Source organism: Erithacus rubecula (assembly GCF_903797595.1).
Source record: "Erithacus rubecula genome assembly, chromosome: 2".
In the NCBI taxonomy this organism is placed as follows: Eukaryota; Metazoa; Chordata; class Aves; order Passeriformes; family Muscicapidae; genus Erithacus; species Erithacus rubecula.
The window spans coordinates 107,826,139-108,114,496 of NC_136685.1; the positions used below are offsets into that span (position 1 = coordinate 107,826,139).

At 45.7% G+C, this 288,358-nt stretch overlaps 3 protein-coding genes across 9 annotated transcripts; 1 reads left to right on the forward strand and 2 right to left on the reverse strand.

Annotated features, from left to right (window-relative positions):
- The first annotated feature begins 27,140 nt into the window (after nucleotides 1–27,140).
- On the forward strand, nucleotides 27,141–66,128 carry RTN4 (reticulon 4). Of its 7 annotated transcripts, XM_079298528.1 has the most exons (9): nucleotides 27,141–27,713; nucleotides 40,567–40,623; nucleotides 41,426–43,858; nucleotides 56,166–56,373; nucleotides 57,886–58,024; nucleotides 62,762–62,831; nucleotides 63,485–63,531; nucleotides 64,561–64,619; nucleotides 65,040–66,128. In XM_079298528.1, the coding sequence occupies exons 1-9, from the start codon at nucleotides 27,260–27,262 to the stop codon at nucleotides 65,080–65,082; spliced, it is 3,510 nt and encodes a 1,169-aa protein (XP_079154654.1). In that variant the 5' UTR covers nucleotides 27,141–27,259; the 3' UTR covers nucleotides 65,083–66,128. The 7 variants fall into 7 exon arrangements, with proteins under 7 accessions (XP_079154654.1, XP_079154656.1, XP_079154655.1 ...); XM_079298530.1 differs by lacking the exons at nucleotides 40,567–40,623; nucleotides 41,426–43,858 and adding an exon at nucleotides 34,163–34,198 and having other exon boundaries at nucleotides 27,154–27,713; XM_079298529.1 differs by lacking the exon at nucleotides 41,426–43,858 and having other exon boundaries at nucleotides 27,154–27,713.
- Nucleotides 65,267–158,824, reverse strand: EML6 (EMAP like 6). The gene is given in 43 exon segments (XM_079298527.1): nucleotides 65,267–68,640; nucleotides 69,412–69,512; nucleotides 69,735–69,888; nucleotides 70,420–70,523; nucleotides 70,911–71,073; nucleotides 75,860–75,978; nucleotides 75,980–76,033; nucleotides 76,654–76,842; nucleotides 77,300–77,414; nucleotides 77,759–77,916; nucleotides 78,372–78,580; nucleotides 79,225–79,398; nucleotides 79,748–79,768; nucleotides 80,939–81,037; nucleotides 81,526–81,655; nucleotides 82,605–82,683; nucleotides 90,562–90,688; nucleotides 90,860–91,061; nucleotides 91,138–91,314; nucleotides 91,834–91,922; nucleotides 92,489–92,620; nucleotides 92,849–93,001; nucleotides 93,880–94,021; nucleotides 94,680–94,807; nucleotides 95,418–95,529; nucleotides 96,656–96,858; nucleotides 100,324–100,424; nucleotides 102,991–103,084; nucleotides 105,850–105,955; nucleotides 106,528–106,714; nucleotides 107,415–107,533; nucleotides 109,311–109,417; nucleotides 110,322–110,489; nucleotides 110,757–110,969; nucleotides 112,014–112,270; nucleotides 113,677–113,814; nucleotides 117,091–117,292; nucleotides 118,683–118,818; nucleotides 120,623–120,808; nucleotides 123,242–123,310; nucleotides 124,332–124,430; nucleotides 129,056–129,215; nucleotides 158,142–158,824. Coding segments are annotated over 43 exon segments (5,898 nt in total). The 5' UTR covers nucleotides 158,339–158,824; the 3' UTR covers nucleotides 65,267–68,615.
- Nucleotides 158,825–164,885: 6,061 nt separating this feature from the next.
- Nucleotides 164,886–275,627, reverse strand: SPTBN1 (spectrin beta, non-erythrocytic 1). Its single transcript, XM_079298526.1, is given in 44 exon segments — nucleotides 164,886–166,356; nucleotides 166,623–166,665; nucleotides 168,224–168,397; nucleotides 169,570–169,808; nucleotides 174,745–174,808; nucleotides 175,344–175,450; nucleotides 176,389–176,585; nucleotides 177,131–177,215; nucleotides 178,117–178,255; nucleotides 178,586–178,830; nucleotides 180,490–180,864; nucleotides 181,075–181,279; nucleotides 182,198–182,328; nucleotides 183,393–183,671; nucleotides 183,876–183,965; nucleotides 184,113–184,337; nucleotides 184,606–184,869; nucleotides 186,209–186,355; nucleotides 189,735–189,825; nucleotides 194,532–194,734; nucleotides 194,948–195,704; nucleotides 196,306–196,433; nucleotides 196,435–196,441; nucleotides 196,569–196,588; nucleotides 196,590–196,628; nucleotides 196,630–196,709; nucleotides 196,712–196,833; nucleotides 196,835–196,985; nucleotides 196,988–197,004; nucleotides 197,006–197,133; nucleotides 197,135–197,436; nucleotides 198,067–198,220; nucleotides 198,953–199,255; nucleotides 199,851–200,009; nucleotides 201,275–201,392; nucleotides 202,666–202,850; nucleotides 203,446–203,558; nucleotides 204,410–204,525; nucleotides 205,206–205,286; nucleotides 205,624–205,715; nucleotides 206,296–206,469; nucleotides 210,741–210,892; nucleotides 243,827–244,026; nucleotides 275,492–275,627. Coding segments are annotated over 43 exon segments (7,065 nt in total). The 5' UTR covers nucleotides 243,975–244,026; nucleotides 275,492–275,627; the 3' UTR covers nucleotides 164,886–166,140.
- Nucleotides 275,628–288,358: the final 12,731 nt, after the last annotated feature.

Consider the following 288,358-nt stretch of genomic DNA (forward strand, 5'->3'; position numbering starts at 1 on the left):
AGGATAATTCCATGTATGGCAGATGTTTTCAGGCATAGAGGGGGACCTCAAAGAGAAGCTTTAATTTGAATCCTAACTTTCCTGTCATCTTGGGACTGTTTGAAGGTCTGTGGGAATCCCACTAAAAGCTTAATTTCTCAAGTTCAGTTCTAATTATGAATTTTCCCTGGGCTATAAATAAGGAGGATTTTTTCCCACCTGGGTCTCTGGTATATATTGTGTCTTTGACATCACTCTTGACAGCATTGATTGAACAGAAAACCTTTCATTTTGTCCATTTTCTCATGAACATAGACTGTGCCTTATACCTTCATTCCTGAGCTGTGTATGAAAAATTATTCCCTATTCTGGGAAATGGAGACTGCACTACATGGAAGTATTTTGGTTTCCAGAAATACCACATGAATTATGAAGCTTGTCTGTCACAGTGCTAACACACCTGGCAACTTTGTACCACAGAGCTTGTTTTTCCCTTTCCTTCTGGTGCATCAGAACATCTGTTGTTTTGTGTCTGTGCTTTAAGAGTGGGCTCTTCCTGAGAGCAGCACCCACCCAAAAGGACCTGCTCACACATAAATCATCTTGGCTGCTGCCTAGGGGCTTCCCAAGCAGATATTAGTGACCAAAATGACCCAGCAGCACTCAGTAGTTCCCTCACAAGGGCTTCTCAAGCATATCTTCATTTTTAAGGATGTAAAAATAAAAGTGGTTGATAAGAACTGTTGATGCCTCACCACTGTTAGGGCCTCTGGATTAAAGAAACAGTGTATTTCTGTTGCTGTTCTCTTGCTGTACGTTTGAGCTGTAGTAAGAACAGTTTTTAGAAAGGAAAAGTAAATCCAGGGTGATGTAATCCCAGCAGGACAGTCCTGATGACTGCAGGCTGAGTGCACGGGCTTTAACAAGTGCTGGCTTTGCCCCTCAGGCCATGTCTGCACTGCAAATTGCAGGGTGGCTCCCGGGGATCCTACCAGAGCCTGAACTGCACTGCAGAAACAGGGAAAGGCAGCCCATGGCACACTCTCCTCAGGACTGCTGCAGCCAGGGAACTTCCAGCTCCCAGTCTAACAAGCTGGGCTGGTTTAAAACTGCTTTGGGTTTCTCTGAATTGTATCTCAGGCTTCAGTAAGGATCTGGTTTTCCCACTTCCATCCAGGGAAAATACTCTGTGTGCTATAGGAAAAGCTTTATCAGCTGTGAATAACAAATGTTGGGTGAGGCCAGTAATTTTTGTTGAATGTCTTTAAGGGATGCACAAGCATCAGCCACTGGGCAAGGAAGGATGCTGAAGTGGAGGGGGATGATGTCTTGGGTCCATTCTCTTGTCTAAAAGATGTTGCAACTGCATCAAAATACCAATAATTCTGCTTTGATACTACTAAAATAATTTCCTGAGAATGGTGTATGAGAAAAAAGGATGGGTTTAATTATTTTGATGTAATCTGTAAAGTTTAATTAGATATCCAGTTTTAAATGCAGTTATGTTTGCATGTGGCTTTAGCACTGCCTCTTAAATCAAGAGGCCATGTGACCATGTTATTCTGTCACAGACTGCCCTGCAAACACCCTGTAAAGTTGAAATGCCCATCAGAAATACTCATTGGTTTCCTTTGTGACTTCCTTTATTTTATTTCTGAAAACTTGTTTACTAATAATCTACTAAATGGGAGTCACCTTCACTTAAAAAACACAGAAAAATAGACAAGCTTGAGTCAGACTGTTCCTTCCTTTTTATCAGAGCTGAACCTCAGGGAGGTCTCAGAGAACAAAGTTTGAATGTGTGAACCTGGGCATCTCTATTTAACTACTTTGGCACAGATATTTACAGTAGCCCCCAGCTATTACCAAACTTCCACCCACCTTTTTCATTTCACTGGGATTTAATTCTGGGAATCACAGCTGGAAATCCATACTCCCAACTATCTGCAGCAGCCAGGTGCACACAAGCACACACTGCCCAAATTAATAGTGCAGCATGTGCTCAGGTTCAGCTTTCTCCTCTGTCTCCTATTGCCAGTCATCTGTATTATATATTTCATAATTGGGCAGCTCATGCATAAAAGATCCTTATTGATCAGCCATGATGTGAAGAGGTGCTGTTCAGACTTGGCACAGAGTTCAGCAGAAGTCAAATCAAGGACAGGGCTGGCAAGTGTTCAGGCTCAGGCACCACAATGCTGAAATCTGCATTTATTCTAATCTGTTCAGATACGATTTCTGCAATGCAGCCACTGGCTAAGGCTGACCTTAAATCCAAAGAATCCTTGGCTGTTGGTCTGTTTCCAAAGGCTTAATCCTTTTTGGTCTTGAATTTCTTTTGTTCCTCCTTGTGCCTCCACAGAATTTAATGGTATTTCTATGGCTGAGTTAGTTTTCCTGAAGCAATCCTTCGACTTACTTATGGATTATTGGTATTTTTGCACTTTCTTTTTGAAGTAATAATTTCCCTTAATCCTACTTCTGCAGCAGTGTTTCAGCTGCTAAGCAAGCACACTTGGAATTGCATCAGGACTGCTCTGAGAGTGCAGAGGCAGGACCCAGTGAGGTACAAGGCACTCCTCCAAAGAGCCTGAGCTGAACACAGCCCCTGCTTTTGTCTTTGTGGTTAAATCCAGCCCTGTCACACCACAGATCAGCAGCTCCCTGAGTGTGGTGCTTTGTGTTACAAGTGTAATGATGGGAACAAAGAGGGAGAAGTAAGAAACAGCTGTGCTGCCCCAAGTCCCCACCTGTGATCTCTCTAGGTAATCTGGCAATGCTGTATTTTATTTTAATGGGAGAAATCTTCAGTAGGAAGAATCAGCTCTCTGTGGTTGTGCAGGCAAGGCATTTTATCTCTTTTTACTCACTTCCTGCACCATGTCCTTGTGTCAGTCTGGAGAGAGCAGCTGCCTTCTGCACTGGGGAAGAGGTCACCATGGGCAGGTTCCTGACCTCATTTTCAGGGCCTTCATCTTCTAGCACCTGGTTTCAGCAATTACAAATCAAAGTCCTGCACGTGGGTAGTGCTTGCACTGTCTGATTTACAACAGAGCTGTAAAAGTTGTTGGGATCTCTAGAAATTTAGGGGCTTCAAATTCAAGAAACCCTGCAAAGTACATCTGAGTTAGAATTCTTCTGAGGGAGGTGATTCTCCTCTTCTACTCTGCTCTTGTGAGACCTCACCTGGAATATTGTACACAGATCTGGTGCCCCCAGCATGAGAAGGACATGGAACTGCTGGAGAAAATCCAAAGGAGACCATGAAGTTGACAAGGGGACTGGATTAACTCCCAGCACCTTCCAGGACCTGCAGGGGCCTACAAGGAATATAGAGTGGGACTCTTCTTCAGGATCTGGAGTGACAGGATGAGGGGGAATAGCTTCAAACTGAAAGAGGGAAATGTAAATACACTGGAGGAATTCTTCTCTGTGAGGGTGGGGAGACCTTGGCACAGGCTGCCCAGAGAAGCTGGGACTGTGTCCAGATGATCTCTAAGATGATCTCTAAAATCCCTTCCAACCCAAAGCATTCTGTGGTTCTCTATAATTCTAATATTTATATATTCATTTCAGGGACAACAAGATGCACCTTACCAGTTACACACTCTTCCAGATAAACCCAAGACCCAACCCTCTAAATACTCTAAAAATTTCTTTTTTTTACTATCACCATGACAGTGTGTTTTTCTCTTTGACTTATTTCCTGGGAACAGCTGAATCACTTCTTGCTCGAAAGCTCTCCAAAATTTGCAACCAATGGCATGGAAAATTTTGACACAGAGGTTTGTGAAAAGCTCAAGTCAGATTGTTTTAGTGGGGAGTGGCAGGAATGTTCACAGTATGGAAATCTGGGAGCCCAGAGTGAAATCCACACATATGTAAACAGAAGTGTACTGTTAAATCATCCAGGGGAATAGAAGAGGAAAATACTTTCTTCTGTTAAAGGAATGCCAAAGATTTTAAAGCAGTCATTTTTCACTAGTAGTGGTTGTGTTCCTGTGGGTGAGCCAGGCCAGCACATTAGATTTGCAATTGTTAGGGGGATCTGCCCTTTCCTGTAAATCCCAGCGAGGCGAGTGCCTTTGGGTCCATCCCAAGGGTAGATGTGGATCTGGGCCCGGCGGCTGGAGCTGGTCTGGCTGTGCCGACGCTGCTCAGCCACCAGCTGAGGCTCCTATCGCCTGCTCAGTGAGATTCCGCAGGACAAAGGCTGTGTAAATCGAGTTACACTGACACCACCTATGCATTCCGGGCCGGGCCATTTGCATTACAAATGCCCTTACAGTGTGCATGCCTTACCCTCACCCATTAGGCTTTCTTCTCGACCCTCTTGGTCCTTCATAAAAAGAGGGAAGGCTTTTTATTCCCTGATGGAGTTGCAAAGAAAAGCTGCTAATGAAGGACTGATGAATGGTGTGATTGTGTCGCTGTTTGTATAGTTTCACCTTCATTTGCATCAGTACCAGGCACAGATCCCAAGGCTCATTTTTCACTTTTCAGCGCTCCTCTTCTTTGGGCCCTGCCTGCACCAGGACCAACCGAACAAGCACATTTATCTTTGCCTCCTGGAGCACGGGCTCGGAATGTCTCCCTTCGTGCATCCAGGGTGGGACGGGACCTTTCCCCAGCACATCTGGCTTCTGTTGCAGGTTGGTTTGGAAATCTGACACCAGCTGGAGCGACACAAAATGTACTGGGAGCCGTCACTGCTTTCCCTCGGGAACACTTAATGCATCATCTCCATTTCCTGCTCCAAGAAATGGATCTCCTATTTAGTATCTTTTCCCAGCAGTTCCCACAGCGTGTTTGACGCTGTAAAATAACTCCCCACACTTCCAAGAGCAGGGAAAGCACACAATCAGCTCGTGAAATTGCTTACATAGATCACCCCTATATGATCCAATCAAAACTCTGAGTCAATTCCACAAACAGTGGAGCAATCCCTCTCTTCCTGTAGGAGCAAACAAATACACACAAGCCACGTTTGACAAGTGACTCTTCAGTTCTGGACTTCTTTGGTTCTTCCTATTTTTCCTGTCATTTTGAAAACACAGCAACTGCCAAAAAATAATGATTTTCTTTTTAAAGAAGAAAAAAAAGGAGAATGAAAGAATGTGGCCCTTTGTTTCTATATCTGTTAGAGGAACAAGCTTCATTGATTGAATGCCAGGAGGAGGATAATACAATCTCCCATTAGGCTTGTTTGCATCTTTTTCCAGGATGACAGTTTAAGTCTGCTGGCTACAGATGGCCTTTGACAACTGACAACACTCGCTGTTATGCCAGTGCATGACTTCATCTGTGTGACACTGCATGTGACTGCAGCTTTCTTCCTCTGCTTGCAGGAACCATTCTCCATTTCGGGAGATCCAGAAGAACAGAGCTTTCCCTTACTGGAGCCAGGAGCCTAAAACTGCCCTGCAGGCACTGGAAAAACAGTATTGTTGGAATATTGTTGAAATATTGTTGTTTGCTTGAGGCTTTAGCTGCCAAGTATGAGGTTAAGAGGCCAAATTTGGTAAAGCTTCAGTGCGTTTTTGAAAGGACATTTTTCAATCCTGGTAAGGCACTCATGGGCATTTCAGAGTGTCCCACACTCCAGAGTGCTTCCCAAAGGGACTCCAAGCTCTGCAGCCTGGGCTGGAGGTGCAAACCCTTCAGACCTGTGCTGGAATTTGGAGTTTTTGTCTTCTCCAAATCTTGGCAACCTCAGGGAATGCTGCAAGTTGAATGAATGAAGTCATCCATCATCCAGAAGTAACTGGAGTAGGTTGAACTCATTCCCATTCTGTCTTTTGCTTCAGAAGCAGTTGAAAATTAAGGCCTATATTCTGGCTTTTCTTTTTGCCACTTTTAAACACAGGTCACTATTTATGGTTAGTAGCTGTTACCTTTTCCTGATTTTTATTATATATCCTAATTTTTATTATTATTAGTTTTTGATCTAAACTTGGTTCTCAGGCCTGTTCTAACACATGTAATTTACTATTGGCTTTTTTGAACAAAAAAAGGGAGAATACTTTTATCTTTTCTTCCACATATTTTCTGTTTATTGCTCTAGCAAATAGAGAGCTGAGATAACATGCAGTGGTGTGGTTCACAAACAGGTGCTGTCAAAGCAGCCCATCACAGGCCTGCACTGGGGATGAAATTTAGCAAATATTGGGCCTCATATCAAAAGATAACAGCCAAAGAGTTAAATAGAGACAAAAATACTAGAAGTCATATTTTTCATCCTTTTTTTAAAGTTGTAATGGAACTCAGAAAGCTTCCATTGAACTATATGGTACAGGCATTTCAAAGTCTTCATGTTAGTAATTCAGTTTTAGCAAAACAATGTGGTTTTCAATATCTGGGAACAATGAAGAGTGTATATAATGACCTCTATTTCTTCAAAGATCACATTTCAAAGATGATCCTATCTTCACCATGGAGCCACATTCCTCTGAAAATGCCACTGCCACGAGGCTGTGAACCAAACTAACAAAAAGGGAAATTAATGTGCTTAGCTGAAAATTTGTTTTCTTTGAGTGGATGTGTCCTTGAGTCTGTCCCACTGTCAAAAACTGTGGGCAGCCTGGGAGGCAAGTAAAAACTGACACCCCAAAAGTTGCTTGGTATTAGTGAGGAGAGCCCTGTATCTGAGGAGCATGAGTCAATTCCATAACATTTTCAAAAGGCAGCTTTTTAAAATAAAATTTAACTGTCCTGGATAACTAAAATATCTTAATTATAGGGGAGTGTAGGAAAAATCCAACATTCTGGGAAGCTCATTCTCTCTCCATCTTACAAGCAGGCCAAACAAGCCCTTGTGTGTTGGATAAGTCACAGAATAGGTCTGTGACTCCTCAGAGGATAACTTCTCCAAGTATCACTAATGAAATAATGTGTTCCCCACACCCTGATAAGAGTGAGTGGGACAGATGCTGCAGATTTAACTTTGACACTTCTCCCATCTGGTCAGATGGTCTAAGGGATGACAATATAGAGGAATGACACTGACCAAAAGAATTTCTGTCCCAGTTGCTTTAGTCACATGTTGGATGAGCTGTCAGGGTCACATCCAGTGGTTGAAGTGCTGAGTTATAGCTCCTGTTCTGTTCTGAAATCCACCAGCTCTTCTATCAGGAGTGATTGATCTCTTCAAGCTGGCAGGCACAAGGCCAGCTAAATGTCACCTCTGCTGTGATGCTCCAACCACCCCCCTCACAGGCTTAGCTACCAAAATATTCATATTATTCTTATAGACCCTCTGGATGCTACACTGCTTCCAAAAGATCATGGATCAAACAAATTGATTGCTCCTTCTGCCCTTGGTTCTTGTGACAGTGGATGGATCTGCTTTCTTGTTTTGAGTCTTCAGAATGTGTGAATTTTTCCCTTGTTCAGGCTAGTGATTGTCTGATGAGAAGTTGAACCCATAGAAAGGAGAGGGAAGAACAGCAGCAGCTTGGCTCTGAGCAATCACTTTGGCTGGCAGTCTGGGAGAGAGCACAGTCTGTTGACTGGCAGTGATATAAATATTCAGGGCTGGATTGACAGAATGCAGGACACGAGCCTGCTGGGAACAGTGAAAATGAGACGTGACTTGTTTCCTTCTTTTGTGTTCCTTTGTGAAAGTGTGAAGGGTGGCCAGCAACAAGTTTCTTTCCTTCCCCAGAATAAGTTAGAGGACAAGTGGAGCTGAGCTGAGAGGAGCTGTTGGTTTTGTTTTCCACTTGGTTTCAAGTTCTGCAGACAAAGCTAGAGCTGGTAAGTGAATATTGCTTAGCCTGGGTGGCTGGACCTTCCCAAAAGTGCTGAGTCTCAAGGCTGTTCTTGCTTCTCCTCAGCTGAAGAGGGGCTGTGTGAATGACAGAGTACATTGGTGTTGGCTACATGGGGCTATTTTATTGCTGTGGTTCACCTCAGTACCTATCAGGCTTGATGCAAAGGATAATGAGTTTTGGTGACAGAGAAGAAAAAGGCTCAGTAATAGCTGGGAGTTGCATTTAAAATCTGGGTAACGTGGTGACATCAGTACTGAGGAATATTATTTGTGGTCAGAATGCCAAAGGGATCAATGGTTCTCCAGGATATAACCATCAAGGAAAAACAACAAACTTTAAATGGCTTTCTAGTATGCTTGTTTCCTGAATGTCAAACTGATCATTAGAGCCCTTTTTAGCTTGTCCACTCATGGGTCAGGTAAAACCAGTATGGTTATTCAGAAGCACTCACCATATCCAGGTGGATGAATATGAGTGCTAAGCTAAAGAGCTGCAATCCTGCTTATCAACAGACCTAAAACTGCATCAGGTCTGAGATTTTTTTTCCTAATAATGTAGCTAGGACCTTGAATAACTGTATTGTGGAGTTGCATGTGAAGCAGAACCATTTAATCTCTGTACTTATATTTATGTCCTTTATTTCCTCTCTTCCTTTGGGGTATTTTCACATACACAGCAGGAGCACACCTGAGATGGGCTCTGAAAATTGTTGTGTAATCTGTAGGCAAAGAGCATAGCAGGGGAAAGGCATGAAAGGAAAACTACCAGATTGTGAAAGGGAACCGACTGACTTTCTGCATTGTTCTTATTGGCACATGCTGTTTGTGCTTCACATTCTTACGTTGCTGAGGAACTCTGTCATCTGCAAACAAAACCAGCTCATGCAGGATAGAGTGTGCCCAGAATGTAAAGAGGGAGGTGTCTGGAGGCAGCCTACAAAACCTTGCCACGTTGCTTCCATGCACACTAAAAGTTCCTTACATTTTGCCACCAGCCTCAGCACCCTGACAGGCATCCTTTCTGCACTTGATGTATTTTATGTCAGGAAGTTTTTCAGAAGACTTGTCTCTCATATTCTCAAGTAGTAAATATAGAGCTGGTATGAAGTTATGCATTATGATCCACAGCTTTGGTCAATGTTATATTGAAATGACAGCATGTGGAATTGCAGCATGTAATTTTCACCAGCAATACCTATCCCAGTGTTTGTGGCTATTTCCTCATACTCTTGAAAAGACAGGTAGTTTTGGTACAAGATTTGGTAAATTCTCACAGAGTATCTTTAGTTCGTATTCTATTCATGATAGAATTTGATCCTGTCAGGAAAATTAATCCACAAATGCCATGTTTGCAAAGGCAAATATCTTTTCCCATTCATCAATCAGTGGAATCCCTCCCATTGTTTCTTTTATCTCTCAATGCTAACCTTATCTACCAGCAGACCCACAGCTTATTTGTAAAGACAAATCCAACATTCCTCTCAATCCTGTAGTATCTTTAATAGTTTGGTCTCCGTCCGTTTTTGTGGGTCCTGCCATCCCTTTATCAACTCTCAGGATGAAAAAAATGAGACTTAGTTGTCGATTCCTTTATGAGCTGTTCACCAGCATTTACCCAGCGAGGTCCAAACCTGTCCTTGGCCATTTAGAAGTGTAGCTGTGAGTAGGAAATGCTGAGACTCTAAAATAAAAATGTATTCCCAGTGGTGAAACAACTGAACATTTTCTCAGGCAGAAGCTGCCTGTGCACACAGCCTGAGAGCAGTGGCTGGCTGCATTCAAGATCCCCACGGATCTAATGAAGCCTTGTCCCCAGGAAGCTGGTGGGAGCAGATGGCACTGCACAGCCTGGGCCAGGGGTCTCCTCACATCCCACTCCCCCATTATATCTGCACGGGGCTCCTCTCCTTAATGGGGGAGTCGGAGCTGGGCTTAATGGGCTCTGACTAATGACTAAAAAGGGGAAAAGATGAAGAATTAGCTCTTTTGTGATTCTCCTTTCTTTCTTTCACCCATCTTTGACAGGCTGCAAATGGATTTTCTGTAGCTGCAGAAAATTTTCACTGGGAAAATGAGCAGAGTGTGTTTTTAGATGATTAGTCATTATCTGTAGGGTTTGTGCTCAGCCTTTGCACTGCATCCCTGTGAGACCAAGGAGGTCTTTAAGTTTCCAAGTGAGAATTCCTACTGCGGTGTTGATGGGGAAGAAAATTGCCTAAATTCAAGCCCAAGGCAGTAACAAGACCTGTCTGACCTCATGGCTTGTGACTAAAGCAGGCTCTGGGCAAGCATGTGACTACCTGGCTCCTCTGTAGGAGCTCCATCTGTGCCACCAAACGCGTGTCAGCACCGTGGGGACAGACAGGACTCCGTTGTCTCCATGGCTCAGCCCACCCCGTGCTTTTCAGGCGGCTTCAGATTTCCAGATATTCATGTATATGTTCAACAGACAACTTTTTGTTGATAAGGTTAGGAAATGTAAATGTTTATCCTCCAGGCTTAGCATGTAATTCCAACTTCCAGGAAAACTCCGTGGAGTAAATTCCCCGATGCCCCACGTTTGTGCTGTGCTTGCAGAGAGCTTGGCATATGCCATGTCTGAGTCTGTAGGAAGTGTGTTTGTTGGATCAGTGCTTCACTGTTGCAATCTTGAAAAAAGAACAAAGGAGATCCATGAACCGAGAATACCACTGTCTGTACAGGGAAAAACCAACACCAAACCTTTATAATCCATCTATAATCCAACCAGAAAAAAAGTGCTGTCTGTATTGATATGTCTTATGTGTAAAGCAGGGAAGGAAAAAGCTTAAATTCAGGCAAGCTTTTTTCAAAGCTGAATAATCTGGGAATATTTGGGCTTTTTTTCCAAATCTGTAGAGTTCCCAGATAGATGAAGCCATCAGCTTCTTCCAAAAGCCCAGTGTGGTTATGCCTGTGCTGAAAGAGATTGCAGAGGCTGTTTAGTGCCTCTGTGTCCAGGACTTTTCAATATCTCACTTGGCACTGAGCAAGAGATCCAGTCTGAAAACAAACAATTAATTGACGGCTTAACCGGGGAACACACGGAGATAAATGTTACATTTCCAAAGGAAGGTGAGTGACAGATAGAAAATGAATTCTGCTGTTTAATACTCTGAGAGTGAGCCAGAAAGAACAGCAAAGCCTGCCACAGAGTAGTGTCTTTTATGTGTCTGCAAGATGAGGAAATCAAGCCATGAAGATTTAACATCTGTGGAATTCAGGGGGAAGATTCCCTAAGGAGTTGGGGTAATCTGGAGACTAAGACTGGGGGACAAGGTTTCCTGTCACTTCCCAGATCTGTGTTTCCTTTAATATTCACCAGTGCATTTAGCTAAATAAAAAAATCAATATATACTTTTATTTTAAAACCATGAAAAATTTAGAGGCTTTGAAGGAAACAAACATATTAAGATGGAAATAACTATATTTCTCTGAAGAGGAAGGGAATAAAGGCAGAGGGTTGAGGTGTACTATGTGTGATAGGAGGATGAATTATTTGAGAAGAGGCTACTCCAGGCTTGCTCCAGTGGCCTTTGTTGGTATTTAGTCACTGGTTCTGCTCCTCCACGAAAAACAAGGGCAAGCCTAAAAAACAGACACACCTCCAATTGCATTCAGCTGGCCTCAGTGACACAGGGTAATTAACATAATTGGCGTCTCCTTGTTTATGGTAGCTCAGGGTCTGGCCAAAATAACTACAGCATGCAGCACAGTTGTGATGTGCCTTCAATTCACAAAAAATTAGAAACACTTGTAATTGCTGCTGTATCCGGCCAATAACCAAAACAGACTCAGCCATTCATGTCTGTTTGAACTCCATCTGCAAGAAGCAATAGCAGATTTTCTGATTCAGGTGTGTAAAATGAAAACTTTTGTTCAGCCAGGAGAGGAGACATTTGGATGTGGTAGATCACCCACACTTTGATAACATAAATAATGAGGTGGTAAAATGCTCTCAGTACCCTACTAATTGGTTACAATGGAAGTAAATTCCCTTGGTTGAAAATTGCTTAATGGACAACTTGAGATAAGTTTCCTTTGTTCAGGTGTTTATTCTAGTCTACATATAGCAGAGTTTTGGTCAAAAGTTTTTAGCCTAAGTCAAAAGAGCAAGGTCAAAGTTCTGAGAGGGAAAGCAGTGTGTTTCAGACAGGCTTTAATTACATTTTGGAACAAGGAAAGGACAGAAATTATCTGTCTGCTGTTGGTGGATGGACACAAAGAGAAGAATGATCAATAGAGCGTGGAAATGAAAGAATTGTAATTGTAGACATGTCAGTGAAAATATTTTTTTTCAAGGAGGAACTCAATTTCAGCTGTCTCAGTTTACCCACTAGCTACTCCCTTTGGTACTTTCATTTTCCATGGCAGAGCTTTCACTGATCATTTCTCCAGCTGGACATTCCACATTTCTGCCTTCTCCCAAGAGATAAATACTGAATTCCTTGCAGCCCAGGTGGTGGCTCTCTGGGCTATAAAGGGGAAAGGGACACTTACTGAATTAATTTTTGTGGTCAGAATTTAGTGAAATAATTCCCTGCTTAATTTGCTTATGCTTGAGCAGGATTATGTCACGCTTTTGCATGTCTCCTATGAATTGTCTGCCAAAGGTTTTCCACATCCATCTGCTGTTCCTCTTCACCACAGCAAACCTTCTGGAAGATGCCATTTGGAAAAGGCTGAAGGTGGGATATGTCTGTCATACTTGGGTACCCCTGGATTCCTGGGATCATACAGGGCTGCTCCTGCAGTGCCCTGGGGCTGTGCAGGGATAATGGGAGCAGGCACACCAGAGAGTTCTCAGGGATAGTTCCTGAAATTCAGGTCCTCTCTTTGGAGCTCATTCTTTATGCACCTCAGTGTTGCTGTTGGGCAACCCAGCTTGTTTCCTTGGGTAAAATTCACATGTGCAGCTTTCTTTTGGCTCCAGTGTGAACATGAAGCAATGTAAATCAAAGCATGCTGTGTGTATTTTTATTGCTGTTGCAATCTTGTTGCTTCAATACACAAACAGTAAAACACAAGTTAGGGGAAGCTAGAAACTTAAGATTTATTGAAGTATTTACCAGTGCAAAGGCCCAAATTTGATATCTTTGTGATGATGTAAATTACTGCAGCCCAGTCTAAGTATCTGCTGATGTGTGAGGCCTGGAAACATTTCTGAAGTCAGAGGATGGATATTTGGCATGAATTGTTCAACAAAAATTGAATGCAGATCACTGCCTGGCAGCCTGGTTTACCCTGCACGTGTTAAAGACAATGCAGGGGGTTTGTACTGAGTGCCATCATATTTTGGGCTGGAGTCTGCAACTTTTATACACATGAATTATATTATTTTTGTGAATGCTTTCATTGAACTCTGCATGGAAATATTTTCAATGTAAATTCTTCAGATCAGCAATTATTATGCCTAATTTTTGGCTCTGTTGTAACAGAATATATTTAAAGACATACCAGAAATATATTTGTAATAACTGAAGCAGCAAATACACTTTGTAAAATGTGCTTTGAGAAAGGACATATCACTTGCTAACCATTGAGAAGAAATCTACAGGAGTGAAAAAACATTGGATTTGTGTAGGCTGGGAGACAAAATCCAAATTTGTCAGACAGACTTATCTGTGTCCCTGCACTTGACTTGTCATGCTACAGGTATGTAGGAAAACAGAGATTAATTTTTTAACTGATTACATTTGGAAAGAAACTTTCTGCCAGTGTTGTGGGCCAAATAAAATCTGGTCTCAGTGCTTACACTCCTGTGGATTCCAGTTGAAGTGCTTATGGTAAATCAGATTTGGGCTTGAATATCAACCATTTGTTGATCTTTTTATGAAAGATCAAATTAAATTTGCTGTGGTCAAGCAAATTTCTACTGAGGATCCAGTAATTCCAACTAATTTCAGACCCTGACAGCCACTGGCCTGTTTTTTTTTTACATAATGAGATACCTAACATAGATTTTGGTCTTTGTGTGGATACCTGGGAATGCTCAAATATATTCTGTCATTTGCCAAAAATTTTGAGCCAAATTTTGCATGTTAATGAATCCTTATAAACTCAGATTAGTACTTTACACTGCTGAGTAAGTTTCACCAATTTAGTAAGGAAATGTGTTAGATTGTGTAAGATTTCCTGCTGCACCACCCCTCTTACTGCAACCTTTCCTGACAGAGAAAATCACTGACTCAGGTAAGAACACTCATTTTTTTTCTGAACCTGGAAGTGTAGGCGTTCAGAGACGTGCACCAGGTCTTGTAATTTATATTTTCTCACTGCTGTACAATGCCAGGAGCTTCAGCAGCACCTTTGTGTGCCAGGCTGGAGTTCACTTTGCCTGCCTGATAAGCTGATGCACTTTTTATCTACTTTGGAGCCTGACTGACATCTCCAAACACTGTTGTATCTAAACAGCTTGAATATGTGACCTCATTCCTTAAATACCATCACTGGAACAGCTCTTGTTGCTAAAATAAAAGCAGTGTTGATTCTCTGTTGTGAAAACTCCCCCAGCCCCTCTGACAGGCTGCAAACCAAACCACACCCTCCTTTTCTGATGATAAAAGGTTCATTTGTAGCCATTGCAGCAAAGGCACCGCGCGGGTTTGGCACTCTTGATGTCAACCTGTGCCTGCCACAGAAATTCAGGCACCTGCAAAGGGACCAGGGGACACACAGGTGAAGTGGCTTCCTTTTGTTTTCTTAGGCTGACAGTTGTTTAACTGCTCTCTAAACTGCACGAAGGTTGGAGTTGAGCCAAGCTTTCCAGAAAAAGAGGCCAGGATCAGCTTTCCCCCTTTATGCTGGCTTTTGATGCTCAGAAACAATCCCTCTGCATTGCAGGCCTGTGTCAGGACTTTGTTAAATATAACTAGTTTTGAAAACACCAGTTATGCCCTCCATTCAAACATGTTTCTCTGCAAACACGTTTCTCTTAAAATTTTCATCTCTGAAGGCATTTTTGTGGGAGAGTTGAGGTGCACATCCCCTGCAAAGCAAATAAAATAGAAAAAATGTACTTTTCAAAATGAACACACTTATTGCTTAATGTTTAAATAGACTTTTTAGTTCAGTGCTGAAAATATCCAAAGAGAACTCTCTATTTTTGATCTTTTCATGCAGTGATAGCAACTGCCATCAGGGTTAGTGTCTGATTATCTGTTACCTGCTCTGGTAAGAGAGCAGGGACTAAGAGTGACAACTGCAATTTGCATTTTGATTAATAGCAACTAGATACAGCATTTACTCAGAAATAAAGGATTTCCACATAGCTTTGGACACCAAAGCTGCATTTTGGGGCCAAAAAGAGTAAGAGCTCATATGTAACTGGTGATGGCAGGTTGGAGATGGCTGCAGGTGAGAGGGTGCCTGGACACACCTGGAACCTGCTGCTGGGACAGGGAGGACTCAGGTGAGCCTGAGCTTGGCACTTGGAAGGTGAGGAGCACAGAAAGTGCTCAGTGGTGACTCCACAGGGCTCCAAAGGTCAAGAGGAAGCACCTTGGGGCCAATATTGAATGTGGCTGGCAACCAGGGAAACTAAGCCTCTGAGGGAGTTATGTGCTTACTCTGCCTGCTGCCAACAAAACTCCTGCCAACATCTTTTTGTGGCAGATGAAGTCTATTAATTCTGCATGCATACACAGCAGCACAGAGGCTCTGACATCACACTGGCCCCAGTGGAACAAAACACACACATGAGGAAGGGCAGGCACATCCCAAAGTGGAAGGAGGTGGTTTGGCAATATTCCCAAAAAGCAAGGAGAAGCACTGCACCCCCACCAAGGCACTGGCTGTGTGCTGCTCCCTGGGGCTGGGAAGGAGCACTGTGAGATGTAAAGGGAGCACAGTTTAAGGATATCTAGAGAGCAGAGGCATTTTCTCTGCTCTTACTGCAGTAATTTGCAGACTTCTTAACACTCTGCTTCCAGAGGAGTCAGGTGCACTGACAGTGCACAGAAGTGGCAGATGGAATCCTGGTAATGATTTTTAATTACATCTTTGTGATACTTGGCATATGAATGAAATTTAGGCTTCCTGATGGTTTTATTAGATCCATAAGTGAAAAATTTACAGACTGAAGGAAAGAGCTGAGAATAAGGCTGTGAGGAGATCCATAATGAGTGATTTAATGAAGTAGTTAAATCCACTGTAGAACACAAACTGTTTTTAATTGGAAGCGTTGGACAGTTTAATCTTTCTATCAAATGTTCAGAGGAAATCAAATACCCTGTTGTATAAAAAGCAGCTGGGACACAAGGAGAATGGCCCTTCTATCAGTGCTCTGTAAGAGGTCAATGACAATTTTAATTGATGCTATTTCAGTTCTTGTGGTATGGTGGTAACTAGAATAGAAATATCTGAACTGCTTGTTCTTAGAAATGTGTAGACTTTATCCAGGAGAATTTTCAGCTTAGAATCAAGTACAAAGATTAGATGAAATCTACAAATACAACAGAATGAGTGCAGTTAAAGATCGTTTTGTGGGTATATCCCATTCCATTAATTTCTGAAAAATACATGGAGTGGAAACATTCAATTATTTTCAAACACACAGCATTAGGCCAGATATCATTAAAATGCATCTTGTACAAAACCTAGTATTCAGTTCTAGAAAAAATCTATAGACAGCAATTGCTTTAAAACCTTTTCTTGTTTGTTTTTTTTTTTTTTAAACTTTGCAAAGTCTTTTTTATGCCTCTTCTTTGTCAGCCTGAGAGCACAGCATGGTCCTACTAAATCCAACTCTTTGGTGTCAGTGTTGCATACCATCCCAAATAGAAACTAAAGGAGTGGGAATATGGGCTCAAGTTGGAATAATAGCACCATTCTCTGGTGTTTAGGTCTTTGCTATGGGCTGAAAGATGCAGTAGAGCACTGGGAGGTGTTTTTGGCTCTGCACTGGAGGGTGGACTGTGAGCCTGTGACACAGGGTGAGTTTATATCAGCCCTTAGCTTGGAGCATTGCTGTGCACAGAGACTTCTGCTGATAGTGTTCACTTCACACAGCCCACATTTCATGGGGTTATCTCCAATCTTCAGCCTGAGCACAGGCAGCCAGGGCCTGAGCTCACTGCAGGCCCAGAGGGGTTCACTGCAGCAGCTGAGTGCAGACAAACTCATCCTGGGACTTCAAACCCTTGTGAGCACTGGGGATCATGTCAGTATTGGTAACTGTGTTAGGATTATATCAGTATTGGTAACTGTGTTAGCATTATGTCAGTATTGGTAACTGTGTTAGGATTATATCAGTATTGGTAACTGTGTTAGCATTATGTCAGTATTGGTAACTGTGTTAGGATTATATCAGTATTGGTAACTGTGTTAGCATTATGTCAGTATTGGTAACTGTGTTAGGATTATATCAGTATTGGTAACTGTGTTAGCATTATGTCAGTATTGGTAATTATGTTAGGATTATATCAATACTGGTAGCTGAGTTAGGGTAACACCACTTTCTGTGTGTCCTTTGTCCTGCTTTCCCAGACTCCTGTCATTTTGGCTCACTTGTGTTTCTCCCTTGGTCCCAGCAGTCCCTGGGTTTGTGGCTGAGCTGTCACTCCTGTCCTCACTCAGAAGCAGAAATGTTGAGCTGAGCAGCTGCATCTCTACAACTGAACATTTCCAAGTCTGAACACCTTTTGGTTTTTCTCCCCAGCTCCATGGTGCTTTCAAGGTTTTAGGTGTAATCCTTCCAAAAAGCATCAATCACATTAAGGGTTTCATCATAGTAATGGTTTTGCTTGTTACTATTATTATACATTCAAATGTCTTTTCAGCTTTTATTTGTGGGTGGTTTTTTTGCTTAATAGTCAATTGAGGATGGATTCTTAGTTTACAAGAAATTCAATCTGAGTGATATCCAAAAATGAGATTCAAATTTGTTATTATTCAGTGGATGAATGCATGGCTGTTTCAGAGTATTGTCTCAGGGTAGCACCTTCCTATTTTGATATCTTTGTACAACTGGAACAAGCAGAATGGGAGATCAAGCTATGAAGTCAGTCCTGGCAAACAGGAGCAGTGCAACAACTGCCTTCAGATACCCATAAGCAACTGCATTTTACTGTAGTAGCACTTAGATGCACATCCCTGAGAGAAAAATTGGTCCTCAGAAATAAGTTTTGAATAAAAAGGTGAGTAGAGAAAATATAGACTTAATTGTATATCTCAAATAACAGAACTGACTGAAACTGTAGATACATTCAGTGCAGCAAGGGAACCTGAAATTAGAATTTTTTTTCTTTTGTTTTCCTCCTCATCTGGTTTTCTGCTTGTAACAAGGGCTTTATGCCCTTTTCTTTCTTCTGTCTTCTTTTCAAATAAAACTGAATCAAGCTATTAATACATTCAGTACAGCAAGGTAACCCAAAATTACACTTTTCACTGTTTCTTTACCTCATCTATTTTTGTGCTAGAAAAGGGGATTTCTTGCCCTTTCCCTTTTGTCTTCATCTGTTACAATTTCTGTATATTGGACTTGTGATTCATTTCACTCTTTTCTCCTAACCCTCCCATGTCTGGACACAGGCCACTTTTCCAAAACCCCAGGGATACAGATTCCATTTTGGTCTTTTTTTTTTCTTTCTCCACCTGCTGCTGGCTGGCTCTGCTTGGCTTGTCCTTCCTCCCAAAACTTGCTCAGTGACCAGCACATCCATCCACAACTTCCATCCACAACTTCCCACCTTCCCCATTTGCCATTTCAATCTCTCCCCCACATAACCATTGCTGGGCAGCCCTAAACCTCCCAGCTCCAGTGCCCAAGGAAATGATTCCATTCAGGCACATGGGCAGGAGCTGCCAGCTGTTCTCCATGCTGGCTCTGTTAGGTGGCCAGGATTTTTGGCAGTTTCTGTCTGGCAGCACTGAGAGCACAAATAGCTGCAGGAATCGTGTGGGCTCCTTATCCAGGTGTTGCCAAACCCCAAACTTGCCTATCTTGTCCAATCCCATGTGATGTTGCCCCAGGTGACAGAGCTACAAACACATATCCCACACATCTGTGTGCTCACAGGCCCAGAGAGGATTTTAGACCAAGCCAATCCTGTGCTGACATGACACCAGAACAATTGGAAATGAAATTGTCCTTTGTACCATGCCATTAACTTCATGGGCAGAGGGATCCCTCTGAAGTTTGCCACGTGGGTTACCAGGCTGGGCAGTGCTCCCAGCTGACAGGTCTGGTCTGGCTGCCAAGTAGGGAGAAATCTGATTGGGAAAGATTTGAAAAAGCCCATGCTGGCAGGAGTATTTATAGCCCTGCCACAGCCAGGGGCTGCCTGCAGCACTGCGGGCTCACTGTGCTCTGCTCTGTAAAGCACAGATTATGGGGGCTTTGCCTTAGGAGCTTACAGCTGAGGAGGGCTGTGTCACACAGGAGAGTGTGCCTTTACCTGCCACAGAGCACCCAGTGCCTGCATGTGCAGATAAACCTGCTATTATGGGATGTTTCTTGTATATCTCTCCTTACTTGTTCTAGACCTGTCTTGCAAATCCAAGCAAATCCCAAACATCTGCAAGAGAAAACAACTGCCCAAGAATGGGAAGTGGCAAAGCTGACTGCTCTTTTTCCACTGACCCATTTGGTTTGTTGTTGCCTAATTTTTCCAAAACACCCCCACGCATCACCTCTTTCATCCACCTGTTTTATTGTGCTTTGTGATCTCTGTGTAGGAGGAATTGACTTTGTACCATGCCAGTGTTGTGTAACACACTGAGCCTTGGTGCTTCACTGGGGAGCCTGAGCACTCCAGGGGGTAAACTGAACCTAATCAGTGTCCAACACCACTCTGATTTGACTTTTTTTGGTTCACATTTTGGATATGTATTTATCCATCCATCCATCCATCCATCCATCCATCCATCCATCCATCCATCCATCCATCCATCCATCCATCCATCCATATGCCACATTCAACTATAAATTCAAAAATACTTACTGAAGGAATATCTATTATTTGAATTAAAACTTCTAAGCAGAGAGGAAAAAAAAAAATCCCTAACACAATGTGTTAAAACTTACATATTAGTAGGAATGCAATAAAAATTTAAATATCATCCAGTTGCCATAAAATGATCTAAAACTGAACCAATGTATCATATACTGTGTATTTATATTGTGGCACCTGATTTCATTGTCAAAGCAGTTTAAATAGCTCTTGCTATTTCTGAAAAATATGAGCAATGGTATCCCATGCTATTTTTAGGAATAATATGTTTATCTTTATTTAGAAGGATTTATTAGATGGATGCTATATGGAGAAGTAAGAATTACCCAGTCCTGGGCTGTTTTAATCTGGGGGAACTAAAGTTAATGGCTTGAGATGGTGCCAGTGCTGATCTTTCTGTTCTGTGGGTCAGCAGCTGGAGGTCCATTTTGGATTCTCTTTTTGGCTTCTCCCAGCTGTCTTCCCTCTTACCCCATAGTGGGATACATAAATTACTTTTACAAGTTCAGCATTCTGGAGCAGTCATAGAAGTGGACTTTAAAGAGGGAAAAAAATCCTCAGATGAGGGAAGAGAGGCTGATTCTCCCAAGGCAGTAATCTTGGGGTCACACATCTCATGGAAAAGCCAGAATGGAATATTGCATAGTTAATTTCAGAAGCATGTACTTCATGGTGCCTTACAATTGTTCTTTTTCTTAAATTCTTGAAGAAAAGGAAAGGATACTTTGCATCAAAGAAGAAATCAGTATGAACTTCCAAGCTATAAGAAGGACTAAACCAGATCAGATGAGCAGAACATGAGGGCAGTGATGATTTGCTGAGCATGTTTGGCTACAAGTGGACTGAATTTGAGGATTCTGTGAGACAAGAGTTGAAGGTAAGCATGACACTTCCATAAATACTGCAAAGACACCACATGAGTTACATTCCACCATCACATCAGCTACATGAGCACCCTGAAGCATCAAGAAACTGCTTAAATATAGTCTGGGATCACCAGTTATTGAGCAAAATGGAGGAATTTTTAGATGTAACTAATTGGATCAGGGAGCTTGTCTTCTCACAATCCAAGGAATGCATTTGACATGCCAATCAATAGGCCTTTGTTTTGAGTCTGTGGTTTTTTTACTAGGATACCTACAAAACAGTTCCACAGTGGAAGAAATACAGTGTGCTGAAAGAGCAAATCCAATTGACATGAATTCAATGGTGGCCTAAAATGGATCACATATCTGTGTGCCTTGTTCCTCCTCCAGAGCACAGTCTAGGCCAAAAACTGCTGCTGGTGTGGTGTCCAAAAACTGCTTGGGGAGATTGGCTTAAAGCCACTGCAGAGTTGAAGAATTATATGATTTTATTATTTACATTTCCCTGGAAGTGCTCAAGGCCAGGTTGGTCTTAGAGCAACTCGTTCTAGTGAAAGGTATTGGGGAGGGGAGAATGGTCTTGAACATCCCTTCCAGCCCAAATAATTTTATGATTCCATGATCTCATTCTTCTAAGCAGCTGTCATTTGCAAGAATTCTGTTGAATCTGTTTAGTTGGATAACTCTAAAAGAGTGCTATTCTAAATTCTTTTTGTATTTTGAAAAACTTCCAGTGGTTAAAACTGAATGAGAAACAAATAACATACAGCTAGCTGCCTCTAAAGCCAAACTGATTGGCTTTTTTTTCCATTTACCCAGGCATTTCTACCCAGGATATGGTCAAGTTATTTCCAGGCTCATATATTAAAACTTCCTCTGTTTAGCAACCTGATTCTACCTGATGGAATAAATCCAGTAAATCTTAGCTAACAGCCTGTGCTGAAGTAGTAATTTGAGCAGATGTTACATGCCATTCAAGTATTTAGTTTTTACTGAAATATGGTAGTTTTTCACAATTAGAAGAGTAAAAACTATATTTGCACTGGGAAAAAAAAAACAACATTGGAAATTATTTAGAGTAAGGGATACCTGCCAAACATCATGCTCTAGAAATCTGAGGAACTTTGGGTTTCCTTAGGGAATAAAGTAGCCCTGTGCCACTTCTTTTCCATATGCTGTTTTCTCAGTGTCTTTTCCTTTCATTTCTGCTCCTTCTCACAGATATATCAGGAAGAATTTAGTCTACAATATTCCTTTTTTCCCCTTGCCAACACTGTGATTGCACTTGGGTAGTCCTTCATCACTGCCATGACTCACCTAAAATACATCCCTATCTACACCAGACAGAAACTAGTTCCAAAACCAGTAAAACAGGCAAATTCAGGTTTCCTATAGCTCCAGGTCTTACATTGTTTGCATCTCTGTCCTGGAATATCTTCAGTCACTCTCACACCTCTCATCCTCCTTTTTGGTTTTGCCATTTGTAAATGACAGACAGGTTTGTAAAATCTGCTTACACATACACCAGTGGAATGGGGCACCACCAGGTTCTGCTGGCTCCCTCTGCACAGGAGACATCATCAGCTCTCTCTAATTTTGACAGCTGCTGGTGTCTGCAAAACTATCAGGACTTTAATATCCTAGAATCTTCTGCCACTGCCATAGTTAACTGAAATTATCCCAAGTGTTCAAAAGCTGGAATATTTTATCTGGGGAAAAGTGAGGGAGGTAAAGTGCTTCAGTGTGTGACCAGCTGGATGTGATGCTGGGGAAGCAGGGAAGTCATGTTGGACATTTCTTAGCTGTCCTATCTTTGCCTGACCCAGATAAAAGGAAGAGCTGCCTAAATACTCTAAGAAAGAAGCCTCAGTGCTGGTGGTGTTTTCCAAAGCTGCCCTACATTCCATCCCTGGCAGTCAGAACTGCTCTGTGGCCCCAACATGTGGCACCACCATGACCCAGGTGAAGGCTACAGCAAGGGACAAGTTGTTAAGCAGTCAGCAAAGTTCTGGAAAGTAGCAGCTCTTCCTTTCAAATGTGAGTTTAGATCAGGTGCTGCTCCCTCTGCACACTTTGCCTGCACAGTTAAGTTTCCTAATTCCTGCAGTGATGCCATCAGCCTTGTCTACAGTAATGGTGAAAACGTTGCCCCCATCAATCTGTTTGTTTTCTCCTCAGACACATTTGGCAGGGCAGCCAAGGAAATAACCCTGAATGTTGGTTACCAGGCTGTTTCTTTCCTAAGTGTGTCAATATCAATGCTGAGAAAGAGCAACAATTGATCTCTAATATAAATCATATACACTTTTCCCATTGCAAAGCAAACCAGTTTAAATTCCAATTTATTATAACTGTAATAAATCCCTAAGTTTAAAAAAAGCTCTTTAAATAATGTAGGTAAAATGGCAATATTTCAGAGTGCTCATTCTTGCTGTTCTAAGTTTCAGTCACTGAGTGAGTGGCATCACTAGCTCAGTACCTGGAGTCAGAATATGGACTGAAATAAAAATTAGGAGGGGAACATTAATTAGAAAAGGTGGTTGAGACTATCTGGAGCTGTGTGTAAGAGGCATTAATAGAAAATGGATTTTTTGTGTCTAGGTCCAATGGAGCTGATGGTCCTTATGTTCCTCAAGAATGAGAAGTACTATGGCCAAACTGGTGAGTGAATAATTTAATTGTATTTCTTAAAAGTGTGAGGGGCTGACAAGTAATAACATTAAACCTAATGTGGGCAATTGTCTGTATTGTGAGAATTAGAAAATTCTGGAGGTGTCAGAAAGACAAAGAATCAACTGTATTGTCCTTTAAGTATGACCTAAGTGGTTCTTTCCAAGAAAAAAAGTAATCAGACAAAATCCCATTAACAGTGGGTCCCTGTGCAGCCTTAGTGAGGTGAGTTTTTCATGTCAAATTCCATCTGCTGGAGAGCATTGTTGTTGTTTTGGTTCCCTTCAAATGTTACATATTTTAATGGTGAACAAGTTTATTCTTGTTCTCTGTTGTATTATCATTTAATGCCATGCATCAGCTTTGGTCCCTTTGAATAAGAGTTTACAGAGACCAATTTAGGAATTTAAAGCTACAGGTAATAACAGCTTTTCACTGGTGGCACTTGGAGCCTTTAGAGCTGTCCTGAAACTGCTCCATTCATGCAGAGGTGGGCTCAGCACCTGGCTGGCTGAAGGAAATTCTAAAGGGTGTGTTGTGACAGGTCTGAATCAGAATATTATCTATTGACATGGTTAGTAGGATGTTTACTGCAGAGATGGATGTGTTTGATACAATCAAACAACTCCAGAGTAAGAATAGAATAGAACAGAACAGGTTAGAAAAGTTATAAAGAAAATGTTATTTATAGCAGAGGACAAGGCAGGCCCCACAGAAGAGTCTGATAAAACCCAGCCTGGCTCAGTTACCATCAAGAGATGGAAATCCCTTCATTCTATTGTTTTCACACTTTCCCCCCTCCATATGCTGCATTTGTATTAATAAACTAAGCAGTGATTTTGTCACAATATCCCACTGCTAGTCTTGAAAAGAAGTACAGCAGGTGTTCAAGCAAAGGCAAACCTGCGAGGCAAATCTGCTCAATTCAGCACTGGCATAATCTGAAAACAAAGAATTGCAGAGTTTTATCCTCCAGAGATAAGACATTATGTCTGAAACCTGAGGGATTGTCCTTAAAGCTTAAAAGGAGGGACAGAAATCCAGCCACCCTCACGATTTTAAATCCATCTTTTCAAATGGCTACCTGAGACCAAACGTGGGTTTTTTCTGTTGGATCCTGCTGTGAAGTGACAGTGCTGCATTTGTCCTATCACCATTATTATCTTAGTCTGTGATCTGCTGTGATATCATATTACTTCTGTGTAAGATCAAACAGAAGGTCAGAGTGGACTGACAAAATCCCATCAGTACATTGGCAGCACTGCTGTGGAAATTCAGAAACATCCCCACTGGGGTTTTTCTCATGGCATGCTTTCCCTCCTAGCTTTGCTAGAGGAAAACAACTCATGAAAACTAAGTTTGAAGTAAATTAAATTGCTGAATATCTGCAAAATACTCCTGCCTGTTGACAGTCTTCCTAGCAGAACTGTAAAATTCTTTTCTGAAGAGCTAAAACCTGGGGTGTTTTGCAATATAATTTCAGGACTACAGAGCTCTGTTTTCCTCTACCCTGTTAATTTGACTTGCTCAGGGAATCTGGAACTCCCTTCCTGTTTCCCTCCAAGACCTTTAGTCACTTCCTGTCTCTAAATAAAAACCCCTTTCATTTGTTCTTAATTGATGATAGATACTCTTCCAAGTATTCTGATAAAATCAGCCAAATTATATATAGATTTTTCCTTCTTGTAGATGACCAAAAAATCCCTGGAGTTAAATATGTTAAAATTGGTTTCAGTACTGTGACTATACTCAGAATTTGACAAATTTTTAAAGGTATCTTGTTGCCTTAGGTTAGATTATAATGGAATTTTTAAAATCCATTTTCTTGTTTAACCAAGAGATGCAAAAAATGGATTTGCTAGTGAAATTATAAAGACCTTATTTAATCAAAGTATTTTATTTCCAATTCCTCCATTCTGCTGCTGCTGTAGCATCTCTTATATCACTAAAAAGGGGCTGACTTGAAAATATAAATGGATAATTTGTCAATGAACACCAAAATCTTAAGGGCAAAGAATGACATCTAAAGACCTCACAGTTTATCAAGGTCTTATTCACCTGCTGGAAACATTATTCCCCATCAGAATAACAATGTTGCCATCACTGTATTTTTATAAATACTTTGCCTGTTTGTTCTCGTAATTTTCTTGTAGTGATAGGGATTATTGATGTCTTTGTACATTCTTGGGAAAAAAAATCTCATCTGGAATTTCCTGTGCTTGATCTGAGAGTGGGTTGGGTGCAGGGAAAGGCTGCTTGGAGGAGCAGGGGGAAGGGTGGCAGCACAGCTTCTCCAGTGTTAGCAAGGGCTGAGCAAAGAGTATTCCTAGGAATTCAAACTCAGAGAAAAGAACAATTCAAAGGGAAAAGTGCTAAGAGGATGTACCTTGGCTTTGAGCAAATTAGGACTGGAAGCTGGGCCTCCACTGCACATGGCAGAAGGGAAGTGCCAGGAGAGCTGTTGCTTTTCCTTAACTTCTCCTGTCACACCAAACTGGCAGCTGCTCTGAGAGTTTCCATGAACTAATCTCTTTATACGGGCAGATGTGGGAGAATAAATCATCTGTGGGTTAAAAACCCGTAATAATGTCGGAGTAGTGTTAAATATAGGATTATAAGGCCTTTTGGTCTTATTGAGGCAGCTGTGTGGGTGGAAATGGCATCCAAATAGATGCTATTTTAGTTAAATTAGGTGTTGCCCTAAGGGCTTTGGCCAATGTTCCATCTCTGAGCAGAAAGCTGGAGACCACACCGGAGTCTAACCTGAGGCACGTGCCAAGTTTTCTTCTGCTCTCCCCTTTCCTTACCTCTTTCCATTCCTCTTTTTTCCCCTTTCCTCTTTCCTTGAATTTCTTCTTCCCTTTTCCTTCCCTCTTTTCTTTCTCCTCTATCCTTTCTCTTATCCCTTTTTCCTTTCATTTTTCTCCCTCTTCCTTCTTCCTTTCCTTCCTTTTCCCCTTTTTCCTTCTTCTTTTCCCCCTTTCCTTTCCTTCCTTTTTTGTTTCCTCTTTCCTTTCATCCATTTTTCCCCTTTCCTATTTCCTCTCCTCCCTTTTCCTTCTTTCCCTCTTCCCTTTCTCCTTTCATTTTCCCTTTCCATTTTTTTCCCACAGAAGTTGCACAATTTAAGTTCATACTCTAAAAAGAGGATGAGATCTGTTCATGAAGCTGCTTTACACTAGCACGGGTGGTTAAACAAGTCTTTCTCTTTTGCCAATGTCTCCCCTCTGGCTTTTTTTTTTTTCAGACAAGGGAAGGTTTTTGCATCATGTTTTGGTTAAAACTTCCATTCCCATCGGAGGAAGGCGCTGGCTGACTCCACTTCCCGCCCCAGGGGATGAGCCTGCGGCGGCCGGCGCGATGCCCAAGGAACAGGATCGGGATCGGGACGGCGCCTCATCCTTCCCCATCCCCGCAGGGCGGCGGCGCCCGGGATGCCTCGGGATCCTTCGGGCACATCCAGGCCGAGAGAAGCCGGGCTAGGGCGGATCGCTGCCCGGCGCCATCCGTACCCGAGAGCCCAGCATCCCCTTCTCTTTCTGGAAATCGCGGAGTGTTTCTGGCCCTTTGGAAACAAAACAAGGGAATGACACCACTCCTGGTAGAGGCGAGCGGTGAATCACGCCGGGCTCTCCCGGGCTGTCTGTCGCGGGGGATGCAAGGTCCCCGGGCCGTCCCCATCTCCTTGGCCGCCCCACCCGCGTTCTCGGCTCTGAACTTTACCCGACTTCCCAGCCCCGCTCCGCCAGCCCCGGGGCCGCCCCCTGATGCATATTCATGAGGGGCCCCGCCCTAGCCCGCCGCTCATTGGCTGCTCGCTGCCCTCTCCCGCTCCCATTGGCCGCCGCCGCCGCCGCTCCGGGCGAGGGGCGGGGCGGCCGCGCCCGCGCCTCCCGGGCGGTGACTCACAGGGCGTGGAGTGCGGGTCCCGCAGCGGCGGCGGCAGCGCAGCCCGCGCCTCCCCCCGCACCGCACCGCTCATTGTTCCGCCCGCTCCAGGCACCATGGACGAGCTGGACCAGTCGCCCCTGGTCTCCTCCTCCTCCTCCGGGCCAGCCCGGCCGCAGCAGCCACAGTTTAACTACCAGTTCGTGCTCGACGACGAGAAGGAGGAGGAGGAAGAGGAGGAAGAGGAAGACGAGGACGAAGACTTCGACGAGCAGCTGGAGGTGATGGAGAGGAAGCCCGCCCCGGCTCCCGCCGCAGCCCCGCAGGAGCGGCCGCCGCAGCTGCTGGACCTCGGTGGCCCCACCGAGCCGCCCCGCCCCGCCGCTCCGGAGCCGCCGCAGCCCGACTGGAGCCCCCGGGGAGCCGTGTCCTCTTCCTCCTCCTCCGCCACCACGCCGTCCCCCGCGCAGGAGCAGCCCCCGGCCCCCGCCCGGCCCGCGCAGCCCCAGCCGCCCAAGCCCGAGCCTGCGGTTGCCCCGCGGAGCAGAGGGTCCTCCTCCGGCTCAGCTGGTGAGTGCTCCCGCCCCGGTCCCGGGGAGGGCGGCGGCGGCCGGGGGAGCCTCCGCCCGAGCCGCTCCGCTTCTCGAGCCCCGCTGCCCCGCCGAGCGGTTCCCTTTGTCTGCCGGCCCTCGGCCGCCTCCTGCGGCATCGCTCCCTCCCCTCAGCCGCGATCGGGCGCGGCCCCGCTCCCCGCCGCACTCATGCTGGAGAAAGGGCTCCCCCTCCCCTTTCTTTCTTTTTTTTTTTCTAATTTTTTTCTTTATTGTAATTTCTTCTCTTTCCCTCCTCCTCCCCTCTGTGTTATGCTAATGGCGGGAGGGGGAAGCGCCGCCCCGGCCGCCGCCTCGCACATGGGCCGCCCGGGGGCGAGGCCGCCGCCGCCGCCTGGCAACGGCCGCGTCGCGGGGGGAGCGGGGGGCGAGCCCGGGGAGACCGGCCGAGCCCGGGGAGACCGGCCGAGCCCGGGGAGACCGGCCGAGCCCGGGGAGACCGGCCGAGCCCGAGGGACCGCCCGCGGCATCCTCGCCCCTCCGGCCGGTTCTCTCCCGGCGCAGAGCCCTCCCCTCGCCGCATTGTCCCGGGTACGGTTCCCCCCGGAGCGGCCCGGCACTGCGGGTTTGGGCGTGGGAGCGCGGGGGAGGAGGGAAACATAAGATACTTGTAGTCTTACTCATGTTTAACACAGCGCCTGGAGGGAGGGGCGAGGCGAGGCACTGCGGGGCCGCCGGCCCCTCCACCTGGCCTGCGTGGGGACGCCGAGCCCCGGCCGCGGATTGCGGGGCTGAGCCCGGCAGGGACCCGCTGACCCAGGCAGGAATGTGCGGTAGCACAAAAGCTGCTCGCTGCTCTAGGTGTGGCAGTCCTGCAGAAGAATGTCAGCCTCGCGTCCTGCATGGCCGCGGCTTAGCCACGGCTGTCACCTGGGGCTTCTCCGAGGCGTCGGCTCGTAATGGGAGGGTTCGGCGGAGCACAGAGGGTGTCACCCCCAACAATCGCCCGACTGCCAGAGCCCTTCTCAGGGCTAATCCGGGAGCTGACCCGCATGACTAATGCTTGCATGCGGATTGCGAGTGTGCTTGGGCTCCACTTCTCCTTAATTCACAGCACGAGAGCTGACTTGAGGCCATTAAAACAGTGAAAAGGAACAAATTAATGTGCCTTGAGATCATCGTGGTGTGTGCTTATCTTCGTTGCTGTTGTGGTGTTGGTATGTTGCAAAGATGCAGGATTGTGATAATAACTAAGCGCCACAGTATAAGGGGGCATGATACTCAAGATCTAATCAAAAAGAAGCATCTGGAACATAATTTTAAAAAAGGCCTGTTAAAACCTCAGTTTAGTTTTTTTCAGGGGAAGTTTCACAAGGCATTTTATTTGCATGTGTGATAGGACTTTGTGGTTACTTGTGCCTTGTTACTTTGTGTGTTAGGTGTGTCTTTCTCGAAGCCTACTTTGTTTTGTTCTTCTGGAAGCCCTCTGTGTAGCAATATGCCAAGAAGATTAATTTTTTCTGTTTCCACCATTTGGAGGACAGATGATGACAAAAGCTTGCAACAGACTGAAGAGGAGGGATTCTATATGATGGATGAACAGAGTTTTTTCTAGGCGTGCTCTCTGAGTGGAGCTCTGGATGGTTTAAACACAACTGAGTGGAAGAAATAGGATCTACCTAATCATGTTACTTTGAAAAGGAAGGATGAAAGTGTTTTCTGGAAGTGATTTGTTTGGGTTTGTTTTTTTTTCTCTCTGACCCCTGAAGGATAAGGCAAAAAGAGCACAGTAATTCCTGAAATAGCTCTGTGTTCGAGACCTAACTGTGAGAATTGCGTAGTATAGCTGAGAAGTGGCATCAAAGAGTTATTTTAATTTGTCAGTGATGATTAATTTAGGGCTCTGAAGTAAGGACTGGCATCTGGGGGAGGCCTGGTTTCCAAAGACAAGGTGTTGTAACACAATGCTCATCTAATGATGAGTTGAAATATTAGAAGCTCTCTACTTGAAACTCCTAGATGAGAACAAATGATGTTGATAAAAGCATTGCCAGGTTTCTCATGAGCACTTTGGCCTTCTCAGATGCAGGAGCACTTAGTTTCCATCATATTAAATATCCATTTAAACACCAAATATTTGTTAGTTTTGCATTCAGCAGTGGGTGTTAAAACTGTCTGGGTCAAGATATTTGGCTTGGCTTCAAATGACTTCCCTCTCAGTCATGCTGGGAGACTGGCAAAGTGAATTTGCTGCCTGCAACTGGTGGCAGGGTGACCATGGCAGGGACAGCCACGTGGCCCTGTGGTTTGCTCTCTGCAGAGTTGAGGTTTCACTTTGAGCTCTGCTGTTTGAATTTAAGGTATAACTGAAGAATTACAGTCTAGAAACTTTGGGGGAAAAAAAAATCTCTTTGTGTTTGAAATCTAATGTTTGATTTATGAGGATTTGAGGCAAATAACTTTGAAATTCTGTTTCCAGGAGGAAATGCAAGTATGCAGAGAACAGTAGGGCTTTTTTATCTGCAACAATTGGCCATAGTGCTGCTTTTTGGCAGTGGAACAACAGCAAAAATGTATTGCCTGCTTGATGGCCCATTGAAATGGATTTTATGTATATATGGAGGTGTTCTTAAAAAAAACCAAACCTTTGCAATTGCTTTTAGTTACACACTTAAGAGTATTCAGTATCATTGTGACATAATTATATGTAATGCAAGTCTCTGGCAGGGTAACAGCAGCCTACCTTCTGAAGAGCTAATATAAATATTTGCAGGAGGAGAAAACAAGCAGGAGCTCTGCAGTCAAACTTGGGTCTCATGAACAATTTCTGGGCTTTTTGTGCTTGCTGTTTTATGAGTAGCAGAAACTACAATTCTGGAGAGATTACTGCTTAAATGTTTTGATTACCTGAATTTACATAGGGTGCAAAAAGCCCCATCAGTTTGAGGTAGTTATACATGGTCAGAGTAATATTCCCCCTCTTTTTTTTTTTTTTTTTTTTTTTCTGCTAGCTGTCCAAAATAAGAATAAGCAGTGCACTATGATGAGTAGATACCACTTTGCTTTTTCAAGTCCTAGACTCTGCAGCAAAAGGAGGATCATATATCACTTTTCTGGAAGAGACTGGTGTGTTTTCAAGTCAAACTGCACTTACCAGAAGCCTGTACACAGAATCCACCAGACTGGCCCTAGGCCAGCATGCAGAGAGAATAAAGATGTTTCCTTGTGTGTCTGTTGCCTTCAGCTGACCTGGGTTAAATACATATGCAAATGTTGTGAAGAGCCAGTTTATTCATTTGTCCTGCTTTTCCAAGTGACTATGCAGGATTTTTTCTTTAATTCATCCATGCTGAGGGGAGGTTTCAGGAAGCTTTGCCAGACAGTGTCAGGCAGAGGTCAGCAGAGCTGCCCGGAGCTGTCCCTGGCCAGGCTGAGCCCAGCTGCAGGAGGTGCTGAATAAATGCAGATCTATACTTGCTTCTGCTCACCCAGCAACTGAACCTTTTACCCTGCACATCCTGCATTTGCATTTTATATCAATTCTAAACCAGCATATTTGCTCCTCAGATTTTTTTTTTTTCTGTTGTGCTGCTGTGTCTGCAGGGACTCCTCCAGAGGAGTCGTGTGCATTTTAAGGACAGGATGCAGCATGACTTGGAAAAAACAGAGCTGTGCTTGAATGCTATCATTGGTGACTTTCACTTGCACCTTTCTTTTATTAAAATGTGTACTCACTGATCTTCAGTGTTCCTCTGAGGTGCTAGACATTTTCTCTTCCCAAGTATAGTCAGCAAATCTCTGAGGGAGGTGTTCATAACCTGAGTTATCTAACTTAGAATGTTTTTTTTTAAATTCTGTTGTAAAGAGGGGCATAATCAGCAATTTGACTGGTATGCTCAATCTTCATTTTCAACTTTCATATTCCCATGTTGGTGAGGTCAACAAAGGATCATTTATTTATTCAGTTTTATTCATTGTCATGTGCAGTGTCTAGCACTGGGGCCTGCTTCTGCAACTGAGCTTTGTAAGAGTTTCAGAAGGCAGGATGTCTTCTGGTAAGCACAAGAGTGTGCAAGGAGAGTCCTGCCAAGTTTGATGGTATGTTTGCTTTGTGTGTGTATCCCTGGACTTACTTTCCAGGATAAAACCACACAGCTTCCACCTACCCTATAATGATGTAGCCCTCAGGGAAGCTTTGAATTGCACTGGGTGTTTTCCCCTTGGAGATGAAATCCTACAAACCACAAGTTAGGAGACAGTGAAGAGCCACTGTTTGTTTGTCCTCATTCCCATCCTCCCAGCCTGTACTTAAGGAATCTTGGAGCATGGCTATGGAGTGACCACTGCCTTGTCCACCTTGTTGCACCACCACTGGTGGCCACAGAAGCTCTTTCTTATCTCACAGATAACCATAGGCAGCACACTCATGGAAGCTGAGGGGAGTTTTCAGGCTTCCCACTCAGAGATTTTCTCAGAGTTGCTGGGAGAGCAGATGTTTTCCTTTTTCTTCCTCTTCCTCCAGCCCAGGATTTTGGAGATCACTCAGTCCAAGAGTGTGGCTACTTAGCAGGAGGCATTTAGGCATCATTCTCCTTAACCTGGAGCCCAGTGTTCCCATGCTGCTGGAATTCTGGGGGGCTCTGGTGCTGGCCACACAGTTTTGAGGGGATTTCAAGGCTTTGTTTTCCTTTTCCCATGTCCATTCTGCCACACCCAGCTGCTTGCTGGCTCAGGGCTCTCATCTGAGCCTCTGGTCTTTGTGTGCAGGGGAGGAACAAAGGGTGGTTAACCTTCAACTGGAGCACTTGGTGTGCTGGAGTTGCATTTCTTTATTTTCTGTTAATATTTTGACAGAAGCTTCTTATTTTTTTTTTTTTATTTGTGCTGGCAGGTTTCTATAGTAACTACGAAACTCAGAAAAACTAGCAAAGCATAGTTCAATCTGCAAATGTCTTTTGGGTTCTAGTTTGGAGGCAAGGAAATAATTCTTGGTCTTTTATTGGCTAGAAAATAGAAAGCAACTTGGAGCTTACAGGTAAATTGTCTTGAGATATTCAGAAATGCTTATACATGAAGTAGGAGGAAAATTGTGTAACTATCAAGCTTTAGAAATGAAAGAAAAAAAAAGAGCTATAATTGCCAACTAAAAATAGTGAACTGTGAGGCCTCAGTGGAAAAATAATATTTTAATGCAGTTTAAAAAAAATTTCTTTGTTTACTATCTAAAATAGAAATCACTCCTGTGTATGCTTTGGAAACACTGCATAATACCTTCTACTTATTCTGCAGTCTCAGTTTTTAGGGCAGCATAGTGCAGCCAGCACTGAGATCCTGCACTCCAGACAAATGACATGCTTGGTGGATGGCTTTTTAAATTGGTCTTTCCATCAATAAGAACCATTACAACAGCAATAAAATAATGGCCTTATTAATATTCACAAAGTCTGAGAAAATCAAATTTTCTCAGTCAAATGTTTTTTATCTTTCAAATGGAAATAATCAATCTGCTGCCAACTGTAGCTGTCAAAATATGAAGATTTTAAGTTAGGTTAGATTTTATGGCTTTAAATTACTACTTTCCACCATGATTTTAATGGGTTTGTCTCAATTTGTTGCTTTCTGATGTATAAAGAAAAAATACTTTTATTTTTTAAAATTTTTTTCTCCCTTCTTAATGTAGAATAACCAGTGTGACCCTCCCTGGCTTTGCTTTGTGTCTGAGAAAATACTCCCAGCTTCTGCTGGCAGCTTTTTAATGAACAGGGCAATCATGTCATCACCTTCATCAGCCAGGGAGAACATGTTAGTTAAGATGTCTTCAAATCAAACACAAGACTGAGATAAATATAAACTTTCCTGTTGCCAGTTAAAAATGTTCTCAGTCTGTCAAAATCCTCCTGCTTATCCAGTCAGCACTGGTTTGTGACAGTTTTCTCTGAACCCTGCTGTCCCCTCTTTTCTGACAGGAGACAGAATTCCTTGGTGCTTGTTGTGTGTCCCCTGTGTGTGGCAGGGGAAGCAGTGCCAAGGAAAACAGATGAGAGACAATGTGGGAGACCTTGCAAAGCAGCCTGGAGCTAGAGCAGGAAGGGACAAGCAAGGAGGAAAATGGCACTGGGGGCACAAAGGCTCCTTTTTGTGGGCTTCAGCCAGGTCTGTTTTAAATTGGAAAAAAACAACAACACCCCAAAAAAACAACAACAAAAAAAAAAACCAAACCAAAACAAACAAAAAAAGATAAATGGTTGGGAAAAATGTGTACTCTCCAAAATCTCTGGTAGTGCTGTTGATACCTGATCTCCTTGATTGTCAGAACATCAAGACTCTGAATCTTCACACTTCTGTTTCCTTTTAATTAAAAGACATTCTACAGATATTAATGGCTACATAGAGTCCATGTTCTTGCTCCCTGTTTTTCATATCTTATCCATCAGATATTTTATGCACCCATTTGTTTTTATTTTGCAGACTGTAACCTCTTGTGTCAGAGACTTGTCACAGAAGGTAATGTATTGGGAGGAGATGCCAAAAGAAATCAGTAGCATCTCATCTCCATTCTTTAAAGATTATTTTAGCTAATAAATACATTCTTCTGCAATGATAAGGTTGCTCATCTAAATACTGCTTAATTTGTTTAATTGTGGGGAAAGCAGGGAAAAATCCATCTGTACAAATCAGTGAAAGGGAATCTTGTGATTGGTATAATCTCTAAAATTAAATTGGATAATGTCTGCATAATGATAGGATTTGCATGGCTCTTTAGACCTCCTGCCTTTGAATAAGTTCTGATGTAATTACTATATTTTTCTGCCTTGTGACACTGCCAGAACTCAAATTTCATTTTGTTGTTTCAATCTATGCTTAGAGTTTGGGTCTTAAGGAGCAGTTACTTAGTTTTTAGAGGAAGTATCTAGGGGTTTTTTTTGGTTACAAATGTTGCCAAAGACTGAGAACTTGGATTTAGAGCTGTTTCTGGCTGGACACACGTGGTTGCACTTGGCTAGATTGTTTCTTTCTGCTTCTTTTTAATCAAAAATGTTGAAACAGTATAAATTGGTGCCTGTAAATGCTGAATCTGAGAATGTCCGTATTTTTGATGATTCTGAATTAATTTTTAGCTTTGCTATTAAATACACTTGGTTAATATATTAAATATGGTTGTGATTGTGGAGTGGGTATTTCAGGCCATGAGAGGTGGGCTGTGAACCGTTGGGTTAATTGTGGACACCTGACTTCAATAAAGGGAGGCTTTGCCCACCTGAGGCCAATTTGGGTAATCAAGCAGAATTTCTGTGATTGGGCAGTTGTACAGCCAAGGTCTGTGGTACTGAGCTGTGCCATTTACTCCTCCCTGAGATCTCAGTGGTGCTCAGGAGCTGAACAGTTTTCTCTTTGTTCTTGGGAGGATTTCATTTTCTCGTGGTGAGCTCCTGTGGATTGCTGGGCTGGGAGAGGTACGTGCATCCTGTTTCTAGAAATTCTGTGTACTTGGTAGGCTCAGCTGTGAGAGTTTTTTCTTTGTTTGTTTGGTTTTGCTAACTAAAGATGCCAGATAAAATCTTGTCCCTGCTCTGAGGGACTGAGGTGATGCTCAGTGGATGAGGGATTTTTAGCAGAAAGTGGCATTACAGAACCACTCTCTGAAATGCTTTGGATCATGTTCTGGTGCTGTTGATCAAAACGGTTGCAGCAGTGTCTGAAGTATTGAATGGCCTTTTAAAAACATCCTCGTGGTGGGCTCTTAATTTGGCAGCCTGGGAATTGTAAGATGGAATGTTGTGCTGGAGCCATGACTGATGTCTCTGCCTTGTGCCCCTCTGTTGTTGCTTTGGCTGGCACTTGGGTATTGCAGGGGAGTGGAGCTGCCTTTCTTTTCACCAAATACCTGATTTAAAGGAGCAGAAGTGGCACAGACCTCACCTCCCGGTGCTGCACAGTCTCTGTGCTGCTGGGTAGTTTGTCTCAAGTGGAGCTATTTTAAAAGAGGAGAAGCTGTGAAATTGGACCATGTAAAGATGATATTGAAAACAACTTGCCTAAACCGGTTTGGTTATAGATTTCTGCTTAGACAAGAAAATGTTGTTTGCTGGAGACCTGTTTGCAGAAACAGGCTATTTAAAATGCTTGTTTGGAACTTGTTTTCTTCATGCATTTCAAGTAGTGCAGTACAACTCTCCCTGCAGGTGATGCATGATTCCACTTAGCTGTAATTGCCATGAAGGTCTGAAATGACCTACAGCTGGGCTTGTTAATGATCAGAGATCCTGGCTCCTTCTGTGATCCCAGCTGTGATGGCCTCAGGATGTCCAAAATGCAGCTCCTCTTCCCCCCTTAAATCTCCAGCAACTCCCAACTTCTGTAGCAGCTTGCACACTTTCCTCTCAAGGTGTCCAAATAGGTTCTTAAACTGGGAACTTCTCTTTAAAAACTTAGAACTTAACTAAAAAGAGCCAAATGACAAAAACTAATTATTTACTGTGTCTCTGCAGCCTGATCTAATGATATGGAAAGGTGCTATTAATAGCTAATGTTCTTAATCTTGAATAGTTTAAATATTTGGTGAAATCCTGTATTTAGAACAATCGCATCATAACAGGAGATGATTTAAATGGAGTTTGTGTAGGCAGCTGCTTTTCTCAGGAAATTCTTGTGAAGTTGTGTGCCCTTGTTTTGTACTGCACTAGGAAATTAGGCATCCAAGAACTTGAAATAATTAACTTTTAAATGGCCACATGTGTTGCTAAACAGCTTGAGAGAGAAATGCTGCTGAGGCAGCCTCCACTGTGAGCTCATGAACAACTTGGTGCATTGAAGGAACAATTTCTCTTTCATATCTGCCCTAGAGGGGTTGCTGCAAATGGAACTTTTACACAACGTGTGACTCATGTCACAGATGCCATTCCTTGGAGTATTAATTTTACCCTGTTTTCCTTTATTGTTAAATATTTATGTTAACAGGAGAGGCCTTTCACAATGTCCCACTGTGGGAGGTCTAGCCTGTTAGTTTGGTATCTTGCTCATTTCCTGAGCTTGCAAAGGTGAAATGGATTCTTAAATATTCCATTTTTGTGAATTTTCTTTTAAGGTTAGCACACATTTTCCAGCAAATTAATCTAGGAGGTGGTTCTGAAGGCTGAAACTGCCTTCTAGCAGCCTAATGCAGTCTCCTGCCAAAGCTAAACTGGGCATCAGGTGAAGTTTGCTCAGTGTTTCTCTGGGTTTTGTCTGTGTTAATGCTGAGCTCATACACAAAAATAAGAGCCTGCAGAACAATAAAGGCACTTGAGCACAGTCCTGCTGCTGCTGATTGGAAGGAGGCACATGGGAGCAGATGGAAGGGTCCTTCACTTACAGAAATCCAGTGAGGAGAGATAGGAATTGTTCTGGCTCAGTCCTTGTTGTCTCTGACTAAACTGAAGTCCTTTGCTTTTCTTTGGCAAGTATGTTTTGTGGGAAGAGAAAAGGCTCCTTTCCCATTAATTGCTTTTATTGAAATTTTCGATTTGCTACTTTAATTTAAACTTTTTTTCTCTGTAAATCTTTGCAATAACTTTCATTTCATTAATTGTGTAAGAAATCTCGTTTATTTCTCTACTTTGTATCTGAAATTTTGGATTTAAATGTTAAGTTATATGCTGGTAATGTCAGCATCTTGTAACATCAGCAGTTAGTGGGAAATCAGCAGAAATTAAAATGAGGGTTTAAAATTACATGTCTTTGTCACGCTGGTGTCAGGGTTCTTTATTTTTAAACAAAACTGAAATCTGATTCTCGTTGGGGAATGTTATGTTTTAGCTGAAATCATAATGCAGTTTTGAAATATGAGACTTCATGCTGATTAAAGAAGCAACAGGGCTGTTTGGTGGTTTTTTTTTGTTTTTGTGTTAGGGGGTTTTTAGGGAATTTTTAATTTGCAGAAATCCAAGGTAAAATTGACAGAATGTTTCTGGTTAAAACCAGGAATGCAGTCAGGCTGAGTCTCTGAAATTCTCTTAAAAAGCCATCAATTGGAGTGCTTCAATAACTCATATAAAGTGGTACCACTCATAAATGAGAGGTCAGCCTTTATCTTGGCTGCAATGCTGAAAGTACTTTACTAACTTGCATCATAATGGATTTTTGGCTGAAAAAATTTGGAGTAAGAGCTCTTTTCATGAGATTGTGTTCATTTTGAGGTCTCATTCTTTGTGTTTCATGGAACAAAATCTGTCTTCTGATGGAAGTGTCACCTGAGCAGTTTATCTTAAGGAGTTTAAGTTATGATTTGTAAAAAGTTGTTTGTTTTTAGTTATGATTTGTAAGAAGATCACTTAAATTTTTTCTGTATGTGGGTGAAGCTTTGTTGTAGTGAAACTCACTTTGTATGTCAGTTAAGGTGTTTTGAATATCTGCTTTTGCTTGACAATATTGCTGCTAAGAGCTTGATATATTCAGAAGCTTTTTTTTCCTTGGTTCTGTTGTGTTGCTTGCTTGGCTGTTTGTTTTTGTCACCTAATTTCTGCCACTAAGATGCAAATAGGAGAAGCCACCCCTGGTGATGGATCCTAGAAGTGTCCTACTTACCCACAGAGCTGTGTTTCTGAGAGATTTCTACCTCCACATAGGATGTGGGGGTTCTTCAGCAGTGTCACTGCTGGAAAAAATCCCTTTCACCATGTCACTTCAATTGCACTCTGCAGAGAGTGGAGGTTCAGTCAGCACCAGTGCTGATGGGGAGTTGTCCTACTCCATTTTCCCTGCTTGCCTGGAGGTGTTACACAGGTCCCACAAGGGCAGGAGAAAGCCCTTGTATCTTTTTGTTTCAGCAGGAAAAATGCCTTTCTGGTGTGGGTGGAGGGAGAGTGGGTGGTTCTCCTCAGCTGCTTAGGAAATGCTGCTTTTATGTAATCTCTTTGCACACTCCAGCCATGTGTGGAAAATAAAGTTTGGGTGTGGACATAATATCCTTCCATTAAGAGAACCTGGGAATTCAGTGGCTGGCAGAGCAGTTTTATGGTTCTGTGTTGGGTAAATGGAAGCCAGACCTCAGAAGGAATTTTTGCTTTGTGCTGTCTTAAGGAAACACTGAGAAATGAGAGCCCATGCTCTTAAACCCAGTGCCCTCCCCCAGAAACTGAAACCTCTCTGTCTGGAGCTGGAAGGTGTTCAAAAGATTTAAAATGTGGAATTTTTGGTGGAGATTGCAGTTGGCCTTTGGACAGGCAGGGAGCTGCACCTTTCAGGGGTGATTTGTGTGTTTTCCCCTTCACCTCCTTGCCTCCCAGTGGACTCTTGTGTTTGTTTGCCCTTCCTCCTGCATTTCCAGCAGTTCTGTGACTCTGTGTCATGGACACATCACTTGTCCTCCAGTGTGGTTTTTGTCCTTAAAAGCTTTGCCACCATTGAACTGTGACACTGCTTTAGTGTGCTCTAAATTTGGAATTGAGGTTTCTCTCTATATGGTCCTAAATCAGAAAATGTAATTTTTAGAAAACTGAGCAGAAATGTCTTTGGCCCAGCAGGAATTGAGGACCCTCCTGAATACCCAGTCCTATACTCAGCTTTATTTCCTACTCTGTTTCCTGTCATCTTCAGGTGATACTTGTAATCCACAAAATGCAACAAGAGACAAATGTTCTGTGAAACAAACCCAACTGACTGTATAAATGCAGGAGAGGAGACTTGATTTTTGGAACACTGCTGGTGGGATTAACTTGAATTAGCCAGGCAGGTCATGAGTGTCTGCAAATGGCATCACTTCTGCACAAGTCACAGCTTAGTGCCAAAACACAGCTTAGCTTTATGCCTGGCCTGGCTGGGTTATTATTTGTGTGCTGCTGCAACTACCATATTTCTCACTTCTTGCCTTTCATCTTTTCAAATCAATTGCTTCTATTTTTCTTCCCTTTTAATAATGGTTAAAAAAAAAGGCAAAAATATCCCCACCTCTTTTCCTTGATTTTGTCCAGGCAAATAGAAAAATCAAAGGTTGTTGGTATCTGTACTGAGAATAAAAATGTGATGTGCTTTAATATAATTTTTTTTGCTCTGCTAATGCAATTTATGTAAATTGCAAATATTCTTTTACAGCCTGAATTTGAAAACTTTATGCCCTTCTCAGAATGAAATAAATTTACCTAAACGGTAAAAGTAAAGCCAACAGGCCATGATGGACCTGGGAAAAACACTGATGCTGACACAGAAATCCAGAGAAGGGCTAGTTTTGCTTTGCCTGTTTCCTCCTGATGGCTGGTACTGCAGCTTTGAGTGGAAATTGGAGAACTGGGTTTGTCTTGGGAGATAGTGAGTTTAAAGCAAGCTCAGCAAAGCCAGAGAACACTCCTTGGACCATGCAAAAAAAAAAAAACCCTTAAAAATAAAGGCTTCCTCTGGGTGCTTGTCTGTATAGTACCAAAAGGAAAAGAGTAAAGACACAAAGCAGATGGCATGGCCCAAATTGGCTGTGCCTGAGGAGTGCTGTGGCTGTTTCAGAGCTTGCTTTAGTCATTTGAACTTTCACCAGTGCTCAGTTGGGTTTATTGGGGCTGCTCTCCCACAAGGGTGGGGTGTGGGGAAAGCTGAGTAGGGACATTGTGCCACTGGCAATGGCAGGTGTAGCTGCCCAGTGGTGTGCAAGGTCAGGAATGAAAATAAGAGAAGCTGCCAGGGTGTGTCTCACCCTGCGGTTGGTCACTGGCTTGGAGGGTGGAGATCCCTCAGTGAAGATCCCATTGTGAATGGGGAAATCTGGGTGTGGGCTCTCCCAAATCTCCTGGCTCTCATGGTGCTGCTCCCTGGTTCTCTTGGGTTTATTGGGAACTGACTCCTCGTGTGCTTTCTCCCCTCTTCAGCCTGGCCCTTCCTTCTGCTGAGGTTATTTGTTTGTTTTTCAGATGAGACCCTTTTTGCTCTTCCTGCTACATCTGCGCCTCTGATGCACTCCTCTGCAGGCAAGTTCTTTCTGCTCCCCTTTGTCTGAGTACCTCCTGCCTTTCTGACCTCATTAACCCTTTCCCACTAGTCTGCTTCTACTAAAAGTCAGCATGGGTCCAAGAATAGCCTCTGCCACATTTTTCAGTTTTGGCTTTATGGCTAATGTGGTCCAGATTTTAATGCACATTCGTTTGTTTACGTGGTAAACTGTTTCATAAACAAGACAAAACCATCTGTGAATTCTTGGACCCTTGATGCAGGAGAGAAGTTGATACTGTTAACAGGTTAACACATCAGAGCATAGTTGCTTTACTGATTTAGCAGGAAGATTTAATCTACAGTAACTTTCTGCAGTATTTTAAAGAAGTAAAATTTGCACCTGTAGTACTGATTAGTGGTTTTATTAGGTACACTATCCACAAATTCCCATTAAAAAAAAAAAAAGGTGCCAAGAAAAGACTTTGGCACACATCTATGCAATATGTTTATGCCCAAGCATCCACACACCCCCTCTCTCTGTCTCCCCTTGCCACCTTCCTGTTCTGGCTTTAATATTGCCCCCTGTACTTGTCTGGCATCTTCAGCTTTACTGAGATCTTTGCACTGCATAAAGTTGCTGCTTCTTGAGCCTCTTGCTCACTTCTCTCCTAGAAGTGAAATAGAACAGCTTTAAGTGATAGTGTGTATTAATGGCTCGTAGTATTCATGCTAGACCTTGGATGCCTTTTAGTAGCTAAAATCATGTGAACCTGTTGAAAGTTTGCACTGACTTTAAGAGCACTTGCATTCTCTAACTTTCCTTTCTGTCCATGGTCACAGAAGTTATGGACTTGCAGGAGCAGCCAGGTAGCACTAAATCGCTTGGGCAAGAGGATTTTACTGCAGTCCCGCTTGATCCTGCTCCTTCTCTTCCCTCCTTCTCTCCTCTCTCAGCTGATCCCTTTAAAGAGCATGCAGCCTTTGGTACCCTCTCAGATGGATTTTCTGCAAGAGGCACTTACAAAGAGAGCTCCAGTGAGGCTTATAAAGAACCTGTGAAAAATGCCAGAAACCCCTTTCTTGCAGAGGGAAATGATAAAGACATTTCAGAGATGACATATTCGCAACCTCCATTTGCTAAAGAAGAAGCGGCCATTTTATCTCCAGCTAAAGAAAAAACACAGCTAGAGGGCTCTAAAGAATTATCTAACCTGGAGAAAACGCCTGAACAGCAGCTGAAAATGTCTCCAGAATCTCCCCAAGATCTATTTGAAAGAAACAAGGAAGATCTGTTCTACAATAGAGACAAGTACAGAGGAGCTGGTGATCATGGTGAAGAAGGGGTTCTGAAAGGAGACCCTCTTAGGAAGGAAGAATATGCAGACTTCAAACCATTCGAGCCAATATGGGAAGTCAAAGGTGCTAGTCGTGGACTGAGCAGCATGAGAGAGGATGTTGGAAGTAAGCTAGAGGCCAAGCTGGAGAGCAGTTTGGATGACAGATATGGTGTGGGTAAGCTGAATGTGCAGAAGGATTGGGAAAGAGAGAGTGAAGGCAGTGCTGAAGAGCCCTCCTTCCCAAGCACCCCAGAAGCTGTAAAAGAACCTTCGCAGACTTACATCACTTGTACTAAATTTGACTCCTCTCCGAGCCCTGGTGGTAGCAAAGGCAAATCTCTCTCTCCACTAGAGGAAGGCATTTTGGAAAACAGAACCGACGATGAGAAGAAAATTGCAGAGCTGCAAGCTCAGACAAGCCCAGAACAAGGTAAATTTGCTGCAGGAGCAGCTGGGCAGGAAGGGCAGGGAGCTGACCCTGCTAAAGCACAGGGGGTGCCCCCAGTGCCACCCGACAGCACCACAAACATGCCCGAGGGGCTCACTCCCGACCTGGTGCAGGAGGCGTACGAGATGCACGACGCAGCCTGCACCAAGCTGGCCTACGAGAGCAAGATGGACCTCGTGCAGACCTCTGAGGGGGCGCAGGAGCCGCTGAAACCCGCGGCACAGATCTGCCCCCCCTTCGAAGGCTCCGAGGCAGCTCCATCCCCCATCCTGCCCGACATCGTCATGGAGGCCCCGCTGGGCACCGGCACTGCTGGGCCAGAGGCGGCTGCTGTGCAGCTGGAGGCTTCCCCACTAGAAACATTCATGCCCACTGCCAAGTATGAGAATGTAAAAGAGGCTGAAAAACCTCCTGTGTACCAAGAGGCAGTGAATGCACCGCTGACACAGGCCCAGGAAGCAAAGGAGACATTTAAACAAGCCGATGGTGAGAGCAGCAGCACTCCTGAAGATCTGGAGACTCCTTATATATCTATTGCGTGTGACTTAATTAAGGGAACAAAGGTCTCTGGTGAATCTCCTTCTCCATCTTTCCCAGAGTATTCAAAGATGCCGGGAGCAGAAAGCATTTCTCAGGATGTGCCTGAAGACAAGGAACTAGATGGAACACTGTCTCCACAGTTTGGAAAAGCTGGCCTGTTTAATAGCCAGATGATATCTGACTTTGCTGAGGAAGCAAGTGAGGATCCATCTCTCCTCTCAAAAAGTAAATCCACTGAGAGCATTGCAACTGATGAAGAACATGAGGAAGGACTGGTGGATTCAGTAGCTGCCACAGGCAAGCCTTATCTGGAGTCATTCCAACCTGAGCTGGACTCTTCCAAAATTGTTGCTGCTCTACCATCTGAGCCAATACCTGCAAAAATAGCCAAGGCAGATAAGCTTCCTCTTCAAATGGAAGAGCTGGAGGCTTTGGCTTATTCAGCTGATGTATCTGTTGCTATGGAACCAAAAACAGGAGATGACAAAGCTCTCTCACCCATGGAGTCTTCCCCAGTCTCAGTAGAAGAAGACTTTGTGATGTTAAGTCATCCTAAAACTGTTCCTGAATTTGTGACAGAAGCCGCTGACCGAGAAATGATGCACAAAGATGAAGGTGAAGACATCAGTAAGGTGATCCAGGGAGAGAAGAGGCAGTTGCCTTTTCCAGAGCTGCCCTGTGATCTGTCTGTGAAGAATGTAGAAGTAAAAGCTGAGGAAGATACCAATGCCTTGAAAAAGTCTTTGGAGGCTGTGGACAGAGAAGTGCCTGAAGTACCCACCATGTCCTTACCAGCCACAGATACCTCACCTTTATCTGCTGGAAAAGAGATAGTCAGTGTAGTAAAACCAGGAGCTTTTGAGAAGGAAGCTGAGAAAGAAGCTGCTTCTGTTAAAGAAAAGAAAAAACCTACTGCTGTATTTTCAGCAAAGCTGAATAAGTCTTCAGGTAATCTGTGTATGCTGTCTTGCAGTTTGCTGATCTGCATAATTCTTTAGCTAAACTTAAGCATGTCTTGACTTACTCTTTTTAAATCCTTTTCTGTAAACTTTTCTGTAGGCCAAGGGTAACAGAAAATGTCAGTGCCTGCACTGGTATCTTTTCCATGTTCTGATTGCTTTAGTACCTTTTTTCTGTTTATCAGGGATGGACTCAGCATCTCCAGGTTTCTCCTCCAGCTGTGCTGCTCGTGGTCTGTCGGTGCAGAAATGAGTGACTGCTCACTGCAGGCCCCTCCATGGCTGTCCACAGGCTGGGCATGGGGTGGCCTCCCAAACTCTGAATCTGGGATGCTGTTTGCTGTGTGCACATGGTTTGAAGAGGCATTTCTTCCTTTTCATTAACAGTTCACACATCAGACTAAAACTCAGGAAAATACCCCTGCTACTCCTGTATGAGCCTGGAATCTGGGAAAGAGCCTGTGCATCTTCAGCCTGTGTTAGATCAAGGCCAGTGGTTTAAACCAAGTGGGGAACATGAGGGAGCTTAAAATGCAGGAAAAGTGGTCATTAAGAAGTTGAGTGTTCTGCAAACACTAAAATTGGTTTATGCACAGCACAGGTATTAATTTCTGTTTCTCTTTTTAGGTGGGGCTTGCACTTCAGTGTAGTTAAATTTTCTCACAGAAATGTGCAGTTACAGTAGCAGGAAGTTGTATTCTTTTCTCTGAACTGAACACCTCATGAATTCCCAGCTTTTTGTAGACTACTTTGCTTTTTGATATTGCAGCACTCTGCTGCTACTTAAGCTTTGACCAGAAGCAATCACACCAAAAAAACAGCTACTGCAGAAAGCACAGTGCTCTAAATAGAAAAGCAGGAGTTAGTTTGACTCAGCAGCAGTACTGTATTTATGCAGTAGCTGCAGCCTACAGTTCATAAAATAGGATTACAGAATACCCTGAGCTGAAAGGGAATAGCAGGTGGTTTGGGAAATAAGGTAAAGATGGATTTCTTTATATTTACCTTTGTAATTTCTTCTGTCTCACCTCCTCTATACATACAGGTAAGGCAGAAAGGAGAGTTTTGCTTAATTGATAACCTGCACTGCTAAAACTCTGTGTGCTCTGTGAAGGCTCCTCAGGCTTCCAGCAGGTAGAACTGTCTAGAGAGCAGCTGTGTGTCTTGGACTTCATGTCAAGGGGTTAATTGCTTACAGCTCAGACTACTTAAAAAAAAAAAAAAAGAGGACAACAAAGCAAACCACTACTTAATAGAAGAGCTTTAGTGTTAGTTGGTTTTGTTTTGTTTTTTTAAGAGATACCTTTGCAGAGAGTCTTTAATCATTGCATAGATGTAGCAGGCTGGGGGTGGCAGGTCCCTGCCTGGGGAAGGCAGCCCCTCACTGTGGGTCTGAGGAGGACACAGTGCTGCTCTTCCATCCCCGGGAAGCTGCACAGAGCCAGCTGCCAGAGCAGGGAGGAGTTGAACAGTGCCCTGCCCTCCCCTCCATGGCCCAGTGCAGGACAGGGCCAGATCTGTGCTGTGAGCTGGGCTGGGGAGCTGCAGCCTCTCAGTGCTGTGTTCACTCTGGAGGGCAGCTGCACTTTTCATTTTTGACATGCTGTGTTGTTTGGGAAGAAAATATTTTGCTTTATACTAGAGGAACACTTGCTTAAAGCTAAATAGATAATACCAACTCAAAAATGGGCCCTTTTTTTCCTGGATTTTTCTCCACGCTCTGCTGTGTTGCAAAACAGAGAACTGGACTTCTGAGACAAGCCACAAACAACATCAGTTGTCTGCTTTAAATGCCACACTGCTTAGGCACAATTTCAGAGAATCATTGAAGAACTAACAAGGAGGGATTGTTCATCACAAGGCTAAGTGCATCTGTGCATGTGTTTGGCTTTCTGAGTCCACCTTTGTTCTTTGGGGTTTTTTTCCTACCCATCAGTGGAACTGAAATAGATTTCACTGTGTCTTAAGACTTGTGGAATTCAGCTGGTGTGATGGTGTGACTGATGCTTGTTAAAGCTTTAATCTGAGCTGCCTTACTTAAATCCAAGGTTGTGGAATGCTTACTTAACAGTGCTATTTTTTGGGAGCTAACCTAAATGCCAGTGTGTTGTAACTTCCCACAGCCCCAGTGGGCTGCAGGGAGCTAATAGGGATTCTGAAAATGTTGCCAGTACTTTTTAAACTTCCTCACTCCACTGAAGCAAATGTAAAGCTTTCAAGAGCCTCCTGGGTAGGAGGTTTGTTAAATGGTGCCTGCACATCTTTGGGTAATCTGGACAGATTTAAGAAATACATAAAAGCACAAAACCCCAAACAAATTCAGAAGTGTAGGTAACAACAGGAACAATTTCAAGGGCAATTTCTGCTGTCTTGAATACAGTGATTTTTTTCCCTCCAAGTTTCTGTTTCTCAGTAGCTGCTGTATTTGGCTTTCAGCAAATAGCCTTGTTTCTCTGTCACCCTCACCAGACATCACACACACGTTTCTGAGCTCCATCACTGCACTGCCTGGCAATGTGTGACCTCAGAGGGCAGTTGCTGTGGGTTCAGGTGCTGCTGGCAGGAGGTGTGAGCAGCAGGGCCAGCCTGTGTGACAGGGCTTTAATGCCACCTAGTGTTTGTCACCGAGGTGCAACCCCAGTGCCTGCCCAGCAGGAAGGGATCCATCCAGCCTTGGAGACATTCCCAGCTCCTGAAATGAGCTAAATATACACATTACATAGCTCAGCCTTCTGTTGCACTGACCTTCTTCTCATAATCATTAATCCTCCCCAAGCCTGTGCTTTCCACAAACCTGGTTTTGATTGATGGGATATGGAGGGGTTTATACTATTGATGTTATTGAATTATAGACTCAAAACCTCTGGCCACAACAAAGTTATGTACTCAAATGGAAATTGGCAGTTGAAATCCCTCAGTGTGTCTATTCTGAGTGTTGCAATAATATTTGGAAGTAATGGTGAGACCTTTACCAACACTCAGTTTCCCAGAACACCCTTGTTTCATGCTGGGTTTGACCACCAGCTCTGTAGACATTCCCTTCTGATTAACTCTAACTGGCCTTTCATTACAGGCACTCAGAAATGCAGCTAATTAATAATATTTTACATTTCCTGGATTTTCTTGAGGGGCCAAATACCAAGGTGAAGCCCAGGTGGGAAATGTGCTTTGAGAGGATGGTACTAATGCTGAACCTTTCCTTTTTCCTCTTACAACATAGGGACAGAAACCATGTCATTGCATTTGTGTGAAGCTTAAAGGACATTAGAAGTTCTGCCTGATACCAGCTGTACCCCTTTGGGGAATTTCTGTTGTTTTCTGTGTTTGTAGTGGGTTAAATGGAGCTGCTTAGCAGATGGGAGGTGTTTGGTTGTGTTTGTTGTTTTTTACTGGAGAGAAAAAAGGCCTTGGAATCTCTCTGAGTTTCTTCCAGAAGCAGATTGGTAAAATTCCATTTAATTCAACGTAAAAGATCTTGATTTAATTTCATCTCATTGTAATCTTAGAGTTGCTGCTTGTTCAGGTCATCTTTTATGCTACCAGGTAAATGGAGAGTTTCAGAGGGCAGAGCATTTGTGGAGGAGGAGGAATGAGGGGAAAAAAACCCAAGGAGATAAATTTTTCTGAAGGAAAGGCACAGACCTGCTGTGCTTCATGAGAGATCTTGTGACCCCTGTTGAGAGGCAGACTTGTGTCACTGAGGCTGCTGAAAGAGCAAAACCTGAGAGAAGTTCCTTCAGAGTGACAGAATTAGGGAGCAAATGGAGCATTTGGGCCGAGTTCCAAATGCCGAGGGAGGTGCAGTGCTGCTCGCAGTGCCCTGCTCAGGGTGATTTAATGTGTGAGGAGTGAGTGAGTGAAGCACTGGCCCTGCCAGGAGCAGCCTGGGGCGTTCCAGGACACGTGTCCAGAACTGATCGTGTCTGACTTGTCTGGGGGACCTGATAATGCCACCTCCTCTGTCCTTGGTGCTCAGATGTGCTCTGGAGGCAGGTGTGCAGTGTCCCTGCTGGAAACAGGGCTGCTCCACAAGTGTGGCAGTGCTGGTGCCCAGTTTGTGTGCAGAGCAGGGCGCCCTCCTGCCTGGAGTGGGAGATGGGTTTCATTACTGGTTTCAGTTATGGAGTGGTGAGAGTGAGCACTGAGGACACAGAGAGGAAAGAGGAGGATCTGCAGCACAGGGAGGAGCTCCTGGGGGGCACTGAGGGCTCACTGGAGATGGGAGAAACAGGACTGGTGGTGCTGCTGTGGCCACAGCAACCTCTGGGTAGACAGAGTTCCAGAAATGCACTATTTCAAGTATAAGATAGCCAACTAAAGCTTCTTCATATTTATATTCATATTTATATTTTATATATATATGTATCTTGAGAAATTTGATGATTAGTGGAAAGACCTTTGGAAGCACGATGTTTTTGGCAAATCTAGTGATAATGCAAATATGGAGGGGGACTCACAGGTTTTGGTGATTTCCAGTTCAGCCTGAAGACAGAAGCAGATTCTCAGGCACATTTTGTACTTCTTTTTTGGTATAGTGCAACTCTTCACATTCACTTGCACTGTTTGAATATGCACTCCCTACTTCCCTCCTATTTTGGATTTGTTTGGATTTACCTGTTGGAATTGGAACTGAAATGCATATCTTTGTAGAAGTTAAAAAGAGATGTAGCTGGTCTTGCTGTCAAAGGAGGCCTTCAATTTATGTAGCAGTTGAAGTCAAAAGCAGGGCTTTTGGGCCTCTTTGTAGGAATCTTAGTATAAGATTGTTCTAATGAAAAGTGAAACTGTCTATTTAAGGTCTGATTTGGGATCTCTAGCCCTCTTGGTCTACAGTATTTTCATTGATATGTGGAAGTGCCCTTTTCTAGTTCTTAAGAGAATGATGTACTAGATTTTTAAGAGGCTTTGGAGCAGTCCTGGGAATATTTTAGCTTTCTGTTGTCAGCTCTAGATCTTAAGAAGCAACTCCAAACTGGAAAAGAAATTGTGGTTTTTTTCAGCAGGGATAGAAACAAAATGACAACAGGATTCCCACAGCTCTTCTCTTTCATATTCAAAGTTGTAGTTCACGCTCCTCTCCTGTTTGTGCAATACTTTCCATATGTTGCTTTCTATATGTTGGTACTGTAAACTGTCGGGTTCCTGTTTTTATTTAAATGAAGGGAACAGTTAATTGTCAGGTCAGCAGCCGCAGACAGATGATGTTGATGTAAAGTAAAAAAGGGGAAGGTGTTTGCTTGTAGGAGTTGGGTAAAGGGCTGAGTAACTTTTTCTGCAGCCTTCCTTAAGAGGAATAAATATGGCTGAGCAGCTCCTGAGGACTAAAGATACCAGCAAAAGGATTAATGGTGCTCATCATGAGCCTCTGCTTTTGTTCCAGGCACAGAAAGGGTTCTTTTCTGTTTCCCTTCGCGCTGCTCGCTGCGCAGGGAGAAGTGTTACAAAGACGTCTCTGTTAGTCCTCCAGCAGGCAGACATTAGTTTACAGAAACCCGAGGGGAAGCCATACATCTGGGAAGTTTGTAAACGCCTTTGAACCTCTGTTTGAAAAGCGAGCTATTTAAAGCTCGTCTGGTGCCTACTTTTAGGCGGGCGGCGAAAAGCCGCTTAGCACGGGCGGGCTGGGGAAGTGTCGGTGCGGCGGGGCCGGGCGGAGCCGAGAGCCGCTCCCCGGCAGCGCTGCGCTCCAGCACCGCCAGCACTGCGTCAGCTCCACACCCCGTCAGCTGACCCGCTCCTGCAGCACCAGTGCAGCACCACTGCGGAGCCCGGGGAAGCCCATGGTTCCCTCCCTGGGCTGCAGGGCGCTTCTCCCGCAGCTCGCCCCTCTTGGAATGCATAACTGAGAACCGCAGCTGGAGAGATGGACAGTCAGCCGAGCAGCTGGAAGGATAAGGGTATTTATTCTTTTTATTCCCTCACCTTTTTCCCCTGATTCCTGTGAGATGCCGAGGGTTGTTTTCTAATGGTGTCTGCAGCATGTATTTATTTCGTATTTGTAGCCGATGTGGAGTCTTTGTGCCACATGCAGAATTCTAAAGGCTGTAGGTTAAAATGGGTAAATAGGAGCAATGCAGAAGAATGAATACTTTATGTAGGTGAAACGGCTCGTGTGACACTGCAGATCTTTCCCAGTCCTACAGAGCATATTAATGGAGGGATTGTTTTGGTATGCGGGGCACAAACACCGGCGTAGTCCCAATTCAGTCCGTGGTCCTTGGAAATTTCGAGATTTATTGATAATCAACAATACTAACCATTAACTGAAAACCCCCATGTAATCTCCATGTTTTAATATTTTAAAGAGGAGAGACTGTCTGCAGGTTACAGCAGGGTTGGGGGTATTTTCTCTAAAAAATCTGTTTGAAATCCTACCCTTAATCCCGTTTGCTTTGAATCTTTCATAATTCTGTCGAATTCTAGGTAAAAGTGTGTCTGAGTTTTCAGAATTTACAGCCATAATATCAAATTGTTTTAGGTAAATAAGTAGCTAACCTTAAATTAGTGTGGTGCTGACCTTTGTTCCTGTAAGCACCAATGGGAGATCTCCGGTGTAAATCTCTGTGGATCATTACATTAGTGCTCAGTGTGTTAGAGTTTAAGCCTTATTTGAATAAGTAATCTTCATACTTTACCAACAGGACAAGCTTTAAAAAAATTTAATCATCTCTGGATACTTAAATATATTTTAAAGGGCCCTGTCATCCTCGGTGCTTGTGGAGTTTTCCCCTTTTTTTGGGGGGAAATGATTGTTCAAAATCTAGGGTTTTTAATATTTTTTTCCACGTGAACAAAATTGCTAGCTCTCTGAAATCCATAGAATGCTTTATCAGAACCTAAATATATAGCAAAAAAAGTCCAGAAGGTGGAAAACACTGCCCCTGCAAAATCAGGTTCTTAATCTTTCATTAAAGGGCTGTAAAATATTAGGAGAAAATTTTATGCAGGGGTTAGTAATATCTTGTAGATGTGTAAGTAATTTAAATTCAAGGCTTCATATGTCAGGCCTGAAATTCTTGGGGATGGGAAGAAAAAAAGGGAAAAAAAAAAAAAAAAGAAAGGGGTGAGGTCAGAAGGTTTTTGGTAAAAATTGAAAGGCAAGTTCCCTTTTTGTGTTCAGGCCCAGTTTTCAGGTTTCTTTCACGACCAGCCCAGCAGGGGTGGTGCTGATCTGAAAGCACATTTCCAACCCTGGAATTTGAGGCCTTGAGAATAATGGAGTCTGCTGTGGTTTAAAAGCCCTGAATTGCCATCCTGAGCAGAGGTCAGGTCTAAAAGAAAATGGAAGCAGAAATGAAGGTTTTCAGGGAAGCAGAAGACCTTGGTTCCTCTGCTTTTGCAGCTGCTGTTGAAGCCTGGTCTAGAGTTGTTTTTTTGTTTAGAACAAGATGAAGATGCCGTGTTTCACGTTCTTCTTTCCTTAGGTCAGACTCCAGTGGCAAGGAAAATGGTGGGTAAAGTTCAGGGACTGATTGCACTATTCATCAAGCCCCAAAATAAATATAGAAGCAAATATTGCAACATGCTTCTTTCCATGCTAAAAAAATGACTTAAAAAAATAATCAAATCTAAAACCAGAGAAGAGCAAAAAGTATGGTTCATAATTGAACTTTGCAGCTAAGACACTACTTTCTAGTGAATATAATCTTAAATTTAGATTTGGTTAATGCATTGTAGTTGAGGAACAAGCATAATGCAAGTGGTACAACCTGTGGCATTGATTAATTCCTGTGGTATTGATCATCCAGATAGATAGGATGAAATAGGTCTACCCTGAGGGTAGCATGATTTTAATTTTTAATGCTCTTGAAGATAAGCCCTATGGAGTAATTGGTACTAAAACATAACATTTATTTATTTATTTTTTAACGATTTCAAGGAATTGTCAGGTTTTAATGGCTGAATACTGATATGATGGTATGGTGAACAGCACAGCTATAATTCCAGGTTATCCCTGGATTCTTTTCTAATTAATGAGCAGAAATCTCTCTGAATTCTGGTTTTACTTAGCTAACTGATGGCAAAGATTGCACAGGCAACCTTTATCATTAATATTTGGGGCTTTGGAATGGTTTTCCCAGTTGGCACATTGTACATACATGCAGGAGTATCTGGTCAAGTAGAAATGAAAGGAAAATGTTGCTTTGGCTCATTAGGTAGTATTTGGTATTTAAAAAAAAAATTAATTTGGTAGTGTTGGCCTTGCTGTTGTTCTAGCCTGCACTTGTGAAATGTGTATCCCTTTTTTTGGGGCTGTGGTGCAGATGTGCCAGCCCAAGCTGTGCGTGGCGCCGCTTGTTCTGTGCCCTCCCGCGGATGTGCTGCTCCACAGGGATGCCTGTCCCTGGGACAGGGACAGCTCTGTTGGTGGCAGCCCCACGTGCTTGGCACCACTTGCAGTCCTGCTGTCACCACCCAGTTTCTCCAGCCAGGGGATGGTGGCTGTTCCTGGCTTGCAAGGAGACAGTCAAGGACCGAGCAGGCGTCTGATGAGGGCAAATGGAGGCTGCAATTTTGTGGCCCGGTCTCTGCTCCTGGTTAGGATATCAAGCAGGATTTTGAATAATCGTCCTGATGCAGGACGCCTTGAAAATGTCACACCCCAGTCTGTGTGGTGCTCGGCACACCAACCACTGGATGGTTGATGGCTTCTCCTCGGGGTCAGTGGAACTGCAGGGTCAGCACTCAGGTTCTGCAGAGATCACTAGAAACCCTGAAGACCACACTGTGTGTGAATATTAAGTGGAAAAGGCCTCTCAGCAGAAATGCAGAGCCATTTGTGGCTGTGGGTTTTGTCCCCAGTAGCTTTTCCTGCTCAGTGTCACTGCACCGCAGCCGTGCTGAAAGCTGCCCGTTCTCAGCGCTGCTGCCCCATTTCCCTATTGGCACAACACTAAACGGAGCCACAAAAGGCTGAGAGCATAAAGGAGCCGTGCCGACCTTTCCCATGGCAGAAAGGCCCCGTCAATCGCCCAGTGTTTGCCCCTCTCCCCTTTGTCAGCAGCAGCCTTTCTGTGTTTGTCGGGCTGTAATCCCGCACGGACGGAGGGGAGCTGCTCTCCCGAGCTGCACTCGAGGGCTCAGCCTGCAGGCGGGGCCGCTCGGCTCCGCTCCGCTCCGGGCGGGCAGCGGGCGGAGGTTGCGTAGCTCCGACCTCGGAGCGCCCTGGCAGGAAGAGGAAAGCGCCGGGAGCCGAGCCGTGCCAGGGCCGGCTGCTCGCAGCACGCTCAAGATGGATGCCAAAATGGGTTAGTTCCTCTTTGCTCCTTTTCTGTCAGCTCTACCCGCTCGTAGCCTCGCTTTTCATTTCTCTTCCTAAGAAAACCCGACCGTGACAGGGCTGCTTGGTTCAGGGGGTTTTAAAAAGAGGATTATCGGGTTAAATATATCAGACCGCTTGTTTTTGTCATCGAAAGCCGGTATGACTTGCTCAGTTTTAACTTAAATATCTGAAAGGAAAAGGATTTAATGAATACGGCGCCAAAGCTATCGTAGCACTTGCTTTAAAAGCAAAATGTAACTGGATGAGTTGTGCATGTAAGGCACGGATGGTACAGGACTATTTTTAGACGTGCCAAGTGACAGTTCGTGCTTACCAAATGTAGGCAGCTGTTCTTGTTTTAGAATAGGCCTGCAAGACGTGCATTCATATTATTTATTTTATTAGACTTCAGATTGTATAAAATGCGGTTCAGCACGATTTCCATAAGGGAAGGTGTTGCACTGCTGTTGCTGAAAATTGGTCTGGGGTTTTTGTTTTTTCTGGTTTTACTTTTAATCTGCTGTGAATATCTTGCTTGTAAGTTAAAGCCAGAAAGCTGCTTCTGGTAATGCTTTTAATCTTTTACTTTCAAAAGAAATGCAAATAACTTGTTTCTGATCCGTTAGAGAATATGAATCAGTGGCTTCATGTGCTTTCTTGGACTGCAAAATTACAAAACGGTTTGTCAGTGACTTAAACACCGAATTTCCTTTGAGGAATTTACGATGAAATCAGATCCGTATGTCATTAAGCCTAGACTCGTAAAGGAGTGGAGATGGAATGAGGAAAAATGTTTTATGTGCAGCTGAACTGTGGTCCAAGAGCTCCTGGCGTGGATTTTTCTTATTGATTACCGAGAACAAAGGGCTTGATGGGTCGCTAAAGGCCATTTGGCTTTTGCTGTGTGCTCTAATTCCAGCAATGTACCTTTGTTTCTGGCATTCTGGAACTGTCATGCAGATGAATTACTCTCTTTGCATTCCTTATAACTGGGATAATGCATTAATGCATGGAATAAGTGATTTCCTATGGAGCAGGAAGAACCCACAGCTTTAAAGCTGTGCAGAGAGGAGGGAGCAGCTCATTTACAGAAATGCTGTGTGCAGGCAGAGCAGCAGGGCTCGTGCTGAATGTGTCACCTGATACAGGGCCAGCACCAAATTCGAGTGCATGGATGCTCAAATTGCAGCATTTAAAAATAAACACGGTTTTAGTACTTGCAGCAAATGCTCCAGAAAAAAGGAGGTTTTTTTCTTTAAAGATGCCTTACATGATTTAAGAGCATAAAATCCACCAAGTGCTTTTGGCAAGACTGGTTGTGAAGATCTCACCCAGGTGTTGAGGCTCCTTGCAGCTCAGTTGAGGTTTACAAGGATTCTTAGATCAATCACACAATTTTGTTCATGTTTAATGCAGGGTGTGATTGTTTTATGTCTGGAAACAAAAGAAGAACCTAAAGAAAAATTAAATTTTGGGACTGCAACCCATACAAAAGCAGGTCTACAATGTTTTGATTTTTTTTTTTTGTTTGATTTTTACGGATATTAAGGAAGAGTTGTGGGAGCTGCAGTGGGAGGAGTTTGGATTGGAGGTGCTGGGAGAGCAGGAGCGTGGCCTCCGGGCAGTGCTGCTCTATCTCTGCCCCCATATGTTTGTGCAGTCACATGGTGGCAGCTCCAGGCCCTGATCTGGCTGGCTCCCGGCTTTCTGGGATGGTTTTGGCACAGCACAGGCACCAGGCTGGAAGAAAGGAGTGGGATGGAGGGGTGAGGCTGTTCTTTGCATGTTCTGTGATAAATTGGAGGTGTTGGTGCAGCTGTAACCTGGCTCTGTCTGTGGGGCTGCAGGAAACTTCTGCTGAAATGTGAATTAAATATTGGGGTTAGATACTTTGCATTAGGGTGGGTCTAAGTTTCTGGTTTTCATTTTTTCTGCTATGCAGTATAGTTTCCATGTTGGAATAACTGGAAAGAACTTCAGCTCTTGAAAATCTGGGAAAACACCCCATGGGTTTTGGCATGTTGTACCTACACAAGGGTTACACACACTTTGCCCCACACAGGCTCCCTGAGTATTGAATGTTGGTGCATGACTGTTTTCTTTCATCCTGCAAGAAATAACAGACAAATTCTATTTTTTAAAATGCTTTTACATTTTACAGTCTGTTCCAAGCTGTGATACACTGTTTTGCAGTTAAATTTGGTGGTGTTTAGGATGAGGTGGGATTACTAAACATGCAGTGCAATAGTGGAATGTTTCTGTAGTTCATCTTGAACTGTCTAGTAGGTTATTGCTGTTACCAGACACATCTGCAGTGGGTGTGTGAAGCCACTACCTATGCCTTGTGCTCTGAACAGTGATGCTAAAAATGGCATAATACTGTGTTCTCTAATGAGGGTCACTTAAGGAAAACTAAACTTGGTTTGCAAATGAAGTCTTCTGCATTGGAGCACAGCAGATTTAGCCTGGACTGACATTTCAGGGAGAGTATTCCCTCTTGATGGCTCAGTCTGTCACCCATAATCAACATTAGAAACTCCCATGGGAATGCTTCCATCAAAAGAAAACAAAATGAACTGTTAATGAGCCTTTGAGCAGTGCCTTTGCCTCTACCAGGCTTGTAAAGATATAATGGTTTAGAGATCTAAATTCCTCACAGGGAATTGGAATCAATCTCTCCAGGGAGTGACCGGCACAAAATGCCCGACAATGAGAGGAAATGAAGCACAAACTGCTGTGGTTCTGGTGCAGAACACAGCACAGTAGCTGAAGAGATGAATTCTGACATTGCTTAAGGGCAGCATTGTTAGAAAATTTGAACAATGGCATCTGGGGTAATCCTAATAGCCGTAATCCAAATAATCTGAAGTCCAGAGCAGAACTAGTACTAAATTTCAGCTCTGGTTTGACAGGGGGTTCACAAATTCCCCTCTTGATGACTCTCAGCAGACAGAGTGAATAATGAAAAAATTACTGCCTTGATATGAATGCCAAAGGTGTCTTGTTCTAATTTCTTCCCTCTTTTAAATTGTAGTTGTTGACCTCCTTTACTGGCGAGACATTAAGAAGACCGGGGTGGTGTTTGGAGCCAGCTTGTTCCTGCTGCTCTCATTAACAGTGTTCAGCATCGTGAGCGTCACAGCCTACATCGCCCTGGCCCTGCTCTCTGTCACCATCAGCTTTAGGATATACAAGGGAGTCATCCAGGCAATCCAGAAGTCTGATGAGGGCCACCCTTTCAGGTGAGATTTTTTTCTTTTGATTAAGCAAAATGGTGTTGTTTTGGAGAGCAGCAGTGTCGGTGCCAGAAGCAGCGGGTGACACGTGCTGCAAGATGTTGCATAATAATGTGAATAGACTCTGCACTGAAAAATGTGTTCCCCACTTCCACATTTTCTCAGGAGTCATACAGTAAATACAGAAAATGGAACTGAGGGCTTGGTGCAAGGCATGGAAAATCCAGAATAAATGTAGCAGGGTTTTAAATATTTTTGAAACTTCTAAGGTCTTAAAACTTGTGGTCTAGTGTTCAGCAGTGTAGCTGTTCTCCCCACTTGCAAGGTCAGTGTTAGGGTCCAGATACCCACTGCTGCAGAGCTGCCTCTTAAGAGAAATAAAACCTTATTAATCTGTGTTGGAGGACTTGTAGGAGTGTGTTTGCTGTTTCCCTGCCAGTCTGTCCCCCTCTGCCCAGCCTTGCTTCTCCCTGTTATTAGTGGGTGAAGTGGCTTAGTGTCCTCTTGCAGCCTTCAGAAAGTCCTGTTTGCCCCTCTGTCTACAGCCCTCATACTAATTTTGTGGTATTCCCTTCTTCCCATCTCCTGTAAGGCAAAGCAAAATGTTTCTGCATATTCCTCCCAGACCATGTGCAGTGGCTCCTTTTCTAGTGGAAGCCAGTCTGGGACAAAATTCTAGGGAAAAATACCCCCCTGCTAGAGTGAATATTCCCAGTTGAAATCTTGTTTGCTTCTCATTATCCAAACAACAATTTAAAGTGTTTTCTTAGCAAGAACAAGCAGATCTTATTCTACTTGTGCTCTTTCTGCAGTTTTTTTCCTAAAAATACTGATATTCCTAAGTAGCTTCCAGACATTCTCACCCAGCATACCTGGTTGCTTACTTTTTTCTATATAGCTTTGCTGCAAGAATAATATTTGAGAAGAATTGGATTTTTGATGTAGGTACTGAGTATTTATCCTGTGGATGAGCTGAGAAGGGTGAACAGATGAAAACCAAGGATGGATGGCAGAATACAGCCTTGAAATGGCAGTTACCATCTGAAGTATTTTCATTTGTCTTGGACTTGCCACAAGGTCATGTTTAGCTTTACTTTAAATGGCATACATGGGAGCATTGTGCAATTTTCTTATTAAAAAATCCCCAAACAAAACCACCCCAAAGCAGAATCCCCCTAAAGAAAAGTTTAACAACTGTAAAATGAGCTCTGTGTTACAGATGTGCATGCTGGAGGCAGAAGGAGCAGCACAGCACATTAGATAAATAATTTATACTTTGTTTAAAGACTCCAAATTGCCATAGCCACTGCAGCTACAGATAAGTGACAGTCAAGTGGAAAGGGCATTTAATCAGATAGGTAACTTTATGTAAAAGAACTGCACTCACCAGACCTAACCCGCCTCACAGCCAATGTTTGTTTCTCTATAGCACAGGCAGGAGGTTCTGTTGACACTGTATCTAACCCTTAGCTGAGGTTTGCAGCACTGTTACACTCTGTTTCCTGGCTGCTCCTGCAGGGCTTACCTGGACTCGGATGTGGCCGTGTCGGAGGAGCTGATCCAGAAGTACAGCAACGTGGTGCTGGGCCACGTCAACGGCACCGTGCGCGAGCTGCGGCGCCTCTTCCTCGTCGATGACCTGGTGGATTCCCTCAAGGTGAGTGTGCCCCTGCAGGACACTGCTGCTGCCCAGCTTAGCACAGCCTGCTGCTGCCTGCAGGAAATAACCAGGTGTGGTTTGCTCTTGCAAGTGTTGGGTGCAGGCTGGGTATCGGGTGCTGCCTGCAGCCATGGGTAACTGGGAGGGATGACTTGATGCAGTAACAGAAATGGAAAGCAGAAATAATCTGTGGCTGCCTGTAGCTCCTTCTTCCAGCTCCTAGCTGGTGCCTCTCACAGCAGGAAGCTAAAGAAACAAGCCATGCTCCAGTGTGGGCATTGGGGTGTGTCACTCGTGTGTGTCCCTCTGGCTCTGGGCTCAATTGTCCCAGCCTGGTTTGGAGCTGGTTTTCTGTTTGTGGTTAGTGCACAGCTCCCTGTCTCAGACAGGAGTTCTTGTTCCACTTTCTGCTGCAGTGGTGAGGACTGAGTGATGCCCTTGGGTTACTGGGAATGTGGGCACTTTTTCCAGCCTCTGGATTTGAAAGTTGCTGCTTTTAGTGATGGCAGTTACTGAAAGGAGGTTTGTGAATTACTCTACCCAGAGTGAGCAGTGCTGTATAACAGCTTGAGTACATCCATGTAGAATTTAATGGGGTTTATTGAGAGTGGCAGAGCGCAACTGACTGTGAAAAATAGCAATAAATTAAACAAAATTTAACAGAAATAAAACCCCAACAAAACACACTGAAAAACTCCTCCAAAATAAAAGAATTGGCTGAGAACCCTTCAGTTTTGTTCTGGGAGAATTATATACTTTCCTTTCGAGCTCTAATCGCCTTTTTTTGTTTTTGAAACTGGTGTTTCCTTTACCCAGTGCAGTATGTGGTCCCCTTCTTTTTCAGTTTGCTTAATCTTCTTGAAAAAACTTGCATTTATCCTGCAGTAAATCCCTTTACTTAGTGCTTTGTAAAGTCCTTTGAATTGCTGTGGAGTGGGGGAGGGGTTCCTTGTGAAATGTGGGGAAAACCAGGAAGGCTGTCAAAGTCTTTGTTGGTTTTTTTTTGTGCAATAGAAATCTGCAGGCAGATCTCAGAATCTTACCCAGAGTTTGTAGATGCAGTTTCTCATTATACTCCAGGTTAAACAGAGTTTGTGGCAGAAAAGCTGTGCCTGGTGCCCTGCAAGGCTCCTGCAGGGAGGCAGTTCCTTCTGGAAGCAAGAGGAGGTGGAAGGGGCTCTGCTGCTCCTAGGACAGATTTCTTTTCTCAGGAGGGAGAGGAGGTGGAGTATTGGCTGGGGGGTTGTGCAATAATCTCCCTGCTCCTAAAGGGCTTTGCAGGACAAGGCTTTTTAGGAGCATTCTTTCTCTGGTTGTTTTTTGAGACATGATCAATAGTGCTGCTGCCAAAGTCCTGTTTGGATCTGATTATCAACAGCACAGAAAAACCCAGAATCACAAGGTCACTTGTGTTTCTGATTAAGCCCTTTGTGACCCATGCCTTGCTCTGAGGTAGGAGACTTCTCTCACCATTTGTGTAGAGATCCCAACCCCTTGCAGTAAAGGGAAGGAAGCAGTGAGCAGCCAGCTGCTGTTCCAGTGAACACTGGTCTGAAAACAAGGAGGAATTGTTAGAAGCAGAATTAATTCCAGCCAGAATGTCTTCAAGGCATTCTAATCACTTAAAATACTACAGTCCATAGGAAAGATGTGTTTATTCAGCTGAACTAATTCATTTCCCCTCTCCTTCTGACATTTAAAATGTTTTATGTAGGTTAATTAGTCTAATTTATGGTAGTTGGAAACAACCCTTTATCAGAAACCAGTGAATGTCAGGACAGTTCACAAGCACAAGTTACTGATTTTGAAGAGTTTGTGCTGGAGGAGAACATTGGGATTCCAGGGTCTTATGTAATATAATGGCCCTGGTTTAAAAAATAAAAATATCTTGGCTTGTGTAGTTTAAACATCTTCACTATAGGAAACCACATGTTTATGTATAATTCAAGTTACAGAGCTCTAATGTAGAAAATGTCTGCAGGTCAGTTTATTGTGTCTAATAGTTCTGACTGTAAAAATCTGTCTTGTTGAGATTTTTTTCTTCTTTATTAAACAGTGCTTCAGTCAGGGAAGTCCTAAAATGGACTCTAAATATTTATGCAGCACAAGGAGAAATTCCTCACACTCCTCTTGAGGAGTAACTGCAGAGGAGCCCTTGCCAGAGCCCCAGGAGAAGCTGCATTTTGTCCTGGTAAAGGCTGTGCTGGCACTGACACTGCTCAGTACCCAGCTCTGAGGGGCAGAGCTCTGTATTCTGAGCGTTCTGTGGCCAAGAAGGGGCAGGGGGCACTTCTGGACTTGACCATTTTGCCTGGTAAAACCAAGTTCAGTCCATCAGGCACATTGGCCTTTCACTGGTGCTTAGAAGGGTCACTTTAAGCTTGGCTCCTGAGCTTCTCCTCATCCCAGACAGGTAGGAGAGGGGCAGGATCAGCTCTGGGAGTGGATCCTGGGCTGCCTTCTGCTTGCTTTTTCTTGTCTTAGACCTTTGTTTAGAGGGGTTTCAGGGAAGGTTTTTGTGCTTGCCCAGGTCTCTTATGTGTGTTCAGGCTTTGTTGTGTCTGTAAGGGTCTCTGGGTTTGTGTAGTTTATAAGAAAATAGAGACCAGAAGATAAATGTGGGATGGACTCCAGGATGGATTATCCAGGGAGAGCTGCTTGAAGTGCCAGAGGGGTGCAGAGAGAGGAGTTGTCTGATCAGGGCCCTTGTGCCATAAGTGAAGGGGATTAAAACCTGCATGTGCAGCAGTTTATGGCTCTGCCCTGGTGCTGCACTGGGCAGACTTTGGGTGGAGAAAAGCTTGTGTAGTCAAATGTGAACTCCTGGATTTTGCTCTTTCTTGAACCATAAATTCAATGCTCACTAAATAGGATAGTTCAGATAATTGTTGGACTTTGGGATCGATTTGGGTCCTGTTACCCCTGTTATTGTGTAAACTCCCATTTTCTGCCCTGGGCAGAGTCACCAGCATGTTACTGGCTGTTGAGCTGGCTGGGTGTGCCCAGCTTCAGGATTTCTGTCCATGGGGATCAGCTCATGGATGGTGTTGGGATGCAAGAGAGCCATTGTGAATCATCACACACTCTTTGCCCAGTTCAATTGGTGCCTTTCCTCCCTCTCTGGGGATGTGCTGCAGTGCAGGCTGCTCCACCATGGAAGTGTTTGCTCCAATAAAATGTCTGGTGCAGAGAGGTCAGCTCTAGGCTCACCCTGGCATTGCAGGGTTTGAATCAATCATGAGGGAGTTCAGCAAAATCAGCTTTATTTTCCTTGAGAAACCTGCCAGAATCCTTCAGCTGCTGGGAACAGTGTAGCCTCTCCAAGGGTTAACTTTGTGCCCCTCCCTGGTGCTGCTTTGTCACATCTCAAAAGTACTGACAGATAAAGAATTGCATCACTTGCAGTCAATGCACCTGAATTTTGAATAGGATCAGTTCTGAGTGAAGCTCTTGAAGTCAACTTGATTTCATTGCAGGGGTCATGGAATTAAACTCGTATTGATTGTCAATGCCCTTATCTTGTTGCTGGCTGTTGATTTTGTTTGGTTTGGATATTTTACCTCTCTTGATAAGCTAAAATTGGATGTTGGGATACGTAAGTTCAGAGTACCTTGGCTGCAGGCCAGTACCAGGGTCCTGGCCCACACCCACAGTTCTGCAACCATGCATTGTTTTCCTTGCCAGCACTTTGTACCCGTCCTCTCCTTGGGTGCAGCTCCTGCTGCTGGGAGTGTTTCCATCTTGGATTGTTCCCAGGCCTGCCCTCCCTGGTGCCAGTGCCTCCCATGTGCTGAGCTGACCAGGGCTGGGGGTCTCTGCTGTGTGCAGAGCAAGGAATAAACCCTGGCAAAGCTGCTGTTCCTGGCTGCTGCTCAGCTCCTCAGCAGCTCCCTGCAACTCTAGAAGAAAGCGACTGATTTTCCTCGGGAGGAATCCGACCCCGAAATAGAGCTGGCAGCCCTGGGTCCCCTCCCCCTGCTATAGGTCAGAGGTGTGCCTGGGACACTCCACCTGGCACCAAACCTGGCAGACCTTTGTGTGGAGCTGGGAAGCACAGCCCGTGTCCCACTGGAGCTGGACAAATGCTGTCAGAGGGAGGGGGAGTGGGGCTGGGGCATGGAGCCAGCAGTGTGGGGTTTTAGGGAGGTCTTTGTTTCTGAGCTTGGCTTTGACCTGGAGCCAGCTTCTGTGTTAGAGACTTCTCACTCCTCTTCTTCCTAGATTTTATACCCAAAGTGCCTTTGGGTTTTTTGAGGGAGAAAAGGTAAATCAAGCCCACCCTACCCTGCTGCTTTCCAGACAGCCTTTCCTGATGTGCCAGAGCCTCTGCCTGGTCTAGTCTGAGCATGGCTGGGCGGGTACAGGTGTGACCTCCCTTCTCACTGTGTGGTGCACCAGCCCTTTGGCCTCTCTTAGGCTGTTGTGTCCCCTCTGGAGGATGTGAGGCAGGAACTGTTTGCCATCATTGCTGCCCATGGAATTGGCAGTGCCCTGCAAAGGCACAGGGCAGTGTTTGGGCACTGCTGACTCGGGCTGAATTCAGCCCCGTGACCTGGTCACAGGAGGTGTCCCCTTACTGCATCCTTCAGCCATCTCATCCCCCAGCTCTGGTTACAGGAGGGGTGCAAGGGTGAGGTGCACTTTGGGGCTGGGTGGTTTGTGTTTGTGTTTACAGCAAACTGGGGGGTGTCCTGGGTACAGGCTGCCTGCTGACACGCTCTCTTTCCCTTGCAGTTCGCAGTGTTGATGTGGGTTTTCACTTATGTTGGTGCCTTGTTCAATGGTCTGACATTACTGATCCTGGGTAAGTGTTTGACTTGTGTTACACACCTGGCACACCAAATAACCTTGGCAGAGCAGTGGGGTTTGGCCAGCACTGGCAGGCTGATCCTGTAGCCTTAAGATGTTGCACTTTTAGATTCTTTTTTTTTGGGTAACACATCAGAAACAGGTCATTTGGAGTTGTGTTGTTGCATTCCTTGAGACTGCTGTTTTCCAGCCATTACATGATTTACAGGCAGCTTTGTGTGCTTGTCCTTGTCAGGGTTAGCCTGCCCTGAGTGTCACTGCTGTGCTGGGGCTTTGGAGGAGGTGCAGGATCTGCTGTGGCTGTGTCCCACTGCAGGATTTAATTTCTTATATCCCAGAGCAGGCTGGCTTCAGGTGTCAGAACCACCTGATGCCTGAGCAGCCCTTGGGAAGAATTTGCATAACCCACAGTGAAAAAGTGACCTGTGACCAGACTTACTGTACTGTTGGTGAGACTTGGAGAACAGCCCAGGCTCTCCTTAACAGGGATTATTGAATTTATTGGCCAACAATTGGTGCATGGGGCTTAGTCATTCATTTTTCTTGTACCTTTTTGCAAGACATATCAAGGTGTGGAAACCAGGCCTTGTTCTGCCTGAACACCATCCCTGCTGTCAATATTTTTACATTTGATGTGCTCTTTTCCAGCTTTGATTTCGCTCTTCAGTGTTCCTGTTATTTATGAGAGACATCAGGTGAGTGTTTAATAGAATTCATTAAATGTTTCTTAAAATCAGCTCTGTTGAAGCAAAACCAGAAACAAATAATTAAAATTAATTTCAATCTACTGAAATATTTAAAGCCTTTAAAAATAGGCCTTTACCCAGGAGCCAGTGCAGGCTAGTTCATTTTGAAGTTCAGACTCTGTGCATGCTTTCACTTTTCCTTCTTGGTAGAAGAAGAGGTTTCCTCAGCAAACAGTTCTGGAAAAGGCCTGATGAATTTGGAGGCCTTTTCTGCTGGTCCAGCTTTGGTCAGGACTGGAGCAGCACTGGGCATGGTGTGTTAATCCTGCTGTACCTTTTGGAGTTGATATTCAGGATTGGTTTCCCAAAGCTCTGTGGAATTTGTAGCCCTGGCAAAAACAGGAGGTGGGAGCTGCTTGGCCCAGTCCAGTGCTGCTCTTGGGGAGAGGCTCCCATGTAAAAGGAGGAGGGAGGAAGGAGCCAAAGTAAAATGCCTGTGATTAAATTATGGCCAGGGCTGTCTTGGGCAGGTCATTGCACAGGAGGGGGGAGCCAGCTCTGGCTCAGCCCTTCGTCTCCCCTTTCAACAACAAGGCTGGGCTGGGACTGGGGGAGGCAGGAGCAGATGGCAGAGCCTGGTGGGGTCCTGGCCAGGCTCCTCCTCCCCAGGGGCAGGGATCCCTGAGCCCCAGGGCAGGAGGAGCAGGGACAGTGTGTGGGGCTTAGCCCGAGCTGCTCAATCCTCTAGCCAGGCTGCAGCCTAAGCTGGTTACCCTGCCCAGCCCAGCTAAGCAGCTTTGCTGCTCTGTGGGGCCCAGAGGGGCCCAGCCCTGCACCCACAGCTGGGCTTTGATGGACCAGGGAGAAGCCAGGGATTGATTCCTTTGGGGCTTTGCCCACCGTGGCCTCCAGTGGGTGCATTGCTGGAGCCCTGGCATCTCACTGGGAAACAGCCCTGGCTGAGCTCCACTTCCCCCAGAGCTCTGTGGGACTCAGCAAAGGGGAGCTGGGCTGTAACTTCTGTCTGCTTCATTCCAGGCCCAAATCGACCATTACCTGGGACTTGTGAACAAGAATGTCAAAGATGCCATGGCAAAGTGAGTTGCTTGGGTTTATTTCTTTTCCTTGGTGCTGATGACAGTTTCCTGGCACGTGTGACACTCCTGTCTAGGACTAATGGGTTCTTCCATGTGCCAGGCCAAGGAGGGAGAAGGTCTCTAACTCTGGACTGGTTAGGAAATGAGCTCCTTTATTGCTGATGCTGTATTGAAATCAGCCTCTATTATTTCTAACAGAAATCTGAGTATTTCAACCCATTAGTGATACTTGAGCCCCTCAGCAGGTGCAGTTGAGGGGGGGGGGGGGAATGAGGAATGCAGCAGTTCCATTGGACTCTGAGTATAAAGCTGTGCTGTGAAGGTTCTTTTCACATGTTGCTGTTTCTAAGACTGTTTAACCTTTTCTTTATTGTCTGTTACTCAAACATACTTTTGTCTGTTTCCTTCTTCCTCTTGCAGGATCCAAGCAAAGATCCCTGGGTTGAAGCGCAAAACCGAGTAAAAAAAAGCCTGAAGCAACTTATCAATAGGAAGTTCATCTTTTAAGGGGGAAAAAATACTCATTGGATTTCCACGGGGAGGGTCAGGGAATAGCAAACCCCTTGACATTGCAGTGCAATTTCACAGATCTTTATTTTTTAGCAACGCAGTGTTTGAGGAAAAATAACTGTTTTGACTGCCATGTGTTTCATCATCTTAAGTATTGTAAGCTGCTATGTATGGATCTAAAACTAATCATCTTTCCTTATCCTGTGTGCAGCACTGGCTAATACAAATGACTGAGACAGCTGTACATTTGCTTCATCAGAGGTAGTTCCTGCTGCGTGCCGGAGGTGTAGAGCAGGTGGGGCAGAGGACAACACTTCCCAGTTTGTGCACTGTGTATGGTCTGTGTAGATTGATGCAGATTTTCTAAAATGAGATGTTTTAGAAGAATATACCAGTTTAGCAAGTTTTGAAAAATCTTGCCTTTTTGGTATGAGTATAGCTGTATTGTGATTTTATTGTTTTATCAATTGCCAATATATATATATATATATGTGTTTCACAAAGCTTAGATCTTTCAGCTGCTCCACAGTGCTTTGTACTTCAGAGAACTGACTGAGGCCTGGACCAGCTCCAGAGCACACAAGCTTGAGAAACTAAAAAGTCTCTGTAAACACTGGCATCTGTTGGAAACAACAAAAGAGAAATGAACAAAGAACCTCCACATAGAGTAAAAGAGAATTACAGCATACACTTTGTTGCACAAACGTACAGTAGTTGATCTTGAGCAAATAATTCTCCAGCTCTCAGACTCTGATAATCTGTGGACTGAGTATCTAATGCTGCAAATGGTGTTTGGAAACTTAAAGCCCTGTCCTGTTATGCAAGAAATGATAAGTGAAAAATTTATACACTTGCAGTTTGAGCTGTACTGAACTAAGTCTGTGGAATGCATTGTGAAATGTAAAAAAAAAAAAACCCAACAAAAAAGCAAAAAAAAAGAACAACCCCAAACCAACCCCAAAACCCCAAGTATCAATAAAGCTTATAGACATAAAATAATACCGGTATTTGGCTTTCTTGAGGCAGGTTTAATGTATTTGTGTTTATTGGAAGTTGGTTGTGGTAAATATCCATGTTCCTTGGTGGTGGCAGTAGTGTCCCAGCAGAGCACGGCGCAGGGTGGCTTTGTCACGGTCCCTTTTCTCTCTCTGCAGTGGGAAGGAGTTGCTGAGGGCCAGCTCCAGTGTCCCAGGGAGCTCCAGAGGGTCTCGGGTTCTTGGATTTTTGAGACAGGAATGTCGATGCCGTTTTCAGGTTTGAAGGAAATAAGTCCCAGTAATCGTTCCAGGTCATGGTGTTGATTCTGATTTAAGAGCTGGACATTGAAAACTTGTGTACAAATTTATTTGAGATGTAGATTTTTAAACGAATGGCATCTTGACCATATTGAAAAATAGAAATTCATGCATTAATATTTCAGTTTACAGTAAAATACAGCATTACTTCTGAGCATTTTATACAGGAAGCCAGACCATAGAAACATCCAAACCGTGTGTGGGTTTCCTGACAGACACTATTGCTTGGAGATATTTCTCACATCACTTTAATTCACTCTGCCACACAACTGGTTTGATTTGGGATACAATCAATGTGGAAGGAAGGTAAACATGAGTGGTACAACACAGGCAGAGGTGCTCACTGCTGGCAGCACCTGACAGAACAGGATTTGATCCCGAAGGTTTCTTTAAAAAAAAGACTGCATAGGGACTCGTACTGTGTATCTGACAAACTGCTCTGCTGTATAGTCATATAAGGCATTAATAAATTCAATTGTAAAAAAAAAAAAAAGGTGATTCTTTGAGGTTGCTGAAGCACTTTGTGTGTTAAACAGACAGGAATCCACTCCTTTAATGGGATGTTTTTGCTACTTTTCTATGCAGTGGGCAGCAGAAACGGACTGGCAGGAAGGTTCCAGAGTTCAAAATCCTATTGTCCTGAACTGGGACTAAAGCACTATTGCTTTTCAGAGACTAAATGTAAGTCTAAATGTTTCATTTTAGCTTTTATTTCTTGTAATTTAGAAAGATAATTTAAAAATATGGATTTTGTTCCATGCCTAGAATCTTTAATATCTTAAATACATATTTTGACATTGCCCATATTTTTGCTAGTCCTTTTTAAACTTTCTCCAATTCCACTATCCCTTGAGTTTTTGGTTTTGACAAAATGTTCTAACAGATAGTGAAGGGCTTGAGTTGCATTTTGGGAATATCTGTCCATGGTTTCCATTACCCATGGAGGCAGCTCTCCTTTGATCTCAGCTGTCCCCCAGGCCAGGACAAGGGGCTTTGTGGGGTGAGGGAGAGGAGCCCAGAGTAAGCCAGGATGGCCTTTTCCAAAAAAAAAAAAAAAAACAAACCAACCCTGCATTTCCTGGTACTAGGGGCTTTATGTTCTACTTAGAAGCAGCAGGGACTGGCTGGAGGGCACACAGAGCCCTGCTATAGACACATTACAGGGATTCCCCTCCAGAACAGGAACAGGATTAATGGAAGATTTCCCACCAGGCCAAGGTTCTGGCTGGCCACTGCCTGTAGGAGTGTAAAGCACATTTTCCCAGAAATGGGGAGCATGCAGGAACACTTGGGGAATGACTCCCTCCATCCTGGTGTTAAAATCTCTTGAACCAAGTCTGTCCAAAGCCTCTCCTCTCACTCACTGTTGGAGTTGGCTTGCACTGCTGGCTGCAGGAGCAGCTGCCCAAGAGCTGGAATGCCATCCCCTTGGCCTTCTGCCAGCACACAGCCAGTGGGGAACTCACTTGTGAAGGCATTGAAAACCCAAAGGAGAAAACAGGGATCATGTAAGTACCCAGCTGGAAAAGGTGAGAATGGTTTAGCCCTCCTCTGGGTGAGAGTCATAGCACCGTGTGTGGAAAGCAGGTGGGGGGAGGCAAGGCTGCAGCCCAAACTACTAGAAAATTATTCCAAGGCACTTCATGGATAGAAAATTCTGCCAAATATATATATTTAAAAAGAAAACGGACTTTAAAAAAAAAAGGATACTTTGCTCCTTCAATTAATGAAAGCTGAAGGGTGGCCTCCCCCCTCCCCAGTCTGCTTGTTAAATGCTCCCAGCTTTACTGAGTGCACCCAATTGGAGTTTTAAGCAGGTGTGGTTAAAACCCACCCACTTTTTGGGCTTTGTTCAAGCCACAAATTTGGAAATTAAAGGGGCCCAGCATTTTGTCAGCGTTTTCTCCCTTTTCAGACATGGTTTGAACAACACAGTATTAGGCAAAAGCAGCTTTGTGAGTGAACTGTTCATTCCTTTGGGATCCCCGGGTTACCCTTCAAACCTCAGCTTCCTTCGCGAGGACGTCGGGCTTTCCAACGCCAGCTCCCATTCCCTCCTGGTAAGTTGGGATGAGTGATCTGAAAATGTCAGCCTGCAGCAGGGCTGGGATTCCTGCAGCTGGGGGGGCATTCCCAGCTGTCCTGGCCAGCACAGCCCTCACTGGGGCAGGACAGCAGCAGTGAGAGCTCCTCAGAGGCAGCGCCACACGAACACACTGCGGAGACAGGAGGGACAGCAGGGATTGGCCTTTGGCACAGCCCGGTGAGACAGGAGTGAAAAAACCACATTGGGTGTGGAGCACAGACTGTGTGTGTGAGATAGAATACACTGCTCACTGCTGCTCTGTGTGTATGCAACCTGTGTGCACTGTGTATGTGTATGTCTGCAATACACAGGACACTGTCTGTGTCCTGTGTATGTGTGCACTGGGTGCACAGGTTATTGGGAGCACATTGTGTGTGTCTTTGCTCTGTGTGCACACAGAGTGTGCACGGTGTGTGCTGAGTGTGTGTGTCTGCACTGTGTGTGTGAGTGTATCTGTGTGCATCTCTGTGTGCGCCTGTGTGAATCTGGGGTGTGTCTGCACACTGTTTGTGTGTGTGCAGGGCACGTGTCTGGGATGTCCCTGTGTGGGTCATGTTAGTGTGGCTACGTGTGTGCACACCCGTGTGGCTATGTCCCTGTGTGTGTGCACCCGTGTGGCTGTGTCCCTGTGTGTGTGTGCACACCAGTGTCCCTTTCCCTGTGTGTGTGTCCACACCCGTGTGACTGTGTCCCTTTCCCTGTGTGTGTGTGCACATTGTGTGGCTGTGTCGCTTTCCCTGTGTGTGTGTCCACACCCGTGTGCCTGTGTCCCTTTCCCTGTGTGTGTGTGTGCACACTTGTGTGGCTGTGTCCCTGTGTGTGTGCACACCCATGTGACTGTGTCCCTTTCCCTGTGCGTGTCTGGCTCTCTGTGTCCCTTTCCCTATCCCATCCCTGTTACCTGCAGTCGTCCCCTCCGGTGCTCACCACGAACTTGTCGTCGTGTGAGAAGCGGATGTTGGTGACATGCGCCGAGTGCCCAAAGTACCGTTTGTGTTTGGCCTGTGGGACAGGAGAGCAGCTCAGGGACGGCAGCAGGCAGAGCTCTGTGCCCACAGCCACCCTGACCCCAGGCCTTTTCACACCCTGGGGCACAGCCAGAGCAGTGTGGGTGTGGTAGGAGCTGCCCACAGATGGGCCAGGCTGGTTGGGTGCTGTAACACCAAGTGATGTGGGTTTGGGAAAAGCAAAAGCTGCTCCAGAGAAAACAGAGCAGGCACTTACAAATTTCTCTGTGCATGGGAAATCAAACAGCTTGACCAGCCCGAAGTCATCTCCTGTGACTATGTTCAGGCCAGCGTGGGTCACACAGGCACAGTTGACATCTGCTTTATCTGCATTTCGTGGCCAGATGCCAATGACTTCGTCTCCTAGAATGCTGTTCCAAAATCAAGATAAATAAAATGCACTAGACGGTAAGACTTAATCTGCTGCTGCTCTTCCACAGGGTGCAGAGCAAACAGAGATCAATAACAAGAAGTTGCAGCATTTAAAATAGAATTGTCCTCCTTAAATGATTGCCCTTAGCTCATCATGGAGACCATCACAATAATACATCAGTTTTCTGTGATTCTTAAGCAGTCTCTATCCATTAATCCTTAGGTTTATTTGCTGTTAAACCATACAAGCACTGCACGTTTTCAGGCCTTCTGTGCTGCTGCTGTGGGACATGGATGCCTGGAGTGGCCCAGAGCTGTGTGAGGGGCATGGGATAAGTGGCAACAAGCCAACCCTGGTGCAATTAAAGCACTAATTAATTACTAGAGGCACCCAGCAGCCAGAGCTGTGTGTAAAGCCCCGGGGGTGTCACATGGAGCTCTGAGGAAGCTGAGCCTGGGGCCATCTCAGCATTCACACACCAACCCTGGGCTGATCCCAGTGCTGGCCCCACGCTGTCCCTGGCTGTTACCTGGTCCACGTGGCCCAGGTGATTTTCTCTATCACTGCAGGGTCTGTGATTTGCTTTCCCAGGGGCACCTCGTGAACTTGACGCTTGTAGGCACCTGTGGATACCTGGAAGTGGGAAAGGAAAAACCACAGAACTGTTATAAATACATCATACAGGATCATGGTGGAAGGAGACATTCCCATGCAGAGCTGACAGCTTTCCTGTCACTTCTATACTTTATCTCAATCTACTTTACCAAATCAGAAACATCTCTGAAAGAAACCCCTTTGAATTAACAACTTAATTAAAACAGATTAACCCAGCTCTCACAAACATCCCAGGCTCAGGGAGGAAAATATCTGCTTTCATATGGTTATAACCCAAAAGTTCATTTTCCTGCCTTGTACCTGTTCCATGCATCTGGGATAATGCTCTGGCCTCAGCACAGGCGGAGCCTCCATCCCCCGATGGTGGCACAGTAACCCTGAGCAGCGGGGCCACCCCAGACATACCTGGATGTACCTGCTGTCGGCAGAAAAATCCATCTGGATGACAAAACTGGCAATGTCCTTGCAGTACCCGATCCGGTTCAGGGCCGTGCCCTGAGTGAGATCATAAAAATCCACTGTGTGTTCTTGTGAGCCCACCGCCAGCAGCCTGTTATCTGGGCTGATTCTGGGAAAGGAAATAAAGAGGGGGAGTGGCAGGGGGAGACAGGGAGTGATGGAAGAGTGGGATGGGATTGTGGGCTGTGAGGGTGGGCCAGCATCAGTGAGGGTCCCCGATCAGACTGTGGGGGGGGGGGGGGGAAGGGTTTCCTGTTGCTGATGTTGTGTGCAGTCTCTGTTCCATTCCACTCTCCCACCCTCCAATCCAATTTCATTACTACACATGGATGGAGAGACTCAGTTACCACACATGGAGCTCAGGAATCAGATGCCACATGTGGCTTGCAGGAATTGCTTACTGCACGCGGATGGCGAGAGTTGGTTACCGTACGCGGTTGGCGGGTGACGGTTACAGTACACGGTAATTTATACTTGGTTACCGCACGCGGTAATTTCGACTCGGTTACCGCACGCGGTAATTGCGACCAGGTTACCGCACGCGGTTGGCAGGTGACGGTTACCGTACGCGGTAATTTCGATTCGGTTACCGCACGCGGATGGCGGGTGATGGTTACCGTACGCGGTTGGCGGGTGACGGTTACCGCGCGCGGTAATTGCGATCGGGTTACCGTACGCGGTAATTTGTACGTGGTTACCGCACGCGGATGGCGGGTGACGGTTACCGTACGCGGTAATTGCGACCGGGTTACCGCACGCGGATGGCGGGTGACGGTTACCGCGCGCGGTAATTGCGACCGGGTTAGCGCACGCGGATGGCGGCTGACGGTTACCGCATGCAGTAATTGCGATCGCGTTACCGTACACGGTTGGCGGGTGACGGTTACCGCACGCGGTTGGCGGGTGACGGTTACCGTACGCGGTAATTTCGATTCGGTTACCGCACGCGGATGGCGGGTGATGGTTACCGTACACGGATGGCGGGTGCCGGTTACCGCACGCGGATGGCGGGTGACGGTTACCGTACACGGATGGCGGGTGCCGGTTACCGCACGCGGATGGTGGGTGACGGTTACCGTACACGGATGGCGGGTGCCGGTTACCGCACGCGGATGGCGGGTGACGGTTACCGCACGCGGTTGGCGGGTGACGGTTACCGTACGCGGTTGGCGGGTGACGGTTACCGCGCGCGGTAATTGCGATCGGGTTACCGTACGCGGTAATTTGTACGTGGTTACCGCACGCGGATGGCGGGTGATGGTTACCGTACGCGGTAATTGCGACCGGGTTACCGCACGCGGATGGCGGGTGACAGTTACCGCGCGCGGTAATTGCGACTCGGTTACCGTACGCGGTTGGCGGGTGACGGTTACCGCACGCGGTAATTGCGACCGCGTTACCGTACGCGGATGGCGGGTGACGATTACCGCGTGCGGTAATTGCGACCCGGTTACCGTACGCGGTTGGCGGGTGACGGTTACCGTACGCGGTAATTGCGACCGGGTTACCGCACGCGGATGGCGGGTGACGGTTACCGCGCGCGGTAATTGCGATCGTGTTACCGTACGCGGTTGGCGGGTGACGGTTACCGCGCGCGGTTGGCGGGTGACGGTTACCGCACGCGGATGGCGGGTGACAGTTACCGCGCGCGGTAATTGCGACCGGGTTACCGTACGCGGTAATTTGTACGTGGTTACCGCACGCGGACGGCGGGTGACGGTTACCGCGCGCGGTAATTGCGACTCGGTTACCGTACGCGGTTGGCGGGTGACGGTTACCGCGCGCGGTAATTGCGATCGGGTTACCGTACGCGGTAATTTGTACGTGGTTACCGCACGCGGATGGCGGGCGACGGTTACCGCGCGCGGTAATTGCGATCGTGTTACCGTACGCGGTTGGCGGGTGATGGTTACCGTACGCGGTAATTTCGATACAGTTACCGCACGCGGATGGCGGGTGATGGTTACCGTACGCGGTTGGCGGGTGACGGTTACCGCGCGCGGTAATTGCGATCGGGTTACCGTACGCGGTAATTTGTACGTGGTTACCGCACGCGGATGGCGGGTGATGGTTACCGTACGCGGTAATTGCGACCGGGTTACCGCACGCGGATGGCGGGTGACAGTTACCGCGCGCGGTAATTGCGACTCGGTTACCGTACGCGGTTGGCGGGTGACGGTTACCGCACGCGGTAATTGCGACCGGGTTACCGCACGCGGATGGCGGGTGACGGTTACCGCGCGCGGTAATTGCGATCGTGTTACCGTACGCGGTTGGCGGGTGACGGTTACCGTACACGGATGGCGGGTGACGGTTACCGCACGCGGATGGCGGGTGACGGTTACCGCACGCGGATGGCGGGTGACGGTTACCGCACGCGGATGGCGGGTGCCGGTTACCGCACGCGGTTGGCGGGTGATGGTTACCGTACGCGGTTGGCGGGGGGACGGTTACCGCGCGCGGTAATTGCGATCGGGTTACCGTACGCGGTAATTTGTACGTGGTTACCGCACGCGGATGGCGGGTGATGGTTACCGTACGCGGTAATTGCGACCGGGTTACCGCACGCAGATGGCGGGTGACGGTTACCGCACGCGGATGGTGGGTGACGGTTACCGTACACGGATGGCGGGTGCCGGTTACCGCACGCGGATGGCGGGTGACGGTTACCGCACGCGGTTGGCGGGTGATGGTTACCGTATGCGGATAGCGGGTGACGGTTACCGCGCGCGGTAATTGCGACTCGGTTACCGTACGCGGTTGGCGGGTGACGGTTACCGCACGCGGTAATTGCGACCGCATTACCGTACGCGGATGGCGGGTGACGATTACTGCGTGCGGTAATTGCGACCCGGTTACCGTACGCGGTTGGCGGGTGACGGTTACCGTACGCGGTAATTGCGACCCGGTTACCGTACGCGGTTGGCGGGTGACGGTTACCGCGCGCGGTAATTGCGACCGGGTTACCGCACGCGGATGGCGGGTGACGGTTACCGCGCGCGGTAATTGCGATCGTGTTACCGTACGCGGTTGGCGGGTGACGGTTACCGCACGCGGATGGCGGGTGATGGTTACCGTACGCGGTTGGCGGGTGACGGTTACCGTACGCGGTAATTTCGACTCGGTTACCGTACGCGGTTGGCGGGTGACGGTTACCGCACGCGGATGGCGGGTGACAGTTACCGCGCGCGGTAATTGCGATCGGGTTACCGTACGCGGTAATTTGTACGTGGTTACCGCACGCGGACGGCGGGTGACGGTTACCGCGCGCGGTAATTGCGATCGGGTTACCGTACGCGGTAATTTGTACGTGGTTACCGCACGCGGACGGCGGGTGACGGTTACCGTACGCGGTAATTGCGACCGGGTTACCGCATGCGGATGGCGGGTGACAGTTACCGCGCGCGTTAATTGCGACCAGGTTACCGTACGCGGTAATTTGTACGTGGTTACCGCACGCGGATGGCGGGTGACGGTTACCGCACGCGGATGGCGGGAGACGGTTACCGTACGCGGTAATTGCGACCGGGTTACCGCACGCGGATGGCGGATGACAGTTACCGCGCGCGGTAATTTGTACGTGGTTACTGCACGCGGATGGCGGGTGACGGTTACCGCGCGCGGTAATTGCGACTCGGTTACCGTACGCGGTTGGCGGGTGACGGCTACCGCACGCGGTAATTGCGACCGCGTTACCGTACGCAGAGGCGGGTGACGGTTACCGCGCGCGGTAATTGCGACCGGGTTACCGCACGCGGTTGGCGGGTGACGGTTACCGCACGCGGATGGCGGGTGACGGTTACCGCACGCGGATGGCGGGAGACGGTTACCGTACGCGGTAATTGCGACCGGGTTACCGCACGCGGATGGCGGGTGACAGTTACCGCGCGCGGTAATTGCGACCAGGTTACCGTACGCGGTAATTTGTACGTGGTTACCGCACGCGGATGGCGGGTGACGGTTACCGCGCGCGGTAATTGCGACCAGGTTACCGTACGCGGTAATTTGTACGTGGTTACCGCACGCGGATGGCGGGTGACGGTTACCGCGCGCGGTAATTGCGACTCGGTTACCGTACGCGGTTGGCGGGTGAGGGCTACCGCACGCGGTAATTGCGACCGCGTTACCGTACGCGGTTGGCGGATGGCGGGTGACGGTTAGTGCGCGCGGTAATTGCGACCGGGTTACCGCACGCGGATGGCGGGTGATGGTTACCGTACGCGGTAATTGCGATCGTGTTACGTACGGGTGACGGTTACCGCACGCGTTGGCGGGTGACGGTTACCGTACACGGATGGCGGGTGACGGTTACCGCACGCGGATGGCGGGTGACGGTTACCGCGCGCGGTAATTTCGACTCGGTTACCGTACGCGGTTGGCGGGTGACGGCTACCGCGCACGGTAATTGCGACCGCACGCGGATGGCGGGTGACCATTACCACGTGCGGTAATTGCGACTCGGTTATCGGACGCGGTTGGCGGGTGACGGTTACCGCGCGCGGTTGGCGGGTGACGGTTACCGCGCGCGGATGGCGGGTGACAGTTACCGCGCGCGGTAATTGCGACTCGGTTACCGTACGCGGTTGGCGGGTGACGGCTACCGTGTGCGGTAATTGCGACCGGGTTACCGTACGCGGTAATTTGTACGTGGTTACCGCACGCGGATGGCGGGTGACGATTACCGCGTGCGGTAATTGCGACTCGGTTACCGTACGCGGTTGGCGGGTGATGGTTACCGCACGTGGTAATTGCAACTCTTTTACTGCACATGGATATCAGGACTCGGTTTCCGTTTCCCTGACTGTCCCTCCCCAGCTCACACAGCCCCTTCACCCCCCCCCCCCCCGGCACTCTCTGCCCTTTTCCCTGTGCCAGGGCTGTGGAGCCCTTGGTACCTGATGTCCTGGATTGCAGACTTCCTGTCCCTCTTCTTGCCCCAGACCTTGAGGCTGCTGACCAGCAGCAGGACGAACTCGCCGTTCCTCATGCCGATGGCCACCATCTCGCCGTCGGGGGCTGTAGGCGGCGCAGCGCGCAGGATGCCCCAGGCTCACCTTGTTCACCAGCTTCTGCAGGGACACGTGGCAGGCTCACACCCCCGGCCCACAGTGCAAAACCGCCCTCATCCAACACAAACCTGCAGTGTCACACCCAGACTCGCATCCCACCAAGAACATGGTGCTGAGCACATTTTAAAATAGAAATGGAATTTGGGGAGGGGGGGGGTGGGTGGGTGTTCATGTCTGCATTATTTTGTAATTTTTGTAATATTATTTTATAATAGAGTTCCAAAGGAGAGATCTGAGGAGGAGGGAGCTGTGCCTGCCAGGAAGGTGGAATGATGAGCTGGGGCTCTGTGTGTGTGACAGCACAGTCTGTGTCACCCAGACTAGCAAGCTGGAATTAAAATGCTTCCTTTGTCCCCTAGCCTGCAGATTTCCATCAAAATAAGCAATACCCAACAAGAGGCACCTCATGGGCAGATGTGCTGGTGAATCCCTGCATTCCTCTAGAAGTGCTGCCTGTGGGACAGCCAGGAATGGACTGGGGCTAAATAGGACCAAAACCTGCTCAGGACAGAGGCAGAACCCAGCTCTCATTCCAGGGCTGCTCAAAGGCACAGCAAAGGAAATATGTTTGGATAAAATGCTCATTTCTAGTCACACCTGTTTATGTTCAGGGTACTCACTTTGTCCGACAGGTCCCAGATCCTGGCTGTTCCATCGTTGCTTGCAGAGATAAATATGTCTTTGGAGGGATGAGTTGCCAAGCCCCAGATTTCCCCTTCCATGTGACAGTCAATTAACAAGTTGGAAGCAGCATTTTTTTCTCCTACTTCAAGGATTTCTCCATCTTTTGTTCCCACTAAGATTTTCCCCTGTTTATAGCAAAAGAAAAGGAGTGGAAAGAGGTGGTCAGTGTAACAGTAACTGCCATGGCTTAACCTGTCCAAGCTTCCTTTGCAAAGGCATAAACAGATTAAGTTTGTAACTGGTTAATGGCTACTCGATTGGAAATAGAAAATAACATTCCTCAGTGGTGCTGTTATCAAGGAGTGTGTCAGACTCCTGGGCAAAAAAAACTGGACACCATTCCTGGAGCTGGACAGGTCCCATCTTGTGCAGCATCACTGCTCCTTTCTCATTTAAATCTAAATACAACAAGAGTGACTGCAGCAAGTGAAATTACTGTTTCTTCTAGTGTGTTCCACTCTACCCAAACTCCCAGTGCCAGTAGCTCCCAATGCCAGTAACTCCAGTCGAAGTAATTCCCAGTGCCAGTGGCTCCCAGTGCCAGCAGCAGCTCGGGAGAGCTGGCCGTGCCCGCGCCCTCACCTTGCCGCGGCACACGGAGCGCACGCACTCGATGAGCTGCCCGGTCTCCAGCTGGAACGCTCGGCACCGCTTCATCTCCTGGTCCCACAGCTTCACTGCTCCCCCCTCCTTCGTGCTGCAAAGAACACCTGCTGTTACCTGGGAATCCCACCAGGGTCCTTCTGTCCGAACCACACAACATGCACTGACCCACCCTCCACGGCCATAAGAGCTTATCCAGGTGTTTGGATCAATCCCAAAGAGGTTCAGCGTGTCCCTGCTACACAACATTTACCACTGTGACTCTCAAGTGTCCCCCTTTAGTTCCTCACTTAACTGAGCCACCTGGGCAGGTTATGCTAAACAGAATCAAACTGCTGCAGCGCAGAGACTCTCTGTCTCTGGGGTGCTGGGTAAATAATGACAGCAAAAAGCACAAGAGAGAGAAGTTGAGCATTTCAGGAAGATCCTGTGACTTACGGCCTCTCCTTCCCACCAGTAACAATGAGCCCGTCGCGCAGAGTCGTGTACATGGTGAACACTGGTCCTGTGTGAGCCTTGGCCACCAGCCTGACCAGGAAATGATCCTTCCACACGTACACATCTCCATTGATGGCACCAGTGAACGTCAGGTTGTTCTGCAACAGACAGCAGCAAGCTCTGACACAACAGGCACCTCGGCATTTTTGTTCAGCTTCAAGTGAAATTCCTCTAATTAAATTTAAAAGTCCTTAATGACCACACTGGAGTGTCACCACTGGTGGTATCACTGGCATGTGTCACCTAATGCCATTAGCAGAGAAAATGATACATGAAATAACAGATCAGAGTTGAAGGCAAACAGATAACACCAAAGTAAAAAAAAAAACAAAACAACAAAACAAAAAAGCAGGGCAGTAGGTGTACATAGAACTTAATAGAAGACATTCACCCAATTGTGGTCAGGAAATTCAGGGAAAGATCCCAAGGTGCACAGGTTTTAAAACCACGTTTCACTAACAAGCACTGGGTTGGATTTCAGCAAAGAAAACCAACCCTGGTGGGTTTAATACCAAGGTAATGTAAAATCCTGTAGCAATAAATCTGAACTCACTGCTCCAAAGGCAACAGAGAGCATGGTCTGCATTTTGGCATCTTCCATGGAACCAATGACTCCTTTCTTGTAGAGCAGAGCGCTGCCAGCCAAGGTCCAGAACTTCATGTGCTTGACCCCCACGGACACGAACTGAGTGTCGGAGTCCGGGCGGAACTCCACAACAAAGATCCTCTCCAGGTGCCCTCCCCTGCTGGCAACTTTAGCCCCTGGTTTCATGAGGAAAGGACAAAAACAAAGCTGAATTTACCTGAGAAATGAAGCTCTGATATGATTTTATCAAATACATTGAGCTGGTACTGGATTAGAGATCTGTGTCCCAGATGCTGAAAAGCTGCACATCCCCACACTATTTAGTGCATCAAACATCTCAGTGCAACTCCCAAAGTCCCTGGTTATTCCATTGCATCCCACAGATTTAGGAAATGCAGATTTGAGGCCTTCACAGCACGGTCTGTCTCCTGGGTCAGTGAAATAACACAGAATTGTTGGCTATCATCCCATGAAAAATGCACAGGGACACACTAATGAGCTGAGGCACTTTTCCTCTCCCCTCCACCATTTCCAAAGATAATTATTTTCTGGAAATTACTTCCCAAAGGCCCATCTCCATCACAGTACTTGAAGTGTTTTAGGAAAGAAAAGAAATACTTTTCCTTAATTTCATGTAATTTTACATTAAGCATCATTCTTTCTACAACAGGTGTTTAGAACTTATCTCCCTGTTCATAGTTTGCAGCCCTTTGCCATCTTTCACCGATAAACTGGGATGCTCCCAGCAAGGACACAGAAGTCCAAAGGCTTGAAAGGCAAAGGCAATCACTGTGCATGGCTCTGCCAGGCTGGTTTTTACCTTCCTGCCACCTCCAGACAGTGATGGTGTGCTCTGGGTCGACTCCCACTGACACCAGCAGTTTGCCAGTGGCACTGAAGTTCACGTAATTGACCCCTTTGGTGTGGAAGCAGCGCAGCATGGAAAGGGTTTGCTTGCTCATGGCATCCCATATGTGAATTGTGGGGGTTGTACCTGTGGGCAGAGAGAGGCATCAACAGAGAATTAACTCTGGAAAGCTGCAGTGCAAACCAGGCATTTTTCAAGAACATTCAACCTGAACAGACAGTTGGATTTGTTTGAAGATTTGCACTAGTGGGAAACAAAGAGAAATCAAAATAGCTCGTAAAACACAGGGGGGGAATCATTGTAATCCATGAAGTCAGACAAGTTCTAAAAGAACAAACATAACATTCATGAAGAGCCTCATGCAAAAGAAATTGCCTGCAGATGTTTCACTTGTATCCATGGTTCACACAGATACAATGAGGCAACATGGAACTCGTACAGGACTCTGCTAAACCCACAAACAAATCAGCCTTACCTGGGAATTCTGTCATGTCACCTGCATTGTGAGAGCAATGGCAAATGAGGAAGCACCAAGGGAAAACAATAGGTGAAATAAGTCATGTGGCTCGTGCTGCAGTGCCAGCATCAGCACCAGAAGGAAAACAAAATTAAAAACTTGGAAATGGATATGGATTAAATTAACAAAACAAGTAAGCAGGAATATTGTTGAACTTTTATTGGGTATATTGGCTTCTATACACAAATATTGCAACAATATTTAGTACTTTTAAGTTTTTAAAATGACAACTGAAAGAAATGTCAAAGGCATGCAGGTTTTAAAAATTATAAAAATCCAAAGTGAAGTGAATCTTTAGTTGTACAAAGTATCAATCAAACTGGGAGCACTGATCTCCTGAGTCCTAGGAAAAGGCATTTATCCTTTTCAACATCACAGAAACCTGTGTTCTGCACAGCTCTGGCACAAATGCAGCTTTGGGTGCTCCCTCCACATGCAGTGCAGTGCCCGTGCTCAGGACAGGCAGCAGAGGGTTTGTTTGTCACTGTGCTCATCACTGCCACTCCCTGTTCCCTGTTAAGTGACTCCTGTCCTCAGGTTATGGATTCCATTCTCATTCTGGAATGGCCTGAGATGTTCTGATCCCACTCTCCCCCATAAAGTTAATTATTCCAGCATTAGGCTGAGAGGCAGCAGATCCTTCTCAAGGCCTGGGAAGCTCACCCTGCATTCCCCATGCAATGTTTACTGCAGCAGAAGGTGCCAGGACTCTCCATGTAAACAATAAACACATGGATTCACACAAATACACAGGGGCTCTCCACTGTCCCCTGGTATGTGTCCTAACTTCTGCTGAGATCTGTCTCTGGCCTTGTCTGTACAGCTCCTGTACTCCTGCAGAGAAAATGATGCTCTCTGAACTCTCACTGCTAAACAGTGCCTTGGACACAGGAAGGAAAGAATACTATAAATCAGATTATTGAGATGATTAGGCAGTTTATCAAAGCCTGCCATCTGAAATATGATTACACTACAATTAACTCTAAAATCCAATCACTCACAATCAGAGATGGAACTGAAACAGTAAGAAAACTCTGGAGCTTGATTACTTCTTGCAAATCAAACAACAAGCAAAATTCCCCCAGAGACAAGGCCCAGAGGAATAAATCAGTGCCCTGAGAACTGCAGGGCTTTGCTGGGGGCACGTACCGATCTGGCTGGTGGCCACCACGTTCTTGTACTTGGGGTGCTGGTTCACTGTCAGGCACAGGATGTCATCAGTGTGCTCCAGGTAGAAGCTCTGGCTACCTAATGGCATCCAGACAGGATTTCAGTCACCACAGGGAGAGGGAGCACAGGCTGTTGGGCCACAAAGGCTGCCCTGCTCTCATTCCCAGGCACCATTCCCAAATGCACTGTGGACACAGCCAACAGCACACAGAGCTGGATACAAAAGCAGTAGTTGGGAAATTATCTATACATGCAGGGATCAGCCCACAGCCACCAGGACTGCAAGAAACACCAAAACTTCCCAGTGAAATCCCAGTGAACTGGGGAAGTGAAGTGCAGGCAAAGTTCTGCCAAGGGAAGGGGCCCAGAAAGGACATCCTTGTGTCCCAGCCCACAGGCTGTGCTAGCACTGGAGTCCCCAAAGGCCACCTGCACTGGGTTTGTGCCATTTATCAAGATACCAAAGTGGGAAAGTCACAGGAGTATTAAGAAGTTCAGACTTTCAATCAGAAGTATTTTCCTCATAGAGCAATTTTATCTCCCAGTATTGTTTCAAGTGGCATTACCAGTGGAGAGGTTTTGGACAATGCCTGCTGCAGCTGTGTGGAAAATGATGTCAGCACCATCGTTCAGGTAATGGAGGTTGTTGCGACAGTCAAAGCCTCTGTACCCAAACACGTGCTCTAAAGCCAGCTCCTGCTCCAGAAAACAAAGAGAACAGGGGTGAAATGGAAAACAAACAGAGGCTTTTCAGAGCCTGGACCACTTAAGAACAATTCTAAATTATATAAGTACAAATACCTTGTAGAGGCAATGGAATAACAAAACAATAATTAGTTATCCCCACTCTGCTCGTTAATTGAGGCATAATATTATGAGAGGCTATCAACAGACTTTAATTGGTCAGCTAAAGCACTGAACTTCTAGTATTTTCTTTTTTAATTATTCAGAGGGCTATAAATGTCCTGGTTGTGTAAATTTCCATTCCAAACAGATGCAACTCACAGAGCAGGTTTGATTCTATTGCTCTTCCCATCACAGTTGAATATTTATATAGGGTATCAGATATTTTAAAGAATATACTTGCAGAAATTTCAAAAAATCATTCTCATAAACAACCAAATTTCCACAGACTAAATTCTGAGATTCTGACCTTAAAGCCAGCCAGGGCAGGCTGTAAGTAACTCTGTAATTAAGACATTAATCAGAGGTGTAATTGCAGCTTAGAAGGAGCAGTTGCCAAGGAAATTTCCTCCAGGAACCCAGGATAGTTAATGGATTGTTGTTGGAGCTGCCTTGGTGCCTTGAAGCCTCATTTAATGACTGTCCCAAACACAATCACAGCTCACTGGGAACAATCCTAATTAGCCACAGACCAAGTGCTGCAAATTGTCCACACAGGTCACAGAACATTCCTTGTTCTGCCAGGTATTTGGGGAGAAAGGGAAGTTCCAAAGTCAAGGAGCAAATTCCATAATTCAAAATCTCACACAGGATTTTTCCTGGGCCAAAGTGCTTCCCTTGGGACTGAGCATGGGAATGCACATACTCTGTGATTGTACCTGCCCTTCACTCAGAGACAAAACAGGGATGCATTTCACACAGCATGTTACTTTAAAAGAAATTTAAAGGTATTAATCCTGACCTCAACCAGTTTCTTTTTTTTGTTGACATTGTTCTTCTGCAGCTTCTCAGGCTGAGGAGCAGCTCTGCTCACGGGTGGCCTGAAAAGAACATTTAGAAAAGAAGACAATCAATATGTTTGAAAGTAAAACAGCCTTCAAAACCACAGCATGTGTGAGCAGCAAATGGACAGTTGTGTCTGTATGAGCTTTTTTCAGAGTTGCACAATAAACTGATTAAAATCCTGCATTTTTTGACAAGAAGAGCAGAAACATTGGATGTAGACTTTGTGGATGAGTGGCAGAACAAACAACCTTACACCATTCAAAGGACCTCAAACCATCATGATTTAATCCATGGAAAAATCCTTGGATATGAAATTATGTAAATTGGTGCTTTCAGAAATGATTTTAAGTAATTTCTGCAGCTGGCAGTTGACCTTGCCCAACCTTGCTTCTTCTGAGAAACCCCATTCCACAACCTTGACATGGCCTCACACTAAAATCTTCTCAAAATCATATTAAAGATAAAATGGTTGCATTTAAATGCACAAATCATTCATCCAAGGAAATCTGGGCGACTGAGGCCAGCAAAGCCTTTTTATATAATTACAGTTGCTAAAAGTAGCTAAAGAGACAAATTCAGAACAGAGGTTGAGACAAAATCTGATGTGTGCAAATGGTCTGTGAAGCCAGATAACCTCTGCTGCTGCTCTTGATCCTGCTGGGAAAAGAGGGACAGAGCTAAGGGGAGCACTTGGAAAGCATTCCCAGAAAAATGTGACCTTCCTATTACATTCCACGTGCTGTAAAATTTGCTCCTGTCCTGAGACTCTAACTACCAGTAATTCCCATTTTGGTAAAAATTAAGTGGAGAAGGATGAAATCCCTTTTGTGTACAGGGAGCTGCTTTCTGTGGGGCTGGATTTTTCATGGAAGGTGTTAAAGGCACAGGAGAGAGCCCTGTGGGGATGAGCAGCAGGACAGCCTGAGCTCTGAGAGCAGAGCTGAGGTAACCAGCCCAACCCAGGTCCCAGCACAGCAAGGACAACGAGCAATCAGCAGGTGACACAAAGAGTGAGAGAGTTACCTTGATCCCCTTGGAAGCAGCAAGTAAAGCCAAGCAAGAAACTTAATAGAGTTTAGGAGTCACTTCTGAGCACCAGACTCATGCACAAGCACTGTCAGAGCACAGCAGTCATTCCTGGGCACAACAAGTGCAATCCAAGCATGCCAGCACCAACTAAAACAGAAACCAAAGAGTGCACAGAGCCAGACATGTCACACCTGGCACACTCAGAGCTGAGGATCCTGCAGGCTGGAGCCACAGGGAAGCTACATCCCAGCTTCCTGCACACTCTGCACTGGAGCAGAAGGGGATTCCAGGGCTGGGTGATTTCCAGGAGCCTGACAGGGCTGCTGCAGGAAGCTGACAGTCCCTAGGCACTGCTGGGATTGCACACAATGGGTGGTTGTTCTCTAGCCCACAGTTGCTGTGGGGAGGCCAAGTCACTGCCAGGACAGCCTGTGCTGCCTTGTCCTCAGGGGACAAGGACCTTTATTCCCTCAGAAGAGGTCACTCCAGTCCCCCAGGGTGACCCTGGGAGGAGCAGGACCGAGCATGCTTTTTTCTGTTTTAGTGTTATTTCAAACTGGATCATTTCTACATTTCTTTACTTAGGAATATCAAAGTTTATGACAAGAGCAAGCCAAAATACTCCACGACAGCAAGAGAACACTACCACTGTGACATGCTTGATAGTCACCAGATTGTAAGCATGAGGTTTCATTTGGAGCCACACACACAGATACTTTTATAGAAACCTACTCACAGCACACACAAACACAGATGTGTGCATTCATATATACATGGCCATGTATATATACACACCAGTGCATTCACTGCCTCATCACCACCTCCATAAAACAAACAGAAAGCAGCACATTTGAAACATTTTAAGAAGTCATTTCACTTTTACCAAGCCTGTGACTACACCTAGTTTGTTAAGATCCAGATGACACTGCCAAGACAAGGACTTTGCACTGCAGCAAACAACATCCCTTTTGCCCTGCTGGCCCTGTGCAACCTGCAAGGCACATTCCCAGCAATCCAGGCTGCCTGGGCTCCCCAGCAGTACTTACTTGACAATTCCCTGCCTCCAAAGGAAAGCAAGTTAAAACATAACACAAGCATTAATGGTTTCTTTGCAGCAATTCAAACCCAACTGCTCAGAGTACATTATGGCAGGGAGGAGCTCCAGAAAGACAAGACACAGCCACAGTTAGAGGGTCTCAGTTCTCTGGTACTGTGGACACAGCAGAGAAGATTCCTGTTATTCATGGCAGTCTCAAGGATGCTCCCACAGGAGGACACACAGCTGTCAGCCAGGGGCAGGAGTCCAGATCCACACTGACAAAACCTCATGGACATTCCCTCCAGCCACAGGGGAGAGAAATCCAAACCAGGCCTGGGGTGAACAGGCAGCACCAGGATGGAGAACAACACATGGACAACAAGAGCTGAGCTGGGGGAAGAGGGAATGGGGTTTTGGAAAAGAAAAGCACCTTGAGGGAAGAAAGAGATGTGATCTTAGAGAACTGGGCCAAACTATGAGTGGAAAAAAGATGGATCTGTTTAGATGAAAAATAAAGGTCAAAATAAAAGGCAGATAAAAAACTGTTGTGATGAATTCTATGGGAGGGGGATATAATCAACTCCTGTTTCCAGGGCACAGGCCAGAATTGCTGTCTGGCTGGAGATGCTGACTGCAGCAGGAATAAAATGGGCAGAACACAAACATTCTGCTCCAAGGAACAGCATGGAATCCAGAAACAGCATCACATGAAAGGGACCAGCAAGGTCTGGAGCAGGGACAGATGGACAGGAGTGTCCTGCAGGTGACAGGCTGAGCCAGCAGCAATGGGGGGGGGGAAAGCTTTGAGCCCAAAAGGGAGACACATGTGGATTTACACAGCTGCAAACTGAGGGAACACACCTGGACCTACACAAACACGAGCAGGACTGCTCCTGAGGAGGGAAAGTAAAGTTCAGGGAGAGGTGAGGGTTGGGTTGGGCAACAGAGCAAAAACCCAAGGTTTAAAAAATACACTGCTCATTTCAGAAAACATGCAAAAGCAGTTTTTAGAAGTGCCCTTCACCAGTGACAGGAGGGGACTCCCAAGTGCCTCAAACTGCTGCAAAATTCCTTGAGCTTTTTTTAATCCCTTCCCAGAGAAGGTATTGTAAGATTTTTGTAAATTCTAAACCCTTGGATTTTCTCATCCCAACATACACTGGAGTTTTACATACAACTTTTCCTGCTGTTACTGCTTCTTAACACTTTGCAGCTACCATAAGACAACAAAAAGAACAGGATTCACCATGAAAATTCCCTACTCTCAAATACAGCAGATCAAAGCAAAAGTCAAACGGAACTACAGAGAAACATCACTAGTAAATTATGTTTTTAAAGGACTGAAAAAGCCTTACACGTTGCAATATTCATAACTTCACGTGTGTGCTGATGCACTATTTAAAATTTAAAATAGATCAAGCAGTAGTACAGGACACATGGTGGGGCCAGCTGCTGTCACAGCCTGTCAGGGCAGCTGGGCACTGCATTCCCAGCCCTGTGCCCAGTGAAACCACAGCAATTCCTAAGGAGGGCAATCACTGCAGTGAAACCTGAGGGTCTTTGTCCTCAATACCTTGGGAAGGTGCTCCCTGAACAGCCCCAGGCTGGCCCTGCTGCCCCTCACACACTGGACACACTGCAGGAACAGAGTCTTTTCCTCTTGTTTTGTTACTGCCTGCAGAAGCTCCAGCAGGTTTTGAAGCTGTGTTGTGTAAATAAAACCACTGAACCAACCACACAAGGCAGATCCTCCCTCTGCATGAAAAAGAAATGTCTTTTTCCATCACCCTGAGTGCAGACACCAGGGTTGGGATCCCCAGTGCCATTCCCAAGTGTCACAGGCACAGAGAGACCCTTTGAGGCAGCTCTGGGCTGACCTGGGGGAGCAGTGGGACTCACTCTGAGTTCAGGGCTTGCCAGGGACTGACAAACACCAGTCACAATGTGGGGATAAGCCCAAAGTTATTTTCTCCACTCCAAGGATGTATTTTCCAGATACATTTGGAATAGTCCCCACCTACACATGAATGCAACACAGATTCACACTCCAAGCTTTTGCATTGCAAGGTGCAGGAGCCAAGGCTGGAACCATATGTCTAATAATTCATTTCATGGTGCAAAGGCTGGTGGGGGCTGTTTTGGAAGCTTATATAAGTTAGCTCACATTGTTTTAAATAAATCAATCATTTCAAGAGTAACATTTGAAGAGAGAAAATTCAACTTTTCACCTTTATCAGGACACATGATTGCACATGAGGCAAACACCACGATGGAGACCAGACTCTGAGGTGGGTAATTCATGGAGAGGGAGACAAGCCAGGAGAAAACAGAAAACCAGACCAACATGCCAATGCTGCTTTTTGTTTTCTACACATTCCACCTGCTTTGAAGGAGCTCCCATCACCAGGTTCATGTGGAATCATGCAAACTGAGCTAAAGGAGAGCTGCAGACCAGGGGGTGTGTTAGGGGTTAGTAGGAGGCCAAATGCAAACAGGTCTTTGCCTTTGAGATTAGTAACAAATGCAGCCACCTGCAAGCTCCTGTTTCTTGGCATCACAGCAATTCCTGGTTTAAACAGTTCCAGTTCAAACCCCAGCCCAGCACAGTCCCTGTGTGCCCCAGCAGAGCTTACAGGTGTCCTGGATTGTCTGGGCCAGTGCCCCCCTTGGCCAGGGGGTCCTGAACCCATGGGGCTGCTCCTCCCCAGGACACCCTGCTCCTGACCAGGGGCAGCCAAGGGCAGGAGGGGGACAGGGAAAAGGGAAAAACAACAAGGTGGGGAGAGGAGAGAGAAACAGCAATTAATTAATGATCTCAGCCAAACAATGCACCTATACAACTACAAGGCATTTTACAACTCTCCTGCCACTCTGCCATCCTAGAGCTGCTGATGGACACAGGAAATGCTGGATCCCCCCAAAAACACCAGAATGATTTGATTCAAAACCTGCAAGTAAAATCTATCACGTGACTTCTACGCTCCTCCAAGATATTTGCAGAATCAAGATTATTGTAATTACATTTGAGTTAGACAGGAAAAATAAATTTCATAAAGGGCTCTCATTTTTTTTCTAAGGGAAAACTTTATTATTACTCCTAAGTTTGTAGCAACCATTGTACAGTTCAGCTCCCAACCTACACCTGCAATCTTTCTGGAGTCCCATCACAGCTCCTGAGATCAAACCCCTCCTGAACTGAATGATGAATTGTTATTTCTAGAGAAAGGATGCACCTCTGAGGTTTTCAGATTCATCACTCTCTACCAGAGAAGCACAGAGTCCTGCAAGCTTATTCCAGCAAACAGAAAGACTGAACAGATGGATGTGTCTCATAGGTGCACATGACACCTTTGAAACATGTTTGATTACATAAACCTGAGTGTAACTCCTGCAACAGTTTATCCTCTAAATATTACATTAAAAAAAAAACCAAACCAAACCAAGAGAGTTCCAAGTCATTGCCCTCAAGGAGCAGCTCACAGAAGCAGCCCCAGCTATTCCTACTTCTTGCTTAAGCCAGAAGTCTGCTTTTTCTCTTTTTTTTACCTTTCCTTCATTTAAACTTGCTTAATTATGGGTTTCTTCTCAGTACACCTTCACAGTTTTTCCTTTCTCAAAGCCACAATGAAAATACAGCAAAGGGGACACTCTAAGACCCTCAGTACATGCTGCAGTGCAGTACTGAGCCACCAGTTCTTCAGGTCTTGGGATTTACTCACAACAGTTTCTTTCAGCTTGTCCCATAGTTTCCAACACATGGGCAGTAAGTGACAGAAGTTACCAGTGCCAGAGTATTCACTGCTCAAAGCCATTAAGTGCACAATCACTGGGGTCTCCAGACAAACACACATCACAATCACTGAGGGAAAGATCTGGAATACTTCTTCCAGAAAAAGTTCCTCTTCAAAAGCCTATCAGGTTTCCCCACATACCTGCCTGGAAGAGGAGGGAACACATCCTCTGGGTTCCCCTCTCCAAACCTGCTCCAGCTGTGCCTTTGGAAGAAAATCTAAAGCTTTGGGAGCTGCCCTCAAAATTCCCTGTTGCCTCTTCACTCAGCCCTGTGCACAGAGATTTCAAGACCTGATGACTTGGGCCTTAGATTTCCCTCAATATTTAGGATTTCCCTCAACACAGACACCTCAGTACTTGCAGACTCCACCTGGAAGCATCAACTGTCCCTTCAGACCCTGGGAGGTGCAAAGAAAATCCAGCCCAGGGATTTCAGTCATGGGCAGACAAACCCTTTTCCAGCTGCTGCATTCTCTGAAAAGATGGAATTTGGCCCAGCTACAAAGCTTCCCCCATATTTCATACACCTTCTGAGAGAAGTCAGCTTCAGCCTGAGGCACTCACAACTGGAAGTGCCAAGACTGTGCAGGAATTGTCCCCACATTGTCCCACTGTGACCAGGAATTGCAGCCTTGCAGTAGCCAACACAATAATTCCATTTACAGCATCCAAACCCCAGCACCTTTCACAGCCTCAGACCCCACTCACAACACCCTCAGAAAACAGTTCTGCTGACATTTCACCATAAAGCTGCTGCTTCTGTTTGCTTCACTATAAATTCTCACAATTTATATTAGTCCCTTGAAGAAAGGAATTTACATCTGTACCACTGCTACTTATTATTCCTGTAACAATTTAGCAATTCACTCAGAGTAAAATAATAATTTTCCTTTTTTAAACTCAATTTGTAAACATTTATGTTTACCAGATGATACACTATGCCTTTTTGTAGCAAAATGGAGGAACAAATTCTTTATTTGAAGAAAAGAGATATTCTTAAAAGAAAGGGAAAAGAGAAGGTTATGGTCCAACATTCTATTGCAAAAATCACTGATCCTCATCCCACCTGGTATTGCTAAAACATGGTGATGAAAATAAATGGGTGCAACATTTTTCTTCTTATTGTTCACACCCCACATTTCACACCCAATTCTCCTGTTCTGCACATGAACTGAGCAGGAATTATTAATTACTTTCTGTTCAGCATGTTCAGCACTGTGTTCTTTAAAGACAGAAACTTCTTTTTCCAGGGCCTACATGAGATAAGGAAGTATTATGAACTCCATTTTGTCTCTTGTAATAACAGAACAGCTAAACTGAAATTCTTGCTGTGGATTAACCCACTGCAGTCCTTTGTGTCAGTGCCCAGTGGGGGGCAAGAGCAGGGAAATTCATGATAAAAGAATGATCATTTCTAAGGAAATATTCTATCAAGAGAATGGGTTCAGAGCTGAGTGACCAGTTGCATTCACAGGTTAGGGATTTACTGCTCCAGTCTTTGAGGGGGAATGTACTTTACTGCTCATAGATGCTCCTGTTCTGTCCCATCAGATTTTACCACCCCCTCCTGTAGGTCTGTGTTTCACTGGACTCAGCCTCTATTCTTAGCTCTTACCTCTCTTCTTTGCTCTCCTCTCCAACACTATTCCCCTTCCCTAATTTTTCAGAATATTTCAGCCTAAGGCCAGCATGTGCCATGGGAAATTCCAGCTTTAACAGTGACAACCCAACACAATTGCAAGGGATTGAAAATCTTTCAATAAAAGCACTACCCAAAGCCTTAACCACAAAATATTTACAAGCTTACCACTATCACAAGTGCTCTGCTGCAGACACACACTGGTTAGGAGAGAATGCAAATGCTCATGTGAACAGCAGAAGAGAACACAACGCTCAGAGATGCATCATATGCATGTATTTATCACATTAATGTGTTCTGTGAACATGGTTTTAAATGTTATCTGGTGAATTTTTGATTTCTTGTCTTATCTCTGTACTAGAAGGAAGAGATGAAAAGGGCACACCTGGAAGCAAAAGCCTTTGTGGGACATACCTCTCTTCCACCGAAACTTCCTTCAGCTGCTGATGGGGTTTTGTGCCTTCCATTTCTCGGATGCTCACAGCATAGATCTTGGTGGTGTAGTCAATTGCCTTTTCTCTTGCAACATCACTATCATAACCTTAGGAAAACAAAACACAGAATCAAACAACCTACCCTTGTTTCACAGTGGGAGAGTAGAGAACAAGGAGACCTGCACGAGTCCTTACAATTCAGCACAGCAAAGCTCCCAGTCAAATCCCTGAGCCAATCTCTGATTCAGGCAAGGAAGACTGAACGAAATCCTCTTTACCTCCATCCTCCTCTGCATCAGTGTCTGACTCCTCACTGTCCACCAGCTTGCTCTCCTGGATGCCCAGGAACTCCCTGCTCCAGATCATGAGGGCGGTGTCGGCGCCGCCCACGGTGAGGAGCACGGAGTCGTTGTGCAGCCACTGCACGTTGGTCACCTGGGCGCTGTGCCCCACGTACTTCTTGAACCTGGCGTGCTGGCCCTGCACACACACACAGCCCAGCTGGCACCAGCAGCCAGCACAGGGCCTGCTGCCCTCCCTGTGCCACCAGACCCACCTTGACGGGGTAGGAGAAGAGCTTGACGAAGCCGAAGTCGTCGCCGGTGGCCAGCAGGGTCCTGTCCTTGGTGAGGCTGGCGGCGTTGACCACGGTGACATCGCTGTGCGTGGGCCAGATGCCCTCGCACGTGGGGCCCAGCACACACGTCCACGTGTCCCACTCAATCTTCTCAATCTGCAAGAACCCCCCAGATGAAGGCTCCTTGCTATGAACGTACCAAATGTACGCTAATTTTGGTTTTTACTTCTTAAGGAACTGTGCTGCTGCAGGTCGTTAATACAAACTGTGCATCTTCATCCATTTGAACATTCCTGTTTTCCCAAGGCAGAGCATGCTTTGGATACAAACCTCCCTGAAGATTTTCTGAGGTGCTAAACATGGGTAATTCTAATAATCAGCCTCATGAAAAAGCAGGTCATGCTGTGTCAATGTGGTTTACAGCCTGCATGCAGCTGGTTACACAGAAAACAGGTGACTTTGACAAGGGGATCATGGCAAATGGCAACAAGAATAAATTTAGAGATACAAACAGAAACCTGCACATTCTGCCATTTACAAATGCTAGGAAAAGCACTGTGGAACTACTAAATAATTCCAATTCTAACCATTTTAAGTACAGCATTATAAGACCATTTGAAGACAACTCTTAAAATTAATTTTCACAGTAAAAATAATCCAGTACACAATTCATACCTCAGCAATTCTTATAATATGTCTTTTCCCCCTCGGTGCTTCAAAAAATAGCTGTTCTTTGGCACCAGAATTGACTTGCAGTAACTTTCCTGGATACAAACAGAGAGTTTGTTACAAACCTTATTAATTATTATGACTATCAAGAACTTTCTTTTGATTGAATGATTTCCAGGGATAAATTAAGAAATTATCTCTAGAGGGTTATTCATAGCCAAAGTAACACAGATACTTAAAATCACTCTTGTAAAGGCCTTATACTCTGATTCAATGCATAACCAATATTTTAAATACCACCCAATATCCTTAAGAAGTTGCTGTTGCACAGCAAATCAGTTTCTGCTGATAGGCAATAGCTTTCTTGTGTTTCATCATCACACTAATGGCAGTCAAAAATAAATGCATGTGCCATTCATTTCCCCAATAATTTGGATCCTGCTGGACTTAATTAGCTGGGACCATGAGGCTCCAGCTTCTTGCACAGCTCAGCAAGGAGAGGAAATTGGATACCAAGAAATGGAATTACACTGGATTTGTACAGGCTCCATGGGGAAAAAGCATTTGCATCAGTGGCTGATCTCAACAACTGGAGTGGAACAGTTTCCTGATATCCCATTTTATGGGCATTTCCAGTCTGGATCTGTGGCCAGCACCTCACCTCTGGAGTCCCAGTCGATGTGGGTGATGTAGCTGGAGGCACCTTTGCAAATGCCAACTCTTTTGCTGGTAAGGACGTTGTAAATATCCACAAAGTTATCGTGGGAAGCCACAGCCAGGTACTTTCCTGATTCTGTAAGGAGGAGAGACCCAGGTCATTAAAGGGTAAATCTAACTGCTCCTGGTGTGAGTTCAGCAGGCAGGGGTGGGCCTGTTAAAGGGCAGCACACAGCAATTGTAAAATATTTCATCACAGAGCACACACAGAGCCAGTCTTCCTTTGCAACATTCAACCTCGCCTAGACAAGAGGAACAAACCCCAAGATTAACACTGCTCTTCCACCTCATCTCCCGGCTGTACCTCGTGAAAACTTTATATCTGAGATCATCTCCTTCCTGTGGTGAAAGGAGACCATGTCCTCCACCGTGTCAGCATTGACCACCAGGAAGCTGCCGTCGTTCAGCCCCACCGCCAGCGCCTTCCCGTCCGGAGAAAAGGCGCAGCAGCGCCCGCCTGCGGGAGCACAGGGAAGTGAGCCCGGAAAAGGGCTGGGAAAAGCATCACTGAGCTGCAGCTCAAAGGGCTTCACACCCACGGGTCCTCTGAAAACAGATCTGCTGTCTCTTGAGGCAGCTATGTTGCAGAGGGCTGTGATGGATGATCCCATTTGGAACAGGTTTATGTGCAAACACAACCTTTCAGCTACATTCTAAACACAACAGAGACAGAAATAAAAGAAAAAACCCCACCCAAACATCCAGAAAGGAAATCCTGATGGGAAATTCAAAGACTGTAACTGTGTCTCAGCATTATTCCTGATCATACTCTATCCTACAGCTATCCTCATCCATCCTCAAGTTCACTTCTCTAAAATATTTAACTCTGTTTTCCCCTAGCCAGTTAAGGGCTCCTGGGCTCCAGATCTGTCACTGAAAAGGAACAATTTTCAATTTCCTGAAGGATATTAACGAGTTAATAAAACAAGAGTAATTTTGAGAAGGCAGCATTTCAATGTAGCTTATCTAATTTTATACAGAGGAGAGGGCAGGAAAGTGTGAATTTTAGAGAAGTTGGTTTAACAGGTAAAGCTCATACTGACAGCAAAAGATGATTAGGCTAAACATTCAGGAAATTATACTTTAAACATTCCTAGAGAGGAAAGTAGTTCTGAGGTCAACTCATCCCCTTGAATTGGGGGGAAAGTTCACTTTATTATCATTCATTACAACAGATTACAGTCCTCTCTCTTCCTTCCCTTTGCACTGACCAAAGACAATTCATTTCCTAATGGCCGTGTCCTTGCCCTACCCACAGAACAAAAGCAGAGGGGAGTGCTACAGAAGCAGGGGATCCCTGGCTGCCCCGGGGCTGCCAGGGCAGGGCTGTGTCACCTTTTTTGAGTTTCCTGACTGCCAGCATGCGGTGCTGCGCCGACAGCTCCCAGATGCGCAGGGTCTTGTCGTCGCTGACGGTGGCGCACACGGGCAGGAGGGGATGAGCTGCCAGCCCCCACACTTCTCCTTCCATGTGGCCCTGCAGGAAAGATGCCATGCAGCAGGAAACAATGCACCTGGGGCTGTGTGATGTGCTCCAGCCTTGGCCCAGGAAATAAAGCTTTCACCATCTCCTGTCTCCAAAGCTTCCCACGTTCCTAAAGACATCTCTGCCTCCCTGACAAATGTCTAAAACACTCTGCCATAGTCCCCTCCACCATTACTGGCTGTAACTCCTGTTCTTCCAATATCCTCCTTTCCAAACTTGAGATGAACAGGGAACAGTCCAAACAGGACTTTAGCCTCAAATCCTAATATTGGCTAATCCCCAAATGTCCTTTTTTAGATCCTTGTTTGCCCAACATAATACTTTGCTTTAATCTTGCTTCAGATTCTCAGTTTTCCAACTTGTTAATCACTCTTCCTATTTTGTTCCAGTTTTCCTTCAGTTTGCACACAGTTTGCTAGCACTGCATATCAAGGTTAAATAATTTCTTGCTGCTCTCAATCTGCATTAGTGAATGAGTTCAGTGTTTTATAAAACACAACCTCACACATCTTGGATAGCAAGGCAGTCATGCAGGCAAGACAAATTTGAAGGATTACTTCATGTGATCAAAATTTACTGGAAAAAAAAATACCAAAGAGCATTTCTGTAAAAATACAGGAAAGTTTGCTATGGGAGGTCCATACAGTACCTGAACCAGCAGAGTCATAGGCCCACTTTTATCAATTTCAAGTATTTCTCCATTTTTAGTTCCTACCAGGATGTGCCCATGCCCCAGGCTGATGGCTCGGATGGAGGGGTTGTCTTCTAAAAGTAAACCTGGAGAATGTAAGATTTTTTTTTTTTACATTTCATATCACTTGGAGCTAATAATTAAAATCTGTTCAAAAATCATGAGAAAAAACCCCTGATCAAACTGGGAGATAATCCATGGATCCCTCACTCATTCAGGGAAGGGAGTTTCTCTCTAGCAGTAGCAATATAAAGACTGATATTTTACTGCTTTAAAGTGCCAGGGTCTGAGGGGCTCAGGAGTTCCAGCACCTCAGAATTTCTGTGATTAAAGAAATGTCACTATCCTTTTCCAGACTTCCACACTGAGGCCTGGGGAATTTACCAGGTCCCTGCTCCCACCACAGGGAATGTGGCCAGCCAAGGAAACTGGGCTGACTTTGGAACTGCCAAACTGAAGGCTGGGCATATTCCTCCTTAAAATCATTCCACCAATGAAAACCAAGCATAAAATAAAGGAGGGAATTGCAGAACAGACTATAAATGACAAGGAATACATGAAATATATCTCATATGGATCAAACCAGAACATTCCAGCAGAGCAAGTGCTGTGTTGCTGTTCCCTTTGGCTTCTGGTAAGGTTTGATCCCCAGTCCCACCCTTTTATACCACTGAAATATACACTGAAAACCAATACCTTTAGAACTAGGAGAGAGTGCTGCTCTTTTAATAGCATATGTCTTCAGACATCTCTCAAACATATCATCCCAAAGGGCCACAATTCCATCTTTTCCACCCGTTACAAAGCCCTGCACAATCAAAGGAGGAGAGGACACACAGATGTCAGCACTCATGGGGGAGATTCAAAAGGACATGGCCAAAGGCACAATAAACTCTCCCTTGCTTTTCATTCATGTGTCAAACTAAAAATGCTGGAGCCTGTATCTATGAGGGAAAAATTCAAGTGGACAAGAATTAGAGTTGCTTTTCTAGGGTTATAAAGATTTGCAACCATATGGAGCACACACACTGCTGTAAACAGGAATGCTGGACCAGGACATTTGTCCGCATGTGGAAATAAGTGATGGAAAAATGTATTTTACCCTTAGAAGAGGCAGCAGTTGGCAGTAGCAGCTTCTCAAGTTATTCCAAATTCATCTGACTTAACAGATGCTTCAACCCAAGTTCTAATAATGCATCAGGGAGCAATTCTCTCATTAATTCCCTGGGTAGATTATCTCAGCCAAGTGAATGCAAAAGAGCATAAATAACTAACCAACAGAAATCTAAGTGAAGAGGATGTTCAGTGCCAAGATCAAACAGAAAAAATGATGGGAAGGCTGGGAACAATCAATTAGGGCAAGAAAGGATTGAGCCACAGGGATCTTAATTGACCTTGATATATAAAAATGTTAATGGCTAACATTCCTCTCATCCTTTACTTCTGCAGTTGAAACCATAATCTCAAAAGGGATATTCCATTATCAACATTATCTTCAAACTGCCCTTTGTCCTAAGCTCACTTATGAGATGCAAATAATTTTGCCATAATTTATTTTGCAGATTTATTAATGCAACTGAAAGAGAATTTGATATCTGGAATAGAGAACTGAAAACACAAAACCTTTGGATAGCTAAAGTTTTGACTAAGACACAGTGATAATATTATCAAAAAATCATGTCTCACATTTTGGAAACTAAGGCAGTAATATTTTTGGGATTTGATGTTACCCCTTACTCTCCTGTGGTTTACATAAACATGAAAACGACATGTTGGGGCAGAGTGAGAAATAAATTCTGAATTTTTAGAGCTGTACCAGCACACAGAACAGGGTGCTCACAAACCCAGGCTTGTCAAACAACGTCGGCTTTGTGATTTGAATCCCAAAACCCTCTAAAATCCATTAGTGCACCAAAAACGAAGGAGACAGGCACCTTGTCCAGGGCGTGCATGGCAAAGACAGGTCCATCATGGGCCTTGACTGTCCTCAGCAGCAGGGTGTCCTTCCAGATGTAGATGTCGCCGGTGGCAGCCCCCGAGAAGAGCAGCTCCTCGGCGCGGCCGAACGCGGCGCTCAGCATCGTCTCCGCCTTCCCCGCGCCGCCGAACGCGCCGCGCCGCGCCCGGAAACCTCCGCCTGCAACAGCGGCACAGCGGGGACACTGCGGGGGACACTGCAACAGCGGGGACACTGCAGGGGACACTGCAGGGGACACTGCAACAGCGGGGACACTGCAGGGGACACTGCAACAGCAGGGACACTGCAGGGGACACTGCAACAGCGGGGACACTGCAGGGGACACTGCAGGGGACACTGCAACAGCGGGGACACTGCAGGGGACACTGCAACAGCGGGGACACTGCAACAGCGGCACAGCGGGGACACTGCAGGGGACACTGCAACAGCGGGGACACTGCAGGGGACACTGCAACAGCGGGGACACTGCAACAGCGGGGACACTGCAGGGGACACTGCAACAGCGGGGACACTGCAGGGGACACTGCAGGGGACACTGCAGGGGACACTGCAACAGCGGCACAGCGGGGACACTGCAGGGGACACTACAGGGGACACTGCAACAGCGGCACAGCGGGGACACTGCGGGGGACACTGCGGGGGACACTGCAACAGCAGGGACACTGCAGGGGACACTGCGGGGGACACTGCGGGGGACACTGCAACAGCGGGGACACTGCGGGGGACACTGCGGGGGACACTGCAACAGCGGGGACACTGCAGGGGACACTGCAACAGCAGGGACACTGCAGGGGACACTGCAACAGCAGGGACACTGCAGGGGACACTGTGAGGGACACTGCAGGGGACACTGCAACAGCGGCACAGCGGGGACACTGCAGGGGACACTGCAACAGCGGGGACACTGCAGGGGACACTGCAGGGGACACTACAGGGGACACTGCAACAGCGGCACAGCGGGGACACTGCAGGGGACACTACAGGGGACACTGCAACAGCGGCACAGCGGGGACACTGCGGGGGACACTGCGGGGGACACTGCAACAGCGGGGACACTGCAGGGGACACTGCGGGGGACACTGCGGGGGACACTGCAACAGCGGGGACACTGCGGGGGACACTGCGGGGGACACTGCAACAGCGGGGACACTGCAGGGGACACTGCAACAGCAGGGACACTGCAGGGGACACTGCAACAGCAGGGACACTGCAGGGGACACTGTGAGGGACACTGCAGGGGACACTGCAACAGCGGCACAGCGGGGACACTGCAGGGGACACTGCGGGGGACACTGCGGGGGACACTGCAACAGCGGGGACACTGCAGGGGACACTGCAACAGCGGGGACACTGCAGGGGACACTGCAACAGCAGGGACACTGCAGGGGACACTGTGAGGGACACTGCAGGGGACACTGCAGGGGACACTGCGAGGGACACTGCGAGGGACACTGCAACATCGGCACAGCGGGGACACTGCAGGGGACACTGCAGGGGACACTGCAGGGGACACTGCAACAGCAGGGACACTGCAGGGGACACTGTGAGGGACACTGCAACATCGGCACAGCGGGGACACTGCAGGGGACACTGCAGGGGACACTGCAACAGCGGGGACACTGCAACAGCGGGGACACTGCAACAGCGGGGACACTGCAACAGCGGGGACACTGCAACAGCGGGGACACTGCAACAGCGGGGACACTGCAACAGCGGGGACACTGCGAGGGACACTGCGAGGGACACTGCGAGGGACACTGCGAGGGACACTGCGAGGGACACTGCAATAGCGGCACAGCGGGGACACTGCAGGGGACACTGCAGGGGACACTGCAGGGGACACTGCAACAGCAGGGACACTGTAGGGGACACTGCAGGGGACACTGCAACAGCAGGGACACTGCAACAGCAGGGACACTGCAGGGGACACTGCAACAGCGGCACAGCGGGGACACTGCAGGGGACACTGCAAGGGACACTGCAGGGGACACTGCAACAGCGGCACAGCGGGGACACTGCAGGGGACACTGCAACAGCGGGGACACTGCAGGGGACACTGCAGGGGACACTGCAACAGCGGGGACACTGCAGGGAACACTGCAGGGGACACTGCAGGGGACACTGCAAGGGACACTGCAGGGGACACTGCAACAGCGGCACAGCGGGGACACTGCAGGGGACACTGCAAGGGACACTGCAACAGTGGCACAGCAGGGACACAGCGGGGACACTGCAGGGGACACTGCAAGGGACACACCCCGACACCAGGCACGGGGAACAAGGGACACACCCGGACACCGGGAACAAGGGACACACCCCAATACCGGGGAACAAGGACACAACCCCGGACACCGGGCACAGGGGACAAGGGACACACCCCGACACCGGGAACAAGGGACACACCCCAATACCGGGGAACAAGGGACACACCCCGACACCGGGCACGGGGGACAAGGGACACACCCCGACACCGGAGGGGGGGGGAACAAGGGACACACCCCGACACCGGGCATGGGGGACAAGGGACACACCCGGACACTGGGGGGGACAAGGGACACACCCGGACACTGGGGGGGACAAGGGACACACCCCGACACCGGGGAAGCACGGCCCCGGCAAGTGAACCCAGCAATCAGCCTCAGGTCCTCAGGCTGCACTGCCAAGCAAGAGACATCCTGCAAAAACAGCTCTTGCTATGTCTGCAGGATGGTTTTGCTCACAGCAGCTTCTCTCTAGAGGTGACCACAGCCAGAAGATGGGTTTAGCTGTGCCCTGGCACCCTGAGCATTTGGCTGAATAAATGGCAGGGTTTGCTGCTCCTCTGGCTGACAGAGAACCAAATCACAGCCCTGCTCTGGCTCAGAAAGCAGAAGCAGCCATAAGGCCCCTGAACCAATGCTTGGACAAAAATACACATGTAATCACAAAATATCACCTGCACCAGGGGCCTTGTGTCAAGCACTGTGGGCTTGACAGCTGACACCACACTGAGTCCCACTCCACTGAGCAAATCTCAATTAAAAACACACCTTTTCTTCTTGCAAACAGACTATTCTTGGAGTAAGATGCTGCTTAATGCACATTACCACCATGGAATTTGGCAAGTAGCAATGCAAATCTATGTAATCACTGCAAAAATAACCTGAAGATTTAAAAAATGCAGAAAAATAACTTTTCATCTTAGAGTACCTGAACCACTTGAATACTTAAAGCACAGCATAAATTGCAGGAAGCTCTTGAAATTACCTAAATTTGAGTTGTCTTGAGTACCTGTGTCGTGTGTACACAACTAAAAAGTCATGAAGAGTGAAAATTCAGTCCTGAATAAAAAAATATCCTCAATGAGAACTGATTTTGTGGGAGCCAAGGATGCTTGTTTAAAAGAATTCCTTAATATTATGACTAGAATTGAAACACAATTAGCTGGAAATTCTTTCCAAGGAGGAAGGAATATTGTGACATTTGCTGATTCAGAGGTGGGTTTTCAGCCCTTTAATATTTTAGTAACTGTGGAAAAGTGCTTAACAAATAAAACAAATTCCTAAACTGAGAACATGATGTTCCTGTATTAAAAATATTCCCACATCCTCAGGTTAATCAAATATAAAATATTCAATACAGTACCTGTTTGCTGCCAAAATTTGATGTGCTTCATCCCAACTGTGACTAGTCTGTCCACATGATGTGGATTACACTTCACTACAAATATTTTATCTTTATGGCCCCTGTAATAAAGGTAGACATTTTAAAAGCTTGGCAAGAGATGACTTAACATTTCAAACTAATTAAATAATTTATATAAATCATTTCCCCATCCAACAAAAAGTAGAGAGAGTCATATTTCTGCAAGGGTTTAGTTCTGGGAGTTTGCCCCATGGAGCTGGCAGGAGGAATTTGAGAATACACCATGTGGGGAGTAAAAATCCTCTCCCACTGAGTTTCAGTTCATTTAAGTAATAACAAAGGAGCAGCCAACAAAGGTCAAGGCAATTAAGAGAAGACATAAAGGTCAACATTAGTATTTAAATGGATGAGAACTCAATAAATATTAAAAGATACTCTGGCAGGAAAAAATGAGGAAGTGTTTAATCTATGGGCTTCAAGATGGAAAATAAAATCAGAAAATTATAAAATTACAGTGTAGGAAGCAGTTCACTCAGCAGCACATTCATCTCCAGGTTTAGTTCTTGGGTAATTAAAGTTATGCTTGTTGATGTATTTATGGGAATTTACAAGCTTGGCTCTTATCAAAGCAAAAAATATTTCCAGGTGTATAATATTAATTATATCTATGTCAGTGTTTTATTAACCCCCAGAGCAGGAACCATGAGCTTTTCCCTGCTCATCTGCAGTTTTTGTGCTAGGATTAAGTGACTTTTTCCTGGCAGGCTCAGCAGATTTGGAAAATCAGAAACCCATCTGAGGGTCAGTATTTCCTTCTAGTGCATCAGTCTGTGTAAACCAGCCCTGGCCACCTCTGACATCTGCAGCACATCATCCTGCAGTGCAGAGGTGCTTGGTTCCAACTTACTCAGCAAGGATTTTAATGGAATTACACAGGAGCTACAGGAGCCAGGACAGGAAACAAGCTGCATAACTTAGTTCTGAAACAATTAAACAAATAAATAAGAGGGTTCTTAATGTTGCAACAAAAACCCTGAGAAGTCATGCTGGAATAAATCAGTCTAGAAAGATAAAGCAAAAAAGAACATTCACAAAAATTAAAAATGACTGCAGAATAAAGATGAGTGTCTGTACATGGTGAGGGGATACCCATTGCTCAGGTTTATATGATTGTAAGGAGATGTTCTTTTATCCTTGTGTGCAAAGGCCACATGAGGGCTTTTGTCTCTCTCTCTCTGTGTCCTCCTGTGCTCACCAGAACAGGGAACTTGCCTTTAGGCACTGCTAAAATCTAAACAATGGTTTCAGGTGGAACATTTCAGAAGATGAATTCATTTCCCCACTCTCTGTGAGGACCCTGCACATTTTCAAGGTAACAGATTAGCAATAATAGATCCACTGGGTACATGGTGAAAAGAACCCAAGTGCTCCATGTTCAGGTACAGACACAGCTCATCATTAGCTTGTTTTTAAAAGCTTAAAGGTCAGCATGGGAATATATAAAGTATTTCTTTGCTTGAGAGTCGAGCACAATCTGTCTGGGGACAGCAGAACTGGGATTGCAAAGCCCAGGGAAATGTCACGTTTTACAACACAGCCAGGGCTGTTGCTAAGCAAAGCCTCCAGCACAGATTTTAGACAGGATTTAAACCCTCACTGCCTAATAAACTGCATGTCTGAGATGGCATCGTGTAGCTAACAGACTGTGGTACACACACATGGTGTAAAACACTGATTTCTTCAGCAATGGGACACTACTAACAGAGACTGCTGCCACCAGAAAATGTCATTTCTTCTGCAACATGTCACCACACAGTAATTAAACTAAATTACCTTTCACAGGCACCTTTTTGCAGCTGTATTAACAATTTCTACTGAGCAATGCTACATTTCATGGTTGCAGAGAGCACATGGGATTCTCTCCTTGCCTTTCTGGTACATGCACCCACACTCACAGAAATTCAGTCCTAGGGGTCAGTGGCACATTTGCTTTGTTCAAGGCTGAGACAGAAACCAGGTTCTCAAACAGTTTGATTCTCCTACACTGAATGACTATTGATGCAATCCAAAATGTGAGTATAAATTAGCAACCATGCAACTTTAATCCAATTCTCTTCCCAGCACTGGTCCCTCTAAGCAATCACAAAGGACTCTTCACTGTTGGGCCACTGGCTGAGCTTTCAGCTGGCAATTGAAAGTGCAAATAGCCCAGAGAAAGCTGGCTCAGAAAAAAGGCAGGAGCAGCAGTGTTTGAATATATATATATATAGATTATAAAGAACTCTTTTTTCTTTTTAGAAAGTGATCTGATTATTGATGGAACCCAGCACATCATCGAACACATAAAGGAAATGACACCTCTGGTGACTTCTGCCCTGAGCCAGGACACAAAACTGGGAGAAAATATTAAACTTCACTTGAAAAGCCTGAAACAAACTACAGTGCCAATGTGGCTCTCCCAACAGAAAGAATAAGGAACACCTGACAGAAATAATTCAGTGATTCCCAACACTGGGCTGTGCATCCCCTGGTTTTAATCTGGGTATGTTGCTCTGAGACACCACCCTGCTTACAGAGCAGAGCTCTGCTTTATTTCTTTGTTCATAGGGAAAATGTGGGTGATACTGCTCAGAAAAAAGGAGACATTTTAAAATGTGGGTATCCTACCTGGTTGTTGCCAGCTTTTCTCCCTTTTTCCAGTCCCAGAACACAATGGCATGGTTATCATCCAGCCCCACAGATGCCAAACATTTCCCATCAGCTGTACAGAAGCAATACTGAGTGTTAAAGGTGCAAAGGATTTAGCTGGAAATGTAACAGGCAATGAACACAACAATCACACTGCAAACTGAATTTCTAATGATGTACCAGAAAGGAAGCAAAAATACCCCTGAACTAATAGTTCAAGAAATAAGAGCTCAGATCTTTCCTAAAGACAAACATAAAACATTCCTCTGTGTAAGTACAAGGCAAATAGGGAGGATCAAACAAGGCAATGAAATTCAATTTCATAAAGATTAAGCACTCTAAATCCATGTTACATTTTATACGAAATATTTCTGGTCAGATGATGCTTTTTTTCTTTGCTTGAAATGGTGCAGAGATTTACTAAATGTTCATAGGCAGGGTGAGGAAACTATAAATATGGTATAAAATTTTAAGGCTAAAAATAACTGCTGGCTATCTCCACTTTCACTGCAGGAAAGACACAGCAGTACTGATAATGAGAGGAAGGAAAGCCAGAAGAGAAAATCATCCATAATTCAACAGCACCCAGGCACCCTTGCACATGCATGAAATAATGAAAAATGCAACAACATCTAACAAAGTTTTAGAGACAAACTTCTCTCCTGAAACTCAAAAAAGTTTATAAAACTAAGTCATGATTATTGCAGTTTGTGGTAAGACAATTGAACTTTATAGGGTGTACGAGGAGCTGATCACCTGCTTGGATTTTTTAACTGCAGAAAAGTCAGAGTTGGGGGAGACAGAGACTGAACAGGAGCACTGATCTGGGAATGTGCTTCCCAAAGAAATGAAGGATGTGAAGGACTCTGGGCTTGGGCATATCTGACTTCAAGAAGAAAAGGAGAATCACTGGTAAAAATTACTCCAGAGCTACTGCAGAGATCCTAGGGCTGAGTAAGTTCTCACAGACTTTAGTGACTGAGTTCTACTAGAAGCAAGGCAAGAAGGAGAAGGGGAATTTAAAAATCAGGAAGGAAAGAACAGGATCAACTGGAAGAAGCAGAATAAGGCAGGAAGAAATTAAGTTAAAATACAGAACAAGAAACCAAAAATGAGTTTATTTAAAAAATCCCCAAGCAACACAATTTAGACTTAATTCACTCGAAACAGGTTTATGCACTAGTATGGACTATACCTTCCAAACTTTATCCCAAGGTATAAATGTTAAATTAGCCACCAGAGGGCACAACCAATCACTGCAGGGATGAAATTATCCTCTTGGAATCACAGTGTCATGAGCAGGGCTGTACCAGAAGGATCCAGCTTTCAGAAATGGGCAGCAGCTGATGTTTTAGAGAGGGAGTGAGGGCAGAGAGAACTGGGGGAAAAGAGTCAGCTGCTGCATCAACTACTGCCAGAAAAGGTTGGGAGCTCTGGGTTTCCTTCTTTGAGCTCCAAGTAGTGTGATCTGAACTTAATTTTGGAATCTCTGTTATGGAGACAATGCAAATCCCCTAGCCAGGGCAGCACAGCCCCTGATCCTGCAGGGAGCTGCACATTTGCTCAGTCTGTCCCTGTCTGTGCCAAGAATTCCAGCTAAAGCCAGCTAGGAATGCAGTGTGTGCATTATTGTCAGGAGCAGGTCCTACAGCAACACTGTAATGTTGGGTGGTTGCTACTCTTTAAAAGACACTCAGGATCTTCTGACAGATTTATGCCCATAGAATATTTGGCCAGTTTATTCTTTACATGGGCTCTAAGATCCAGAGTATTCATACTCAGGAATTTACCTGGAGTTAAAAGTGCAAACCACAACATATTTTCAAAAATAGGAATGTTTGTTCAATTAGCATCTCAACAATAAGTTTTTTGACATCAGTGCATGTTATCTAATACCAGTTAAATCATCCTTATCCATTTTCCCTCCTTCTGGCCCTTAATCTCCTTTCAGAATGAGTTTACACACCACAGTGGGTCAGCAATTTCACATCTGAATTCCAGCTCTTGGATGATCACCAGGGCTCCTCTCCTGATAACGAACATGATTCCACAGATTTATCTTTGTGGAAGTCAAGCTTCTTTCATACAGTCTTGTCTTACAAATGTGATCTACATCCTAATGAATTCTTACCACATTTCTGGAGAGCAGACTATGAAATAAGCTGTGTTTAATTGAAAAAAAAAAATCAGATCAAGTAAAGGATAGTTCAGAAAAAGTAATCTCTTAATTTTTTTAATAGAATAAGGGAGAGTGAATTGTGAAGCCCTTTTATAAAGAAACAAGTATTTAAGCCCCCACCATATGGATGATATTCTTCAGTGCTGCACAAAGGAATTATCCCTTAAAAACTGAGACAGCTTAGGGCAGCCAGCTGGGAAAGACAAGAGGGAGAGACAGCAGACAACCGTTTGTCATATTTACTTCTTCTGTAAACTCAGTGAAAAATGTGGCAATTGTTAGCAAATGTGAAGAACTGGATGAGCCCAGAGGTGACATTTCCAACTCATTTATATGCTTTGAGTCATCATCCTGCCTGCTTTAAAATTCTCACACCACCATAGACAGTGACCAGAATTCCAGCTGCACACTTGGTTTTAACTACCAGACACCACCAAAATCAATCATTCACACACACTATTTTTATCAGCAAGCTTCCCTGTAAAATTGGTACTGGCTGCAATTTTACACCTCTTTGAATTAACATTTCATCACAAGGACTGTTTTTAAATTAACCATTTAGATAAACACAGGCTGTGGCTTACCTGAGGATTGAATTAGAATCTCATCACAAGGACTGTTTTTACATTAATCATTTAAATAAACAGGCTGTGGCTTACCTGAGAAATCCAGTGCACACACTCCTCTCTGGTGCTGGCCTTTCAGCAATGACAAACATTTCAGGGTCTGGGTGTCCCAAACATGGATGGCAGCATCTCTTCCAACCTAGGTCAGAGGGTTAATTGGGATCTCTGCCCACAGAAGTTCAAAGCACACCAATAACATTAATTAGCACTATCATATCTTTAAAACACTACTTTGCCATGAGCCCTATTTTATCTTTTTCAAGATTTATTTTCTCCTTCAGAGAAATATCAGTGGATGGTTCCTAAAATTATCATTGTTCAGCAGCATATTCATGGTATCATTTATCCTGATGTCTGAACACAATGAATACATCAAATTCAGTAGCACCTATCAGCAAAGTGCCCAACAGCTTTTATCTGAACAAGGCTGTTGAAAGCACCTACAAAAATACTGCAGCTGAGTAAGGAAAATCCAAAACCTGCTAGGAAAGAGATAAAACACAGCTCATGTGTTTTACAGCAGAGATCAAAAGTACATGTAAGACTTTTGAAGGCCACAGCACAAGACCAGCAGTGTTTGTTGCACAGGAACGGTTTCATGATCACCTCCATTAGTTTTAGCAGAGAAACAGGAAACAACACTGAATTTGCCCGGATTTAGGAGGAAAAAGAGAATGGATAAAGAGAGTAGTGGTGTGACTGAGCTCCCACCTGGCCAGTGGCCACATAGTCCTTGACAGGGTGGATGCTGAGGCTGAGTATGTCGTCGTCGTGGCCGAGGTAGAGGCGCTGCGAGTGCTGCTGCCGGTTGTAGACGACGGCCACGGCGGCGATGTGATAAACCACCTCTCCTGCCTGAGTGTAGAACAGGTTGTTCCTGCAGTCATAGCCCCTGTACCTGCAGCAAACACCAAACACCTCGTGGCTGCCCCACAGCTGGGGAAATCTGGGTTACAGGTTCTTTGGGTGTTCAGGGAAAGGAGCTTGAGCTCAGGAGTGTCACAGAGGCTGCTGCCCCAAGAGCAGGAGCTCAGCAATCCTCTCAAGGGTTATCTGCACTCAGTTCCTAAATCAGCACTGATTTCACAAAAAGGCTGCATCATTCACATAGAATTGTGTCCAGCAAAACCTCACAACGAATTGGATTGGAGCAGAAATCTATCAGGCATTTTAACACATCACAGCTATCACAAGCAATTAACAGAGACTCTGCTCCAGGAATCATCAGGCACAGTGAGCAACAAGCACAAAATGTAATTTCACAAAACTCAACACTGATGTATTCTTTATCAGTGTTTTAAGCTTCCCTTGTCCCTTAACAAAGAGAATCATGGAATGGGCTGGGCTGGAAGGGACATTATGGATCAGCCAGTTCCACCCCGTGCCACAGGCAGGGACATCTCCCACTGGACCAGGTACTCAGAGCTCCATCCAGCCTGAAATACAACTGTAAATAGAAAACCTCTAAGAATTACCACAGGAACATGACAAATTAATTGTGGTTAAGCACCAAAAAATGCTTTGCTGTGATATGAATTGTCAGAACACCCCAGCCATGTTAATCAGTCAGAAATAGCAAATATTGTCTGCTACTCTACCCATGTATGAACTGCAGCTTCAAGCTGTCCTCGGGCGCTCGCTCTCTCTTCAGGAAGGGCACAGAATGGTTTTTCTCTTTACTTTGCTGTTTCAGCTGAGGTAGGTCTTCTTTGTAAACCTAAAGAAGAATTGCTCAAGTTAAATGCACATCTCTTTTTTTTTTAAATATTTGTGTATGTACATTTGAGTGGAAGTGACTTTAAGCATGAAATGCAATGTATGCTGGTGTGATGTTCAGTGGTTACAATGCAGAGACAGGCACTATTGTTGCCAGCCTCCAGATGATAATAAATGTTTTCTGGACAGCAAATTCTCCTGGCCTGAGTGGCCCAGAACAGCAACCTGGAGCAGCACAGCAGAGTGTATTTTATCTAGAAAATCCCAGTGTCACTAAGTGAAAAGGAATGGAAATGGTGACTGTGAGTCTCCATGTGTATTTTAATTTCATCTGTGCTTCAGTGTCCAAGCTCAAATCTGAGCATGAAGAGCTGCATCTATCTCAGGATTATGGTGAAATATACAGGAACCAAAACCACTCCAGTGACCTGCCAACATGTCCAGAATCCCAAAGTACAATTACAGCTCTATAAATACACAAAATACTTTCCATTGAAATACTTCAGAAATGCTAAAACTCTGTGGAACCACTAAGGGTGTTTGAAGGATCCCCAGACAAAATCCATTACAATGCTGGAATGCAGCTTTAGTGGTTTTTTCCTGTGCCTACATTTCTTGGACAAATGGATAATGAAATTGCCACTCCCAGAGAAATCTACCTGACTTCCAAGGAGCAACACTGGATTTTTGGAAGAAAGGAAAAGAAAGCAACAAACCCAGTGAAACAAAATGCTGGAGTATCATGTTCTGATCCATCTCAAAAATGTAGAATCCTCTCTGCTGCTTCAGCCATAACATTAAACAGAAAAAAACCCAAACCAAATCCCAATTCTCAAAGATCAATATTTTTATTTCCCAGTGCTTTTGTTAATTGTTTCCTTTAACAAAATGCAGCTTCTGCTTGGGGCTGTCTCACACTTCCTATATGAGATGCTATTTTAAGCAGCTCCTGCTTTTCCATGCATGAACCTGCCTGGAACATTGCTGTTTAACTGGCTACAATGATATTGTCACTTGGAGTTTTCAAACCCAGACGTCCTTTTTGACACACAGACAGTGTGGAGGAGGATGATGACTGATTTGAATGCAGATGGAAAATCAGGAGGAGGAGCATGGGACTAGAACTCTGATGACACTGGGAGTGAATGAGAGGGAAGGGAGAGAATTTGGCAAAATCTGTTAAATTTGTTAATCATGATGGATCTCTGTAACAAACAGGGGAAAGAAGCTGTTGGCAGAAGTATCTATGCAATTTATTGTAGGCTAGAAAGTGAAGTGAAAAGATAAAGGATGCCCTTTCCTAAAGTCTGGAATGTTAGAGGTGAACTTTCCACATTGCAGAAAGCAGCTCCATCCCAGCCATTAAATCCCTTAAATCAACATGAACCAGCTTATCCTGGGATTTTCCCCTTAGTACAAGATCCCAGTGCTGCTCTGAGGAATTCCTGACCTGGCCCTACTGCAGTTAGAGGTCACTGGACAAGGGGACAGGCAAAACTCAGCTCACAATGACAACAGCCCAAGTGACTTGCAAACAGAACTCAAATCAGAGTGCAAAGATCACCTAGTTCCAACCCCCAAAACACAAGTTCTTTTCTCCAAACCCTCTCAAATTCTCATATCCAGCTCATAGGTTTATGTATATTGGTTGCATAATCAGCTGAATACCATCAAAATATCTGAGAGCAGCCTGTGAGTCAGCAGCAAACTTCTTCTCCTTGCTGAGCAGTGATGGGAACTTGCCAGGCAATTGGCCCTGAGGGTTTTTTCACACTCACCTGGCGATCATAGTTGATTTGAGCTTCCTGCTCAATGTCAGAATCCAGCTCTGGCACGTCGGATAAATCTGAATCTGATTCCTCACTGTAGGAATCAACACCACCCTCTGCTTTAAAAACAATGAAAAATCAATATATTGAACACATAAAACCACAAGGAAATAGTATGTGATGTCTTATATAATTCAGACTATGGGCAAAGCAGTGTTCAAGAAGTTTGGGAGCTCAAGCAGCTTGTAGAAGTCACAGGGGCTGACTGAACGTGTCAGGCTTCATTTCTGTCTCTCCTGTTTCCCTGCCTGGGGCAGGAAGGTGGCAGAGAGAAGCAAAATCACTGAGCAGTTACTGGTACAGTTCCAGCATCAGAGAATTCTGCTTTCAAAACAGGGTCTGGAGAGCAGACACTCAGAAACGGCACATAAAAGCTTTCACTGATCACTCTTTGTGCTGAAAATATTGGCTGTAATGTAGGTATTTCACCAAATTGTGCATGTACAGAGTGAAATTTTGCCCTTCTGCTGCAGGGAATCCAGATTTTAGCAACCACCAGGACACAGTTCACATGGCTTTGGTAGGATATTATAAGGATCACAACTATAACAAGAAGAATATCTGAAGCACAGCTAATGCATAAATATATTTGTTGTGAGATATGTGAGATTGCATTGAAAAATAAAATTAAACTATTAAACATGTAGTGTGACTTCCAAATGCAAATTAGATGGCTAAGGTTGAAAATTTAATTATCTAGTCCCTCTAAATGTCTTCTTTCACACACTTTGAGGAATGCTGCTTATGTATTCCCAAACACAAATATTGCAGCCTGCAGCAGCTTTTAATGTGTCCCAAACCAAGGTTTGTCTTTGAAAGCTTCAATGTCCCAAACATGCTGACTATATGCAATTCCAAAGAATTATGATTTTTTTTCCCCCTGTTAATTCAATAACAGCTCTTCCAGCAGTGCTGCAGCTGATTTAACTTAATAAACACCTGAACAGAGATGATGCTTACCTTGTGGGGAGGCTTCCAGGATGCCATTGGTTATCCCTTCTGGCACAAATCTCCACTGAAAAACAGAGTGATCAGCACCTCCTGTGCTCAAAACCCACTGGAAATCGTGGGACCAGCGCACGTTGGTGACATGGGCTGAGTGGCCAACGTATTTCCTGAATTTAGCTCCTGAAAACAACAGGAGAACTGCTGCTATGGAAGGGGAAAAATAACCTGGTGACTAATGAAGTTAGGTTCCTAAGAGAAACATGCACTTCTGAAAACAGCTACACAGAAAAGGTGCAAATCTGGTCCCTAGATTCATTAATACTTGCAGGAATTGTGCACACACTAATTTGAATTTTACACCAGAATGAAAAGCCACCATTAGAAAATGCACTGATATGGTGCTGAGGTAAATCTTGCACTTTTCAGCCACACAAAATTCCAGCTTACCTTTCTTCAGGCACGGAAATCTGAATAATTTCACCAGCCCAAAGTCATCACCAGTCACCAGCACGGAGCTGCTGTAATTCCCATCCACAGAGTTGACATCTGTGATGTTTGTGTATTTTGGCCAAATTCCACTCACTTCAGATCCTATCACACAGGTCCACGAGGCCCAGTGAATTCCTTTGATCTCATCTTTGCTCGTTAGATGCTTCCCAGCTGAAAATGTGCAGGTGAATGACCAATTTCATCATTTGCTTTTTAAAAACTGTTTCATTTCATCATATTTATCTGTGTATTTTAGTTGTGATTAATTCTTAACCTCAATTAAGAAGAGCGACAATCTTCTTTAAATTACTATAATCTTTGATTTGTGGTGTTTGAGGACATCACACATCTGAGGAGTTCTAATGCAGCTGCATTAGAAATAATCAGAATACTAATGAGAATTAGTAAGACATTTAGGATTAGCATGCTAAAAACATATGAAAGTGGGAAAACTTCATAATTACAAATCTACCAAAGAAATGCCTTCAGTAGAAAGTACTGTGAATAGCATGAATTCCTAGAACACTTTCAAGTACTAGAAGGTTAATAATACATAATTTTAAATAATGCTCACATGATTTAAATAGATTTGATAGTAGGAATTTTTCATCCACATTATCTTAAGTCCCTGAAATGTGAATATTTGGCCAGTCAGCCATTCTGTGGTGTTTTTGCTTACAGGGGCTGTTTTAGAGTTGATTGAAGGCTACCAAACTAGCCCAAAAGAGCCCAGAATTTTATTTCTAAAGCTCTCTTCTGCAAAAGTTTCCTCATTAGAAAACATTTTCAAATAAGAGTGAGAATAAGTCAATTACTTAACAGTGTTGTTTCCACTAACAAGCCTTTTCATTGAGAACCTCAGCAATTTGAGCTGACTCAAACAGTTCTCCTATTTTTAGTTACATTCTTAAAAACATTCAGATGACTAACAGGAATCATTCCTCAAGGAAGGACAACAGGGACAGAGGGGGTTTGGTATTTACCTGAGAGTGAGTCAACCTGCAAAAGCTGCTATGAAAAAACATGTGATTTACACAGCAGAGACAGCTTTTCCTTAAAGCTGAGGATATTTAATAAACCAGCAGTGGGTGTTTCTTTAAGTTCCAGCCAGGAGACTCCACTTTCACCTGCAATATTTGTATCACACCTGTGGTGCTCTCTTCAAACCCAAACCAAAATCCAACGGTTTGTAACACGAGCCCCTTGTAAACTTACAGGGCATCTTGTAGAAGAGCCTCTCTCCAGCGCCATCGTTGGTCTGCAGGAACTTGCTGTCCACAGACCAGTCGATGTGGGTGATGAAACTGGAGGATTTGCTGCACTCCCCGATTTTTTTGTACCTCTGGGCCACGGCGTAGACGTCCACGGGGCCGTCGTTGGAGCCCACAGCCAGGTAGGAGCCGTCCGGGGAGAATTTCATCTCGTGGATCACCTCCTTGCGGTCCTTGATGTGCACCACCTCTGTCATATCCCTGCCACAAAAAAGATACAGGCACTCAATGATTTGCACAGTATCAATTTTAATTTTGTTTTGTTTTGTTTTTTTGTGGTTTTTTTTTTTTTTTTAGGAAAATAGTCATTGGGAAGGCTTTAAAATTAATATGAATGGTTCACCTAAGTTTTGTTAAAGTCATTAAAGCAGAGCATTACAGGGGTTTTCCACTCCTATCAGCTTGGAGTTCCAAGTATTTTAAGTATATTCTTGGCAAACATGTGAAGAATAGTCAGGAGGGGGCAAACCCCTCCAGATATCAATTAAAACAGCTGTTGTGTTTTGAAATCAGGCTGGGGGTTTGGCTGTTTCACTCTATGGCCAATTTAAGGCATTACCTGCTTTTGTGTGCCCTCCATAACAGCATTTCAGACAGAAAATGCTTAAGATGCAGCAAAAAAAAAGGCTTGCCACTAACACAAAAAGAAGAATTCACGTTTATCTTGAAAATGCTTCAAAATATCTTTGGACCACCAATTATTTTGTATGTGTATGGCAGGAAATAAATCACCAGTGAAGAAGATCCCTCTCCAAACTATGTTCTCTCTGTTATGCACATTTCTTCTTGTGGGAGCCTAGGGCATACCCCTGGCCTTTTTGGGGGGTCTCAAAAGTGAGACCCTGGTGTCACAGGTGCTGAATTCTAACCTCTGGGGAAAGCTGTCAGCACAAAGAGAATGGAAACAGGTCACCAAAATTAGTAAAGTATAAATTAGACTTTTAGAACATAGATAAATAGGTTTTTTGGAATGTTTATGATAAGGGACACGTGGCCAAGATGGAGAATTTGGGGGGTGGACACCTTTTCCTCCTTCTCCATGTCATCCATATTGGGTGACACATTGGCACTTTTAGATTGGATGGGGTCAGGGCTGGACCATTTAATAAAATTGTATTGTATTGGGAACATTTTGTAAACATGTAATACGTAATACAAACTATCTAAAATAAGCCCTGCCTTCACCAGGCAGATTCCACCATGGGTGCCAGGCTGAGCAAACCCTGCTGGCCAAGCAAAAAGTCCCTGAAATAAGAAATAATAAACAATCCTTGGAACAAGAGAAAACCATCTCTGGCAATCTCTATTCAGCTGCTTCAGAGAAAACCAGAGTTTGAACCACCTCATGTCCCTCTGGGGTGATCCCGGGGCAAAGAAGAAACCTCAGACTGGGACACTTCTCACTAAATACCTGTATAACTTCAGACTACAAGAAAAAAAGCCAAATATGAAAATCTTAAACTTCAACAGCATTATTCCTGAGAGCTAATATTTTGTGTAGATTATCTCCTCTTGGCCAAGCCACCACCTCTCCCAAGGGACACGGCTGTACGTGCAGTGAGAGTTCTGTTTCCCTGTGGAAAGGCAGGAGTGGTTTGTGGTCTCACCTCACTCTGAGGACGATGAAGGATCCATCCTTCATGCCAAGGGCCAGCTGGGAGCCGTCGGGACTGAAGGACACGCTCCTCACGGCCTCCTCCATGTTGCAGCGCGCGATCAAGGCATGGTCAGCCAGGCTCCACAACCTGCCCCAAAAGCAAGGGAGAGCTGGTTCAGTACCCCAAAATGGAAAATAAAAATGCAGCTGCTGTAGATTGGAAGGGTCAATGCAGCTCAGAGTGGAATTTGCAGTGAAAGCAACACTTGGGGAACATCAGCACTCCAATCACAGGGAAGATCTTCTTGCCCTAATTCTGATTGAGCCAGGAGACAAAACTGCATGTTCACTCCCTCACATCAGTGCAATTAAAAAGAATCAATCAGTAAATTATGTCCTAATATAAAGGCAAATAACATCCCTGTATTTTTCTGAAGGAATGGGGGGAGCTGCCCAAATTACTACAGGCTGACCTCATCAGATCTCAGTAGTCTGCAAGACTTAGAAATTTCAAGAACAATTGAAATAATGGTGGAAAATGCATAAAAAAAACATATCTCAGGGTAAAGAAATTAAGACAACAATACCAACGCTCTTTGTGTTGAGGACAGAGTCATAAATGTATTGATATCATCTTCAGTAAAATATGTGGATTATGAATCAGGAGATGCCATTATGTGCTAAACTGGAAAAAGAACAATTTTTGCAAGAACTGTAATGTGACACTGGACCAAGTTGTGGAGCAAAGCTGGACAGAAAGGAACATCCAGGCTGGATGGAAAATACTACTGAGAGTTACAGTAAAAGCTCTGGAATAGTACCAGTTCCTATTTTCACTAAAGGCACTAGCACCAAGGATGTGGATGCTACTGAGCTTGGGTGTGCACAGGGAGCTGGGAGGCACTGGGAGCACAAGAGGCTCCAAAAGACAAGTAGTTCTGTTGATGGCACTGGAATAAACAGCAAAAACTTGGATGGAGCCTGAAAAAAAAAAGGTGGAAAAAGACAAACCAGAAGATCAAGAATCTTGCAGTCTCACAAGGCAGAAGCTGTGAGTCCAGTATGACAAGGAATGAACCAGGAAGGCTTTGGAAAGATTTTGAAGAAAACACCAGGAAACAATTGTTGCTCCAAGATGTTGCTTCCACATGAATCAGTCTGTACAATACTCTGGAATCCTAACTGCAAAATATGAGATTTTACTAAATAAATGTAATAAATAGTTCTCTATGCCTTCAGAGAACGATATTTTTTCCCTGTTCCTGTGGTAAGGGTCATCGAACAGGCAGCTTTCCTAGTTCAGATGGTTTGTTATGGAAATTTAAGATGCTAGAAACCTGTATTTGGCTAGAGCCTTCTCTCAGCTGGGCTGGGGAAAAATACAGTAACTCCCCTTCTCATTTAGACATATCAGACCCAAGAATAACATCTGACTCAGTAAATACTTTTATTTCTAAACCAAATTAGCTTTATATTAGATACCCACTCATTGAAAAACTGTGATAATCAAATACTAAGAAAAATTACCCAGTGAAAGGCAATACAGAAACAGCCTTGTTGATGCAATTTTAGTAGTATAGAAAAATTGCAGGAAAATCCTTTTGTGTACTTTATCTTCATGAAAGTATTTATACATTTCACTGGAATTCCACACATGAAGCCATAGTCTACAAGAAAATCCCACTAGCACTGAAATCCCACCCTCTGCTGTGCCCAAACAGCTCAAAGGTGTGTGATGCTGGGCAGTAAAACCCCTGCACATCCAAAGGCATCAGGGACATCACAGCTGCTCCAACAGAGGTAAGAATGGTAAGAGCAGCACTAGTGAAGGTCTGATGAGCACACAGACCCTGCAGTGCCTCCTGCAGGGGCAGAGCTGGCTCAGGCTCTGAGTCAGCAGCACCTTCTCCAGCTCCAGGAGCTGAATTGCTCTGCTCACCAAGGGATGAGCCCAAGACAAGAAATCTCATTTTAGTGGGATTATTGGTTTGAGGACAGTGCAATGCTAATCCCAGCTTTGCAGCCCCCCCTCCAGAACTGCCCTGCACCCTGCCAGGACCCTTGTGCCTGTCTGGCAGGCAAACCCCAGCAGGAGATCATTCATGCATTGCAGACACTGAAAGAAATAATCCTCCTGTAGGAAGCAGGGAGAAAACAGCACTGTAGAGAACAACTGTGGGTTTCACACGTGGGTTTTACTTGGGGTTAGAAAGACATGAGGGATGGCAAAGGTAGGGAACCAGTACAGGTTAAGAAAAGACTGAAAGGGAAGAAAAAAGAAATCCCAGCTGAGCAGCAAGCCTCAAGGCAGAGGTGAATCATAAGGTGCCATCTGAAGGGGCAGCAATCAGAAGATGGCTGTATGGTAGGAGATGGATTTTTGGCACTCAGGACAACCCCTATCTCTTTAATCACAGGTAAATAACCAGTGCAGAGTCTATGCTGAGGTGAGAGCACACAGCAGCTCTGTGGGTGTGGGGTTGGGGAGAGTCTGAGCAGCACCTCCAAACTCTACAGTCAAATCTTACTAAGCACAGTAAAATGCCATTTTTTCCCTCAGAAGCTTATAAATATGCCAGATTTTAACACAGACAGAAAAAGGACCATCCTTGACTTTGTGACATTGTCCACAAATTCGTGGACAACATTTTAAAACTCTGCTACAAATCCTCAAGACACAAGTGGTGTAACTAAACACAGGATCACAGAATATCCTGAGTTGGAAGGGACCCAGCAGGATCATCAGTGCAGCTGCTGGCCCTGCACAGACACTGCAACGATCCCACCTGTGCATCACTGGGAGCAGTGTCCAAATGCTCCTGGAGCTCTGGCAGCCTCGGGGCTGGGCCCATTCCCTGGGCAGTACCAGCACTCTCTGGGAAAGAACCTTTTCCTAATGTCCACCCTAAACCTCCCCTGATTCAGCTCCAGCTGTTCCCTTGGGTCTTGTCACTGGTCAGGATAGAAGTGATCAGTGTCTGCCCCTTACGACACTGGTGCATTTTCATTAATCTCATTTTCTGGCACTTTAACTGAATTGGTTTTAGATCAGATTTCCTAAACACCCAAGGCTGAGGCAGACACCTGTGTAAAACACTGGACAAAGGGATTTAGGCTTTAACCTTACCAGAAGAGAAGCATGAGGTGACCATCCCCCATGTAGATCCCCTGTACACAGCAGGAACAAATCAACAACACAAGCCCAAGATACAAATCCAGCGCACTTTGAACATAAACTCTGATTATTTTTACACGACGCATAATATGAAAAGCGAGGAGACAAAACTGGGGAGGGGGAAAATGTTATCTTAAGAGTATTAGCATAAGGCCAGCAAGTCAATGATTGCAGATCGATGCATTACGAGTCAATTCATTACAATCACCGTGCGAGTGAAGCAGCACAACGAAGCAGCCGCAGCCTTACCGCACGGAGCGATCGTCGCTGCCCGTGACCGCCAGGGGTTTTTTGGGATGCAGGGCCAGCGCCCAGAGCTCGCCCTCGCAGTGGCCCTGCATGATGAGCATGGGCTTGTCCCTCTCCCTCACCAGCACCTCGAAGATCTCGCTGTCCTGGGTCCCTGCCAGCAGCCTGTCGGCCTTCCAGCACACGCTGCGGATGGACAGCCCTGGGGGCACAGGGAGAAGCGCTTAGAGCCACCCTGCCCACCCCCAAAATCCCAGAGTTTATCCCAGCCCACCCCGGGAGAAGCGCTTAGAGCCACCCTGCCCACCCCCAAAATCCCAGAGCTCATCCCAGCCCACCCGGGGAGCAGCGCTTAGAGCCAGCCCTGCCCACCTCCCAAAATTCAGAGCTCATCCCAGCCCACCCCGGGAGAAGCGCTTAGAGCCAGCCCTGCCCACCTCCCAAAATTCAGAGCTCATCCCAGCCCTGGGGGCACAGGGAGCAGCGCTTAGAGCCAGCCCTGCCCACCCCCAAAATCCCAGAGCTCATCCCAGCCCACCCGGGGAGCAGCGCTTAGAGCCACCCTGCCCACCCCCAAAATTCCAGACTCATCCCAGCCCACCCCGGGCACTGGTCTCACACAGGACTCATTCAAACCTCGAGGCATTCTGTCACATTTTCTCAATTTGATACATGGAGAAAGCCCAATCCTGGGAAAACAGGCTTGCTGCACACCTTGGGAATTTAAAAACCAGCTCCATTTCACAGGATTTTAAAATTTTAAATTTTGTATTAGCCATTCCTGTGACTGAGGCAGGTTTATTCCTTTTTCCAGTGCTTTACTTTGTTGTGCATTCAAATAAAATTTTAATGGTGAATTCTTCTCCACTTTAATGAAAATGGATTATTAAAAAAAAAATAATTAAAAAGACATCCCTCCTCCCCAAACCCAAACCAACAGAATTTTGCTTTGTCTGACTTTAAGAGAGCTTGATCTTATTCCACAAACCTGATCTTAACTTTAGAGCTGGAATTTTACTGACCACAAACTTAAAACAATCTCTCAGCAGGCTGAGCAATTTAGCACTCTCTAGTCAACTGCTTGCAGGGTTTGAATTTTCTGTTCCAGTACATGAAAAAAGTTTGGAAAATAGGCCTAGAAGCTGTGAGATGTGAATGAATTAAAAAAAAACATTTGTTATGTAGTCAAGGTCACTCACATCACCATTTTCACATATTTTTGGAAGAAAAATTCAGATGGTTAGCATCTCTGAGTATAAGGTTCCAGAAATCTCAATTACTTAAATGAATTACAAGTAATTAATTAATTAAGGATTGACTAACTTCATTCTCCCATCTTAAGGTGTTTAATTAGTTCTCACTTATCCTCTTGCATGGTGGGGAGCAGAGATTCCATCCCTGTGTTTATACTGTGAACCATGGAACACCCCACAGGTTACTGAGTTATCAGAGAGGGAACACAGATCCAAAAATAAATACAGACATTAAGCAAAAAAATCAGCAGTATGCAGAGACAGGTATGCTTCACACTAAATGCTGTCCCAATCCATCAGCCAGATGTGTGAAAAGCCATTAAAGGAACAGCTCATTACCTTTGTATCCTTGTTCAGTCTCCCTGAGATCAATTTTAGTGATTGGTTTGAACTCGGTGTCCCACAGCCGAATGCAGCCATCTCTCCCTCCAGTGGCAAATCCTTCTTCACAAGCATACATACTAAAAATTCCAGCCTGCCAACCAACAGCAGCCCAAGGTTGAAAGGTCTTTACAGCCCATTTAGACACACAAAGCAAACGTTTTCAAACAGGCTCTTGTTAAACTGCTGGGCACAAAAGTGTTGCCCATCCAGAAAGCAAACCAGTGAACACAGCTTTTATTTCAAGTGCTCCACTGGAGTGGTTTGTGTGGAAACCTTAGTGCAAATAGCAGTGATACAGCCTGTCTGCAGAACTTCAAATGCAAGTCTGGTAATATTATGACAAGGACAATGGAATAACTAATGGAGCACTTAAAATAAAGTGTTACCCCGTGATAAACAAAACCAAGCAAACAAGCAATACAAATATTCTTACAGGAGCAGAGGTGACTGAGACATTCCCTCATGAATTCAGTTCAGACATCGCTTGGAATCTGACAGGGACTGAAAGAGTGTCAATTCATTCTCTTGGTAGAAAACAAGTTTCTATCACAGTTTGAATTTCTCCTTGGTTTTGAAAATGCCTCATGATTAATGGCTGTGCTGAGCTACCTTGGAATAGTTCAAGGAATGCCTCCTGAGCCAGTATTTTATCAGGAAAACTTTGGTTAGGAGATAAACTGAACTGCAGGGAGATAAATACAATGGAGAGAAGACCTCCATTTTCACAGTGGCCTTTTGTGCAATGCCTCCACAAATTAAAATTTCTAATTATTAATTACATAAAGATTGCATGTTAGCCATGGCAAACTCTGTAATTTATCACATTATGTAGAAAGAGGTTGTATTTAATCATTCTAACTAATCTAACTAAAATTCTGCAAACAGAATTCTGCTAATGCACTACAGGGGTTATTGCTTGCCAAAGACATTGCTGTGTTATTGCAGCTGCAGTTCCACAGTAGCTCCTCAGGTAAAATGCCCCACTGACACCAGCATCTCTGCTTTCATAAATTAAGGATTACTTCTGTAAATAATCAATACTTAGATCTCATTTGAAGAGGTCCTATGAATCCTGATGAAATGTCACCCTAACTAATTTTGGGAGACCAGAAAAAAAAAACCCATTATTTTTGCTGTCTTCTTTCTAGAACAAAACCACAGTGACAAGTATTAGATGTCATATCACTTTTCTAAAGAAAATTGTCGTGTTTCCTTTTGTTCCAAAAAATCCACATCAGAATTACCCACAGTCATATTCCAAACAGGAGCATTTGAATATACTTCTGAAATAAGACAAGGAAGTCCTACAGTGCCTTTATTGTAGCAATAACAGAGGCAAATTAATTGTACTAGATGGTCAGAAATCTAACACAATCCTGCACATCCCCCTTTTAATTAAGAGACCTCAGGCTGGGGGTGGTGGTTTGTGGGTGTGTGTTATGGAGGCAATTGGAGTAAATTCTATGAAATATGACTGAAGTACAAACTCTCAGATTCAACAGATTTGCCTCACACTGAAGCTCTTCTGAGGAGTCAGTGCTGGGAATTTTAGTGGAAAAATTCCATTGAAGCCTAGATAATGTGCTTACCAAATATTTTTAAATACACTGATCCTAACTGAAGCTACTCAATTTATGAAACTTTATATTTACAGGCTTCATTTGAGGTTTGGTTTACTTGGTTAGATGGAGGCTATAAATATCAGTTCTGGCACTATCAGCTCAGCATCTGTTGGCAACATGTCAGCAAGTACAACAATATTACATCTAAGTTCTTAATTGCTGAAGAGCCTCAGACATCCTTCTGACTGAAACAGAAGGGAATCTTTGTAGCTAAGCCTGCAGGAAGGTTTCCAATGCAATTCCTTATCAAAGAGACATGAAAACAGCACTTACACTGTGTGCTCCTTGAATTGTGCGGACCAGGTTGAGCCCTTTCCAGACATAGATGTCCCCATTTAAAGCCCCAGAGTAGGTGATGTCTTCTTTAGCACAGGCTAAGCACAGGATTGTTTGGAGATCTCCTGTTTTACCAAATATTCCTCTCTTTGCTGTCAGGGCGTTCCCACACAACGTCCAGAACTGTGAAATGGCAATGGCAGGTTAGGAGAGGTTTCTGCAGAGTTTCTGGTTTTTCACAAGAGTGCAGCTCTCACACACACACACCTGACAGAGCAGTGTCAGAACAGCCACTACTCCAAAGCCTGCACATTCACCAAGGCAAGGTCCAGGCACATCTAAACCCAACCCAAATGGTTAAACTGCCTGAGGGGGTGAGGCTCAATGCTGCCTCTCTACTGCCACACTGCTCCTTCTCATCCTCTCACTGTCCTTTACCAGGTTTTGCTGGGAAATGCTGTCCAGACAAGTGCATGTTTTCAAACCCAAGAAAATCCCATTTTTCTTGTCTGCAAAACACAGCTACAGCACTGAAGTGATAAAATACTTTATCTTACATAACCTGCATGCTGGAGCAGCCACTTCTGCCCTTCCCCAGAGCACTGAAAGAGTTCTGCCCCTCAAATACAGTCACAGTTAGTGAGAAACCATCTGTTCCTGTTTCCTCACACTGGTACATGAGACAGCTCCCTGACTCCAGAGTAACAGGTCCCAAGTGTGGAAAGGGGACTTGCTCAGCTGCCACACAAAAGTCATTAACATTCTGAAAAAAGGAATCTAAGACTGACTGGGGAGGAGAAGAGTGAAGAAAACAAAGTTTGTCTCAGAAGGTTCTTTGGAGGTGAGCTAGAAACATAAGACTACTTGTTTTTGAATAAAAGTGCTTTTTAAAATTTAAATAAGCATCATTTATCAAGCAGAGACCACAGTTTGTGTACTCAGCTCTCCCTCAAGACCAGACCTTCTGGGGAAGGCAGAATAAAGAGAATATCAATGAGAGATGTGCAAGAGAAGTGTTGAGATCTCCAGTCCTGTCAGCAGCAGGACGTTCTGGACAGGTGCAGATACAGAACAGTAAATCTCTGGGGTGCAGCACAGCGTGGTGTGTCAGAGGAGCCATCCCTGCTCTGTCATCTGGACAGGAATAGTGATGTGTCTGACATGGATTCATCACTATCCATCTATTCCCACTTCATTTGCCTACAGCCAAATTTTTAGGTTGTTTTTTTTTTAATTAATTATTCCAGAAAATCCTTGGATCAAGGTTTTTTTTTATTTCAGCTCCTTCTCTATAGTTAATTCAATTAAATTTTCCCTTTGCCTCTTAACAACAGCTAATTTAGAAGGCAGAGGGAACAGTGCCCCCAGGGCTCCCATTCCTTGAGTAAAACCTAAACTCTCCTCCCTTCTGCTCAGCTGAGGAAGGGTTGGAGGGCAGGCAGCCCTAGGAGGGTGGAGCTCTGTGAGAGATTCCTCAGCTCCTAATCCCTGCTCAGCCAAATGAGGCAGCAGAACTGGACTGCTGAAGGAATAAACAGCATCATTCCCAGGCATCCCAATTCCTACAGTGATCCAATTCCTCCAGAGCTGTTATTATCACATTCCCACAGCCTTCTACCAGACAGTTCAGGCTGCTGCTGGAGAACCACTGGAGGGGAACACAGAGTGATTTCCCCTCCACGCTGCTTTTTTCCTATTTTTTGGCATTCCTTTATCTCCATGTATTCACAGTGCCTGGCATTCTCTGTGTTCAGGGTGATTATGGCCATTTTAAAGAGAGGACAGGTGCCAAACAAACACAGGTTTTGGAAAACAGCTTGCAGAACACAACAGATGGCATCACTGCTGCCAAAACCACCCACAGCTTGAAGCAGTGGTGGTTTAAGGGCACGAGCTTCTCAGGAACCAGAACCAGAGATATTAACTGATTTCCTAAACTTCTAGTTAAAGCTCTTCCCACCCCAGTCATGTGAAATAATTGCCATCTGTTAGGAATGTTTTTGAGGAGACAGGAGGAAAATAGAAACCTCAAGGGAATATTGGCAGACAAGGACTTGTTTCTAAGCTTTCCACTGGCATGAGAAGTTTTCATCCTAAACATCTAATACATATCTAGGTTTTTATTCCAAATCCTTCCATAAAGGGTGACTTAGAGGGAGCAGATAGTGGGGACAAAACCAGAGTTTTGTCTCTGCAGGCCCTGCACACTTCTCAGTGGTGTTACATGAGTAGTCCAAGTGCAGGTTGTTCACACTTTCTACCTTGGTTCCTCCTCCAGCTGCACAGGGACCCTTTGTGGTGCTGGATGAGGGAAACCCCTAAAGGCTGAGACCATTAGAGTGCAATGAGCAGAAGACCCAAAATAATAAGTATATCATGATGAAAATTACACCACAGGATCTTCCTGACTTTCTTGTTCAGGTAATCTGCAGCTCAGGCACTGCTGAATGTCTGAACTGGCTTCAAACAGAACATTCTGCAAAATGTTCACAGCATAAAGACAGACAAGTACAACCTATCCTGTATTTCAAGTCCTCATCAGGTAAGAACACAGATTTTTTTGTTTATTTGTTGATGTGCAAGTACTTTTTCCAAGTAGACAATGAAAGCTCTTACCTTTATGTGTTTTACTCCACAGCTGACAATTCTGTTTGGCTGATATTGATCCCAGGAAATATCAAATATCTGTTAAGAAATATATTAAGCTGATATTTTAAACTATACAGTAATGGCATCTAGGCACAGCTGGCTTTTACCAGTGCTTAGCCATAATTTCTGTTAGAACATATTACTAAAATTACTAAAGAAAGAACACTCTACAGGTAAATTTGGAGCTCTGTAATCAAAGGACAAGGCAAACACAAGGGTTCCTCACACAGTTCTGTCAACACACTTCATCCCTGACTCCACACTGCCAATCCATTCCAGATTTACATAGGCATTCTTGCCCACCCCCTCTTCAGTGCAGAAGCTCCTTTTTCTGGTTGGCAAAATCTACTGGGACTAAGATTTCAGTACTTCTAGCCTGTCCTAGAGAATTCTGGTAATTCAGAACCTGATCTTGCACTTATTGAGGTCAGTAGCAAAACTTGCACAGAGGCAAAACATGTTATAATATGATAATATATATACAAGTTATCAGAATGTGTCCATAATTTATTTTAACATATGCATCCATGTACTTATATATGTCAGAGAGTTATTTTGCTTATGCTAAACCTGGTAAAACATTTCCTAATCCTGAATAACATTCTAAGCTTAAACCTGGTCAGTTACCTTTATTTAAGCTATGGTCTTTTAGCTGAAGCTAACAGATGTAAAAGAAATATTTATCTCAATCAAGTTTCTTCTACAGGTAACTGTCTTAAGGAAAATTGAAAGAGATATAGCTAAATTTGCCCTCAGGATAATTTTTATTTTTAACATATCAGAGACAAGATGATCTTTGGCCACTGAGCTCCCATTTCACATCTCATATGAAGGTCACCCTACTCAGTGTGTAGGTACAACATGTTTCCTCCCCAGGCTTATTAACAGTGCCTTGTGCTGGGTCTGGCACAACGAGAAGGAATTGTCAGTATTTTATTATTTTAAAAGCAGGCAGAATAACCAGAATTACCCTTGCATTAACCTAACAGAAACAAAGGTTATTTTTGAAACCCATGCAGCTCCCAGAGCAAATCCAGGGATGCTTCCATACAATTACCCTGTCAGAATGGCCTGTAGCTGTTGCCAGGAGTTTCCCTCTCTTCCAGTCCCAAATACACACTGTGTTCTTGGCATCCAGTCCCACAGAAGCCAAACGCTGAGGAAAAACAAGAGTAATCCAGTTACCAGAAAATCAGCCCCAAAGCACCTGGTAGTTCCCAGCATTATGTGCACAAATGGATTTTCCCCCAGGTGACCTGGGTTTGAACCACACTGCAAAGACTCACACTCAACATTTACTCACTGGAGAAAGCACTGAAATGTCTCATCTCTGAAAGGTCAGGTTATTGATTTCAGGCTGCCAGTGTTCCAGGTGAAATTCTTACCCTGAAACATCTGAGGTGGTTGTATCAGGTGCACACCTCTCTAGAATTTTCATTTATTATTCTGATATTAAAAGTGAAAGGGAAATAAAAGCTTTCACTATTGCCAACTACTGCTCATTTTGTTGAGCTTTCAAACCAGAACTGGATGTACTTTTAATAATTACCTTTTTCATAGCTTAGTGTATCACATCACCAGTTAAAAGAACCGAAATAATTAACTAATAATCAAGCTAAATTAAAGTTGTATTGGTCATTAATTAAAATAATACTTTTCCATCTCAATAATGGAGGAAGTAAAAAGAACAGAATAAAATGGAGGGGGAAATCTGGAAGGGAAAAAGCAGAGCACATCCATGACATGCCCAGAAGATCAGCCATTACTGTGGGAGTTGTAGGTATTTTCCCTCCCACTGACTGTCCTAATTTTTTCCAACTTTACATGAACTCCATAACAAATTGGCTTGAATTTTGAGTAAGCAAATTGTTTAAAATCTGGACCTGTGATAACACAGAAGGACTGAGCCAGCAAAGAAAACAAGTGTCATAACCACAGACTCCTCTAAAATGTTATATTAGGAAAAACATTAAATGCAATAAAGCTCTCAACAGCTGAATAACAGAGAGAGGAAATGAGTGTTCATAGAGGAACAGAAGGCTCCAGCTTTCATTCTGTAGCAATAATTCAGAGAGCAGGTACTTGAGGCCTTTTCATCCCTTTTCTTAGTGGAAAATATTGAAATATTTCCACATCTTCCCTCCTGGGAGAGCCCCTTGACAAGCTCTGCATTAACTACAGTGGGTTCACACACCCTCCACTGACTTAACATGATGTAGAGGAATGAAATGGATGTTTTGGGACTTTGGTGTAATGAGATGACAACAGGCATTACCCCAATGCAAAACCTGCAGAACCCAACCACTGTGGCACCAGAAAATGCACCAAGCTATGTGGTATTACTGAAAACAGCACAAAAACCCAACTCAACACCCCTCAGCACCACCACAAACTATTTACAGACTTCTACTACAAGGTCCTCCCAGTCCAGTCTCCTTCCAGGGGTATAAAAACACAGAGAGAAGATTGATTTTGGAAAGCAATCTAATTCAATGTTAGAGCTGTTGTAACACTTTGTGCTGGAAAATGAAATACTGAGATTTGTCTAAAAGAGACAGCTCAAGCAAAGAGGGACTTGACAGACAACGTGGAGAATAGAAATGTTCAGTTCCCTTGAAATTGCAAAACAGAACATAACTACTAACTAGCAAATTAGATAAAAGGATATAAAAGACTGAAGACAGCTGGAAGCAGTGGATAAACAGATAATGAGGAGCCTGAGAGGGGTTTGTGGCAGTTTTGTGCCAAGAAACACCAGTGCCTGCCCTGAGAAGTCCAAAACCAGGTCAGTACAACACTGGGGGCTCTCAGTGAGCACAGCCAGCAGAGATCCCTTTAGGAGCACAAAAGCAGCTGCAGGAAGGGGCAGAGGCATGGAAGTTGGTTCTAAGGAAAGTGGTGTTTATGTATTAGTTAGGAAGTGCATTGCAACATGTCTGATCAGGAGGGAATAAATGAGCTGGTGTAAAGTTGCACAACACACATTTGATTAGAGGAAAAAAAATCACTCCTCCAGCTGTGTCCAATGCTGCAACAAGGAATGGCTGCTTTCTAAAACTTCAAATTGTGTCAGAAAGTTTATTTCTTAGCTGATTGGTATCAGCAGGGAGGGCACTACAGGAAAGTAAGAAGTACTTTATATTTTCTTTTAACCTTGGGCTGCTGAGGAAGGTCTCCCACTGGCAGAAAAGTGATAAATGCAGAGTTTCCTTTTTGGCTGAAACACACTATTAGTTCTTCTCCTGGATGGGAATTTGACAGGATTCTATTCAAAGAATTCACAGAACTATCAAAAGAAAATATCTGCCAAGTAGTTTAGGCACATAATTAAACAATTCTTTTTAAATCTAAACAGATTTGGAGGATCTGTCTAAAGAACCCTAGTGCTGCATTTCAAACCTTTCATTAGGTGTGTATGCATTATGGCAGTGCCCTTCCCACTCCATTAAAAATATTTTTAGAAAGCTCATAAAAAGGACTAATCTGAACTCAGAAACTGAAATGTGTGGTATTGATAAGATAGTTCAGTATGAGGAATCTGCTTTGGAGGTAATTCTGTGAAGGGAAGATGTTAGTTCTTTTAAGGAGAAACTGTAGCCAGGAGGAAAATCTCCCCACTCATTCATCCAAAAGGAACAGATACCCTGGAGTTTCTGGTTCAACAAGAGCAAATGAACTTGGCCCAGGGAGATATGGGTGGCCCTGTTGTATCACACTTGCACAGGAGCTGAGATCCACTCTGGGAATGCAGCAGACTCATCTGGGCTTTGCCTCTGCCTAGGTTTTATTTGGGAAATGGCAGCTGGCAGAGTTAACAGTGAAAAGAATACAGCTGTTATTGCAGCTGTACCATCCCTGACTGTTGCATTGATTTGTGTTTTGGGGTGAATACAGATCTTCCCTTGCTTTTGACAGCCTTTGGATATAAAAGAAGGAAAGCTTTGCATTGGAAGGTGCAAACAGTGTGTGCAGACTCTGCTCTGCCCTGTCACAGACACCAGCTCCCTTGGGAATGCTGACTAAACAAAGCAGAACTGCCAGCAGCTCTGAGCTCCAAATACTCTTCCTCCCATGCCCTTTAATTCTGGCTCAGCAGCTTCTCCTGCAAAGCCAAGAAGAGCAGCAAAAAGCCAAGATGCATTATCCATATTCATGTTCTCCAGATATAAAAGTGCTCAATGCAAATTTTTATTTCCAGAATAAACTGCAGTTTCTCAAGCACTTCCAGAAAGGGAATTGTCACTGTTCTGCAAGATCAATGTGGCAGTGAGTTTGGGTTTTAATTACAGCAAGCACTCATCAGGGTCTTCAGGAAGGCCTGCACCTCAAACACCCTCCAGGCTCATGAGTCTTCATTCCCATGAGGTGCTTAAATAGCTTCTTTTAAAAGTTTAACTACCAGTCTTATGAAGTTAAAAATTAGGGGGAAAAATGAAAAGCATTTATTTCCGAATGAACAATATCTTAAAAAAATATTTGCCCATCAGAAATTTTCTTCTGCTGATCTGAGGCTTTTCTTGTCTGAGGTTTTTGGTATCAGCTAATATAAGCATTCTTAAATATACTTCAGCAAGTATTACATCAGGAAACTGATCAGAACCTATTTCCCATCAATAATGACAAAATTACACACCAGATATTTATTTATAAAGCTCTGTGAAATATTTCTCAGGTATATGTAAATTTTAGGGCTATTAGCCCAAAGCTTTTAACACTGCCTGCAAGAAAAGAATCATTGTGTTCAGCTGGGAAGAGCCCAGCATTCAGTTATATTTTAAATTTGGTTTCAAGATATCATCTAGACTAATCACATTGCAGAAAGCCACACTGTGCCCTGATGCCATTATTCAATTAAATTGCCAGTGCACCCCAGCCAAGGAGACTCTCCCAGCAGTGAGATTAGTGCAGTCCCTGTGCCAGGAATGCTGCAGGGTTCTGAGGGCTTTGCCAGGAACTGATTTCTGTGGACAGCAGGGGACAAGCACGAGGTGAAGCCACTGCAGTTAAGCCACAGATGGGTGTTTGTGCTCTGGATACCTGTCCAAAACACAGGCAATCCTGCTGTGACACCAGGACATTCCCGCTCTGGATACCCGTCCAACACCGGGACATTTCATCCCTGGATACCCGTCCAACAACGGCATTCCTGCTCTGGATACCCGTCCAACACCGGGACATTCCTGCTCTGGATATCCGTCCAACACCGGGACATTCCCGCTCTGGATACCCGTCCAACACCGGGACATTCCCGCTCTGGACACCCGTCCAACACCGGGACATTCCCGCTCTGGATATCCGTCCAACACCGGGACATTCCATCCCTGGATACCTGTTCAACAACGGCATTCCTGCTCTGGATATCCGTCCAACACCGGGACATTCCGTCCCTGGATACCCGTCCAACACCGGGACATTCCCAAACTGGATACCCGTCCAACACCGGGACATTCCCGCTCTGGACACCCGTCCAACACCGGGACATTCCCGCTCTGGATACCCGTCCAACACCAGGACAATCCCGTTCTGCACACCCATCCCATACCAGGACATTCCTGCTCAGGATACCTGTCCATCACCCGATGCCTGCACCCCACTCAGATGCCAGGCTGTGATTTCTATCCCTAAAGCACCTCCTGTGCAAGGCTGCCTTTGCAATTCCACTACAGACCGAGGCTTTGAACAGCAATCCCAACTGCACTGAGTCAGGAGTTCCAGCCCCACCACAAACATTCCCAGTGCATCTCTCAGGAAGCTGAGAGCCAGAGCAGGGGCTGTACTGACCTGGCCGTCCGCGTCGAAGGCCAGGCAGGCGACGCCGTGCGTGTGCGCATCCTTCAGGACAGACACGGTCTGGACCCGGTAGGAATCCCAGATGCAGATGTAGGGATCCTTTCCCACCTGCCCGGTGGCCACCAGCGTTTTATCCGGGTGAACTGCGAGGCTGCAAACGACACACCTCAAGTTGTAACACACTTTGGGAATGATTACAGCAGCTGTGGATTCCAGGATTTACTTAAAATGTTTTGCTGAGATTGACATGGTGAGTGCAGGATACAATTTGTCATGTAATAACATTTTAACTAGGAAAAGGAAAAGATTAACCAGAGAATTTTTAAATACTTTTGATTGATAAGCTGATTGAACACAGACGTGCATCTTAGTCATTTCACTTTTCTACTAATTATTCCTCTTTTGCACAGCAGCTCAAATATTCTGAAATATGGACCAGAGCTGAATAATGGATATTGTTTGCTATGAGAAGTACACACAATAAATCCTTTTTATGTTTAAACATAGCAATCTCAGAAGAGACAGAAATAAATTGCTTCACCAGAGTCAAATCATATATTTCTGTTCACAACCCTTCAGATATGAAAAGAAAACAAAACCCCTCTGCAAAGTCATATGAATACAAAGGGAGTTTTACACAGTTACCCAGGAAACAAATTTGAACAACGGCCAAGTATGTGAGCTACACATGGAATAAGGAAAAACATCCTATTAATAAACTGCCACTCACCAGGTGGCTGAGCTGAATACTTCTGCTATCCCAGGAACAGATAAAACTAATTATTGAGAAAAGTTAATCAAAGGAAGTTTCATAAACATATGCATTTCATGGGAAAAGGACAATTTTAGCACAATTTACTGTTTTATCTCCCCTGCCCATTCCTACTTTCCTCCCCAAGCTCGAGTTGTACATTTTATTTTGTGCCAGCTAATTCACACCTCAGTTCTACACCTACAGGCAATAAAAGGTGACACCACAAACTTAAGGTGTGATAGCTGTAATTGAGTTAGAATATTTTTCTTCAAGAACCAGAAGGAAAGGATTAATTGTGCTAACCTCCCTAACTGCTAGAGCAGAACTTAATTACATGTGCCACCATTTAGCACAGAGCAGCTCTCACACACCAGAGCCTCCTCTTGGGCTAAGAGCACAAACACATTTCCTACACATCAACACGTCTGTACTCAGTGTCTCTGGTATTTGTTTTATCCTTTTTGATGCATGAAGTCAGCCAGTGGGGGAACTAAAATTAGGGAATAATATCAATTTTTGGCACCTAAATTAGCAGTCTGATTTCCAAGCCCCGCTGAGGACATTCATCTCCTGCCACCAGCTTTTCCAATGCACTCCCCCTGCCCACGTTCAGTCTGGCTGTTAGATAACCAAGGGATTATTTTTGGCAGACAGAGCAGTGGGTTAGAGGAAGGAAATTAAGCCAAATTTCAAGAACAGCTCTTGCTGACTGTTTGTTACCTGCATATGAGTTATATATTTGATGTGCATTCAATTATAAAAACATTATCTCTGTTACAGAGGTCATGTGCTGTCTTCAGGCTGTAAGATTTCCATGCCTCCTTAAATGGATATCAACTTCAGGGGCATTTTCTAAGCAAACATCCCATAACTGGACCATTCATAATGAAATTACATTGCTGTCTGCACCACTGGAAAACACTGAAATACTGTTATGTTACATGGAAATATGATTAGAAGAGACAAGGCACTCAAACAACAGTAATTTACGGCATAGAAAACACATTGTTACAGGAGTAATTCCTGTTCCTTTTACAGGGAGGACAAGATCTAAGCAGGGTGGCAGTAGAAATTCCCCAAGAAACCCGTTTTCCAGGTTTGAGGGAAAAGGACCAGAACTCCCTCTTGCTAAGGAGCTGGGATGCAAACAAGGGATGAAAGCAGCAGCAGCTGCTGCTGCCCACTGGCCCTGGCAGCCACTTCCCCACACCCAAGAACTTCTCTCTGGGAAGAGCAACAGGAGCAGCTGCACACACAGGGAAAGAGGCAGAGATCAATTGCTTGGGGAGATCCCATCTCTTCCTTCCAGGGAAGGCATAGAAAGCAGTGGGATTCCTGGCTAAATGCACTTGTGTAAATTCCAAAAGCAAAAAACCTCTTTAATCCAAGTGCCTCCAAAGGCACTTCTTCAGGCAAACAATCCATTCAGGATGAACCAGGAAAACTCAGCTAATATTTTAACATTATACCTCATGAATAAAAAGGTCTGTTAGGAAGAAGATCTTTCAAGGAACATTTCCTTTTCCTTCCCTTCAAAGATCAACAAGCCTGAATGCAAGCATCCAAGGCTGGAACCGTGTTAATTTAGGATAATTAAAGATGCCAGACACGTGTTTCAGCAGGGTCTGATGAAATGCTCTATAAAAGTCATTAGTGGATCCATCTGGTCTGGGGGCCTTGCCAGATGGGAAATTCAAACTACCTCCGCATTCTCTGTTGCAATAACATTCTGCTCCAAGATTATTTTTTTAATAACACATTAAATTTCCAATGGACTAAAAGTATTTGTTTCTCGTCTACATTGTATTTCTGTCTTTACTGCTTTTCTCTAACAGGTTTCATACTTGTGAACAGCATACAGATCTGAAGTTCCAAGGTAGAACAAGTAGAAAAGTTCAGCTGTGGCTCAAGCCCCAAAAGCAGTTGCAGAGAAGGTGGAGATGCTCTTTTCAATGGATGCACAGGGAGAGGACAAAGGCAGGAGACAGGGCTGCTTTGTGGGAAACACTGGATACAAGGAAAACATTCCTCACTAGAAAAACTACAGATCAGGATAGTTGCTTAGAGAAGTGGTAGAATTCCCCTCACTGCAAACAGTTCAGGACTTAATTGGCTTGACAGGACCCCAAATAACCAAATCTAAGGCTGTGCTCTCAAAGAAAGTTGGATTGGATGATCTCTGGAGGCCCCTTTGAAACCAGAGTTTTTTATGGCTCCAAATACTGAAGTACATCAAGAAAGTCTAAAGTAATCAAAGTAAAAATGTATTTTGGCTCACAGCAGTTAACTTGCATTAGATAATTGCTCCCTGATGCAGCAAAAAGCAAGCACTTGTGTTATCTTTAATACAGGCACACAGAATTGATGGAGACCTTAAAGTGGGTGTATCAGATGAGAGATAGAGGTTTGAATCTCACTGCTGTGGGTCTTTAAATCTATCACTGCACTATCCTATCTATTAGCTAGGCAAAACACTTTTTCACTGTAGCAGCAAAAAACTGAATATTTGCTTTTGTAGTTTCAGTGCATAATTTACATTTTCTATTTCAAATGCCATATTAATTTGAATCTTTTTATAACCATCCTATCAACAATTCATTATTCACACAAACCAAAGCTGGTTTCCAGAACATCTCACCTGGCAAGAAAGAAACTGCTTTTTGAAAATGAAACAAACACCTGCAGTTCTGAATGAAATCACTGTCTCATGTGGACTATCATCAGCTCTCAAAAATATAATTCATCCTCAGTGCTGGGATGTTTTGCATTTTAAAGCAGTGCAAATTTGATGTTAATCTAAAATAACTCTAATTGATCAATGTCTATCTAATCTCCACTTCAAATCCATCCAGTTTGAAATTTGGAATAGTATTTCCTGTTTAGACAAACCTTTACAGAATTCTGCAGTTTTCTGTAACCATGTTGGTTGAGACTTGAGGAGAGGCAGATACTGTCTGTATTCTATCAACTCTCTTCAGGAAGTCTCTTTTCACAATTAAAGAATTGATATTTCTTGTTAAAAACCATCTACAAACCCCCCAGTTTAGCAGAACAGAGAACAGAGCAGGTCATTCTTGAGAATTTAGGTCAAACTTGTGAAGTACTCAGGGCAATGACTGAACAATGGACATATTAGACAACAATAATTTTTCTTGGGACTCTTTCACTTTAACAAAAATCATCTCTGACGAAACAATATTTCCAAGGAGCTCCAAGCCTGTCCCAAAATAGCCATAATGTGCCAGCAGGTATTTTCTCCTTTGCTGCCTCCTCCTGCTCCTGGCAGGACAATTCCAGGCTCCTGGCAGGCCAGCAGTTCATGGGAACACCAGGGAGCTTCTGCATTTTACTGCTCACACAGTGCTAAGGACAGAGCTGTCCTCACATGGCAGCAAAGAACACAAGCACTCACTCAGCAATTCCCCATTTCACAGAGCAAAATGAGTTTCTTTCCTCAGCTGGGGGTCAAAAGGGAACTCACTGTACAGACAGAGCTATTTCAGCAGCAAAATAACCAGGATGCAGCTTGATCCCTGTTGCTGAATACAACACAACATTATCAAGCCCCACTGAAAGGAATAATGGAACAAAGACCAGCTGTTAAATGGAAGCAAATGCAGGGGCCTTCAGGAGCAAAGGAATATCAGAAAAGTAAAAGAGGAGCCACAAAAAGGGAAGAGGAACAAGGTAACAACAAAACCTAAACAAACTTCTCCAATCTGTAAAAATGGAGAGAGCATCGAGAAGAAAACTGCAGGAAACTGACAAGCTAATCCAACATCTAATCTCCCTCCAAAATGAGTTTTGAAACACCACCAGCACATCCATGTTTTGAGGAAAATCCAACCCTTAGAAACACAGGAATTGTTGCTCCTGCACAATCACAGCCCTTTGGCTCCTCTAGAGCTGGCAGGCAGATCCCACACCACCATAACCAGTTTTATTTATTTAACCAATTCATAGGGCAGGTGAGGGAGGCTTTGGGAGGGCACTGCAGGCATGTGGAACATGCAAGTGGGAGAACAGAGAGAGCAGATCTGTTAGCCCTGAGACACAGGGAGTGCGCACATATTTGAATGTATAATACAGTTGATACACATACACAAGCAAATTGCTTTTTTACACATCTGAACATACAGCTCTTTGATACTTTTAAATATACCAAATATTGCCACATGTTCCTTGAAAACAACCCAAGTACAGAGCATATTTATCCTGACAAAACTAAAACATAAATGTTGATAAAAATCCTGCAATGGCAACGTTTTAATTTACTGGTGTGATTGCTGCATGGCAATATCTTGTTTATATATAACAGAGAACAGAATGATGGGCTTTTCAAAAATCATTTAGGCATTTTTTGGGTGCAAGCTCTTACTAGCTATTCCACTGCTGGTTTTCCCTCCATGCTCCCTGTGCAGGAAGAATGGTGACATAGACACAGGTTCCAGCATTTACTCATCACTCTGCACCAGCTTCCTCCTCCCAAGAAGCCAGGCTGCCTCTGAGCCACAATTCTGGAATTCAGTGGCCTGTCCCAGACAGCTCCCATCTGCTCTTCTGAGGAAGCAAACACCCCCAGAGCAAATGAAGTCAGAGCAGACCGTGACTGGAATCTCTGTGTTGGGCTGGGCCACAAACTGAATCATTTGTGAAGTGGATGTGCAGCTCAGACCCAATAAAGCTCCTGGAAACACACACACAGAGCCCAAACACACCTACAGTACCCTGAGAATCCACGTGGCACCTTCACAGGGCTTTTATTTCTGACTGTTTGCCAGAACTCACCTGAAGTACAGCAGTGACAGAAGAACACAAAGTTATAACCATTGCTGCCACTCTTTATCCTTAGAAAATTCCTGCTGGCCTGCTCCTTGTGCCATTGTTTGTTATTGAAGCCTATGGAATTATATCCACATGTCAGTAAGGTTTGTTCAGCTGCCCAAGGCTTGTTAGAGCTCTTGACAGATCAGGTACAAAAGGCCTGAGCATGGCAGAACATGGAATTTCTCATGGCACCATGGGGCTACAGAGGGATCAGAGTCAGGCCACATTAGAAAAGTAAATGGCTTTTGAACACAGGATTGAAATTTCTCCAACAGAAGGTAAAAGACACAAGATGGAAAAAAAAACCCCTCTTAAAATGTAATGCTTTGAGCAAAAGCATTCTACCCTTTAATTAAGACCAGCTCTGATTTACACTCTTATGCACCTGTACACAGAGAAATACTGGGCAGACTCCTAAATGAAAAGGGAGCAGCACCACAGCACAGTCCTGCAGCACTGGGGCTCCTCCACACCTGGCTACAGCTCTCTAATGATTAATTTCCTTGAATAAATTTATTTTATGGGTATTTTGCAACTCTTGAGCTTCTCCCAGTGAAAAGCAGTCCTAGATTTTATCCAAAGCCCACATTATGACACTGAAAACTAAATATCAACTGTTGAGGTCCTCATGAATTGTGGGTTTTAAGTACCAAGTGATCAGGGAGAATACTCAGTATTTCTTATGAGCCACACTACCCCACAGAGGCTCTGCTGTGTAATTCAAATTCAACCACCATTTTCCAGTTGTCCCATGCATGGTCAGAATTCCCACTGAGTCTGATATTTGCATTCCTGGTAATGAACCAAGCCCTCCTTTTGATGGCCAAAACTGCCATCAAATAAATAAATAAATACCCAGAACAGAGACACATGACACCCTTCTCGATATAAGCATTGTGATTTGATGCAATCAGCAAAATGGACCTGAAACAGTTGTAAAGAAAAATCTGCTAGAATTGGAGACTAAAAAGAGAGGATTGGGAAAGAGCAAGAAGTGTACTTCGTTCAGCATTGTATTTGCTCCTACCCTATTCTATGCTTATGATACTTTATGGACAATGTAACACATTCTGTAATAAAACACACAATAAACCAGCAAGTAGATATTGGTCTGTGATGCTGAGGTAAAAACAGAACTTAAATGCTATCAGTGATTTCTCAATACATAGAAAATTAATGAAACACTGTTGTAAATCCAGCACTGCTCAACAGGAACCACCATGCACAGTTGCTGGCAATCCAACCCTTTGTTTTACCCATTTCATCCCACTCCAGGGCTGGAACAACTGCAAATGGCCTGGGTGTCGCTGTGCCTTTCCCAAAGGCAGAGATGTGAGGACACTTCAGGCAAGGACGAAGCTGACAGCTCTACAACTGGTGGTCCCGGTGCACAGAAATCTGAGCGCTAATTAATTGCCCGCATGCACTAATGAATGAACTGCCCGCAGCATGGTGATGGGTGCAGATGGCCCCGTGCTTGGCAGCACAGCAGGAGGGGCTCCCAGGGGGATTCTCCTGTTCCCTGCAGAGGCTGACTCAGGCACAGCTGCTTTGGCATTTCCTGGATCCTCTCTGCTTTTTGTAGAGCCAACAGTCAGCACTGAATATGGGTAAAACTACACAGATCACAGCCTGAATCAAAACATTTGCAAGAAAGCTGAAAAAGAAGAGAGGGAAAATGGGAAGAAAATTTTGGAAACAGGACAGACAAAAGACAGAGCTGACAAAAAGAGGAATCATGGGGGAGCTGCAAAATGAATATAGAAGATGTGATAAAAATAACCAAAAAGCCCAGAGAGCAGCCAAGGAGAAATGGGAAATACTGCAGAGAACAAGGGGAAAAAAACCAGCCATTGTCACAACTTCCCTGGATCACTCCCACTTTCCTTTTTAGTTTAAGGGATTTCATCTCCTTCTGTTGAAAATCCCCAGGTATATTCACATCTATAGCAAACTGTGTGGTCCAACAAAACTCCCAGGCTGTTCTTAAAAAATTCACACTGGGATAATAATACTGTTTGCATGGGTTTGCCCTCACCTGATGATCAGAAAAGAGGATTTTAAGCCTAGGGAAAGTGTTCTTACTTCGAGGGGAACAAACACACAGCTGCATCCTATTTGGGGGTTACACCTGCATCCTATCTGGGCCTTCTTCTCATGGCTATCCTGCCCTACAACATTGAGAGTTTAGGTACTTTAATGGCAAGAAAAAGAGAAGAGGAAGGGTTTAATTCCATAATATATCAAACCAACACACACTGAGGGCATTTCATGGGTCAGAAGCAGATCATTCTTTATACACTAAATGTCTACAAGAATGATAAATGTGCAAAATTAGATGTAGCTGGTAAAAAATACTCAATTTTAGACCTTCCAGAATAGGGGGCTGTTTTTAGTGCTACTAAGAATGCTTTTTTCTCATTATCTCACAGGAATGCAAAGCCAAGACCCAACAACTGTTCTCTATTTTAGAGGTTGAAAATCAGCAGAAACAGGGAAGAAATGGAAAGTTCTTATACAATCATGTGGCAATCCTACTCCCTGCTTGGCCATGCTGAAGTGAATAGTAACAAACATCAACTGGGGCAGAAACCACTGCAGAGCAAATAGGAACCATATGTAAAATCAGAATGATGGGTTATCAGTTATCAGTTCCATGAACAGCCTTGCCAGGCTTCTGCAATTCTGCTTCACCAGTTAATTACACAACACAAATACAAACCCAACTCCCACAAATTCAAACACTGTTTATAACAAATACTCACTATAAATCCATTTTTCTTTTTTCTAAATATCCACACATGAAAGGTTTCTCTACAATTATGCACAAAACAGTTTTATTTTTCTGAGAAGAGGACTTACTAAAATAAGTGTGACTTTTGTTACCTTGCTTTTCATTGTCTGACAGCCTGAAGATTTTAAGTATCAAGTGTCTCTTTTGTGTGAGACAGATTAAACAAAACCTCTGTTAAACTTCTCAGATAACAGAATTTCCCAGGTTTCCCAGAGCCTATTCTAGCTGCAACCTCACTCAGCTACAGCTTATTATTAAACAAAAAGCAGCCAAATACCATTGCTTTTAGAGCCAACACACAGAACAAATAAAGTTTAAAACCAACACCTTGATTTGCCCATACTCTACTGATGACAGAGTTGTGCAGCACCATGGTAAAACCAACAAATGCCAACAGCACACCAGTGCTCTGCACATAAATCCCAGACAATCAGGAAAACATCAAAGCAACACACTCAGAATTTAATGCTTTAAAAATTATTACAAAAATTATTATTATTTTTTAAAAAATTACAATTTCTCTATTCCCTTTTAGCCTTCTCTCCTTCCCACCACAGGCTTTGTCAGTTGAGTTTTTTTGTTATTTGGTTGTTATAAAGAGCATAAATAAATGAAAGAAGCAATTACCAAGGCTGTGGAGCAGCTTTGGAGAGGGGAGTTGAACAACTGAAGCCTTTATAACCTCCTGCCTTCCAGCTGCCCCAGGTTTGTCACAAATGAGGGCCTGGCAAGCCCAGCTGCAGGGACTTGCATTGTCACTGCTTGGGTTGGTTCAGTTACTCCCAAATCCAGATTGCACTCAGGTGAGAACAATCTGTGCTTAGCTGGTGGCACACAACAGACAATTCTCACAGGGCAGAGCTGTTTGTTATCACAGCAAAAGCCAAGACTCAAGTCCACACCAATTTGCTACCACAAAATTCATTCTCCAGCCTAGGATTTTTTTTCCCAGTGGAATTCCTGATGTCTAAGCCAGGGATGGTACAGTGTCTAGAGAAAGGAAGCTCATTTTGAAGCTTTATACTGAAAGAAAATCCTTATTAGTCCCAAGTAAGCAAAGGACACATTTTAATGGGAGTTTGGCTCGTGGCACTGCCTGCAGGTGTTTGAAATGTGCCCAGAACTCAGCTGCTCACACTGAAGGATGGAGTGCATTCTCCTCCACTTGTGAAAATCCACCTCAATACTCTCAACTCACATGTCTTAGAAAAGTCACCATCAAGACACATCTTCCTCCACTCAGCACATACCAAAATTGTTGAGTTTATCTTTACAGAAATTACTAAAATAGTAGGAAACAGTTAACCTTTGTGTAAAAGCCCAAAAGTCTGTGAATTGAAGAAGCTGCACCTGTATCTAGTGAAAGGCAGAAATTCACCTTGGTCATTTTTAGAAATTAATTGTATATAGAGATTATAATCAGGAAAAGGGCTTTTTTTGTGTGTATGTGTTTCTTGGTTCATTATTTTTATGTGTAAAACAATAATTCTATGATGCTTAATTGTCAAATCAGATTTGTACAGTCACTTAAAAATGTTTTAATTGTTCCACTTTTAATTTCTTTTTAATCCTTAGTATTTTCCTGTGATGTTATTGAATATTTCTTCTAATTCATGTATTGCCATGTTTTGTAAGTACTTTATCTGCTTTTATTAAAAAAAAAATATATATTAAACTAAGGAGAAAAGAAGAGAATGTCTTTATTAGTTACTTAGAAAATAAAGTTCAGCCCAGTCTGGAAGGCCTTAGAAAGTCAATTTCATTATTCCATCAATCCACTGTCTAATGAAGTAAAAAAAGCAGCTTCAATACATTCAGCTAACTGAAGTCACTGCCTCCCCAGGGTCTGTGGGACACACCTCAGGGTATTGCTATTGGAATTTTGTACTGCAAAGCAGCTTCTGAGCTGATTTGGGGATTCAGATCTTTTGTGGTGCTCCCAGTATAGGCAAACAGATCAAGTGGGAAGCAGAATTAATTTGGTGAGGCTGGGTTGGAGGAATTCCCAGCTTTGCCATAGAAGCAAGAATAAAACTGAGGAGAGTTCCATGGCAGTGGTAGCTAAGTTTGCTGGTTTAAATTATCTATATTGCAGTCTGCAGTACTGATACACTTGCAGCTCAGCTGAAAATACAGCTGTCAGTATTTTCTGGTCAGATTTGTATTTCTGAAAGCAGAAGATTAATAGAGATGACTGATGTGGGATGCATTATCCACATTCTGCTCTCTCTTGCAAAAATATCAGACGAGTTGAGAAACAACCAGAATTTTAATGCATGGTAATTTGAGCCATGCATTTTGCATACATTTGCTTTTATTTTTGTATTCTGCAGGCAGCTGGAATAAGTAAAAAAATATCTATAATCATCTCAGAACTAGAAAAAGAAATTGAAAGCCAAAGCTTTATTCTATATTCATTATTTAAATATTAAAATAGTAAAATTATATACTTTGGCTTTCTTGTTCTTGTAACAAAGCCATAAACATATTTAGAAATGTTTGCATTTTTGCTTTGGAAATGAAATTCATAACCTGATTGGAACACACCTTAAAAACATTGTTTTGTTTAACAAGATATTAGATAATAGTAACTATTTTAATAACTGAAATGATTGCACTTCAGTGTGATAACATTCAAGTTATACTATTTGGCAGAAAATAGGGCTCAGTAGATGGGGTTTTTAACTTTTTCTAAACTCTCCAGGTCCAATAGGATGTCACCCCTTATCAGTGTTTTACAGGCTCCAGGTACAACTCCAGGATCTCCCCATAAATCCTGGAGATTGCCATGTTTCCCAACAGTTCCTCATTTTCAAACCTCCTTCACTTGGAGATGCAGGTTCAGGAAGAGGAGCCTTTGGAGGTTTCCATTTAAAGCCTTTACAGGCAATACACACATTTGAGTCCCAGTTCCTCCCAGGCAGGTGGAAGTAGCTGGTTCCATGGAAAAGTTGGTCTCTCTTAGGTTTCAGGTGAGTGTTTTGGGAACAAGCCAGCCCCTTCTTCTGAACAAACACCTCTACTGATGAATTGAATTGCCCTCAACCAGTCAGGGGAGGAGCCACAAAATAAATATGGATTTTTACACAGAAGGGTGAGAATGGAACAAGCAAACAAACCAAAAATGATGCAAGAAGAGAATGAAGAGGAAATAAAACAGCAAGGAAAATTCTCATGTATTAGTCTGAGAATGTCTCAGAGAGATTGGGGCAGCCTTCAGGGGGTGACTGTGGGGTCAGGAGGAAGAGCAGATTCCAGCAGCTGAGTGGGAGTTGAATTGATAACTCTGAAGTCATCTCCCTGAAGGCTGGTGAGGAGCACTCATCTTTATTCACTCTGTCAGCTGGGCCTTCTTGTTATAACAATGCAAGAAATAGAAATAAAATGCATTTGAGAAAAAAGGAAAAAAATGAAATCAAATGAATCATAATCTAAAATATAAACGAGGATTCTAATTAACAAAAATAAAGTTAATGTTCAGGATGTATGAGATGCTGCCAATTTTTTCTGTGAACCAAATTCCTCAGGGCTTTTGCTGGTTTCTGGAAGAGCTGATGAAAAGCACGTGCTTACATTTTCAAGGTGAGAGAGGTGGAATGTGCTGGCAGGTCTGGGAAGAGACCAAGCTCGTCTGGGTGAGGAGTTCCACTGGAGCTCCCCCGTTTGGGAGGTGGAGCAGTGAAGCAGCTCCACCTCACTGAGTGCAGGCAGCCAGGAGGAAAGCTGAAATCCAACGTGTTAGAAACAGTATGTTAACATTCCCACAGGAGCCACCAGTGCAGGACAGAACTGAAAGTGACATTTGGAATGCCACGGTCTGTCTTCAGAAGAGAGGAATGAAGAGCTAAAAATCCCCAGGACCTCCTGAGCAGAAGGCAATGTCTGATGCCTTAAATCCGTGCTGACACAAGTGAAGCTCTTCTGTTTTAACATATTTGGGCATGTTGTCCTAAAGCCACAGCCCAGGCCCCAGAGGACAAACCATGGTTGTGGCAATTGCTTTTTTTGGTGACTTTCATCTTCTTTTTTCTTTTTAAAATTTCTGTCACATACTAGAGGGAAAAACCCCTCCTGTCACAATGCAAGATTTCTTTTTTTTTTTTTTTACTGGAAAGATTTCCTAGGAGCCTAAATTTCTGCCAGCACTGAGAAAAAGCTTAGATGTGCCAATATTGAACAGCTCTACCCAGTCCCAACTGCTAAGCAATGCCAGGTTTAAGTGCAGTCCCTTCATAAATGGAATGGACACCACTCCTCACTCCTTTCTCCAGCACAGAAAAGAGGAAAGCTAAAGGGGTAATTGTGTGATGACATTCACTCAACAACTTATTTCAAAGCAAAAAAATATTAATTTTTTATATTTATTCATTATATAATACTGCATAATAATATTGATAACTATTGAGTACAGCAAGAAACAGGGCATTCTGAAGAGCTGACTTATTTAACAGCACTGTATCCATACCTCATTTAGTCTGTCCTTGGCTAAAACACAAAATACATGCTTATTCCTAATTTAAATTATCTTATGACCCTTCACCAGATCTAACAGGCAGCAAAATTATAATTATGAAGTTATACTGATGTAGACACAAGTGCTAAAATATTCCTTGCTCAGACAAATGCATGCTGCTTTCTCAGCTCCCTTACAGGAAAACCATGTTTTATCTCACATAAGGCCAGCTCTCAGAGAAGAAGACTCCCTGTTCAGATCTACAATATTCTTAAAATAGGCATTTACAAAAATACATAGCTGTCACCCATCTCCCATGCAGATCTGAGATTTCCTCACATGCCTAGTCACACTCTTGTATCCAGCAGGCTCTGGGCAGTTCAAGATCCACAGCCTGGTTCCCATCACAGCACACAAACAAGCCCTGGAAATTCAAGTGCTTTCTAGACATTTTAGACATGGAAGATGAGTTTACTTGCAAGCTTTTAAAATGATCCACCTGTGTAACAGAGCAATTCATATGTTCTCACATAAGGCAGTGCCCACAGAGCCATCACCAGGGCTGGAAAGCAAATTATGTCTGTGCTAACTCCAGAGAAAAGGAAGACAAACAGCAAAAAGTGAGGACAGAGGCTGAGCATTTAGCAAGTTCTGTCAATCAGATAACTTCCCTTCTGGGCTGGCTATAAAACGGACAGTTGTGAAAAGGTTCAGAACCTCTGCTTAGCGTTATTTTAGGCAACAAACCTGGCAGAGCTTTGAGGAAAGCTGCCCTTGCATGTGGCAGGAGCTCAGGTCCTGGCTCTGAGGTCTCAAGGAGCACCACAGGCAGACAATGGACAGAAACCACACAAATACCGATACACTGTTTAAAGCCCACAAACCACACCCAAATCCAACCCGAGAGGAACTTGTCATGTTTGTGGGACTGCTCCACAGTCACTTCAAAATGAACTCTTACCAAATCGGAATACAGCAGGTTTCCCACAGAAAGTTATGCCATGTTGTTAAGTTAATGTTTTCCATAAGTGAAACTTTCAGTGTTAAATTTCTGAGCAGGCAGAGTGTCACTGGAAGCATTCACCAACCTTCCTGTTCCTCTGAACCACTCCTCAGACATTTGGAAAAGATGCTCACAAACCACTTCAGCTTATCTGTCCTTCCACAGAACCAGCTGCACTAGGCACCCTCAGAATACAGGATCCTCCCTATTATTCAGAATATGTATTTTAATGCAATATAAAATTATTTATCCAACCAGTTATTAATTTTACCTGTGTTTTAATGGATGTGCAGCCAGTCACAGACACAAATAGGCAAGAGTAGGAGTGAAGGTATGACACTACCAAAATCCATGACATGCTGCATTTAAGGGAGATCACCATGATCCAAAAATTCTGTTTAGTGAGACTAATACCAGGAGTTATATAAACAAACATGGAATTGTGCCTTTCTATGTTTTGATGTAAGCACTGTGACTCATTTTGTAGCCTATTATTTCTCTTTTTCTCTTGGTTTCTTAGCCAACTCTTCAGAGCAGAGACTGGGAACCTGGAGTGTGCTTTCAGTGAAACCTGGGAGAGCCAGGCTCGTCAGAGCCCTTTTTGCTGTATTTTCGGCTCAGTGCTGCAGTGGAGGCAGGAGAGTTTTGTGCCATTATGTAACTGCCTGGCAGCATGTAGCTTCAGGCAGTCATAATCCGGTTTACTGCTTGTCATTTGCTAATAGTCGGGTTTTTCCCTAGCTGAGGGTGTCAGGGATGCTGCGGGTTTGCCTTCCCTTGCCGGTGAGGAGGATGAGCAGGATGGCCGAGCACAGCCCGGGGTAGGATGTAAAACCTGCTGATGGAGCGCGTCCAGCGGGGCTGGCAGAGCTCCAGGTTTACCGTGCCATGGCTCACAGCCAGCAGGGGGAAACAGCAGCACCTTGTGCTGTGCAGGGACACACAAACAGCTCTCTGCAGCGCTGCTTAACATCCTCACTTCTGCCAGAAATTTAAAAATCACAAGCTGTTTAAAACGGCTTCACACGTCCTTGATAACTGCGCTTCTATTCTCTTACAGTTTTCCTGAGCAAATATCCTTTTTCCTTCATTCCTCTCACCCGTGCCAGATAAGAGAAAAGATGTATCACACCTAATTCTTGAGTGCAAACCTAAGGTAAGAATTACAGTGGACAAGCCCTGCCGGGGAAGGGAGCAGCAGGAGCCAGTGTGAGGCTTCCTTTAGGTGTCTGCACTCTGCTCGTTCTGCAAACAAAACTAAAATGCTATTTTTCATGCTGTATTTTGTTTCTCTCCCCATGAAATCAATCTCCTTAAAGGAGAAAAAAAAAAAATCTGAAAATCTGATAGAAGCCAGGGGAAAACTACATATGAAAATAAAATTAACAAAAAATGTGAAACCCTCAAAACTCTATGTTCTTCACTATATTCTACTGCAAAGGAAGAAATTGCTTTATTTTCTTAAGATTGCAAGTATTTATAAAATTGCTTTTTTCACAAAATTATTGGTGTTCTGCCAAGGAGGACCTGAATTTATGAAAAGTGATTTTAAAAAGGATTTAAGGGTAACTAAAAGTATAGAAGAATTTTGAATAATCTGGACTGTCCTTGCTGGAGAGAAGACAGGAGAGAGATGAGCCTAAAAGAGATGTGTAGATTCCTTTAAAGAGTTTTCTTCCTCATCTTAATGGAAGAGAAATAATGGGAATAAGCTCACTTAATTCATTCTTTGCCAGAATTTTCTGTCACAATATGAAATGTCAAATTTTCATTTGAAATTAATTTGAAATATTTATTTGGAGATCTGTGATACAATTGTATCACAAACTCTATATTCCAAAGAATCCCATATCCAAAAGAAGGCCCCCAAAATTTTGAGTGCATTCTGAATGGCATGACCTGTAAAATAGAAACCAACTGACTAAAGGATACCATGTAGGAAATACAAGGAGGAGGAAAATTCCACACACAAAAGAAAACAAAAGGAAAGTTGCATTTCTTTAACACCATATTTAACAGCATTAAACAATCAAAAATCTCATCAAGTCTCACAGAAGAGAATGGAGTGCATAAGGAAGGTAATAGTGCTCTGTTGTGCATCTTTTGCAACTATTGAATGAATTATTACTTATTGACACAATTAATGAAACTTGCCAGACCAATGGAGTTATGTTAACCCAACATGCAGCTAAGTAAATATACATGTATGAGAATACAGCAGCATTCCTGTCTGGGTTTGAGTGGGTTACTTGCATTAAGTATTCTTTGTAAAATTCTCTTCTCTGCAACCCCATAGTTTGGGTGCAACTCTTTAAAACCCTGTTCTAGTATTAAGATGCAAAAGGGCTGCCCAGCCAAGGCAGAACTTGGGGAATGTCTGGAATGTCTGGGAACAGTCAGACCCTGAGCTGTAGCAAGCCTCATTTACACAGGGCAGGTGACAGGAGTGACAGCAGAGGGACAGGACACTGCAAGGCCACAGCCACACCCCCAGCCAAACCCCACAGAGGGGGAGAGGCAGGTGCATCATTCCCTTCTTGGCAAGCAGGGACTGCATTATAAGGAATGCAGCACAGAGATGCCCATCCTAAAGGAGCATCCTTGAGATCCCAGGCAGAGCCACAAAAACCTCTTCAGCCTGACAAGCAAAAGCTTTAAAATAACTCTTTCACCCAAAGACAGCTTTCATGAAAACTCAATATAATATCATTTTAGACACTTGTGGCCACTCCCAGATGCCACATATTTTAAAAAACCCATTGTGGAAGTAAAAGGCCAGCACATGATGCAACAATCACTGCATCTGCACAAGACCTGGAATCAGGAACACAACTGTACATTATAAACTTGTTTTACAGCCATTAAGAAGGTGCAGTTTCACTGAACAGCATTTCAATTTATTTTTTTAATAAATAATTTCTAAACAGATGAGAATCCCTGAGAATCCTAGAGGGATCAGGAACCTGCAACTGCTCAAATCTCATTTAGGTGCAGCCACACTTGCAGATGTTCAGCATTGGTGAGACCAGGGCAGGTCCCAGTGGTGTCAGCTCTGATCTGCTGCCAGAGAGAAGCCACAGAGAAAGCTCAGCTTTGACCTAATCATAGATTCCAGCACTGGGAGAAGCCAAAAGGTCCTTTAAGTATTTTACAAATAGTGCTCAAACACTGGAGAGATGAAAGGGAAAGTTACAGAAATGTACATTTCACACTTTTTCTGGTCAGAGAGCAGCTGAGTGTGACTAACCTGCAGTTAAAGAGCCCAGGATACAGGAGGAGGTGTGGTCTGCCTGGTCAGGGTGAAAATAAAAGGATCCGGCCCTAACTGCAAGTAGAAAACTGAGGGTGTATTTTATTGTCTTTTTTACTACAGTTAATTTCTAAAACAAACAACATCTCTTTAAAAAAAAAAAAAACAGAAATTTCTCCTTCAAAGGTACAGCTCACCTTGCCCAAAACTGTTATTTTGCAGTTGATATTTGCAAGTAGTAGGTTAGTACCACGGTAAATGACACTTGCAGTATTTGTGTCTGCTTGTGGAAGGGTTTCTGAGGATGAGGAAGCAGATGTTTGGCATGAATGGATGCCAGATTTTCACGTGGAGGCATCAATATTACCATGACTACATAAAAACTGCAGTGCTAGTGTCCAAGTTTGGGACAAATTTTAGGAAAAAGACCTCCAAAGGGTCCCCTCCCCCCCTTACAATTCCTTCCTTCACCAAGCTCGGAAAGAATTTTCTTCAGGGGAAAGTGGAAAAAACTTTTTATTAACAAAATACAAAAGAAACACTTCCCAGCACAGACCCAGATTGAGATGAACTCGGCAGATCTTCGCCGGGAAGGGCAGCAGAGCTTCTTTGGCAGACTTCCAGAGGTGGTCTCCGAAGTTCAGATCCGTGTCCTCTGGAGCCGGTGCAAATCTTAGGGATGGGGGGGGGAAGGGAGAGGGGCAGTTTGGGCAGCCGGGGGGAAAAAAGCAGCTGAAGCAGCGGAGGGAAGGGGGGCAGGGGGGCAGCAGAAGCAGCGGCAAGCAGCAGCAGCAGAAGCAGCAGCAGGAGCAGCGGCAAAAAGCCCCAAAAGCCGAAAAACACCCGGCTAGATAAAACAGCCCGGGGGAGGGGCCGGCAGCTCCATGGTGGGGGGTAGGGAGAGGAGCTAGTCAAAACATAACCCATAACATTCCACCCCTTATCCCATATCGTGATCATTGACACACGATTGGGATACACACTTACTAGGCACAAACTTTCTCTGACTTGCTCAAAACCTTCAACACTTACATATCTCCTCCTTCTCACTTGCTCAGGCCTTTGTCACTTACACATTTCCTTCTATGCATAAAATCTGGCATACAATGGTAGTGGCACTCAACAATAATATTGTGTACAACTTTATCCTATAATCAGATCTCCCTGAGGTACACAGCAGGTTGTTCCATCCTTCTGCATAATCCACCAAGTACATCCTGGTCCTTGAGCAAAGGCAATCCCACGAATGGGTTTGCCTGTACTCGAGGCAGGATGAATCCATACTGTCTTTCCCAGCAACCCTCTAACATGGGCCACTGGGACTTTGTCTCCGTCTACTACATTAAGGCCTTCAGACTGGGCGGGACCTGCTCGGTTGGTGGAACCTCGAGTGTTGACTAACCAAGTGGCTTTTGCCAGGTGCTGCTCCCAGTTTTTTAGAGATCCCCCACCCAATGCCTTTAATGTGGTTTTCAACAATCCATTGTACCTCTCCACTTTACCTGCAGCTGGTGCATGGTAAGGGATATGGTACACCCACTCAATACCATGTTCCCTAGCCCAGGTGTTGACAAGCTTATTTTGAAATGAGTCCCATTGTCTGACTCAATTCTCTCAGGCGTACCATGCCTCCAAAGGACCTGCTTTTCCAGGCCCAAGATGGTGTTGCGAGCAGTGGCATGGGACACAGGGTAGGTCTCCAACCATCCGGTGGTGGCTTCTACCATGGTCAGCACATAACGTTTTCCCTGGCGGGTCTGAGGCAGTGTGATGTAATCAATCTGCCAGGCCTCCCCATACTTGTATTTGGACCACCGTCCACCATACCAGAGGGGTTTTACCCGCTTGGCCTGCTTGATGGCAGCGCAAGTGTCACAGTCATGAATGACTTGGGTAATGCTGTCCATGGTAAGATCCACCCCTCGGTCTCGTGCCCACTTATAGGTGGCATCCCTACCCTGATGGCCTGAGGCATCATGGGCCCATCAAGCCAGGAATAACTCTCCCTTATGTTCCCAATCTAAGTCTATCTTTGAGACCTCTATCTGTGCAGCCTGATCTACCTGCTTGTGCCTGTGTTCTTCATTAGCCCGACTCTTGGGAACATGGGCATCCACATGACGGACTTTCACGGGGAGCTTCTCTACCCGAGTGGCAATGTCTTTCCACTCATCAGCAGCCCAGATTGGTTTTCCTCTACGTTGCCAGTCAGCCTTTTTCCACCTTTCCAGCCAACCCCACAGAGCACTGGCTACCATCCACGAATCAGTGTAAAGGTAGAGCTTTGGCCATTTCTCTCTCTCAGCAATGTCCAAGGCCAGCTGAACAGCTTTGAGTTCAGCAAGTTGACTCGATCCACCTTCTCCTTCGGTAGCTTGTGCAACCTGTCGTGTGGGGCTCCATACGGCAGCTTTCCACTTCCGGTTCATCCCCACAATGCGGCAGGAACCGTCGGTGAAAAGGGCGTAGCGTGTTTCATCTGCTGGCAGCTGGTTGTACGGTGGAGCTTCTTCAGCCCGGGTCACTTGCTTCTGCTCCTCCTCATCAGCGAGACCAAAATCTTCACCTTCTGGCCAGTTCGTGATTATCTCCAAAATCCCAGGGCGATTTGGGTTACCAATACGGGCGCGCTGCGTGATGAGGGCAATCCACTTGCTCCATGTGGCATCGGTGGCGTGGTGAGTAGAGGGAACCTTTCCTTTAAACATCCACCCCAGCACTGGCAGTCGAGGTGCCAGGAGAAGTTGTGCTTCTGTGCCGATCACCTCTGAAGCAGCTTGAACTCCTTCATAGGCAGCCAAGATTTCCTTCTCTGTGGGAGTGTAGTTGGCTTCGGACCCTCTGTAGCTTCTGCTCCAGAATCCCAGGGGTCGGCCTCGGGTCTCACCAGGCACCTTCTGCCACAGGCTCCAAGACAAACCATGGCTCCCAGCTGCTGAGTAAAGTATGTTCTTCACATCTGGTCCCCTCCTAACTGGGCCAAGGGCTACTGCATGGGCAATCTCCTGTTTAATCTGAGCAAAGGCTTGCTGCTGTTCAGGGCCCCAGTGGAAATCGTTCTTCTTGCGGGTAATAAGGTAAAGAGGACTCACAATCTGGCTGTACTCAGGAATGTGCATTCTCCAAAAACCGATGGCACCTAGAAAAGCTTGTGTCTCCTTCTTGTTAGTAGGTGGGGACATAGCTGTAATCTTGTTAATAACATCAGTAGGAATCTGACGCCGTCCATCTTGCCACTTCACTCCCAGGAACTGAATCTCCCGAGCAGGTCCTTTAACTTTACTCTTCTTGATGGCAAAGCCGGCTTCCAGGAGAATTTGAATAATTTTTTCTCCTTTCTCAAACACTTCCGCTGCTGTGTTTCCCCATACGATGATATCATCAATATATTGTAGATGTTCCGGAGCTTCACCCTTTTCCAGTGCAGTCTGGATCAGTCCATGACAGATGGTAGGACTGTGCTTCCACCCCTGGGGCAGTCGGTTCCAGGTGTACTGCACGCCCCTCCAGGTGAAAGCAAACTGAGGCCTGCACTCTGATGCCAAAGGAATGGAGAAAAATGCATTTGCTATGTCAATGGTGGCATACCACCTTGCTGCCTTGGACTCCAGCTCGTACTGGAGTTCCAGCATGTCCGGCACGGCAGCGCTCAGCGGTGGAGTCACTTCATTCAATGCCCGATAGTCCACAGTCAGTCTCCATTCCCCATCAGATTTACGCACAGGCCAAATGGGGCTGTTGAAGGGTGAGTGGGTTTTACTAACCACCCCTTGGCTCTCCAGCTCTCGGATCATCTTATGAATAGGAATCACAGCATCTCGAGTTGTTCTGTACTGCCGGCGGTGTACTATTGAAGTGGCAATTGGTACTCGTTGTTCTTCTCCCTGCAGAAGTCCTACTGTAATTGGATTCTCAGATAGTCCAGGCAAGGTGTTCAATTGTCGAATATGCTCTGCCATCACAGTTGCAATTCCAAATGCCCATCTTAGTCCTTTTGGGTCCTTAAAATACCCACTCCGAAGGTAGTCTATGCCCAAAATACATGGGGCCTCTGGACCAGTCACAATAAGATGTTTCTTCCAATCCTTTCCAGTTAAACTCACTTCCGCTTCCACCAGGGTGAAGTCCTGCGATCCACCTGTCACACCAGCAATTGAAACAGATTCTGCTCCCATGTGTCTTGATGGAAGTATCGTACACTGTGCACCTGTATCCACTAAAGCTTTATATTTCCGTGGTTTCGAAGTGCCAGGCCATCGAATCCACACAGTCCAAAAAACACGATTTTCCCTCGCCTCACCCTGGCTAGAGGCAGGGCCCCTCTAAGCCTGTTTCTCCTTCTTTTCTGGGGCATACATCTTAGAAGTTCCCTCAAGAGGATCAGACATGTCATTATCAGTATCACGTTCAGCACTTTGGCTGCGAGAGACAGGAGCGGCTTTCCTTCTGGTGGAACTTCCTCTTTCAATCTTTCTTTCCTTCAAATCCCGCACTCGTTTTGCCAGAGCAGCCGTAGGCTTCCCATCCCATTTTCTCATGTTCTCTCCAGAATCTCGCAAGAAAAACCACAATTCAGCTCGGGGAGTGTACCTCCTCTCCCAACTGGGGGAACGTCTGCGTTGGGTACCAGGGTCTCTAATCTGTACAGCTGAAATTTGGAGGAGGTCCTCCTTAATCTCCTCCCTGAGTTTCCGATGATTTTTCTCTATTTTATCTTCTAAGTCTCGCAAGCGTGTTTCCACAGCTGCAATTCTAGCATGAGTCGGGCCATGTACTGCATCCGCATATGCACGAAGCTTCTTTGCCATATCGAGTACTGTCTCATACACCTCATCTCTCTTCATTATCGCTAGGGCAGACGCATATTCAGGTGGCCCAAGCCGCACAAGTTTTCTCCACATCACCGGTGTACATGGTACCAGGTCTGGATTTCTAGTTGTTACGTCATCTGAAAAAATAATTTCTGCTACTGCCATTTCCCTGAGGCGTTGGACCCCCTGCTCTATGGTTTTCCATCGGGTCTGCTGCACATATAAGTCATCTGCACAGAGATATCTTTGTGCCACGCTATCCAGGACCCGTGCCCAAAGGCTTTGAGGGTTAGCTCCCCTCATCACACCTTGGTCGATAACAGGATCATGAGACAGAGACCCCAAATGTCTCGCCTCAGAGCCATCCAAAACCGTGGCCTCCCCTGCTGCATCCCAGAGACGAACCAGCCAGCTAATAATAGATTCATCAGGTCTCCGGGTGTAATCTTTTCTTAAACCACGAAGATCCTTCAGGGAAAGGGATTCATTATTAGTCTCTGCTCTTCCATCACTTGTTTTAACTCCTGATTTTACATCAGGAGGTGTTGAAGGTCCCTCTCCAGCATCATCATCATCATCATCTTCCACTAGCCTATCAGTCTTCTTGGTGCATTTCCCACTTCTCGTACTAGTAGCCACAGCCATTGGTTGGGGCTTGTTCTCCAGTTTAGCTGCTGGGTTTTGGCCTAGGGGGTTGGCTGCAACTTGAGTCACTGGGATAGGGGATAATTTATCTCCCTGTTCCCTCTCCTCTGTCTCCTGCTCTATCGTGCCTAGCAGGGTACGATATGCATGTGCCAGGGCCCAGCTCACTGCAATAATCCTTTTCTCTTTAGAACCATCCTGACACTTCCCCTTTAAGTACCTTGCAACCTCAATCGGATTTTGAATCTGTTCTGATGGGAATTCCCAAATTATGGGGTCAGAAAACTCCTTTAAAATCTGGCCCATTTTCTCCCATTTGCCATTCCACTCAAGATTCCTCCTGCCCAGCTTGACTTCCAAATCAGGAGTCCTCCCAGCCCCTTTAGAAATCTCGGCCTTAATTTTGTATAAACTGCAAATGGTGCAACAAAGACTTAACAAATTAACTGCCAAAAAGATAATGTCCTTAATATTCAGGGAGGTCTGAATATTTTCTAATACAGATGTAACTAATTCAGAGGAGAGGAAAGGAAATAAAGGCAGAAAATCCTCTTTTCCTGCTTCTCCTCTAAGAAATAACACAAGCCATGATTATATATTCCTGAAGCCGATTCTAACATTCTTATAAATCTCTTATATGCCATTATCACCAAGCCTAGCCCGATGAGTATTTTGGTTAATACCCCTTTAATACAAAAACTTCGTATTAAAGAGAGCACCGGAGCTATCTCTGGATAGGTAAACAAGCCCAACGACCACAACGGTATTAACACTTCAAAGAAACTTAATAACCACCCATACAGGCAGGCTCCCACAACAAAAGACATTCTGGATTCAATAGACATAGCAATACCAACAGTTGCAAACAAAATATTATTAGAATAAAGTTTTTTCCACTTTTCTGGTTTCCCCGTACGGGCCACCAAATTAATTTGTCCAAGTTTGGGACAAATTTTAGGAAAAAGACCTCCAAAGGGTCCCCTCCCCCCCTTACAATTCCTTCCTTCACCAAGCTCGGAAAGAATTTTCTTCAGGGGAAAGTGGAAAAAACTTTTTTATTAACAAAATACAAAAGAAACACTTCCCAGCACAGACCCAGATTGAGATGAACTCGGCAGATCTTCGCCGGGAAGGGCAGCAGAGCTTCTTTGGCAGACTTCCAGAGGTGGTCTCCGAAGTTCAGATGCGTGTCCTCTGGAGCCGGTGCAAATCTTAGGGATGGGGGGGGGAAGGGAGAGGGGCAGTTTGGGCAGCCGGGGGGAAAAAAGCAGCTGAAGCAGCGGAGGGAAGGGGGGCAGGGGGGCAGCAGAAGCAGCGGCAAGCAGCAGCAGCAGAAGCAGCAGCAGGAGCAGCGGCAAAAAGCCCCAAAAGCCGAAAAACACCCGGCTAGATAAAACAGCCCGGGGGAGGGGCCGGCAGCTCCATGGTGGGGGGTAGGGAGAGGAGCTAGTCAAAACATAACCCATAACAGCTAGTCAGCAATTTTCATGAAGTGTTAAGTCCTGAACATTCAAGCCTGCTAAAATAATGGAGGCACTCAGAATTCCCTATAAAAAAATCCAGTAAAATCTGCTGTAACCAGGGGTGTTAGGCAGCCAAAATAACAGTGTCACTCTGAGAGTAGCCTTTATTTGACATTGTTTCAATTACCATCGTCTGAGTGTATTTCCATCCATCTGCCAGCACCCCCAGAAGTTCCAGCAATAAGGTGAAGCACACCAAAGCTGCAAATGCTTGGAGGAGTTTGACATAAACATAGACTCAGCCTTAGGATCTGGCCTCCCTGGAGCTTACAGCTCTGCTCCCAGGCCTTTATAAACACCACCTCTAAAGGGAATTTAAATTCAATGTGTCTCTTGGACAGACAGTGCACACAACCAAATGTTCCTGGGGTAGAAATGCATGAAAAAAGGTTGATGTTCCAAAGAACAGTCTTTAGGTGGGAAGAGAAGGAGGCATTTTTGCTCTTTACCAAGGCTCCTAAAAACCTGAGCAGTTGGCAAGTCAGCAGAAGACCTTTTTACAGACTTCAAATTCCCTCCTACTTTCACACAGAAGCATTCCAATACTTGAAGCTGTAGATTTTTCTTTTCTTTTCTTTTCTTTTTTTTTGAAACTAAATTATCTCATATGAAAACATTTTTTGTGAGTTTTCATCCTGGTAAAGAATGATGACACACAACTACCAGATCATCATGACTCCTGGCCATCTGAAATCAAGTTGAAATAAAACAAATTTAAAAGCTGCAGAGACTTAACATATTAAATGTAAAAAAAAAAAAGTATTAAAAATTAGGTTTAGACTGCTCTGATTAAAGGCTGTGGTGAAATGATGACCATTCTCATTAACACACAGTGACAAATGCCTGCTGAGTTTCTCTCCACTTTTAACTGATCTAAGTATTTCTAAATCACTTTCAGTGAGGTACTGTAACTGTATATTCCAACACATCTGATTTATTAGTGCAGATATTTAAGAAACCAATTTATAGCAGCTCACACCCTGATAGAGACTTCAAATCTAAGCACAGCACAGCAAAAGCAGAGGCAAAAGAGGCCACTGGACCTTCATGGAAAAAACAGCCTTTTCCCCAGGTTTTCCAGCACTGAAAGCAAAGGAGGCAACAAGCTGATTAGAGGAGGTTTTATGGGGAATTAATTTCTTTCATATCAAACTCATTTAACAACTTGCTGCCTCCAAACCCTGCTTCACCCCAGGAGTGCCATGTCTGTTGAGTTTGGATGGAGGCACTGGTGTGGCATCCACATAAGAGGCAGGGCTGGGGTTTGAGTTGTTGGAAATCTCTCCTGTGCTCTCTCTTTCAGGTCCCTGAGTCTCAGCAGTCCGGTGGGGCCACCTTGAGTGTCTGAAGTCCAGGGTTAGCCCAAGCTGCAGCTCCCGTGCACTGGTGATGAACAATAACCACAGCAACCAGCTGCTGTCACCACCCAAATGGTGCCAACTGAACAGACATTTAAAGTATTTTAGATACCTACAAACAGAAATATCATAACACTTAATTTTAAATAAAAAATAATAAAGTACAATTTCTATCTTCTGTCTCTGAGGCTTTGATTTGCATAGCTCTGCCATCGATTTCCTAATGCCAAAATAATATTTACTGTGGACAGCAGTACACAACATTGCTTGAAGCATATGACTCCTTTTTTCCCCACAGCAGTGAGACAAGAGAACCACATCCTGACACATCTCCTATCTCCTGAAACGACCCTTGGAGAGCAATCCAGGCCTCCAGTGGCTCCTGCAGCCCAGTAAATCCCATCCCCAGTGGCACAGCCAGGTTTAATCTCAATCTGTCAGCACAGGGCAGCCCCCAGCACACTCAGAGCAGTATTCTGGTAAATCCCATGCTGCTGGTACACTGTGAGCAGCCTTACATAAACAACAGCTCTGGAATCCATGGATAACAGGAGGCTTTGCAGCTACTACAGGCACCTGGGAGGGGGAGAGGGCTTGCTGCCTCACCAGGGACTGGCACAGAGGCAGTCAGGATAAAAAACTGCTGCAAAATATCAGATTCCACCAGAAACAAGGGTGTATAGCAGTGCAACATATTCAGCACAACTGTTCAATACTGAGAAATAATATTACACCAGAGGAAAAATGTCTCAGGCTTAGGAATCTCTGTTAACAAATGACTTCTGCAGAAATAGATAAAATCAGTTGTATTTTAAGTGATAGTGAGAAGTGTCTCTGCTGGTTATATTTTTATTTTTGCTGTTTGTTGTGGCTTTTAGACTCACAAATTGCAGAAAAATTACAGGAAAGAACTGTCTCCATTCAACACTTAATTGAGAGAAAACCAAGGATTGATCTTGTTGATCACTGCTCTACAAGTGATGCACAACATAAAAGTGAGAAAAGCTGTTCTTTTGAAAGTTTTCAATTGCTGTCAAAGCTAATGCTCTGGAGGTTACTCACAAACTCCTCTGCAAAGCAGGGCTCACTTACAGGTTAGATCTGTGCTTCAGGAGCTCATCTCCTCCTGAAGTTAAAGGAGAAGGGTTGGTGGTGGCTCCACACAGGAAACAGGACAATTCTGAGCTCCCCTGTTCCTGCTCAGAACACTGACCTTATTAGCTGAGTGCAGAACATTCAGTTCTTGTACAGGCAGAACTCGCCTTTAAATGTGAATCTTGGGAAAAAATGGCATTTCTCCAATACAATACAATTTAATCAAATACATTCATGTCTGCCTTAGCCCAAACTAAATTATGTCCAGCTGCATTATTTTGATGCAAAACAAGAGACAGAGCTATTAATCTTGGAGAACATATTGAACATACACACCTGCCCTTTTCACCAAGGACAAATATCCCCTTTCATGGCTTCAATAAACACTTCAAGGGAACACATGGTATTACTTCTGAGAATCGTGGATTTCTCATCCTTTTTCAACAAAACAGCATTCACAAAACCACAAGGAAATTCACAGAAGGTGATAACAGCAGTCCTTGGAAGCAGATGATCTTCCCACCTGAAGGTCTCGCGGTCTCAGCAATTCACGGTGTTTTCCAAAATCCAAGTTTTCTTTTTTAAACAATGTTTCAAACCTCTTTAGAAATCACAGCCTGTTGGACTGCCAATGCACGCCCTGCTGTTTAGAAGCTGGTCTCAAGGAAGAGAATCCCAACAAACTCAGAAAAATTGGATGAGTACATCAATCCCCATCACCTCAAATGGATGAGAGCTGTAAAGCTCAAAATGTGAGAATTCAATTTATTTTATTTATATTAATGAATTTACCAGTGATATCAGTGGTGACCCCACAAGGCATCATCTACTTTCAAGTACTTGCAGTGATGGGATATTACATCAGCAGGGACTGCACAGTGCACCAGGGCAGAGGAGGCACCCACGCCATGGTGCAAACAAGAGAATATTCCAGCAGCATCCTGGATATTCCAAAGCATCAGCTGGACATTCAGCAAGACCCTCAAGACACAATTACTTTGGCAGTTTCCTTTAAAGAGCACAATAGGCAGAAGCAGTGTCCAAGTACAAATATGAGACACTCATTCTTTCTATGCCAGTTGTACCTTCCAAACATGACACTGCTTAAAGCAGACTCCAAATGTGACAGGTCTTAATGTAAAGGGTACAGAGGCTGTACAATACATTTGGTTTGGGGAGGGTGTTTTAATAACAATGCAAACATAAGCACAGAAGTACACAACTCTCTACATGGATTACACTTCCTATTCCAAAGAGCATCACATTTTATGTCCATACAACAAGTCAAACTTTTAATTTCATGATCCTGCAGATGCCTCTAAAATACTGACTCTTCTCTGAGCAGCTCAGTATCCTATTTTCAGCAGGTTTTTGGAGCTGATAATACCTTTGGAACCAAAATAAACTCTGTTGCACATGCACTGTACTTGAAGAAATGCTGCTGCTTTAACACATCTTAGAGAGGGGGAGAAGGATGCTACGAGGATGCACAGCAGCCAAAAGCTCTTCCTGAGAACAGTGGATGGCTTTCTCCAAACAAGGATTACAATTGTGTGGTTTGGTTACAGGGTGCCAAAACTGTGGCTTCAGCAGATGCTTCCACAGCACTCCCACACCATGAGTCACCTGGGACTGTTCTGGTTTCACATCCTCCAGGAAACGCTTCATTCATGCTGAATTGGGTGAACAGGGAGGGCAGCACATAGCTGTGCTCAGAGGAGTGGCATCACCAGGCAACATCCTTCGGGAGGATATTCTAGGCTCACAGTTCTCTCATCAAGTAGTAGCTACATTAATTTTCAATTTTACTGATGTAAATTTCTGTACTCTGGACAGATTTTTTAAAAGACTACCTTGAACACTGTAACAGCATTTTTATTTTGCGAGGTGAGGGGGGAAAAAAATCAGCATTTTTCTAGGACAAAAACATAAATTAAATCCACTTCTCAGGCAGAATTTGAGAGAAAGAAACAATGAACTGGACAGATGAGGAGCAAGACCTGTCCTTCTGTAGCCATCTTGCACCAGATGCTTGGGATTTTTTTGCCTGGAGTGCAAGCAGCTGAACTTGACTTAGATTTACATTTTCTGGATGATATTAGAACCAGATATGTTTGAGCTACGTGCCAGATTTATGGCACTCTCGTGCTGGGACTTGCTGAGGGCGAGGAGAGCTACACCTGCCTTCTGTACGAGGTCAGAATTGACGAGCTGGGGTCCCAGCTCTGGAAACATTAAGGTACTGGAGCCACGATTTTGCAGCACTGTTGCACTGAGATCTTACAGTGCTGAAATGAAGCGCTTTGCTTTTGGTGCAGTGCAATAGAAAAACTTAACCTTCCCTCCCTTATTATTGCAACATTTTCCAGCTTCGCTAGAGAATAACGATAATCAGCAGTACCTAGCGATTCAGCTCTCCCCAGACAAATGTGAGCCGCTCTAAAGCGGCAGGTACAAGCCGAGCTGGAAGAGGCGAGGAGGGGGGATTTCTGCCAGCACTACATTCTCCTCCCTTCCCTTTAAACCCCACCCCACCCCACCAGCAGAGAAGTCAGCCCCCTTACCTGATAATATCATCGTTGTGCCCGAGGAAGAATTTCTGGCTGTGCTCCCTGGTGTTGTAAACCACGCCGACTCCAGCCACGAAGTACACCACCTCTTTCCCTGCCGTGTAGTACAGGTTGTTGCGGCACTGGTGGCCCCGGTAGCCGTACACCCACTCCAGCCGGAGCTGGCAGCGCGGCGCCGTCCGATCCGCCATGATAACCAGCCCCCTGCCCACCGGCACACACGGCCGAGCGCCGGCCCGCCTTCCCCCGGCGCGCTCTCCCCTGGCGAGCGGCGGCGATCCCCGCCCGCCTGCCGGAGCCTCAGGTGTCCCTTCGGCGCGGGTTTGGGGCTGGGGATGGGGATGGGCAGCGCATCCGCGGAGCCGGGATGCCGCCGCCGCCGCCGCCGCGCTACCGCCGCGCCGCCACCATCATCTGCTGCCGCCGCTGCCCAGGACGAGCCGCCGCCGCTCCGTGACCCGGGCAGCTCCTCGGGGCCACAAAAACACACCTACATAAGCAGCACGCCCGGCTTTTTTCCCTCCCGGAGGCAAAGTAACTTCTGTGCGTCACCAGCACCACCTGCCAAAGTCTCCCCGCTGCGTCTCCCGTGTTGCACCTTCTTGGCTTCCTGCACGAAGCTTCCTGGGCGCTCTTCTTTTTAACATAGCTGCCCTCGGGGCCAGAGCTGGAAGAGAACACAAAACCCGTGCCCTAGAACCGCAGAGCGCACGTGTGTTTAAAATGCAGAGGGACTGCCTGCCTGCCTGCGGGGAGCTCCGCTTGGACGGGGAGCTCCCGTTCTGTGAGGGGAGCTCTCCTTCCACCAGGGGAGCTCTGCTTGGATGGGGAGCTCTGCTTGGATGGGGAGCTCTGCTTGGATGGGGGGCTCCCGATCCATGAGGGGAGCTCTGCTTGGATGGGGGCTCCCGATCCATGAGGGGAGCTCTGCTTTAATGGGGGGCTCCCGATCCATGAGGGGAGCTCTGCTTGGATGGGGAGCTCCTGATCCATGAGGGGAGCTCTGCTTGGATGGGGGGCTCCCGATCCATGAGGGGAGCCCTGCCTGGATCAGGGGAGCTCCCGATCCATGAGGGGAGCTCTGCTTGGATGGGGAGCTCTGCTTGGATGGGGAGCTCTGCTTGGATGGGGGGCTCCCGATCCATGAGGGGAGCTCTGCTTGGATGGGGGCTCCCGATCCATGAGGGGAGCTCTGCTTGGATGGGGAGCTCCCGATCCATGAGGGGAGCTCTGCTTGGATGGGGGCTCCCGATCCATGAGGGGAGCTCTGCTTGGATGGGGAGCTCCCGATCCATGAGGGGAGCCCTGCTTGGATGGGGGGCTCCCGATCCATGAGGGGAGCTCTGCTTGGATGGGGGGCTCCCGATCCATGAGGGGAGCCCTGCTTGGATGGGGAGCTCCCGATCCATGAGGGGAGCCCTGCTTGGATGGGGAGCTCCCGATCCATTAGGGGAGCTCTGCCTGGATCAGGGGAGCTCCGGATCCATGAGGGGAGCTCTGCTTGGATCAGGGGAGCACTGTCTGGATGAGGGAAGCTCTGCCTGGATCAGGGGAGCTCCGGATCCATGAGGGGAGCTCTGCCTGGATCAGGGGAGCTCTGCTTGGATGGGGAGCCCTGCCTGGATGAGGGAAGTTCTCCTTGGATGGGGGAATTCTTGTGTGGGGTGCTGTTCTTGGATGGGTGCTGTGGCCCCTCTGGGTGCTCCGGGGGACTCCTGAGGCTTTTCAGCAGTGCTCAGAGTGCTCATACAAATCCTCTCTTTCAATATCATCTCATATACAACATCCAGCATAAATATGGGAATGTTACCCTTCCTTGCCTCACCCTCAGCAACAACTATATAATTAAGACAATCTTATATTTCCGTCTTCAATCACAAAACACTCCAAGTCACCATGAGATCATGAGATCGAGGGGACTGTGCTTTTTTTCCTCTGTTTTTTTTTTTCATTTTTTTTTCCCCTCCCCACTGTCATCCTTTGGAATGATATTATAAGGAATACATTTCCTCTCTCGCCTTCAGATTTTCTGAAAGCAGAATTCGTGTTACCATTATCTGTCGAGCTTGGCTGCTGCGTACTGTTGGTGATAAAACATCCACCGCTTTTACAGCATCACCGCACAGGAGCCCGAACCCAGCCCTCCAGAAACTGACTCCACAAGGCCACAGCCGCAGGGAGGAGCAGAACCAAACTCCCATTCACAGCGCCAGGCGGACGGGAAGAGGGAATCCCAAGGCTCACCACCCTTGTACATTTCCCCGCACAACACCGAGCTGACGGCAGCGGGACACCGGCCCTCGGGGAATGCGAATGGCGGAGCCTCGGGCAGCAGAGGCGGCCCCTGGAGGGGAGGGCGCGGCCGGAGCCCTCACGGCGGCCGCCCTGAGGCGGGGCCGCCTTCCCGCCTCAGGGAGCGCGCGCCCCTTCCCGCCTCAGGGGGCGCGCGCCCCTTCCCGCCTCAGGGGGCGCGCGACCCTTCCCGCCCTCCCCCCTGAGGGCGCCCGGCCGTGAGGGAGCAGCTGCGGACCCTGCTGAAGGCCAAGGCACAATTTAGCCAGTCCTTTTCTCAGGTTCTGAGTTCTTTTTCTCAGTTTCTCAGCTCCGGCCTGAGCCTTTCCCAGGATGACACCTTTCTTGTAAATAGCAAGGAATTAATAAACAATGATTAACACCTGGTGTTGACTGAGGCACAGTTGGTGATGTACGTGACGGGAGATGTTTTCTCCTATTGTCCAATGAACTACTGTCCCGTTTGAGGTATGCGAATCACTCTATAAATGTGGTACGTTTTTTCAATAAAATGTTTTTTTCTCTTAAGAAGTCGATCGTTATTTTCCGCCGCTCCCTGTAAATCGCGACAGACCGCGGAGCCCTCAGAGACTACCCCGCCCCGCCCCGCCAGGCACAGGCGGATTTAAGAAAAAAAAAAACAACCAAAACCCAAAAACCCACAAAAAACCCAAAAACTTTGTGTTTAACCATTTAACCCTTGAGGAAAATTTATATACTGCGTTTTGGAAAAACAATTATAAATTATTATCATTATTTTAGCAATTAAGTACACTAGTCATGAACGAACACCCCATAAAAACCTCAGAGAAAAACCTTGGACATGTAGAGCAACACAAGATCAGTTTCATTCATTTTTTTTTATAATCCGTACTCTCAAAAATTTGGTAAATTTTTTATGGTGATTGAATTAATTTAATTAATTTAAACATGAGGTTTTGTGCTTGAGGTTTTTGTTCCCCAATTAAAAAAAAAAAAAATATCAACAGCATTTTTTGGCTGGGAACACATATTCTGTGACTTCACTACTGTTTTTTAATATGAAATATAAAAACCAACTTAAGTAGCATCTTGGATGAGCAGCACCTGAGTTACAGTTACCATTCTGCCAAAGGGGTTTGCTGCTGCTGTTGGGTTTTTTGAGGGCTTTGGGGTGGGTTTTTCGGGGTTTGTTGGGTTTTTTGTTGTTGTTTTGTTTTGTTTGCTTCTTGTATAGAAGATGCCAGAAAGCACTACATCTGAAATGAACTCCAGTCCTCTGTGATACATCCTGCCCACTCTGTACATATCCAAGAGCTGTGATTAACAAAGAGCACTGAGGTTTTCCCTCCCAGAAACATCTGTGTTATGTCCTAGATCTCTGCTCCACAAAATAGCCTTTATAACTCATATTTTTATGGATGAATGTACAGCAGATGCACAGAGATGGCATATTAATTAGTATTTCAAAATGGGTACCTCTTATTTGAGCTGCAAATGCTTTTTTAAATTATATAGAATCCCTAAGGACTCAGGGGAAGGATTAGAAGCAGGAGCTGTGATCTAGTTCTGTTTATTTGTTGCCTGGCATTACATTAATCCAATCCTGACTGATGCCTCTCGGTGATTTTACAATTTAACTACGAAACCGTAACAGGGGAATTGGTTCTAAGCTATTATTCCTTGTGGGCAGAAATACTGATTTGCATTAATGAAACGCTTGGATCCGGCAGGAAACAGCATTAGGAAAAAAGGAGAAAAGAAGAAATGGAGCCCTTTCCTTGCTCATGGCCGGTTTGGAGAGACCTGGCAGCAAGGATGGTGGAGCTCCTCACCTTCCCATATCCTGGCTGCCATTCTTCACTCAGCTTCCCTCCTACGGTAATTCCGTTGTCTAAATCCAGCCACGAGTTTACATAACTCCTTGGAAATGTGACTTTGGGTGAGGAGAACTTTGGTCCGAGCTCTCCATTCTCTCGAGAGCAGCAACAACCTCCGGCGGCGGAGCCGCTCAGCATCTCCCTGATGCAGTGACCTCTCATGGACGATGAGAGCAAGGGACAGCTCTGAGCAAGGGACACTTCTGTCTCAGATGGGTGTGGCAGGAGAACAACAGCACCAGCGACAACACACCTGTAACAAAATTCGTGTCAGGTGATGAGGTGCTGGATTGCCAAGCAGTCCTGTGTGTCCTGGGGCTGCTCCGGGCTCAGCCACCCTGCACCTGCTCGGGGCTCTCCAGTCCAAGGACAGGGCTGGGGTGTCCCTTGTCCACTTCTTCCAGCAATTTCATTCTTAGCATTAATAAGGGATTTAGCACAGCTTGATTCTCTGATTGTGTTTTTTAAATGAAAAGGACTAATGTTTGTTCCAGCTCACAGGGATTTAATTTTCTGTATTTGTTCAGCCAGCTGTGATTAGCAAAGGTAGCCAAAAGAAAAAAATTAAAAGCCCCAAAAAAACCAAAACAGACAAAAGTAGCAAAACTCTCATACCTTCAAGTTATTTATTGCAAAGTTAGGTTCTGAAAGACCATTTGATGTCTGAGAACTCAACCATAAGAAAGGAGACCATGGCGAAGGGAAAAAAACCTTCTAAACCAATATTTCACCAGGACAGAGATTAATAATTCCTTTCTTTTCCTTTACCTTTATCATTAATCTTCCTCATACAAAGTACCTCAGAGCATATTCCCTATGCAGAACAGATGGATTGACAAATTACAGGTATTTATTGAAAAGAAGACCCTCCCACCAACACATACTAAATTCTGATGGCTAAGGAGTTCTGGGTGTTTCCCCCACATTGTATTGAATTTGCCTGGATATGGGAAGGATCCTCTGACACACTCCCTCAGCTTAGAATGGGATGTGAGGGTCCCTCTGAGATGGAAAAAAGGAGACTGACCTGACTACAGGACAATTCCTCCAATGACAAGCAACATAGATGGGAAGCGTTCTGCCTTCATAATTTTCTTTGAAGATTTTCAGGTTCTGTGTGACTTTTGCAATGTGTCTCCAGAGGAGCTATCACAGCTCAGGTACAGAACAGCTGCAGTAAAGTAGAAATGCTAGAAATCCTCACCTCTGAGTGCAGCTCCAGGAGGAACAGACCATTCCATGTGTCAGCAGTCCAGCCAAGGTCACTGGTGCAATTCAGAACGTGTCACGGCCACCTCTGAGCAGGTGACAGCCTGCCCCATTTCCATCACCCACCTTTGCAGTCTGCTCTTCCCCTGGTGTTTTCCAGCAGCATGAGATTCCCTCCCTTCACATGAGATTCCCACTGCTGTCCCTCCTGCCCTGGCACACGGGTGTGTGCACTGACCTGACTTCTCTGACTTGGCTCTGTCCAGGCAGGCTCCTCCTGACCTCTCTCTGCAGGGAGCTGCTCCCTGGGGCTCCAGGGCTTACTGGGATTCACTCCTGCTCCTCAGCAACTTCCAATCAGACCCTAAGCAGAAAGGATTTTTATTCAAGTCATTCCTGGGAACAGCAGCAATGTTCAACCAAATCACTACACAACCACACACCACAGGCTGTCGAGACCCATCTGCCTGACTGCTCAGCTGAAGTGACACATATGTAAGGCATCAACATCTCTGTGTGCATTAATCGACTCAGAAAACTGATTCATAGCCTCTGATAAGGCTAAACTTCAGCTTTCTCTAGTGTATTAAGTTTTGCATTTACAATACTAGCAGTGTAACCTACATTTTACTAATAATCAGACTGAACAATATAACATTACAGAGTAAAAACTTGTGTACATGAATACTCCATTGTTTAATAACCAAAAACTTTGGAAAACAAGCAAAACCCAGAGAACACTGTACACTACATGAAAATAATTTAACACACTGTATTGGTCACATGTTCAGGAAACTGTCACTTGGAAACACGTGAGTTTGCAGTTTATCTGCTTTCTACCCAAATTAATATCTGAGTGGATTTTAACAATCTCAGTACATTAAATTCCTTACATTTCATTGACTTTAAAATATATTGGAGCTTCTTAGAGCTATTCCTAATAGATGGTTCTCTAGGTGGCATCCAAAGTAAGGAAAGGATGTAAGCACTCGAGCAAAAGGTGGGTAGAAAGTTGGAGAGTGGTGCTTACTCAAAATGATGTCCTTTTGCTGCCACCTGGAACATGGAGCTTGACCTCCACTGGGTAAATGCTCAGGGAACTCCACTGCCCCAGCCTCTGATGTGCTTACTCCCATCCACTCTGCTGGTTTCACTTCCCACAAAAGGTATCTGTATCAGAATATCTTTCAAAATATTCATTTAATTCCTTTTCTCTTTATTTTTGGCACTTAATTTGGGAGGCAGGGTAAAAGGGAGGGCAGGTGGGAAGTGAAGGGAAAGAAAAGTGGAAAGAGAGAAAACAACTGTTCCAGAATGAACTTTTGCACAAAAGAATGGAATTACATTTGAAGACATCACTTTCAGTGCACAGGAGAGATGACATTTTAAAATAACTTTATTTTTGATCCTCTTTCAAAATTATGATTTTAACATTGTCAGAAATGAAATAAGAAACTTACCCAGCATATTTAGTTTTAAAAGCATTTAATGACATCGCATATATTTAACAGATAGGGTAAAAGTCTAGAGGTACAGTTCGATACAACTGAAAGCCAGTTCCAGTACTACTCTTGACTACAGGCCCAGTCATTGAAAGTTCATTCCTATTAAATGTAATTTTTGATTGTGCAGTAAGATGAAAATTTTTCATTACAATAGTTACAGTGACAGAAATGCACACTATGTATCAAAGAGCAAGGTAATGTAGCAAAATTATAACACACAGTGCTGCAGCTGACAAGCAAGTAACCATTTGAGTAACATTACTTTTCCAGTAAATGCTTCAGTTCCACTTTTACACTTATTGATGATTTTAAAGGGTTTATTATACATCTAGTCTTATTATACTTTGTACTAGAATTATCTGAAACATACAATATAATGTATTTCGGCAAAATAAAAAAAAAATATTTAAAAAAAAAAAAAAAAAAAAAAAAGAAGAGAAATTTGAAATTACAGCTTATTTTCAAACTGTACCAGCCTGTTAATCCATCTTGAACACCAACATTCTTATCTGTCGTACTCGATGCGGGGACGCTCGGGTGGTGTTAAGCCAACCTTGGGCTGTGAGTCAACGCATACCTGCACTCTGTTACAGCAAAGAGAACACACTACTGCCTTAACTCCTGTTAGAACAGCAAGGGAAGCCTCTGCTAGCCAGGACTCAGCATAACAACCTTAACTGGAAGTGAATGCCTTGGAGAATTTGTACATTGGTTTCTCATGTGCACAGTAGATTCGAAAGCACCGCTGCCTTGCATACCAATAGCACTAGGAGTGGGTTATTTTCCAAGACAGCCTCACAAAATTGAGGAACAGTTTAAATATTAAGATCTAATCTACATTAACTTCATTAAAAAAAAAAAAAAAACAACAAAAACAAACAAAAACAAACCCCCAAAACCTGGTCCTCCCTCTCCTACAGAAGCTGCCCAATGCACCTCATACGTTTGTAACTTTAGATTCTTTTTTTTTTTTTTGTTGGCTTTTTTAAATTTTAAAACGCTCTATAAATAAAAAAATGTCAATCACATTGAGGAACATGAGGCACAGAGAGTAACGTATTGGTTCTGAGCTCGCATGCTGGAATTCCACTGGAACGGTCAGAGAAGTGCAGTGTGTGGAGATGGAATTCACTTCTTTTTACCAAACAGGCTGAATCTTTTCTCCTTGTCTTTCTCTTTGTCTTTCTCCCGCTTGCCAGGGCTGGACTCGCTGGTTATTGTGACGCTGGCAGGCAGGGTCTGGGCACGGCTGGAGGCTGGAGTGCTCTGGGTGGTCGGGGACACTTCGATTTTGTCTGAAGAGATCGCTGATGTGATGGCCTGGATCCACGTGTTCATCTCCTCCTTCAAGAAGCCCCAAAGGCACAAAACTGTTACAAGCAGCACACCCCTCAGGCTCCCACAGCAGTGTGGAGAGGGATGGACACGGGAAAAGCAGCCCCAATTCACCCCTCTGGCTGTGCACCTCCACAGACCCCTCCTAGAGGCTGAGCAGCCCTGGCCTACTCATCACCCACACACAGAGTGCACACCAGCTCCCAGCAGTGCTTCTCCCCATGCTACAACAGCACAGACAGCACAGCAATGAACTGTAAGGGAACCACACTTACATCATCTTTGGCTTGGAAGAGGTATTCGTTGCCATCGGTCAATCTGGAAAGGAAACACCATCACACATTTAACTCAGTGGTGGTCACACAGCTTCAGCTCCTGCTTGTCTGGCTCCAGCACAAGAGCAGCCCAAGGCACACAGGACTGCAGGGGACATTGCCCATGTGCCAAATGCTCCCCACAAAGCCTGTGCAGCCACACACGTGGTAGCTCTGGGCTCTGGACATGCTCAGGGTGGTGCTCCTGTTCCTATGTGGCTGCTGGCTCAGTATTTGCTCTTTCAAGTACATCTTTTCTCCTTTGCAAAACACATATCAAAGTTTAGTCAATACTTTCAAAAGAAAAAAGTCACAGGCAGCACCTGGAGTTTTCATGGCTCCTGTGAAAATCCTGCAGAATTCTGCAGCTGCTCTGCTCTTGTAGCTGTGGTGGTGCTGGCTCGAGGTCCTACCCTGAGTATTAGAGATGAGCAGCTGCCTCTCCTCACAGTGAAGGCCAGTCTCCCTTCTGTTTGATTCCTGCGCTGATTTTACTCAGATACATTTAACAATGGATGTGATCACACAAAGAAACAAAAACAACTGGATACCACCAGAAGAAGCAGGAGGCAGAGGCAGCAGGAGCTGGGCTGCAGGCTTCCCCATCTTTCCCAAGAAAAAGCAAGCATTTTAACAACTCTTTTGAAATGAAATTAAGGATTAAAAATAATAGTGTTTGAGTAAAGGAAATATCTGCAAGTAAACAAGGGGCCTGGTGCAGGTGATGGAGCACTGGGAAAAAAGGGCAGTAGGTTTTTCTGCCTAACTTTGCATTTGGAACAGCATATACTTCCATTAGCAATTCAGAGAGGTTTAAAATAGTCTAAGGGATGAATCACATAGCTGCAGGCCTGTCTTCAAGAAAGGTACATTTCCCTAAATATTTGCTATATATTTCCACATACATTTTCAATAAAGCAACTTTTCCCCAGACAGATCTTTAGAGGACTCCTGTACTAATATAAAATTACACCACCACCACCCCTTCTCTGCCAAAAAAAACCAACCCAAAACACCTGTCTTGGAATACATAACCCAATCATTTCATAAAGTAAGTCTTCTTTGACAGGATTACCTTTCAGCTGTGTAATGATAAATATTTTTTCACTGTTGGCACTAGAAGGTTGTTCAGTATACCAAAGAGTTTCCCAAGGAAAAGCCTTTTTTAAACTTTTGAGCAACAGGTCTTTCACATATTTGAGTGAAATGGTCTGTAACTATATGTACCAGACCAGCAAATTCATACTGAAAAAATTAAACAAGAGACTTGATTTGGAAAAGAGCAGAACCACAATCACTGCTCTCCATCACTTCCAGAGGGAGTGGCTGACAAATGCAGCACTGTGAAATGCAGGCCCCTAGCTGCAGGCACACAGACCTGGTCCAGCCCCAGCTGGAAGTGCTCTGATTATTGCAACCCTGCTCTGATGAACAGACCACAGCTCAGCGCTGCTGAGAAAAGCAGGTGCTGCACTTCACACTCCTGGTCAGCTCCTGGGCTGGGTTGCCCAGTGAGCACACCCACCATGGTTTCCCCAGGGGCAGAGCCCTGGCAGGTTTACCTGAGCTTGAACACATGCTTCTTCTTTTTGTAATCCACCGCTACTTCACACACTGCATCCTTCAAGCTGACGGGGATCTCGTTGTGGTAAGGGATGCCAGAAGCAGCAGCTTTTGAGTCCTTGTAGAAGCCCATCTCTTGGTTGTTGATGACACAGTACACGTTGTGCCATGACCTTTGGGACATGAGAAACAAGACCAGTTATAAATCTAATGCTCCCTCCTGCAGAACTGGAGAAGCCAAATGTAATTCCCTCTGTAAGTCAATGGAGATTGGTTCAGTGTGAGGATGTGAATACAGCCTATGCTGTCCCATGAACTGCAGACAGGGAATTCTTTCATGGAAGCACAGCTTGAAGACAAAAGCCAAAGGGAACCGAGATTCCCAGAGCTGCCTGTGACAGCACATCAGCCTGTCCTCACAGTGGGAGGACTGTTTGGCAGAGTGGGTACTTTGCATTCTTGAGACAGAAAATGATTGACCTTTTAATGGCAGTGCCCTGTTGTAGAAGGAATTCTCACTGTGCTGCAAACTGATGAATGGAATGGGCTGCGTGTGAAATCCTTGATTGACACAAATACTTAGTGGCATCTCCACCTCAATCTCTAATTGAGAACTGTGAAAAATTGACAATTACTGGAAATAAGAATACCCAGACACTAGTACTGGTGGCTGTCACTGCCTCAAAGGTGTTGTCTGGTGTGAACAACTCCAGTGGCACAAAAATCCTGGTACTGCTGTACTCACTTGAGATCTCAGCTCTGCCAAGTGCTTTGGCTCCCACCAAATCCCACAGCTGCTGCTGCAGCTCAGCACTTGCTGTGAACATTTCCCTTGTCAGCCAAGTCATAAATCTGGTTTTGAGATCTCTCTCGGGTCACAAAGCACCCCAGCTGGCTTTTTCAGTGCAGACAAATCTCAAAGTTCTGCGTGTTACAGACCTGCAGGACATTCCTTGAGAATGGAATTGACTATGGCACACCAATCGTCCTCTGTTCATGCTGAACAGATTACAGAGTAGGTGGAAAGTGGTAATGTGCAAATAGAAAATGTCAGAAGAATATGAACATTTCTAGTCTCACACCTACGTGCTTTTCTTTTCTTGTAGTAACATACAACTTGAGAGATCTGGAATCAAATCCCACTACTGCCACAAACCCATCATGTGCAGTGGGAAAGCTGTGGTATCTCTCTGCCTCAGTTTTCCACCTGACAAATGTGGCTGACGCTGCCTTTTGTACCAAATATCTTCGGGCTGCATTTCCCCACGTGCTGCCCCAGCCCTGCAGCCACAGAGGCCAGGAGGTGTCTGGGAGCAGGCTGGGGGTGCTGTGTGCAGCACTGTACCTGCTGGAGGCTTTCTTGCTGTGTGTCTCCCACTCGTGCTTGCGGTGTAAGAAGCCCTCCATCTGTGCCGAGGGGATCTCCTGCGTTTTGGCCGGGAGGGTGGCAGCAGTCTGCGCCTGAACGCCGCTCTTGGCTTTGCGCTCCGACGTCGGGGAGGGAACGGGACTGGACTCTTTGGAACTCGTCCTCTGCTCTGCAGCTCCATTGACCATTTCGTTGGTTTCTGCAGTTTCTGCCACCTAGGAACAGTGGAGAACACGTTCAGCCAGAGCCCCTGGCGCTGAGGCATTCTGCAGTTAATCTGTCTCCCTGCACAACGTGGCTGTGTATAAACTTTGCCTGGACAATGACACAGGCCAGTAAGTTCTTTCTCGCACTCCATGGAGACACAGGAGGCCAAGGAAATTAGAAGGTAGGAATGGATTAGTACCCATTTTATAGTGGAGAGATGGGAAAATAAAAGCAGCTGAACATCAGTGTGAATTTTACTGTGCTTTGCTCTGCTGGTCAATTCTTTTATATATTGTTATTCCTAGAATGAGAGCATTCAATTCTGTTGCTAAGTACTCAAATGTTTGGAACAGTAACAATCACACTTTCTGCAAACCTAGAAGAACAGTAGAAGTTATACACATCAGCCACCTTAAGTACATTTATGGCATTACTGGGGCATTAAAGGTCCATAAAAGGAATTAACTATGAGTCAGCAGAGAAAGATGTCACAATCGCCCAGGAGCATTTACAAAAATGTGTGCAATCGATTTGTTTCTGTAAAAGCTCCTTTCCCGCTTTCCCCGTTCCCCTAGTGACACAACAAAATCAAAACATGCAGAAATTAGAGAGATTACACCATGCATCTCCACCATCCCAGTTAGGGTATTGGATCGTAAAGACAAGGGGAATGAGGTCACGTGTCAATTGATCGAGGTCTGGTTCAGACTGGCGTTATTAGGTGGATTGGATTTTGGTTAAAGGAGCTGAAAACCACCACAGTCACACAGCATCACACAGCTATTTACCCCCAAACAAAGACAGAACCAAGGCCTTGCCCATCACTTGCTTTGTTGGTCGCGTTGCCTGGCGCACTGGGATGGAAAGCCTAGAGAGCAGCCGTGTTTCCAGCAGCTCTCACTGGTCAAGCTGGCGACGTCTTCAGGAGCCATTCATCCAAAAATCATTTAAATTGGAATCCTAATGGCTATAAGCTTTTGGAAATGCAGCTTGGTCCCAGTTTTTTTTTTCTTGTACCATTACTTTGACGTGTAGAGCCGTTGGTAGCAGCTCATGAGTTACACAACCAGTGTGTAGTATTATTATTAGCACGTTACTAAAGCTCAGTGCTGCTAATGCTCTAGTAGATTACAAACATTCTGGACTGGTTTTATGCAGACAAGCAGGTTTTTGTGAATGGCACAATAATTAGACATTCCCACTTCTGCACATGGCCTGGACAAATCAAAAGCAGCCGAATTATTATGCAACAAACTCAATTTTGCCACCGTTTGCTAGAACTTCTTACACCTGCCCAGTATCCATTATTGTGCCTCACACCTTGAACCTCACCATTGGCCTACAGAGATCTGAGTGTCAGCTCGCTCTCAACATGGGAAGGATTGGTTAACTGCCTTTAGCAACCTGAACCTCCCGAGCACAGACACTACACCCTCAAACAGGGAGAGAATCACAGCTCACACTGCACTTCAGTCAGATCTGGTTTACCCTGTCCCTAAAGACACATAGCCTTACACTGCTCCTTCACAATTAACATCAACCTAACCATCAACCTTCACTACTTGTACCCAAATCTCAAAGTACAACAAAAATGTTGCATTAAAGTAGGGGAGAGGGTAAATAGATGAGGCTGAAGATTATCCAAACACTGCCACAGGTAGTGGGATGAACAACCCTGAGTCACCATTCACCAGTGCCAACCACCCAGGCTAACAGACCCCTTCCAGAACAAGGAAAGCCCCTTGCACACCTTTCTGTCCTGAGACAGCTCCTGAACCTCAAACTCTGCTTTGCTGCTGGCTGGAGCCCTGTCTGAGACCTGGCAGCTCTGACCAGCACTGAGGAATCACACAACCCACAGGAACTCATCTCCACAACTTCAATAAACTCCCCAGACATACCTGGCCCCTGCACTGACACAGAAAGCAGCACATTTGCTGGAGCAGTACCAGCCAGATGTGAAAACAGGACTGTGATTTGGGGGTACCTAGAACCCCTAATCTGAGGTAAACCAAACCAGTTTCAAACCAGCAGCCACCACAAAGCTGCTCAACATATTTTATGGGAAATAATATGGAATTCAGTGCTGCAACCCTGTGGCTTTGAAAGGTAACTGCTGATTTTAAATACATCATCAGACCTGCACCTTCTATGTCAAATTCTCCTGGTTGTAAAAGGGCTATGAAAAGCTTTTCTGACGCTCTTTCAGTTTTTATTTCCTTTCACGTGTTATCTACAATTAACAGAAAACAAGCAAAATGAATCATGGACAGCTCTGCTAAGGATGTGTCATGAAAACAGAGAACAAACAGGAGCTGGACACACTTCAATGGAACATGCGTGGGGCATGCGGAGAAACGCCACGGGGACAAACAGCAACAGCAAACCCCTGTTACAACACAACAGCTCTCCTGTACGTGGTACAGCTCTCCCATGGGCCTGAGGGGTTAGTTGGAAGTGCTTTAGTGGCTACAGGCTACTCTGGAAATCTTTAAAGCAGGACTGGGACATGCAACAAGACAGGTGGTGACAGTGACAGAGGCGCCCCTTTGCATTTTGCGGTGCTTGAAGCAACATCTGCTCGGTTCATCCACTCAAGGCTCTGCCCCACAGCTGAAGAACCAGGTGATGTGCCTGGCTCAGATGCAAACAGACCAACCTCTAGGCTGTTCTGCCAAAAGGACCTTCCTAATGCCTTTAGCCAGACCCACAGGCTGCAATAAACAGGTGAAATCCTGTTCTTCTAGTGCTTGAAATGATGACTTTAATCAATGACTTACTTTTTCTTCATTGTCATAGAACTGGAATTTTTATGTAATTGTACTAATACAAATTAAAAAATTAAAAAAAAATTCTATCTCTATAAATTCCTTCTACAGACTACTTTTTCACTAGAATACATGTGAAGGCTCTGCAGATGGTGGAGTCTGAAGCTACAGCTATCCTGCCCTGGGAACTGGCATACTTCAGAGGCACAGGGCAGCCACCAGAGCATCCCCATAAATTCATATGGAATTTTTAAAAAACATTAAGAAGCTATATGTTGTTATCCTGACAAAAGAAAAAAAAAACAAAAACATGCATCATGAAGTGGAAAGACAGAAGTACAGTTACTGAAGCACATCCTTTCAACCACTGCTCTCAGTTCACAAGCTCAGCCCACACAGAACAATCCAGCTGCACTGCCCAGCCAGTTGTCAGAAGCCAAAATTCTGACCAACAGCAGCACATCTTGTGCCTCACTGACACAGCTCTGTACACCCAAAGTACTGCAACACAGGACTCAACAAACTGAACTTGGAGGTTCTCATGGAAGACTGAAGTGCAGATGGCAAGGATGAACATGGAAATGCATTATGTAGCATGGCAATAAAATTAAATTTCAAAAGAAGCAGACAGGTGATATATAAGGCTGTGCTAACCAACAAGATGATTATCTGGGATGTGTTTGAGGATCACCTCACATTCCTTGCCACAACTGTGGAGAATTTACAAACATGAGAATGTACAACAGCTCACTACAGGACTGAATACTAAAGAAGAACCAAAAAGTTTTATTTCCAAAGAAAGAGAAAGGTGGAACTGCTGTGTACTGTGGAGCATTGGCAGAGTCTGTGTGCAGGCTCAGACCCAACTAGGATGTGCTTCTTAAAGGCAAATTTATGCTGAAAGGCATTTCCTGCCAGAGCCCTCAGCTGGGACTCATGTTTGCTGTGCAGCACTGTGAGAGCCCTGATATCCACAGATCCCAGCCTGCCAAGAGCCCTTCCTGCACTGAATGTGACCCCAGAGAGCCAGGTTCAGCAACAAAGAGAAGTGTCCTTTCACTCAAACATTAACTGAAACAAGAAGGCTCTGCAGGAAGGGGGTGGGGAGGGAGGCCAGATCCAGCTCCTGTGTTCATTAACTCCAGAGACATTCACTGGCATTGTCATGGCTGCAGTGAGGATTCTTGGCATGCACCCTGACTCCCCTGGGACACTCCCTGTCGAGGAGCAAGTAAGGCATGGAGCATCTGCCTGCACCTATGTAAAATGAAGAGCTGGGATCTTAGTGTATTTTATTCACTTTTTAAAGGAAAGCATTATATCCTCTCCCCAAGGGGCTGCACCCTGCTCTCATTTACACCCTTGCCTCTCTGGTGCCCAGAAATCAAATTGCTGCAGTGCCAGCTGGCCAGGATCAGGGCCAAGCAGGGCTCCAACACAGCAAGATCACAACTCTGCGTGAGGACTAACCCCCCAGATAAATCTAGATACTGGTTTTGAATGGTTTATTTCACGTTTATTTGCCTCTGCAGTCAATGAGTCCATTCTGCATGGAATGTTATACAAACTAACCTCAAGGCTTTTATTTGCCCACAGTCACACTCCCCCCTCCCAGCCCTTCCTGGCCAGCTCACTCATGTGGATTATCTTTGGCCTGGTACATAACTCTTGCTAATGCAGCTGATTTAATAAAGTTGCCGTGCTGAGACCTGTTAGTATAACTGGATGCGTCATACCTGTCAGGTCCTAGTGCTCTTCTTCATTAGGATGTAATCTCATTACATCTCAATTACTCATATAAAGGACGCTTTCGCTGGAAAATCTTAATACTATTAGCAACATGAAAAACTCACAGTAAATAACATGAAATAAATGTGTCACCTTAAAGCAACTGAGTGTCAGTGGGGAGATTCAAATAAACAAAGATTAAAGTGAAGTAAATATATGTCCAAGGGGCTGCTAATTAAATAAAAGTCAACTGATGGGAAGGAAGAGAAAAGCAGCAGGGAAATCTGAAGCCAAAAGATGAAACCAGTACCAGTAAACCATACTGAAAAAAGGTTTCTGTTGCTGCAAGTGATTCTGTGGCTCACAGTCCTGACCACGAGCGGTCATTGGCTGTCCTTCTGCTAATAAAGTTTTTGTAGTTTTGGTAGGTTTGGGAGCGGTAACTAACCCGTGGAGATTCCTGGTCTGAGGGCAAACCGTTTTGGGAAACCTGCTCTCCTTTTGTCCCATCCCTGTTGGAGAGAGGAAAAACAAAAGAAATTGTGTAAGGTTCTTGGAAGCCACTCATCTTGTTCAACAAAATTTGATTTTCTTACTGAATATTAATTTTAGAAATTCAAGCATGGTTCTAAAATCCTCAGGCCTGACTGAATAAATCCAGTGTGAAGTGAGATTTAACCAGACTTTACTGACAGTTACCTTACAAATAAACCTCCCCCCATCACATAAACAATTTCATAAATGTCAGTGTTCCATGGACATGGCTTAAAATCTGTAAATTATGCTCATCAAAGAAAAAAGCCAAGGTTGTTCAGAAACTGCAATTCAAGGCCCAGGGGACAAAAGCAGCATTCCCACTTTTGGGCCAGGGGTGCCTCAGCAATAACAACTGGAAAATGGGAACTTCCAGGGAATTCAGGGTTTTGGGAGAGGTCCTGTCCCCATAAACCACCAAGTCCTCTAACAAGGGCTATGTTACAAACCCCCTCCTTTTAGAGCACATTTTCAGCCCAAGGTTCCCTGAGGGAAGTGCAGGGTCCAGCTCACCATTGCTGCTGGGAGTCTCCATCCTCTGCAACCTTGGGCTCCGGAGTGGGCGGCTGCCTCTTCCGCTCCTCCTCCTCCTGCTGCCGGCGCACTTCCAGCAGTTCCAGCTGCCAGAGGGACATTTCTTAATTAAAAACACTGCTCATTTTGCATGGGGTGGTCTAGAAATTAACAACTCTCTATGTGCTTCTGAAACATTACTGAAATTAAAGTGAATGGGGGTAAAATTGGAAGGCATCAGTCTTTAAAAGCATTTGTGGCACTGAATTTGTCTGGGAGGGTATCAGCATCAGACCCTTTGACAGCAGCCCACCACTGGCCATGTCTGTTTCCCAACTCATTCTAACAAGAAAACAGCCCAAGCTATTAAAACTTCCAAAAGTGACATCTTCTTGTGTGCTTGCCAAACACAGAAATAAAATGTTTCCCATCTGAATCCCTGAAATTACTCATCTCCATAAAACCAGCCTGATTTGTGAAGATGCTGAGAAGCTCCAGTTCCTTTTGTCTGCAGCTGTGACACTCAGTGTGTGTGAAAACCCAGGCCACTCCAAATGTAGTGTCTAAAGCCAAATTGTCCAAAGATGGTAAATACTCTCCAAGCATTAATGAATGACATTGCAGCTGTGTTCAAATTGGGGTTTGGGTTTTTTTTTTGCTCATCGTGTCTTCCTAGGGAACAGCACAGCCTTGCACTGGAGTGGTCACAAAACAACAAACATCACTGTCACTGCCCCCATACCAGCAGTGTCATCTTTAACCAAAAATAACTGGCCAGTCAGTACAGCAGAGAGTTGGAGCAAACTGCTCAGGTCTGAAATTTCCTGCTGACTCTTGAGGTCATTTATCATTTAAGCTTTTTCCTAGCAGGTTGTTGAGTTGAAACGAACCAGAGAGGGTTTTTAGCATGGCTGGAAACAGGAAACTTCAGGCTCTGTGTGGTTGGCTGAGGTGGCTCAAGAACCACCCAACAGAGATGAGGTTGGTGATGAGGGATTTCTCCCAGCCATCCCAGAGAATGCCAGGAGGAGGGTCAGCCACTCACCGTGGTCAGTCTCTCCAGTGCTGCAAACCTCTCGTCCCAGGTGGCTGCGGATTTCTCAAACGCCTCGTGCCTCTTGATCAGTTTCTCCACCTCATCCACGCTCTGCCCGATCTCACGGCTGGACAGGTAGGGCTCCTGTCCCAGCAGCCAGGCCTCAGCCACACTGGCATCTCTGGAGAACTGGTGCACCTCCAAAACTGAGCACAGACAGCACAGGTGTCAGTGCCAGTACTGTCACAAAGAGCATCGTGGAGTCACCAGGCAGATTTGGGATTTGCCTAAACCCAGCTCAGGGGACAAAGCACATGCACTTGGCAGAGTGTGCCCCTTAGCTAAGCTCAGTGAAACTGGGCACTGAAAATAAAGACATTTCTCCTGTTGGCTTTGCTTTAAGGAAAAATGCAAGCTTCATTTTACTGTGGTTCTTTTGTTCTAATCTGCTGTAACCTGCTAATTTCAGCATAGAAATTGGAATATGACACCAGCAGATAAAGTGGAGCTACTGCACCGAGCTCCAAATTTGACCATATAGAGCAAGACCTTTGGTGCAGGTTTCTTGGTTTCAAATCCTTCATTATTTAACAACCAACAGGTGTGAACCTTGCAGCTATTCCAGCAGACACACACTTCCAAGCACTGTAACAGAAAAGTGAGGAGCTGCAGGCTTTTTCAATACTCAGAAAGGCACAATGAAGAAAATTAGACATGGCCCAACCCAAAAGAAATCCAAGGGTGTCCTTACTCAGTCTCAGCCACTCCCATCTGTCTTCCCATTTGTCAATCATTTCTTTTCTCTTTTCTGTCAGCTGCAGGAGCTTTTCCTTGATCTGGATGGAGAGAAGAGAGCAGGGCTGTTACACAAGCACCAGGCAGCAGCTCCCCCCAACCCTGCACTGACAGACACTGCATGAGTTCCTCAGGAAGTGACTTCACTGTGCAAACAACAGCTGCTTTTCTCTTCCAAGTATAAATAAATGTGACATTTCCATTAAAATATCACATTTACATAGGCATTCAGTGTCTGCAAAAAGCTACAGCACCCAAAGTATTTGATAAAAGGGTGTAATGGGCAAACAAATGTAAATAGTGCAATCAGGCACTGAATCTTCTGCCCTTTTCCAGAGAATAATGCAAAATGTGCTGCTCAGGATTGTTCTGCTCAGCAGAAGCTCTCCCCTTCCTGAGAGGGAAGTGCCTCACAATGTTTGGTTATCCTCCCTCCCCCCAAGGGAGGCAGGAGAACCAAGAGCTAAACCTGTGGCCTAGACATCTCAGAAAATAAATCAAGGCTTTAGAGAGTTGGATATGGTTCTCTTAATGTGTCTTTAATTTAGTCCCTACACAACAAACATTTTCCTGCTCACTGCCCTTGCAGCTTCTGCACACATTCCATTTCCCCTGCAGCAAGTTCAGGCTGTCCCACAGCTCAGGGAGCTGTGCCTTTACTCAAGGAAGACACCTTCCCACCCCAGAGCCATTCTCTGTAGAATGGAATGCAGCAGCTTCTTTGCATTTTCTGGGCTGAAAACCACACTTTAAATCTCGAGGTCACCTCTGTTACCCACCATGAATTGCTGGAGTGAAGCTATACCCTGATTTCCCAACAGCACAGGAGTGCAGAGTCCCTGAGGTGACACTTGTCCTGATTCCTGTGTGGGTGACACAGGGCAGGTTTGTCCCTCAGAAGGAGCCCCCAGGAGCCCATGCAGTCTGCAGGGAGCACGGTACCTCCTCAGATGCGTAGTGTTTCCTGGCCAGCAGAGACTTGCCAAGCTCAATGCACGTAGTGAAGCTGTCATTTCGGGCATCAATTTCTGCTTTGATCCCCTGGTGATTGTTCATGAGGAGTTCCACAGACGAAACATCCCTAAAATGATCAGAAACACAGATTTCAATTTTAACAGCTGCTACATTTGCACACTGACCCACAAGTCAGTGAGGAAAAAATGGATTCCTAGATTGTCTTTGTAGCTCAGGAACAGCACCACTGTGGCCTGAATCAGAGATCAGATAACCCCGGTGTGAGACCACATCTCTTTGGGTACAATTTTCCATGGCAGTTATTCCAGCAGCCACCCACAGGAGCCAGAGGCTGCAGCAGCAGGCTCTGAAAGGCACTCTCAGTGACACTGAGCCCAGGTGCTCCCCAGGTGACTGCAGCCCTGTGTCAGGATGCAGAAGGGATGCCTTGCCTCACCTTGGCTTTTCCTGGGCCTCTATCTGCCGGATAACATCCTCCATCCAGAGCATGAGATCCCGCACCATGCTGAAGAAGCGGAATTTGTCTCCTGTGTCCACCAGCCTCACCCTGCGGCCCTCACAGGCATCCAGCAGCGCCTTCCACGCCTCCAGGACCTCGTTCTCCCTCTTCTGGATGTCATCAGCCTTGTCCCCGGCGTAGGCAGCCTGGAGGCGTGCTGCATCCTCCTGCAGCTGCCGCACCTGCCGGTGGGGGAGACAGAGCCGTCAGTGAGTCACAGCTACGGGACAAGGGCTGCTCATTCACCATGGACGGGCTTTCTAAAGTCGCTGCAAATGGATTTGGTCTGTCCAGGCTAGAAAGTGCTGTTAGGAAGGCATTACTATCCATCAGAGAGCACTGCAGAGACCCCCAAAATAGCAAAGGTTTGTCACTGCCTGAACCGCTGCCAGACATGGTGCCAAAACAAAGGCACTGTTACATGCCAGGGCAAATGGGGAACATTTTCATCATCAAATTCCCTTCCTCTCCAAGTGACAAAGGCACCTGGGAACGCTGTAACCAAACCACTACTGCAGCTGACAGAGGTTGTTTTTCAAAAATGTGGATAATGACTTCAAAGAGAAGAAAATAAGAAAATGTGGCAATGTTCAGAACCTTCTACTATGAGAAATCTTTTCCTTTCAAACAGTGCCTTGGGATGGCAAATGCTAATTCCTGACTGTTTTCCATATTTTTCAAGCCAGGAAACATTCTATTAGCTTTTGTCTAATAACTAATTTTTTTTTTTAATCAAATCAAACAGACTTCTAGCTACAGGCACAGAGACCATGACTCTCTCAAAATGATCCACCTCGGTCCTCTGGCTGTCTCACCCAGAAATTATTCTAAGTGCCTTCCCCACAGCTCTGTGCTGTGATTACATATTCCTCCATTTAGGTCTTGATTATAATTACCTTTTTGAGAGACTGGGATTGATGTTTTATGAATGTCTCCCATTTTATGTATAAAATCTACAGCTTCTGAAAGTAAAACACTCAGAAAATCAAATACTTGCTCTATCTCCTTTGTGTAAGTGTAAATTGCAACATAACTGAGAATAGGCTGGCAGCTGGGCCATAAAAGCTCTTTCCTGACCTACTGGGATAAATGCAGTCAATTGTGATTCCTCCATTCCTTAAGCAATTTGTTCCCTTCCCAAATTCTCCTTCTGGCAGCTGAAAGTTGTATTTTGATTTAGAATCCCCCCTGTGCTATATGAGCAGCTGCCACCTTCTACTGGCTACACCTTGGCTTCAAAAGATTCAGAATTAGATCCAGTTTGGATGCTTTAAAAAATCTTGGCCTGAACTGTGGATTGTAAATCTCTTGTGCTCTTAGGAACCAAGAAAGGCCATATTTAATTCAGAATTCCCAGGTTCATAACCAAGTCAGAAAGCCTCTGTGTAGGTCTTTGCCTCTCAGAAAGAAAAAAAAAACCTGTGCCTGGCACAAAGGATTTGATTGGGGTTTTTTGGTGTTTTTAAAGACACAAAACCTAAACTGAGCAACCAAAATAAAAAACCAACCAGGCTTTTACATTCATTCATATTTTGTACTTTAAACCAATCAAGCTCTCAGCCTTTCTTTCTTCTTGAGCCAAGGACAGGAAATGGAATAACATCCAACAATTGCCAACATGTTTCAGAAGCCTGTGTACTTACAGATTGCTACTTTAGATAATCAAGTGCAATGTCAGAGCAGCAGACTCAGATAAGGAAAGGATGCAGGTGAGGCTATTCCCACAGCACTGCACGTGGGAAGCAGCTGGCAGCACTCTGTCCCCCAGCCACGGAGGGGCCAAGGGCAGCAGCAAACCGTGCAGCTCAGGCTCCCACAGCCCCAGTTCACCTGCCACACACCTGGGTGCCCAGGGCCTGGATATCGTGCTCGAACGTCGTGTGCATTCTCTGTAGTGTTTCCACCGTGTTTTGGTCTCTGCCAAGCTCCTCGGGCAGTTTCTTATGCTTGTCCTGGATGCGCCCTAAGATCTCCTTGGCGTCGTGGTAGAATTTGTGCAGTTCGTAGGAGGCTGCCAGGATCTGTGTCCTGGTGTCAATGAGCTCCAGCAGGTCGGCCCAGGCCTCGTTGAGCCCGTCCTTCCACTCGGCGATGGTGGCGGCGTCCGAGTGGCCGGAGTTGATGAGCTCGTCGGCCATGTGGTTCACGGTGTCCACGCGCTCCTGCCCGATGTTCCCGGTGTCCCGCGCGAACTCGCGGAAGCGCTCCTGCAGCATCTGCGGGCACACACAGAGCCTCATGCAGACCTGGGAGTGCCACCCTCTGAGTGACACCCTCTGCCACCCTCTGAGAGCCACCCTGAGAGCCACCCTCTGCAGTGCCACCCTCTGAGTGACACCCTCTGCCACCCTCTGAGAGCCACCCTGAGAGCCACCCTCTGAAATGCCACCCTCTGCAGTGCCACCCAGCCAGCCCCCAGGACTCACCGTGACGTGCTCGTAGTCCTGGCCCAGCTCGTGGGACCCTGCCACCACCTCCCTCTCGGCGATCCACTGCTCCAGGTCATCCACCTCGCGGTTGAGCTGGAAGAGCCGGTGCCTCTCGTCCAGCTTGCCCCTCCTCTCCTCAGCCAGGTCCTTCAGGCCTGCGTACAGCTTGTCCACCTTGGACTGCCGCATGCTGATGCGCTCGCTGGAAGAGCAAAGAGCGCTGAGCCTGCACTGCCCGTGCCAGCGCAGCCAAGGGGGAACTGCAGGGATGGGATGGGGTATTCAACCCACAGGAGGCATCTCTGCTGCAGGCAGGAATGGGACTGGGATGTGCTGGACCAAGGTGAGCAATAGCTGGGAAGCCTGTCTGTGATCATGTCCACAAGAGAGTGCTTTAGAGTTAAATAACAACCTGCCACCAGAGGCAGAGTGTGTCTGTCCCAGGCCAGTGCCACCTTCCAGCCTGTGCAGGCTGAGCAGTGAAATACATCAGCCTCAGAGTGGAATCAGCCTTGCAGCTGAAGCCAGTGGAGAATTCTGTCTGCTGAGCTGCAGCTCTTACAGCAAAATGGTTCTTAAGCTTCCTGAGCTCTCCCCCAGGGAAAGCCATTTATGAAAGATGAGATAAATTTACCAAAAGTAAGACGTTAATGTGCCCATGTTTAAAGCACCTGATTCCAGGCTCTGATTCTGCTGGATGTCAAAGAGAAGAGGCAGATTTTGGGGGGCACTGCAGGAGCATTAATGACAGTGACTTTCTCTGCTGGACACTAATGTTGGTTGGAAGAGCAGATCTGGACCTTGGCCTGAGGATTGCTCTGCCTCTGAGAGGTTCAGCAGTGCTAGCAGACCTGCCCTGCCACTGCAGCCTGCACAGGGGGCACAACTGACAGGTATTCCAGGTGTCCAGAACCACCAGGAATTACATACTGACCCTGTCTCTGGCCAAATCAGGGTGGTACAAAGGACACACCTTGGTTGCATGAGGCTGAACTCCTCTTCCTCTGTATGAGCCTCTGAGCTGCTTACCCTCTGCTGTGGTGCTGTGTGTTAGAACCACCCAAAGAAGGGACTGAATCACTAAAAGAACTCTGATCCAATTAAAAATGGCAGTCAATACCTTTCTGGGTGATTATCTGCCACCAAAGTTCTGCTGGTCTTTGAAAGCTGGTGCACAGTTTCAGCATAATCTTCTACAGCTTGTTCCAAAATCTGGTGTTTCTTCAGCATGGACACTGCACTCTGTTCATCCTGTAAGGGTGACAGAAAATGACAGGAAGAATTATAAGGAGCTGCTCCCAAGCACAGCTTGAAGACAAGTTCTTCTACCAATGGTATAGAATAGTTAATGTCACAGCAAATGGCACCCCCAGAAAGCAAAACAATGAGTGAAAGAGATAATGCATCAACCCCTCTGGGGTGCAGAACAGTATTACATCAGTTGGGCATTGAGCATGTTGAGTTTCCTCTTCTATGAACCTTTTAATGTATTTCCACAGCACTAGTGCAGGGCTCAGAAACATGGAACAGATTAAGACACACCACTTGTCAGGCATCTCAACAACAGCATGGGGCAAAGAAAAGAAATCCTACACAATCCATGCTAATGGATTGTCCACCAAAGTGTCTGGAGAAGTTCCAATCTAAACATTTTAGGCACTGTTACAGCTAAGAAAAACAGCCCCCTACTCCCAGTGTTAACTGATATTGTCAATAAACCCTCTCAATACAATATTTTGCACAGTGAGCTATTTGCTATAGATAAAAAAGAAAACAAGCCATTTTTAACACCTGTGGAATGTGTTCTCCTGATACAAAGCCGAGCTTTATTTCACCAGGGCAGGAAACACAGTGCATTTATGTCAATAGCAAGCTCCAGCACTAACACCTCCTTGGAAAACAGGAGCTGACATTCTCTCTAGTATGGTCTGAAGCTGGGAGTCCAAGCTGGTGGTCACTGGGAGTCAAGGCTGGTGATAGCAGCTGATTGACCACCAGGCCCTGTTTCACAGCCAGGTGCATTGTGCTGTCATTCAAAACTAACAGAAAACTGGGCTTAACTGGACCACACTGGCAATCCTGACCTTGTGTGAAGGCAGGCACAGAGCCACCCTCTGCAGTGTGAGGATGCTTCCCTGGTTCCATCCTGCACACTCTCAGAGATGTCAGAACAGACAGAAGCTCTACATGATCACTTCAGCAGGAAGGTAAATTTGTTTATGTCACCATTCCACAGCGCCACATTAAATCCTGTCACCTGCCTCCTTTCAGCAAAGCAATTAATGCCAAAGTAGTGTCAGTGAGGAGCTGCTCACCTTGGCTTTCTCCTCTGACATCATGTAGAGCTCCTGCTCGCTCATCCAGGCCTCGGCCTCGGCCGCATCAAAGTAATACTGCTGAGCCCTGTGAGACTCCTCCAGGCGCCTGTGGCGCTTCTCCGTCTCCTCGATGAGGAGGTTCCACAGCTGCTTCAGGTCTGCCAGTCTCTGCTGAATGACCTCAGCATTGGGGCTGCTCTCTGTGATGATGTTCTGACTCCTCTCGAAAATGTCATCGATACGAGGCTGGTGGCCCTGGATTTCCTTCTGAAGGGTCTGCATGGGAGAGAATTGACTGATGAGACAATGCACAAGTGAAAAGGAAATACAAGTCAAGGGGGCAGCAAAACACACACCATCAGCTCATGTGGACAACCTGGGGCTGTGCCACCACCTGTGGCATTGTTTTACCCCATTTTTTCCCCAAATTAGTCAGCACTAAGGACAAGGAGGTAGGGAGCTCTAACAGCACCAACTTACCTGATTTTTCTTTATTAGTAGCTGCACAGTCTGGAGGTTGTGTCCATGATCAGTAGATGTAGCTATGGGCATCCTCTCTCCAACCCACAACTGAAAGAGAGAGGAATACACATGATTTCAAGCAACCCCTGACACAGCTGGGGCAGCAGAGAGAGGCTGGTGCACACAAGCTGCAGAAAGCAGCAGTATCCCAGCATTCTCATATTGGCTGGGGAACAGGATTTCTTTGATACTCACAATTTCATCCTCCACATCCCGGTTGAACTGGTGGATCTCTTTGGAGGCCAGCAGGTTGGCCTTTCTCTCATTCAAAGGCTCCAGCAGCTCCAAGAATTTCTTTTCTACAGTAAGGCGTTTGCCATCGACTTCATCTGTGCTCTTGCCCTCTTGGCTCAAAGCCCTTGCCTGGCTCTGCAGCTCCTCTATCTCCTTCTTACGGACATCCATTTGATTCTCCAGCATCTAAACAGAAACATGGCAAAAAGGTCCTGAAAACTGGGATGGAAGCTGTTCATACAATCAGGGCATCAACAGCTTCCTCATGCTGGTCAGTGAGGATTTGCCATGTTAAAAATTATTGTCTGATTTGTTGCTGGATTAATTTCTTGTTCTTTTTAAAGATACATGAAAGAATAAGAAGAAAGAAGAGCAGTTCCTTTTCTAAACTGAAAGCCTGCCCTGCCTGTTCCTTTGAGTGCTGCCTGCCCACTGCACCCCATGCTCTGTTTACCTGCTGCTTCTTCAACAGGATGTTGACACTGGTGAGATCCTTTCCGTAGTCATCCGACTGGATTTGGCTCTCCAAACCATTCAGCCACTTGTCCAGGTCTGCACAGCTCTGGGTGAAAAGCTCTGCCTTGTTTGCATCGAAGAGACGCTGAGCTTTGGTCTGGGTGGTGGATTCAAGCTCATCCCACATTTGGTGGAGACCTGTCAGCTTCTCCTTCACCACGGCCTCAGTCTCTGGCTTCTCTGCAATGAGCTGCATTCCCTCCTGCAAGGCAAAGAGCAACCAAATGGTGCCTCCTCAGGAGCACTCGCAGCCCGTTAGGGCAATTATCCTGATTAATAAGCACTCAGGATTCCTCATCTGCTGGAAGCATCAGCCACTCATTTTCTATCTCCAATTATCCAGTGACTCCTTCCAGAACATCAGCTCCCAGGTCCCTCTGCTGCCTGGAAGAGAGTTTTTTAGCCATGGGAAGGTCAAGCAATGCCTCCTTTCCCTTCTCCATTGCACCATTCCCCAAAGGGATCTCCTGGGGCCTTGGCTCAGGCAGGATGGAGCAGGGAGCTGAGCTGCACACTCTGCCTTTCCTGAGGCCCTGGGGCCACATCACCAGAGAGCCATGAACAAACAGCTCAATGCTGGCAGAGTTTGGGAAATACTGTCTTTACCCTAATTATTCCTATCTATCTCTTCAGCTGGGTGCAGATGGGAATGCTGCCCCAACCCAGCACATTCCATATGGATGTTAATGCAGGGACTGTCACAACTCTGCACAGCCCTGGTCCTGTGCTGCAATCTGATTTTTCAGAGGCAAAGGAGAAGGATGTATTAGCATCACTAAAAAGGAACTTCCAGTACTAAGAGCAGCCTTCTAATTACACCATTAAAGGGTATTGCTATTTGTAGATCACAGAAAAGCCTCTAATGGGATATGGAGTGCCAAAGTGGGAGAGGAAATGAGCAATTAAGCTAACTTACACTGAACAGAAACCCACTGTCAGAGCTAAAGAGGAGACTCCTCAGTGCTCCAGAGCTGCACAGGAGAAATGAGGGGAGGGAAAGTACAGCTCATCACAGCGTATTAAGGCTTAAAAAAACTTGATACAGAGCTGTGAATCTTAATTAATCACAAAACTGGATGTTCTTTACCTCATGCCCTAATTTTCATGGGGAAAGGCAGTTTGGTTATAGTTCTGAATGAATGAAAGCCAGCTTAGCAGCACAGAAGAATAAACTCAGCTATTCCCCATATTCTGTTATTTCCTGGGAAGTGCTTCTACTTCATTGGCTCAAACCCCAACATTTACCCCACTTACCCTTTGAGTATGAAATTTAGACTATGCCTTCATTCTGGCAGATAGGAAAGACTAGACAAAACTAAACTGGCACCTTTGCCAGTGTCTGAGTGAATGCCTTGGATGAAAGACCTTAAATATCAGTGAGGAATAAAATGGGTTGGATGGAGACACAATGCACCAGAAATCTCCTTTAGCCTCAGCTGAGGGGTGATTTAAGGACCAGCTCTGCAGAGGAGCAGATCCCATCTCTGGGCACAACCACCCTGGACAAAGATAAGGGCATTTTCCAGATGTTCATTACTTACCTTTTCAATCTTCTCCAGCCACTCTTTGTTGGATGCAAGCTCTGCCATGAATGCCTGATGCTTCAGCCACTTGCTGTGCAGGTTCCTTGCCTCATCATAGGACATATCCTGGGCTGTGAGCATTTTCTCATTGATCCAGAGGGAGAGCTGGAAAGGAAAATACATGGGGGTGTGAGGAAACATTCCTGGTGTGAGATCATGCCAAATGCCTCCAGATCAAGGAACAAGAGATGCCTCTGCAGAAGAGCTGTGTGAGATTCAGAGACTGCTCAGGGATTTAATAAATTCAGGGATTTACTCAGGGCTCAGTCAAAGATCTGCCTCTTTAACAGTTCAGTTCTAACATCCATCTCCAGTGCATAAATAACCCTTGATTCAAGCAGAAAGGAATCATCTCTGTGATAAGCAAAATCAAACACACAGATCTCACCCAGCTCAGCAGCAAGAGAAACAGGGACATGTCCTACTTATTGGTCAGATGGTTTTGTGGAGGTTGTTAGATATTGCTTTTTACCATTAATTCACAGCACATTTGTACCTTTCCCCCTCAGTCTTTTCTCTGTATAGATTTACATAAGCAATTTGTTTATTTATCCAATCTCCAGGAGTGTTTTGGTACTGGAGACTTTCCTTTTCCCATTATATAAAATCCAAGACTGTTTTCTGCCTGATTTTCAGCAAATACAAAGGCACTGGGGACAATTTCCATATCACCACTAGAGAAAACCAATACTTTAAGAGACAGTTGATTTGCCAAGTGCAAATGGAATGTGAAAATGATCCTAGCAGCCAACACCACATTTCCTCTCAGGGTGAGTCTGACTGCTTCATCTATCCCTGAGGTGTGGATAAAAACCACATTCACAGGAATGTTTATGGAATTTGAAAAGGTCCATTTTCTGCATATTTAGAGCGGAAAATGTCAAAACAAATCTCAGCTTGGTTTCTAGAACAGCACTTGGGTGAGCAAGCAGCCCACAAAGAAGAGGAGCAGAGGCCTCTGCTGTGTGCTCAGGACACAGGGCAACAAATTCCATTGATCCCTCATGAGCCTCTTTTCACCTGCCCCTTAAAATTTTATTTGCCCCTTAAATGGACTCCTTCCCAAAAAGGGAAAAGTTACCAGAGCAATCAGAGAAACTCCTCAATGGATTTTCCCATCAAGTCTGAACAGAAAAATGCTCATGTTAGTGAAGAGCTCTGTAGGCAGAAGTTTACATTAGAACAGGCTACTGGGCTGCTGAACAGTCAAAGGCTACATGGAGATTAGGATATAACCCAGAATTAGTGGTTTTACTCCTGCCTTTCTGGGGAGGAGACAGCTGCTCTGCTCTGCAAATTGCACTGCTTGGCTTTCACTGTTTGCTTTTACTCAGCCACAGCATTAAGGCTTCTGGGGATTTAAAAGTGCTTCTCAAGGAGAGGCTGGATCATTCCTGTTACCAGCTGGGGGAAGGCAAGACAGGGACAACATGTGGTTCACAGCCAGGGCCTCTTGGGATAAACCCCTCAGAGCACAGAAATGCAGAGAAAGTACTTAAGGGCTCACTGCTAAAATCTGGGTTTTGCAACCACTGCAGGCTCTAAAAGTCAGTACCCTGAGTGTGAAAGTAGATTTTTGGAAAATTATACAGCTCCCTAAACTGCCTCAAAATGACACTTGGAGTATTTATTTCTCCAGAAGTTGTTAAGGCCAGGACAGGATGAGGCTTCCTCCCACCCTGTGCACCTGTTCACAGCCCCTGGCAGCTCTTGGCTGCCACTCTGCAGTGCCAACCCAGCAGGAAGGAAGGGAAATGCAGAGACAAACCCTTGTGAACCTGGGGCAGAGGCAAGGCAAGGGGAAAGGGCTCTGAGTGCTGCTGAGCCAAGCTGGCAGCCTCTCCTGCAGGGAGGCTCACATGGCAAATCCTGCCAGCACACCCCGGGACAGAAACTTCAGAGAGCAGAGTCTTGCCAAGAGCTTTCACCAAGTCCCTGGAGAAATGAGCCCAGACAGTGCTGGGACTTCCAAGCACTCAGAGGGAAGGTCAGCTGTAAACTCCTCCAAGGTGAGCTGAGAGAGAAAAACTAAATGGCAACATTTATCACATCTCCTGTCACTGTTTCATTCACTCAGTAAATTTATTTAATATTCATATTGATGAGTGCAAGAAACAGTCAGAAGAGCAGTGCCCCAGGACTAACCTGTGACAGTGTTTCTGACTCCTCACAACAACAAAACCTGCTGTTTTCTCTCATCTGTGACCCAGAGGGGCTTTATCACTGCTGGGCTGCTGAGAGGAGCATGACCCCACTGCTCAGGAGTGCCTGGCTCTGCAGGAAGGAGGGAAGGGCAGGAGGCCACACTCTCAAACATCTCAGCACGGGGTGACAGTGACAAGGTGGCTGCCCTGGGAAGGGAGGGGCTGCAGAAAACACTCTGCCTTTCCTCAGTTACACACAGATGGGAAATGTCTCCAAGGCAACAGTGGGCAGGAAGGCCAAAGGATCATTGCTGGGTGAAGTGGGGACTGGCTCCAAGCTGCTCCCTAACAACTCCCAGCTTCACAGGCAGTGCTAAGGAAAAAGCCAAGGGGGAGGTGTTGCCTTGGCTGCCTTCCACCCCTCAGGACAGTGCTGCTCCATCACAAACCCCCAGCCCAACAGAGGTGTCAGCAGGACCCACACTGACAGAAATCCTCAGGGAACAGCCCTTCAATTATCAGCAAAGCTAATGTCCTCTCAAAGAGGATTGGAGAAAGCCCTGACATTTGGGTAATGTGCAGTCGAGACATCCATGTTTTAGTGGCTGAGAGAAACAAGGCAGAGGAAAGGTATCCAGGCAGCCAACACCAGAGCTTTTATGCTTTCCCTTTTCTTCCAGTGATATAGGGGAAAAACCAGATCCTGGGGAACACACCCACACTGACACTGAGGCCAGGAGAGCCCCGAGAGCCAGGGGATCTTTGTACTGCAGCTGTCACAGAGGAAGGAAGAGGCTGCTGCTAATAACAGCAGAATTTTTGCTAATCTGTCATGTTTTAACTACCATGGAAGGAGCAATTGAAGGCAAGCTCATGGGCAGGTTATGCAATGCTGGGAAACAGATTGAATCCAGGCAACCAAGCAGCAAATACCACTTGCCCAGTTTATGATCAAAACCTCACAGGAAAAGCTCTTTATTATCTGCCAGTACTCCATGAAATAACCTGAAAATTACTTGATTAATTCCTTGTGCTAGTAACAAGAGTATTCCAAACTTTAAAATGTTGTCTTCAGTGTAAACAGCCTGTGTAAGTGATTAGAAAATCTGGAAAGAATTTCTTTTTTTCAAATGTTATAATACTTAATGATTTTAAACACATGTGAACCATCAGGTAAATCACACATAAATGACACAGCTTAATCTTGCTCCTTTTTTATTCTTGACCTCCTATTCCTCTGACTAATGTTTACTAGAAATCACTTGAAATAAAATATGGAGTAAGAATGCTCTTCTGCAGGATGCAGCTTTCAGCAATAAAAGTGAAAGGGCATGATTTACCTCTTGGCAATCCTGAAGAAACTTTTGGAGATCCCTGTTATCTTTCAGTCTCATCAGAAGTTCGCTGGCTGCTTCACGGTTCTTCCTATGTCTGGTCAGGAAAACAAAACAATAGAGAAAGGAAATTAAATAGGCATTTCATTAAAAACTGTCACTACTGGTTTCTGGAGCCTCTTTGGACTACAGGTGCTGCTAAGTTTGTGGTGTGTGTCCTTTGCTGCCTTTCAAAGGACATTTTGGAGTGTGTAATTTAATGGGCTCGCTGAAGTTCAGCATCTCCTTGTTTTTGTGACCCATTAAATACACAGAGAACATTCTGAAATCAGCAGGGTTTCACAATGTGTGATGGACAGAATTTGGCCCACTCATTTCAAGCCCCAGGAGAGTTCAGGCTGTTTGCCAAAAAACATAAGAAAGCTGCAAATTGTACCAGTAAGATGAGCTTGTACCACTTGCAGGGTGCACCTGCTGGAGTGTTCTTTGCAAAACACACTCAGCACCTCCTTGTCCTGCTCACAGCTGGGCTGGCCCACAGAGCCTCCCCAGGGCTGTGTGGTTCTGCACACAGAAGCTTTATGCACTTGGAACATGTTTTTTCAGGGTGTTTAAGAGCAGCCAGAAGAAAAGGAAAGGTTAATCCAGAAGCCCTAATTTGATCCAGCACCATTTGCCCCTTGAAGGATGAGTCACTCTGGCAGTCCATGGTTGTGGTGGGTCCTGCAAATGGAATGGGGCTGATTCTCAAGGTACCTCTGGGCATGTTCTTAAAAATGCTTCATTTGGAGTAGTTATCCCTGTCCTCCCATCCTTTTATTATTTATGAGGCAATTTACAAGGAAGAGACAGAGTAAAGAAGATAATTTTTATTTACTGCTCATTGTGCTAGGCTTACTCCTATTGCACTGTACAGGGGTTTAAAGTGAAATATTGCTGCCATTTGTAATAAGATAAATATGGATTGAGAGTTGGAAATTATTTTAAAGGGTGGCAATTTATAAGATGAGCTCAGCACATGCTGGCAAAAGCTAAATAAATCCATGTTAGCAGAGATCTCCAGAGACTCATGATACCCCAGAATACCATAAATTACATGTTGATGACAACTGGATTATGACACCACTTTTCCTGGTCTGCAGTAAGTTACCACAGCAAGCTCTCTGGCACCAATTTAGTGACTTCAGAAACACAAGGAATATTGGAGTTACATTTTCTAGAAAAGCAAAAGGTCTGTAGGCAGAGGAATAGGAGAAAAGCATTTACAGGACTACAATTTGCTTTGCTTTGGCCTCAACATCTGCCTCCAGCCAACCAAGCAAGCAGCAGCTCTGAAGGTGCAGTCAAGAAAATGATTTATAGATTGCATGGCAAGGAAGACACATGGAACCATCAAAGCAAGAGCCTGGAGTCCAAGCCCAGGTGAGGCTGAAGTTCTGAGAGAGGGAACACAAAGGAAAAGACACAAACTGTGCCTTAGGAAAAACCTCTCTAATGAGGCAAACATCCCTGGGTTGGATTCCACTTTCTTTTATATGCCTGGGCAAACACACTGCATTACTCAGGTTGTTAAAATGAAGCAAAGAACTGCTTGGGTGATTTTATCAGGCTGATTTCAGAGATTACATTACAGACTCATGTACTCTGGAGAGGACACAAGTTATGAAGTTTAAAAGAGAACTTTCACAGTGCTTGAATAGATTTAAGATAAGTACAGAAGTTCTTATGTTGAGAAAACTCCAATTTAAAAAAAGCTAATAAAATATCTCCCATGGAGTGTTGGAAGTACTGAGTAGAAGGACTTTGAAGGAAACCATGCAGGGATATCAAACAAATGATGGCATAGCATAACAAATATGAACTTTGGTGCTTAGAGCTACATAACCGTACAAGGCTGTTTTGTTCAAGATGACCTGGAGTGAGAATGGACAATGAGTTTTCTCTGAAGAACAGGGCTGAACCATAACAAAGTAGAAGCAGTTTGAGGATGGGCACTGCCGGAACAGACAGGAATTCCTGTGTTTTCATCACTGACTTCTTTATGGGAATAAAGGATTTTAAGTAGTTGTTTAGTCTGTTCTCCTGCTCCAGACTAGCTGTACCTAAATATTATTAACTCCATGTTCAAATATCCCCAAATTCTTTTAAAGAATTCACACTTAAGGCTGTCAATGACTGCTTCTAACTAATTTGCTAGAACAGTTTGTGGAAGAAGAATAGTTTGCTCTATAGTTATTTAGAATGGTTTTGAATTCTGTATCACACATATGACTTACACCATAAGTGTAAGATCTGTTCAGCACAAGGAGGTGTCTGACACCAATTATTCCAGAATTTGCCTGGTGTCCCCAAGCTGACTCCCAGAGGCCCCTGAGAATGCTGACAGTGCTGAAAACTGACAAAACCACTTGTGGTTTAACTGTAAGCCTGTGGGTTTCAAAGCCTGTGCAGAAATAATAAATCTTACACATAGTGTGAATGCAGCTGCCTGCTAGGAATCCTGAGATATATGAAAGGCAGTTTTAGCTTCTTTCATTGCTCCAGCAAATGAGGCACTCTCCCTTCTGAATGGGCAAGAACAAAACTTACTTCTGTTCTCTGTTGAGCAGAAAGTTGCACAAATACAAAAAAGTAGATGTAAAACTGGCTCAGATCACAACTTGTGCCAGATCTGCCCCTCTCTTTAGACTACATCTCCCTTGCAGAATCTGAGGCCATGAGCAGGCACATGGTGAGGGTCAGTTCCCCAACATTCTTCCAAGAGAAAATGGAGGAGGAAATGCTTCAGAGCAGCAGAAGTCACCCAAGCAGGGACAGCTGCACAGGGAGACCCAGCTTTTTCCCCAGCTGGAAAAGCTAGCTGGTGACAGCTTGATGCAAACCCTTCCCTCACTCTTACTCCATGTCCTTGTGCCCATTCATTCTTGCTTGTGAACTGCACTGAAACCTTGTGCTGAAGTGTTTCTTTCCTATTGCACTTTGCTCTCCCTTGTGCCATCCCTACTGAGATGGGAACCACCCCAGAGCAGGGCCTGTCTGCTGCACCAGGGCCAGTGGGGTCTCCTTAGGAACTGCTCAAAAGCACAACTGCAAACCCCACTCTGAACAATACCAGAAACTACAAAGAGCTCCCTATGGGAAGTATGGAGCCACTGCACATACTTGTGCTTGTTTGTTTTGGTCCTTTGTCAGACATCCAGGTGGAGCTGGGCTGGGAGAGCCACTTTAGTGAAAGCAAAGAGGCTTCCTTTGCTACCCCTCCCAGTGCAGGCAGCCCCAGGGCTTTGTTCTGGAGCCTTATCAGCCCCCCAGACTTGGGGAGCAGTCACAGGGATTTCCTGGATAGCAGCACACAGGATGGTGTTTGCAGCACTCGGCAGAAATAGCTCTGGAATTGAGGAAATGCTCAGCTCCAGTAGGAACTCCAGCACACGTCCCCTGGGCAGGACAGCAGGGACAGGGGCACAGAGGAGCAGCTGCACTGGGGTGACAGCCACCAGAGCCTCTGCACAGCACACAGCACATGGGCTGAAGCTCTCTCCCACTCAGCCACTGCAGACAGGGCTGCAAGATGCAGCTGGCCATTTGCTATGATGTCCTTGGATCCTTTCTCTTAATATTCCAAAAGCTGCAAAAAGAGGACACCTGACCAGAAGGCTGGGATCAAGCTCTCCTGCTTTCCTAAGTGGCTGGGAAAACTTAGAGAAGAGGGCCCTTAGAGAGGGTGAGTAAGGAAAATCACTCTCCTATCTGTCCCCTTGATTGCTTTCACACAATCTCCTCCTCCTGGCCTTTGCAGATTCTCTCTGGGATCTAGAGCCAAACTGGTGAGAGAGAGAGAATGGAAACACGGGGTACCCTAGGGGTTCAGCTGCCAGAGGCCCTCAGCAAGCCCTGGGAACAGGAAGAGCTGCCTTTCCTGAAGTCATGAGGCATGGCTAAAGTGGGTGCACACACAGTGGGACATCTCTGCCCAGAGATTTGCTGATCTACTTCAGTGCAGTTTCTCCGGGAGACGAAGGCACCTGGAGAGCTCTGAGCTTACCAGCTGTGGGGGGGATGCAAGTCTGATGGGAGGGTCATCAGTGACATTTCATTGCTCACTGCTTGCTCTGAAAACAGTGCCTTGAAAGATTCCACTGTTATCCAAACCAAAAGCAGAAAGCACAACAGCCATCAAAACTGAACATTTGGTTTCAAAAGAAAAAGAAACTTTAATGTTCTATAGCATCCGTGCCACAGCCAGAGAGAGAAAGAGAAGGACTTGTTCTGGGATGAAAGGACACACTTGTACCAGTGCTTCCTAATCTGATCTCAGAGGGCCAGACAAGCTGGAAGAGATGATCAAAGTCGAGGGGGTGGGGTTGGGTGCAATGCCAATTACACCCTTGAAGAGCCACATTCCTTCTCCAGAGGAAGGACAGGAACACGTTATTGTAATTACACCAGCTTGGGGGCAGCAGAGGAAACTGAGACCTGTGGAACCAGACACAGCCAACTGCTACAGTTCCCAGCAGAACATCGAGTCTGCTCACACTCAGAACTACACAGCAACACTTCACAGCCAGACTCTGGGTAGGGAGCTCAATTACCTGCCTCTAGAAAGTGAGAGAGGTTTTGTTTAACTAAGATTAGCCTGGCACAGTATTGAAACAGTGACAGTCCCCCTATTTTTTCCACAAGAAAAAGGAAACAGACATTTTCTAAGCTGTTACTTTGCCTTTGAATCCTGGTAAAAGGGCATCTCTCAGAGAACAGAATGAAAGGAGGAACAGCTGCATTGTACCATCGTTCTGCCCTTACCTGTCATCAATAGAGTCCACCTTCTCCTGGATTTTATCAGAGTTAATGTTCCCATCACTAACGAGCCTCCTGCCTGTCTCCACAACTGCATTGATCTTTTCCTCATTGGCGTCCATGGTGGTCATGAAAATCCTCCTGCTTTTTATATCAGCTTCTGCTCCTTCCAAGGTAGTTGGCATCTCTGTGTGTGCCAGAACATACTCCTGGGATTAAAGAAATCAGAGAGAAAATTGTTACACCAGGCTATGCTGTTGCTCCAACAACAGACATCTCCCCAGAAACAGTCTGAAGTAAAATACAATTAGAAAAGGGCAATTTGTCTGCTCGTGACTCTCCTGCCAATAGACTTTGTTAATTGCTTGCAGTACACAGTGCCAACCTGCAGAAATGAAGTCAGGTATATCTTGACCACTTGCCTGGTTATTAAGGAAAGCTTCTGCTTGCTTGGTATCTCTGAGAAACAGCTGGTAGGCATGAGACTGGGAAAGGAGATTTTGCCTGTTCTCCCCCACTTTTGTGAAGCCATTCCAGCCGGTGTCCAAAGCCTGGAGGCGCTGGCGCAGGAACATGTACTGAGCATCAGTCTGCCCTTGTGTCACCATCTCACCCATGTCCCTCATCTTCTGATAATCTTCCTCGTAGTTGTTGATCTCGTTCTTGATATTCTCGTGCTGAGTGAGCAGCTTCTCAGCCTCTGTCAGGGTGTTGGGCATGTCCTCGGAGGCAATTGCAGTCTGTGTTCTGGAGAGCCAGGACTGGAAGTCATCCAGATCTCTCAGGAACTGCTGCAGCTTGCTGGCCTCTCCCAGGGACTCTTCCCGGTTCTTCAGGGTGGTCTTCATCTCCTCCCACACATCATTGATCTCTGCAAGCCGTGACAGGATGGCTTGTGCCTGGTCAGGATGCTCTGATTCCAGCTTCTCTGCCTCCTTTTGCAGGTCGCTGAGCTTGGCTTCGATGGCCACCAGGTCCCGTTCCATGCCCGTCAGCTTCCTCTGCAAGGCCATCACTCCAGCCAGGTCGTTACCCAGGTCTTGTGTGGATTCAATCACTTTGGTCTTTTCCCTGATCCAGGATTTGGTCTCATTACATTCAAGGTGGTAGTTCTGGATACTCAGAGCAGAGAGCAGAGCATCCTTCTTCCTATCTACCAGTTCTCTGAACTGGCTCCACCTGAAATGTGTGAGGAGAGGAGAGCACAGAAATTGAGATTTGTGGGAAAAGGATGTGGCAGCATTGCTGAGTGAGCAGCTGTTCTCAGCAGCTTGGTAAACCCAGCTACTCAGGGTTTTCTCAGTCCTTCCCACACCCAATCAGTGCTTCTAGCAAAGCAATTCATTAACCCAGATATGTGTGGTATTAGAATGTGACAAGTACCACACACCGGTGTAATTTTTCCTCAGTGAAAAATTGGCAGTTACATCAACGTTTCACACTCCCTTGGTTTATTCTGAAGCTAAAAAAACGAGGGAGTTTAACGCAAAACTACATTGATTTCTTTTTTATCATAGCAAGTATTACAGTCAATTTCCCAGCTCTCAAAACAGGTACTGACACACATCAGGGCCTGATTAAGTCAAGAGCAAAACTCCACCTGATAATCAAGTATTTGAAAGGCACACTCTTTCCCTTTGAAGCTTTAAAGGCCTACCTTGAAGATACTTCAGGTAAGAGCATCAGAATATCTGAAAAACATCCTACTTAAGAAAAACAAAATGACCCCACCATACTTTTCCAGCTGGTGTGATGTCCTGAGCACGAGGCTTTCGCTCACCTTGTGTTGAGTTTATCTTGCTGTGCTTTGATCTTCTCGCCGGGGTGGCCGCTGTGCATCAGCTGCCTGGCAATCTGGTTCACCACGGCCACACGAGATGCCTGGTTGTTCATTTCTGGCTCCAAGCCTTTCAAACCTGGAGTGGGGGAAAACAACAAACACAAGAGTCCCTCAGGCATTAGAGAATATGAGCCACAGGCAAGCTGGGGTTAAAACATGTCCACCCAGTATTCCCCAAGACTTCCTGGTAAAGGCACGCTCACCTGTGCTGGATCACTTCCAGGGTCCTCCAGCTTCATCTGAATCTGCATATTGTTCAGCCAACTTCTCCTTTTCGGCGATCCAAAGCTCACAAGCATCAGCCTCACTGAACATCTTATAGAGAGCCAGGGTGTCCTGCAGGGCTGCTTGCGCAGCCGGGTCAGCTCAGCCACCTCCTTGTACCTCTCCTCGATCCCGGACAGCCTGCCCTGCACATCCGGAGACTCGGTCGTGCTCCTGCGCAGGGCCTTGGCCTGCTCGTGCAGGGTCGATGGTCGGCCGGTAGCTCGCGATCTCCTCGGCCACGTCTTTGTGCTTCTTCACCAAGGACTGAGTGGAATATTCGTCGTGGCCAACGTCATTGCTGGACACAATCTTGAGGATGTCCAACATCCACGCGTCGATATCGTCAGCGTCACCTGGAACTGGTGAAGGAGAGGCCTCCTCCAGACGCTTCTTCCTGATGGCAGACAGCTGCTCCAGGTTAGCCCACTGCTCCCGGATGTCCTTAATCCTTTCTCTGATCTTCTCAGACCCAAAATGCTCTTCCGCTATCATGTCTTCTTCTTTCTTTAATCGCCTGCTGAAAGTGGCCGCTGCGGCCGCTCATCTCGTCCTCAAACGCTTTGTGCTTACTCAAGAGTCGGACGACGCTGGTTAGGTCCTTCCCGTAGTCATCGGATGACAGGATCTGCTCCTTCTCCCTGATCCAGCCTTCCTCCTCAGCCATTTCCCAGAAGAATTTCCAGAGGCGCCGGGACTCCTCGAGGCGCGCGCGGCGCTCGGCCGCCAGCTGGCAGAGCTCCTGGTAGCAGAACTCCATGTGAGCCACGCGGTCCCTGATCACCTGCGGGTCACAGGGCTTGTAACCTGCTCGGACAGAGAACGGTGTTACCAGCTGGGCTGCTCACTCCATCCCACAGCTCTGAGCCCCTGCGTGCTCAGCTTCACATGAAAGAATCCACAGTCTAAGGAAAGTGAGTGGGAAGTGTTCAAGCTCCACCACACATCAGAAAATGCTGTTCTTCCCAAAAACAAAAATAACCTCAAAAGGAAAGATATTCATGACTGTTTCCAGTGAGACAAAATTCACTGAATTCAGATTACACAGCTGCACAAAATGGACATCATATACTCTAGCTAACAGCACTGGGTTCTAGGGAATTGCTCCCTTTCTGGATAAATTGGGACACCATCAGACTGGGTCCTACAATCTGTGTGAATGTCTGCATTAGGAACACAGCATGGGGAACCGTGGTGACCTCTGCAAAGCCAGGCAGCTGCTGGTGAGGAGTGCAAGGCAGCACAGTGCCACACTCAATTCCTGAGCAGCTTCCTGGACAAATGAATCATTGATACTCTGAGTACAGAAGGAACCAATGGAGCTGGAGTCTCTCATTCTGGTGAGGAATTCAGCTAACTTATTTTGCAGAACTAATGAGTCTCACAGATAACCTCACAGGTAATTAAGATACAAGGGGTGTGTTGGGTGCTGGTTACCTTCTCCATCAGTGGCAAACTTCTGAGCAGAGGCATTGACCCCTCTCACTCTCTCAGCTTGAATAGCAATGTCAGCTTCTACCAGAGCATGTTTCTGCAGCAAGTCTTCAACTCCCAACAAATGTTTGCCATAGTCTTGGGACAGCAAAAGCACCTGAACAAAGTGAGAAAGAGTCAAACAGGCTGAAGGCTTTTTGCTTCTTTGGGACTCCAGGTGCTGTTATCTGTTGATACACTAGCTCAGAGGAGCTCCAAGCCCACAAGGACAGAAATTCCAAAGGTAGGGACATGGCTGATACAAATTTGAGCCAGCATTTTTGAAATCACTGGCACCATGAAGAAGTTGACTGGTCTTTAATGAATTTTCAGTCTGAGATGCTGAGAGGCTGAGTTAGCTCAGCAGGGCCAAGATGCAGCACTCAGCCCAGGTGCTGGGAGCTCCTGCTGAGCCACACACAGCTTTCTGTCCTCCAACAGCATCCAAGTTCTGCTGGCTGAGGGACAAGTTGTGGTCCTTTCCCTCCCCAGATCCCAGGAGAACAGACAGGAAGAAATTCAAGCTTTTTAAAGCAGAGAGGTGACGAAGTGACTTGCTCCCCACGTAAATCACGATGGACAGAGATTATTTAATTCCTTTTCACCAAATCAGTCATCTTTACCCAAGCACTGTGACCTAAGCTTCTGGGCTCTATGAAACAGACATGAAGCTGGAAAGTAGCTTTTTATAGAAGTGAACTCATTCTTTTTCCTTACTTATTTTTAATCTTTAGTGTTAACAAATCATAGGGAATTTATTCACTTCTGGGCCTGTCTACTAAACCAGAGGGGCAAAACACATCCGAAAACTTGGCAGAAAAGGACAGGTGCACCTCTGACATCCACCCACCTTCATCTCGTCCATCCAGTCCATGATGTAGAGCATTTCCTGGAAGATCTTCTGCAGGCCCAGGTTCATCTCCAGGCGCTGCCGGCGGGCGCGCAGCAGCTCCAGCAGGTACTCCCAGAGGCGGATGACGTTGTCCTTCCTGGCGGTGATGCGCTTGATGTCGTGGTAGTTCTCGGTCTCCAGCTCCTTGGCCACCGCCACCACGGCCTGCACCCGCTCCTCGTACGCCGCGATGTCCGTCTCGATGGCCTCGTGCTTCTTCGTGGCAGCCTCCACTGCTGGGAGGTCAAAGCCAAAATTGTCCTGCAAACACATAGGCACTCCTTCAGCAATGGCTGCTGAGGACTAGAGTCTCACTGCTCAGCCTCTGCTGTTGGTTCTGACTTGCCAAAACACACTTGTTGGCAAATCCGGGACCTCAAAATGCTCCCGAGAGTCTTCCTCTTCCAACAAGAGACGCCTCTGATAATAAAGAGCCACTGATAAAATCATAGATATTATTCACTGGGGGAAGAATCACGTGGCTATAAGGATTAGGCTGGGGCTAATCTAATATCATCTCTAATATTAAACAATAAAATTAACTCCTGGGCTAATTTCACTGAACTCACCAAAATATTCAGATAAAGAAAATCTTGACTGTGGGTAGTTATGTCCTCATCAAATCTCCTGACCACAGGCTGGTAAGTTCAAGGAAGGGAATCCCAAATGTAATAAAAGAGAGGATGTACAGTACATACATATATAGAGTAACTAAACACAATAAATAAATACACACATACATAGATGTAGCAAAATATGAGGCACAGGGAAGAAAACACTCTCCTTGCAAGAACTGCATCCTGTAATTACTCATGGGAACCATTTCAGCCACCCAGACAATTTCTGAGAGCAGCACCTGAGAAACGAGCCGTTGATTTTCGCTCAGCCAAGTTTCTCTCATAGCTGCCTTGCGATCGAATCTCCGTGCAAGTTGTTCCAGTTTCTCTTGTCTGATGAGCTCATTTCGCAGTGCCAGTTCTCTTTCATGTTCAGCTTTTTCCAGTCTTTCCCAGGCCTGAAGACGTGGAGGGAAAACACATGGCTTCTAAACAACACATTCTTACAAGATTATGATAAATCCCATCTCCTTTGCATGAAATCAGGGCTGAAGTCACTACAGGCAACTTTCACCAAACTGGTTCAATTATTTATAAGCCCATAAATCCAGTTTGCACTGGCTGGCCCTACACCTTGTTTGCTAATATAAACACATGACTTAAAATCTGTTCTCAATTTAGTCAGTCATTTCTGAGCAAGCTGTTTATCTCAGATGCATTTTCTCTCGTCCTTTCTTACCCCCTTCCCAACAAAGCCTAAGGAAACCACCTGGATTGAATGCGTGAGAAAGTGTTTTTTTAAAAAAATAAAATCTCCTGAGTGCTACTTCCAAATAAGTAGATTCTATCTTCCTCCTTTAGGAAATGGGAATTAGAGCTTCATGGCCTCTCACCTCCAAAATCAACATACAATTGCTGTTCTTTATTACACTTTGGAAAAGAAAACAACTGGAGAATTCGCTTATTTCTGGTGCTTACAAGTCCTTTTTGCCCTCAAGCCAGAAGTTATACATATGCATGATGATAATATTACAAAAATCAGAAGTCTTAGAAGCATGTTGGAAGTCAGCTAATCACCTTTCAGATCTTCTTACAGACAATAAAAATATCCTCAATTGAACACAAAGTAATCCAAACCCAAACAGATGTGAATTGCCTGAAACACGACTATTTTGGGCTTTCCTCCTGTCAACCAGGAGAGCTGAGCAGTGTGCTGCTCCTGGGATGAAGGCACAGACACCCACAACAGCTGCTCTGGGAATGCCAAGCATGATCAAACACAAAGGAGGAAGTTGCCAGGCTGAAGCTGTTTGTTATCCTCGAGAGAGCCTGTCAGCTCTGCTGTGCCCAGCCCTGCCCTGCCAGCTGCAGCAGCACAGAACAGGCTGCAGGATCCCAGAGGGATGCAGGCAGGGCACTGGGAGGTGAAGGGGAGGGCACAGCCCCTACTGCTGCTGCCTTCTGTCACATCTGCCCAACAGCCAGCACCACGAGGGGCAAGGCAGGGCTGGCAGCCCCAGCAGCAGAAGCTGGGGCTACAGATGCTGAGGACACCCAGGGCCTGGCTCAGGGTAGTAAATGGAGCTATAGGAAATGGTCACCCCACCTCACCCATCCTTTACAGCCCCCACATCAAGGCTGGAGATCACAAATGCTTTTCTGCCAATTTTCTGAGAGAAAACAGCAATATCCTGAGTCACAGGGGAGGAGCTGCTCAGTTTACCTTGTTAATGTCAGAGATGAGTTTGCCCTCCCTTGGCATGTACACTTTCTGATTGTTGGCTCTCATTTTGCTTTGGATGGTAAAAAGCAGCACTTCCAGGTTTCCTTTTTCTGTAAATCTAAACAAAATTTTGCAAGAGAATTGAGTTACAATTGAACTTTCATTACTGCTAAGGTATAATCACAGAATCATGGATTGACAGAATGGTTTGGGTGGGAAAGGACCTTAAAGCCCATCCAGTTCCACCCCCTGCCAGGGCAGGGACATTTTCACTACCCCAGGTTGCTCCCAGCCCTGTCCCACCCAATCTAGAACACTTCCAGGGATGGAGCAGTTACAGCTTCTCTGGGCATCCTGTGCCAGGGCCTCCCCACCCTCACAGGGAGCACTTCTATAAAATATTGAATTTAGTTGACTAAACTATAATAAAGCACTTGTTTAAAATGTTGACATGGTGAATGGTACATTCACATAAACACCTCCATCTTGTGTGAAGCTGGGAGCCCTGGAAATAGCCCACACTTCCCCTGGAGCCAGTTGAGGCAGACAGCAAAAGCAACTTCACAGAAGTCAGCTGTCTGAGTGTTTGGATTTAAACCCCTCAGGGGACAGGAAAAGGCTTTTTTTCAATTCTAGTACGTGCACCGTCCTAGTTTACATCATCAGCACAAGAAATGGAAGTTTTATTTAAAGCTCTCTGCAGTCAATAAACTCTTCCCACTGTTTTCCCTGTGTTGTACATCTGGGAAATAAACAAACTCTGGGGGCATTAGGGAATAGTCTGCAGTTTTAGAAGTCTGGATCCTGTAATGTTTCGGGTTGTGATTATTATCCATTAGAACTCAGATTAGACAAAAAATAATAAACAGATTTGATATCACAAAGCTAAAAGAGGCTTTCCAGTAATAAGTTGCCCAGTTTTGCTTGTATCAGTTTGAGTAAGCAGAGCTGTTTAACAAAGCCAGACATGCTTCCTCTTCATGTTGGATAAGCAGTAGGGATATTTTAATAGCAGCATTTTGGTATTATCCACTGCTATTAAAAGCACGAGTGGTGACATTACTGTACTACCACGGTATGCTATTGCCACTCATGTGATAAGACAGGCATCCCAGGGCAGGGACAGCTTCCAGGACTCCCAGATCCTGTGGGAGACATGCTTTCCTCATTGCTGTTGTTATTATCTGCACGCTGAACAGCACAAAGCAAACGGGCCCCAAGCAACATCAATGAGTACCAATCAGGAATATGAGAGCTGGGCTTGCTCAGGAAAACAAATCCTTAAGCCACAATTAAAATTACTTGGATGTTTTGTGTTTTTTTTTTAAAATCAATGAGTGACTAAGCCAACAGGACCACTGGGTGTTGTGTTAAGCAGGGATTGAACTCACTTGGGTGGTTTCTCCACTGTGCGGTAAGTGTTGAACGCCTGCAGCTGCTGCTGCACCCCAACCAGGGAGTTGGCAAATTTGCGATTGTTGATGATAATGGTTTGCTCAATCCACTCCAGCAGGTCAGAAGCCAGGGACTCGTATTTTTCTATCATTTTCTCTGTTTCAATGGCATTGTCAAGCACCTGCAACAGCAGCACAACACACATGAGTCACAAGGGCAGTGCTCTTCAGTCATTTAAATCCAACAAGCCACATAAAAGAAACTGCTGGAAGACTTGGGTTGTGAATCAGAGTACTCACTGCTGGGATCCCTGAGGAATGAGAGCTTGGCATTTTTCAGCACTAAATTCCCAAGATCCCACAGCAATAGGGGGGCAGAGCTGAGGCTGACACAAGGATTCATGTTCAGTCTGCCAGCTGTGAGGACGGGGGCAATGTTGCCGAAGGACAGAGGATGATTGCTCATGTTTTAAATGAGGGACTTTTCCAAGGAGACAGAGGGCCCAGAGGGTGAGGAGCAGTTAATGAGAAAGGAAAAGTAGCAATGATGCAAAATTACCAAGCAAAAATAAACCAGCCAAGTGTTTTCTAATGTGAGGCAGCTGGAAATTAACTACTCCTCATAGTCACATGGGAATATTTAACATTCAAAACACATTCAAAAGCAAAAAAATAAAAACCACCAGAGAGTAGACTCTGAAAAAATCAACACCCAGGAGGAGAGAACATCAGAAATGTTTCACCTGCTGTGTTACTATATAATTTAAACTTGCAGACCTTTCCAATACGTTTTCCTTCGACAGCCAAAGCTTTCATCTTGGAGAAGTAGTGGTAATATGTCACCACATAGGTGATGATTGACTTTTCATCAGGGTGATCAACACTGATATCTGCAAACCAAACAAGAGTTATCTCAGCATGCTGAGGCTGCAGGGGTTACACCAACAGAGCTCAGATGCACCAAGGATGCATTGGGGACTCAGAGAAGGGCTCAGTGGCAGTGCAGTCCCTAAGGCTGGTGTCCTAATAAAAAGTAAACTGAGCAGCTTTGCACTGGTTCTGGCAGTAGTGTGGACTGGGGCTAAAGCTTGGGGACTTTGGGCTTTGCAGTCAAGTCCCAGACTTTGCCACAGCTTGTGCACAGCCAAACAACTCCTCTGGTGTCTGTGTGAGTTGACAGAACTACTGCTAATTGACAACTTCAGTGCTGCGTCAGCATTTGGAGAGAGGAATTCACACCTATGTCTGTCCAGGTGAATCTGAGAGATACAGGTGGAAAACCAAACATTTCCTCTCCTGCAGCAATTCTGAGGCACTGGAAAACAAGCAAGAAGAAACTTGCCCAAACACATCACTCCTGGCCTGTGACACAAAAGGCTCCTGCCCCAGCACTGGGAGCACACACACTCCCATAGAAGCAAGGGCTGAAGCTTCTTGGCTCCTCTGCTTCTCTTCCTTCTCAGAAGGAAGCCTGGAATGACTTTATGGACAAATGGCCAGGCCAACAGACTTGTCAGATGGCAGTAAACAAACACAGGATTAAGGGCTCTTGTGCTACTGCTGTTCAGTTTGCTGCTGGAGACATCTCCCATTCTCTCCTTCCCTCACTGCCTGTATCACCAGGTGAGTCAGCAGCATCCAGCTGCTCTCTTGGACACAAAAAGCTGCCACAGAGATGTGCTCTGACATGGAGGGGTGGGAGGAAAGAGCCCTTAAGTGCTGAAACTGCTGGAATTCTTACCCTCAGGGTCCAGGAGCTTGGTAAGACCAAGGTGCTGCTCTGCAAGGTTAAAAGCATTCTGCAGATTGTAGTGTGCATTTGATTTCTTCAGCTTGTCAAAATCAATCAGATCAGGCCTAGACAGGATGGAAAATTCTTTAGATTTCCCAAAGCACAGTGCAGCCACCCTCAAATGAACTAAAATCTACAACCCTGGCCAAGGTTTCACGTGCCCTGTGCATTTCCCAGCAGTGTTAATGAATGAAGCACATGGCACAGCAGGACCTGGCTGTGGGACAGAACAGGGCAGAGCTCAACAGCAGGGAAGGTGACCCTGGAGGGGAGAAGAACAAAGCTGTGGTCTTGAGTCTCTCCTCATGCCCCTGGAAGCCTTGAATCCATCTGGATAACTCTGCCTGAGCTTGCCATGAGCAGCATCCCCAGCCATGGCAGCCTGGCACCATCCTTGTGCAGGGATTTCCTTTCCCTCAGGCTGCCCTGGGTGTGCTCCCCCACTCCTGCCCCCGAATTCCAGACCTGGGCATGGGTTACTCACTGAGGTACAAGAAGCAAACCAAATCTAAATAATCACAGGTGTAATTTATACCCTTGAAACCAAACACAGCCTGATTTGACTTTGGGTGTGAGAAGCTGCTGCCCAGCCGAGCTCACAATGATCACAAGAGCTGTAAAGCTCAAAACAAGGCAAGTTGCTGTAAAACTCTCAGCAACTCTTCAGCTTCCTGCTCTTCACAGATTTTTAAAACCAAGCTGCAAGGGAGCTGCAAAGCCAGGGCAGCCACTGAGCCACAGGTACCTGTGCTTATGGATCAGTGCATTGAAGGCCATGCCATCCCTCCAGCTTGTTGTGAAGTTGTGGATATTGACATTGGGATACCTGCAGAACAAACACAAGGAGAGTGCAATTAATACAGAGCCCCCAGTGCAGCTCTGCAGAGCAGGGAGACATTAAGTCATTGTTTCTTCAGAACAGGGTGAAAAAGAGTCAGCATGTTACTATAAATATTCATGGATTATCAGATTGGTGTGTTTATCACCCAGCATTAACATCTTAAATTCAGACTTTTCTGATTTGTAAACATCAACTCACTTGTCTTGAATTCCCTCTCTCTGAATCCACTGAAGTAGAGATTAATTTGCCCATTTAAAATTATTTCAGTAAGAACTCAAAATGGTGTAAGAACTTCAGAGATAATAACTTAATCCACACTCACCCAGCTGTTTTCATCTGGCACCACAAAAGCAAAGCATCTTTAGCAGATTTCTTCTCTTTGTTGTCTTCAGTTTCAACACTGATATCTTGGATCTAAAAGTAACATAAAAGACTTCAATATTTTTCTGAGAAAACATTTTACCTTTCTGGAAAACAATGCTGGGAAACACCAACATTAATGCTATTAAATGCTTATTACTATGCTATTTGTGATGAGTTATATATTTATTATATGGATGTGTTATTCTTTCTGCAGAAGGACTTCCCAGACTTTTCTCAATGGGGGCAAAGACCAATGTTGGAAAACAAGAAATCTCAAGCCTTAGCTGGGACACTAAAATAATTCCTGTGAGCACCTTTAATCCATGTCAGTGCCAGCCAGCCAGGTTATGGATAACCAGCTGATGGAGAGCAGCTCAGGGCAGCATTTCCTCCTGGATCTAGACTAGAGACTGGAGCTTCACATTTATTAGTGATTTAGAAATAAAGTTATATTAATTTCCCCACAGGAAACTCCCACCCTGGAGACTGATTTATCCTGACAGGTTCCCAAGCACCTCTCCCTCCCATCAGCTGGGAGCACCTGGAACACTCTGCTCCTAAAATGCAAAGTGAAGTTTGTGACAAACAGGCGTGGAAAGCACACAACAGGTGTGTGTGCACACAACTCTACCTGGAATCTCAGGATAATAGTCCAAATGAGGCCAAGTGTCAGCCTGTGATTCCCATCCACAATATCATGAGATCCCATGTTTTCCAGGTGCACTCGTTGCTCTTTCAGGAACTGGAGGGCTTTATCCACATTCTCCAGGCAATGGATGCGCATCCTTCCTTTGGTTGGTTTAGGCTAGAAGGTAAAAGCAAGAATAAAAACATTTATTACTGTAGATGGGAGGGGGAAAAGTCAGAGTTTGTCACTCTTCAGCCCAGTGCATCACCACTCCAGGCAGCAGCACTGCATTTGCTCCTCAAACTCCAGGGACACAACCACTCCTTGAATCTTCCAGCCCATTTTCACCAGGACAATGGAAGCAGGTGCCAAACCCATGGTGGAAAATATCCTGGACTTGAGCTGGACACATGGCCCCAAATTAATTCACTTTTCAAAGGATTTTTCCTGCTTACTTCCCTCATGTTTTCTCTCTAGGATATTCACTCACAAGCTCAGATTTTAATTGTGAGCTAGACAATAAATCTCCTTCAGAAGGAAGTGGCATTACTTTTCTTTGGTCAGTAAATTGGATGAAGAGTAAGAAAATAACAGAGATTTATTACAAATTTTTCTTCATAGGAAAAAACCTAATTAAAAAATCAGCTATACCAACATAACACAATTTTATGAAGGCCCAGTGTAACTGCAAAAATGCAAATGAATGTCACCAGCATGCAGAATTCTGCTGGAAAACTGCATAAAATTGAAGGAACCTTGTTCTGCAGATAAGGATTACAGCTGCATAGCCAGTCCAGTGTTCACTGGGATGTCACCAAAGGTACTAAGCCAAACAACTAATTGCCACAATTTCCTTGTTTTCTGCAGTGAATGTAATTAAGTGGCCATGGAAACAGCTCAGGCAATATTCTTGCCCCAGCCTGTATCCAAGGAGAAGAGTTTCTGCCAGGGCCATGGCACAGTCCCTGGATGGTGCAGAGGGAAGCTGTGCAGGAAGATGCCCTTTGGGACACACAAGCCCTGAGCCATCAGCTTCAGCCTCAGTCAGCCTGGGTCAGTTCTGCTGAGGCTGGGGAATGATGTGGGGTCAACCCACAGCTCCCAGCAAGGGGGAGAATTTCCAAGAGACTCACATTGCTCTGGAGTATAAAAGACTCTCCAAAGAGGCCCAGATTGCATGTACAGCCTGTGCACACCCCATACATCCCAAATGCTGCCACTGCAAAGAGCCACAGCTGGAGCAGGAGCAGGAGCAGGAGGGAGCTGCACAGTTGCTGAAGCCCACCAGAGATTCCTCACCCAGCAGGGACAATCTGGGACCCAGCCTTTAGCTGGCACCATCAATCACCAGGAGAAAAGTTGGAGCTAAGGCCTGACTGAGCCTTGCAAAGCACAGCCCAGGTGGGAGGCAGTTCTGGGCAGGAGGAAGGTGGAGGCCTGGCTGCACTCATCCCAGCCATGGCCACACCTGCAGCCTGGAGCAGCTTCCCAGGTTCCTCACCTGCACAGGGATGTTCCCAAGGCTCAGGAATGACTGTGACTGTGGCCATTTCTCAGAGCAGGGGCACAGCCTGGCCTGTCTCCTCTGCCCTTCCCACTGCCTGAAGCTGTACCTGTGCCTCACACTGCTGAGCAGAGGAGGATTGAAAAAGCTCCTTTTGTGCCCTCAGAAGTGCCAGTGCCATGGTTACAGAGCCAGAACCATTCACCAGAAATATTTTATGTAGAGGAAGAGGCGCCTGAGTCTGGTTTGTGCAAGGTGTGGCTGTGCTTGCCACACTCCCCTGCATAGCCTCAGGATGAGGCATAGTGAGACACATCTTGCACATTTATTGGGCTCACACAGATCCAGACACTGAGTGAGGGAAAGCAAGAACCAAACAGGCACATTGCAAGAAAACTGGTTCTACATCAAACCCTTCTTCTTCCAAGTGAAAATGTGACAGGATTCACTACAGAGAACGTGCTTAAGTGGTTTGACCTTTGAGCATCCAGGAATTGCAAGGAATTTACTAATCCTTAATTTGGTTATGGAAGAAACTGAGCTAAATTCTTAATCAGGCTGAAAACAATTCCCAGTTTTATTTTTCTGTTTGGGAGAAGCTGGTTAACAGTGTGTGCAAACCAAATAACAAGTGTCCTTTCATGCTGGCTGGGTTCTTTCCCACTGTGCTCAGTGAGAGCATTGCATGCTATCAGTTTCCTTCCCAACACTGCTGTGCAGAGGACATTATTCTGTAAGGTCTGGACTAAACTCTAGGATTAGGAATCAAACTGAGCAAGGTCAGGAAGGTGTAGGTATTGCTGATATTGGTTGCTCTCATTCTGAGTTTCTCCAACACAACTCCAAGGACTATGGTTTCTCACCAACAAAAATCAACCAGTAAGTTTTGGAAAATGCAGGGTTTGTGCAATCAAAGTGAGAGGGCAAAGAGCAGCTCTGCTTCCCTGACTGGCATCCAAAATCCTGGACTCTGCTCCACAGGCTCCAGCTCCAGAATGTGAATCCCTGTTTCTAGAGAGGAAACAACTGTTTGTTCCATTGCACCAGTAAATACACCATGTTTATGGTATATTCATCTATTCTAGTTTCTGCTTTCTTACCATTTGATGTCTCTGGTATTGATTTTAGGCCTTCTGCTTAAGATCTGCCTTCACATTTCCCTGGGGTACCATGGAGATGTCAGATCTACCTAATGTTGACTAAAAATAAATTCCAAGAACTGAAGAACATCAGCAAGTGGATGCTGCATGGCAATCCTCCTGGCATATTTTTGGTGTGTGTAAGATCCTCCTGGAATACTTTTGGTGTGTGTAATTGTTTCAAGGTTTAGTGCATTGCGTTTACTCGTGTTTGCAGAGCAAGGTGTGGTGGAATGCACTGTTCAAACAGAGCCTGCTGTCCTCCAGCCTCAGATAAGGAAGCTACAAAAAGAATGTGTGGTGGTGCAGGCAGCTGCCAAGGCCAGACGCAAACAATGATGCAAGTGCAGCTCCCAGAGCCTCCTGTCCTCTCCCCACCCCACAGCTACCTCAGCCCTGTTTGCATTTTCCAAAATCTGGACTGAAATATGGAAATGAACGGCGCAACTAAAGTCATGGGACTGCTCTGAGCTTCCTATTTGCTGCTGAAAGTCAAATCTTGGCAGGCAGACAGGCAGATTTAACCAGAGGTGACACAGTTGGTGTCCCAGCCCTCACACAATGGGGCAGGTTGGTCTCAACCATCCCTGTGTGAGGAACACCTGCTACCTGCAGTGAGCATGTCAAACCCAACACATTGCTGAGGTGAGAGGTCTGGCAGAGACAGAGAGGGGCTCTGAGCAAATTGCAGCTGATGAGCACAGGATTTGTTACCCCTGCAGATGATGAGCACAGGATTTGTTACCCCATACACAGAGGCACTTCTGTGCACTCACAACCCCTTTGCCTTTCCAGATGCACTCTGACAGCTCCTCTCCTGCCTCCCCACACACACACACACACACTACACTGGGCCATATGTTCCCACTCATTAACCAGAGTCTTAAGCCACTGAGCTCCACTAATAGGAGAGCTTGATGACAAGTGATTACCCAGCCCCTGCAGCCTTGGGTCTTAGCTGAAGGCTGGTATTTCTTTGAAAAGATTGCTCTAAATTAGGCAGTTAAGAGCATCGCCATCATTTAAGGAACTGAGGGAGAAGCTGATACCCAGCCATTTCCTGGCACCCAGTTTTCCTCTTGTGCAGCAGCATTTTTCACTACAAGGACTTTCTTACTCACCACTCCTTGTGCTGGCACCAAGGGGGTGCCTCAGCACACCCAAAGAAACAATTTGACCCATTTCTTTAAACTGATTTAGATATTCCCCTGACCAAAGCAAGCCCAAGCCTTATCTATCTGAGAAAAACCAAGTACACTCAGGGACATTCCTCAGCATGGGTGTAATGAGCTCCACACCTCCAGCTGCTCCCAGGGTGGTGTGGCCCTCTGCAGCTGCTGTCCTGCACAGCCCTGGCAAGCTCTGGGAAGGGGGCAGGAATGTGCCAGGCCTGCACACCTGCAGCAGTCTGGGCCACTGCCCACAGGGGCCAGCAATGTCCCCAGCATATCTAACTCATCACCACCGGGGGATCTAAGGGGATCAGGAACATTTTGTACTCTGTGCCTGGCAGATCTGGGAGCAGGGAACATGCTGAAAGCACTCAGCATGTTACCAGCAAGGAACCTTTGAAGAAGACTTCCTTTGATTGCCACTGAAGCCACTAGGAAGGCATTTTAATGGTGTCTGGATCCAGCTGAAGCAATAGAACTCTTTTTTTTTTTTTTTTTCCTTTAATATATAAAAAGACATTTTCAGTGCTGAACCCTCAGCACTCAGATTTCCTATACTGCAGTGGAGTCAAGGATTCACAAAACCATCTTAAACCTCACCCAACCCCCCAATGGATATTGATAAGCACTTACAAGTCTCTCTCCTGAAAGCACTTCCAGGAGTTTGATGAGCATCCTCCCATCTCGAAGGTCAGTGTACAGGTCTGTGATCCGGCAGGACACACGAGCCAGGTGGGAATTCACCCACTTTGTGAAGGTTTTCTTCTGAACTGCCTCACGTTCATCTGGGGGGAAACCACAAAGCATTACTCAGAATAAATCCCAGCTCGTGTTTCTGTGTGAAAATGGGATGCCCAAACATTTAAGGTTAAATCAAAGGTATGGCTTGTCTTTTTGGGAGAATCATTGCAATTGGGACTTTTCATTGAAAACCCACCATTCTTCACCTGCTGAGTTCACCTGCTCAGGAACACACACACAAATCCACAACAGATCCCCCAGAATAACACAAGTCATTTTGAATTAAGACAAGTATGATAGAGAGCAGAGACCAAAGCTTCCCACTGACTTTTTTCCCTTCTCACGACAATATTTATTTGCAGATTCAACATTTATAACTGTATTTACACAATGTCAACATGAATTTTCCATAACCACATGCCTGAGGTAGACGAGCATTTATATCAAGCCATAGAAAAATAGATTCTTTCCACCTTCCCTTCCCAGAGGCTTTCACAACTGTTTATAGAGGAAAACATTGGCTGTGAGAGCTCTCTTACTGCACAGGCTCACTGCAGTCCACATTAATTCACAAACTCCTACCCAGCTATCTGCCAAGCCCCGAGCTCTCAGACAGAAAACATTATACATCTCTGTGGTTACATTCTTGTGCCAAGAGCTTTGGATGAAGCCCTTCCTTGTTAGCCAAAAGTCCTTTCACTGAGTTGGGAAATACTACAGACCAAATTTGTCAAAACACAGGTGCTCTGACTCGGACTCTGAAAGCCACAGTCAGACAGATGAATGGAAGTGCTCTGCTTTCCCAGGCAGACAAGATTCCAAGCCTCCCATCAGTCTCTATGAAGTTGTTGGCATGTGCAGGAACAGGACATGAAGACAGGCTAATCCTAAACTACAGCGTCCCCAGCTCTGAAAGCTCCAAGAATGTTGCTTGAAACATGGAGAACATTCCAGATCTGACTGGCCAGGGGTTTGGTGGATGCTGTCCTTGTGCTCCCTTCCTGGCACTGCAGCCTGGTGGGGGCACAGTCCCAACACATTCATAACCAGTCACTGCCTCCAGAACCTCAGGGACAGCAGCAAAAATCTGATTGTGGTGATGTGGGATGACAGAGATGCTGAGAGTGAAGAGGATAGAAAGGTGAGGACCAAGTAAAATAAGAAAAGACAGAAGAGAATCAAATAAGAGAACAGTGGTGAGTGGGAGGGAGGGCAGACCTGCACTGAGTGGTGGTTTGCACAACTGCACAGACCCCACCCTAAGATTTCAGTTCCCCCCACTTATTTCTGAACTTGTCCTTCCTACCCATGTGGTTGGACATGACCAAATCTGCTGCCCTGAAACTGCCCCATTTTTGACAGCTTTTACCTACCTGTAAGGTGTGAAATTACAAGTGTGGCTTGGAAAAATGTCAAAGCTGGGATTAGTGACAAAACAATGTGTTTTGGGTGAACTGACAGTTTGCATTTTTGTGTTTGTCCTCACTCCATATGGAGCAGAGGATCCCTGTAATAGAGGAAGAGAACAGGAAATCAGCAGGAACTGCAGCTAGTGTCTACTAGCTTTAAATATATATTTTTATGAACCATTTATAGCAAGTGCCTGGGAATGCTGTATCTGCATATCTGCTTGTCTAGTCATCCATGCCTTTAGTTCAAGTATTTTTTGGAATAGAGTCACAGAAGAGAAACCTTGCATTAGTTGGTGCTTTTAAAAGAAAATTTCAACAGAAATCATGTCTCTTTTCACCAGCTTGTACAAGCCCTAAAACAGTTCAGCAACTTTGTTTATTTAATCACTGTAGTCTCAGGACCCTGAAAATAGTATTGGATATGCAAAATATATGTAAAACAAAAAGAGCTGTCAAATACCATCTCAAAGGCAACCATAAAAATATTACCTCAAAAATATGGTTATCAATAATCCTCCAGTTTGGGGTGACAGTGAAGTAAAGGAGTGGGAAAGAACGTCCATGTAAGTTTAGTAAAAGGAAGATGAAGAATCAGGGTCTAATTTTGAAGAAGGAAGCCATGATGTGGGAAATGCAGTGGCACATCAAGTCATGTTGTGAAACCTTTGGAGCCATGGTGTTAATGCCACCAGCTTGGGATCTTCTGGTGTTGGAAGCAAGGCAAGGAAGCCAGCAGAGCAGGCAGCCCTTCCAGGGCAGGGAAGACTGGTCCCTCCTGGGGACAGTGACCCAAAGGAGGACAAAGTGCATTTTTCAGGCAGTGGGGACTTGGGGAAAAAGCCCTGAGAAAGTCTGACTGACATCTCGAGTGCTGCCTCAGCATCCTCAAGCACTGTGAGCTGAGTCCAGCCTGGCTGAGATGCTCTGTGCTGAGGGAGCTGATGGTTGGGAGTGTTTTCTCTGCTCTAGAGTTCAAAGGCAGCGCTGCCTCTCCCCTTCTGCTTTCCCATTTCCCCAGCCTTGCTCTGGTGGCCTCGATTTCCTGTTTACAGGCTGCAGGGCCCCGCTGGTTTCTCGGCTCTCACCTCCGCCCCCGCCCCAGCTCGGGCTGCTCTCACCTGGTCCCACCCATCCTCTGTGCAACCGGCTCCTCCCTGCTGGCCCCACGCCTTCAAAACAGGGACAAAGTCTGCTGGGACCACAGCTCAGCTTTTCACATCAGCTCCACTAACTTCAGTACTGGAGCTATTCATGGCTTTTCACTTTCTTTCCATCTCTGCTCTGATTTACAGCAAGCAGGGCCCAAAGCAGGGAGATCCCAAATTGTCTGGGTGCAGCCCCATGGGAAAACCCTGTGGCAGCACACAAGGGCCAGGTCCCACAGGACACTGCCAACTTTTGGGGACAACCAGCAACTTATGTCAGACTGGAGAGACACAGGAGCTCTTTCAGGCTGCTAATGGGGCAGTCACCCAGGAAGGCCAGGCTTTATCTGCACTTGGCACAGGCAGAGCACAGCTCTAATTCCCCACTGACACTCTCAGCCAGAGAAGCCCCTGGAGGGAGAAGGCACAGCCCTTCCTACCCTGCATCACTTCACTCCTCTTGCACTCCCCACAACGTGGGAAAGCAAACCAAGCCCGTTTGGAAAGTGGTGTGACTGGGGTTGGTCATGTTAAAACCTCTCCTGATTATTTCTACATGGTGTTTCACAATGACAGCAGGTTTTTGCAATGCTTTTATCAACCCTTTCTAACTGATAAAATATTTTTTCTGCTCTGGGATTTCAGTTTAAAACACACGCAGAGTTAAAACCAAAGAATTTTGGTTGAATGTTTCAGATAAAGAGGGATATGTACAGAAATGTGGTGCTCAGAGCCCTGACAATCTGGTTAAGCAAACAACACAACTGTGACTGTCTTAATGTGCAAAAACCTGCACAGTAAGGGCCAGGTGCATCCATGAGTGGTGACTCCAGGGATTTAACATCAGCCACAGGCCCCAAGTGCTATTTACAAACCTCATGTGATGGTTTTGACAAACGTCCTTCATATTTTCAACAACAGAATTATGGATTTTGAAGATTAATTAAAACGAGAGGATATGGGTGGAGCTCCAAGTGTCCTACAGCTTGTGAAAACATTTGTTTCCCAAGGGTAAAGAGAAATGAGCAAGATGCAAAACATGCAGAGCAGGAAAACGGAAGCCGCTCTCAGAGCAGTATCGATAATAGAGAATCCAACTTATCTTGGAGCAACAGTGGGAAGGAAATTCCCTTTCTGCGGAAGGCCCCAGGACAATGCCTGCACCAGACAGAGCTTGCAAACCCCAGCACTGGGATTGTGATGCGTCAAGCACTGACTTTGTTTAGGAGTTTAGTAAATAAACCAGAGCTGGTACACTGACAACATAAACGGAGCTGGACAGGATCACAAACAGCCATCTAACCCCTTCCTCGCTTGAGGGGAGACCATTCTTCCTCCACTAATTTGATGAGAACAATTCTGACCAAAATGCAGTCCCACTTTCTGAAAGGCCAGAGCTCAGTTAGGAGAACCCAGCGTGGGACAGTGGGAGGGGGGTCACACACCAAGCCCTTGTCCCACGCTCAGCTCCGCTGGGTGAGCTCAATAGGGCTGTGCAGGATAATGGAGAATCTGTTTTAATGACTGCCCTGGGAAAGGCAGGGCTACAGGAGCTGGCTGGGACCAACGTGACCCTGTGTGCTCCCACATGCCAGCAGGGCCCCAGGGCCCCTGTGTGCAGCAGCACTGACCACAGCATGGCAAAGGTTACCTGTGCAGCCACCTGCCTGCTAGAAACAGCTTCCAGATCACTTCTGTACTGCTCAAACCACATTTCAACAAACTCACCTTGAATCCCTTTCAAATGGACTGGTAAATCTGCTTGGCCATTTACCTGAGCAGGTAAAATGACTTTGGGTATGTGGACAGCTCTCAGCAGCCCCTGGTCAGGGGCAAAGGCCTCTGCACAGCAAAGGGGGTGCTCTCAAAGAGCCCAGGCTGTGGCACTGGAGCACAAAAAGGAGAGCTGAAAGGAGCAGTCTGGAACTGCTGCTGGGCTCTCAGCCTCCCAGCCCAGCCCAAGGGCAGCTGCTTTTGTCACTGGCACTGTCCATGGGTCCCTGAAATACCTCAAGCAAGACAAATTACAGATGACTTTTAATCCCTAACTCCAAAAGCTCCATCTCCTGCAGGTTTCCATCTTATAGTTCCATGCTGGAAGTAATTTCTCCAGCTTAAAATGATTACATTTTTTCACTGTAGCACCCAGTGTGTGCCCTACATGAAACACTGCTGCATCCACTGATCAGCTGAATGCTGCTCTAAGCACACCACTTCTGCTGATATCCAGCATCCACAGCTTCCCAGAATTTCCAGATCATGTCCCCATTTAACAGAGCACAGAGAAAACAGAGCTTCTTTCACAGGACTGCATTCCCATTGCTGTTGGTGTTCAGGGTGCAGGATATCACCCCAGGCTTTCTCACAGATGCAAGGATGTGGAGTGAAATAGCCAGCAATGTTCACAGCTTCACAAATTCCAGCTGTGCTTAGAGGTTTTTCAGTTGAGAAAGATGAGTAAGGGAAGGGCAGAGCAGCTACTGAGACCAGAATGTGGTGTTCAAATAAGATTTTATCAGCAAATAACAGGAACAGATGTGCTGTGATAACCTTCTCTGTTGGTTGGGGTAAGAGAAGAGCGGTAGAGAACATGAAATAACTCTAACACGGCTCCAGCCCCTGGAACTGCAGGCAGGCTTGAATGGAACAAGCTGGCCCTGAGGCACACAGAGCCCTCACTCACAGAGTCTGACACAGCTCCTCTGGTCACCACTCCAGCAGCACCTTGACAAACACTGCTGCTGGCTCCTGCTCCTTGTCCCTGGCCAATTCAGGGCAGGGGGCTGCCAGCAGCCCTGGGCTGTGCCTCAGGCACAAACCCAGTTTGTGTGCTCCTCACAGCCCAGCAGGACCCACCCAGGGCTGAGATCCCTGTGGGACTGAGGTTTGTGGGGTGTGTAGCTGTGCAAAGCACTGAACTGATGCACCACTAAATATAGCCCAGAGGGGAAATGCACCTCGGTGTATCCACTGAGGACCAGCTGAGGAGAGAAACATCTGCCTCCTGAAATGATGGCCTTTCCACATGGTCCCACACATGCTCTATTAGTCCTTGGGCATCAGGAAGCCCAGAGAACAATGCATAAGCATGCACAGCCAGGCACAGAGTCTAGATGGAAGTATATTGCAATTGTTTTGCAGGGAAGAAAATGAAGGAAGGAGGAAAGATCACTGTTAGCTATCAGTAGAGAAAAGGAAATTTTATATTAACATTCAGGTTTCTCTTATAGAAATAAACTGAGCAGTGGATGCTGCTTTTCTCCAGCTGCAGATAACAATTTAGGACTGAAAATGAGATTGTAATATGGAAGAAACAGAGCTTAGTGTAGAAAACACAAGTCCATAGCACACACATGCAAGGACAAGGGGAAAAACTAGACCAAAACCTGCAGGAAGTCAAATTTGCACATGACATACAGAGAACATGATACACATGGGTCCAGTGCTTAGGAAAACATCTCCTTCACTTTAAATCTTGCTGACAGTTTACCATGGAGGAATGGGAGTGGAGCAGCTGACCATTCTCATGCAAATAGGATGCATTTGTTAATGGTTATTTTATGGCACAAAGAAATCTCTGGAGTGATTTCCAGTCCAAACTGGTGAGATCACACCAAAGCCTTTACGTGCTCCAGCATGACTTAAACAAGAACTTGAATGCAAATGTTAAAGATGACAAAGCAACGAGGGGAATTTGCTCGTGTCGTGTTTAGCTGGTGATTTCATTAGGAGCAAAATCTTCGCTTCTTTCCCGATTCTGCTACGTTGAGACAATTGTGGAGAAATCAGGGGTGTGTTCAGCAATCCTTTTGCTTTTACTAGGAGGCACCAGCCAGCTGCTAAATCCTATTAAATATCTACCCTTCCCTAATAAACGTTGCAGCATGTGACCACTTTCACTGCTGCAAATGCTCTAGAAAAGCAAAAAGGGAAAGCTACATAATGCAGCATGTGGAACAAACAATTCTGCTGCTTTGTCTCTTTGATGGCACTAAACCTCCCTCTCACAATGACACGGGGCACAGAACAATGTCGGGAGCCAGCCAAGCATTACGGGGCGTGGAAGGGCAGGTCCTTTCATTGTCTTTATTTTTACACAGGGTTTGTGGCATTTTGGTGTCAGCAACACAAAAATAAAACTTCCACAAGCAGATGCAGATTCATGAACAGGAATGGCTGCAAAAAGTTACTGTAAAGCCTCCCACAGCAAATAAATGTAGAAGTTTTCTGGGTTTAACAGACTAAACTGGTGGAAGAGCCCAGCTTTGGATTGATAGTTTTCATTTCAATTCAGAAGATGAAGATGACATATTTAGGCAGATTTAGAGGAGCAGGTGCCCAGCTCTCCCTGCATTGGTGATGGCTGTGATGAACATCCTTCTTGTACCTTCTTCAGGCACTGGCAGGCCACAGTCAGCTCACCCTGAAGCTTCTTTTCCTCAGGCTGAACAATCCAAATTCTCTTAGCCTTTCCCAAAGGAGAGGTGCTCCATCTCTCTAACCTCTAACCAGAGGTCTCCTCTCTTCCTCCTTTCTGAAGAAAGATGTTACAAAACCGTATCTACAGCAAAATAGCAGAAGTACAGATGAATAAAGGAGTAACTTTCTGGCCTCATGATGTGCAGTGTTCAGATGTGCCTCCTTTAAAAAGCAGCATGGAAAATGTCTCAGTGCTGCTGGCATTTTACACAAAAGGACACAAACCCCTCATGGCTGATTTGATGTTAGTGCTTGTTGCTACTTTTTCCTTTTGCATAAGAATCAAATTGCTCCATCAAAAGGAGCATGGAGAAAGCATCTGCCTGTCCCAGGACACTGACTCTGAAACTCCCACCAAAGAACATGAAAACCTGAGCTCACTACACTGATTCAAGTACACACAATCTTGGGGAGTCTTGGCAGTTTCCTTTAAAACACATTATATACATAATGCAGGGAAGGGCCAGGGGATTTCTGAGAGGGAAAAAACCATTTTTCCATCCTTGTCCAGACCACTCTTTGATTGGCAGTGTTGAGTGGGGAAGAGAGTAAGGCTTGGCATGGGCAGGGAACATGCCAGGTACTTCCCTACATCAGATCCATCTTATTTCTTCCCATGTTCAGCAAACCCAGCAGAATGAGAGTTGTTACAGTGGATTCCCTCTTGTCTGTGGGAAGGAAAGCAAGGGTAGGAAGAAGGAACTGGGGGGTTTTATTATCAGTGTTGGGAGACTGCCTCCCCACAGGCTGTGGAACTCCATCCTTAGGGAGATGCAGAACTCAGGAGGACAAATCTCTAAGAAACCTGATCTACTGTGGGAGTTGCCCCTGCCTTGAGCAGGTGTGCTGGACCAAATAAACTCCTCTTCCAGCCTGAAGTATTCTGTGACTCTATGAATTCCAGCAAGCTTAAAGAAGAATAGCCCAGAAGACTGTACTGCCAGTATTCCTATGGAATCTCACTGAGGGATTTCAGAGGGCTGTGGAACCTCTTCTTGCATCTGAGGCACAAGTTGAGACATTATATGGAGATCAAAGTCAAGCTGTAGTATGTTTTGACCATGCTTCTATAAAAACTCACTGCAATCAGAATGGAGAATAGATGAAAGAAAGCCAAACCTTTGTTGGTTTCATGTTTAAATCTAATTTCACCTTAATGACAGAGAAGCATGAGTAGAAAATAAAAAAATCTACAATGACTGCATTTAATCCTTTCAAAATATTAAATCTCTGTGCTAAGAGATGTTATCATTATAATTAATTGCTGCTAAATTATAATTTTCATTATCACAGAAATATTTTAAATGGAAGAACATATATTTAAACAACCACTGCGTTGATCAGGGATTAATAAGAGCTGAATTCAGAGCCTTGCTGAACAATGTGTTTAGTTCCTGCAGTTTCCATGGCCACACAATAATTTACTATTGTTAATTGAGTGCCATATTGTAGAGTCAGATGCAGTAAACTGTGCTGACAGGATGCTGAATAAAAGCAGCAGCACCACAGGTAAACCAGACCATAGCTCAGCAAACTAAATCCCAAAGGTGGAAACTGAATGAGTAACAGCAACCAAAATACTGTAGGGTTACAATAAAAATCACTTGTATAACTGAATGAACCTTGATATTTATAAAATGCCATTATTTCTAAAAAGGGAGTTTTGAAAATGCATTAATTTTAATGAGATCTGAGACAAACTGCTAATAAGAAGCATTAGAGAAAAAATCCCTAATCTTCTCTGGCTCTAATCTGCAAACCCATCATGCAGAGCTCCCAAGACAGTCCTGGAGTTGGTGTCTTTTGAGATTGGCAGAACTGACACCTTCACCTGTCTGCTTGCTTAAGAAAAGCTCCAGAAAACTGAACCATGATCTCAGCTTGAACACACATTCCAACTAGTCACTCTGCATGGTAAAGGTGTTATTTAAGAAATCCATGTGGTAATTTAAAAAATAACAATAAGAAGAAATCTTCCTTTTCATGCCACACCTACTTTATTGGGACTTCTGAGGCACAAACAAGTTGCACATGCATTCCTCATTTCACCTCAAAATTTCCTTACTTGCCTGTTTGATTTTAATCCAAAGGTCATTTATTACCTGCTTTTGTGGGACACTGTGGTATGTTTAAGCAAAATCATTTTAGCCTTTGGAATTATGCAAGAGTGGGGAAAAGAAAAGAGATCCCCTTCCAGCACAGTATTTCCTGCCCAGGTAATAACTTTCAAAAACCCCTTTGCTTGAAACCCTTGAAAGTCTCTCTGAGATGTAAAAGGTGATGCAAATTTGAAGAAATTAGAGTAAAGTTATACTTTGAATACCTTAAATGTGTATCTTCATCCAGAAACATCACTTGTTTCTTGTTTTTCTAGTCTGAAAAGTGGACTTGTGAGTTGTACTGATTGTGCAAGGCCTTGACTGCAACAATTGGAAGCCCTTACATGGGGACAGAGGTGTGGCTCCTGTGGAAGGGATCCAGGAGAGCTCCCAAGAATTTACCTTCACTTTCTTTCATTTTTAGCACAATGAGAAAATCATAAAAGCACTCAAAGACTCCTGATCACAGCATTTCACTGATGCCTCCTTAGCTATGTTGTGTCCATATTCTGGACTTTCCCCCTCAAAATGTGAATCAGTGATGTGGTGCTTTCTTTAAAAACCCCAAAACCAGAATAAAGCCCCAAACAGACAATGAGGTAGTGGCAATTAATAAACAAAAAGCAGCTTCTGAAAATTCAGTGTCTGATTAATGCTCCCAGTAGTCTGTCAGTGTAACAGCAATGTCACTAGAACCTGGTTCAGGTGTTGGCTAAGCACAGAGCTATTGCACATTTGCACAGACTACTTGTGCTTGCTCCATCTTACACATCTCCAATTCACATGGATATAGGGGTGCACAGCTATGAGAATGCACCTCACACTCGTTTGTATCCTCCTGAAGCCTCAGTCACAACTCACTGGTTTTCAAGTCTCCAAACTTAGACCCATTTCACACATTTCAGCCTAACTCAGATACACCAGATGTTTATGCAAAAGGAAAAGTGCCATGAATACAGTCTTGAATGTGAAGGCCACAGTGACCTGAAGCTGATGCCAGGGAAATGTTTCTAAACTTGGCAAAAGGAGCTAAACCAGAAGGGAGAGCTGACTTGTGCAGCACAGAAAACAAAAGGTGTTCTGGCATTAGGTGGCTCACACAGGTACACCTGAAAGCTGCCAGGAACTGGATGAGATGGGCCACACTCATGAGGCTGGAGGACAGGGAAAGGACAGCCACAAACCCAGCACCCTGAAATGGGCACTGCAGAGATCACAGCACCCTGCCCAGCCATTTCAGTCATTTGGGGAAAAGAGGGGGAAGTCCCCTTGGAGCTGCTGCTTCATTCCATGCCTGTCCCAGCCCTGCCATAGCCAGCCTGGGGAGCAGCTCTGCTGGCGCCAGGGCAGAGCCCCGACCCCTCCCTGCAGGGATGGCACTGCCAGGACGTGCTGCAATGGTTACAGCTTTTACATATCAGTGTCCTTAAGGGCTGTCTGCTCTCTGGGACAACTTGTGACTGCTTTTATTTAGGAAAAAAGCATGTGCAGTGAGGAATGAGCTGGAACACGGCTGGCGCCAGGCGCTGAGGACACAGCAGCATCTTTCAAGTGGCACAGAGCATCATTAGCATCAGTGTGCTGGCAAACACCACTGCAAGTCAACTGTTAAGAGCAAAGGCTCCAGTAAATAAGGTTTATATCATGAGAATTTTATTATATACCCTATCAGACATATTTATATTGAGGAGAGGCAGAGAGAGAAGCATTTGGTAATATATCAGCAGCAGATTTATGGAAAAAATGTTCCATAACTTCCACGTCTCACCCTGGGAGTTGCTCTCATAAGGACTTGGACCACAGCTAAGGGCAAGCAGCTCCAGATGCAGCCAGTACTTAATCTGACAGTGCACCTGCACAAGTGACAGAGGCCAGCACGTCACCCAGAGAACAGCTGGGAAACAGTCTGCAGGCACTGCCAGTTTTCTGAAGAGACTTCCTTGAGCTACAAGTGGCACACTCTGTTCCTGATCCCAGGGGAGGCCGAGGATAAACTCACCTCGCAGCCCACAGGGTGAACAAAGACACGGGGAGGGAGAGCATGAGACATGCAGCACTCAGAGGTAAAGACAACCCAAATTATTGAACTGCCCGTGACAAGAACAACAGGAAGGTCAGAAGTTCAGAACACCACCAATATTTGATGTTTCCAGACACCTCCCCTATTTATTCAGAGCCTGCTTAAGTGCCATTCCGTAATGGCTCTTACTCATGTCAGCCTGCAATCACAGTACAGTCACATCCCTGATTTCACAGCAGTCTCTCCCATTATATTGCCAGGCAATCTGAGCTGACAGAGGAACACACCCTGGAAAAAGCAGCCGTTGCACTACCAAGGTCTAGCTTCCCTCCAAATAACTGTGGAAAGATACTAAACTAGATGTAGAATTAATTATTACCCAAAGCAAACCGTAGTTCGTTGACTACAGATGGGATGGTCAGGTTTTCACTTCTCCCTTTTCCTGGAACCAAACCATAATCAGATCATATTGTCAAAAACTGGAAACACTTCCTGGACAAAATGAGCAGTAAGAACTGGACTTTGGAGGCTTTTTGAAGGGAGAAAGCAGACCCCAATACATGGTATTAGCACTGGGGAGTTGTTATTTGAGAAAAATGTAGGAATAGGAGTGGATTTGAGAGACAGAATCCCTCGGCTCTGTGTTGTTTGTGCAGTTCCTTTTAATGGGGCTGCATTGGTTTAGACTATCTGAGAAGTGGGTGCTGCATATTGGCTGATTTTCTGCAGTTTGCCAAGCCATTAAGTGAAATGTAGGAATCTTTATTAAACCACAGGGGTTTCATTCCAAGAAAAATCTAGGCAGCCAGCGTTTATTCTGTTCAGATAAACTCTTAAATCTCTTTGTAACCACATGTTGTTTTGTTTAATCTTTGAAGGCATAAGGTCACCCTTTGCTTGTGATTAGAGTCCTGTGGTCACACAGATCATGTTTGTACCTTGCCACTGCACTTTTTCCACTGACCCTTTGGTGAGCAGTTCTCCAGCTCCTCAAGATGAAAACAGTCCTGACAGAGCTAAAACAGGCAAGACAACTCAAAGCCACTAATCTCAAGACCAAAGCAATTCTAAGAAGCACATGTCTGGCCATCTTGGCAATAGTGTAGGCAGAGATGGTTGAAGTCTCTGCAAGGACACCAAATATGCCTTCTGTACATTTGGGACAATGCTCCTCATCTTTGCTAATATAAATAATACATAAGAATCATATTTGTGACCTCCTCCCTAAACAGTTTAGCTAAAATCAGTGCAGGATTGTGCTGATTCCCACCAAAGAGCAAAATGACCCTTTGCCACTACATGTAGCTGGGCTGATCCTTCCAAGTTCCAGCTTATATTTGTATGCACAAACCCGACTTGACTGAACAGGGAATGATCAGCACTTGCAGTTACCCCATGGAAAGGCCACTGGGTAATGCCAGCTCTTTCACAAGCCCTTTGAAAAGGCAGCAGCGTGGCCCCCAGACCATGTCCCAGTGGCTGCCTGCGTGTCTGCCGGGCTGTGCTGTTCCTGCACACTGAAGGGCCTTTCTCTGTAAGCTCCTTTCTCGGGAACAGTGGGGCATTGAGCAGGGCTACAAGCCTGGTTAATATTAGTTTGGCTACAGCAGTGCTCTCCCAACAAAGGCGGCTCTCAGCCCGGGATACCCTCGCTCCAGCAGCAAGTGCACAAGGGCTTTTGTGTGCGCGTGGGCTCTCCCGGCCACCGCCACCTCGGGCTGCGCATCACAAGTCACAAGCGTGAGCGCTGCCCGTGCCTCGGGGCCCTTCCCTCCCTCCGGGCCTTTCTCCTGGGACACAAACGCCGGGACTCGGCTCCCTGCATTTTCAGGAGCACTGAGCAATTTGGGCTCACGTGCTCTCCCTAATTGCACGAGGCTCCCTCTGCGTGGCTCTCGTTTAGGCACAGCTGGGAGTGAGGCCCTGCTCCCCACAGCACCCCTGTGCTGGGAAGGATGAACCAGGAAAACCTTACAAATACCCCTGTGCTGATTGGGGTCCCCTTTGCTTCTGCCACCAGAGTTTCAGAGCTGCTGGAATGTAGAGTAATCCACCAGCTTCTTACTCTCTGCACAAATGACCCTTCACTTCCAAAGGACTGGTTTGGAGTGGGAGGGGAGTTGTTTACTAATGCTTATTAAACAACTTTAATCTTTGATGAAGTGTCACTTCACTCTGGGATAAAGGCCATCACCTGCCAGGCCCAGATATAAACATCCAAATGGAATTTCAAATTTGATTTCTTGTGGAAAGAGCAAAGCAGATTCTCAGCCACGTTATGACATTCTACCTCCTTCACCACAGCTTTGAAAGTCAACAGAGACCAATTTCCAATATTTGGTGTAAGAGTTTTCCCAAACCCATCTATTCAATGATGATAATTCATTTTCACACGAGGAAAAGGTGTCACTGTCATACCCTGCTACTTAATAGCTGATACTTAATACGTCTCAATTCAATTTAAACAGTAACAAAAAGACCTTCAGAGCTGTTAGTAATAAAATACTCACGAAATTCAGGCTCTGAGCAGAAGGGGTGCAATTACCAAGCTCCACACCCTGTGCTGGGATCTCACAGAAGAGGAGTTTAGCAGAGGGAAGAGAGAATGGGGATTTTGTGAATCACATAATTTGATTTTCTTCACCATTTCTACTAAGTTTAGATAGCAGCTCATCCACTTTAACAGTCAAAGCGTGCACTCAACAGAAAACAGAGAGATGAAAGAAACGAAGGAAAAAGAGGAAATCACAACCCCAAATTGGGAAGGAGCTCAGGAATGGAAGACAACCATTGTTCTGTTGTTTTATCACCACTTTCATCTCTGTCCGTAGGCTTGTTTTATTGCCCCACTTTCCACACGACTTAATGGCAAAACCCACAATCCATTTGAATAGGGCTTTTGGATAGGAAAAATATTTGGAGTGGGAGCCTGTACTCCCAGGTGATTACAACATGCCCATGAAACACTGGGATGGTCTGTGACAGGAGCTTTTGGAGACATGGAATGCACAAACACCCAAGGGCTGATTCCTGTGCTGCATTCCCAGATCCATGAGCTGTGGAGATTTACACCAGTTGAGCACCACACAAATCATTTTACTCTGGCTGCATATCTCCTGCAGGGTATTCAAAACACGTCCCATGTGAAAATATCTGCTGACAAGCTTTGTTTACTTCATTTCAGAGCCATAAAAAAGTGCTCCAGAATTGCCCTTTTTAAAACAAAATTAGGCTAGAGCACACAGAGATTTTCTGGTTGTTTTTAAATTATGTTCCTTACACACACAGTTAAAAAACCAAATGTTACAAACATACTCTAAATGAAAACTGAAGAGAACAGACTACAAAAGACTTGAGCCAACGGCTCGGAGTTGTAAATGTTCACAGTTATTTCAGTGAAAAGCCAAATCCAATTTAAGTGTTTACTTTTGACCTGTATCAACACTGACCACATGAGCAGAAATACCTTAGCTCCTTTAACTTGCCTTCTCTATCTCCACAAGTACGAAAATCCATGTCCATGAAAATGTACATTTTTGCCCAATAACTGAGTCGGGATTTAGATACATTTGCAGAAACATTTAGATACATTTATTTACATTTGCACTGGAAGGAATAAGGACCCGGCTACCACAGAAATGCACGTTTAGGTCAGTTTGGGATCCCTTTAAAACTCCTTGCAAATCTAACAGGGCATCCAACTGTGCAGCTTGTGCTCAGGTGCTCACCCAGACCAGAAGACTGAAGAGTGCTGTGACACACATGTGCTCTTTGGAGTGGTGCAGACACCAGAAAATCCAGCAAAATTTGCCACACAGACAGGAGGATCTCCAAACTCCACAACCTGTCCAGACTGCTGAATTCTCATCATTATCACCACAAAAAAATTCACTACCTAACAGCATTTTAAAACTACTGTCAGGGCCAGGGAGCCTTAATGCCTACATGATAAAAGCATTCATATCCCCACACCTTGATGCTTCTGAGAACCTGGGGGGTAAGCCAAAACTCTGTGTAACCCAGACACATTTCATCCAGAATGAAATTCAGCCTCCCTGCATTTCAGCTTTACCAGAAATTACCATGACAAGAAATGCCAGTGACCCATTTGGTAGACAAAGTAGGGTGTCCCAGGTCAGTAATCAGTGCCTGCAGCTATGCAGGTCACTGCTCCCAGCAGACTCAAAGCCTCCCAAGGGAAATCTCCCAAGCAGGAAGGCGACTGCTGGGACTGGCTGCTCCAAGGGCAGCATGGGAGGAACTCCGAGGATCCTGGTGTCACAGAGGGCGTCTGTGCCCTGGTGCAGGACAGCACTGCAACCCCTGCAAAGTGCCCTGTCCGCAGCAGGAGCTCCCTGCTTAACCTTGAGAACATGCAGGGAGTTGGGGGAAGGTTTTCTTGCCGCAAAAACTATGGGAAAGTCCTGCTTGAGAACAGAAAACCAAGAAAATCGTCCTACTGTCCAACCTACACATATATTCACACACGATCAAGCTGATTACCAGTGACCACTTAAAAATGGAAGTGTGTCTTTTTTTTGTGCCAAACCTCCTTGGGTCATTGCAGATCAAAGGATTCCAAGCCAAGGAGCTCCCCTGCCGAAAGGCTCTTTTATCAGAGAGAGGAGCTTTGCCCCAAACACCCAAAATGCATTTGCATTGCCTTTCCTGGGGCAGGTAGTGCTGTGCAGCCACAGTCAGCCTTGTATCCCCATGAAACAGAGTTTAGAACTGATCTTAAACACCTCTGATGGGAAAGGCAGCTCACCTTTCCTACAGCTTATTCCAGTGTCCAGTGTTTTAAACATACTATTTCTAACACGGCTCAAAATACAGGCACTTCCTCTCATGCAGTCTGAGCACCAAAACTCACCAGGCTCCCACTAAAATGCCCGATGTCCAGCCTGAAAGGCAGCATTATAAAAATCCCCAAACCTGAAATGTCCCACACAGCAGGACACAGGGCAGAGCTCCTCTGAAAGCTGGTTTTCCACCGGGACTTATCAGGAGTGCCGATCTAGCTCACCCCCACCCCCCAAGATTCCTCATTTGTAATTACCGCTGGAAATCTCACACCTCGGGCACAGCCCCGGAGCTGAGACCCAACTTCCCAATGACAGGGTAAGAGACAGAGTCACCGAGCTCCCGAATGCCAGAGCTGTTCATAAATCCCGCTGTCCTGCTAAGCGGCCGGGAAGAGCCCCTGGAGCAGTGATGATAGCTGCTTCCCTGTGCACCCTTCCCGCTGCAAGCTGATACAGCTGCAGGGATCTCCTTCCAAATTCCTGACTTGCATTAACCTCTTCCTGCCAGCTCCTACACCCGTGCCCAGCCAATCCACAGGATCCTGCCACATCGGCATCAACAACGGATCTGGTGTGATTCGCATTTAATTCCTCAATGTAGCAGGACAAACTTTCTCCACGGACAGAACCATGTTTCCCACAAACAAGTTTTGGGGTTCTGTCTTTACTTGCAGCGAGCAACGGCAGCCGTGCAACCTGATCCCTCTCTACTGCACAAGTGGCCATGAGAACCAAAACTCCACACCTAGGCTTAAGATGATAGCAAGCACTGATAGTATCGCTCACTTATCATTCCAGGACCGGGTGAACTAAGCATAATGGGAACTTACTGAAACTTCAGCAAGGAAACATGACTTGCTACAGCATTTTTCTCCCTGCACCTGTGCTGGCAATCTCACGGGCACAAGGACTGGGTATGCTGAACTCCTGGATTATTTTACACTGGACTTCGGGGCTTCTTTTGACACAAAGACAAGTCTTGATCCACCCCTAGCAATGGCTTCTGCCACATCCTGCTTCTCTTTGGCCCATCAAGGCAAATGGCAGCTGCCAGGTGACCCTTCCAGGTGCAGAAGGAGCCTGTCTGGTCCCTTCACTGCAGTCCCACAGCCTAAGTGGGACTGGGCTGGAAAATCTGCTTTAATCACCCCACAACCACCATCAAGCTGAACAAGTTTCCTTACAATCATCACTTCAAGGCATTTAAAAAGAGGTGGAACATAGGAGTGCCTAGGGAATCGTATGTGATGTGAATTTGCTTTGTCCATAGCATTTTGGGGCAGAATTAGGCTGCCTCCTCTCTTCGTGTGAAGCTGGCAGTGTCAAACCCCGTGTATTGTCTATCTTAGGAAAGAGGAGATCAGAGACAGTTGTCTTCCACTCATTGCTGATTCAGACTTCTCTTTGTACAGGGCCTGAGCACTTGCTCTGTGTTATTTTAGACAAAACAATATACTCCCAAGTGCTTTTCTTGAGCAACATTCACTAGGTCTAAACAGTACCTTATTAAAATCTAGTGCAAAGCTGGGGATTCACATGGTAACTGTAGGAACTGTGAAGAAAAGAGGGGTAAATTCAGTGTGTGAAGGACATGAGCAGAAGTCAGAGTAGTCTGTGTGATGCCAAGCTGGTGCTGCTCCAGAGAGCCCTCCTACCAGAAGTAGGAGGGGTGAAACAATTACCAAGGAGTATTTGATTATTTGCAATGCATCTCCTCTTACTTGTTTGTGCACCTCCATTGTAAAAGAGGTAAAACTCGTGATAAATCTGTAATTTTAAAAAATTACATATATTCAGCTCATCTCAGCTGGGCTGAGCCTTGCCCAGTGCCACAGAACACTCCCTGCTCACACCAGAGCCTTCCAGCAAGAATCCCCAGAAAATCTTACAGCCCCAAAACAATGGCTTTGTAGGCATTCCTCAAGCAAAGAGCACTAATCCGAGGAAAGACCTCTTCTGTGTCAGCAGAGTTAAGCCACTCCCTTTCCATCACACACCATATTTTGTGTGGTTATTTAGCATTTTCATGGAGCATCTGCTGCATAATTTACAACATTGCCTGCACCTAAGCTCCACCCTGAACAAGATCACTGGCAGCACTCATTTTCAAGCCTGTGCTGTGAGAAAAAACCCACAGGATGGTCTGCTGCAAAGCTGCACAGAATTTACTGCACTTTATCTCTTCTGCTGGAGGAAATTGCACTACTTTAGGGAGAGCACTGCATCTTTTTTTAATCTTTTTTTTTTTTTTTAAGTCAACTCAGTGCATTCCACTGAAGGGAAAACTCACTTTCTGTGCTTTCAACAATGCAGCCTGCTTTCCTCTTTCAGTGTGATGTAAACACACAGATAATGGATTCCTGAAGCGGTGACCCTGAAAATGATAAAATCTGCCTTCTTTAGACTGCTAACTAAATCAGCAAAGAAAGAGGCATGAGCCAGGTTTTTCTTCATGCCACAAACTTAGTTCTTTCCAACATGAGTACCACAGCCTAAGATCTGACAGATGTCCAAGATAAAGCCTGTAATGTATTCCCTCGTGTGCAAGTTTGGAGCCTGGATTTTCCATGCCTTGTCCCAGGAATTTCCATGTTCCCAGTGTTTAGGATGCTGTCATTTTGCCTCATTACATGCAGTGTGCAGCCATCGCTGTGAGCCAGTTCACAAGATAAACCAAGTGCTATGAATGAAATCATTTTTTTCCCTCCCTCCTTAAGCCAACATTCTTTGCACTAACCAAGCTCTTGCCCCCTCTCTGACAGGAACCACAGACCACACTCGCAGCACAGATCAGAGTAAATTAAGAAACATGCACAGAAGGGCAGCACGTTGCTGCACTCAGGCTGCTCTGGGACTATTTCCCGAGTCACATGGATCTAGAGGAGGAGGAGGTTTGGTCTCAGTGAAGAATTCTTCTTTATTTTGCAACTGCAATGCTGGAGTTCATTCATTGTTGGGACGTGTCTTCCACAGAGAAACAGCAGAGCTTGTTTTACCCTGCCTGGGGCTCAGAGCTGCTGGGCACCCTCCTCCCTCCTGCACTGGTGTTTTGCAGCCCGGGCCGAGGCCTGCCCTCCCTGCAGAGAGCACACGGCACCCCGAAAGAAACCTCTGGTCCTCACACAGGCAGGGAATTCAATGGGAAAATACTAAAGGGCATTCCCCCTGTCTAAAAGCAAAGAAAACTGGGAATGTTAAAGCACACCAGTGCTTTCTCAGATATCTGTGGCGTGAGCAAACTAATTCGTTAGGGAATTATGCAACTGTTCTTCATTTGAAGAAGTGAAGCCACCCGCCTTTGCAGGGGCTGGAAAGGGCCCTTGCACTGCAAACTGCTCCCAAACACAGCCAGGGTTTATGGCTGATGGCCAGTTTTAACTACATTTTATTTAAGGACAAAATAACAACAAGACTGCTTCCTCACTCTCCCCCTTATTGTTCTAAGAGACTGGCTTAGTCCTCCTTGCAAGGCTGAGTGGTTCAGAGGCTGAACACACACCTTAACCCTGTGTAAGGCTCAGGACACCTTCGGAGTGAGAAAAGCCACACGGTATCCCTTAAAAGAACTCAGAGCTTTTTCCCACAGCTCCACTTTTGTCCTCTCTCACTAACACCTTGGTGCAATAAGGCCAGACTAAGGTGTTTACAAGGATCACAGCATGGCAGCACCTCCAAAGAACCCGCACAGGCTTACCTTGTAACTGCTTGAATCGTCCTTCTAACTGGTTATAGTTATACGGCACCTGAGCTGCGTATCCTGGGGACAACGGCCCGGGCATACTGGTTGATTTTTGTAATTCCATTTACAGGTAGCGCAGGGATACGATGAACTGCAGCATAAAGGAACCACAAGTTTCTTTACCATACATCCAGGTAAATCCCAGCTTCCTCCAGTAGTTTGGCGTCAGTCCCTAGCGAAAACGCTCCCCCCTGAGCCCTAAGTAAATAACAGCTTCGGTTCAAAATCCAGCAGTGTGGCTTGGCGGTAAGCTCTCTGTAATGGATTCAAACTTAAAGCATCAGGAGGGCGGTTTTTTGGGTTGTTTCTTTTTTTTTTTTTTTTTTTTTTCCCAGTTCCACAACAGGTAGCTCTCAAGTGCTTGAATCTGATTCAAACGCTGGTCTGGCTCTGGCGAAACCAAGTGAAATAAAAGCAAGCGTGCGATTGAGGCCGAAGTAAAGGCAGCATGGAGCCACGCGCTGCCGCCCCGACCGGCGCTCCCAGGAGCCGCGCACACCTCAGACCTTTCTGCTGGTTTGTAATATAAACAGCAGGCGCCCGGGCGCGGGCTGATGTCACTCGATTACCATACGGCACGGTGGAGGAAAGGAAGGCTGTACCAAGGGCGAAGGGGCGGCGGAGCAGGGGAAGAGCGGCCCGGCTCATGCAACGCCCCAGCGAGTCCTTCCGCCGCGCCCCGGGAGCGGCTGCCCGCGGGTCCCGGCCCCGCGCTGCCCGCACCGCCGCCGCGCACGGTGGTACCTTCCCGAGCCAAGCTGCTGGAATTACAGCCTTTTGTTAGGAGCTTCATGTAACGGAAAAGTCTCAGATTACTATCACTTGAAAAGGAGGGCACTTTTCTTTATTTATCTGCGGGGCTGTCGGCTCGCAGGAGCACCGCACGCACACAGAAGCGCTCATTCAGTATTTAGCACCGGCCGAGGAGGGGACGCGGGGAGATGTACGCTCCAGCACACCGGGAACAAACGAAAGCTTTGTCGAAAGGTTCTTTAAACTGCCAATTCCTGTCACTTCGGTTTATGTTACTCGACGATATTGAGGATTTTGACATGCCCTGTGCATGTGGCTCCTTGCCCAGTTATCAGTGTGCTGGGTATTACTGCAAGATTAATGGGCTGTGCGCTCAGGGGGAGGGCTCTAACGTAAATAAGGATGCCGCGCCGAGCTCTGACTGGCACCTCAATACCCTGCCGAAATACAAACGTGCACTGCAGCAGCAGCAGCTGGGCTTGGCCCTGGAAGTCAGTTCCTGCAGATGGTATTAGATACAGGATGTCAGTTTTCCCTCAGGGACATGAGCTCCCAGCTCTCAGTTGTAAGTGAAATTATAAGGTCAATTCCACATTCATAATCTCGGTACATAACATTTCCCTGTTCATTTTTAAAACTGCTGATAATGTTGATAGAAATGTTCTCTCTTTTCTTCTTCTCTTGCATTTCCAAATTCCTTTCCACTGGAATCCATGTTCTCTCCTCCTCCCACTCCAGCCCTTCATTAAACATTTCAAAATGTTGCCTTTGTTTCGATACCATCATTTCACAAGGTTTAAGTCACATAGTAATTTTTGTGAGGAAAATTTCTGTGGGAGAAGCTCAGCCCACTGCCCTGACTCACTGCAGCCCAAGGTCCTACTTGGTGCAAGGTGGAAATTCAACCAGCCATTACCAGCACGCAGGGAACAAATGTGCACAAAGTCCAACCATGAACTCTGCCAATTTAGGGAGAATTGATGGAAGCTGACACTTCTCAGCTGAAGCTGGGGTTTCCAGAAACACATGGACTGCTGAAAATGTCTGGCACACTGCTCCTGAAGTCATAAATGCATTCAAAATATTTATGGCTCTTAACTATACTGTTTTACTTAAAGCACCACCATAGCTCTACTCCAGAGTCACTCATATTTGATACAGAAGGGCTTTTGCTGGGGTGTTTCAGTGCATCCCTTTATTTCAGTAGATCTGTATTTGCACAAGACTCCTGGAACTACAGCACACCTCAAGGAGAGCTGAAACATTTCTGAAAGCTGGCCTTCAATCCCTTCAGCACTACCCTCACTGGGTCACAAAAGACTCCTCAGCTGCCCCAGACAGGTTTGGCAGTATCAGGGAGGAAAGTGGCTGTGTAGGGGACCAGGCTCATGCCCTAAAAACGTGTCTGGAAGGCGTCAGGGGAAGCTGAGGAAGCACCTGCAGCTGCAACCCCAGCAGGCAGGATGCTGCTCTCCAGACAACAATGGGCTGGTGTGGCAGGCTCCTGCTAAAGCCTCCCCTGATAATCTTTGTGCAGCCAGCTGTCCCTCCAGCACACAGGCACCCACATGCCAGCCCTGGCCATGGGGCTTGCAGGGAACAAGGGCAGCACAGAACACCAAAGTATCTGAATTCCCAGCCGTTAGCATAGCAAGGTGAACTCTGCCAAGCTGGAGGAGCACGTTTTGCCCAGCACACAAGTACAGGCTTATTTCCATCACAGATATTCCTCCTGCAGCTTCCTACCAACAGCAGCTTTTGCCTGCCATGCCTGACCTACGTTATAATTAAATGCAAACCCTTCCCCTCAAGAGCAGGCAGGCAGCCAGGCCCTACCTGCAGGCATATCAGCTCATTCTGTCCCACCTTGAGCAAACAGGTGTTGCTATGTGAGCTCAGAAGGTAAAACTAAAGTCCAAGTGACTGACGGGAAAACTGGAGCATTTTTAACACCGTGAAGGCCACAAGGCAGGAACTTTTCCCCAGCTGAAAGCTTTCCCAAAACCTTTGGCAGGCAATGCACTAATGCACGTGGTCATTATTAAAAATATTAAAAAGTAAACTATTACAAAAAGAAAATATTCAAAACTAAAGATAATTATTTGGCTTAGGCCCATATAAAACAGACTGGCCTTACCCACCCCATCATGAAACATTAACATAACACACTCAGATTTACATTTCAGCTTGTTCCCTATGGGACAACTGAAGCTGGCAAGCTTCAGGAGAGACTGAACAAAATTTGAGATTTGACTTTTTTTTTGTCCCTGTCCCCTCTCTGTCCCTCCCAGTTCTGGCCTGCCCAGCAGCACTGAACACAACCTTAAAGGGAAGGAAGTGCAGCAGGTATGGAGCAATGCAGGCTGCACAACAGCAGGGGGGAAAGCTAAAGGGCTGTGCTTGAACTGAGGTGATTTTGTTCAAGGTTTGACAAACAGAGACACCAGACCCTGACGTGTTGTCAGCAGCACTTGCTGTGAATATCTGACCTCATCTGAGCTGCCATCCAGGTTGGCATTTGGGCTGACCAGCGTGTCTCCCAGCAGCAGATGTGACAGACTCTGCTGATGGTTCAGCTCCTGGGGCTGGTGCCAGGCTCAGCTGCCAGGCCCTTCCTGCTGCTTCACCAGCACTGCCATACATCTTGAAAGCTCTGGAACAGGTCGGTGGGAATCCAGTGGAAAGAGCAGAGCAAAATGGGGACATGTCTGTGTTTGTGAAATGCTACACCGTATGTAGCAAGGCAGCTTCCCCACGGGCACGCTGCCAGCTCCCGGTTTGAGTGAGTCACCGAGCCTAATCCATGGCTCTGCTGCTGACTGCAAATGAGTGAACCTGAGCCCGGCCCCGCTGCCGTGTGGCCGTGCACCGGATCCATCACAAGGCTCTGCGTGCACAAAGCCCTTTGTGACACCCAGTTCTACTCATTTTCCCTGTTTATCTTTAATTGACTAAGCCCTTGACAACACTAATTAGATAATATGTTATGGAGGGGATTGAATGCTTTAAAGCCATAGATAGCTTTGGAGCACTGCGCCAAGTGCAACTTATCACATCAACACAGCTGGAAATGGTCCGTGGTGTAATTCATCACTGATCACAGCACTGCAGGAAAAGAAGGGCCAGATCTTCATTTAACTTAGCATATTGAGGAGGGAGAGATGTGCTGGGGTTTGTTTTCACCCTCTAAATTTTATTCTTTTTTACCCATAACTGTGAAATGAGTTTGCTGGCATGGTTTGAATTGTCCCTGTCCCAGAGCACCTGCCAGGTGATGGTGTACTTGTTCAGAGTAAACAAAACACAAGTGATTATCCACTTAGCCATAATGCAGAGTGTCCTAGCTGACATGATCAGAGCTTTGCAAAGCCTCAAGGAGAATGAGAGGTTGATCACAGAAATATTATGAATGTACAAGTGACATTTAGAAACAGCTGTTTATCCAGAACACAAAAGGGTCTCTCCTGGGCTTTGTCTTTACATGGTTCTGAAAAATGCTGCTGAAGCAAACAGGTTCTGACACAAAGGAAAAAAATAAGGTTTCTAAGGAAGAAACAAATGTTAAGTCCAGCAAAATTCCCTTCCAAATTCCTAATTATCCATGTTTCTAAGCCAGAGCTTACAATAATTATGAGCCTGGTTAATCATCACCTTTGTCTTTTCTCTTTACTCTTGTAAATTCTCTAGTTGGTGGCTAACTAGAAAAAAAAAAAAAAGCAAGATAAAAAGGATGATTTATTAAACTAAAATGCCAGAGAGATCACGTAATATTTTGCTCCTCTCCTGAAGGTGGGTAAAGTTTCTACACATCCCCTAAGTGCTACAATTAGGAACTGAAAACTCATTACCACACCATCCTCACAGTAAAAACAAAACCTTTCCTTGCATATTGGACAAGGAGAGATAGGTTTTGCTGGGATTGTTCTAGAACATAATAGGAAATAGTTATTTTTACCCTAATTGCCAATTTGCATAACATGAATCCTGAAGAGTTAGCTGGTTTCCCTCCAGTTTTTTATCTAAGATGCTGGAAGCAGGGAGCAGCAGCCCACACACCAAGCAGAAATGAGCTGCCAAGCTCATTATCTCTACTGCAGGTATTGGAGGGAACAGAACCCTCCAGTTCATAACCTGCCACGTCCTGCAACACTTGGTAACAAGGAGCTGAAATGAATACAAGCAAACCAAGAGATCTCCTCATCAGCAACATTTCCATGCAGAAAGGATCTCAATGTTTCTGTTCAAAGGGGATTTTAGGTCAGGGGCAACTACCCTGTCATGGGGTCCTCCCAGTCCCTTCCAGATACCTTCTCTGGGACTGACGTGGTCTTTGGAGAGCCAGTGCAATCCAAAGGCAAGGAAAAGGCCCATTAAAAAGCAGGAGACAAGGATTTTTATTACAGAAGGGTCTGTTTACATGTTTTCCTTCTGCCATGTCCAGGCTGGCCTGACAGCAGCTCTGCTCTGAGTCCCAGGTACAAACCAGCTTTGGGCTCCAGGTGAATCTCTAGGTTGTGACATCTGAGACCAAAACCTTTTGGGAATTTTCTCACAAACCAGGCCAGAATATCAATTTATTACTGAAACTGGGTCAGTTCCACCTGGTTTTGGGTTTCAGTTTACACAAGTCCCAGATTAACAGGAAAGTTGATGTGACTTTTGTAACAGTATGTCCTTGCTAACTGCAGGAGTCAATACCTGCCAGGAAGGCCAGCAGGGAAGAGCTACAGGAGGCACTTGTGGAACATTTCAGAAGAAATGATGGTTTCTGTTGCATTCCAACCTGTACTGCTTGCCATACTCCATGAACTCACCAACACAGGGAAGTCAGCCCTAAAAAGCTGTAACTACATTCCCAGGTTTTATTTGTTGACCATGAAATGCACTTAGCTTGCTCTCTGACATGGAGGGACAGTCCTTGCAAATCAAGCACACTGCACAGGTACACACTTAACACACTCACTGGCTGGAAATGTTGTCATGGAAACACTTCTTCATTTTCTATGGGTTTTGCTTTGCTTTTTCAGAAGCCAGGATTATTGTCATTGCCTCTTCCTCCTGTCTCTTCCCCCTGAATTGCACCTGTGTTTATATGCATGGGAGCAAGACAGAAATACCCAGTCTCCTTTTTCTCCCTTTTGCACCATTTTATTTTTCTTTCCAGTCTCAGCAGGAACAGAAAAGATGCACTGTTGCTACACCATAATCACTCAGGCATGACAATTCAATGTCCTGCTACTCCTGAGCAAAATGGAAATGGATGAAAACAAGCAGTGGAATACACTGATCTTCACAAATCTCCACAAGCCACAGTATGTACCCATGTGGAAACTGCCCCTCTCCACAAAAAAACCTTTGTGATCAATTGACAAATATTAACTGTGTCCAACTCATGAAGTTATTGTTGCAGAGCAACCGACTTCATTTTTCTATGATGTATTGAAAAAACAAAACATTATACAAATGGATGTACAAACACTGTCACTCGACACCTCTCTGCCCTCAAGGCTTAATAAAGGAAGAAAAACTTGAAAAAATCCTGATACAACATACAAAGTGGTTGGCAAAAAGAACAGTAGTGAGTGCCTTGCTCACTAAGAGAGCTCAAAACTGTTAGGGAGAATGCTGGAAACCTAAGAAGTGGAACTGAGAAGTGGATTTTCATCACCCTCTCTTTGTGGCTGGTTCTCATCCCTATTCCTGTTCTTTTTGCCTCTTCTCCATCAAGGAAATTTGTCTCCAGGCAATCTGGGTTTATATCTCTCCAGGATATTACCTCAAGATAAGAATCAAAGCTCTGATCCGAGGGAATGATTTCATCCCTAATCTTTCCTCATCAGAAGAGCTCCAAGGTTAACAGAAATTAGTAAACATGTTTGAATCCTGCACTGAATTTCACTTTGCAGTGTGCTCTGTTAGGCATTATTTATACTTCAGGGAGTGCTTTCAGGCAGTATCCCAGCAACAAATAGAAGGAAAAAATGCAAGGCACATTGCAGATTTGGCTGAATAAATAACATAAATACAGAAACATTGCTAGTTAGATGCTAAAGACGTGAGATGAGAACATTCTCTTCTGCATACGCATTTTTTGTGGAAAGACTTCTTTTGAAATACAGACTCATGACTAGGTTTTGAAATTCATCCACAGCTAAGCTCACCCCCGAGAGAAGTCATAATTTTAAAAAATACATATATTGCCAATATTGGCATGTAGTTTCTATAAAGAAGAAATCCATTCCATTAAGATTATTCAGTAAATTATCTAAAAAACAATCTCATTATCTCAGTGAAGGGTCTCATGGTTTCTCTGTACTAAATATCCCTAAAACATTTGACTTCAACAGCAAACAACTGCAGTCTTTTCAGTCTCCAGGTTTCCCATGAAGGGCCACCTCTGGTCAGGCTCCCAGCTGGTGTAACACAGCTTGGCCTCAGAGAAGCCAGGGGAGAATCCAGTTTATACCAGGTAACAATCTGGCTGGGAGGTCTCCTTTAAATTGTCAACTTCAGCATATTATGCCAAGCTTAAGACAGTGCCTGGCTCAGCCCTCACTGACTCCATGAGGGTGTCTCCCAGGGGGCATTTTTCCTTTCCCAGAGCAGCTGCTGCAGCCAGAGCTCTTTACCCTCCCTTCACAACTCCTGCCCTGCTGATGCAGAATGCTGCCTCCCACTCAGCTCAGTGTTTTGGGGCAGCCAAAAGTGTGTCCCCTGGTGCTCTTACTCTTCACTGATGCCATGGGGATGAAAGGATGAGGAAAACTGGAGTAGGCTGGAGGAGAGCAGTGTGCTGTGCTGCTCTGGGAATGAAGGCACAGCTTCCACCTTAGGAAGTTCACTCTGGAAATCAGTGCAGTGCCCAGGTATGCCTATGCAGATTGACCTGCTGCAGGATTATCCCTGTGCACATTTCACTGGTGATAGCCCAAAGGCAAATACACCTAGGCACACAGAGTCAGCACACATACATCAGTTTTCCATTGGCTTCCCCTGGGTACAGATGGCTTGTTATAGTTAATCTTAACTAGAGCACAGAACTCTATTATCTTGTTAAATTACTGCATTGCTGTCCAAGCACAGAGTCCTCTGTGCATGAGGACTGGTGTATGCCTACAGCTCTCCTCAAGGAACAGCAAGAAGCAGATATGGACCTGTATTCCAGCCCAGGTGCTGAATGCACAGGAATTCCAGGATCCAGGGTTCAATCAGCACAGGCTCATGCTGGCAAGATGCTGAGCTGTCCTGTATACGTGTCCAACTCGACAGTGCTGAGTCCTGAAAGGATTTCAGGGGAGGTGCAAACTGACGGCAGCGCTCAGACTTTCCAGAGCAGGGCTGCCAGAACTGCTCCTATCCTGCTCTGTCCCAAAGAAACAAAAAGCCTATTTTCCCAGCCCCAGCTCATCCTGCCTGAACAAAGCGTGCCAGATTACAGTCATTCACCAGGATGCAACCACTGTCCTGCACCACTTGGTTGCTAAGTACTCATAAATCCTGTTCATGGAGCAGACAAGCACGCACAGTTCCAGACAATTCTGAAGGTGCATTCAGCAGGACATCTTTTCAGCAGCTTGGCTCTCTACTCAAGAGCCTACACGGAACCAGGGATTAACCAGATTACCAAGAACCTGATTTACTCCTCCAGGTACTTTGCAACAGGACCTCTCTGATTCTGAAGAGAGAGAGGACAAACCCCAAACCATGCCAAATGAAACTAAAAAACACATTGTTACAGCAGCAAGATACAAACGAGCTGTACACCAAGCTACATTTTTGATCATTGAATACATTGTTTCTATTTGCAAATTATTTTTTGTTTCACAGTCATACTGGCTCTTCTTTTTGGGTCAGTCTACTGATAATCTTTAAGAATAAACCCACTAAGAACAAAGTCTTATTTATTGTCTGGTTTTTGCTGTCTGCTTTACAAACAGTTCTCAATGCAACTTTAAAAGCCAAGGCATTAATGCACAGTGACAGATGGGCTGAGCTTTCCCTTGCTCTCTGATAAGAGCCCAGTGTGCATTGGGAGTCCCAGCCAGCACCACAGGTGACATGTGGCAGTACAGCAGCCTCTCTGCTGCCCTGCTCCTTCCCTTCACGCCTGCATGACACACAACACACCAAACGACACTGCCGCTCCTGACACCCGCCCCTGCTGATCCTGGGAAGCTTAGAAACAACAGAAGAAACTGTTCCAGAAGTAAAATCCAGCAGGAAAGCATAGGGTGAGGTCAACATTTGGAAAAGCTCTTGTGGAAATAATTCCATCAACTTTTATCTGAGCAAAACAAGACTTTTCAAAATATGCCCTTTCATGCTCATCTGGGTATGCCTGCATTAGGCCTGTAGCTCTAAACAAACCCAGGGGTTGATAACCAGCTCTGCCACACCAGTGCAGAGCAGATTTCACTGCTCTGAGGCTGTTCTTTCTCTTTAGTCTCAAGTGAATCCTTCACATGCCCTTTCAAGTTGATTTATGAGCATCACTGTAATGCTGAGCTCTCCTTCCTTACCACTTGCTGCTATTCAAATTAGTGACTGATTTTTAAGCCCCAAATAGCTCAGGTGCAGGATACTCAGGAAACACCCTGCAAGAGCTTATTCTAAGTGTGCCCTTTCAAAGCCAAGAACAAATCCAAGGTTTATTCTCTTAAGCTCTACATCATTGTACATTGCTCTTTTTTATTGGTTTGAGACCTGAAACTTCATTCTGTATGCTCGGAGTGAAACAGAAATTTTGCTGTGAGAGAGATGCTCGACAGCAGGGCCAGGCAGGTGTGACACCTGGGGAGTACTAGAGGCAGAATCTTCCTTTGCACTTCTCTGTGGGGTTGTTCTGCTGACTTTTTGCACTGGAGCTGTGGGGGAAATGCCTCAAATATCAGGGCCACAAGGGGCTATTAACCCCACATAAGGTACCCAGAACTTTCCCTCCAGAAGTTTTGTCTAATTTTTTTAACCGTATGAAATGGCTATTCCACTATATTAAGAAGAAAAAAAATTCAATAGTGTAACTTCAGTAACAATTTCAGTGCTTTTCCCCATCTTGCTGCCAGTGAGTGCCCCGACTTATGCACAGCCACTTGGGTGAAGCTGGAAAAGAAATGCACTCCTGCCCACACCAGGAAACTCCTCTCATTTCATAAACCTTGAAACTGCTTTTAATTCATGGGCCAGAAAACTGAGTCACAGACCTTCTGGTCACTTGGATGAACCCAGAGGATAAAAGGGCAAAATACAAATGAGCAGAAAAGCAAGTAACTGTAGCCAAGTTTAATATTGAATTAGCCAACTGAAGAAATGGAAAGTTTTGGAGGTGACAACTCTCACGCTACCTGAAAACAGCATCTGGCTCACCTGAACCTCACAGCCCAAAGGCTTAGTGTGAAAAATTCTGCTGAACAACTGAACTGTTTCCCTAAGGTTTAGCAAGAGTTTTGTGCACCAAGGAGCTGCACAACAAATCCTGTTAGCTAATGGTCCTAGACAGACGAAATCCAACCCTTGAGGATTTGTGAATGAAGAATCTTGCACAAACACGATATCTTTTTGGCTCCTATGGAGCAGGTAGAATTACCTGGTCTTCCAGCAAGACCTTCCAAAGAACCAGGGAGAACAAGGACAGGTGAAAGATGATTTCCTACAGTGGGATACCTTACTTGGGGAAGAAAGGATCAGTTACCTTCTTCTCATATCAGTTGCAGAGTGAGTTAGCTCAACATGAACAGCACCAATCTGGTTGCATATCCCTCCAAATCTGGATTCTGATTGAAAGGCGAGTTCCCAGATGATGTCTTGGTTTTAAACCAAAATGACCCTTTGCATTCTGGTTTTCATGGTGCATAGACCACTCTAATAACATTGATTATCAGCTGGTGTACTAACAACACTGCTTTTATACTCTTATTGTATCATACCTGCTTTACCTGAGCTTTCCTTCAGGACTGTTTGATCACCAATTATTCTGACCACCACCTCCTGCCTTTGCTGTTTAAATATTTCAACATCCTGATGGAATGTGGGGCCATCGCACTCTTCCTACAGCAGAGTATCAAACTCTGGCTACAAACCTCACTTCTTATTTCCTCACTCTTTACCTTACTTTACCTTAAAGGAAGTAAGTTTCATTTCAATTACAGTGAAGTAGAATGAACATGAGATGGAAGCTCCGCCAAGGAGGCACTTCACAGCTTGTGGAAGAGTATGGAAAGAAGATTCCTACCCACAGAGAGTACAGAGCCATTAGTCAGGCAGTGTAACATGCCCACGGCTCTTCTAGGTTGGAATACAGCTGCTTGCATCTTGGTGATGGAATTTAAGCAACCAGTGCCTGGTGTGTTTATTTGAAACCTTTCACATTAGGACAAGGGGATAATGAGGCAGGAGCATTTCACAGACTGCAAGTCATGGATAGTCTTTTGTTTTATCTTGTCACTGACATATTGCAAGGGGACAGCTGCAGGCAGTCTTGAGATGCAATCCATGACCTCTGGAGAGAGAACTGTCACTGTCAGAGGATGCCCAGCCTTGGAGATGTGGGAAGGTGCTCGTGCCCAGCGCTCACCAAGTCAAGCTGGAGTGTTGTTCAGTAAATCCAGACACCAAAAGTGACACAAAACTACTTCTGCTTCAGAGAGCAGTGAAGTCCACCCAGAGGAAAGTGATGGTGCAACAGCCAGCCAAAGGCAGAGCTGCAGAGCCCTCCTGCCATCCCCCAGCTGACTGTGTGTGCACTAGGCTTTCACCCAGTGCTCATTGTGCCCAGACCTGTGACATGCAGCTGAATCAGAAAACACCTTTCCAGAAAGGGCTGTCCCCACTGAAACAGGACAATGACAGAGATCATTGCCAGCCCAGCTCCAGGCTGCAGCTGTTAAAAACCTGCCAGTGCCTTTCTGGGGAGATGCAAGGGAAGGTTACCCACCAGACAGCATATCTATAAACCTATGTTGAACAGTGCCAGGCGTCCCACAGCTCAGCCTTTAACCATAACCTTGGATTTGAAATACAAACCTCTCCTCACTCCTCTCTCCCTGCACCATGATTAAGCTTTCAGGCAGTGCTGCAGCAATGCAGGATGCTAAGCCAAATTTTGGCAGCACACAGCATTCTCAGCACCAACCATAGAGAATTATAGGTATGGAAATGTATCAAATTAAAATAACTACGAGTAATGCTTATTCAGAAGAAAAATACATACACCATACTGTGGGAAAATGTTTAAATATCTGAATTGAATCTTCAGCAAAATTATTTGCTTTGACATTGGTATGTGTTTTAGGCTAGCTAAATAATTCAAGTACTTCCTTACATTACTTCTCCTTGAAATAAGAGTTTCATGTTTATTATTCATTACTCAGGTGGGGAGCTCTGCTTGCTATAAAAGTAAGTGGAACAAGCAGCTGCAGTAAGGTGAGATCTGGGACCCAAACACGGCTCATGAGCTTTGTACTAAAAGCATTTCCCACCCAAGGAACAGGATAAAACCTACAACCACTAAAGTGGCAGGAGTAAAACACAGTTTCTTTCTCAAACAAGAGTAAATAAAATAAAGCAACCCAAGCTGAGATTCATTTTGCCTATCACCACAGGTACATCAAGCTGTTTCTGACCCCACTCAGCACAGCCCTGCCCAGGTAAGGCATTTTCCCTGTCCCTCCAAATGCACACTGATGGGAACTGCTGGAATGAAAGGCAGCACATGGAATTAAAGGACCCCTCTTTGTGAGCAGTCCCATTAAGGCAGTGGCATTACTATCCCCAGGAAGAGTTATGTGATCTGCTCTCTGCCCACCTGCATGAACTACTTCATTTCCCTGTTGCTGAGCTCCACACCTGATCCTGGCCTGTGCCTGACACGTAAAGGTGTTTGGCATCCAATGCACCCCCAAGGCCGGAGTGCAGAGCAGAAAGGGCACCCTGCACTCCATTGGAATCACAAATGGAACAGGTGATACCTTTGTCTCAGTGCAGCTGATTTAATAAACCTGTCTCAACACCTTATGGAAGTGTCAGGTTTAAAACCATCCCTGGAGCTCAGATTTCACCAGCAGAATGCTCAGCATAGTTTTGAGCTATTTGCTGTGCCTGTCCCACAATGTCAAGGCATTTTGTTCAGAGGTCAAAAATGTGGGCATGCTACCATAAAAGTCAGGAAATCATTTACAGAATGCATAAAAATTGCTTTGCAGGGCAGTGACTCAGAGCTGAGAGGACATGACATAATCTCTTTGCTCTATAAACAAGTATGGCAAATGCACAGCCTTTAATATGCAAGGATCAAAATCAATATCAAATGAGAAAAGACCCAACTCAGTTTCATTTCTCTGCTGATGACAGTGGAATTCAGCAGCAGACAGCAAGCATTTCAGTAAGAATGTATAGTCCCATCACTCACTAGCACATGACAACGACCTCCACCTACCACATTCCAGGACGTTTTGCACACAGATGGAGGCATTTTGAAGGAAAGCTTTATTACCCACGTTTCATTTTCCCCAGCTCTGAGGTCAGTGCTCACCTGCCAGGGCCTTGATGCGGGAGCGCTCGAAGAGCCGAGCAGAGCTGTTCTCGTTGTCCCAGTCGTCGACATCCCAGCGGTTGTTGACGTCGCTGTACTGCTGTTGGATCTCAATGTTGTCGTAATCTGTCGCTACCGTGGTCGTCATCCTGAGCCTTCTCCTTAGCCTCTCCTCACCATCAGATTCTTCCTAAAACCCTCTGTCAAAGTAAAACACAGGAAAATAAGCGTTTGGATGGTACACGTGTGTTGGAGGAAAGCGTTAAAGGTCAAGTTTGGGAGTTTTGGTTTTTTACTTTTACATTAACCACTCCTTCAGAGAACAAATATTCTCAAAAAATTAAGTGCTTTGCCAAAGCCAGAAGCTTTACTGCATACACACATCCAGAAATGTCACGTTCAGCTCCACAAAGTAGAACATGGATGGAATAGTGCAGCAAAACCCTTCCACAATTGTCATTTTCAAAAGCATTGGCTTTAGAGATCTGAGAGCGTTGGGTGAAGCATATGGAGCTGTGGATATCTTGGCTAAAAGAAACCTCAAGCACAAAGATAACCTCAATACCTTTACAAAATAGTGCAAATACTGACAGGGAAAAAAAATAGAGATTCTCAAAATTCTCAAAGTCACATAAGCATTTTAACATGTATCTGAATAAATATTTCTGTCTCCACATGCAAATACTGACTTTGTGACTGGTCCTGGCAATTTATTTATGAACTAATCCAGATAAAACCAACTAAATGATGCATTACTTTGAACTCTCCACAGGAACAACATGGCACCCACCAACACGACCCTTGGGGTGAGGTTCTCCTCTTTCAGGAGAACCTTTGCATATTCATCCTGTTTTCTGATTAGGATTTCCATGTATTTACCAGTACTAGGCATAAGAGAGGCAGACACCTCAGGAGGAGGAGGAGGTTGTACACAGCTATGAGTGCATTGGGAACAACGCTGAGCATGCCCTTCACCAGCCAGTGCTCAGAGAGACCCTGAGGAACACAGGGCGCTCCTCAGAAGCACAGAAACACACACTCCATCTATTGCAAAACGCAATAATTGCCAGAAACGCAATTAAATACATGGGCAAGGGGGAGCCAGCGGGCCTCCCTTTCACCTGGGCGGGGCGCGCGCTCCCTCACGGAGCCCCCCGCCCGCGGCCTCTCTCGTTTTTTCTCTCCTTTATCTCACTTTCTTATTTTAAAATAAAATTAAAATTAAAAAAATAGTAACCAAACAGCCACCCGGAGCGCAAGGCGTGGCCTGGGCCGAGACCGCCCCTCACGGCGGGGCCGCCCTGCCCATGGAGCCGAGCCCGCCCCTCATGGCGGGGCCGCCCCTCAGGACCCTCCCGGGGCCGCCCCTCACGGCGGGGCCGCCCCTCACGACCCTCTCGGGTCGCCCTGCCCACGGAGCCGAGCCCTCCCCTCACGGCAGGGCCGCCCCTCACGGCAGGGCCGCCCCTCACGGCAGGGCCGCCCCTCACGGCCCTCCCCGCCCGCCGCGATGGCGCCACCTGGCGGCCCGGCCCCTCTCGCCACCCGCATGTCGCGACATAAACCCGCCTCGCCCGCGACAGGCTGCCGTGGCTCACCAGCGGCCTCAGCTCCCCGTTCCGGGCTATGGGAGCCGGCTGGTTGTCCCCGGTCCGCACCGCAGGGCGGTTTCCCCCGGACAAGCGCCGCTGTCTGGCGCAGGAACGGGAGCGGAGCCGCGCCGGGGCGGCTGTTACATAAGGAGCTGTTAGCGAGCGCTGAGCGCGAGGGTTCAACCCTCACAAAAAGTGGGAAGGAATCGTTTCGGCGAGGAGAGCTGGCTCTGGGAAGGTCGGGGGGACCCGCAGGAGCCGGGCATGGATCAGGATCCTGCCGCTAGCAACAAACAAAAGCGCGGAGCAAGGATGGGGCAGGGATTAAACCCCGCTCGCCGCGTTCCTGCACAGCACACACCGGCTGATCCTCACGGAGCATCGCGCCTAGACAAAAACCTCCCTTTGATCCCTGCACGCAGGCTGAGATCGGGGTTAATTCCAATTAAATCCACGGAGCAGCCGGCGTATAAACAACGAGTGGGAACAGCAGCGTCATTTTCCATCTTTTCTATGTTCACCAGTGCTCAAGGAGGAGAAGATGTGCCACTGGAAAAGCTGCAGCTCCAACCGTAAAAACCAGTGACCCCGAAATCGGGATGCAGTGACATGTAATTTAATATAGATGGAACGAGCCATGGGATTTAATTTATTTCTGTGTCACTGCTGTTTAGAAACACACACAACTCGATCCTGAGGAAATTCAACTCTAACTCGTGCTTTATCACTTCTCCCACCCTGAGCACTGCACCAGCAAAATCTATCCCAGATAAAGCCAAATTGAGCATGAAATGGCCTGTTATCCCACACCTATAGGGCTGGAAAACCTGCCTCCTTGTTCTGAGTCTAACAAAAGCAGAGTCTTGACACCTGGCTCCCTTTTCTGGGATGCAGCTCTCCACCACAGGGACAGCCGAGCAGGGAAACGCTGCAGGGATAAAAATAAGCACCTTGCAGCAAAGAGAGGTGAGGGCAACACAAGGGAATCCTGATTCCAGAGGCAGACCCAGCTACAGAGAGTGCAGAAAAGCTGGAAAAGAGATTTTCTGGAGTCCTGCTGCAGCTGTGATCCAGCACAAATCCACTGGTGCCTCTGGGAACAGGGAGGGAAGATAAACACGAGCCCTGGCAGAACCTGCAGGGATGGAGGTTCTGCAGCACAACTGTGTCCACATTAAGGGTGTCCCAGTCTGACAGGAACAACACCAGCAACTACCCAGGGAGTGACAGGGGGAAATGGTTTGGAGTTTTTCCTGGAGCCCTTGATGTAGCCAAGTTCACTGTTAATGACCCTGAGGGAAAGCAGCCCTGCACTTGAAGGAGCATGCTGAAAACACTCTGTGTGTGTGTGTAGCACACACAGACATCTAACACACACATATTTACAGATCTAGTTTAAGCCCCTGCATGAAGCACCCACCAACATCCAGAGAGATCACCACGGAGCACAGAGACAGAGGGAAGCCCATTTTCCAGCAGGAACCACCTTTGCCACTCAAACATCCTGGCCTGGCTTTAAGCTGAGATACCCCTCCAATAAAGGAATGATGTTTTCTGCAGAGAGCCAGAGGTGACAGGAATTTCAGCTGCCAACATCCCAAGCAGCATTCTGCAAGCCTGGATAGACAGACTGGGAAGAAGGCATTTCAGAAGTGGCAGGTCACCTTTACTGTTCACAATTCAGACCTGCTCTAGGATGTCACAGCACATAAAACCAGAGAAATCAAGCACTGGGGTTGCTCAGTTAATCCACATCCTCTTAAACTTATCTGCCAGTGCTGCATGCACCTGGCTTGGAGATGTCAGCAGAATTCCAGGGATAAGCAGGCACAGGGGTGAACTAATTAATAGCATGGAACTGCTCCAGGCCCTGAATCCACAGACCCACTGCAATGGGTTGAGAAAAATCTGTAAATTCCTGAACTATTTCCTCATTGATAAACTATAACTCTGTTGCCTTCTGCCATGGGTACCATGCTAGACACCCTCATGAGACAAAAGAGATCAAACCATTTCATTTCAAAGCATTCCTTCAAACCTATTGCATAATCTGAGGGCGGGAGGTTGGCATTATCTTCAAAAAGAAGGAATGGCTTGAAGAAAAAAATCAACTACCAGGAAAAGCATTTTCTCAGACAGTTTTCAAAGGCCACGTCCAGGGGTCAGACCTTTTGTATTTACTTTCATAAATAGACCAGATTCTGCTGTGTTTGTTTCTCAGATAATAGAAAACAAACAGTTTTATTCAGACCATCTGAAGAATGAATTAATTTTAAAAAAATTCATTGGCTACTCTTAAATGCAATCATGTAATTCACTAAACAGGCTATGACTATTATCCCTGAAATTCTGCCATAACCACACATCTGGAATTACTTCCTAATAGTTACATTTATCTTTAAAGTAAACATTGTTTTTTCAAGAGTTACTATTCTTCCAGGAAACATACTAAGCTGTAGTTAGATTCATGTTACTCTAACTAAGGATAGTCAAGAGGTTTTATGGTGTCGTGATTGAAAAAAATACAGTTTGAACAGCAATCCCCAAATTCATGGTTTATGTAAATAGACTGTTCCCTGGCTAACACACAGCCCAACCTACTGCAGCTTTCCTGGCATTAAAGATAAATTGTAAATTCACCTCTGACTCCCACTGATTGTATGACAGGACTGAAAAGGGGACACAGACACTTCCATCTCCAGGTCACCACAGCACATGGGTCTGGTGACAAGCAGGGACACAACCACTGTGACAAAGAGAATGCTGTCCTGATCCCACAGATCAGATATGTACCTCCAAGAAACCAAAATTACACCCTGCCTCCCTTCTGGTAGCCCTCTGAAACCAAGGCTGGATGAGCACAGAAAGCAATTCCATTACCCTCTCTGCAGGATACTTTCCCCCCCAGTCAGTCCTTCTCCCCTACTGATGCCTCACACCATCTCACCAGCCCAGCTATGCACTTTAGAGCAATGATTATTACTAAAAAGAGGGAAATGTAGATAAAATGTAAGCAAACTTTTCATTTATTCTGCTCCCTCCTAACAGCAGCTCAATAGACATTCAATGATTTTTAAAATGTCATTTTAAGCCAGTTTTTGACAGGGAGAATGGAAGCTCCTCTGAACTCTCAGGGTCCACCCACATCTTGCCACCCCAACAGGTGAGATTCTCACCCTAAAAAAGAGCAGAGCAAAGTGGCCTGGTCAGGATCAATAGGGGCACCCTGGGAGAGGCTCAGGGCTGGATGCCAAATGAACATACACATCAAAACTCTGCAAGTATTTACCAAGCTCAGGGGTTGTACAGAAGTTTTGGGTTGAGAAACCCAAGTCCAGAGCACAGAAAGGCTGGAAATGCATGTCCCAATCCCAGCCATTTCTCAGCCTGAAGCCCAAGGAGGTGTTTCCAGGCTCCCTCCCTGCCCAGCATCTGAACTGCAGCACATTTCCAGGGACAGGAGTTCCCCTGTCCCAACAGGGCAGAGAGGGCAGCACACTCACTTATGTTCTGACTTGTTGTTTCAGCTGCTGAGCCAATCCCAAAATAATAAAGGCACTAACTCAGCAAGGCTGCGACTCCCTTGACCTCTAATATCCCCTCTCCCAATCCCATCTTTCCTTCCACAAACAGAGCCATACTGTTTCTGCATTCTCCAGCCCCAGAGTGCTCCATGTCTTTGCCTTTGCTTCCCAAGCCAACCCACTTTGAGGGGCTGACTCCTCTGGCTGTCCATGCTCCAGGACGTGGAGCCCAAAGCACCCTGAAAGGTCACAGCAAAGGGGGGACAGGCTGTGCTCCCAAATGCCACAATCAGCGTGTGGGGCACTCCAGGAATGCACAAACAAGGCAAGACTGAAGCCTTTTTATTCCCCATACAGGCTGGAAAAGCCTGCAAAGGTCACTAAAATCAGGCAGCCTGTCCTTCATGAGGGAGGTCTGCTTCCCACACCTCAGATAACCCAGCACTCCAAAGACCAGGCAGTTCAGAGTGAATTCCAGGCTCTTGTTTTCCTTCTGAGGTCCCCAGGATATCACACTCTAGCTGGGAGATGGGAACATAATTAAATAAGCACTGAAACAACTTCAGAAAGTGTTTGTGCTGCTCCCTGAGAACAGACACAGACTCACTGTACTGAGCCCCAGTGCTGTCAGCAGGGGTGACCAGGATTCCAACAACCAAGCACAGCCAAGGGCACAGAGAAACTCAAAATGACTGAAAATAGCTTATTTAAAAACACAAGTCTCTATTTCAAACCATTCAGCTCCAGCACAGAGTATTGAAACCTCCTGGTCTGCTTCTCTCTACACTTGGAGCAATGAAGTTTCACCCAGTTTTTCATACACCTTAATTGATATATGTGGCTCAAATCTGCCCTCTGTAATCTGAGGCAGCTCCATCCAGCTGAGGATACAACCCAAGATGTGTCAAGGTTATTTGAAGAGCCTCCTTAAAACACCAAGAGGGTAGAAGGAGGCTTCATAAGGGTTTCATCCAAGGTCAGACACATAACAGGAGTTGTGGGGTGAGATCCTCTAGGCCTCTGTATTTCCCTGTGGAACATCCTAGAATAGATCTCCAACCATATACAAACCATGAACAGACTAAACCAGAAAAAATCTGGACATTTTAGGTAGAAAGTGGCTGGTTTTGGAAATAAGATAATGAAGTAGAACTGAACTTACCACACACTACACTTCAGGGTGGAGCAAGCACCGATTCCTCCTGGGACTGCCCTTCCTTTTCCCCCCATCACTTGAAGAATGTAAAACACATTTTGCCCAGCTGCTGAGGGGAGGGCTCTGTCTCAGCCATCAGCAGCTCCTAGGGAGCAGCATTCCTGCATCCCTTCAGAAAGGGAAAGTCTGCAGGGATCCAGCAGGGCCTGGAGTTACACACAGAGCATGAACACCCACGAGGGCTGTGAGAATGAAACTCCACATACTGGGCCCAGCTCAAAGAATGCTCAAAGATCTAAACTCCTCATTTAGTTTTTAAGCAAAACACAGAGTACTCGACCTCTTTAGTCATGTGTTTGTGGTTTTCACTAAACAAGCACTGCTGGGCAAGGTTAGTATTTAAGCAGTAAGAGCTTGGTTCAACTCCAAAAAGTACATCATGAAATAGTCCATGGCTGCTGCAGTGAGATCCATGAATTAAATGCAGCTTCACTCCAACTCACAAACCACCTCTGTATCCCACAGAGCCAAAGGAGATGCAACTCAGGACCCAAAAAATCTCATGAACCATCAGCTGGGCATTTTCTAAACCCTCCATCCTGTTGTCTGCTTCTAAGTCAGTAAAGAAAATCCCACAGATTTAAACTCATGCAGCTCTTGGTCATTCACTTTTAAAGAACACTTTCATCATCCTCTTAGTCTTTCCTGTGTCAGTGAAAGACAGACCCTGAAATTATTAGGTTATCTGGGAATATCCTGTCATGCACATGGCTTAGCTGGAAAAAACCTGGGGGACCAATAACCCATCCAGAAGGTGCTTTTTCCAAAGCCTAGGCCAAAGGAGGATGTTCCCATGGAGGAAAATTCAAGTGCCAGCTCATGAGCTTTAATTGAATCTGCTCCTCAGACTCTGCATGCTTGTTCTGGTGCAAGTGCAGCTGGTGGCTTTGAAAAGGAAGGAATGAGCAGCAAACCAGGGATTATGTTCTGCTGGGGACTGGAATAGCATCCTGAATGTTGTGAGGGCTTTACAAGACAGCCAGTATGTGCTGGTGCACCTGTGTGCTCTGAGCTCTGGGGTCAGCAGCTGGCATGCCACTCCTTTTTTTGGGGAATAGGAGCCCTTCTGCTCTTACAGCCCATGCACTTATCTCACTACGAATTCCTAGGAAATTTTGACCATAGAATTGCCTAGACTTTTTGATAAATGAAGTAATAGCAGAGTAATAATCTGAGTAGGATTAGCAATATGTTGTCTGTGTACACCACAAAGGGTGCTCTGGGTGGAACCCCAAATGAAACCCACTGGAGGAAATGAACAGGAGCTGGAATCAAAAAGGCTCCAGGTCAGCTCAGTCCCTTCTGGAACTGCAGGAAGGACTTTCTGATGTAGTTTGTCACTCAAGATAACCTTTAGTCTGATTGACCCTCAGCTTTAGCACAACCCAGCCATTTCACAGGTACCAGGGAGGGGACCAGGACCTTGTTTCATCAAACCACCCTGTAAAGGTGTGAGAAGCTCTGCATTTCACCCATCCTGATCAGGGAGCAACAGATCCATTTTCCAAACTCCTCTAAGAAGTACCTGGAGGAGTACCTGTCCCTGGTGGAGGACACCAGGGACAACTTGTCTGGCAGGAAGGAAAGCTGATGTATTTCAGAATTTATCAACACATTTGCAATGACACTATCAAAAAAATCCCTTCCACAGTCACTGAGCATTTAAAGGACAATATTTATATTTATGTTCTAGAAGCAATTTGTGGGCTGACCTTCACCAAAAGAATATGAAAATAGAGGACAATTGTCTACAGTGGTATTTACCTTTTTTCTTCAGCAGAACAAAACAAAAAAAGTCCTTTTTAGTATTTTTCAAGTGCTCACAGAGAGCAGAGTTCCAATACAAATGCCAGGTGCCCTTGGAAAGGAGTTTTCCATTTCTGGTCTCCACCCTCTCATGACCCAGCTCAGCAGAAACAGCTCTGAGCTTTGGGAACCTGCTGTGTGTCAGGGAAGGAGTGAGAGCAGAGACACTCCTGAGCTGGCTCTCCTTTGGCTGAGGCACTGCTGTCAGTGCAGGAAAAGCTTCACATCTCCACCCTGGCTATGACTCCCACTTGGCAGGAAGTCCCAGGCAACCTGAATGTCCCTGGTGACATCACTGTTTACTTGGGTAGCAAACTGGCAGTGCCAGGTGGCACTGGCTGAGGGGCATCAGAGACAGCGACCTACAGGGAAACTTCCCTCCGGGAAAAAAAGACAACTTGGACATTGCTGGGTCATTCAAGAAATGCTGTGATTGCCTCTGACCGCACAATTTATCAGCATCAGTTTACACCTGTTGTATGAATTCAAATGAAGAGAGTTACAGCCAAGTTCCTGAGGGAGGCAGAGGGACCGGAGGTGCCGTGGGACTGCAGATTCTGCCCCATTTCCACTCGTGTGAGGGGTCTCGCACAGAAACGATGGATCTTTTAGGAGGAGAGCAGCCCGAGCCTGCCCTTGGTGCAGAGCCGGCTGCAGGCGCTGACACGCTTCCATCCGGAGCGCATTCCTGCCCCGAGCTCCGTCCCGGAGCCGAGATGCGATAGCTCTGACCTCCTTACGGGAGCGGGGCTGCCAAGTAAACAGCCCCGGCTCAGCAGCCAGCGATCTGCTGCCCTTCTCCTTTCCCTCTCCACTTCCACACCCCACCCTTCCCAAAGGTCCCAAGGGCGCGCCACCTGCGGATGGGTGGCAGCGAGCCAGAGCCTATGCCCACCTTCCCTTGCCGGTGTCGCTGCGAGTTTCCCTCGCAAGGGAGGAGGGAGCCGGGCCCCGCCGCAGTGCCCAGCCCAGGCACAGCCGGGACGAGATGCAGCCGTGGGAGGCTGAGCACAATCCCGGCTTGGCAATCCTGCGGCGTCCCTGAGGGAGGGCACAAAAATCAGGGAGTAATGGCAAGTTACCCTCATCTACGCCTAGGCAAACCTCCCCCGTGTTGGAGGGTTTTATGTAAGGGCAGGGAAAGGCTCCATCGCTCCAGCAAGGAGGAGGAATCGAGGACAGGCTGTGCGCAGGCACCTCCTCCCCGCTCGGAGCTGCTGTCGGGGGAGGATGCCTGGTGACAACTTCCAGGGAGGAAGAATGAGACTGAGCCGCTTTGGCTCTGCCCCCGAACTGCAGAGCAGCGGTGGGAAACCGCACCCAGGGAGACGCCCAGGGGAAAAAAGGATGTTTTGTTGTGGAGGCTTTTGTTCTAGACTCTGTTTATTAGCGATACTTCACAGCCAGGCAGCAGAGCAGGGAAGCGATTTAAAGGGCCAGCCTGGAGTAAATAACCTGCTGCGCAGTCGGCAGGTTTGGGATCAGCAAACAAACAAACAAACAAACAACAAACAGCAGATTCTGGGAAGGATTTGCTGACACCCTCCATAAGGCAACAGGGCTGAAGCAACAGCTGGTTTCAGCAGCTCCAGCACCAACCCAGGAAGGAACAGCCCCATGTCCAGACACGCAGAGACTGTCATTAGGAGGAGACACAAGACAGCGCTAATTACCCCACAGCAATGCTGAGATGATCCACCTGCTCCCACACGGGTAGTGGCTGCAGGTACCAGAGATTCCCGAGGCCTCCCTGGCTGAGTGAGCTCTGCAATAGCCAGAGATGCTCAATCACCTCCTGAGATCTGGAAATCAAAGATCAAAGCGCTGGCCTAGTCAAGAGGCATTTTATAAAGAGCTCAGATTTGGACAGTGTGGTGGTCCCAGAGGAGGCACATCAAAGCCTGCTCCAGAACAAGCACCTCCTTAGATGCTGGAGGCCAAGTCACAGCCAGGATCATGCAAAGCTTTCTCCCTTGCACTGGAACATTTTCCAGGTACCATATGGATTCTAACTGTTCTCTCTTGAATGAAAATAAACCCAGAATAACCAACAGAACGGGACAACTTTTGCTGTGGGGAGATGAAGACAGTGCTTGCCTGTGGGTGAGGGAATGCCAGCATTTGGATTAGAGCTGGCTGGAAAGTGAACTGAGAAATGGAGCAGCTCAACACTAAACACCCACTTGAAAACAGAGGTGTCAAGAACTGTCCTGCAAATCAGCACAGCAAAGCACATGCACATCTTCTGCTAGGCTAAACCAGGGCCATGGCCTAACAGAAAGCAGTGTGGAAAAGGATCCCTCCAGGAAGAGGGAAATGTCAGATGTCACAAGTAAATCACCGAGTCAGGCAGTGCAAGGCACGATCCCATCAGGCCAACAAGATTCCTGGTTCAAGCAACCAAGCCCAGCTTGAGCCACAGCTCCCCAAAGAGCAGGAAATGTGTCTCACCCTCCCAGGGGACACACATCATCCACCTCTTGGCAGCCAAAGCCAGAGCACCACATCCACACTGGTCTCCTCTCCTCTAAACTAAATATTTCATGGGTTAGTGGGCACTGACCAGAGGCACACAACAGGTAAAACTCAGCAGGCTGCCTGCATTTGCCCACTTGGAAGTTTTAAATGGACACCAGCTGTTAATTCCTTTCTACATTCTTCACATTTTTTTTGGCCAACTCCCGACAAGACTAACAGAAACCTTTCCCCTCCAACTTTCATCTGATGCATAGATAAAATAGTCAGGCAAGGAAAAGAAATTTATCTCATTATTTCCTTCATTTAAATGCATGCCTGTAGATCTTCAGTGCATCCCTGCCCTTTGAGATGGGTTAAAGAGCCTTAATGCCATCTAAATTAAGTCAATTTGTTATTCAGAACATTTGTGAGCAAACAATTTGCATCCTGGGAGGAGAAATCACATGGGCCAAAATGTAAAACCCTGGGAAATAAGATGATAGATGGGAAGAAAAAGGCCAACAAAAGCTATTTCTTAAATAACTCAGGTCAGTATTTTGGTTCTTTGATGTTTCCACTATGGCTGAGCGTGTTTTTGATTTTTTAATAAATATTTTAGTGCCCATCCTTGTGTGCTGATTCTTGTGAGATAAGAGATATTTATCATTTTATATATGATAGAGTGATGACTCTTTCCAGGTTTTCCATGTCCTGTCCACCATCCCCAAGGTGTTACTCCCAGAGAGTCCAGGCAGGACACAGAGCCCTGATCCCTCCAGATTGGAGCTTGGCTATACAGCCAAGGGCTGGGAGAAAAGCTCCTCAATTCCCTGGGGCCACGAGAGGAGCCAGAGCACGAGGTGCCTCGTGTTATTCACAGTTCTGGATTCTCCAAGGCAAACAGGCAAATAAACACAGCAATGACACTGGCTCCTGCAGAGCACCCAGCTATTGTTATTGGCACTTGGTTTAAACAGCTTCTGGCCTCACACAAACACAGCCCAGCTTGCACAGAACCCGGCAAGGGGAGCAGGTCCAAAAAAAAAAAAAAGCAAGCCCTGAGAAGTTCAGTAATTGGGTACAGATGTTGAAGATTTATGGAGCTCTCCCCACTGGACAGGATCTTACAGATTGTTTCTATCACCTGTTTGGCTTTTGGAGTTTTTAATAAGATAACTATGTGCGCTATCCTGGAAGAATATTCCAGAATTCCTCCTTCAAAAACCAATAACTTTTGATCTCCACTTGTCTCCTCTCAGTAACAATCTCTCCTCAGAGTTCCATAAATGCCACTTGATATTCATTTCATATTTAAATACGATCTTGGCTGTTGTTTTCATTACCCAGCAACTTTCAAACGCAACCAGACAATTTCATTCTTACTTCATGGCCCAGAAAATAAACCTGACACATCATGCCAAGTCCCCAGCAGTTAGAACCCACAATTAAATCTCTCAGTATTCTGATAATCTTCACCTTTTTTCCTATTTTCTGGCAACAACATCTGCTCAGCATTTTTGGGGACTGCTGCTTGCCCAGTGCACAGAGCCCAAACTCAGATTAAGCTGCTTGCAAAAGTATCTCAGTTCCCATCCAAATTTCTGAACCTTGATCCATTAAATTAATTCTGCAAAATATCTGAAATGTGCAAAGCTCTGCAGCTGACAGCACACACCACGAAAGTGAAAACACAAGGAAGTCACTGGCATTTTTCATAACTGACCTGTAATGGTTTTGCCATTTCAAATTACATCAGGAATGATTTCTTTCCACCAGCACGAAATGGCAAAACAAGGTGCATTTCACTGGGAAATGGTTTTTCCAAGCATTTACAAAGGAGGATAAATCACCAAAAAAAAGCTGTATCTCTGCAGAGCAGCATGTGGGACCACTGAGTTTCTGCTGTGACACCCACCAAGGAGCACCCAGGCACACCTCAGTTTGGCTGGGTAACCTCACATTGCCCTTCACTTTCCCCACAAAGCACAGCTGCTGATAAATTCTTCCTGAAAAATGATTTCATCCTTCCTGACAACGTGGCTTACACAGCACAGATCCTATAAAGGTCAGGACCTCAGGACAGATTTAGACACTCAGTTCCCATCTGAAAAACACTTAACCTGGTACATTTGGAGGGTTGAAACAAACCTATGGAGATCGGTTTTTTCCCACAGCTCTGAAATCAACTTTATCAGTCACAATTGTACTTTTGGCTCAAAAAAAGTTTTAAAATGTTTTAGTATCCCTGCTTACAAGTTGACACAAGATAACTACAGCCTGTACACGGAATGTGGGTGAAGATATACTGAAGAGAGCACACAGGTGGGGTGTGTCCTTCTCCTTTTTCTGAAGGGAATTCAGAGGGTCAAAAGCACCATGAGGAAAGGACAAGTGGAGAAGTAAAGTAGAGAAAAGCTCCATTTCACACCATGTTCTGTCACAGCCACCAAGCCAACACCTGTCATTAAAAGCTTAGAGTCCATTCTCTGGTTTCCTGAGTCACACTCCCTGCATCCAGGGCTTTCTATGGACAGCCTCCACCTTTCCCTGGACTACAGAAGACTGGAATCATCTTGAGTTATGGAAGTATATGAAGTAATTCCCATACAGGAAGAAAGAGACATCCTTCACTTGCCATGATCACTTTCCTTGGATCCTGAACAGATGGGCCTTATGTCAATGTTATCTTATTTCATGTACCTGAGTGGTTCTTTAATCTAGTAATAATTCAAACATTACCTAGAGAGAATAATTAGAACAGGGGTGATAGGGTTATGAAGGAATGCTTGCAAACAAGTGGTAGAGCCTTCTTTAGTTTTTGCTTTATAAAAGCTCTGATTGTCACAAATTTCAGATTTACACCTGCAGGTTTACAGTATAAAAAACCCAACCCAACAAAGCCCAGTCCAGCCCTGGAGCCATTTAGAAAGTGCTAATCCTGATCATTTTCCACCTAATGACTGTTTACTACACAGCCCTTTTAAAAGCTTGGCAGCTGTCCAGATCTTCCAGCTTTTCCTTTCTCCCTCAGTCCCTCCTGACAACCATCTTGGGGGAGGACAAACCTCAGGAGCAGAAAGCTCTCCTTTCCAGCCTGGAAAAGCTCCTCTTCCTGGGGGAAATCCTGAGCCTTGCTTCACTTTCAAGGCAAACCCAAAACCTCCAAGCTCCCAAAGCCTCACCAAATGAGTGCATGGAGAGGAAAAATTAAAACCAAGCAGAAAACCTGTTTTTTTCCCCAGTATTTCAAACCCAACATTGGTTTTAAATGAAGTGGGACTGGTTCTGTAATTCTCTGGCCCCTACCAAGAAGGGATTTGAGCAGACCCACCCCAGCACTTGTTTCAGTGCCATTCACTGTCACTTGGCATTTGGAGCTGGAACAATTATTTGTGGTTGGATGCTCCCCCTGCTCCTGAGCAGCTGTGCTTTGATCTCCTCCTCCTAGCTCCCCTCCTTACCAAAAATGCAGTGTAACAGTTCCCTGGGGAAAGTGCAGCCCCACTGCAGCTCCCAGACCTCACACATGCCTGGGATGGGACCAGATGTCTCCTGGAGCCCTGACCACCATCCTCTCCAAGGCTTCCACCCACGCACCAGACTCCAAAACCCCCAGTGAAAGGGAGGATTGAGATGTAAAAGCACAATGGGACTTTTAACTGAGAGGATCAGGTCAGCACTGTGTTCCTTTGTGATGGGAATTGGGGTAAGGCAGCACCTCAACACACAGATTGGAGAGAGGATGGTGGCTGCCCCAGGAATAAAGCAAAAGCATAACCATTGCAATGAGCTACAATTCATATTTTACCTGAAATCAGTCCAGCCCATATTCAAATCAGGTCACCAGTAATTAAAGCATCCTTATTTGGAATGGTAAACCCAGAAAAGGCCTGGATCAGAGCATTTCTCAAAGAGAATATATTAATAGGAGTGTTTGGAAATACATGATGCACTCATAAGAGGCTTTAATATAAACCTCAGGATTACACTATGCCAGCTTTTCAATTATCATGCTCTCCACAAAAAGCCTGGCACTGGCAGCAAGAGGTTAAAGCAGACCTTGGAGCATGGCTTTGCCCTTTCTCCTCCAGAGGATCCCACTGCTGCTTCCTATTCCTGCACCACGTGCAGCTGAACAGAAGCACTGAAGGTGGGATTTTAAATAAAACATCTCAATTAGTGGTGCCATCAATGCCAACACAACACACAGGGGAAAACTCACAACTTCACCAGGGACAGCAAAATCAGCCCCTGCAGTTTCTAGAACGATCTGCTTGGTTGACTCCATCTTAAAGCTCACCACACTCCAACACAGCCATTTTAATTCCTGAATGGCTGGGGTTTGCTTTCCCTTCACATGGCACTGCACAGCAGGCTCAGCTGTCTGGAGACCAGGGATCTCTGCCTGTGAAGCACATGCAAGAGAAGGATGGAGACAAAAAAAAACCTGAGTGAGGCTGGGGGGGGTGGTGAGCAGCAGAGCGAGGTAATGTGACTGAATAAGTAAAAATGTAGAATTTTTAGATTGTTCTTGTTCCAAACAGACATCTGAGGAAAAGCTCTGGTTGTCTCCAGAGGGTGATGGTGAATGCAGGCTGTGTCTGTGCTGCTTTAGCAGCAGCCCCAGAGGGAAATCTCCCATTCCCAATGCAGGAGTGGGCTGGCACCCACTGGAGCCTGGTGTGCACACACTCACAGGCAGGGCAGGAGCAGCAGAGCTGAGCCTTTCCCACCACAACATGGGAACCACGTGGATGCACAAGTCCTGCTTCCCCAAGCATCCCTCCTGCAGGCACACCTGCTCTGCAGCCCCTCTGGGATCTCTGCACCCTGGAAATCTCCCTGTTCTCCAAAACCAACCATCTCTTGTGCAGAACAGGGAGCAAAACCCAAGTCACCACAAGCCAAGCCTTACACCCATGTGCACAGCTCTGCTCCAAAAGGAGCTTCCTTCTCTCCAGCAGCAGCTCCCAGCACCCCTGTAATCCATAAAGACACAGGGCACTGCACCAGCTTTGGGAAAAGACCAAAGGAAAAGGTTACCTGCAAATCCCAGTTTATTTTTGCCCCACTGCAGTGCTGTTCCCTGCACTCCCCCAGCACTTCCAGCTCACACAGACTGGCACAAGGGAGAAAAAAGGAAAGCAAGTCCTTTTCAGTATTCCTGTCTGACATTCCAACACCCTTAATGCAAGTTCCAGGCAAACAGAGCCTTCCCAGAAGAGCAGAGAACAAACAGAAAACAAGCTCTGGGCAATAGATGAACCCACTTTTGGTGTTTGTCCCACCTGCAGGTGCCTGAAGGACAATCCCTTCCCTCAGCTCTTCCCCAGGAATTGCTGGAAAGGTGCTGGAACTGTAAAATCCCTCTGGGCAACCATGACAAAAAGGTATTTGTGCTGACTACCACATCCTTGTTTACCAAATCCATGATAAAAACTAGCACCAAACATGTTTATTACCTGAACTAGAAGCATGAAGAGGAAGGTATTCCCCTGAGCAGGAATTTTAATTTAATCCACCCAGAACAGCCTGTGGAAGGGCAGACCCAAACAAGCCATATTTGACACAGATAGATTAGACAGATGGTACAGTGTGGTATAAAGGGGATTTGTGCTTGCTTGACTTTGGCATGGCTGAATTACTTATTAATTGCAGATACACAAGAGTTGTACTGGGTATTTTACAAAGATGTAATGCCTATTAAAAGTTCATACCATTCAAAGCTACTGTAGGTTCTGTGCAACAACAGAGGGTTTGTTTTGCAGCTCAGTTCTGCTGCACACTCTTCAGAGCCCACTGTGATGGATTTTGGTACAAAGTGGGTATAAGCAGCAAAATGACCAGAGCTGTGCTATTACAGAAGCATTGACCTACCTGTGAATTTAGGGAAATTAGCTGAAAGATGATTTAAAATAAAACCTCTGAATTCCTGAAGGCTGCTGGAAATCTCAAACATCACAAGGAAGGCACCTTCCTTTGTGTTCCTCTGCTCCCTTCCCCAGTGGCTGCTATTGGATCCTGGTGAAGCACAAGATTCAAGGATGTTGTTGCAGGGAATACAGGGGGTTGAAATTCAAAACTGGGGACCATTCAAGCCTGAGTTAATGCCAGGAGCCCACACATATGTCAGGAGCAGCAACACTGGGCACTGATTTAAACCAGGCCATTTTCCCTAGAGCTTCTTATCCCTGGGGATCTGGCAGCAGCAGCCCAGCCCCATCCAGCACTGGAATTCCAGAGTCTGGAGCTGCTGAGGGAGGGTGGGTTTGCTGTCCTGAGAGCTGCAGCACAGCAGGGCACCTCTCCAAGCTGGCCAGCCCCAGAACAAAGCAGGGTGTGGGTTCCAGGCAGGAGGGGGATCTGGAGAGCAGGAAATTCCGGAGAGCCTCAGGCATTCTGGGCAGAGCAAGGGCTGCCAGCTCCCTCCTGCCCTGGGAGAGGGACCCAGCCAGGCACCGGGGCTGGCATTTCACAGCACAGAAATGGCTCCTTGCTCAGCCCTGGCCAGAGCAGCCATCCATGAGCTCATCTCCCACTGGCACAGGGGAGGCTCTGGGCTCTGTGTGCAAGTGTCAGTCAGGAGTGACCTGACCACAGACAAATCAGCTAAAATAGAACAGCCACACTCAAGTGGCTGACAGGAGAGTCGTGGTGCAGGGGGATAAATAAACCAACAAGGGGACAGGCTGGGGCTTTGGGGAAATGGATACTGACATTTTCACCTCACCTCTCTGATGTTAAACCTTCCCCTGCTGATTTGTGACTCTCAGTGAGCACAAATAGCACATTAATTAATCAATCACTTCTACTGAGGGGTTCAAATTTAACCTCACCATCACTCCTTTCAACAACAAAAATACCAAAAGCAACGTTTTATCCCTGAAGTAGCCACTTCTGCAACTCTGTAGGTTTCACTTGAGACAAAGCAGCAGCGAGATCCCAACCCAGAGCTATTTCCTTACCTGCAGCAAAATGCTGGAAGCTTCATTTTCACAGGTGTTGGACACCAACAGCTCCCATCAAAATTAATTGGGTCTCCAATGCTCCAAGCCTGAGGCAAAACTCTCATCTCCCTCCTTTCATTATCCCAAAGAGTCAGCCTACAGCAGCTGTGTCTCTAGCACAGGGATTTTGGGATGCCTCACCCTGCCCAAGCTTTGGGAAGAATCACAAGGTCAGAGCAGGGAAAACAGAGTCATCATCTGCTCTGCAGGTCCAGGAAATACCAACAAAAATTTCAACCAAGAAGAAAAAAAAATCACACCCATCAGTACATTTAATTCAGTGCAAGTGAAACAGGAAAGTGGACACAGCACAGAACATCCTGGGAGGAGCCCTAAGAGCAGCAGGTGGTCACAGGGCTATGCAGGAATTCTTTACAGGGTTCATTTTTCCCATTTAGGGCTTTTTCCCAGATCACAGGGCACTTGAGCACACATCCTACTAATCTGTGTCCTGCGAATTCTGGTCCCTACCTCAGCCCTCACTGCTTTACTCTGACAAATGAAGACGTGGACAAATTTGCCTGCAGGTATCCATGCCAAGATTAGGTGAAAAGAGGTTCTGAATCAGCAAAATTAGAGGCATGTTTGAAGCTCTGCAGGAATTACAGCTTGGATTCCCCTGCTCCTCGGGCAGGTTTTCTTTCATCAAGACTAGCACAGCTCCCTCTCCTTCCTCCCACTTGGACCTGCTACTCAGTTAATCAAGGATGGTTTATGAGCAAGCTGAGGATAAGGGATCTGCAATTCAGCCCTCCTGAGCACAGCCAGCCATAAACCTGAACAACTTTTTCTTTCCCTTGCAAAGCAACACTCTGCATTCTTCATGACATAACTTTCAACTTTGCTCACCTTTCCTAAACTGGTCTGGATTTTGTCAACGAAAAATGAGCACTGAAAGTTCCTTAAGGCATTCCAAATACTTGTACTTTCATATCCACCAGAAGTTATATAAGAAAACTCAAGGCATGGCTGCAGCAACTTGGGCACAGGCTGGCAGGTTCATGAGGACACTGTGATTTGAAAATGAAAATAGCTGAATAAAACTGAAGGGGACAAAAGATGGGGATGCCAGATAGAAAGTGAAGGTGATACCTGGCAGGAAGCATCAGGATCACAGCCATGGAAATGCACAACCTGTACACCTGACACCACCCACCCATCTTCATCCATAACTCAAATGTAACAGAGGAGAATCAAAATTAACTCATTTGGGAGGCCTGGCAACCTCAGTTATCTCCTGTGAGTGTGCTCTGCCCAGGAAACAATGCCAGTGTGCAGAATTTAATCCCTCCAGGATGTTAATGAATTAAAATAATGCACTTAAGTGCTCACCCCAGCACCAGTGTGGTGTGAGAAGTGCGTCAACATCTCTGTATGTCAGGTGGTTAATAGGGCTCAGGTAAAGACATCAGGGGACACTGGTGGCCTGCACACATGGACACTGCACCACACCAGCACTGCCTTCCAAAGAGAAGCTGTTCAGCTCTCCCTGGATTGCTAAACAAGGGGAATCAAACTCGTTTGTGTGCAGGTCTGAGCTAAGACAGCTGCTAAGACTGGTGTGACAATAGGCACAAGCACCACACCTGAGGGACCTGGGACAAATCTCAGCCCAGGAGTCCTGGCTCCACTTCCAGCAACAAAGGAAACATCAGTGGCTGACTGGGAGAACCTGACCAAAATGAATCCTGGTGTGTGACCAGCCATGCCATGCACTCTCCACAGCATGATTTATTTTACCCTGGATTTTTCATCTGTCTGTGAAATTTGTGCCCTTTTGGGTTTCCAGGATCCAGGCTCTGTGACCAGAACAGGGTGTTTGGGTGCCAGGAGAGGTAGGAGAACACACAGGGACCTTCCCTTTCTTGCAGCACCTCCTAAAGGAGGGAAGAGCTGCAGAGACAGCTGCTGGGGCATGGAGGGGGAGCTGCCATCCCAAAGTGATTCCAGACACAGCGACGACACGGAGATTTACCCAGCTCTCTCCTCACTGCCAGCCTCCTGTCCCCACTGCCCAAATGGCATTCCTGCTGGGGGAAATCCAGGACAAGGCTATGGATAACACTGTCAGAGACAAAAACACCCTGGTTTTGCCCTGTGGGATGCACCTGCTCCAGGATTCCCTCCCAAGAAGACTCCAGTTGTGGTGGATGATCATCAGAGGGTTTTCCAGCTGAACACAGCTGGTTGAACCCAACTTAAGCTGATAAATGTTGGGTTCATTTATCCTTTTCCTCCCTACAGAAAGGGAAAAAGGATCTCCTTTCTTTTGCAGCTTCTAAGGCAGAGAGAGCAGTCCTGCCATCACTCACCTGGACCAACAGGATTATATGGTCAAATTAGATTTTCCTTCACCCTTATTTTTGGCTAAACAGTGTTTGCTGAAAGCCTTCCTGAGCTTCATTTCCATGATAAAAGGTGGGCATTGTTTGGTTGCTTCCTTGCCTCATAATATCATTAAAATGGCTTTCAAGCCACGTGATAAATCCATTTTTTCCCCATTAAATCTACAGTGGTCATTTCTCTTTGCTCATCCTATATTTCACCCCAGAGGAAATTCTCTTTTCCAATACATCTTCTGTTGACGGCAAATGGAAGGAAATAATTTTGCTGAAATGGTATTTTATTATTAAATTTTGCATTAGTTAATACACAAGAGCATTGGAAGGGGGAGAAAAATAAACACCTGCCTTTCCACTGGTGCATTCTTGAAGGGTGTAGGCTGAGGATATCAGCACTTGGAGCACACACCCCAGCTTGCCAAGCCCTTGATCTTCCCACTGGGTTCAGCCCTGGGGATGCTCCCACCCTTGTAAATGGCCTCCCAAGGGTAATTAGTGGCCTGCTGCAATTTGCAGTGCTCCTGCCACAGCCAGGAGGGCTGTACCCACAGCCCTGAGAGAGAGGCAGGTCTGCCTCACAGCCTCTGCCAGCTGCTCCCCAAATCCCTGTCTGGCAGCCTTTGGGATGGCAATCTTGCTCTGATGAAACACTCTCAATGCAGTTTTCCACTTCTATCCTGATTTTTCTTCTCGCTTCGCTTCCACTCCTACTTTCTCCATTTCCTTTTGGCTACTCCTCACTTTCTTTTGATCCACTTCCTGCTCGTTTCTCTCTCCCACCCACTTGTCCTCTGTGCTCAACAACAACAACAGAAGATGAGGGGTGAAAAAATAGGGATGAAGAAGCCTCAGCTCAACTCCCACACTGCTCCAGCCTCGGGACTGAGCCTTTGACTCGTGCAGTATTCAACCCCTCAGCTGAGAATAAGGGAAGGATTTCTCTGTTCACAGCTATTTTTAACACTGCAGAGAAGGTTTAATATTTGAATATCAGAATTGTAATAGCATTTGCAAGAGGAATGGCCTATTTTTAGCAAAGCACTGGCTTTCATGGGTGCCTCACAATCACAGCACTGTAACAGGGAGAGGCGACCAGAGAGGAGGTTGTGACACAGCTCTTGTGCTGCCTGTGCCATTTTGAATTCTGCATGGAAACAGAGCTGGGGAGACTTACCAAAGCACAAAATTACTAATTATGAAAGCTTTCCAGCATCCAGCTGCTAAACCAGCCAGGTGTCACAGCTAAAACCAGGGCTGGGAGGTCAGCACAAACACACCATCCTTTCTTCCCCATCCCTCAGCAGCCCTTGAAATTAAAAGCCATTAAAAACCTACATCCCAAAGTCCCAGCTAAAATTAACCATAGGCTTGTGTAAAAATTCCCTCAGCTGCATTTCTTCTGGCCTTTGCTGGGTTTCTGTTTGCTGCAACACTCAAATTACAAAGCCTCCTCCCCCCTGTTGTTGACACCACAAGACAGCCCCTGGCCTTCCTTCCAAACCCAGCAGCTCAGGAACAAGCTCATGAATTTGGGTTGTTTGCACTCCCCCACCACAACATGCAACTTTTAAACAACACACTCCCAAACACAAAGCTAATCCCATTCCAGCCCACCCCATCCCACCCCACAGAGGGATCCCCTGGCTCCCACCTGCCAACATCAGGAACAGGTAGAGCAAAATAACTCCATACCAACAGAGCCAGGAAAATTCCTCATGGTTCCTGAGGAGACCTGGGTTCTCTGGCAATAAATCCAGGAAAATATGCCAAGTGCCAGTCACCAAACACAGGGGCACATCACTCCCCCAAACATGTCACTTCTGTAAATTGCCTCATCAGTCCCTGCAGGGGAAACCAAACCCCAGGCAAGGCTGAAATGGCCATTCCACTAACAGTAGAGCTTTTAACAGTATTATTATTATTATTATTATTACTACTAGTTAATTTGGAGCCTCCCATCATAACACCCTGATTCCCAAACCACCACCCCCAGGGAACAGGAAGCTCTCTGTGGCAAGTCACATCCAAGGCTTCTCTGAGGAGCAGCAAAGGGTTTTCCAAGTGATTCCTGGGGAACAGATCCCTGACGTGCAATATTCAAGGAGCAAGTGTCAGCACAAAACCCACAAGCATCATTCAGCATCTGATTCCTGACACACTCTGAGGTCCAGCCATGAACTCAACAAGTCCACCACTGACCATGTCCCCAACAGCTTTCAAATCCCTCCAGGGCTGGACAACCCCTTCCATGGAGAAGTTTTCCCTAATATCCAACCTAAACCTCTCCTGGTACAAACTGAGGTGGTTTCCTCTCTGCAGAGACATATGAAGGCAGCAGGTGATGTCAGTCAAAACCAGAATGGGCAGATTTTTAAAAGGAGCAAAGATTTATTGCTCCTGTTGACAGCCCAAATGGGAAATCATCTTACATTTTAACTTAATCAAGGAAGGAAATTATGTACCAAACATTCCAGTCTGCTACTGCACACTGAGACCCATCCAGAGAAAGATGAATTGAGTGGTATATTCCAATTATTACACAGGTAATTTCAGTGCTTTGTTTGTGGGGAAAACAAGATTATCATTTGGAACACTGAGACAAGAGACTTGGTCATTTGCAAGGCACAAAGCAAATTCAAAACCTGCTTTGTTGCTCCGGTAATATTTGCATAATAGTTATTTATATGTATGATGAGTTAAGCAGAGTTTCAGGACAGTTAGCCAAGGTGAGTTGCCCAGCCCTTTAATCCTCTAATAACATGCTTGGGATGCAATTTGGGGATTCATTCCCCTCTGATGGAGCAGCTGTGCTGCTGCACAGTGCCCATTTCTCAATGCTCATCCCCACCAAATTGCACTGTTTTGATCAATCCACAAAGCAGAGCATTAAAAATGCTTACAAGGATATTTCTGCTCCTTGTTTATGTATCTGCAAGCCCTCCTAACTCTCCTTTAGATATGATGGCCAGCTACTGAAGACCAGCAAGGGGCTGCATTTATCCCAAAACACACATAAATTGCAGTGGTAAGCCTGCTGCGGGCGCCTATCTAATCGAGTTGGCTGAAAATTAATTTCAGGCTCTTCCATGGCTCCCTGGATTCCTGCTGCAGCTTATGACAAGCAGAAGTTAAAACTGCAAACAGCTGTCCTCCTGTTAGAGGCCCAACAGAGGAATAACAGGGATGCTCTGCTCAGAAAAGTGCCCTGAAGGTGACGTGAGGGCTGATCGCCCCTGCCAGGAATCCCGGGAACTTTGGGACTCTCCAAACTCTGCAGCAGCTCTGCTGTGCCACTGCAACCCCAAGTGGCTCAGGTTATTTTCAGCTGGCCAGCAGCAGCTGTAGAAACATCCCTGAGTGCTCTGCCTTGCCCTGGAATGCCCATGTGCTCCTCACCTGTCAGCCCTGCTGCAGCCAACACGTCGTTTGTCTTTGCTGGGCTTCTCCCCACTCCTCCAGAGGAAGATCCCACAAAGCCTCCAGAGTTCTGCTTTGCCTCAGTGAATACCCAAGCAGGCATCTCCAGATCCAGCTGATCTTTGCAGCAGCATAATCTCACTCAGGATTTACTACCTGATTAGGATTACTCAGACTAAAAACACAGCTAGATAAGAGCTGTGTGCTGCCGGTCACCTACCCATGGAGAGGGATCACCATCCCTAACTCTGACATTTTGTCACAATTTTTTTACAGTCCTTACATTTTTTTAAATGGTTCTGAAAAAACCTGAGCAATACAAAATTATCTGAGACATAGGTTGGGCTCAGTGATCTCAAAGAACTTTTCCAACCTAGTTAATTCTGTGACTCTGAGATGTTCTCGTGCATATTTCTCTATGAAGAGGATTTAAAACCTCAAGTCCCAGACTGAGATGATGTAAATGGACACAACATCCCATGCTGGGATGTAGTTGTGTAACTTGGCACAAGTGGGGATTGAGATACTTCATTCTCAAGCTTCACAGAGCAAGAAGAATCACAGTACTGCAATGAAAATGAGCATGGAAGGTCCCTTCTTTTTTTACTAATCAGTGAAGAAGCAGTTTGGAGTCTCATTGCTGAGCTGGCAGATAGTACAGACCATTACTGCACCATGGGGATTTGTCTGGGGGAAATATCTTTACTTCTTTGTGGTATATATTTAATGCAAAGTCACCTTATTCTTGTTTGTCTAGCATACAATGAGAACAGATCTCTAAAAATAACCTTCTTCCCCCCTCTTGCAGCTCCTCACGGCAGTTTCACTTATTATTAGCCATTATTCACATCTCTTACATAAACTGCAATTTCTGGAAATTTTTATGCCTCCTGATACAAAACCTGAAAGTGAGCAAGACAGGAGAAGGCAGAGCTCAGTGAAACTCCATTTTTTTTACCTCTCTTCCCCTTTTACCTGGGTTTGATGTCACCACGTCCCTCCCTGGAGCAGCGATAAAGCTCCTTTAACACCCAGGCAGCTGCAAAGCTGGATCAATGGGGCACCTGGGGTCAGGGAATCCCCCCGGGGGGCACAGGGGTGGGGCTGCTGGGCCACATCCTCCTCCCCAGCCACGCTCACAGCACAGCCTGAGTGCCACAGGATGAAGTGAGTGCCTTCCCAAGGCAATGTGCAGGGTGGGTGAGCCTGGCAGTGGCTCAGTGAGTGCCCTCCCCATGGAGAGCCTCAGTGGCACAGGGGACACGACCCTAAGCACAATCCCTGTGGATCTGATTCCCGGGGTCAGTCCTGCTCCAGGGCCACATCTTGTCCCATCACTGACACCAGGCTGGCAGTGCACACCAGAAGCTGAGGGACACTTTCCACAAATGACCTCTAATCCATCTGCCTTTCCAAGAGAGCAGCTCGCCCTCAAACCTGCAAAAGGTCACGACTGAGAGCACTCCAGACTTTCTGTTCTCAACCTTGTGCTTCCCTGACAACCCCATTTTTCTTTTCCCTTTCTCAGATCTCCTTGTGCAGGTCCCTGCAGCAGTGCAAGCACACATCCAGGGAATGGTTACTGGGATTTGTGCTCTCCTGGGGCAGCCTCTCACCTGCTGACTCAGGATGTCCCAACCTGGCCGCCCCCGCACTTTCCTCACACTATCCCATTTAGCAGCCAACTCATCCTCTTTCTCTAAGAAACTAATTCAGGCACCCCAGGTTTCAAGTTTAGCTGGCTTATGCTAACCACTAAAGCTGCACAATCAGATTCTTCCCCCGACAAATTTGACACGGGGCCGAAAATCAAATTTGCTTCCTTTTTTCCCCTTAAACAAAACCATCTACGGTCTGCAGGGGTAAGCCACTGCTCATTTGAATATCCAAACACTGGCTGTTTGCATCCAGGGGCTGGTGCCAAAAGCCTGTCACCCACAGCCAGCCCAGGCACGTCTGAGGCTGCTGCTGGACTGATTCATCTCTGCCTTGGTACTTCCAGACTGTTCAAGACAAATTTGACGAGGCTCCTGCTGACCTCCACTGAGGTAAAACCCATCTCATTTCTCATTCAGGTGATGATGAGGATGGTACAAATAGGCTTTTCCTGTGCTGGGACTCGTGTGGTTTCACCACAGCTTTTTCCCCTCTTACCTGCAGCCAAAGACTTGAGAGGGACACGACTGGTCCCAAAATGCAAATGGAATATATTACCAGAAAAACCCGCCTGAACCCTCAGTCAATAATCCATTTTTAGGAAAGAATTTGTGGGAAAATGAGGTAAGTGATAACTTTGCAGATCTCCTGTTATCCACAGTGCTATTTTAGGGAGAGTGTGACTGCACTGGGCTTGTCGCAGAGTCCTGCTTCCAATCTCCTGGCAGGTCCCCAGCACATTCCAGTATTTAACACACAAGGCTGTTGGGATGCAGTCCCACTTATCTCCCAGACACGTTGACTAAGACTTTCCCACATAAACTGACCCACCCTTCAGGAGCAAGAGGTCACTCAGTACAATCAGCCTTCAAATGAGGAAAACAATCAGGAAAAGCTTCTCTGATGCCAAAAACACCAACAGAATAAAACACAACAGGCTCCAGTGTTTGTTTTATGAAAACTTGAAAACTGCAAGGCAGATTTCTCAACTTGTGATAATCAGTGTAGCCCCACCAAAGTCAGTCAGGTTTCTTTCAGGCTTAGCCTCCTAAAAGCATCTAAAATTGCTACAAGAACACATTACTAAAAAAAAGATTAAAAATAAAAAGGTAGCAATTAATCCATTCATCTTTTACTATGATGAAATTGTAGAGAGTTATTCATGGCATTATACCCCAAAAAGCTCGCAATATTTTGCATTAAAGAAGCAACTGTTAAACTAACCAAGTTATCTTTATCCCATATGGATCCTACATGACAAAGAATTCCTGTTAACTTAAGCAGAACTCTCCTGATCTCTTTGCTGCATGATCCAGGCTCTGGCAAAGGGTGATCTACTGGATGATCCTCCTGTATCAAACACCCAGACTTCTATAAGGCAGATCTATGCCCAAAGTCCCTTTCCAAAAATTAACCCCAAGCTGCATTCCAGTGCTGCTATAAATGTGTGTGCCACTGGCACCCCAAAGCCATGAGCCATCTGCAGGGACTGGTGCAGATCACTCTGAAACATTTTCATTAAATATTTGTTTACTGAGATACAAGTCAGTGAAAGCCCTTGGCAAGAAAAATCTCACCATTGGTTTAGCTACTGACAAAAGGCAACACCTGCAATGCCCAAACCCAAAACCTGTGGGTGTTCAAATAAATGTATCTGAGTTAAATTAGTTTATATACAGCAGGCAGCACCTTTTCCCTTCCAAGCCAAAAAACCAGAGGAGCTACTTGCTATAATTAGCTGGAGCATTTGTGGTGTCTGGGTACTAAGCAAAATTGATTTCATGAGTGGGAAAAATCTGCTTTTGGTCCTGGTGCACAACCCCAGAGTGATCAGTTCACTGTACCCCAGGCTCTGCCCACACTGCCAGAGCTCACCTTGCCCTTCCAAACACAAAGCTCCCTTTTATCATGTAAGAACCAGAAGCAGATACACCATGTCATTCTGCAATAAATCAATCCATAGAGCAATAGGATTAACTCAGAACAAAAGGCAGGAACTTACAAAACCAAAAGCTGTAGATCTGGATTACTGCTGGATGGCAGGAAATCCCCACAACTCCTCAGAGAAGACCTTGACCACGTTCTTGAGACAGTACAGCAAAAACTAAAGACTTCCCAGTGATGCCTGCAGGTCTGGCTTGGGAAAAATGTCTGCCTGGGATAAACTGGGTAATCAGTATAACCTTAAAATGTCATGGCCAGGCTTGGAGAGGAACTTCTGCGTCACCTCGGAGCACCTCCCACCCAGGCACAGCCACTGACACCTCCAAGAAGGGGGAAAATGGAAAATCCAACTGCACAGTTGTGGGGTGGGGCACGATCCTCCCTGATCTCTGCAGGCACTGCTGCAGCCCTGGCCAGGAGATTCCAGCACAGGCATGACCTCAGTGTGATGCTGCTTTCCAAAACCTCGAGGCAAGCTGAAAAAACAAAAGGCAGATCTAAAGGTGTCCCAGTCCCCACAGACTGAGGGCAGGAAGGATCACAAGAGCCACTCCAGCACTTCCCACAGGGAGACTGAAGACACAAAGCATAAATGCTTTGCTCATGAAGCTGGCTGCCTCAAACCCTTCAGCCCCATGCCAGTCCCTCACGTGGGCAGCTCCAGCTCTGCATCTCCTCCTCTCTGCTCACACCCTAAATCTGGGTCTGCAGCTGCATCACTTCCCAGACCCCACAGCTCATGCAGAGCAGCAGCTGCCCATTCCACGGATCATTCCACGTTGGATTGAGACGTGATTACTGGAACCAAACCCAGCGGTCACACCAATCAAACTGAGCTGTCAGTCAACCCCTATTCCTGTCTTAAAAATAAAACACTAACACTTCGTTTTTCAAGGCAAGCCCACAGCTTCTCTGATGATTTGCATCCATGTTTCCTATCCTCACAGAGGAGGAGAAATTGTTTCTCTGGTGCACAGCTCTGGACACATGAACAAAAGCCGAGATGAAATCCAGCAACATCATTCCTGAACACGTTTCACAGATCACAGGCAAATTGTTCAGCAGGGGAACAGCCTATGTTTGGAATCCCAGTAAACAGAAAAAAGGCTAAATCTGGAACATTTACCTGTGAACAGTTTGGTGGCAGAGTATTTTTAGCTCTCAGGACAGAGTGTTAATGGCACACCTCTCCTGTTCCAAGGGCACGGCTATGACCAGCGAGGCTATTCCCAGTATCCAACAGGTGTGGGGCAGCATCTGCTGCCACAAGGGCTCCTCATGCAGTGCCTCTTCTGTTCAGTCCCCTCTGCCCTCCTGACATGAACAAACCAAACCAACTCACCATTTCTTTTTAAAGTTCTAGCACTCAGCACACTGTGCAATAAAAGTGGCAGCATGGCAGGGTAAATGTGTTTCTCTGGTGGCAGCAGTGACAAACCAAAGGGGTTTCTGGTAGGTTAAAACACATGCAGTATGGGTTTGTGCAAGGTAATAGGAGAGAAAATACATTAAACAATCAAATAATATATTAAGAGAAGAACAGAAAAGTGAGAAGACATAACAAATTAAGAAAATTCTGAAATTATCACCACTCAACAAGAAAAAACCTCACAGAGAAGATGATGAGAAAAATGTTAACAGTGATGAAAAACAACAGCACAGTATAATCCTCAACCTTAATCTGTCCTTGGGCATAGGGAGATGTACACATCCCTGAGTACAACCTTCATACATTGGTGCATACCTTTTGATAATCCATACATTACCCTGCAAGCAGAAATAACACTTCCAGACACAGCCCCCCTCAGCCATAAAACCTGTTATGAACTCAGTCCTCACCTAACAATACACATCAAAGCTTTTTCCATGCAAAACCGGCCTTTTTTATTGAGGAGTGGACAGTAAAAAATGTGTCTGGGATTAGCAATACATGAAAAAGAAAAGAAGTTGGGCAAAACAGAAAAAAACCCCTGCCAGATTAAATATATATGGAATTGATCAATGTCACTCTGATGAAGCTGTTGAATAAACTGGAGTCTACTGGGCGTAAGAAGAATTTTTCTTATGCCTTTCTTTTTCTTAAAAAAACATGTAATCTCTTCTGAAACTCTTTTTTCATTAGAGGAAAAGCTTCCAAAGGTCCAGCTGTAACTGCTGCAACACTGTACTCTCGTTCATTAGAAAAACAAATTCCCAACAGATCATTTTAAGAGTAATAATAAAAGGCTGACAAACAAAAACCACATGTGGGTGGGGGGGAAGGAACCCAGCAGTGGGGGAAGCAGGACACAGATCCCAATGGATCCCACTCCCCTCGGTGTGGAGCTGCAGCTCCAACACTGCCTCTCCACACCAGCGCTATCTGCTCAGGACAATCCAACACGAGATGGTTTAAAGCAAGAGAAGGCACCTGGGTTTTCACATGTCACACCTCTAGGCCAGATTCCTGCTGGCTTCACTTGGCAAAGCTGCCAGGAGCCTCGGCAGAGGAAGGGTCCCACGTGCTGGTAAAATCCCCGGCTCCATCAGCCGGGAACGGGAGCAGCCCACGGCAGGAGCTGCATGCCAGGAAAGCCCTGATGGCTCCTGCCATGGAGCACGGCCTGCTCCCATCAGCAGCTTCCAGGCACCACAGGGAAGAGCCTGCACTGCTCCCTGCACAGCCTCAGCCGGGCCAGAGAGATGCCAGAGCAGCTGGTGGCTCCTTGCCCCGAGGTCGGGTCACCTGTCCGGCCCCTGAGGCTCCAGCACTGCCAGAGGTATTCCCAGACCCTAGGGAAAGGGCAATCAGGGAGGCTGTGGCCACAGACACCAGCATGGGCAGGATTTAGTAGCTGACTCATGGCTAATGGGCAATGATAAACCATTGTACTGCTCGTTCACTTGTGCCCAGATCAGATGACTAAGGAATTTAGGTGCGTACAGCAATTAACAGCTTAAATAACTTTTGCAGTCTGACCCTTCAACGTCTGCATAAACAGACTTTCTCCTCTGTGTTCCATGAAAGACGTCCATGCACTCCTTGCTAATGAAATACAATAATTTTGTAGGCAATCCAACAGCAAATATCACATCCTGTAACTGACCCACATGAAAAATAAATCCTTAGTCAGGTGACGTAATGCAAACGAGCAATCCAGGCCCATCCAATAAAGGGGCTTTAGATGATTCCATTTTATAGATGATGAAGGAAAAAAGAAAGCATCTTTCATAAAATGGTTTGTACTCCTGCTCCCCAGGGGCTCTTGGAGCAGCGCACAGCAGTATCAGGTCTCCATACATGCAGCAAGAGGGTTCTGCCCCTCTCTGCCCCACTCCTGTCTGCAGGCAGGGTTCAGTGGCACACAGCAATTCCAAAAGCTGCAGGATCCGTGCCACCACAGAGATGAAACAGCATCTCTAACGCTTTTTTTGCCACATGGCTGCTGCAAGCTCCTGTTTTATCCCAAAATGCTGCATCCTGCTCTAGCGAGTTTCATTTGCTGCACTTAACCTGCATTACAGAAAAACCCAAAGCGGGTTCTGTTCCAGAACCTGACCTCCAGATTCCACACTCATAATTCCACGCCCATGCTCCTGCATGAAGTAACAGAATATTCCCTATTTTCTCGCCTCTTCAGCACTAGTTGTGACACATGAGCCAGCCCCTCGCCCCTCCTCACAGCCCTACAACCACTGCTAAGTCATGGAGCCATCGCTACAGCCATTTCTGCTCTCCCCAGAAACACGGAGGAAAAAAAAACCCCAAACGTTAAAGGATCAGAACAGTTCTTTAAAAATCACATCCCGCTGCCATCACCCGCCTTCCCAGCCCTTTATCCCATTCCATTTTCACTCCCCCAGAGCCTTCAGAGCGTATGCAAGCCCTTCCTCCAGCGGAGTTTTCCTGCAATGGCCTGAGGAGTCACAGGCTCCCCTGACATTTCCACACGGCTGCTATCTCTGGGAATAAATTCCTGTCCCTGCCCTGCCTCTCGGAGCTCCGGGGAGCATTGTTCCCCAAGATGCCCGTCAGCAGGATGGCGGGCTGCGGGAATTCCAGCTCTTTTTCCCAACTGTTCAATAAGCAGGTTTCATAATGCTGGTATCCTGTCAATAAAGGTCGAAGGATGAGCCGAACGCTCCGGATCTTGACAGTTTCTGTTTATTTCGTCTCCCTGCAATCCTGATCTTGAACACTTAGCATTATACCTACGGACAATGCGGAGCACAACGCAGAAACACAGACCACTACTCACCTTCAAACAAGAATGCGATTTCATTCACGATTAAGACATCAACATCACTAATTCAACGCTCACTCTAGTTCTGTATCATCACTCCAAAAGGAAAAACATCAGCTACTGAATGAAACATCAGCCCCGGTGCTATTAACAAGGAATTTACAGAGCTGCTGCAGTCTCACGCTCTCTAGCACAAGTCTGCCATATTTTTTTTGTTAAATCAGGCCTGTACCCACCTAAGAGCCAGAGCCAGCCCCGAGACAAGCGAAGCAAGCCCACGCATCGCGCCGCTCACTGCGGGCAGCGCGGCGGCGGGCGATGGCCGCGCCCGGACCGCAGCCCCGCACCGGAGCGCGGCGGGCTGGGCTGGGCTCGGCTCAGCGCTCCCGCACACAAAGCCCCGCAGCGGGCCCGGCTGACAGCGACCCCCGCGCCGCCCCCCGCGCCCCGCCCCGAGCAAGAAAAATAAAGGAGGAATTACATCCGTCCAGCAAGGAATACCGCAGGAGCAGCAGCCGAGCCGGGCTCTCCGCACCGCACCGCGCGGGGCGTGCGGCTGCGCGGCGGAGGCGGCACCGCGGGCGGGGACGGAGGGAAGGGGAGGGAGGGAAAGGGGCGGCGGCCCCCGGGGACGGGCCGGGGCCGCCGCAGGGCAGGGCAGGGTAGGGCAGGGCGGGGCGGCTGTGACAGCGCGGAGCGCGCTCCGCGCCCATCGGCGCTGCGGGGAGGCTGCGGATCCACCCGCGCTGCGCAGCGGGCAGTCGGGACCGCTCCCATTCCCGATCCCCGATCCCCCATCCCCGATCCCCGCTGCCAGCCCTACCTCGGCGCTGCCCGGGCGGCGGCTCCGCGCTGTGCGGTGCCCGCAGCCCCGCTGCGTGAGCTCCGTGTGCCCCGCCCGGCGCGGAGCGGAGCGGGGCGGGGACAGCGCGGGAGGAGCCCCCGCCCCGCGCCCCTGCCCTGCGGCCGCCCTGCGGCGCGGGGCTCGGCACGGCACGGCACGGCTCGGCACCGCATCCTCACCTGCTGCTCCTCCTGCTGCTGCTGCTGCTCGGGCCTGCCCTGTGCTCACGCCAGGTCTTCCCCCTCCGCCGGCCCTCGCTCGCAGCCTCCCGTGGGTGTTATCCAGCCCTCCCGGCTCCCCTTCCCTTCTCTTACATTTATTTGGTTATTGGGTCTCTCCAGCCTCCTCGCTCCTCCTCCTCTGACACCCTCTCCTATCGCAAAGACAATGTTGGCTCGTCCCCAGCATCCATTTCCTCTAGTGCCGCTCTCCCTCCCGCTGCTCTGTCATTCCTAGTGGAAACCCCATCCCGGGTTTGACTCCCTCCACTGCAGTCCTCCTCTCCTGCTGCTCCAGTCCTGCCACCTTCCCACGTAAACAGCCTCCCTTTGCCAGTGCAGCCCAACCCCCAGAACCCGGGTCCAGCTGCCCTTGTGCCACACTTTCACTTTTTTTCTGGGCAGGATTTTGCCTGTCCTTCCAGAGAAAGCTGCTGCCCCACAGACAGTGTGCCTTTCCTCCTTTCCTCTCTCCCACAGCCAAGGTCAGAGGCAGACACTGCTGCTTCAGGTTTCTTTTCTGATCCTGGCCTCCCTGCTTGCCTCCTCATGCTCATGTTCTTCCCTGCTGTCCACTCTCCCTCACCTCTCACTTCCAGTACAGCTATGGACCAGTGCTGTCCATGTCTTTTACTAAAAAACCAACAAACCCCTCTTGGATTCACCTGGCTCCTTGGTTATCACTCCCTTTTCTCCTGCTCTCCATCCCCACACTCTCTGCTGTTTCACTGTTATCTGGAGCTCCTCTCCTCCACATATCTTAAACTCCCTCTTATCTGGCTCCTGCCCCTTCACACTCAGCTGCTTTGCCAAAATTCCCAATATCCACTTCCTGGCATAATCTCTGGAATATTGCTTCATTTCCAGTCTGTCAAAATTATCAGCCTGGTTCTTTTGGATATTTTGTTCTCCTTTGGTTTCCAAGACTGCCCTGCCAGAGCCACCTCCTTACAGCTCCTGCAATGCATCCTCCTCCCAATTTCCAGTGAGATCCCAAAGGGACTAAGTTCCTCAAACTTGGGAAAAACTCCTCCGGCATTCAGAAAGTCTCTTTAAAATATTCTGTCACCATGAAGCCTACAAGATCCTTGATAAGATCTAAGAACATACTTTCATGTTTGTCACTTGTGCTGGTTCATATGGGATGCAGTAAAAAATGTCTGTATATAGATACAAATTTTTAGAAATATATTCAAATGCTAGAATGTTAAGAAATATCCAAAAAAAAATCACCCTTCACTCAATTATTAATATCCATCAAGCACGTTGAAAGGGACAAAAATCTGCAATGTCTGGGAGTGAGCAAGAGCACACACTATATTTTAGGAATTTTTAGCCCCCATAGCTCAAAGATGGGTGGGCCATGGATTCCCATGGAAATAACTCAGTAGGAATAAATGCTTGGAGAAGTAAGAATAGCAGGGGACACTGTGGGCTCCAACCAGTTAACCCAGTTACTGACTGGGATACACTGAGAGACATTTTCTCCTTTTTAAAGAGCTGCCATTTGCTAAAGAACAGGTACAAGTGCTTTGCTGCTGATAGTTCTCAGCAGCATTTCCAGGTTTGACAGAGAGGATTCTCGTTTAATTTTAAAAACTATTGCACCAATTTGTTTGTACTTTCAGTATGAACCTTCCACTTGCAGAGTTAGAAAGCCAAAACCTACAGCCCGGTGACAATGCAGCAGGAGATACAAGGTAAACCTGCAGCACTTCCCAGTGTCAGTGAGTAGAGCCAGTGAGACAAACAGGTTGTTCTCACTGATGTCCACATTCGCACTCCTTTAATCAAGCTGAAAGGCCAGGTATGAATGGGCATGACAGAAACTGTTGTTAAACGGTGTGGAAATGGACAGCAACAAAAAATGTTGGTCAAAGTCACTCCCTTCACCTTCTTACTTTGTAGTTAGTTAGGCTCTGAAGCCCAAGGCTTATTCCCTCATTCATTTTGCCCAAGCAAAACTAGATTTCTTCACAGCTGAAGCAATATTTAACCTTGGGTTTTTTCCTTTTGAAATTCTATTCAAAGCACCACACTCAATATTACTGTTTGATGCTCATCCCACAGAAATAGATCCACGTGCATATTGACACCTGCACAGGCATATACAGGTAATCATATTCCAACCCCTCTGAAAGATAATTTAAAAATAAATCCTAGTTTAAATAACCTAATGCGTCATTCAAAACAGAGTGATTCAAAACTGGAATCATAGAATGGTTTAGGTAGGAAAAATCCTCTAAGATCCTTGAGTTCAACCATTAACCCAGAGCTGCCAAGGCTGTCCCCAAGGCCCACATTTGAATTTGTAGAAGGGCACTTCCAAGCAGATACAAAAGCAACACATCTAGATGAGATATTAAGAGCCACAATTGTTAAGGCAATACTAAAACACATTAAAAAAAAAATCTGCTGAAGGATGGTGTCGATTTCCAAGAGCACAATAAAAATGCACACCAAGAAATTCACACTGTAATAAAAATCTCCCTCGCTGTTCCAGCAGACTGGAAAGCCTCCTGTTATCAGCCAGTTCCAGTTCCACAGGTTCCCAGCATGAGTGAGATCCATTCCCCCACCAGACACACCTTCCCTCCACCTGTAACTGCTGGCTGCAGACACACACGGGGCTCCGAGGCACAAATCCAGACTGGAGCTTTGTCTCGTGGCAGACTTGGCCAAGCTCTTGAGAGGAAAATCAAAGATGGGCAGAACCTGCCCAGAGGAAAAACCCAGCTCCCTCAGTGTGTGTAGCGTGTCTGGAACAGGATGGCTCCTCTTCACAGGCATTTCCTCCCAGAACCCAATTTCTCCCCAGCACCCTGGTTACACCCAGCTCGGGGTTACACCCTTACCTTCAGGAACACATTGTAGCAATGCGCTTCCCAGAATGGATTCGCTGGGATATTTTGTTTCCAAGCAGTCACTGAAAGTATAAATGTGTCTGATCCTCAATCCCTACTTTGCCTTTTCTCAGGAGGCTGACCTGCCCAAAATTCTGCATCAGGGAATAAAACACCCATATGCAGCATCCACAGGGAAAGGTGTGTGTGACACAGGAAGGGAGAAACAGAGCAGGGACATGGAGACCAATTAACTCTAATCATCAGTGGTCCGGCAACACTCTTTTGTTGAGAAATCTTGTTTTTCTAAGTGCTCCCCAACTCTCTGTCCTGCCCTACCCCCAGAGCATCCATCCATTCTCAGCTGTTTTGTCTCCACCAGCTCCAGGCCAGCACCCCCAACCCTGGAGAATGACTCAAGCACGGGGCACTCACAAAGCCAGCTGCTGTCTCCTTCCCACGCCACCGGAGCCAGCAGTGGAAATGCTGACAGTGTGAAGACAAGATGGCTTTCCTGCTCTGGCTGCCAGCACCACGGCAATCTCCAGCGGCCGGGAGGAGTCCTGGCAGCAATCCTGAGGAAGGACAGGAAGCATTAGTGAGAGCTGGCAGGGGCTCGGGGCCAGCCCACCACAGCATCCCCTGCAGACCTTCCCATTGTGTTCAGGGCAGTACATTAAAAAATGAAATTAATGTCTTGGGACCTGCTCTGGTGTCCTGAAGGAATCCAGTCACAGAGCACATCTACAGCTGCAAAGCTAGTTTCTCAGCCCTCCAAAGCCCCTTTCACTGTGCAATGGTTTGAGGATCAATGCCTCAAAGGTTTCCTCACCCAAAGAGAAATGGGGAGGAAAACTGAACACCAAAATCCTCAGCATTTATATGTCCCAGAAAAACTTGCACAAGTCCCTGCAAAAAGCTTTGCCCCTTGCTGCCAAACATTATTCTCTTTCCTTGTGTTTCACCATAGTTTTACTCCTCCATTTCCTCCAGATGCATCAGAAATGCACCTAATTAGAAATTTCATGGGTTTAATATGAAAGAGAATGGTTTCAGAGTAGATATTAGGGAGAAATTCTGTGATGGTGGTGAAGCCCTGGCACAGGGTGCCCAGAGAAGCTGTGGCTGCTCCATTCCTGGAAGTGTCCAAGGCCAGGCTGGATGGGGCTGGGAGCAACCTGTAGTGGAAGGTGTCCCTGCCATGGCAGGGGTGGAACTGGATGAGTTTTAAGGTCCTTTCCAACCCAAACCCTTCCATGACTCTATGAAGAATACACATCAGCCCATGTAATTTGACAAAACAAAGCTGTCAGGTGCAGCTGGTCCATCAACTACTACAGGAAAAAAAGTTAAATTCTTAGCCCTCTCCCAGATTTTATTTGTTTTCCTGACAACCTGCTTACTTTTCCTACAGAAACTGAAGCTTTCAGGTCAGGCTAAGAGATTAGCACAAATAGATTTTGAAATGCTTTCTGTGGTGATGACTTGCTGTGGTAATGCTGGGCTGTACCTGCTGAGGCTGTGATTCCTTGCTCAGTTCCATGTGCAGGGATGTGTCTGACATCACTGGAGCCTCATCCAGGTGCAGTCATCTGCTCTCCCTGTCTTAATGCTGCCACACAGGTGGATGAGATGATCCCCAGAGAGGCACATTAGCAGGAATTATTTACCAGGAGGCTGCTCTGTCATCCAAAGCTCCAGGCTGGAGCTGCTCTCTTCCATGCTCTTAACTTCCAAGATGGATCCTGGACAGGGCTGCTGCTCAGGTGCAGGTCTGGAAGCAAAAGATGGTAACTTTTAATTCTGTGGGAAGCTTTAAGAAGATTCCCCTTTCCTCATTTAGCTGAGATCTCTCACCTGCCTCCATGCAGGACTGCTTATTCTAAAAATGTCCTGGCCCTTATCAACCACTGCCTTAGTGAGCGATTCTCCACATGAACCCCAGGAATGAGGAATTTCAGTGTCACTCTGCCATGTTCTGGTGGGCAAAGAGCCTCCAGTGTCATGGTTCTGCCTTACAAAGGCTCTGGTTGAATTTTTAAAAGTCCAAAGCAGCCAAGCACAGCAGATTTTAAGGGCTTCAGGCATGCCCTGCAGGATTTCCTCAGAATCCCACACGGTGAGACACCTTTTCACAAATTTGACTTGCAGTCAGACTTGAAAACCCCAAATTTCATCTTCCAGTGTCATCAGAGTGTTGTCTGTGTCCAGGCAACAGCACCCACATTCCCACATCACTCCCAGAGCAGGATTGGATCCATGCAGGATTTGCTAATGAGGAAGGGAAGGGAATCTGTTGGTGAATCCAATTTTATCAGCCCCCACTGCCCAGCCATGTTGTCCACAAAGCACCAGCACTGTTCAGCATGACAAGGGAAGCATGAAACTGCAGTTGGGAAAATTCTGGCAGAGAAGGGAAACGTAGGCTCAGCTATTTATAAGTGAAGTCTGGAGTCAGCTCCAGTGATCACCCTATAAATAGTGGCTGGCCTGAAACCCAAGGCAGGGGATCTGGTATTTCACACACTCCTGCTCCTTGTTCTAGAGCAGCAAGTTTCTGCAGAATGATGCTTTCCCCCTCTTGCTGTGGTTCTATTTTAAAGCTTTGAGAAGTTTACTCCTACACACTTCAATTCAAGGTCCAAACATCTTTATTCCACAAGGGGAAAAAAAAAAAAAATCAAGAGCATTATTTAGCCTTTTGCAGAAAGGATATGAAGGGAAATCTTCTTCCAAGGCCCTACCTACAACATTTCCTTCAACACTTTTCACTACTTCCCTGAAAAGTCCCTTTTGCAGGAGAAAGCCCTGAGGCAAAGCCTGGAGGGGAGATGGGAGCCTCATTAGCACGGCAGCAAGGTAGGAGGAAGGTTTAAAAGCCTGCTAATATTCGGGTTATTAACACTTTCTCCAGGCCTTGAGGATCCCAGCCATCTGTTGGAAATTCCATCACAAAGCAGGATGGCTGAGGGGGGGAATGGTAAATTGCAGAAGTAAATCTTAATTGTGGGCTAGTTCCCTTGGAAAAAACTCAACTTTTATCTTTATTATAGTCAGCCAGAGGTCACAATGTCTAAATTCCTGTCTTCCAGCATGTACACGATTCCCAAAACTGTCAAAGCACAGCACAAGTTAGAAGACTATTGTTTAACACACTGTCCCTCTATGAACAAAAACAAAGTGAGAAGAAACAGAGCAAAACTCACACAGCAGGTGATGCTTCTTGCATCCTTCCTCTCCAGGAACCCTGGCTCCTGGAAGGCAGCTTTGTTTCCAGTTAACCTCATCTCCAGAGGTTATTTTCAGGAGGAAAAATGTTAAGTTTTACAGAGCCAAACAAGCTGATATTTCCCTGTGAGCCATAGGGATGAAGGCAGCACAATTATTCCTACCTGAAAAACACCAGGTAAATATGCTCTGTCCTGGAGAAGAAGCAGCTCCAAATGCTTTGGCACCAAAACTGGGGTTTGGATTTCATGGGGAAAAAAAAAAAAAAAATCCAGAGGTTTCTGCATTTGCAGGCAATGCAGCCTTGCATAAAGGATTGTTATTTGGGAAAAACAAACAAAAAAAACCACCCCAAAATGGCTATTAAGAAAGTGTGAAGAGTGGGAAGCTGATGGGAGGACAGGCTCTGTAGAATCAGACTGGCTTTGCTGCTTTTCCCAACCCTCAAGTGCTTTTGGACCCTCTGTGTTACCCATGGAAAATGGCACAGACCCAGGGCACAGCACCACAATTTACTCAGCCAACAGATGAAATTTTAAGCACCTGACAGACCAGAATTTGATTTTTTTTTTCTCTGCATCCCCTTTCAAGGTACCACAAAGCACTTTCCAACTCAATGCTTTGATCTTGTCTAGCCAGTGGAAGCCTAAAATAGAAAAATGGACTTTAATACATAACAAGAGAGTCTGATGCTGGAATTTCAAGATGAAATGAACGTGGAATGGTAAAGATTTGTGATGCAACTTTCCCCTCAAGTGCCTGGAACTCACTGTTTTATGTATGTAGTTATTCAAAATCCATATGTACAATGTTGAATAAAAACAAATGTGGCTTACATAAAACAGGTTTTGTGGTACAAGGAACCAGAACTTGTAAAACCCACACAAGAAGAACATCCCCAAAGTTTGTAAAGAAAATAAAAGGGGGGATTTTTGGGACAGCACACCCCACAGCAGTTGTGGTCCCTCCCCAACCTTATAAACACAGCTCCACACTACAGAAACAAACTGGGGCTGTGTTTACCAGGGAGGAAGTTGTAGCTTGTCAGGATACAGTTGTATAAATAATTTTAAAAAGAACCCAGTACATACTGCATGTCCTTTTAAAAAGGAAAATAATAGAATGGAAAATTCTATTTTCCCACCCTGCACAGAAAGTCATTCAAGTGTCTGTGACACACAGGCCAAGGCCTGCTGGAAGTTTCCTTCCCTGAGCTTTGGATCAACTCCATGCTGAAAACAGGGAAAGTCATTGACATCTTTCCAATTTAGGTGGAAGAATTCAGCATGCTGTTATCACTTGGAATAAAAATTCTGTGTTTATAAGTCAAAATAGGGAAGGGGAGTAAGGTTAAATGCAACCAAAATAAGCAAAAGCAATACAGCATGAAAATGCACATTTTTTGGTGACCTTGATGTGGTTTTGTTTCATTTTAGAATGAGAGATTCACAGGGAGCTACAGGAAAAAATAACAATTAAAAATCCCCAATGATGATAAGGGTAACTTTGGGGTTCTGGCTTCAAAAAAAAATTTATCACAGGAGCCCCTACTCACTGCTAGATAAAGATCACAGAAATGCATTTGACCAGGGTTTTCCTGATAGATTTTAGAAGAGTAATTAAAAATTTTACACGTTCAGATATCTTCATAACTGACTTTGACATTATGACAAGGGGAGAATTTGGGTCAACCCCTAATCCCACTCCCCATTGTTTTCCAGGAGAAAAGGATGGCATTGCTTCTGTTGTCACTGGGAATGCTGCACCTGCTACTGAGGGCTACTCCGAGTAAAAAAATAGGTTTTGTACAGGGAAAAAAAAATCTGAAAGAAGTATAAAACAAGTTTTCCTTTAGGAAACATGTAAAACATTAATTATTGCTAAAAATTCAAGTGTTGAGTTCAGTCAGCAGCTCCAAAAGATGTTGGGGAAGAAGAAGACACAGATGTGTAAATCCTGTGTGAAACCAAGCTAAAAATCAGGTTTGTTATTGCTCTCACCCCCTCTGTTTCAGTCAGACCAAGAGCTGAAGGAAGGAAGCTGGAGAAGCCTTTGCCTCCATGTACCCCTGGCTGGCTGTCCAAGCCCTTCCCTGGAAGGAAAAACCTCCTTGCATCCCTCAGTGCAGAGACCCAAATGTCAGCGCTGCCTCTTCAGCTCCCAGCTGGAATTTGTGATAAGGAAAAGCAGGAAACAATCCCACAAATAAACAAAGACATGTTCAGGGTGGATCCACATCCACCTCAAAAGGGAGTATGGAATGTACCTAGCAATAATCCATATCTGCTTTGCACAGTAAAGCCATATTCCCTCCATGTATTTTTGCACTAAAGTTCATCAAAGCTCCCAATCAGATTTTTACTACAGCCCAGAAAAGCAAAGGATAATCTCAGTTTCCATTCCAGGGCTGTTGTTTGGAAATATCTTATTATGTCTCCATTAATTAAACTAAAATAAAGGTATGACTAATACACTTGTGTTGTTCCCATAATGATAAAAAGGAAAAAGTAAGTTTATTTTCCTTTTTGACCATTCGAAAACGCTTCAAAATGCATCTGAGACCTCTGAAAGGCAAATATAAAAATTCACCTTCAGGTGGTGGCTGAAGCACAGTGAAACAGGAGGGTGGAGAATCCTGCAAAGCCAGGCCTGGGCTTGGATCTGCACTGTGCACAAACACAGGCCTTCACTTTGCTCCCATACCTAGGATTTTCCATAAGGCATGGATTTCATTCTAAAATATGACTTTTACATAACCAGTACATTCTGTGCAAAATTGGTTAACTCTGTGCCCTCAAAAATATCATGCACTTTCCAGCATATAAATCCCAGACCTTGACATCTAAAGAATGCTTGGCAGATCCAGCAAGAAGCACAGCCAAGGGAGAAGTCAAAGGTATTTGTTAGGTTTCCAGCCAGCCAAGAATATTAACACCTTGCCCAAATTTAAAGGGAATAAGATTGTTGTGGTGCATATGAAGAAGTGATTTTAGGACAGTTTTTATGTGTTCTGCAAAAGATTTGTGTGCTGGGTTGGCTTTGAATGCACAGTCATGGGAAGAACCCTCCCAAGAGCTGCAAATCTTCATTCAGAGCCCTGGCTGGACTTGGTAACCTCATCTCAGGACAGAACCCTTGTCATGTGTGCACATAATGGAATTATCTGGAAGCCAGGAGTGCTGAAAGGGACAGGGATGCTCCCAGGTGTCAGCCTGCCTCATCTCAGCTGCATTTCACTGAGTGTCTCTTCAGAAAACTGTCACTGACAAAAGTCTTTCCAGTGCCCTGAACTGGAGGAAAATGGGAGTGGAAGGGATTCCTGAGGACTGATATTCCTAGGGCACACCCAGATCTGTGTTTGAGATCCTTCTTTTGGAATCAGTGGGACTTTTATACTTTTTTTCATACTTTCTGGGAGGTTGCCATCCCCTAGATTTTTACTGGTGTTACTTTGGAGTGGTTTTGCACCAGTTGAGGGGCTCAGCCATGGGTAAGCAGGGCCCTGCAGAATATCCTGGCAGAAATCAGGATACCTTTTCCTACAAGTTCAGCAGGGATCTCTCAAAATCCAGGCGAGATCCGAGTGGGTTTTGCAGGCAAACCCTCAGGGAGCAGCATGTCAGCTGCAGGGCTGGGAGGAGCAGAGCCCTTGGTGCCAGGAGATAGCAGAGGCCACAGGGCTGGCCCCAGCCCCTGGCCTCCCTCCCACTCCTCAGAGCCAACAGGTCTCCACCCAGGACACAGCCTGACTTCCCACCCTTTTCCAAAAGGCCAGCAGGCTCTGGGGTTTGTAGCAAAGCCCCAGAAAAGATCCTGGTTTCATCTCGGCCACTACTCAGAGCCCACGGGATAGCACCAGATTTTTCCAGAGGTTTCCCAAATTATTTCATTGAATCTGGCATATTTCAATGCATCAATATAATTCTGCTGTTTGGAGGAAAAATGAGATTTCCTTCCCTTCCCCCTGCCTCCCTTCCTGTGTTACATCATTGCTGCCTATGTCCAGGCTGCAGGACAAATCCCTTGTCCCCAAGGACAAGCCTGAAGATCAGGATCAGCTTCCTCTCAGCAGCCAAATCCCACAGGGAAGGCTGGAAATGGGAGTGAGCAGGCAGAGAGTCAAAAGCACCTTCTAGAATCATCTGGTCCCTGATAATCTCAGAAGTCCAGGAAAGATTTGGGGCCTCCAAAGATGATTCCTCCTCCAGCTTTTCCAAGGATACTTGTGCAGCAGAGAGGAGCCAGTGAACTGATCTGGGTGCCACCAAGCCAGGGAAAGATTTTCTGCTCCTTCCTGCAGCTCCCCTTGCTCATGGAAAGTTGTCCCTCCAAGGAACAGCATGGAAATGCTGGTCAAGCAAAGCAAATGTAGAAATGCCAGGATTGAAGGAACAGGGACTTCACAATCAGGAATAACTGCCTGGATGTCCCTCTTCCATAGGGTACAACATCCCCCTTCAGCATTTCCAGGAGGTTCCAAGGAGAAGAGAATTCATTTCTCATTCACAATGCAGCCTGTTACATTTTTGCAGTGATCACTTACCCTCCTTGCTGAACACAAAAAAACCCCTCAGAACAAATAAAAAATACCAAACCACTCCTCTGACTAATGCAACTTTCCAGTGCTCTCCCACCTCCACAGATGAAGACTTGCTTGTGCAATTTCAATTCAGCCCTCCCTGTGTTATGAACTATTACACAGTATTTTTCCCAGTGGGCCCCAGCCTTTTTTTGTCTCCAGGAAAAATGATCCCTAACAGCAACGAGCAGACACTCTGTTTTCTCCTCATTTTCCTACATGTTACTTGATGCCTGGCTTTCTGCTCTTAACTCTGATTTCTCATCTCTGTGCTGGCTTTTGGGTTGGTTTTGTTTTTCCTGGTGCTCATGACTAACACCCTGCTGCTTCCTAGCCCTCCCTGTCAATCCTCATTATTTGGCCTCCAATCTTTACCTCTGTTTATCTAGTCAGACTCAGGCTCCATGAAACCTGTTTCATTCATGCTGATCTCCTAAATTCCACTCCACCAGACCTCACCCTTGCACTGATACATCCCTGAAAGTGCAGACTCCTCCCTCCTCTGTCAGAGTCAGGCTGCCTTTGGTTTGAAAAGTTCAAATCTGACATTCACAAGCTACTGGAAAAGGAGACTTGGAACTTCCAGCCAATGTGTTGGTGCCATTTACTGAATGTTCTATAATATATTTTCAGCAGCTGAAGGTTTTGGTACATGTCAATGTGTTAAGATAGTCTCTGCATGCACTTTTCCTTTGGAGATGCTCTATCAGATACAGTTTTTGTTGATAAAGCAAAACCTGTTCCCACCCTCCTGATCTTTGCTCTGTAGCAGCCATTCCCACTCAGCTATGACCTCCAGATAATTACAGGCAATTAATTCCACCAGATGCTCCCCTCTCCTGCAGCTCTGTTTAGGAAACACTCAGCCCTGTCAAGCTCTTTTGGGTACATTTTCACTGCTCAGAGCCAGGCCCTGTGGCTGTCATACCAACCTGCTCTTCTGCCCACCTCCAGTGATGCAAGAAAGGATTTTCCTTAACCAAAAGCAAATTTCCAGCCTTTCTTCTTCTGGAGAGAACAAATATAAATGGGTTGCTAAGCCTAAAAGTCCATCACTGATGTTTCCTAGGATGGGAACATTTATTTACCTTCTCCTGAGATCATAGCTCACCTGTAAACAAGGAACACTTCTGAGCAAGCTAATAACAAACCTGCAATTAATACCCAGGAATTGTCTAAGGGAGCAGACTGATTGTTACAGTCAAAAAAGAAAGAAAAAAGTCTAAATTATATTTAACCCCCATGCAAAAAACAACTTTTGCTATGTTAAGGACCAGCAAAGCTGAGGGAAGAATGGCCTGGCAATTGAAAACAGGCCTTGTGATCCCAAATTAATGTTGGAACAATGTGTGGACTCACACAATGTGCATGTCCTTTGTGGATCTGGATGTATCTGACTGACCTGGCATGCAAAGCTCTGAGATCCTCCATCATCCACTTCAGTTCAGACACTATAAATCAGTCACAGGCACCAAACACTGAGGAAATGGTTAAGAGGTCTCCACACCCTATTTTCTGTGTCTTTTTCCTGACTGTTTGGAGCCTTCCAAGTTCCTCTTAGTCCCTCAAACTAATTGCAGTAAGATGTCCTGTCATCACAGAGAAATCTGTGTGTTAAGCATCTGCAGGATTTCTG

What these genes read in the sequence shown, in the direction of transcription:
- RTN4 (XM_079298528.1), top strand. Translation starts at nt 27,260, where the DNA reads ATGGACGAGCTGGACCAGTCGCCCCTGGTCTCCTCCTCCTCCTCCGGG. An exon ending in TCTGATGCACTCCTCTGCAG is followed by an intron (nt 40,624 to 41,425) that starts GCAAGTTCTTTC and finishes CCATGGTCACAG; the next exon opens with AAGTTATGGACTTGCAGGAG. An exon ending in GTCAAAGATGCCATGGCAAA is followed by an intron (nt 64,620 to 65,039) that starts GTGAGTTGCTTG and finishes TTCCTCTTGCAG; the next exon opens with GATCCAAGCAAAGATCCCTG.